Genomic DNA, 288,358 nt, shown 5'->3' with positions numbered 1-288,358 from the left:
GCCGCTTTTAGCAATATTCCAGCAATATCACGGCGGGGGACACCAGAAATGGGCTTCACACATTGTACCCATCGAACCCGGGTCTTCGGCGTGACGAGCGAACTCTTAAACCACTGGGCTACCCAACTGCCCCTAACATTTAGTGAGGGAAATAGCAGAGGTGTGAAGTAACCCCTCACCACAGCAGATACCTACACTATACGGATGTGATGGCGGCACGGTACAGGAGATTACTGCTGACACATAGCACAGGTAGCCGACGTCTTTACCCTTGATCTGATGGTGGTTAATGGAGCCGATGCCTGGCTCTTGTCGTTACTGAAGGAAAACAATTAAAATTCCACACACAAAACATTCAAGTCCACATTTTACTTCCCTAGAGCCCGTCCTTAAAACAAAACAACATACCACCGTTTACTGTAAATGAATTGTTTAAATAAAATATTCAATTCAATTTTCCATATTCAATAGAAATCTATGCTTAAAGCACAGTCGATTGTACGATTCGGACTATAGCATGAGGATATGTTTATGAATCACTGTCAAATAGTGATGACACCAGGTGTTCGCGAAAAGGTGAGCCATAGAAGAACGATCATGACAATCAAAACAGTCTTGTTTACAATGAGTACAGTATAGCACAGTCTGTCCGTCCAGTGGGTGAATATAACGCTATCGGAATGATAGCGTGAGCGGTCTAGACTTTTTAAAAAAAAACAGGCCAAAAAGGCCAAAAGGAACAATACCAAAATCTAAAATGTAACAATAATTTTGACATGACATGTCATGAGTTGACGGTTAATTAATATTACATGAGAAATGTATCAAAATAAGTCTGTGCTATTATGAGGTTATTATGTCTCAAAATGTTGTTTGAAATAACACCCGGATCCAGGTTGACCAAGAAATTAATGTGTTGTTTTCTAAATGTGAAATTAATAGTTGTTTAACAAAGTACACCGGATCTTCCTCGAATAGCTGTCCTTATTTCAAATGATGCAGTTTACAATCATTAAAAGGGTGTGGTGATCTCCACTGTAATAAATTAGACACATGTTTTGCTTAAAGCGAGTTTTGGACTGTCTTTCTTTCTATACAGAATGGAGGGTTTGTGTGCTTCACCTGAACACCTGCGGGTTCTAAACACACGAAAGAGAACGGGATCTAACTACATACAACCTCATCATAATCTAAACTCGTTAACTTTAGTATTTAAACATCTTTACGAAAAGGTGAAGAATAGACTCAGGAGTCGTTTAATCGTTACGTACACTGCCGGGCAAGAGAAAGTATACACTTGAAAATTGGATTTGACAAAAATATTGCTAACGTTACTAGGCTGAAAACAGTCGACTCGCCTGTTGTGAGATACCCATTTGTTACGATGCATGTCATATCGCCTGTGATACCCATATCAGTAATACTTCTCAACCATCTTTGTAAACAGTATTTCACTTAAGAACAGTCACGAGTAGCTGAGATGAGGTTTCAGTTTTGAGGTGACTTGTGTGGGTGAGTGAGATTGGTTTAACAGTACTTCAGTTAAGGAGAGCCTTGTGTGGATGAGTGAAGTGGTTTCAACATTCCCTCAGTTAAGAAGAGCCTTGAGTGGGAGAGTGAGATTGGTTTAACAGTACTTCAGTTGAGGAGAGCCTTGTGTGGATGAGTGAAGTGGTTTCAACATTCCCTCAGTTAAGGAGAGCCTTGTGTGGGTGAGTGAGATTGGTTTAACAGTACTTCAGTTGAGGAGAGCCTTGTGTGGGTGAGTGAAGTGGTTTCAACATTCCCTCAGTTAAGAAGAGCCTTGAGTGGGAGAGTGAGATTGGTTTAATAGTATTTCTTTGGGAAGATCCTTGAGTGGGTGAGTGAAATTGGTTTAACAGTACTTCAGTTAGGACGATCCTTGAGTGTGTGAGTGAAATGAGTTTAACAGTACTTCAGGTAAGAAAAGCCCTGAGCAAATGTTCATCTTAGGGCAATATATCAGGTAGGAAAGAAATATTGAAACACATAATCATAGTGTAATAATATTTATCAGTCCAAACATATTTTCACATTTGAAACTAGTTTATCTAATTGTGTTGGTTTTTATTTTGATAAATACAGCAACAGGACATTTTGTTAAGGAGTACTTATTTGCCCTGACATGGTCACATCAACTGATTTGTTTTATAATCTAGTCGGCACGTTTAAGACCACTTCCCATTTATCGTCAGAATGATATCTTACGTCTGTGCCGCCTTCTCGACTAGGCATGGACACATCCTGTTTGTTGTGATAACCAGTGTAGAGTTGTTTACAATTATGTAACATGTCATTGCGTAATTCAAATCTCACCTAAGCATGTTTACAGTGTTTATGGGTGTAGTCTCCGTTCTCCTGTCTTCCACACAACATGCTGGGAGATCACTTAAATAAAAGACCATACTGTGGTATGTCATCATTGAAGTGAGTGCCCTGTCACTGAACATGGTGTGTAATATGGTATGGTGTGTCACATGATGTGTAACATGGTGTATACCATGGTATGTAACATGTGAAACATGGAGTGCAACATGGTGTGTCACATAGTGTGTCACATGGTGTGTAACATGGTGTATACCATGTGAAACATGGAGTGTAACATGGAGTGTAACATGGTGTGTAACATGGTGTATACCATGGTGTGAAACATGGAGTGTAACATGGAGTGTAACATGGTGTGTCACATGATGTGTAACATGGTGTATACCATGGTATGTAACATGTGAAACATGGAGTGTAACATGGTGTGTCACATAGTGTGTCACATGGTGTGTAACATGGTGTATACCATGGTGTGTAACATGTGAAACATGGAGTGTAACATGGAGTGTAACATGGTGTGTAACATGGTGTATACCATGGTGTGTAACATGTGAAACATGGAGTGTAACATGGAGTGTAACATGATGTGTAACATGGTGTATACCATGGTGTGTCACATGGTGTGTCACATGGTGTGTAACATGGTGTATACCATGGTGTGTAACATGTGAAACATCGTGTGTCACATGGAGTGTAACATGGTGTGTCACATAGTGTGTCACATGGTGTGTCACATGGTGTATACCATGGTGTGTAACATGTGAAACATGGAGTGTAACATGGAGTGTAACATGGTGTGTCACATGGTGTGTAACATGGTGTATACCATGGTGTGTAACATGTGAAACATCGTGTGTCACATGGAGTGTAACATGGTGTGTCACATAGGTTGTTGAGGTGATATGTAGGGGTGGTGTTGGTAGTATGTAGGGGTGGTGTTGGTAGTATGTAGGGATGTTGAGGTGGTATGTAGGGGTGGTGTTGGAAGTATGTAGGGATGTGGAGGTGATATGTAGGGGTGGTGTAGGTAGTATGTAGGGTTGTTGAGGTGGTATGTAGGGGTGGTGTTGGTAGTATGTAGGGGTATGGAGGTGATATGTCGGGGTGGTGTTGGAAGTATGTAGGGATGTGGAGGTGATATGTAGGGGTGGTGTTGGAAGTATGTAGGGGTGTAACATGATGTGTCACATGGTGAGTCACGTGGTGTGTAACATGGTGTGTCACATAGTGTGTCACATGATGTGTAACATGGTGTGTGACATGATGTGTAACATGGTGTGTCACATAGTGTGTCACATGATGTGTAACATGGTGTGTGACATGATGTGTAACATGGTGTGCCACATAGTGTGTCACATGATGTGTAACATGGTGTGTGACATGATGTGTAACATGGTGTGTCACATGATGTGTAACATGGTGTGTGACATGATGTGTAACATGGTGTGCCACATAGTGTGTCACATGATGTGTAACATGGTGTGTGACATGATGTGTAACATGGTGTGCCACATAGTGTGTCACATGATGTGTAACATGGTGTGTGACATGATGTGTAACATGGTGTGCCACATAGTGTGTCACATGATGTGTAACATGGTGTGTGACATGATGTGTAACATGGTGTGCCACATAGTGTGTGACATGATGTGTAACAGTGTGTGTCACATAGTGTGTAACATAGTGTGTAACATGGTGTGTGACATGGTGTGTAACTGGTTTCTGGCACCCAAGGTTCAATTGCTGCTCCTCAGACGACTGGACATTTATTTATGATAAGCTTCACACCAATGGATATGCTGCGTGGCGAACTAACTAGACATTGTTACCCCATCATCTTTATAATTATGATCAATACATTAAGGTGATGTCGTTTCGCAAAACAGTCGTACCACTTTAACCATCGATGTACATGTAAGCGTACGGGGAAGATACCTGACCCCGAGGCGAGGTTAAGTCACAGAACACAGAACAGAACAACGCTCGATTGTTATCATTATGTACCTACAAGCAATCTGTCGCCGACTGTTACAGCGATTAGTCTTTGTTACGACGTAAGCTCATCGGGGATAGATGATGGAACTGTTGTCTTCAACTCAATCACGTCATTGTTTACATTGGATATAACGGTGACCAATAGACTCGCGGTCTGTCCAGCGTGAACATCCTATTATCTCAGGAGATACACATAACACTTACAGCTCTATACTACTGGGTGTATCTAACAGAGGCATCTGTGCTGTGTGGGTGTCTGTTCCATCTCCACTTCTGGCTATCAGATAATGTTGGCGGGCGTCCTGGTGCTTTGTTTCTTTAGTGAAAGAGACGATTTCTCTATTCCTGGAAAGGGGGCGTAATTTGTATTCGTGTCATAACTCTAAAACCTATTTTCTTTGCCAATGAAAACAAGCACAATCTTTTTTACATATTGGTAAAAATGATTAAATATGATAAACAAGAACTCAGCTACTACCTGTACTTCTACTGCTGCTGCTACTACTACTACTACTACTGCTGCTGCTGCTACTACTACTACTGCTGCTGCTGCTGCTGCTGCTGCTACTACTACTACTACTATTACTACTACTACTGTTTGTTGTTAAACGCCGCACTCAGCAATATTCCAGCTATATGACGGCGGTCTGTAAATAATCGAGTCTGGGCCAGACAGTCTAGTAAATTGACATCATAAGAATCGATCCACGCAATTGGGATACGATGACATGCATCAACCAAGTCAGCGAGCCTAACCACCCTATCCCGTTAGTCGCCTTTTACGACAAGCATAGTAGCCTTTTACGGCAAGCATCGGTTGCTGAAGAGCTATTCTACCCCGGCTCTTCATGGGTCACTACTACTACTACTACTACTACTACTACTACTACTACTACTACTACTACTACTGCTGCTGCTGCTGCTACTACTACTAGTACTACTGCTACAACTACTACCACCACCTGATTTGCCATTTGCCACCGCAATGTCGTGTATAGTGCGATAATACGCGGACCCAATGTATTTACTCGACTGATGAAGTCTGTTCGTGTGCAAGTATATTTAGTAGTATTCATTAAGTGACTGACAAATAAATGAGGGTCTACTGACATTCACATGAATGTTTATGAAAGACAAAGAAGTCAATAATGTCAAGAAGTTGATCGATAATGGTATACGCTTCTCGATTTTACGAAGTAGATCACAATAAGGTTAATATCACAGAGGATGAAAATAGTTATTGTAAACGTATTTTATAGTGTCAGTTTTCGGAAACAATACTATATCAAGGAGGTAGCTACGTGTACAGTAAAATACGGTTATAACGAACTCAAGGGGACTACTATTTTTAGTTCGTTATAACCGTAGTTCGTTATAAGCATATATACAACATAACTACAGCAAATAGTCGGGACTAAAAAGTAAGTTCGTTATATCCGTCAGTTCGTTATAAGCGTGTTCGTTATAACCGGAGTTTACTGTATTTCAAACCACAAATCCCACTTAAAGTTGTCCTACAATTTTTTCCACAGGTGGCGAATGATGATTCCTAATTATATTGACGGTGAAATCTCAATGCCCATTACTGCACCTATACAAACTTTAGATCTTAGAATATCTTTTGAAGAAAAACAAATTCAGTCATTAGACAAACCCATGGACTTGTGAGGAAACCTCTACAGACACAGGTATAGCCAAGGCGTATACGATAGTAGTGGAGTTGCAACTTTACTTGAGGCCCTCATTGGGAAATACTTCAATTTTAAGTTGCTTTGAACGTTTCAATTTATAATGTACTCCCTAACAGGGCCCCTTTCGCCTTCGTCTTGCCTATCGGGTGACGTAGTTAATCTGCCCGCTAGCCGGATTAATGACTCCAACAAACATGCATAATGACTAACTCGTGAAATCCCTTCCACATGTTGGGTATTCAATTCTCAGGATTCGTCAACTTTCTGTAGACAATATATCATCTCTCCCTATTAGCTGGCCAACCTTCGGATCAGGTCTCGTGAGGTCACGCACCTGTGCGAGATTTAGGTGGCCATGTTTTGACGTCACATTTCGATAACGGTCCCTATTGTTCTTATGGGTGATATGATCAGTGTTTAAGTATCATATTTGGAAGATACATCCGTCTGATTATTTCAGGATAAGCTTGATAATCTCTTATGTCAAATGTTCAGCTCTACTTCAGCTCCTGACATTGTACACGAACGAGGAAGGTATCATTGTATATTGTATGTTTCTAGTAGGAGTTGGGTGCGCCAAGGCATGATAATTCTTTAGGGTTTGGAAGAGATTAGATTGTTATTCTGAATGTCAACAGTAGCGCCTTAATATCAACTGGAAAAATCCATCTTTATTCTATTACTTTGCTATACTTTTTGACAAAGAATAATATTAATTTTTCGCGTCCTGAAACATCATGAAGCATTTCAGCAATATTACGACGGGGGACACAAGAAGAGGGCTTTACATATTGTAACCAGGTTGGGAATGGAACCCAGACCTTCAGCGTGACGATAGAACGCTTTAGCCACAAGACTACCACATTGCTGTTCAAGAAAGAACAGGGACGTTCAGAAAAAATAAATGCTCATAAATCAGGACAATTACATTCTCCAGTCAATATTTGAAATTAAATGCATTAAAATATTTATCATGACGTTTTGTCATCATATGCTGGAAGCCTATCTGACCTCGAATCACTGACCCTTTTCTTAGTAACGTTTTCAACTTAGGTTCAATTGACAGGTCCATCAAACATGTTGGTGAATGTCAAAACGTTACCATCTGATAACTACGGTGGCCCATAAGGGACATGGAGTCTGTTTTTCCATATTTTGATATTTCGCTTACATTATCGTAATCTTTTGCAAATTAACACGATTTGTCTTACAAATATGTGATAAATCATGTGTAAAGAAGATATAGAATCGCTGAAAAACGAAACGAAAATGTCAAAAACTAAAATGAAAATACAGAAAACTATTTCTACCGCGGTGATAATATTTACACCGCGGTGGAAATATTATCACCGCGGTGGAAATAGTTTTCTGTGTATTCATTTTAGTTTTTGACATTTTCGTTTTGTGTTTTTGACATTTTCATTTTAGTTTTTGACCTTTTCGTTTTGGTTTTTGACATTTCCATTTTAGTTTTTGACATTTTCACTTCACATTTCAGCGACTCAATAGCTACTTCAAAGTACATTTTCTATGTTTTCGGATGTTTTTATACATGATTTATCACATATTTGTGTTAATTTGCAAAAGGTTACGATAAAAGTAAGTTAAACATCAAAATATTGAAAAACAGACTCCATGTCCCTTATGGGCCACCGTAGATAACACTATCGACATGCTGGGATTTTCACGGGAGCTTTTGTCAAAGGCTTAAGAGGACCAAGAGTTCACCAGAAGCCATTGATCTCGTGTTTACTGAGTCAATGTGTTGTGTTTTGTAGTGTTATTTTCTATGTCCAGGTAAGTTGTTTGTGTCCAGCCACAAGGTTATAGTGTTACCAACTGCCGCTGACTGACAGCTATGCAGGGACTTATTGGCTGGATGACATGCCGGTCAGGTAGCAAGAGACACCAGCTACAGTCACCCCCCACAGCCGGGTGGCAAGAGACACCAGCTACAGTCACCCCCCACAGCCGGGTGGCAAGAGACACCAGCTACAGTCACCCCCCACAGCCGGGTGGCAAGAGACACCAGCTACAGTCACAGTGTGTGTGTGTGTGTGTGTGCGTGCGTGTGCGTGCGCGTGCGTGTGTGCGTGCGTGTGTGTGTTTGTGTTCCACAAAGCGATCTTACCGCTAAGACAGTCGTACCGCCCGTACTTTAACGTATTAACGTACACTGACGACAGTCGTAGATAAGATAGCTTTGTGGATCGTGGCTCTGGACTTTACCGTATTTGGATAATCATAAGGAAGAAAGAAAGCCCAATCCTTACGAGACGCTATGTACCATGTCCTTTCAGTAACAGACAGGCGGTCGTCTAAACATATTACACGTTTAGAAGGTTATTAGTCCAGCACCACAAGTAAGGAATATATGTATTTTATAAAAACAAAAAACAAAGATTTATATAGAAACAGCTCTATTGTAAAAATCAGCATCGGGAAAATTAATTGTTTTCATTTTAAATGAAAGAAATGTATTCGGTAATAAAAGATTTCATATACTATGTGTTAGTCTAGGAGGTTATACATACCTAAACATCAGGTATGCCACTTGGATAGTTTATCACTTCTGCATCTCCCATCTCTGTTTCAACAAAATACTTTTCTTGTTTTGATCATGTTTGTCCAGAACATTCCTTGTAAACAAGTCACGTGACGTGAGCAGGAAATGTCGGTCACTTGGTGCATATATCGCACTGGTAAGTCAGTGACGTCACATGGCGATAAGATGTCTGGATGATGCGCCTGTAGATGTAGGGGCGAGTTTGGAAAACTAATCAGGAGATAAACCTATCTGAGTTCCAAGGTTAGCAGTAGCTGTCGGGGAAGATACATTTTCTTCTCATCCCCAAGAGTACAGACGAACAACAAGTTAATATCTAGGGCAAGACGTGATATGATCCAATCTGCATCGTTTCAATATGAGAATCACTGAGAGTAATTATATGTATTAACCTTCTCAGTGTAAGCATCACCGAAAGTAACTATGCATCTTTTACAGGCTTACAACCGATGGTACTAACGGTGCATTCTTTACAGACTGAGAATCATTGGTAGTAACGGTGCATTCTTTACAGACTGAGAATCATTGGTAGTAACGGTGCTTTCTTTACAGACTGAGAATCATTGGTAGTAACGGTGCATTCTTTACAGACTGAGAATCATTGGTAGTAACGGTGCTTTCTTTACAGACTGAGAATCATTGATTGTAACGACATATCCTTTATAGACTGAGAATCATTGGTAGTAACGATGCATCCTTTACATACTGAGAATCACTGATAGCAACGATGCATTCTTTACATGCATAGTTCTGAGGTTGAGAAATTGCGGATCATAAGTTATAGATTGTGTGTGAAGTATAACGGTTCTTTTCATTGAGCTAAATAACACATTCTAATTTTCATACCCTATCTCATCGATGAAAACGCACAAAGGCATTGTGTAACTAGGCTAGCGCGCTTTTTTCAATCTTTTCAGACACCAAGCTAAGGTGTAAGATGACGAATGTATACAACTGCAAAGTCTTATTTAGAAATAATTCACCGCGCTTTCTCTAAACGACACACCCATCTAGGCATGTGCGTTGATAGACGTCTACAGCACCTGTCCAGTCTTGGTATCGTTTTACTTATTTGGAGAATTATGATATATGTATAAAACGACAGATGTGGATTATCATTGACGACGTCGGTTGATAAACTGTACTCATTGTATTGGTTTGAATATATTATTGCATCGGATACATTTGAGAAAGCACAGCCACAGTAGTCATGATACATATCCGCTAGCTAACGTCTAACGTACCAACATTTGCTCGTCTTATCTGGTAGCTGTTATTTCAACAAACAAAACCACACACCGACTTTTTCATAGTCATCGATGATCAAGCCTATTTCAAATACGTTATGTACAGTTTCGGGTGTGTGTGCGTACGATAATTGCATGAGCACTTTGATGGGAAACGTTGTTGTTACTTAATGTGGCAATCAGTGGGTAATAACCTTCCAACCATTTCTCGCATTCTTGTAAACACGCCACCTGGTGGTACAGGTGATGTCAAAGGGGAGGTAAGAAGAACCATGGCTTTTCTTAAACCGGCACAAGGCTCAAGTTCGTAGTCCTATCCAGTTTGACTCCCTTTGTTTCTGTCACAGTTAATGACGTATATCGATTTGACAATTGATAATTGCCCTCGTTACACGGAGACATTGCCTCAGATTCACACAGTAAGTACGTCCAGACCTAGGGTAGGTGTGGCTGTCTAGTTTCAGTGCTTAAAGTGTTCGCTCGTCACGCCGGAGACCGGGGTTCGACTCCCACATGGGTACAATGTGTGAAGCCAGGTTCTTGACACCCGCCTTGATAAAGCTGAAAAATAGCCACTCACTCACTCACTCATTGTATCCCTAGACTGAAATAGACACATGACCTTAGAGAACAGGCCCCCTCTCCTTACAACCTCTTTACCCATTTGGAAACGAAAATACTACAGACGTGTTCTTATTCACATACGATTACTATGGATTGTTTGGTCCAGACTCAATTATTTACAGACCGTCGTCATATAGCTGAAATATTGCTGAGCGCGGCGTTAAACAACAACAAACAAAACTTATAAAACTACCAATTCATAAGGAAATATAATTGTGTTCGATTCACTTTTAGAATGTTCCCATATGAGCACTTTACTGACCACATGTATACTACTCAAAATAAGTTAAATAACACCCGACATATGACTGTAGTTAATCTGTCATAGTCCTGCACCATGACCGTGGAATATATTTATTTTATGAAAAATAAATAAATCTAGAAACGCATACAAAAGCAAGTCTAGCAAGAAGGATATTGTGTAATTATAAGATTTCAGAGACTAAATGTTATTAACTATAGTCATATGAAAACATCGGGGGCTCTTTAACTTATTTTGAATAGTATAAATTGAGATTAACTAGTAACCATGTGTAATATTCGGTACAAGCACTGCTATAAAACATCCTGGAATATTTATTTTAACGTTTTGTGACCTTGTTCCTACAAAATACATGTATAAAAATGGCCCAAGATTTGATTGTTCTTCGTGATGATATAGCTGATGACTGGTGTGTAAAACGCCATCTACTCACTCATTCTCATGTATATTACTACGCGGTATTATTAAACACAACATCCACCATCAAGGTCATTTGAAACTTAGACAGTGACAGTGCAGAACAGGTGCCCCCTTGTGAGACCTGATACAGACCCACAACAGCATCCTTATGTTCATCATCTGGAGCGTTTAGGAATGACTTAACCCCGAAGATGATAGGCTCAGAGGAGCGTTACTCAGCGATACACCTGTTTCGCGCCATGTTCCACTCGCAGAGATAACTAATTGCGCCACGATCGTCGAGCCTCTCTCAGTCCACAGATAATTCTTGACCCCCGCCATTCCACCTTAAACACACATGGCACGCGTAAACAGTGTAGTCTACCAGACACCTAGCATAAATATTATAGCACTTTCCTGTCAGTCGGAATTCCCAGTAATGGCCGTCTGCCCTTTGCGGCCATCTTGAAACACTGTTACTCTATCTGCAAGGAGTGAAGGGCTGCACTTGAGCTGACCAATGGACCAAGAGGATGGGGTGTTTTAATCATTATGGGACTGGACACACCTGTGTTACAGATACAGGAGCCACTTGGGTGTCTTAACCATACACCCGGTTGTCTGTCAGTTCTTGACCAGGACGGGCCTCACTATGTTAATCGTGCTCCTCGACCTGGTATTGCTATTCCTTCACACAGCTCCGGCTTCAAAAGGCTCTGTAGTTCACCCTATGACCTGGCACCGCTCTACATGCAGCTTCGCGATATTCATTTATTTGTGTAATCATTTGTTGATGATTGTATTTTTGTATATGGATGTTGTGTATATTTTTACAAGTCTGAAATCCAGAAACACAAACAGGAAGGTGTAGAACTGCAATGAAGTCAGAACATAAACGTTATGTTTTGGATTGCAGTCATTCCTCCTGAACATGGATTGAGCGTAGAATGCTCTTTAACAGGTGCCACAATATTACAGGCACATCACAGCGGCATGTTTACAATCGAGTCTTGACCAGGCACAAACTAATTACACTTTCACACACTGACACGTAGCAATTAAGGTTAAGTAAATAATCTGTTTTGTTGACCGGTGAATGACGTTCTATGATTAGTGCCCTGTGATCTCTTGTCTTGTCTAATTACTGGACAAATGAACGTCAAGGGATCCAGTTCCTCCGGGGTTCTTATTTCCAAGCGAAACATGAACACTAATAACCATTTAATTGATAACTGCTGACATAGGACACATCTCCAATTCTATCCTAGAGGCGTGGGAATGATGCGACTTCGGGAATGTTCTTGTGTACGCTATCAACAAATTGGCGTTGCCCATTTAATCAAAACGTAATACGATAATTTATGTCAATGCAGAAGTAGTAATCCCGAGGCAATTATTCTTGTAAGTAGATTTAAAGCCAGGCTCATCTCGACTATGACAGGTTTACACAGGCTTTCAACAGGCACAGGAGATTAGTATCGTGTTACAAGGTCGTGTGACGTCATCAATATCTGTGTGTTACATCACTTTATCTGTTGAAGTGATTGTTCGTCTAGACGTTGAGACCCCGGGAGTCGCCCGTCATGACCGACTGTATTCGGGTTGCGTTGTCGTGGATTGTTTTATAATGAAGGTCGTGATGGCATGGCTGTGCTTTGTCGCTGTAATATTTTGCTTTGCAAAACAGTTCTATTTGCGATGACATGTTATAACTATATAACAAGTTATAAGAGTTAGTGAGCTTGGTTTAACGCGGCTTTGAATAATATTTAACGAGGTATCGCCTTCGTGTTGGATGGATGAAAGCCTATAGTGACGCATAACACGCACGCACGCACGCACGCACGCACGCGCGCGAATCATCCTCTAAGTTCACTTGCCTCTTGAACAGATTGTCGTGCTCTACCGAACTCGTGGACATCCGAAGACACACTATCGTTCCCTGTCGAACGCCCGACTTTTACTTGACAATCATTGAGTCCGCGATGGAACAAGACGCAGAGTAGTTCCATGTTGACAGTATACAGTTCGCACTGCCAAAACGCCCCATGGACGCCATGACACCGTAATCCTCCCAGCAGGCAGATAAAGTGGTTCAATCTTCTTTTCGGTCACTCCGAGCAATGTTTGCTTTAGGCAACAAGTGGCAAACATGGCGGACATCTTCACGGTGCTATCTTCAAGATGTAAGCAATCAGAAACAATAGGCTGGCGGGCGCCGTGAACTCGACAGTCCCACAGTGGGAAGTGCACACACAGAGCTACACGACACATGCAATGTTTTGAATGTCGTTGTTAAGCGGCTGGAATTATGTGCGAGCAATTTTTGAATGAGGTTAATAACTATAATAAAACCTTTGCAAAAAATGCAAACACTCGATACTTTTTATTAGAGAAATACGTTAATTAATTGGTAATAATATCACAACAATTGAAGTGCAAGCAACAAAACCTTTTTGATTGGTTAACGAGTTGTTGATTTACGCTTTTCAACCCTTTATTGTGATTAGATAGTGCGTGGTCCTTAACAAAATATTTTCATTCTCGTGAAGGAAATAAAAATGGTTCAAGGTTTACTTCTTTTCAACAATTGGCCAGAACTGTACATTCCTGATTGGTATGGTGTGTTCTGCCCTTGTTACTTTTGTTCCAAGAACATTGTTGTACAGAATCTGGTCACCAGATTGTCAGCTGTTTGGAGAATTCAAACCTCGCAAGGAACGTAAAGGTTACCAAAACTCGGAAATAACCAGACATTTGTTTGTGTCTGATGTCTGGCCCACAAACAACGCTGTACCTACATCAGTGTCCCTTTAACGACATATGTTACGACTTACTGTAAAGTGACCTCACGGGAACCGACCGTCATAATGTTTTCTCACAACTGGTTTATAGGTCACGATCAAACTGCGTACTTGAAAGGCACAATTTGCAACAGGCTTACTCTTCCGGCGATATTTGACCTGGGTGTTTTGGAAAAGAAACATTTTGAAATTAAGGTCCAAATAATTATAATTTATATATGATACCATATTCCTCTTTAATCTGACAATGATCATTATGGGTATCTCTTCACCACCACCATCACCACCACAACCAACACAACCACCACCACACCAACACAATCAACACCACCACCACCGCAACCACCACCACAACCATCACCACCACCACCATCACCACCACTGCCACCACCATCACACCAACACAATCAACACCACCACCACCGCAACCACCACCACAACCACCATCACAACCACCACCACACCAACACAATCAACACCACCACCACCGCAACCACCACCACAACCATCACCACCACCACCATCACCACCACTACCACCACCATCACACCAACACAATCAACACCACCACAACCCCGACAACCACCACCACCACCACCCCCTACACAACCACCACCACAACCTCCACCACCACCACCACCACCACCACCAAAACCACCACCACCAAAACCACCACCACACCAACACAATCACCACCATCATCACCACCACCACCACCCCACCACCACAACCTCCACCACACCAACACAACCTCCAACACCACCACTACCACCACCACCAAAACCACCACAACCACCACCACCACCAAAACCACCACCACACCAACACAATCACCACCATCACCACCACCACCACCACCACCTGCACCACTATAATATCAAATGGGCGGCCGCTTCATCCATCAGTTCTCACAGCATCCTTGCCTCCGCCATCAACTTCCGTAGCCCTTCTGTACATCACTAATCACTAATCCAGTTATAGAGCTGGAAAGGCTTACATACTAGTTATGATCCAATCCGAAAGGTTATTCTATGTTTTTCTCCCATAAACAGTAAGGAAATAAGTTCGGAAAGTTAAGATACGCTTCTCTTGTCAGTAATGACAAGTATGGGATATTTGGCCAGCCATGGATAATTGGGCAACGATGTGTGCTGTCACGATAAATTGTTATGGCTGGGGTTGATTGAGACACTGATCTCCCACTGTCCGCATGAGAGAAGTTGACAGGTCCGGTCTAGACGTAGATGGCTTCCACCCTTCTTTGCTTGATTGTCGTCTGTTCGCGACGTCACGTGACCTACTGTCTGTGGATCTGTTCTGAGCATGTACAGACGAAAGCTATACTTCCGCTTGGGTTTAGGTTCCTTGAAGTTCTGTGTCATCGAGGCGCCTTGTCATTAACACATTTCCACAAGGAGAATTCTTGTCAATCACGCCTCCCATTTGTCATCATCTACATGCATAGATATTCATGCACCGTCCGTCCATCCATCCATCCATCCATCCAACCAAATATACATGCATGCTTACGCACAGGCAGACATAAAGACAGACAGACACACACGCAGACAGACAGACACACACATGGTGCAATTCGTTGTCGTTACTATCGTCTTCTCTAACGGCATCCCGAAACATATATCACACCTTAGGTTTTCACTGCACATAGTGATGTTATCTCAGAAGCAATGCTTAAATATCCTTTAACTTAAACTGTTAAACCAAACTAAGACAGACATTGTTACCTACATTTGACATTAAGGCAAGCTTAAATTGGAGGGATCGACACAAGCACGGTTACAGCAGTTTTAAAAAGAAAGCAGGTGATGTGAACAGCTGGATACAAACAAGTAGGAAACAATTTTACTTTGGTGGTCGTGTTTGTATTTGTTGAAGACATGTCACCATCAGATTTAGTTTCTTCTTCTCTTTATATATATTTTTATTTCTTTTAATTGTCATACAAAGATGTACACCGACAGGTTGTGTAACTATGCAGTTCATACCAAACAGATTTACATTTTGTAGAAAGTGCTAGAAGTCAGTTTATACATTGTGCATTACTACCAAACGATTAGTTAATGAATATGTTTTTCCCTCTGCATCCACATATACTATATACTAGTAGTTCAGATGGCTTAGCCAACAATTATAATTGTAGCTCGAGAATGATTTGAGTCTGTCATATAGATCATGAAACTAAGATATCCGAAAATGTAAAGCAAGTCTACAGTATTTTGACACCAGATATCTTTATGTTCTGAAGATTAAAAATGATCTGGGGTTCCTTAAATTAAAAGACAATTTAACACAAAAACATAAAGACTTCCATTTCAGAGACCATATATTAGTCTACCTGGGTCACTCCACGGTGGTATATAAGACTAGGTCACCTCTTCTTCGTCGCACAGTCACACATTTTCTCAGACATTTGATAGGAAGCGTGCTCCTCCTAGATCTACTCTTCGGTGTCTGTTATACTCTTTTGCCGAACACCTGGTGTCTTGACGCCAGTGATCCATTCATATAATTGTCACCTCTATCTTGCCTTTTACGCCAAGTAGAATCTGTTTCGCAAGATAACTATTCTCTGGCGTTGACGTTCTATAATTACATAAGAAAGAACATTTCCTGTTTCCTATCATTGAAGCTGGATTCAAGAGATGAACTCTTGATTAATTACGTGACTTGAATCATTAGCTGGGGGCAAATCTATATTTGCTGTTGTAGAGTAGCTGTAAGTACTTCCAAACAACGGAAGTTGTCATCATGCAAAAATGCTTACATACATACATAAAAACGTAAACCCCATTGAACCATTTAATATGTCTTTTCGTCAAGATAAAATAAACGTTTCGTCTTGTCCTTTTCCAAAGGTCAAACTAAATGAGTCTTTTAATATCAACTTTATCCAAATTCACTGGGTAGCAATAATCAAACACAGACACCATTGGTGGTAAAACAGCGTTCATCAATACCTGCTTCAGACGACGATCGCCGCCATGTTGTAAAACCGTGACATTCTGGACAGGCTGTGAAGGGTTATTGTGCGGACACATCTACAGTTGTCAGTATCATTCACATAGCTTTATTAATCGTCACTACAGCTGTCTTGGTTTTGACGTGAGGTTTGTCTCGCGTGGTATATCTGAAGCGTCAAACAGTGGGTCGAGATACGATAGGAAATAGTTTGTGGTCACCATAGAGGCATTACGCGTACATGGCTTGTTCTGGACCAAGGCAGTGGCAGTACTACATAGATCGACTTTGCGGGTCATTCCATAGGGATTTACAAGCCTTGGTCTTTTCATTCACTATTGATGTTCAGTGGCATTGATAAAATATCACCAACAAAACCTCTCATAAGATTACCTGGTGTAAAATTATTATTTTCATTGGAGTAAGTCATTGTCCGCAACCGTATCTTTGACTAGCAATGACAGTATCTACTGAACTACATGTACATATACTAGACTAAGTATATATACTACTAAACGTGTGATAGGTACACCGTCTGTTCATACTTCTTATGGAACATGAGTACTATGTGTATAATTTATATTAACTTGAACCTGAACACAGTTCCGTCACAAAGACGCTGTGCCTAGTTTTGCCTTGCTATGGTAAGTACCATGTAAGTGCTTGAGAGTGGGGGCTAGGATTTTGTATCGAGATAAGGATATTTTTTAAACAGCTAGAAAACCAGATTTAAAAAAATTAAAACTATGATCTTAATTTACCCCCCCCCAAAAAAACAACAACAACAACAAAAAAACAACAACAAAAAAACCAAAAAAACCAACAACAACAAAAAGAGAAGAAAAAAGACAACAACAAAAAAACAACACCTTACAACAATGTAATATTTGTAGCAGGCAAGTTATTTCATTTTCAACATACTTTTTCGGGGACAACCAGAATGTGAAATGGTCGGTCCCTTTACGGAAACTGCACGTGCATGTAGATAGTAGACGTAGGCGCAAGACTGGCGTGTCTTTGATCTCCAACCCACGTACAAACCTTCGCTTGGTACGCGATGTAGTGTTACAGTAGAACTGGTTTCAAGCAATTACGATCGTCTACTGAATGTTGGTAAGTATGTCTCTATTACAACATAAAAACGTACATGTGAAACGTACATGCCGCGAAGGACAAAGGGACTTGTATTCTGAGCTGAACGTCTTCCATTAAAACGTCAGACAGTTATGGAACCTCGAGCCGACGTCCAGCGTTCACGTGTTAACAAGTTTGCCAACTTACCTTTCCATAAGGGATAACTGCAATTTGGGGTTACGACGTGGGATACCGATGCGAGGCGTGGCGTCATTTAATACCTATAAAACCTGCCTTGTACCATCGCCGATGGTTTCCTAAAACAAAGACTCCCTGAATCTGAATCTTTGTTATACAGTGCGGTTTGGTGTGGTATTGAGTGGATGGATGAACATTGCCATTAATTATGTACGCTAGAAATCACAATCAATGAAAATAAATCAACGCCGATAAAGAGTCACTGACATTAAAGGCATGACCTTAATCAATAACCACCCTCTGAGAATTATTAACATAAAGATAAACACGTATTTGATAACAACAATATATACAATGATTTACTGTTGATGCGGATTGATAAATTGGTGTTCATGGCGCGTGGGTGTTGTTGTGTCTGACTGAAGACAGAACACATCAGAATATGTCACATGCCCGTCGTCTTCCCCATCTTCACAAGGATTGAGTGGCGGGGACTAACCACCATCAAACAATCTAACACTCTACCTGATAAACTAATCACACATCAAAGGCGCCGACATGGGGGTTTATATATGTTCAGTAGGGTTTTAGATAGTGAGAGGTGACCAGATAACAATAAAGCCATCTGTTGACTTTGAACATTTGGATAGCAGGTGTGGAGGGATAAGCGGTCAAGGACCAGCTAACTCCCCAATTATGTCGTATTTCTTCATATTTGTTGTTTTTTTCCACATGAGTCTATGGTTATGAGCATGTCTAGAATTTGATCCTTTATAAAATTGTTTCAAGCACAAGGAAGTGTTTGAACGTTTCGTGCAATCTTCCTTTACATACGATGCCGGGCAAAATAAAGTACGCACATGAAAATTCGATTTGACTAAAAATTACGAATGTTATCAAAACGTTCCCGAAACACTGCAAACTTGAGGTCCAAAACACAACTATTATACCCGTGTCAAATACACGACCGTGAATAATCATAGATTTCTTGTTTGTCTCATTTTTAGCCACCACCAAGTGTATACTTTCTTTTGCCCGTCAGTTTACATGTGAGAACATTATCTTTTAGCAGCTGCAGCAGCATTACTGAAAGTATTTCCCAGTTTGCTTCAAATTACAAACTCGAAAAAAGTTTTTAAAAATGGATGCATTGAAATTGTGATGATAGAAAGAAATGAAGTTGAAATGAAGTAGTTTGTTGACCCGTTCCGCTGATTCAGTTGTGACTACGAGAAAGATAAAACATCTAAAGCTGTCTTCCGCATGAGAGGAATTACGAGTTATTGACTCTCTGCAAAATATTCATGAATTCTGGCCTTTTCATTGAGATATGGAAACATACACATCACAAATAAGAGCTAGCGAATAATTTCCATAAACCTGATTTTTTTCCCTTCATTTCTTCAAGTAATCAGTGTAATGGTACCATTTATACTTTTCACACGTAACGCTACTAAATATTGGTCACTGTACAACTGTATCCGAGATTTTACGAGATTTAACGAGTTTTGGGATTAATTGATCACATCCGCGGTGAGGGAATCTGGGTTAAGAGTCTGACCAAGGAAAGGGTCACGTGACAGTGCCCTGTAGTATCAACAAGGGGTAGATGTAGTATCCTATGACAAACAAACGGGCTGTGAACTTCAACCCTTGCTATCCTGTCTGATGTGTTAATGACGTAGTCTCGCCCAACTCTCGTGACAGGAGAAGTGTTGAATGTTGACATATACTAGTAGGTATAAGCTCTTGGCTTTAGATCGAGATTTATTTAACAACAGAAATATCAACTATGAGATCTTAGCAAATATGGTTTGATATTTGTAAAGGTCAAGGACGCCGTTTAGGCAACTAGGTCACGGATAAGGGACGTGGAGATAGGTGACTCAGAAACATCAGTGCCGGACAGGGGGGGTTTGTCAGTGAATGTAATAATGTCTGGTGGATACGTATAAGATGTGTGCAATGGTCACGATTCGACGAAACATTATCGTGACTTAAATATTGCGAGCGCAATTTAGGTTCAGTAACGCCTGCTGTTCATGGTGGATATCACATCATAGATTTCTTTTTAAATCTTAAGATAAATATGACTTAGATTGCAGATTATACAGTCATGAAAAAGAATAAAGCACTTTTGTATGCGTATATTTTCAGTCGACGTATGAAGAATCTTCGGGAAGTGTTACATTTGCTTGTTTGCGGCGCAGAGTAAGGAGGTGAATTGACTTTAACCCCTCTTAAAACATTTTTTCAGTTAGAGTAAAAGGCTTAACTGAATAGGGGTTGGGGGTGGAGTGGGGGTGGTTCCTTGAGTTTTGTAGGTATAATTGAACACGACAAAACCACTCACATATTGATAGTCAGAAATCTTTTCTAACAGTGAGTGAGGCTGGTTTTACGAAGCTATTTAGCAATATTCGAGCAATATCACGGCGGGGGACACAAGAAATGAGCTTCATACATTGAACCCGTGTGGGGAATCGAACCTGGGTCTTCGGCGTGACGAGCGAACGCTTTAACCACTAGACTACCCCACCGCCCCCTTTGCAAACAGCAAATTCAATTAGACGATTCCGACTGTATTATATGTTTGTGTTGGTGTGTCTCTATAAAACAGGGATGGTACAAGGTGTACATGAAAAAAGTTAGCGTATCCTTCCTCACCAGTGGCACCCGTCACAAATACACGCAAAGACAAGTCAAATGTTCACCTGAAAGCTACGAGTGGATCTGAAACTAGGCCAAACCAACCCTACCGAAATGATATTTGTTTGTTTATTTGTTTGTTTGTCGTTTAAAACCGCACTATGCATTATTCCAACTATGTGACGGCGTTCTGTAAATAATTGTGTCTGTACCAGACTAGCCAGAGATTGATATCATGAGCATCGATCTACGCAATTAGGATACAATGACATCGTCAATCCACCGAGCCTGACCGGTAGTCGCCTCTTACGACAAGCATGGGGTGCTGATAATCAATTCTAACCCTTATCTTCACGGGTAGCCCAACTCTGTCGCCTCTTACGACCACCATTGGGGTGCAGGGGATACATTCTACCCCCCAGGTCCCCACAGGGGGCCTCAAATGATAAAAGATAGACGTTTTACACATCAGCATTGACATCAGTATTATTCTGGATACTTTTCATTATTTTCTATTTCAGATAATCTTGATTGTAATTCCTTCATTGTTTGAGCATGACCAAAACAAGTGTCATGGACAAAATTAATACATTTTTCTTCTATCAGCAAACATTGCCAATAATAGCCATTAATCACCAAAATATCCCATTGACTTTTAAAGCCACCTCTTCACAAGCTGTGACAATTACTGTAGCGTGTGACATTTCCCCTTGAAGTCCTCAAGTATTCTGTGAGGGGAGGGGGTGGGACTTGCCCAGTCCTCCCCAGACCCATCGACTCCAACAGTATAATAGCTGGGGTCGAGACCCAGGCCTTTAATCCGTGACCCCACATTGAAAGGTTAAGCTGAGTTGATAAACAGCCAAGGCGTTCAGAGTAGTCTGTGTAATGCTAAACAAGCGTATACTGGACATGACGGTATAAATTACTATCGTCAATATTGTGATACGTACAAGCAGAAAACATAACTATGCTTAATATAAAGTTCAATAAAAATAAAAATATTCTGAAATGAAATAATGCATTTTCATTTCATCTTCATGAATATCTCCTCGACTTTAAGGTCGTGATTCACAGGGGGCGGTGGGTGCAGTCTAGTGGTTAAAGCGTTCGCTCGTCACGCCGAAGACCCGGGTTCGATTCCCTTACAATGCGTGAAGCCCATTTCTGGGGTCCCCTACCGTGATATTGCTGGAATATTGCTAAAAGCGGCGTAAAACCATACTCACTCACTCACTCACCCAGTCACAATTTACGGGTATATTCATGCGCGGTGCACGATCTTCGTTTTTGTTTGGAGCAGGATACTGACACAGGTGTTCTTTGACTATGAACAGTACAAAATGATTGTTCAGCTATCAGGTGCTCATAAAACGACACTTTAGTTTTACCTTAAATAACGCTTACGCAATCCAACGTATGTATGCTCCAAACAGGAATGGCGCAAAACAAGGTTGCCAGACATTTTAATGTTCATCGGAACACAATACAATCTCTTTGGGGACGTTATCTACAGCAGGGCGACACTCGGCCGGTGGTCTACGTGGGACGTCAACAAGACAACCATATTCGGTTGGTGCATCTACGAAATCGATTCCAAACTGTCACATTAACAATTCGGACTATTCCTTGGTTCAGACCAATTTGTGGCAGAACCGTACGCAACCGGGTCCGATGTCCAGCGATGCGCCCAGTTTTGCTTCCACGTCACTGTCAGACACGCCTAGCTTGGTGTAGACAGTATACCGTTTACAGGTGAGCCTATGTTTCATCATTGTAAATACAACTCATCATCGTTAATGCAATTTGACTGCCGTACGCTGTCTGGACGACCTTGTTCGAGATCATGTTCTATCCTTTATGCAGCAGCATAATTTTGAGGCAGCATAACATCTGGGATGAGAAGGACAGACGCCTACGACAGGACAGGACCAGTCGCCAGTATGAGCAGTCGGACCAATCTTTGTTTGACATTTGGAACAACATCCCTCAGGCTGTTTCCAGTCACCTGGTGTGCCGCCTCCGCGTCGCCTGTATCAAAGCAAATGCTGGTGACCCCCGATATTGACATTGTTAATTAAATACATGACACTTTTTTATGGATGCCAACTTATTTTATGCTCTGTTGCTGGTAAGATCTATAGTGTCTTCTTATATAGAGACGCCCTGTTACTGCTACATTTGAGACACTCTCTGTTGCTCGTATAGTTATACGGTCTGTAAATAATCGAGTCTGGACCAGACAATCCAGTAATTGACACAATGAGCATCGATCTTACGCAACAGGGATACGATGACAAGCATCACCAAAGTCAGCCAGCCTGGCCACCCGATCCCGTTAGTCGCCTTTTACAGCAAGCATGGGTTGCTGAAGACCCATTCTAACCCGGATCTTCACGGGTCCCCTGAGAAGATCTACAGTATGGAGACGTCCAGTTTTACCTAGGAAAGGTGCAAAAGGTAAGGCTTGTCAGCAGGAGAGTCAGATATATTTGATTTTTTAACCTGGTTCTATCTCATCGATAAACCTTCTATGGTTAAATAGGGTTTAGTATATCATACAAAAAGTTACATCCGTCGTTGTTGTCCTCAACTTGTGAACATAATGGGACAACAGATGGAGTTTGATACTTATAACACATATACAGTGTTTTCATTCTTTCAAAGAACCTTTGATCATTCGTTTGATCTTTCATTCATTGTATATCCTATTTGTTATATGTTTGAAACTTATTTTTCATTCGTTTGTACGCCCATCCATCTATCTATCTATTCATGTGTATGTTCTTCCTTCCGGCGAAGATTAATTATTTCATATATTCGTTCATTCATTTATTCATACCTGCTATGTATACCTCATGGTCTAACTAACAACTTCAACGATTAGACAACGGGTCCTCGTGATCTAACCTATACAAATGAACAGGTGCAAATCCTGCTGTGAGACTAGCTCTTGACACGCGGTAACAAACAGTAATAAACACCCTTGAAAGATCACGTTCGCAATATATGCAAGATTACTGTAGCTCAATACTTGCAATAATATACAAACCCCCGAATAATAGCCCCTTTGTATGACAAATAATGGAAACATGAAACTGTCGAAAAAACGAAACCGGTGTTAAGTCTTTGAAATCGGGTCATGTTGAATAGGGCAATATTATATGTCATCAGAGGTATGTGGGTCATAAAAAGGTTACACCGGTGACATCGTTCCCAGAACTTATGGTATCCAAATTTCATAACCAGTACAGTAATTCATATCTTTCTTATTCATGTCTGACACAAGTGACCCGCTAAGCCGACCGCCATATTGTTTCAAGACAGAGGATCAAAGGATTAATCCGCGGCTTGAAAATTAGGGACTACTTGCAGGGCTCGAGACGTGCGGAACGTGACATGGCGTTGTCCGCCGAGTTGTCTCTCCGTGTGTGTAGTCGCCAATGATGTAGCGGTGTTTGTTCTCCTCCACGGAGTCGTGTGGTAGAACGGAGGAGTCGGGGATGAGAATGACTCTGTGTTGTTACCACCCAGTTTCGATCAAGGTTCAGACCACTGTGTCACTTTCCGGACTTGTCTGTGTCACGGTTTCTTGGTTTTAAGCACGATGCGGTTTCCAAAGTTCCAGTTTTCCTTTGACAGATGGCATTATCATGAAGCTGTTTCTAAACCTTGCAAACAAACAACAAAGTTAAAAATGAAAACATGCCATATGGTCTAGTTTTGAAACATTATGAAGCTTGAACAGAAACACGAGTATGTTTTCTCATTCGAAAGGTCAACATTCAAGGTTATGGCGTCATAATGTGGCCGTGTTTTCATGCTTGGTACAGTTTGAGAAGTAAAATCTGATAGCTGTACGATTCTTCTCTCGTCAGATTAACATCCAGAGGTATATCTGAGATGCCTTTTCTCAACTCAAGTCCATTGATGAAGTGACGTGTTAAATTTTGACGTTCCAGTTTGATGTGCGTATATACACTCTGTACCTGTACCCTAACGTTTCAAGATTCAAGATTCTTTATTCAGTATTTTGGGCCATGTGGCCTAGAGTACAATTACAATTACAATAATTGCTGCGTCACGTGATGTCAGGAAAATAAATACAAGTAGTCTTATTTCACATTAAATACATGATTTAAGTATAAGGCCAAAGCCTTTACAATGTTCATATTTTTGGAGTTGAGTAGATTACATAAACTGTGATTATCATGATGGACATTGGATAACCAAGGCAAATAGTGGTTTCTGGCAGAAGAATATTTTGAACATATAAACAAAACATGAAATTCATCCTCTAATTGCCTCCCTTTACAGTGGGTACATATATATAGACTCAAGTCTTCATTTGTATGTTTTGACTTTCGTAGCATGTTAATCTTAAAATCGTGTAGAGATATTCTGAATTTACAATATGCTCTCCTGAGTGATTTATTCGTGAGATTACTGATGTACAATTCTGGCAGTAAAAGTGATTTCAAATTTGCATAATGTGACAGATATTTTGATGAAGAAATAGAGTCATGCCACTATTGAGAATACATATCACTCAGCCTTTGTTTTATTTTTAGCAAAAAGAGATTTTCATCGCCAATATGTTGAGAGATCCATACAAATGAAAAGCCTTAAGAAAACAAAATATATATTACATCAGACACCCAGGTGTGTTTATCATTATCATCTAACTGTTTAAGTAGATTGTAACATTGTTTTGGATATCGACATTGATTCATACGTAGCAATCTCAACCAGTATTTAAGTACCCTTATTTTGCTAAACACGAACATATTTAATCGCCCAGTTTCACCAAGAATAGCTTTATTAGAGGCATATTTTCCGATACCAAGATAATTTTTAAAATAGGACGTATGTACATTTTCTATACATTCATGATATTTTACCCCCCAGATTTCAGTACCCTAACCGATATATAAGTTGACGTATATACCAGCTTGTTATGGGTCTTCGGACGCTCCAGAAACAGTCGTAGTTTTCTCGCTAGTCACAAGAACAACAGTAAAACATCTCACTTACTTATAAAAGACATCTTTTTCTTATAAAACAGGCCATCATCTGAGTATTTACAATATCCGAGTGACGTTACACACCTCGTTATAGCGGGTATACTCGCGAATACCTCCATGCTCCATGACATTTATATAATCTGACGTATCTGTAACCTGGCGTGAACACACTTTGACGTTTATACATCCTGACGTATATACACTGCGACGTATCTGTAGCCTGACGTAAACACACTCTGACGTTTATACATCCGGGCGTATATACACTGCGACGTATCTGTAGCCTGACGTAAACACACTCTGACGTATATACGTCCTGGCGTATATACACTGCGACTTATCTGTAGCCTGACGTAAACGCACTCTGACGTATATACGTCCTGGCGTATATACACTGTGACGTATCTGTAGCCTGACGTAAACACACTCTGACGTATATACATCCTGGCGTATATACACTGTGACGTATCTGTAGCCTGACGTAAATACACTCTGACGTGGATACATGTACCTCCTGGCGTATTTGTACCCTGACGTAAACACGATTTGACGTATATACATCCTGGTGTAAATACATTATGACGTATTTGTAGCCTGTCGTATAAACATCCTGACGTATATACCTTCTGGTGTATTTGTACCATGACGTAATTATACAGTGTGACGTAACTTTATCATGATGTATATATACTCTGACGTATATTTATCTAATTATTTTCAATTCTGAAGAGACTCTGTCCTTAAAGCTGTTAATCCTTGCCACGGTTTGTCTTAGCTCGAGCTGATGGCTTCTTTGAACTGATGAAGACTTACGTGTAGTCTACGTGTCTATCCGCTGCCTGTGCTGGACCTTCAAACGCGGGGACGTCGTTGGTGTGGTGTAAAGGCCTTGTCGTGCCTGTCGTAGCAGTATACTATCGTATATTTACGTAATCGACTGATACTAAACCTGACAACCCCCATCTTAACATCCATATAGGAACTACACATACCTAACCCGCCCTCGCGCACTGTACCCTCACTATTGCACTGATAAGCATATACCCTCAACCCGGCAACCGCCATGGACAGGGCTATGTCTGTATGCTTCATTCATTCATTTTGATGTGCGGGGGATACGCGGGAAGCTTAGACACGGCAATGTTTTTACGTCAATAAAGTTTACAACATTTTGGTTACAGCAAGTATTTTGTGCCTGTTTGATTAACCATATAAACAAAACAGTCAAGTTTCTTCATAATCAGGTTAATGTATCATAAGGCTGCATACGTACATCGATCGTATCTCAGGTGTCGTAAGGGTCGATGGTTGGTGTGTTCCCTCGTTATGCATAGGGGTTGGTTCTGTTCCCTACATGGGTAAAACCTTATGCTGTAGAATTAATTCGGTATCCTCTGCGCGACGTGAATGCAAATAAAATTAAATGATATGCACACATCATTTGGATACGTACATATCATGTTGATACCATGTATACATAGACCCATGATGACCTGGATTAGAATTGGCCTTCAGGAAACTATGAATTGTCGTAGGAGGCGACTAACGAGATCGGGTGGTCAGGCCCGCTGACTTGGTTGATGCATGTCATCGTATCGCATTTGCGTGGATTGATGCTCATGATATCAGTCACTGGATTGTCTTGTCCAAGACTATTGTTTACAGACCACCGTCATATAGCTGGACCATTGGAAGAATACTGGGATAAAGGGCGTTAAACAAGTTGTAAGGTAAGTGTACATGGACCGCGATGGAAGTTGGGGACAGGTCATCAGTTCCTCCTCACGATTGTTGTCAAAGTCTACTAATGAGGATCGGGTGATTTGAAATATAATAAAAAACTGTGTGTTGATCATGTGTCATCGTGCTCATGCTGTCAACCACTAGTTTGTCTGGCTCAGATTCACATTATTTACACTTGACAAAGATAAAATATTGCTGCCGGCGACTTAAACTAACGTCTTCTTCTCAAATAATTATCGCCATGCTCAACATGAAAAACGGAATGTCGTTTAGTACGTAAACTGCTCTTTAGTACAGATGATTATCGTTATTCTGAAGTTTCATTTAAAGGAATGCAGAACATTGAACCGCATAAGAACTAACGTCAAGCTAACGAGTAGCTTAGCTTAAACTTTGTTCTTAAGGATGATATTTAATGTCTCTAATCCAGCCACAAAATCCCAAAGGCTAATGTTTTACTTCAGGTAGACCTCAATTCCACACAGCAGAAAGCCGAATCCTCCAATCTGCGCTGCGATGGTAATAAAAAGGAGCCGAGTCTCATCTTGGTAATGGACAAGATTACAGCTTCATCTTTTGATGTTTTTCAGGAGGCCAAAAAGTACCGTATGGGGGAAATAAACATCGCGTTGAGTATCACGCTCACCGTCAACAGCTTCCCGGGGATTAGGGTGGCGACGTAAGGCAGTGGTGGCGCAATAACGTGGATGGGAAGTCAACAGTAGACTGTCTGGAACCACGGTCTTGCGTCAGTAGTAAGCACAATGTACACTAAAGTCTCTCCGTAATCACAGTGGCTTCTTTAGGCGTTGTGTACTGTCATTATCTTCTGATGTGTGACTTGTACGATTGGAGGAACATCCATGAGGCAAACTATTTACAAAGAGAATCAAAACATTTCCGTACACGTTCTTTGTCCCAGCATTATTCTGAAATATCAGACACTGAGATCGGATGTCCCAGCATCATTAAGAGTTATCATACACTGAGATTAGGTGTCCCAGCATTTTCTGAGATATCACTCACTGAGATCGGATGTCCCAGCATCATTCAGAGATATCACACACTGAGATTGGATGTCCCAGCATTATTCAGAGATATCAGACACTGAGATTGGGTGTCCCAGCATTATTCAGAGATATCAGACACTGAGATCGGCTGTCCCAGCATTATTCAGAGATATCAGACACTGAGATTGGGTGTCCCAGCATTATTCAGAGATATCAGACTCTGAGAACGGATGTGCCAGCATTATTCAGAGATATCAGACACTGAGATCGGATGTTCCAGCATTATTCAGAGATATCAGACACTGAGATTGGGTGTCCCAGCATTATTCCGAGACATCAGACACAAAGATCGGGTGTCCTAACATGTTCATGATCTCACATACAGTCTTGTATTTTGCCTAGAGTAATAACATTAACTCCGTCGTGAAAATCTCAGGTCGCAATGAAGAAGACATTTAATTGTTTCATTATTTTCTTCTTACATTGACAAGAGCATGATTTGTAAAAAAATGGATTGATGTGGAAAATATAACACTAGTTTGTTGTTCGAGAGATATCACCCTCCGTGTATCTACGCCAATTAGCTATACACACATAAATCAGAACAGTTTCGTGAGTGAGTGAGTGAGTGAGTATGGTTTTATGCCCCTTTTAACAATATTCCAGCAATATCATGGCTGGGTCACTCATTGTACCCATGTCAGAAATCGAACCCAGGTCTTCGGCGTGACGAGCGAACACTTTAACCACCAGGCTACCCGTCCGCTGCTAGAACAGTTTCCCAGAACTTCCCGGACACACTCAGTTTCGAGAGATCCTTAAACACCAAGGACCGGTACATGGCATTTGAAGATTAATTAACTGAATGCAATGTACATTGTAGGTTTATACGCTGAATGACTCAACGAGTATTAAAATCTCTATGATGACTTTTATTGTTATAATATGTCTGTTCAGGCGTCATGGCGTCGCTTGATGTTATTGTTCACGGGGCCAAAATAACAAGATATATTACGTTGTCACTGAATTAACTTCCGACACATGATCACAATCAAATATACTTACTCATGATTATTGACTCAAAATGAGAATTACGAAGCGTACTCAAATAAAACCTTTCACCCAAGTTGGCAAAGGTATGGGTGCTTTTCCTGTTGCCCGTTAATCACGCAGGTATTTGAAGATATATATGTCTTATTCGCTCCATGGTCATAGAATTATTGATTTATGGTTTCACGCTGCATTCAGCATAATCACTGACCACTCCAAGTATGTGCTCTATTAATTAAACCAAAATAGGCGTGTTATTACTGACCTTGGGAGGCCATGCTGGTCATTCGAGGTCAGTTTTAGGGTCAGCATGAAAATGATAAAGGTATAAATAACCATAAACGCACAAACAGAGCGCATCTTGTTTGATGAAATATGTTGTTTCCTGACATCTTCCCGGGGCAAGGGCGATATCTGACCATAAAAGTCCAGTTTCAACCCTGCAAAACTTGGCTGTAATTCCGGAGTTACATTTTGGCTGGACCAACGAGTCTATGCCCAGTCCAGTCAAAATCGCGAAATGAACTAATCATACTGTTTGTAAACAACATGGATTTCAATTTCGTTCGACTGCAGGATTTGCAAAGAGCGTCGACAAACATTTTGCTAATCTTTTCATGTGCTCAAGTGATTTGATGCACTTCGCGAGGTAGGACCCGTTTTATTACAATATAGATATTGATTCTCGATCAGATCGCCTTGATGTGGTGCCGCCATTTTGTTTGAAGCAAATGCATGTGGTATGAGAAATGGAAACTAATTGGTCAATAGGAGGGACATAGAAGGGACATCACCCATAATATCTACTGGTGGCGCTACGATCGAGCCTGGAATTTCGAGTCTAGTTCGGCAAGGGTGGAAACTTGACTGTTAACGCCCTTGCCTCGGGAAGCTGGTTTCCAACCAGTTGAATAAACTGAAGGTGGAACAAGAGGAAACATTTGTTTGGTTGTGAAGCTCCATGTGGAGCAATATGTATGACATTGTTCAATCAGTCTCCTTTACCACATACATTTTACCTGCCACAGAGATCAGACCACGTCTCTACCCAAGACACCAGGTGTTATAAACGTCGTGTCTTTTCACAGCGTATATACCGAGTGGTTGAAAATATACCGGGTGTTTGTTTGAAGATTGCATTGCGTATTTGCGGATAAGCCCCGCATGCTTGATAGTTCCATTACCTACAGGACACCGCGTGATGGCGATCGACACCGCGTATAAAGCACAGCTTGGTTGTTATTGACACCGGGTATTTGTGATTTATATCGCGTAAGAGACACCGCGTGTTTGGGATTGATATCGCGTATGCCATTGCGTGTCTAGGGATTGATATCGCGTATACCACGGCGTGTTATGTGGTTGATATCGCATATGCGATGCCACGTGTTTGTGATTGATATCGCAAAAAAGATACCACGTGTTTGTGATTGATATCGCGTATGAGATACCACGTTTGTGATTGATATCGCGTATGACACATCACGTGTTTGTAATAGATATCGCGTATGAAATACCACGTGTTTGTAATTGATATCGCGTATGACACACCACGTGTTTTGTGATTGATATCGCGTATGAGATACCACGTGTTTGTGATTGATATCGCATATGATACCACGTGTTTTGTGATTGATATCGCGTATGACTACCCACATGTTTGTGATTGATATCGCGTATGAGATACCACGTGTTTGTGATTGATATCGCGTGTGACAAACCACGTGTTTGTGATCGATATCGCGTATGACACACCACGTGTTTGTGATTGATATCGCGTGTGACACACCACGTGTTTGTGATTGATATCGCGTGTGACACACCACATGTTTGTGATTGATATCGCGTGTGAGACACCACGTGTTTGTGATTGATATCGCGTATGAGACACCACGTGAGAGTGATTGATATCGCAAATGAGATACCACATGTTTGTGATTGATATCGGGTATGAGATACTACGTGTTTGTGATTGATATCGCGTATGAGACACATTGACACTGACTTGGGTGAAATCTGAGTTCGACACGTATATAAGACAGCGGTGTTAAGGATAATACTGAAAAACAATGGAATGTACGCTAACATGTCGAGCGCGTAAAGGAAGACATATTATTAAAAACGACATTTTGCACCGTGAACGCCCGGATGCTCACAGTAAAATAACAATAAAAAATGTTTTGTATAATACTTTTAATAGCAATTGGCAATGACGTCTCAAAGACCTTATTCAAAATAGCTCCAGCAATCTATATGAGAGTGTGTTTATGGTCGTTAAGTTTCCACAGATACAATGAAAGCCCTCTCACTTGACAAAATCAGTTAGCGTCACAGATGCCAACTCGCCATGTGCAGTGCCACTGCAACCCGTGCCGGTCCGTGTCTTGACCTACTGTGAGTGCTTCGCAGTCCTAATGACATTACAAGCAACGCATCCCGACTTCTCCGAGCTTGTTCTGTCGGAGGACTGCTCTAGGTCAATACTATTCGTGACCAACTCGTGTTATTCCGGGACAAGCCGAATAGCGACTCGTGTACATCACCATTTTTGCGACCGGGTTCCGTCTGAGCGCAAACGGGCATACCTAAAACAATTGTCAACTCGTTGCGTAATGGTTCACAAATATTTCCCCATATATTATATATATTTCAGATGCAATTTAAATCACATCGGGACATGCGGATTTATACAGTATGATTGAACACATTTAACTGTGTCTTGGGTATATTTTTAGATGCAAGACATATGTAAAATCAAAAATTGTTTCTGAGGAATTCTTTGACGAAGAACTTGAAATCATACGCGCATTCTGATTGGTTTGTCGTATTTTCGCACATAACATTCATCGATAGTGGGACGAGTCCTCTTGCAGGTTACGGAAAGGGGCGAGTGGTGACGAATGGGTCAATACTAATGAAGTTATATCAAGGACTACTATCGAGGGTATGGCTCAAGCAATACATTTCAACAGAGCAGCAAATATGCAGAAACTATACAGTATAACTAAATATTTGTGTGAAACACTTGAACGTTCCTGATATTCCTTGTGGCATGGTGGAACGATTCAGCGAAAGTTTCGTACGTCGCCCTCTTTTGTATGACGATAGAACGAGAAAAGTATAGACAGAATTCATTTTCAAACTGACAGACAAAAAAGAAATGTCTAATCGAAGCCGGAGGCGATAATTCGTTATATGCATTTCTTCAATTTCACCATAACTTAATGAAGAAAGTAAACGTTGTTTTTCCTTTAAACAATATTTAATAAACAAATATGTCGATAATGAAAACAATTCCATAAACACAGAATAAATCCCGTTCAGCCAGCATGTTAGTTGATGCTGAACGCTTTCGGGAGTTTCAAAATGCATTTCATGTAGGGGTTATACCGTAAATAGATCGTCTTCGGTATGCTAAACCTGCACACTTATCGGAACCATAAAAACTGATTAGATGCTAATTAGATTGAATCCACGAAGCAGACACATAAAATATCCGAGAGGAAGAATTTTTCTCATACGCGATGTTTCCATATAAAAAAAACCCGTTACGTATAGACGTTTAGTCTACAGTGTCGACTACCATGCTTGGGGGAGTACGGCGATTCTCTGCCGGACTGTTAGTCGTAACTTTCTTTCCTGAACCTTTCTTGCAGTGTGCCTGTATACAGAGATATTCCTGGACTTGAGGAGCGGATTATTCAGCAGCATTGCTTAAAGTAAATCAGTGCATTACATTATTGATGCGAAATGCCTCGTTGGTTTCTTTCAAAAAGAAAGCAAATGTGTTAGCGGAAGTCACAACTTGTCACGTTTGGGAAAACTTTCACGAAGTGTTAAATAGTTTTGTTTATAAGATTGACAACTGACGTTTTCTCTTTTATTGTTTCATCACATTTTTGCTTATAACAACATCATGCACAAATGTTTAGCTAAACTGTGTGAAAAAGAACAATTTTTCGAACTTCTCGAGAAAAATTAACGATGAACAAATTCGCGACCCAAGATGAAATTTTAACAAATGTCTGCGCTGTTCCTACCAACATTTAAGAATATATTCTTGGTTCAAGACATGTTCATATTACAAAACCTGAAATATTTTCGCCCGAGACATTGTGCACACATTTTAGTCATGCCTATGCACTTGCTGTTGTTTTAAGTGTAAAAACGACATGCATTGAAAGAAGCCATGCTTTTTGTCAGCCACATGATATGTTCCCATGAGTAATTGTATGACAAAGTTTTCCTTAGCTTTGAAATTTTGAAATATGAGTGTGCCCAAAAGGTCACAGCTTGTTCTTTTAATGATAAAAAGGCTCGAAGAATGCCACGCAACACAAAATATATATTGAAATTGTGTTAATAGTAATCATGAATAATCCCTTATATATAATAAGTAAACACTCATCATTTGCAATTCATGGCACACATGCTAAATTGAAACATCATCAACTGATCTTCGACTAGTTTCTAAGACAACCGTATCTACACAAGCTATTCTGATTCGAAATACTTCTGACCGTTACAGACCTATCTTGACCACCGCGCATCTTCTTTTCTCTTGGTGATCACAGGACTTCCAGCCTCTCGACTGCTGCAGGCGTCTCATTAAGCCCTGTACGACAACCGTCTGAAGCCACACAGCATCTTGTAACTGGAGACGCGTATAGCTGTGATTTATGTAGAATTCGCCCCAGAACAACGACGCATTTATTGGAAGTCAGGATTTCATGGGTAAAGATCACCACTTCGGGTGCTAATTGATTCTTTGGGGTTCTATTCATCAGTCTTGTGAAAGCAAGACCAACATAAAAGAAGTCTAGGTATCTTTTATATGGGCATTTTCTAAGGCGGTGTTATCTATAGTCATGAAACTGATATTCTTTTATTTAAGTTGCCATGGAGATAAGTAGGATTTTATTTGCTGTAATCACGTTTTTCCAACTAGATTCAACAGACTTGTAACGTATCTAATCAGACATTATTTGTGTACACAATGTGTTCTGAATTGCTTAATCTGTCGCTAATTAATTGTTACAAACAAAGTATTTTCCACAAAGCGCCAATAGCGCTATTAGTGTCCAAAGTCTATGTCCAAATATGGGACTTACGATGTGATATAATTGTGTACCAAGATCCCGATGTGATATCTATCATACTACACACAACTCAACACACATAGGTGATAGGGTGTGACTGATAATTGAACAGACAAACGATGAGCATATGTTCACTCCTAGTCTGTCTTCCAGACCCTTGAGAATAAATTAAGGGATCCCAGTCAAGTCTACGATGATTTGGCAAATCCAGATTGCCTTAGCTCAAGGACTGAATTTAAGCATTCTTCTTGGCTCCATTTGGACAATATTTTATATGTTGTAGATATGTTGTTAACTAACGCTTTTTGGTCATGGTAACAACATTCAAGGAGTCAGCAAAGCTTTAAAAATATATTAGGATATACACTACCAAATCTGACGCTTCAGTGACCAAAATGATGTCCGATGCATTACCCTATTTGTATTTGTACCATATGTTGCCATGGTTTTTTCAAGTGAACGATTGACTTCCCTTTGCATGTGTTTGTGACTGTATAATCGGCGGGCCAGGATACACTTACCTGTTCGCTAACACCTTGAATAATCACTATTTAAAAGTAATTCAAAGACACTTGCTTACGATATAGTCGGAATCGTGCAATAGACTCTGCTTTTTGTACATATTTCTTTCCAGAATGGATATGTTTTTTTGTCTTTTTTTATTTATATACCCGTTAAACTATATAAATTATAGAACGTATTAATATTTTCCAACAAGGACGCCTTCGGTCGATAAGGTTGTGAAGTTAATACCCGAAATTATATTCACGGTTCTCATTCCACAAGTGAGTATGGTTTTACGCCGCCTTTAGCAATACTCCAGCAATATCACGGCGGTCTTATTCCACACACATAGTTAGTGATCTAGAGTACAGCACCGATTCAGTAAATTTCCCATCGAAACAAAACGACTGGCTCAGCTATTTCACGTTATGGTTGGAATTCCATTTATCAGACGTCCCTGTTGACTTGTCTTGTCTTGTAAACTGCAGTGGTGCTCCACTCAGGTGGTTATCTCGCGATACTACGCGATACTACACGGGAGCAGAGCAGACGATAACACAGGAGGGAAGCAGACGAGAATTTCAGATACAAACCTCACCCATTTTTACGAGTCAGCGAAAACGTCACAAAAAATGTGTTTTTAAGCCAAAAAAGCCGGCCACAAACGATGATTGTATTTACAACTGAATGATCTAGTGAATTATAGACCTGCCACTGTCACGGTGGTGATTTAACCACAAGATCAGCTTGAACTAAAAAAATACTCTAAACTGGTATTGCAGGTAAATATTACAGAACGGCTGCTGCTTCATCTGCGAAAACATGTTTTGAGGAGAACAGCATCTCAGCATGAAGCTGATGACGGCATGTGTACGACATCTCTCAATGAGAAAAGTCCTGGGGGGCTCCAGAAGAGAAAACCACCCTCGGATCAAGAACCTCCCTACATACGAGTCCGACCCCAGGGAGGATGGGTTGTTTGGTTCATGTTCCTCCCTCTTATTATGTAGAGATGCTAGTGTTTTCCTACGACTGTGGAACGTGTTTGATGGTATGTCTTGGTGCTTAACCACGTTGGGTGGGAAATCAAGAGCGCCCTATGTTAACTGGTAATAGATGGGTATTAGGAATATATTTAGGGTGAGAGAGTGAACGAGTTAGTGGGTAGCTGGGTTACTTGGGTCTTTGAATGAATGAGGGCGTGGGTTGGTGGGTGGGGAGATGAGTGAGTGAGTGAGCTCACAATCATCAATATTACAGTTGTATTTTAAGCTTGAAGACCTACTTGCCCGTACAACGTGAATGGTTTGATAGAGTGAGCAGTGATCCACGGGTTATTTGTATATAAGTCATGCCATCAGTTGTAACAGTGAGTGAGAATGTTATTTGACGCCACACAATATATAATATATTATGACATCTTGATAATTATCGAGTCTGGGCAAAGCAACCAGTTGTAATAAGAATCGATAGCGACACAAGCGCTCGGCGTACAATGGCACTCTATGAGCGGGTTCAGACACTGTAGCCGTCAGATCCTCATTTAGGATAGCTCATTAAAGTAGGGGCGGTGGCCTAGTGGTTAAGCTTTCGCTCGTCACGCCGAAGACAGGTTCGTTTCCCCACATGGGTACAATGTGTGAAGCCAAATTTCTGGTGTCCCCCACCGTGACATGGCTTGAATATTGCTAAAAGCGGCGTAAAAACATACTCACTCATTAAGGTAGCATAGGATTCTTACAAAGTCTTCCGACCCATTTTCATGCCCTGTTTAACATGATTGAAGTTAGTACTTCGGTTTTTTTCCACACATCTTCTGTCCTGTAGTCCCAAAGGGTATTCGCGGGATGAAGACATGTATCTTGTATGATATGGACTGGCCACATTGTGCATGGTATAGGAAATATGTTGTCATGATCAGTACTATAACCATACATTCAGTTCCCTCGTGACAGATTGTGGTTATGCTACTGGAACCCTATCAACAATGGCGCTTTAAATAAGGTGACGACGTGTTCTGTCTCTCGTGGATTATGTCACCTAAGGCTGCCTGTTCCCAGCAATTGCTAATAACCTACTGTATAAGCCTCCGTTAATGTATGATCAGTAGGTAGTCTGTCTTACAGTGAGTGAGTGAGTGAGTGAGTGAGTTGTGAGTGAGTGAGTGAGTTGGGCTTAACGCCGCTTTTAACAATATTCCAGTTATATCGCGGCTTGTCAGCTTAATGTGGGAGGAAAGCCCGAAGTGGTGCAGGTCTCAGACGTTTACCACTTCGGTGAAACCCACAAGCACGGGTATGGTGCTGACAAACCTAGAAACATAATCGGGGAGAACCGGGATTCGAACCCATGATCATAGGTTTCTGGCGTGCCCAAGGGACGCAACTCTGCACAGCGAATCGCGACGCATTAGACCACTGGGCCACCCGTGCCCCCCTGTCTTACAGACCCTGATACAAATATATATATATATATACATTATAGACTTGCATGGACTGTATTTGATATGTATATATATATATGGACTGTATTTGATATGTGATATATATCAAATACAGTCCATGCAAGTCTATAATGTTTGGCAAGTCTAGATCACTGCTGTATCAGGAAATGAAGAGAGTCACAGGGCTCCTTTTTATTATATGTTTATTAAGATAACTGAACAACTGTTTTTTTCTGTACGTTTCGGAGACTAGATGTTAGTCTAGATCAGTAGGTTATAGTCTGAATAAGTGAGCAGTCTATTGCCTCACCGGGTTTCTGTAGCCTCTCACTCGGCTGCCTCAATATGTCATCTCTACCAGTTGTGGGAGGAATCGTTGGAACCAGATCCATTCATGAGGCCATCACGTGACATAGCAAAACATCATCCTGTAGTCGTGACCACAATGCAAGTGTTTCTTTTTGTTTGTCTTCAAATCAAAGTGTAATAATCTTAGTTCTGTTAAGATCTCAATAACCTGTTTTCAACAAAATCCATCCTCTTTATATATTAAGTGTTTTTTGTTGGGGTCTGGCGGCTTACAGATTGCAGTGAAAGAACGCAGTGCAGATTCACCATTGCTGCTTGACAACCTATGTAGGCAGCGGAATAAGCCGAATGGATCCGAATGCCAGACACTGACGACAAGAGCTCCATGGGAACAAGATCTTGGCCTCTACAAACTGGATGTATTGAAATAGTTCAGGTAGAAAAAAAGACAAAAAACAACAACAACAACAACAACCAATATCCCAAACCCATCATGTATTGCTACTGTGAAATTGACATATTTTTTCAGCTGACGTCATACACAGATGAGTTCACATTATGTGAACGATGTGGATGCATATGTACAAAAAGTCAATGACGTCATTGCCACCTAAGGTGATCTTGGCACCAATGTTCCAGAGCTCGACTTCGGTATCGGTAATACAGAAGACTATCAGGCACTGTTTGCCCACAGTAATGCACCCATAATAGGTCCGCCGATGACGTCTCATTTACGTTATCGCCAAACTCCAAGTGTTCGAGCAAAGAAGAAGTGTACATTAACTCCATTCACTGCATGATGAAGACTCGTTCCGTTTGTACTCTTACAGATTTACGACTGCGTCTAGCGGTGAGCGTGCCCCTGTGTCATAACGACGTGGATATTGTTGTCTACTTGATGATGTTTTGTAATGCGGGAACGTTAATGCAGAACCACTAAACCAGAGCAAGCAAAAGAACATGCGAAAAATCAATAGAAATATTTGGCATACCTGGGGTACAAAAAGGTTGATAATTATTTACGTGGTAGGGGAGAGGAAGGCAATACGTAATGACTTCAAAACATACATTATGCCTTAATTACGTGTAGTTTACTTGATTGAGAAGAATTATCGTTTTGGATATGTCTATGAAATACAGTTTGTCTGAACGGTAAGTGGCGTAAACCGTTGCCAAAGTGGCAGGTAGGAATATCATGGCATGTATCTACTCTGGGTAACGAATGTTGTCACTGTTGAAATTGTACATGTCTGAATGTGTAGACGCATGTTTTTCATGTCTTTAAGATTCATTCTTTCCAGCAGAGAGACAGAGATAAACACACAGACTGAGGCATAGAGCGGAGAGAGAGAGAGAGAGCGAGAGAGAGAGAGAGAGAGAGCGAGAGCGAGAGCGAGAGAGAAACAGAGATACACACACAGACTGAGGCATAGAGAGAGAGAGAGTGAGAGAGAGAGAGATACACACACAGACTGAGGCATAGAGAGAGAGAGAATGAGAGAGAGAAACAGAGATACACACACAGACTGAGGCATAGAGAGAGAGAGAGAGCGAGAGAGAGAGATACACACACAGACTGAGGCATAGAGAGAGAGTGAGAGAGAGAGAGATACACACACAGACTGAGGCATAGAGAGAGAGAGAGTGAGAGAGAGAGATACACACACAGACTGAGGCATAGAGAGAGAGAGAGTGAGAGAGAGAGATACACACACAGACTGAGGCATAGAGAGAGAGAGTGAGAGAGAGAGAGAGATACACACACAGACTGGGGCATAGAGAGAGAGAGAAAGAGAGAGAGAGATACACACACAGACTGAGGCATAGAGAGAGAGAGTGAGAGAGAGAGAGAGATACACACACAGACTGAGGCATAGAGAGAGAGCGAGCGAGAGAGAGAAACAGAGATACACACACAGACTGAGGCATAGAGAGAGAGAGAGAGAGAGCGAGAGAGAAAGAGAGAGAGATATACAAACATATGTAGTTAGATCAATTCAGTCAACAACAATCTATGCTTTATGTTCATATAAACATATAAAGGTTGGTGATATCACAAAGTAGAGTTGAAATATCTCGAAAGCAAATTCAAGATAAGGTAATACTATGTATTTGTAACTAAATTGTGTAGAATTTACAATTGTAAGTTTCCCTGTATTGACACATATGAATTGTGTCAATGGTACATTTGTACCATCCGTATATCTTCATCATCCAACTGTTCAAAGTCTACAGAAGTTTCAACGTCGAGTAAATCTACAAGAAGTTAGCCAAGGTCTATATGACGAGTGATACCGTTTCACCGTGACGTACCACCTGTTATGACGACGGGAACACTCTTTCCACATTTAGAGTTCTAAGCATAGTTTCATGGATGCTCTGTGTTCAGAATATAAAAATAAAACAATCCAGAGACAATGACATGTGAGCGTTGTATGACTGTAGCGAGAGAGACCTGCATTGAGTGAAAGTATACGCAGCCATATTCTTTCTTCGTACACATGATTGTGTTCACAGTTCTGTTCCATCGGTGCTTTGTGGGAAATGAACCATTGTTAATGTATGTGGATAAGTAGATTCTAAGGTCATACTTACGTACGACTGATAGTAGATCTTCATAAGAAACCCAAGTGCACGGGTATGGTGTTGAGAAACCATGTACGAATTTTGGATTTGAACCCACGATAAATGGATCATGGTGGGACGAAGGGTCTAACTCTTTAAAGAGAATCCAGCGCCTCATACGACTTCTTTGGCACCCTTTAAATCTTTAATTACACTCCTTATACACAATTACAGTACAATAACAAAATGACGAGGCAAGTAGTTTCATGAAGTCTAGGAAAGGACACATCCTGCCAAAACTGGCCCTCGAAACACATCCACCCAACGCCCCCCTCCCTACTCCCCACCCCGTCCACTATGAAGTCATTTAGCCAGCATGTTCCGAGACTGGTGTCGCCCGAGGGTCGTCCCTGGGGTGGGGCAGGGGGTTACAACAATACATGCATACACGTCCACATGGCGGTAGTCCAGACTGATATGTGTGATAGCATCGTGTCAGCAGGGTGGCCCCAGGATGGCAAACTCTGATAAATTCAGATCCAACAAGTCTGGAATATTTGACAGATGTTAAACATTGTTTTGCTTTGAGAAATAAAAGCTGTGTACATCACACAATATTCGAGAAATATACATATGTGAAAAACCGAGCAATGATAAATGAACAAGTGACAGAGCATTCAGGATTACAATACATAATTTAATTAGTTTTTAAATTGACAAGGCTGTCGACATTACATGCCACTTTTTGTGGGTCGTATTTGAAATTATTACATCTGTCGTATTGTGTTAAAGCACTGTGGTTATTTGATCGCGTTAAACTTGGGCGACAGGGTAGCCCCGTGGCTGTAGTATTAGCTCGTCGCAACAATGTGAGTCCCCACAGCAGACCTCCCTCTGTTTGTTTTTCTGTTGGATGTTAACGCCACATTCGGCAATATTCCAGCTATGTAACGGTGGTCTGTAAGTAATCTAGCCTGGGCCAGACAATCCAGTGCATCGATCTACACATTTGGGATACGATGACCCGTATCAATCAACTGATCGAGTCTGTCCATCCGATCCTTTTAGTCACCTCAAGAGTGGGTTGCTGAAGACCAATTCAAACCTTGATCTTCACGGGTAGAGAAGCCGCGTTCGACATCGTGCCTGGAATATTGCCACGAGCCCTGTACAGCCACTAAGACAACCATATATACTAATCACGATATCCCAACCAACATGAATGTTTCCTTATTAGTTATTAAACGATATCTTGATGACACCTATTGTTATACAGCTGAGTTAGATATCAGTAATTTAGTATTCGTGTGTATGAACTCATTCATATCAGCTCATTCCAAAAGAAGTCAATCCCAGTGGTGATGTTTTGGCCAGATCGCACAACTTAATCCATCTTTAAAGATGTTCAATCCGCGATTAATGACCGCGTCCCACGCAATATCACAGCCAGTGAAGAGGTGGAGGGTCAAGTGGTTCTTCCGATGTTCTATATTCTATTGACCTACACCGTGGTGTAGTGTTGACGGATCTACGCTGGGTATCCGGTAAACTGACCGCCTCAATTCGGACTGGGTCAAAGCGACCTACTGGCTCTTGGTCAAATACAAAACCGAGCAAAAACAAATCATTTCTTTTTTTTTTTCATAATTGTTTTTTTTTCATAATTTATTTTTGTTTTTCTTTCATAATTTATCTATGTCAATTTTAAAACGTCGATAGAAATTGTTTTAGATCCAGATCGAAAACATAAACCGGTTCGGGTTCTGGAAGACAAGATGGCGTCCGTACCACCGTTTTTTTGTGTTCGATCTGGAATCCTCACTCGAAGTTCCTTTGGTCTCAACATGTCACAAGTTTTGAGGGGCAATCGAGGATGGTGTTTCTAGGAATATTTCAAAGAGCGTCATAATAACCCAAAAGTTGTTAGATCAGGGTTACAACATTCAACGCCACAGTAAAGCCATCAAAACGTTTAATGCTGAACATATAGAGCACAAAAATGATGTCGGATCAATTTCCTATTTTGACTTGTGCCGTAATGCCGCATGCGTTTGTGACGGGTGCGGGTAACGCTTACCTTTTCACGAGTATTTACAGACCGCCTGCTTTTAGCAAAGATTTCTCATGAATATACAAAGCGTTTGTCGCTTTTATTTTCGGGACGAGGTTATGCAGGTCTCAGACCTTTACAGCTTTGGTGAAACCCAGGAGCACGGGTACAGTGCTGTCGAACCAAGAAACAATATCGGGATAAAATCCACAAACATTTTCTTCTGGCGTGCCCAAGAGACGCAACACCTCATAGCGAATTGCGGCGTCCTAGACGACTGGGCACCCGTGCCCTTAGTCCTGCACCATGACCGTGATATATATTTATTTTATGAAAAAATAATAATCTAGAAATGCATACAAAAGCAAGTCTAGCCAGCTCAAGCTAGCTCTATTCTGAAATCAGCATAGGGAATTTTTTTAATTTTTAGAGTCAAGAAGGATATTGTGTAATATAAGATTTCAGAGACTAAATGTTAGTCTACCGTGCCCTCTAAACTGGAAGCGTGGTGATATAAGCATTATGTGTGTGGTGGAGACCACGTGTATGCCAGCTTCACTGGTGTCATCCGAACTGGGATATAACTTCACAGACTGTAGAATTTACACGAGTGTACAGCACTATTCCTGTCATGGTGGTGATTCGTAGTTTGTGGCATTCACGAAGTTTCAGACACCTGCTATCATCACTGTCGCAGAGGTGATTTGTGGCATTTTATCAATTTGTCACTTAGGCCTTTGTTGGACGGAGTTATCAAAATGGTAATAGACGTTAATGGTGCTAGCAACACATCATAAAGTAGACCATTAACCCCGGCTGAAACATGAACATAATACACTCCCAGTTGGTGTTTAAGGAAGATTCCGAGTGAGTGAGTGAGTGAGTGAGTTGGTGGTTGAGTGAGTGAGTGGGGATTTGAGTGAGTGAGTGAGTGAGTGGGTGGGTGGGTGGTTGAGTGAGTGAGTGAGTGAGTGGGTGGGTGGGTGGGTGGGTGAGTGAGTGAGTGAGTGAGTGAGTGAGTGGTTCTAAGTAATCATTTGTTCTTCGGTTTAATTTAAATGTGAGAAAAGGTGAGGTGAGGTGAGGAAGGATGAGGTAAAATAGGGTTTAACGCCGCGTTCATGATTATTGCACTCTGATATCGACGAGTATATATCGAGTTGTAGCAGTGTAACATGGACGCCCAACACAGACACAGTAAACTGATTTTAAGCCAGACAGTCCTTGGTTTATCCCTTTAATATTCCGTGCGCCATTTTTATCTTTGTGTTTTGGTAATCGATGTGTTCATTTTGACGCAGCCGGGGTTCGAAGCACAGAGTGAAGAGGTCAGTTTGTCTACACATATTGTTTTCGAAGAACGAATATACTACCGGGACATCAATGAACAGACATGACTGATGAGTGAGTGAGTGTGTTTTTACGCCGCTTTTAGCAATATTCCAGCAACATCACGGCGGGGGACACCAGAAAAGTGGCTTTACACATCGTACGTGATGTCGGGAATCGAACCCGGGTCTTCGGCGTGACGACCGAACGCTTTAACCACTAGGCTACCCGACCGCCCCCATGACTGATGATAGTACTCAGTATTTTAAGATTCTCAAAGAAATTAATGCTTAGTTTGTTGCGGCCCTGTCTAAGGTGTCTAAATGTATTATGAGTACCTCACAACTGTATTACCACAGCAACATCCTGTATCCCGCCTACATAGTTAAATGTGCTCTATAATGCGTGAATGAGTGTTAATTTCAATATTCTGACTGTATCACGGCGGTCTGTAAATACTCGTCTTTTGCAAGGGAGCAACTGGTTGATAGCATGAGCAACACATGAACAGGCAGGTCAGACACTGTAACCACTCGATCCTCATTATAGGCCCCATTACATTAGGCGAAAGTTGTGAAAGTGTTCTTGAGTCCAAATGTGTTGAAAGCTAGTCTGAAATTGGTGTTTTCAGTTAAGAATCCAATCCACACTTGGCTAGAAGCTAAGTCAGGTCGTAAAAGCCATCGAAGCCCCACCAGGATGCTCTCGTAAGTACAGCCATTCTTCTATCTTCTTCACATCACGAAACTTCTCAAACGATCAAACTTCCCTGCGTTTGTCAACAACCAAGAGAGGTAACTCTAAATAACACTTCCTGTTACAATTTGTCCACGACAGCAATCGATATTTTAGGATTTCTTTCGTCATCTGCTGTCACACAATCACAACAAATAAACCTACAACAATCTCTCCTGTTCTGTAACACCGCAACCACGGGGCACTTGGGATATAATCTGACAATTGGTAAATACTTTAAGAGACATACGCTGAACTGTCATGCTTGGTACCTTCATCACCCCGGGGGGAGGCGGGGGATCATTGTGATTAAAGTGTCGGCTCATCCCACCGAAACACCAGGTTCGATTCTCAGCATGGACACACTAGTACCGTATGAACCCTATGTTTTGTGTCCTCTAATGTAATGCAATTATGGTAAAGGCAACTTAATTAAAACCATATTCACTCACTCAACTCTTGCGCTCCACACTGTTACATAATGTCTGATTAATGAGATTGGTAGGCTCTGAATAAAGACAGAAACATATCAAGAATATTCAGCAATAAAACCATTGGCGATGACCAAAAACATTCAAACAGCGTTGAACTGACAACGCGTTCAGACTAAAACCTACATTGATAACGAGAGGAGAACAGTGTAGCTAACAGCATCGACTGAAATGTCAAGTGAATGAAAATGACCGTTTAATGATTATTCATCTAATCACACAGGAACGGGTTTTTCCATCTTTCTTCGTTTTAACGTGGTTGCGTCATGCTTCTCTTTACACCACCAATCCCACGGCGGCCGTCGAAGAGTGAGTAGAGCCCTCCATTGACCGTGTGACATTAATATGTCGGCAAAGTCACAGAAGCGTGTACATACATTACAAAGTTAATGGCAATTTAAACGTGTAATCCATCTCTTTCTCATTTTATAGTCATTAAAACCCTGGACCGTATAAAAAGCAGTAGCGAACGAATCCCGGTTCCTATCATTGAAACTGCTCATGAATACCGAGACGCTCGTTATAAACATACTATGAATTCGTAACCCTATGGTATTTTAGAATAATAATAAAATTGGGTACATTTTTTTTGTAGTCCTTTTGCTAGTATGTACTCAGTGGGGTGAAAGGTTGAGCGTCATTCGATCGGCTGTCTTGGTACACTGAACGATGCGAACATTTCGGTCTTACTTAACTGTTCTGATCCTAATTGTCACAGTGGCTTTAGAAATGTACCGGTTAGTGATATTGTTGATCGTAATGATGGAAACATCGATATTTAAATGTTGATGTGGCATGAGGAATATATACCAGTACAAGCATACATGTATAGCAAGTAAGTATCGTAATTAGAACGTCGAACTTATCAGGAAACGTTTCTGTAGATTTTATTACTACAGATCTACATCTACTGATGTTGTAAAATTAATTCTTGAAAGATTCCACCAAACACCTGAGCCATGGAAACTAACATTAAACGAAGTTGATTTGCGAAAAGCATGTTAAATATTTTGGAACCATATACATTTTATACCGAATTGTATAAGCTGCGAAATGTTCATATATTTGTTAAAGGAATGCTTTAAAACTCGAAAAATCGTGTTAACGCGAATTTATAGTTGTTCGAGTTATTTAACCACATATGGTAGTGGTAGAATCGCCTTATTGTAAAAACATTTACTCGTCACGCCGAAGACAAGGGTTCGATTCCCAACATCTTCGTGAAGCCTGTTCTTTGTGTCGTGAAATTGGAGTAATAAAACAGCGTCTTAAAACATTACTCACTGACCTATAAGTTTTGAGTTAGGCATCCTGCATACGACATTACAGGAATCTTGCATGTACAAATGCATAAAACGTTGAAATGACATATTGTTAATGGTTTCGTATGCAGGGCTCGAACGTCGTACGTTGCTGCCAAACTGTCGCTTCTCTGAGGCTTGTTTGTTTGTTTGTTTGATGTTTAACGACACACCCAGCAATATTCCACCTGTATGGCGGCAGTCTGTAAATAATCGAGTCTGGACCAGACAGTCCAGTGATTGATATCATGAGCATCGATCCACACAATTGGGATACGATGACATGCATAAACCAAGCCAGCGAGCCTGACCACCCGACCCCGTTATTTGCCTCTTACAACAAGCATTGTCACCTTTCGTTTCTCTGCAGTAAAGCATTTTCGCATCAGCGAACCCTGGTGCCCCTCCCCAGGGGATGAACCTAGTACGATTCACCTCGATGTCCTTCAAGATGGCGATAATTACACGCCATCGAGGTGTTCTCAACAAAGACAACATGTGGAATTCGGTGACAAACATGCCTGTCACATGCCCCCGTGCATCAAAGTCCCCGTGTTAACATTGGTACCACCCAAACTCGGACCTTGGTCACACCACACGCGCCTAATCCCCTCGTGTCCATCTCTTGTTTGTTCTTGGTCAGTGCTAGATGGCCTCAAATGAACTCTTTGTTGAGTCGATAAGTCGGTCGGTCCGGGTAATCACGGAAGGCAGTTTGTGGCAGGCGACCACAAGATGAAGACAGATTGTCTCCCCCTTCTGTAATTGATTTGACAAACATACTTTACAGACTCCACCATCCCAAGCTATTGATGACATTGTTTTCTAGACGGAAAATCTAATTCTAAATAAAGTCACAGCCAAATAGCACCAGACCTCGATGACACAAACTGGCTATGTTATAATTAGGCGAGTGTTTCATGTACTGGATATCCCGCAGACCAATGTCGACATAAGAGGTTCTGAACTGCAAATGAAAGTATACACCCATGTTTTGAAGACGGCTCAAAATTGGACAAACAAGAAATGGTTATTCAATGGTGATGTCATTTATACGGGTATCATAGCTGTCTCTCAGACCTTAAGTGTGCAGTGTTTCGGGAACTGTTTTCAGCTTAGTAACGTTTGTAATTAATTAGTGAAATCAGATTTTCAAGTGTACACTTTCAAGTCTTTATAACCAGTCTTCTTTGCTCAAGAACAAACCATCCATCTACGGGCTACATACGGCACGAGGCGACCGCTGATGGAATGTCACAACATTCCCATGTCCATTTCTGAGAACAAACATAGCTGATCTATTTGTTTTATGTACAACTTTACACTGTCAATATATGATGACTAGTATTTGCCTGTGACCATGAGCATATGTTCTACTTTGACTTTGTTGATGTATGCATGTAACTATGAGAAAAAGTAAGTCGCACTTTGTCTTAGTATGTGTATGCATGTAACTATGTGTATATGTAAGTTGCGGTTTATCTCAGTGTATGTATCTATAAATCTATGATAATATTTGAGTTCAATTTTGTCTTAAATTGTGTAGGCACGTATCTGTGAGTATATATAGGTTCTACTTTGTCTTAGTATGTTTAGGCACGTAACTATGAGTATATGTAAGTACTACTTTGTCTTAGTATGTTTAGGCACGTAACTATGAGTATTTGTAAGTTCTACTTTGTCTTAGTCTGTTTAGGCACGTAATTATGAGTATATGTAAGTTCTACTTTGTCTTAGTATGTTTAAGCACGTATCTATGAGTATATGTAAGTTCTACTTTGTCCTAGTCTGTTTAGGCACGTATCTGTGAGTATATGTAAGTTCTACTTTGTCCTAGTCTGTTTAGGCACGTATCTATGAGTATATGTAAGTTCTACTTTGTCCTAGTCTGTTTAGGCACGTATCTATGAGTATATGTAAGTTCTACTTTGTCTTAGTATGTTTAGGCACGTATCTATGAGTATATGTAAGTTCTACTTTGTCTTAGTATGTTTAGGCACGTATCTATGAGTATATGTAAGTTCTACTTTGTCTTAGTATGTTTAGGCACGTATCTATGAGTATATGTAAGTTCTACTTTGTCTTAGTATGTTTAGGCACGTATCTATGAGTATATGTAAGTTCTACTTTGTCTTAGTATGTTTAGGCACGTATCTATGAGTATATGTAAGTTCTACTTTGTCTTAGTATGTTTAGGCACGTATCTATGAGTATATGTAAGTTATACTTTGTCCAAGTCTGTTTAGGCACGTATCTATGAGTATATGTAAGTTCTACTTTGTCTTAGTATGTTTAGGCACGTATCTATGAGTATATGTAAGTTCTACTTTGTCTTAGTATGTTTAGGCACGTATCTATGAGTATATGTAAGTTCTACTTTGTCTTAGTATGTTTAGGCACGTATCTATGAGTATATGTAAGTTCTACTTTGTCTTAGTATGTTTAGGCACGTATCTATGAGTATATGTAAGTTCTACTTTGTCTTAGTATGTTTAGGCACGTATCTATGAGTATATGTAAGTTCTACTTTGTCTTAGTATGTTTAGGCACGTATCTATGAGTATATGTAAGTTATACTTTGTCCAAGTCTGTTTAGGCACGTATCTATGAGTATATGTAAGTTCTACTTTGTCTTAGTATGTTTAGGCACGTATCTATGAGTATATGTAAGTTCTACTTTGTCTTAGTATGTTTAGGCACGTATCTATGAGTATATGTAAGTTCTACTTTGTCTTAGTATGTTTAGGCACGTATCTATGAGTATATGTAAGTTATACTTTGTCCAAGTCTGTTTAGGCACGTATCTATGAGTATATGTAAGTTCTACTTTGTCTTAGTATGTTTAGGCACGTATCTATGAGTATATGTAAGTTCTCTTTGTCTTAGTCCATGTATGCATGTAACAGTTAGTATATGAACGTTCTACTTTGTCTCAGTCTATCTTTGCATGCGACCTTGAGTATTTGTCACTCGAACTGTATCTTGCTGTCTGTCTGTATGCAATTGGCCGTTTTTACTTTAGGTCTAGGCGACATTGTGCACTTGGTGACTTGGACAACAGGTGCCCACAGTAACTTGTGTCTTCCTGTATAAAACATGCATAAATGTCTTAGCATCTGACGTGTGAGTGTCAGTGAATCTGTGACACGATAGTAAGATATAAACCGTCATGGTAGAGGGAACACATTCTATGACGTGTGCGCATTCGCTATTGTCAATGCTGATAAGTTGAATCAATATGACGTCACCATTGTTAAGGACATCAGGATGTGACGATATGACGACATAAAAGACGGATAACATTACCCCATCAGAACATGTTGACTTGGCGTGGTCGACTACATACATAGATACATTATCAGGAACACTGGACGAGTCAGGTTTATCCCAGGGGAATCAAGGATTCTCATACGCTTAGGCTTCAAACCAACAAGACTACATAGATTTCTATACAACAGTTAAGCGCTGTACACATCCATATATACTGAACCAAACAACTTAGGGATCATGAATGTTTTAAAGGATTTTTGTGTGGTGAAGACGAACACACAAGTGCATAAAATATTCCTAAAATATACATTGATTCGTAACTTTTATGATCACAGTTCGTGACAAATCGGGGGCGGTGGAATAGCCTAATGGTTAAAACGTTCGCTCGTCACGTGGGTACAATGTGTGAAGCTTGTATCCCCTGCCGTGCCATTGCTGGACTATTGCTAAAAGCGGCGTAAAACACATATTCCCTCATTTATTCACTTATCAGCGTTGACATTATCAACCGACTCATTATCTTCAGGTTAGAAAAAAGCAGGAACATCAAACTGTAATAAAACTGCGGCGTAAAGCAACATTCACTCAGTACATAAATTATTATGGTTCTTCATAGTCGTATCACCAAAACAAACACACAAATCTAAGAAGCTGCACCAGATCACCACCTCCTCCAGCTATGGTCAGTATGCGATGTAGAAGCCGACGACCATGTTCCAGCTATGTCGGACAATCTCACACCAATGTAACACGGCCTAATGTCAGAGCGAGGGCGTGGACAAACTTAACACGCCTTTGTAGTAGAAGAAAAGTCCACAAATATTTGCAGGCGTTATGTCGCTTTGAGGCCGAGTAGATCAGTAGTGAGGTGTGATTGTGAAAATGTTTGGAAGCATACCCCTATTAACCCCTGTCCTGTACATTTCTCCGCCACGCTGCGGAAACCACCAGTAATTAGAAACACTGTCTGTCTGTCTGTCCAGGGTCTGCGTATCGGTACATTCACCTTGCCTACGGCTATGGATGGTTACTGAAGGTTCTGACAATTTCAGTAAATATATGGTCTTCGCTGCCTATAAAAGGGCTATTACATTATCAAGAATGAAAGGACTATTGCCATAAATCACACTGCATTTTAGGAATGATTGTTTTATACCCCACTGGTGTCCCGTGTCGCCCTCCAGCTAGGTTTTACTTTCAAGAAACTGTGTAAAGTTACCAATAGTTGTCTGTTCTGCCGGGCGAAAGAAAGTCACACTTGAAAATGGGATTTGACCTAAATTACAAACGTTATCAAAACGTTACTAGACTGAAAACAGTCACCGACACAATGCAAAGTTAAGGTCCAAAACACAACCATGATACCGTTTCAAACGCATCACCATCATTAACCATTTCTTGTGTGTTTCATTTTAGCCAGCATCAAACATGGGTGTATATACTTGGTGTATATACTCAGTTTTGTAACTCTGTTAAATGAAGTCAACATTAAGGGTGTGTAAACATTGTATATTTTGGAGATGGATGTATAATGTATATGAACCTATGATTAACTGTCGCTGAACATCAGTGTCATATGCAAACATACGTTATTACGATGATTTATTCAGGGTCGATCAAATGCTAAAGAAATTATTAGATTATATATGTTCACATAAATATCTATTTTACAGACCAATGGGGTAATCATCATCATCATCATCATCATCATCATCATCATCATCAGTACCACATCCTTGTCGATTCTTACAATAGTTGACCTGGCTGGTTGCCTCATTGTGCCTGTGGGTGGTTGCTCATCCTGGCAAACTTTTAAAAACGTTTGCAATTTTAATTATGGACGTGATTGGTTAAATAACGCCAATGTATATTATAGTAGTCTCGTGCTGGTCCCCTGAAGCAATATCGCGGCCAGAGACGTTATGAGGATAGGGTTAACGTTTTCTATAACACGGTGGGATTTGAACCCAGGCGATGTGCATGGCGAGCAGCTACATCACCTACTGTGCCAAGCCCGACGCATTTACAAGTACAGGCACTTCTAAAGATGACGAATATACTAAGTCTTGTAGAGTTCTCCCAGCAATAAAATGCATTTGGGGATAACGTTTATGCATTTACACAAAATTGGGATATATTTACTATCAGCCAAGATTGACAGTTTATTAGGAACGATACATAAAAGTTATTAACTGATACTTCAAATCTAAACATCGTCATAGCTCGTCAACTCAGAAATAATTTGAAGCGGATATGTGAGTTATAAGCATGGGTTACGTCATAATCATAACATAAATATACAGAATCAAAACTCCACGCACCGCTTTACCTTCACACCGAGTTACACAGTCTAATTAACACCCAACTGATTTCCTCAAAGGTTGACACCTTAGTTCTTTGTAAGGAGCATACGTGTTCATGAGGCTCAAGACATGCTCATATTTCAGTGGGTTTATAAAAAACCTGATAACGTACAAAAGCTCGCACGGAAACGAATTAAGAGTCTTGGCGTTCCCATTTGTCATAGATCCTGCTGTTTTTCGAGCACGTGCTTTTCAATTCTCCTTAACAGCCTTTCTTTTCAAAATCTAAACCACAGATATGTCTATGATACTTGTTTTCAAATGTCAAGATAACCATAAAATATAAAAATGATATAAAATTCCAGGTTCTTTTAAGTGTAAAGCCACAAACTTTTTATAACACGTAGATGAAATGGCAAAAAAAAGATTTTACAGTTGAAGTGAGTTCTCAAGTAACAATAATAAAAGTAAGGCTCACGTGTACGAGGAATATCAAAAGAGGTTTGCAACGCCCACTGAGTCACGTTCAGTGGTAACATTTTAATTTGTTTCTAATCACACGAAGCTATGTGCCTCCTAAACATCTTTTAATCAACTTTACATCGAAAATTTGGCTTTCATTCCATTTGTATAACGAACATACAGCCAAGAATTTTCTTTATCGTGTTAGACACTAATCTCAGGGGCACTAGATATCATGTATATTTACAGAGGCCTTGACTCTCTCATCAAGCAAATCAGTTGTGTTCTGAACCTGGTTTCGATATTGTTCGAAATTTCAGGGGTGAAACAACTCGCATAACTGTCTACATGTATAGTAACATGATTAAAATAACTAAAGTATCATCCAAAACATAATTAACAAGACTGCCATAACCATCAAGACTAATACAAGTAACATGACTAACATATCATAACCACTTGTAACAGGCTTGCGATACCCACTCGACTCACTCATCCAACAAGACTAATATGGCTAACACGATTCGCCAGACTTAATAATAATATACCATTCATATTGCGCATATTTCCACACCACACAGGGGCGTGCTCAAAGCACTATTATTACCCCGGTCACTGGATCAGTGTGCACTCAACAATCAATCTCAGCTCCCTGGGGAGTATACAACCCAAGCTGCCTGTCAGACACTAGAAGGTTAACAACCACATTGTTATGATCTCATCCCATCTTCCCGAGGCAAGGGAGTTATCTGACTGAAGTCCACTTTCCACCGTTGCCGTTAACTCACATTGACAGTGTCTCACATTTACAGCCAAACCGAACTGAAAATCGAACCAGAAATAAACAAGTATGCACTACTTGCTGTTAGTAGAGCAGATAACAGTTATAATTGTTCAAATGATGAGACAAGCACACACATATGCATGGTCGGACGCATTGGGTTAACTAAGAAAAGGTAACGTCTATCATCGAAAAGTCAACATGGCCGCCATTTTCACTAATATAGCCGTCAAGTTCCCACTCAGAGTGTTATGGTTGCTTATAATTGAATAGTTGCTGTCTGTTCTTAGTGTGCATATGCATATTTGTGTAGGGTAGCTACAAACTCATAAGCCCAAAATACAAAAATGTCAGGTATTTTGATGATAAGACTCTAAACAGCGCTGATGCGATCTTGTGGTTTGGTTGGGGTTTCTGAATGGTTTTATTTTAGGAGTTTCCATTGCCGGCTACTTCTTACAAGTTAGTCAATGATAACGTGTACCCATTCCCCGCTAAACACCATGTGGAGTAAATACGGTACACCAAGTCAGTCCCCTTGAAAGCACAGAAGTTTCATGGACACCTTAGTAAGTCCGGAAGAAACCGGATGCATAGATTTGTGTTCTAGAAAGGTCACTTTGAGTCTGCTGGAGGATACATTACTTAATTATGGTCTTGATTACACGAGACACACATGACATGGCCCAGGTAGTATCTTCTTCAATTAGATCATTAGTTTCTGAAACACTTTTCTTTGTCGAATGTGTTTTGGGGAAGCCCATAGACTCATTAAAATCGGATCTTTTACTCCATACGTATCTGCGAGGAGATCTGATTACCGCTCCATCAGGTCGCGTCAGGTAAACCCTTAACGACCTTTAACCACCCAGTCTTAATGAAGGATGCGTGGAGTATTGGGCCAATCAGATGTCAGCTTACTATAACAATTCGGCTTCATTAATTTTCTTTACCGCTTAATAATAAGAAATTAACGAAATAGAACCCGCACCGACCATGCACATTCCAGGGATGGTTCTCCCTTTTGAACAACATAGGGTGTATGAAATGTCGACAACATTATATAGCGTGGGCTTTATAATATACATTCGGAACTGGCCGTTTTCGTATTACAGAACTCGTACATGCTGCTCTAAAAGCTTCGCTGACACGTCACGGAAATAAAAAAAAAGTCTGGAAGCTGATTGGCTGATTAGCAAGTTCACCTTCTATGGAGGACAGATGAGACGAGGAGAGATGAGATCAGTTTGAGTAAGTGAGTGAGTGAGTGAGTGAGTGAGTGAGTGAGTCTCATCTGCTTTGTCATTTCAGTGGTACAGACAAATCAAGAATCATAAATCATCATCAGCGGGTCAAAATTTGGATTCGAACGAAAAATCAAATAATCCTGTAACTATTAGTCAAATGTACTAATAGTGGTCACCAAAGCGGTGTGATATTTACATACACTGGAGTTCTGCCTTCGCTCCAACCATAAAGACTTTTTTGTGTGGCCGGAACTACCACGTCAACGTCAGCAAAGTACAGAAATCCGATTTTGAAACGGAAAACATGATCTGACACAAATCCAAGAACTGACACATATAGAACATGCTGTATTTTATGTGTGTTTTCTAACCTCAACGTCTCAAAGAGGTTTACGTTTTACCCCGTTTGGCGAAGAGGCGAGCAGATGTCCCAATCCGCCAAACTGCGTTTCTGGAAGAGAGAGATTGAGTGTAAAACCGAGAACCACATGGTTTTTGGTATCAAGATACAGAGTTGTTCTGAAAACAACTGGTTCAGGATTCACGTCACGCGTTGACACGGAAATTCGCCGGTCGTTTGAACTTACTTTTGACCACCATACAGATCGAGTCAGGGTAACAATATATGGTTAACTAAAACAATTCTGTTAAAAAAGTTTAAGGGACCCTTAAGTCAGCTAGAGCTGACTGTAGGCTGCTTGAGACGTGGGTGAGAATGGTATGGTGGGTGATGGTGTATGATGCACTCTGTGGTCTGTAGAAGAGACTAAAGGTCCTGGTGTCCCCGGGATCAAGAACTGACCGTGTATCGCACCACCACCTAAGACTTGACCTGTGTGTCCCCATGATACGATTCACACTATCCGTTATATCCTGGTAAAGTTTATAAAAGTATCCACGTTGTATTACTCACACAACGTGACAATTGCTAAATGTTTTTAGAAAGTCTTATGAATAGTGATGTAGACCTTGATAATACCGCATTATACCGTGTGACACCACTGACGATGTACATTTAACATCATCCCTTTCATCTAAGTAAATGTTGAAAATGTGGGCTTGCTTCTTTACTTACAATTCATGCCCAGCACACCTCATCCCGTCTTACAGGCTATGATAAACAAAATGCAGACACCGGCCACGAAGGGTCGGATCATCTTTTTCACATTGCTCTTTGCGTATAGAACTCAGAAACCGTGTCAAATCGTTTTGCGTAAATGCCAACTGTATCTATTTTTCATGTTTATTAATTTAAGGTTTCATGCAGAAAAAAACATTATAAATATGATTGGACAATGAAATTTAAAATTATATTACATATTTACTGTATATTTATGAAATACAATAACAACTTCTAGTTTCGAGTAGCGTTGAAACGACACATTAAAATCCCTACACGATAAACATCGTGATGCTTTGTCCGGTTTCGCCAGTACTATTATTTTTAAATCAATGGGTCAGAAAAGCTGTTCGATAATATCTCTTTTAATGTCAACTGTTCATTTATAATGTTGAGATAAAAAAAGATCTTCATTGTATTTTTTTCGATCAGTTAAAACTAGGTTGTAAAAGATGTGATATGTAGATAATTAAAATGATGTGTAAAGCTATATGTGTTGAATGCTGAATGAAGCGAATTGTTCAGCTTCAGCTTTCCCTATTTGAATTCAATAAGTGGACCCCGTTCCTGAAAGCGGTCTTACCGTTAGAATGATCGTAACTATCTAACATACTTTAACATAGGTGTGCGTAAGGCCTAGCACTAAGATCACTTTGGGGAACGGGCCGCTGTTCATGTAATCTTACACAGTTCGTGAGGGAAACAGTTCGACTAATGTGGAGATGATTTCGTCTTCGGGTTTCATTTCTAATCAGGATTGTTCTCTCTGAAGAAAACCCTTCTCTCCTAATTATACTGATAGAGAGAAGAAACCTACATAAAACCGTCGTAAGGAAATGAGCGAGTGGGTGGGCTTGGTTTAAAGCCGGTTTGAACAGTATGTCAGTTAAATCACGGCGTGTCAGTTTGATGTGTGAGGGGGGCGGTCGGGTAGCCCAGTGGTTTAAGCGTCCGCTCGTTACGCCGAAGACCCGGGTTCGATTCCCGACATGGGTACAATATGTGAAGCCCATTTCTGGTTTCCCCCGCCGTGATATTGCTGGACTATTGCTAAAAGCGGCGTAAGACTACACTCACTCACTCATGATGTGTGAGGAAACCTCGAAATGTTACAGGTCTTAGACGTTAACCCACGGGTTGGTGCAGTCAAACCGGGAAATAGTCAGTGAGAGAGTGAGTGAGTGAGCGAGTGAGGTTTTACCCCGCTTTTAGCAATATTCCAACAATATCACAGCGGGGAATACCAGAGATGGGCTTCACACATTGTACCCATGTCAGAAATCGAACTCGGGTCTTCGGCGTGACGAGCGAACGCTTTAACCACTAGGCTATCCGACCGCCCCCTGGTAATATAATCAGGGAAAATTTTGGACGCAAAGGGTTGCACCTCTGGCCAACGAATTTTCGCCTTAGACCACTGTGCCACCGACTCAAGGGATATATCGTGTTGTACAGTTCAGAACAACGTCAATAATATGATCGTAATTTGAAATCTGAACACAAAACTTTGGGACGCAGTCGTGACAAAACGTGACACAAAGAACTTAAATTTTAATCATGGGTGTTCAAATTTCGTTACTTCTTCCTTCGTGTCTCAGTAGGATTTCAAACCTAAACCACCAACAGTTAAGCGATCATAAAACAAAGTTTTTGTGTGAAACTCTTTACGCCTTTTGCCAATTTGCAACATCTTTTGTTACGAAATATGAAACAAAATCATTTCACCTCCTGTAAATCTCATCATGGACGGCCTTGTAATGTCTGAGTATCTCGTTCTGAAAACTATACAACGCAGAGAATGGAGGCTTTCGCACAACCTCCACCGAGAGCCCGATTTGTCTGTTATACATAATCTAACATGACCTACTTCCATTGCGTTCAAGGAGTAAAACAGACACAGACTTATTTACCGTCACTAACATAACGCATTGTTAAAAGCAATTACCATTCTGTAAATCATCCATTTCCCACTGCCGGATAAGACGAAACTATCTGCTGTCACATTTTCTGCATACGTATAACATATGCTTGATGTAAGTGGTTAAACAAGTGTGCCAGCGGATCTAAAAGTTCGAGAAAAAAAACCGAAATACGAATTTCCCGATTAGAGTAATTGTGTAATTGAGAAAGGAGAGGATGCACGTTTTTCTTAGCATGAGAAATGAATTTGTAGTTAAAAGCATTTCTGTTATTCAATCATTTCATGTCAATATCTTTTCAACGTCAGTGAAAGACATCTACCGCGTTAGGAAATCGTATAAACCCTTGAATCTTGTCCTCGAAGGAACTTGATTATTCATTTGTAACACAAGCGTCATCACGTATGTAATCAGAGCAATCAAATCAGTTCCGTTGATTCCGTATTTCAGACGGACTTCCATATTTTGTAATCACCCACTTGAACATCCGGTGGCCTCACTTTGACTGCATACAAAGGAAGTGAACAATTAGAGGGACATTTATCCCCGGTACCAATAGAGGAAAATATTAACCTACAAGAAACGGAAATCTTTACTTGCCAAAAACAGTCGTTACCCGATAGCGTCTACACAATATACATTGCGTTGTCTGTATGAACTGTGGGAAACCTCGATCTGGCATATTAAACATCAGATCGTGTCCACATCGGACAATATCACAATATCAGTGTTATGTCGTTAACAATGTCGCCTAGTGCAAGTGTACGCAGTACTTTCGCACAAGCATGTATACCATGTGATGAAAGTCTTAATTCTAAGGTCACTGAGTCTGTCGGATATGAGTTAATGATTAAGTTTTCACATGTATATGAGCGAGTGAGTGAGTGAGTGAGTATGGTTTTACACCGCTTTGGGCTATATTACAGCAATATCACGGCGGGGGACACCAGAAATAAATGTATATGAACAAACAGGACCACGTAACTTACAATAATAACAAAAAAACTCGCAGGCCAGGCCTTCCGCCTGCGAGTTTGTTATTATTATTAGTTGCATTGTCCTGTGTTATTTAACATCATACGCGGATCGAGAGAAGAGTTAGGAGTGTGTGTGTACGTGCGTGTGCGTGCCCGAGTTTATGAAACATACCAAACATTTATTCATTCGGACATATTATAGTTGATCTGGTAATCACAATTCTCGTATGGAGGAATAAAGAATAATTATATTTTAAAAGTAAAAATTACAAAACAACTGTGAGCCATTCAGTTGATGTTATATTTTCAACCAACTGAACGCGAATTGCTACATGACAAAATGCAACCCCCTTTTCCCAAAAGCTCTATCCGCGTTATTTAGCGTATTAAGCATCACAATAACCGGTTGTGTGCATTATCTTCATCATCGTATTGCCTCAACATAAGTACTATGCGCACGTAGATATCCGTGTATGTTAAAGTGTTTACACTTCGATATCCCTTTAATGGCGCCGATTGACATCAACAAAAACAAGACATCACAGTAATCTGATTCACCGCAAGCGTTGATCAGAGGGATAGTATCTATTGGCACGTGTCACATACCGGCAGATGAGACGTCACGTGTGGATAGTGATGAAAGAGAGGCTCGTTTCACGGCCTCGCCTCGCTCATACCGCGCATGCGTGTCATGACTATGGCAAGTGGATAAAAGCATCGCCAATGATTTGATGAGGTCTGGCTGAGCTAAGTAGATATCTAGGTTACAGATGCACTGTTACACTTGGAAAATAAATCCCACGTGGCAGAACACAAGCTTGTCTGAATGGCGGCGGAAACGGCTACCTGTGGAATGGCGGGAAATCTGGCACACACCGTTATTTATACCTGAAACAGTTTAGATTGCAATAAAAATGATTTTTACTCCTGTGACCAGTCTGTTTGTAGGTTCAAACGACACGGTTTATTCCCATGTACATAATAAGAAAACAAGCTACACAATTCAGCTCGTGTGTGTGTGTGTGTCTGTGAGTGTTGTGTGTCTGTGGGTGTTGTGTGTTATGCGTGTGTGTTGTGTGTAAATGTTATGTCTGTGTGTATGTTGTGTTGTGTTGTGGTGTGTGTGTGTGTGTGTGTGTGTGTGTGTGTGTGTGTGTGTGTGTGTGTGTGTGTGTGTGTGTGTGTGTGTGTGTGTGTGTGTGTGTGTTGTGTGTATGTGTCTCACAGACCCTGGACCATATTGTTTTACTGCAATGCCACAACTCTAAATGAAACAAGTCTAGATTTTCCAGAGGTTCAGGTTCTGAATCTCTCATCTCACTTCAATTTTAATGTAGCTGCTTGTTTCTATGAAAATAAGATAATACTTTTCAGACACAAAGCGTTAGGTCTTGAGCAATGTTCTAGCATGGGCACCAGAAATGGGTTTCACACCTTTCACCCATATCCAGAACCAAACCAAGATCCTCGGCGTGACGGGCAAACGTATTAACCACTCGGCTACCTCACCGCCTCTGAACAGTGTGACCAAAGGAAAGGGAGATATGTTCACTTCTTGAAGACAAAGATGTCTTTTGGTATATATTTTGTAGTTGCTCTTCTTCTATAGTTGCAAATGAGACTACAAGACTACTATTCAACAAGACTAAATATACATTTAAATAGTCCTACGAACGTCGTATTCGACGTAACTGCCTCCGTTGTCTAGTGGTAGAAAGTCCGCCAGGAGAGCGGAAGATGCGGGGGTCGAATCCCGGCCACGTCATAACGAAAGACATGGTACTTGTTGTTAAACTGCTTGGCGATAGGTAGACCAAGAATTAGTCCATGAAAACATGAATTTTCATAATATTTTTGTATTTTTCTCCTTTTAAAAGAATCCTTCCTCTTCTGCTGTTTTCATCATTGTGCAATGGAGGAAACTAGGGAAATTGGTTTAGTTTGATCTAGATTTGCCTAGGCTTTTGTAAAAAAATATATAAGTTTCACAGTCATGGCGCAGGACAAAGCGCTCGGCATTAAGGGAAAGAAACAAAAACAAGGTCCGGTCGGCTCGAAGTCAGTATAAATACTGTGTATGCGTGGGGTAGCCATGTTAAAGTGGATATAGCACCACAATGACGGTATTAGTCCGGTATAGTACAAGCAGCCATATAGACGAGCGCGCGCACAATATATATATAGTTTATATTCTTGAACGTGAAATGTTACACTCCATTTATCCTCAGGAAGTGTGTGAGGAAACGGTTGTTGAGTTCAGTTGTTCTTCACGAACAGAAAAGCCGGGATGTGATCATGTTTCAGATAAAACATACACACAAATGCAGGCGGTATGATAAGTAATATCGGTTAAGAAAATCACTCGTTGGAGAACACCCACAGTTTCAATCGTCTGCAGTTGTCTCTGTCCATCACATCCGGGCATGTTTATGTCAGTCTCAACTAGGTGTCGCTGTCTGCGCGTGATGACCTGTTTTCAGAAGCGCGGGGTTTTGATAGCCTAAACAGCCCTGACCCGCGCCTAATGGGTCTAAACCTCCAAACAACTGATGGGTAATTTAGCGAGGAAAGGTTTCGCTGACCAGATTCAAAACACGCCCGTAGTTAGCAAAATAATAGGTTAAACGATGGACTTTTGTATAGAGCATCGGTACACTTTATAGGACAAGGACACATCTGTGTAACCTTCACTACCATTCAAGATGGAATTGGAATACAATGGCGCTGGAAACACAGGAAGCCGAAATGTCCATCGATAGATGACACATACGCTCAATGCAGATTCGGATTAATTTTATTTCTCCATAAACCACCAACGGTGGTACAAGAGCAGCACAAACATCAAGACTGTCTGTGTTGATTTGTGTTTAGATTTCCAAGGCAGTAAATGCAGTCGACATAAATTCTGACAGGCATTTCAATTCTTTAACTTAGTAGTTGTTATCAAACGGGGCGGTGGGGGTGACCCAGTGGTTAAAGCGTCCGATCGTCACATCGAAGATCCGGGTTCGAGTCCCCTCATGGGTACAATGCGTGAAGCCCTTTTCTGGTGAAGCCAATTTCTGGTGATATTGCTGGAATATAGCTAAAAAAAGCGACGTAAAACCATACTCACTCTGTGTTATCAATCATTTAAATGACTGAAAATTAGACAAAAAAAGCCATTTCTCAGGTATAAGAGACAGTCTTTTATCAACAAAGGCTTCTGAATGGAATATATAATGAAACTGTTGGAGAATTACGAAGTGTACATAAACGTTGATCATTAGGGATGTTATTCCATCGGCCCGTCTCAACGTGTAGGTTGCGATTTGTTGCTCGAAATTTTAAAAGCGGATATGCTTTAGATTTGGATAATAGAAGATAGTTTTCAAACGGTGTTATTATAGTTACGTGTTACATGTTCATGATGTGTGCAGTCACCTCCAACGAATATGAACAGTAAGTATAAGAAACAAAACATTTCCATAATCATAAGAAATCTCTGCTAATGGCAGAGTCAGCTGTACGATTCCGACTGTATCATGTGCATGTGTTTTACTATCCAATAGTGATGATACCAGGTGTTGGTGACAAGGTGTTCGCATCCTGCCCCATCGGGGGCTCCCGTCACAAACACATGCAAGGGCAAGTCAATTGTCCACCTAAAACAAAACAAGTGACTGAATGTACTCCACATTTCTACCATAAAACCTTTTCAGCACATGCTTGTGATATGCTTGGTGTCGTACAATAGACTCTACTGAATGCATTTACAAGAGATTTCTTATGATTTTGTGGGTTATATTTATTAAAAATATTTTTTTCAATTTCTTACGTTTAGACTTTTGTCTTTTGTAGGAGAGAAAATACGTTTCACCATGGAAGTGTGTGTTAGCAAAGGGAAAATTGATAGATTGATAAAACGTGAATATGTATGAATGAGGTTCAGGGGTTGCAAAAGCTTGTTGTTACGCCCACAACATGTATCACCATTGGTTACAGTCACAATTAGCATAACTATATTTTCTGCATTACATTATTAAAAGATAATAAACTTAACGTTGGTTTAATGGGCGTATTTGCAACACACGTATTAATAAAATGTTTCAAATTGCCTGTAAACACGAACTGTACAAATTGGCTGTTGATACGTTTGTATATGTTGGCCTTCATGTTTATTTACGTGCAATACATCAAAAGTGTTTTCCTCATTATATGTGATCAATTCAAAAATTCAACGCCAGAAAATAGTAAGTCTTCACCATCTGCCGATTCCATAGGGTGTAGGAGGCAAAGTAGTGGTAAAAATTGTATGAATTCACAGAAAATCAGTGATGACACCGGGTTTTCGCGATAAAAGTAAGCATGTCCTGCTCTGCCGGTAGCCACCTGTCACTCACACAACTTCACAACAAAAGTAAGTGCCAGTGAGTAAAGATGTGTGAAAAAATCCATGTAAAGGCCCTAACATGGGTAGCATCGCGTTTCGTATTAACAAGCGAGGTGTTTTATTAACTAAATTCCTCTGAATATCTACCCAAAAAGTGCAAATAATCATAGTCATGGTGAAGGATTAGCGATAACATTTTGGATAGTATTTCTTTTGGAAATGACATAAAGCACGCTTGTCCTAAAGAACAGAACCCTTTTATAGATCATGTAGCAGGGTGCACGTCTCTGCACAGTAACCTCACAGATTGCACGTCTGTGGAAGGTAAACCAAGACATCAAGGATGCTGAGAAGTGGTTCACATATCACTGTTCCTGTACTGAACAATGCAGTACCTACTCCTTCAACAAGACACCGCGGTAAAATATCATATTAATTTAGAATTTGTTCGTTTAGATTATGGTATTCAATCTCTACGATGGATATAGACACCGTATTCGTCTAGAAAACGTATCATTAAACAAACTATCATCTTTTCTCGCGATCGGTTTGACCGAAAATCATCTCACAGGAACTATTTGTTCACTCCCTGCAAGGTATATACAGCCTTATCTATGTTGAGGAGCCCGCGTGTTTACCTTGCTGCAGCATCTGCTAAATGGCCTTCTCTTTTCTACAGGCACACTGACATCTTTCGTTGCCGCTTAAAATGATTGAGTCCTGTTCCAACCTGGCTCTCTCAATGAACCCATCGACTTGGAGCTTAGAAAATGTTGTGTTGCGTCATCGCTGAGCAACGGTGGCTCGGTTTGCATCTTCAGAAGAGGTTGCGTGGAAACACCATGTCTGTAATGTCTGGCGGGGATGGTGGTGAAATGTTTACCGTTATGTCATGGTGTTGGTTGGCTTTTCGTGTCAGACAAACCTAATTGGTTCATGTTATTTGAATGATGGTGGTTTCACGAGAAACTGAATTGCTGATGGGTGATGTTGGTTGACGCTGCATGTCAGACAAACCGAACTGAATGGTGGTTGACGCTGCATGTCAGACAAACCGAACTGAATGGTGGTTGACGCTGCATGTCAGACAAACCGAACTGAATGTTGGTTGACGCTGCATGTCAGACAAACCGAACTGAATGTTGGTTGACGCTTCACGTCAGGCAAACCGAACTGAATGTTGGTTGACGCTGCATGTCAGACAAACCGAACTGAATGGTGGTTGACGCTGCATGTTAGACAAACCGAACTGAATGTTGGTTGACGCTTCATGTCAGACAAACCGAACTGAATGGTGGTTGACGCTGCATGTCAGACAAACCGAACTGAATGGTGGTTGACGCTGCATGTCAGACAAACCGAACTGAATGGCAGTTGACGCTTCATGTCAGACAAACCGAACTGAATGCTGGTTGACGCTTCATGTCGAACAAACTGAACTGAATGCTGGTTGACGCTGCATGTCAGACAAACCGAACTGAATGGCAGTTGACGCTTCATGTCAGACAAACCGAACTGAATGCTGGTTGACGCTTCATGTCGAACAAACTGAACTGAATGCTGGTTGACGCTGCATGTCAGACAAACCGAACTGAATGCTGGTTGACGCTGCATGTCACACAAACCGAACTGAATGGTAGTTGACGCTGCATGTCAGACAAACCGAACTGAATGGTGGTTGACGCTGCATGTCAGACAAACCGAACTGAATGGTGGTTAATGTTTTATGTCAGACAAACCGAATTGAATGGTGGTTGGTGTTTTGTGTCAGACAACCGAACTGAATGGTGGTAAATGTTTTATGTCAGACAACAAAAATGAATAGTGTTCACACTGAGTTGAATTATGTTGGATGTCAGACACTCCGAAATGAATGGTGTTTGATGTCAGTCACACGGAGTTGAATTATGTTGGATGTCAGTCACACCGAAATGAATGGTGTATGATGTCAGTCACACCGAAATGAATGGTGTTTGATGTCAGTCAAACCGAAATGAATGGTGTTTGATGTCAGTCACACCGAACTGAATGGTGTTTGATGTCAGTCAAACCGAAATGAATGGTGTTTGATGTCAGTCAAACCGAAATGAATGGTGTTTGATGTCAGTCACACCGAAATGAATGGTGTTTGATGTCAGTCACACCGAAGTGAATGGTGTTTGATGTCAGTCAAACCGAACTGAATGGTGTTTGATGTCAGTCAAACCGAACTGAATCATGTTTGATGTCAGTCACACCGAAATGAATGGTGTTTGATGTCAGTCACACCGAAATGAATTATATGGTTTAGTGACGTTTGACGTTTGATGTTTAACCAGGGAAACTGTACAAAGTTTATATGGACTCCCTGGTCAATCAAACCAACTTGAATGATATGTTCTACTCAACTTTTGATAATGAGTATAAGATATAAGTATACACTAGACATATCAAGAGTGGTGTGTATCATAGAAAAAATAATATAAAAAATGGAGTATATTTTGTTTAATGTTTCAACTCAGGGAGACTGAATGGACAATCGAGAGCGTGCTTGAAGTTAAATTAAACAATGTTCCCATTTGTGCACTGCCGTTGAATGATGGGCCTTTTTATTTCTGTCCAACCTTTTACCATATCGATACGTTTATAACTATAATAGACAGGTGTATCATACTCAATAACAGAACTGAATGTTTCTTCTCTCAGATTTATACATACCGGCGTGTAAGTTAGGGTGTCTCGACCCGAGAGACCTGATATTAATAGCATGAACATGGGTATACGCCCATACCAGGTACACCGAGAAACTACGAGGAAAATGTAACATCGTTGCCAAACTATCTCGATTGTAGGATCGCTTAAGGTCTGAAAGCAATGTATAATTTTATCTCACTCACTGGAATAAAAGCTTCGAAACCCTTTCCATATTCATAAGAAATTTCTGCTAAAGCTGGGTCGATTGTACGATTCTGACTGTAATATGAGCATACTTTAACTCATAGTTTAACTCACTCACTCTTTCTACGTCATGTATATTATTAGGGACAGCGGACTTGAATCCCAACGCAGTTTTCATTACAGGGATATGATAAAGAATGATCTTTGTTGTCTATTTCAGACAATATGAATTAAAATAGGCAGATTAATATTTTAATACGAATTTAATCAGAGAATAAATAAGGAATGGTGATACTCCTTATTGTAGACTTACTTTTTATAGAACAGAATTAAATTCAAGCACGTTGTATGATGTTTTATGACTTGACTCTCAAAGTAACGGCAGGGAGTGGAGGTTTAAATCCGTCGCAGGCAGCAAGATCACAGCTTTATCAAGATGTCAATTTTATCTGTAAGTGATAAAACCAGAACCAGGCAAATCAGTGGTTGATAGCATGAACAACGATCTACGCCGTCGGGATGCCACACAACCAGCAAGGTCCCCCGTTGGTACTTCCCGAACCTCATGTTATCTGCTTCTCACATCAGGCAAGGGACGAAGTGTTCTCCGGATTCCCCGCGGGCCCTAGCGGCTGTAATATCAGAACTCAGTATCATCACAAGAACTGTGTTTGATTCCACTGATCACCAGTTCCACAGAGAATCGCCTCCCAAATCTCATTTCCGACTGAAGGTCTCCAAGGAATATGATACAGGTTTAAGAGCTGTCAAAACGGATTTCAGTCAAAGTTCCGTCAGCAACAGGAACTAACAGTCAGAGAAACAGCAAGTGCTTTCAAATCAACAAGAAAACAATAGCCGGCTAACTGTTTTCTGTCTTTAAGTCGTCAATCATACGTCGGTATGCAAGAATAGAAATTCCAGCCTGTATACATGTGAACATGGCTGCCAGACGCGGACGCCTCTACCCCGTGAAACGTTTCACACGTGGATGAGCGTGCGCCTCACGAGCTGAGCTGTTGTGTTTTTGGTGGTATTTGATAGCTGTTCTGGAGGCAAACGGCTGAGGTCGTCAGGGCGGTATGCTGTAGTGACGGGGTCTGCTGCAAGTACTTTCCCGCAGACGGTAGTCATTCTTTCAGGGAGTATAGTACGTATGAGATCCAAGATCTGCTATTAAAGTGCAGAACCGATTCTGTTCGATAGGCACACTGGCACTGAGACCCTGGACTCGATCCGGGTGCAGGTGTTGCTGGCTGTTGAATGTCATGCCATCTGAGGTGAGCGGTTCTGATCCTGAGAGTTTTTATTTTTAGTGTAACCCCCGCAATCCGGATGGTTCCGTTCCTGCTGATATTGTCCGGATTAAAGTGAGTGAGTGAGTTTTACGCCGTTCTTCGCATTATTCCAGCAATATCACGGCGGGGGACACCAGAAATGGGCTTCACACAGTGTACCAATGTCGGGATTCGAACCCGGGTCCTCGGCGTGACGAGCGCACTATTTAACCACTAAGCCATCCGACCGCCCCCTTCAGATTAAAGAATCACCGGTATATCGTAATGTCCAGACCCATGACGCGATCTGAGTTAGAACGGGCCTTCAGCAACCCATGCTTGTCGTAAGAGGCGACTTACGAGATCGGGTGATCAGGCTCGCTGACTTATAAAAAAAATAGTTGATGCATGTAATTGTATTCCAATTATGTAGATCGATGCTCATGATATCAATCACTGGATTGTCCGGTCCAGATTAAATTATTTACAGACCTTCGTCATATAGCTGGAATATTGCTCATTGTGGCGTAAAACAACAAACAAACAAAACAAAAATACAAAACAATAGTAATATGATGCTATATTGTCGTCCCCCATCAATATTCGTCCCATGTTCCCGAGGCAAGAGAGTAAACTGACTATTAAAGACTATTTTCCACCCTTGCCGAACTAGACTGGAATTTTGTTGCTCGATAGTAACGCAACCAGTGGCTATTTCGAGTTATGCCCCTTCTGCGTCTCTCCTATTAACCAATCAGATTCCACCTATTTATTACTTCCACTTGCTTCAAACAAAATGGCGGCGACGATCTGATCGATAATCATTATCTATAGTGTTATAAAACGGGTCTTATCTCGCGAAATGTATCAAATTACTTGAGCACCTTGAAAACACCTGGAAAACATAAAAAGATTTGGTAAATATCTGTCGACACCCAATTGACACATGCTTTGCTAATGTTGCAACCGATCGAAATTTATGAACCGGATGTCGATTTCGTTGTGCAAGGAGGATTGGACTATGCACAGACTCGTTAGTCCAGCCAAAACATTACAAAACATCAAACATAACTACGAAATTTCAGCCCAGTTCGGCAAAGGTGGAAGCATAATCCTGATCGCTTCACTTGTGCCCGTACTCAATGTGAAAATATGTGTGACATGTCAAAGACATGCATGAAATAAATGAGGGTCATGTTGTCGGCGACACTACGCCAACCCGGGTGGCCCAGTCGTCTTAGGCGCCGCGATTCGCTGTGCAGAGTTGCGTCCCTTAAGCACGCCAGAAACCTATGATTGTGGGTTCGAATCCCGGTTCGCCCCAATTATGTTTCTAGGTTTGTCAGCACCATACCCGTGCTCGTGGGTTTCACCGAAGTGGTAAACGTCTGAGACCTGAATCACTTCGGGCTTTCCTCCCACATTAAGCTGACACGCCGTGATATAACTGGAATACTGTTCAAAGCGGCGTTAAACCCAACTCACTCACTCACTATGAATGATATGGAAAGGGCTTTGTCGCCTTATTCCTTTCACTGACCCCCTCAAACGCATATCTCATACTGTCTCTCCACCACCACCAGTGCATGTCATACTGTCATACACACACCTTCCCCCGCCCTACATACTGTCATACACACACCTTCCCCCGCCCTACATACTGTCATACACACACCTTCCCCCGCCCTACATACTGTCATACACACACCTTCCCCCACCCTACATACTGTCATACACACACCTTCCCCCGCCCTACATACTGTCATACACACACCTTCCCCCGCCCTACATACTGTCATACACACACCTTCCCCCGCTCTACATACTGTCATACACACACCTTCCCCCGCCCTACATACTGTCATTCACACACCTTCCCCCGCCCTACATACTGTCATACACACACCTTCCCCCGCCCTACATACTGTCATACACACACCTTCCCCCACCCTACATACTGTCATACACACACCTTCCCCCACCCTACATACTGTCATACACACACCTTCCCCCACCCTACATACTGTCATACACACACCTTCCCCCGCCCTACATACTGTCATACACACACCTTCCCCCACCCTACATACTGTCATACACACACCTTCCCCCGCCTTACATACTGTCATACACACACCTTCCCCCACCCTACATACTGTCATACACACACCTTCCCCCGCCCTACATACTGTCATACACACACCTTCCCCCGCCCTACATACTGTCATACACACACCTTCCCCCGCCCTACATACTGTCATACACACACCTTCCCCCGCCCTACATACTGCCATTCACACACCTTCCCCCATCCTACATACTGTCATACACACACCTTCCCCCGCCCTACATACTGTCATACACACACCTTCCCCCACCCTACATACTGTCATACACACACCTTCCCCCACCCTACATACTGTCATACACACACCTTCCCCCACCCTACATACTGTCATTCACACACCTTCCCCCGCCCTCCATACTGTCGGATAATCTTGACTGGATTCACATTAGTAGTAAAACGGCCTTCCATCAATTTCTTCATTAAAAATACAACGAACTGTATTGCTTAGATATGCTGGCGTTACTTGGCTATATCACAGTGAAAATCGACGGCGTTATTTGTTTAATTTATTTTCATTTTTGTTTAGTTTCATAAACATTTAATAAACAACTATGTAATACACATATATTATCTTCTTAGAACCGAACCAGGGCATCTGCCTGTCGGCGATCTCATACATCACCTGGACCGCACACGGTAGGAGACTTTGAGCAATATTCAAGCAATCGCGGAACACATGAGAAATATCAGTTTCTGTCATAACATGACCAGTCACATCGAGGTCTGTCCCTAAAGATGATTTATGAAAAGAAAAGTAAGATATGAGTCATTTCGAGGGCCTGTTTAGGTAGCTATACATCGTAGATCTTTTAGAGGGGCATCTACATCTACAAAGTGCATTAAGGTATAGTCATTCCACTGGAGTAGATGGTTTTCTCGTGGTGGTGTGAAAACTCCTCCACAGAACAATTGTTGTCAGAATTTGTATACATGTTTGCAAGAATGTTCTTTTCTCAAGCATGAGAAGAGGTGGAAATCTGACGGGGTCAGAGCTGGTGGATGCAGAGGATATCAAATCAGTTCCAACCCACGATCATGCATTGCAGCCAGTGGGACAACAGACTTGTGCACAGGTGCGTTGTCCCGGCGGAACAACACAGTTTCCACGACATTTATTCTCGATATTGTCACGCAGTTGTCTTAACAGATTGACCTAAGATTGGCCACCAGGAGAATTCCTTTGGAATTCCAGAAAACCAAAACCATCTCCTTCGCGCAGGAGATGGAACAGACTTTGCCAACATCGAAGGAGGAGACGTTAGTTTCCACTGCTTTGACTGTTGTTTGGTATTTGGCTGATAGTGGTGAACCCAATACTCATTCACAGTTACCAATCGCTCTGGGTCTGCTTCAAAACGACGTACATTCTCAAAAGATGGTTCACTGGAGGGTTTCTGACCAGGAGTCAGAAGCATTGGCCTTGTCCAGTTCATTCCTCAGAATGTTTTAAACCCTCTAAGGACAGATGTAGACTGTACTGGCTATGTAATGCGTGGTTAGTCATCGATCGTCTATCATCATATCATATCGGGAGGAAAGCCCGAAGTGATGCAGGTCTCAGACGTTTACCACTTCGGTGAAACCCACGAGCTCGGGTATGGTGCTGACAAACTTAGAAACATAATCGGGGCGAACCGGGATTCGAACCCACAATCATAGGTTTCTGGCGTGCTTAAGGGACGCAACTCTGCACAGCGAATCGCGGCGCCTTAGACGACTGGGCCACCCGTGCCCCCTAAATGACTACAGAATCATACCGCCTGGTTCTACATTTGGTTCAAATGGGCCCTTTAACGTGGACAGTAGCATACTTATTACATGCAAAATGTTAGAGCATACTGTACACCCTCTGTAGCTCAGAACCTTTCAGTCATGATATATTTCCATTATATTAGAGTAAAAGCCTTACAGTCAACCCAGTAGGATATATTTCCATTATATTAGAGTAAAAGCCTTACAGTCACCCCAGTAGGATATATTTCCATTATATTAGAGTAAAAACCTTACAGTCACCCCAGTAGGATATATTTCCATTATATTAGAGTAAAAGCCTTACAGTCACCCCAGTAGGATATATTTCCATTATATTAGAGTAAAAGCCTTACAGTCACCCCAGTAGGATATATTTCCATTATATTAGAGTAAAAACCTTACAGTCAACCCAGTAGGATATATTTCCATTATATTAGAGTAAAAACCTTACAGTCACCCCAGTAGGATATATTTCCATCATATTAGAGTAAAAACCTTACAGTCACCTCAGTAGGATATATTTCCATTATATTAGAGTAAAAGCCTTACAGTCACCCCAGTAGGATATATTTCCATTATATTAGCGTAAAAACCTTACAGTCACCCCAGTAGGATATATTTCCATTATATTAGCGTAAAAACCTTACAGTCACCCCAGTAAGATATATTTCCATTATATTAGAGTAAAAACCTTACAGTCACCCCTAGTAGGATATATTTCCATTATATTAGAGTAAAAACCCTACAGTCACCCCAGTAGGATATATTTCCATTATATTAGAGTAAAATCGGTGTTAAAAGATCGACAACAAACAAACACACGAACGAGAGAAGTTCGGTATCAAGCTATTGCTTAGTGGGATGTGACGACAAACGAAATCTATGGTTGGGAATGGATTCAGGGTATTTATCAGCACAGACATAATACATTGGTTACTTGTGGATTTCAGGACGTGTGGTGGGCAAATCCGGTAGTCTTTTTGTCTGTACTATATTTCATTTTAGGTTATGCAAACATTGACTCGTTTCGGGACCAGTGGCATGGCAATGGAAAACATTCTGTTGTTCATAAGATTAATATATAGTGAAAAAAACCATCAGTCCGACAATCAAGCCTTCGGGGTCTTGAGGTAGAGCGTCCGCCCGGAGAGGGGAAGGTCCGGGGTTCGATCCCCGGCAGCGTCATACCAAAAGGCGTTAAAATTTAGTACTTGTTTGGCGCTCGGCATTAAGGGGCTAAAACAAGGACTGGTCGGCTCGGGGTCATTGTACTGTGTCTGAGGGGTGTATTCATGTTAAACTGCGGCATGGTATCTCAGTGGGCTAGCACTATAAATCGGCATCAGTCCGGACTAGTAGAAGCAGCCACACACACACGTGCATGCACGTCGCTATATAAGTGCAATAATCTTGGACGCGACGTTAAACCCAATTTCACCTCACCTCACCTGAAATAAAATATACCGAAAACAATCTATAATAGTTTAGCAAATACATATCTTTAATTTCAGAAAATAAATATACTCTCGGCGTTCCTTTCAAAAATAGGATTCATTTAAGTGACTTAATGTTAGTCTGCTATGCTAAGTTGTGTACTCAAAGGCTGAAAGACACGTACATACAAAAGTGGAATTTGTTTGTTAGCTCTATCGTCAAAATGCCGTACTTTAGTTTGTTTAAAACGTATTTTATAACTGCAGAATATCTTTTGAAACCACTCTTGTACAAATAAAGTACATTTATTGGATTCTGATGCTCATCACATGAACTAAATATTGGAAGGGGGAGCTATTCAAAAATCCAAAAGGAAATTAGATTATGTAGAATATGTAATTTACAGATGATAGAGGACGAGTACCATTTTGTTCTCATTTGTCCATTTTATCACACGAATTCTACGAATCTACGAATTTTGCATACCTACATCAATCAATCTATCAATTTCCAAATATATTTAAGATTAATTAGTTAATGTCTTCTATAAATATTAATGTACTGAAGCCTTTGACTGCGTATGTATTCCATGCAATGGATTTTAGAAATGATAAGATGAGTGACTTTAACAAGTTGAAATCAATATGTACGCCCACTATCCACAGAGATATGTATTCCAGGCCCATGGCCTTTCATTATTTCTGTAATGAAGAATAAAGCTTGATTAGTCCGCTATGTGCCCATGATTCGTTTAACCGGAAAAACATGTTAATCAGGACAGTTTCAGTGCTCTGCGGGAGGACGCTCTAGCACTAGACCAGGAAGGTTTCACTAAGAACAGTCGTCCAGGTTAACGGGGTTTCACTGTAGGACTAACGTTTGCTTGTGTGTTTGTTTGTTGTTTAACGCCACACTCATCAATATTCCAGCTGTATGACGGCGGTCTGTAAATAATCGAGTCTGGACCAGACAATCCAGTGATTGATGTCACGAGCATCGATCCACGCAGTTGGGAAACGATGGCATGCATCAACCAAGTCAGGGAACCTGACCACCCGATCCCGTTAGTCTAATGAACAATTTCGGGAGATATACATGCTCTGGATTAATTCAAGCATATAACGGTGTGATAATAGGTTTGTGGCATTATATTGGGGTTACGAAATGGCTCAAACAATGCCGGTGCGGCTTTAAAGGGCCCTCTTTGGCCAAATGAGTACTTCAAATTTCAAAGCTGCGGAACACTTTGAAATATTGGAATTAATATTATCAGACATGTTCAAATAGCTGACAACTAACCTTTTCTTTTGCTTACACTTGCAAGTTTTGGACTTCTGACATGATCAAATACAGTTAGTATGGCTAAAAGGGGGGAAAACGTCGATTTTTATAACTTCAAACGCAAAATCTAAATATGAGCTAGTCCGTGGCGGAAGATGAATTTTTGTACCCTATGTTTGTACTGTTTTTATCTAAATATCAGAAAATCAGCTTAGATCAAACACATGTTCGTGTTCAAATATTCGAAAAACATAAAATAAGTCGTTTTGACAAGTTTGCCATTTCCTTTGTGTTTAGCGTCATCATGTATATGTCCTAGACACGGAATGGTTAAAATGAACAAAGTCAAGTTCTCATTCATAGGAACACATCTGACAACTTCCACAATTTATAAACATTTTGCTTAATTCTGAAAAAAAACGCAAATCCTGTTTCCCAAAATGGTCCTTAGTCTATCTGTTCCTTTAACTCACTCACACCATAGACTGGTAATTGTCACGGAATGAGGTGGCCCAGTAGTCTTAAGCTCCACAACGCACTATTGGGGCTGCATGTCGTAGCTGCATGAGGATACGATGGGGATGGGGTAGGATGGTGAGGTAGGGATGGGCTTGAGGTGTGGTGAGATTTGGGTAATGTGTTTTGTTGTCTGTTGTTTAACGCCGCACTCAGCAATATTCCTGCTATATGGAGGCGGTCTGTAAAATAATCGAGTCTGGACCAGACAATCCAGTGATTGACATAAGCATCGATCCACGCAATTGGGATACGATGACATACATCAACCACATCAGCGAGCCTGACCACTCGATCTCGTCAGTCGCCTCTTACGACAAGCATAGTCGCCTTTTACGGCAAGCATGGGTTGCTGAAGACCCGGATATTCACGAGTCGATTGGGGTGATGGGATGGCGGTAGGGTGCCAACAGTGAGTGGGTTAAAATTGTAAGTCACGTCGGCAGTATTTCAGCCATTGCGAGACTGGGGCATGGAAGGACAGTAGAACTATTATCTCACAGATATTAGTTATGAAACAAGTTGGAGAATATTGTTAGCATGTGCCTTTGCGAACACGCGACCGAGACACAGCATTGTCAGACCGCTATCCCACTGTGTCCCTGAGCCGCGTGTTAGCAGGTGCGTAGGTGGGTGAGATGACTTATCAATGATAGCACTTAAAATGTGACCTTCACAAAATATATGATAATCCATCTTGTTCACAATTCCACACACACACACACACATTTGCACAAAGATTATTAAAATGTAAACAATTTTAAAAATCTTTTCAGTAAAATTATGTGACCACCGCTGACCCAACCACCCACACATATTTTTTGAAAGTTTGTTTGTTTGTTGTTTTTACGCCGCACTCAGCAATATTCCAGCTATATGACGGCTTTTAAAAAGTAAAATGAAAGAAATTTAACTGATGAAAGTTTTTTACTAAATATTTTTAAAATTCTTACAGTTAAGTATTCTGTGACTTCAACCTAGACTAATGTTTCATAGTTACCCCCAGATACCTTTATTTAAACTCTCTATTTGTCGTGATATCACAATTACTGTGACTTTTATGCTTAACAGTTACCGATATCCGCACAATCTATCACATAACAGTTATCTTCAATACATGTTTCTACGGTGACAAGGCGTTCTACAGGCCCAGATAGGCCATTTAAGTAGACGGTTATACTATCATGTATGTATACCGTTATTGTGGCTGTACGCGTATTCCTTACTGGTATAACACTAACATCCACTCTTGCCGTTATCATCCCTGCATGTGTAATTGAGATGAAGCACCTCACATCTATCGACCTGCTATTTGCTGGACCAGGCTGTCTATAATTTCAAAGCAAAAGCAGATGGTGAATTTCTCTGATTTTTTAGTGTTCCAGCACTATCAGCGAATCAGTTGAGAAACAATTGTTTAGCGAGTTTTCTTCGTCCCGGCAGCAGCTGAGCTACGGAGTGTGTGCCTGCACTCCAGTGCATTCAGATAGGTAATACTGTTATTTGAGAGCGTTCCCATTTCCCTGAGGGTGGAAAGTACCTTATACACGCTTCACCGCCGTTATAGAATGACACAACCTTCCAAATCTACTGACAGAGCGTTAACTGGACAAGAAGCCTCTGTTATCTAGTCGACCCATTCTTACTGTGCCGGCAGACAACACACAGCGTTCACCTAGCCCGGCGAATAACCCCCTCTTGATCAACCTCCCTCTTTCTCCACCGTGAATGGTGTCGTCCAAACTGAACCGCGAACTTTCATTGGGGCTCACATGCGATCGGAAGTGTCGGCTCTACGAGCAGACGACAGACTCCAAATCACAGAGGCAGTTACAATGTTAACTCGTTGTGTGGACAAGCCGAAGACACAGGCTTTAACCCGGTGAAAATTGGAGAAAATCAGCGAAATCTTGTGTGTGATTGTGTGCAAGCTTTTCAGCCTGGATCGTGGCTGTCGACTGGAGTACTGTATGACGCGATGATGCCCCCACAACATTTTGGAGTCTCTACATGTTCACTGCTCCTTCAAACCCTAGCATTTATCGTCTTGCTGCAGTTCAGTGTTGCAAGTCAATCGCCTGTCTTCTATGATAAACGCCAAGGTAGGTGCAAGGAAATCGCTCGAGCGCGTCCACACCTTATCGTCTGCTTTCTAAGCCGCTGGTGAAAAAACCCACGACCGGCGTTCCCTCTGTACCCCCGAAATGTTTCTACTGGGTTAAACAAGCCAGATTTAAAACTGCTGTGTAAACTTGTCCCCCTAGTGTTGGGAACTATCCCTCCCAGGACTGTTTTCTCATCTGTCCATATTTTCATACTGATAAAATTACAACCACACATATTTTCTTAAGTTTTAAATTGGTTGGAGACTGGCCACTTTTCGTCTCAAATTTTTGGTCCACAGTCCCTCGTCCTGATAACATCAGAAATCTCAACTGAACCACAAAACGTGGCTAAAAAAACAACCGGGTAATAAATATGCTGACAATAACATTATCAGCTGGAGGGATTTTGAGTAAACTCACATAAATATAAGGCTCCCTTCGATGAAACGTGTCATGTATTTACGAGTGTGTATTTATTTCATGATAAAACATTTAGAAAAAATCTACACCGATAAAGTTAGCAAAAATACATATTATGTGTGCAGTAATTAAAGTTTTAATTCAGTTTTACTATACTGTGGCATAAGTTTTATAGGTTGTGCACTTGTTTCAACTCTTATCTAAGTTAATGACAGTTTATGTATCATCGCCTACATTCGCAAGTATCAATGTTTCGTGATTTCAAACTGTGCTACCTGATCATCGTTAGAAGTAATATTTCCATTTTGTGTAACTTTGTCTAAATATACATATGAAATGTTTGCTTAACAAGAGTCGAGAGTGATGGAACGGATATCGTTTGTAGCTTGCGTCTGTCATATCAAATCTTCATTCCCTTGTACTTACGCCTTGTTACAAGTCATATGATATAATCAACTATCAGAATGTCCGTTATATTGTATTCATCAAACGTATTAAATGTATGTAGTTCTTTCAAACAGTGGATGTCAGCAGAAACAAGCATATGGGGTTTATGTCTTGATATACTTTCATATTGTTTAATAATTCTCCGCGTTTCCGATTGTTTGTTTACAGTGTGTCAAGTTTGGCTTTGTTGACATCGACAAGCTAGCCTCGCACGAGCCACGAACTGCACGCGGCTAGCGCTGGGCCGTTTTCACTGGGTGGAGGCAGGCATAGGTCGCTCAATATCTAGCATTGATAACAGCCTGTGGCAGCGAGTCGCGTTAATTGTTAACTAACGACGGCGACTGGAGCAGGCTAGGCAAATCTTACAAATCAAATTGCAGTTTACGAGTGTGTGTTTGTTGAATGTGATCACCAAGCGTTTACATGAATATACACACACTTGATAAACCCTGTTTCCGGAACACTGGCTATAGCATGGTGGTATTGAAGTCTCAGCGTGGTGCCCTCGGCATCGCAAGATTCTGTATGCTCCTGGAGAAATCCCTATAACAGAAAATTGTTATCATGCTTGGAATAGTGCTATTTGTTTACTGCATCGATGAGCTTATAGTGAGTGCATTCATGTACAATGCGATGTCAAGTGGGTGTAAGGTTTCGTATCACAGTTTAGGTTTGTTCAGTCGTAATCCATTACGTATGCGGTTATTAGAAAAAAAACCCATTAAGATTTTATTGCTGTTCTTATTTGACATGAACGTCTTCGAGACCAGAAGGTGGATTGGTCGATCCCTATGGTGTGTCACTCAAAAAATCGCTAAAAAATGGTACTTGCTACGGGGCACTGGGTGAGCCTAGTGGTTAACGGGTTCGCTCGTCACGACGAAGACACGAGTTCGATTCCCCACATTGGTACAATTTGTAAAACCCATTTCTGGTGCCTGGTGTCATGATATTGCTGGAATATCTTTAAAAGCGGTGTTAAGCCATACTCACGCTCTCACTTGTTACATTAAACATGGTAGGCATATAAGGGATAAAAGAAGGACTGGTCAGCTCGGAGTCTGCATCAACGTTAAACTGCGGCATGGTATATCAGTAGGCTAGCACTATAAAAAAAAACAGGCATTACTCTGGACAAGTATAAGCACACGTATGTATGCACGTCCCTATGTAGGTAACCCGTGAAGATCCGGGTCAGAATAGGTCTTCAGCAACCCATGCTTGTCGTAAAAGGCGACTATGCTTGTCGTAAGAAGCGACTAACGGGATCGGGTGGTCAGGCTCGCTGACTTGGTTGATACATGTCATCGTATCCCAATTGCGTGGATCGATGCTCATGATGTCAATCACTGGATTGTCTGGTCCAGACTTGATTATTTTACAGACGCCGTCATATAGCAGGAATATTGCTGAGTGCGGCGTTAAACAACCAGCCAACCCTACATAGGTGCAATAATGTTAAACGCTGCGTTAAACCCATTTCACCTATCCTCTCCTCTTATTTGACATGGTTTTTTTTCAAAAAAAGAAAAGTAATGCACTCACTTAAGCGTGAAAATTGATGGAGAGAGAAAATAATCTTTAGACAGGTGTTTCGTATGAAAACTACTTTCTATTTATCAAAACTATAAATTGGAACTTGGAATTTGTTCTCTCTGACCCTGTCATCCATCAAGAAGCTACCTCTTTGAATGTATTTTTTGTGAAGGTGGGGTGAGAGGTGATGGTTGATAGTTTTCGCCTCTTTTCACGACAGACTTTGGTGATTAATGTCGGCACTGGTTGAACTGTCTTTGTAACGTACACATTAAGATCCGGGCTAGAATAGCAACCATACTTGTCATAAGATGCGAATATGTTTGCCGTAAGAGGCGGCTTCGGGTGGTCAGGCTCGGTGGCTTGGTTGATGCATCTCATCGTATCCCAATTGCGTAAATCGATGCCCTTGATATCAATCACCGGATTCTGGTCCGGACTCGATTTGTTACAGAACCTGTCATCTAGCTGGAATATTACCGAGTGCCATCAAACAAATAAACCTCCAAAACGTACACACAACTCCGACACTCTGTACATCGACATTAGTTTAAGTTCTACAAAGTTTTTGATATTATTGCATTTTTTTTATCCCGACGTTGCATATTATCTGGTTCTTGGTTATGTTAAAATCCTTAATGAGTAATATTACGAACATTTTTAATCCAACTTATCTTCCTAAACACCGACTCAGTGGTCTAGTGGTAGAGCGTCCGCCCGGAGAGCGGAAGGTTCGAGGTCCGATCCCCGGCCGCGTCATACCAAAAGACGTTAAAAGATGGTATTAAGGGACTAAAACAAGGACTGGTAGGCTCGGAGTCAGTGTACTGTGTCTGACTGGGGTATTCATGTTAAACTGCGGCATGGTATCTGAGTGGGCTAGCACTATAAATCGTCATTAGTCCGGACAAGTACAAGCAGCCACACACACAGACACACACTCGCATGACGCCAGAAATTGGCTTAGCACATCCTACACACGAGGGGATTCGAACCCGGGCCTTCGGCGGAGCGAGCGAACCCTTTTTGACCACTAGGCTACCCGATCAAGGGTACCTGTTCTGTACAGTAACGGCAATTGTTTAGACAGCAAATATATTCTGTACCAATGGTGGTAACTTATATACAGGGTACAGGTATACGCGAATAATATTTAAGTGAGGAAGTGAATGTTGTTTTAGGCCGCGGAGACCGATGTCCCAGGCATATCACGACGGCCTGTAAATAATCAGGCCTGGACCAGACAAACCAATGGTTGATACTGTAAGCAACGTCCCATTCCGCTGACACCAAGACACCGAATCTGACCACCTAATCCATTCTTGTCGTCTTTTACGACCAGCATTGGTTAATTTGGACCAGTTATATCCTGGACCCCAACAGGGTCAATGGTAGTGGAAGACAAATCGCATCTGCCGTGTTATTTCTATGTCAATGACTTGTTGAACAATCTCACTTTTATGTTAGGCCAGTAGGTAAGTCAACAAACATGAAGATTAAGTGCTGACGTGTTTCATGTAATCAATCATCGACTTTCCATCTAATCCATCTCTAAGTTCGCGTATGCACTCGCTCTCGTTCCAGAAATGTTAACATGGGGAAATTGGACACAAAATTCTATAACGATACTCGCGACATGTGAAAGATTGGATGGAGTCAGATATTACGTGAAACCCATAAACACGTTTCGTTAAACGTGACACCCACACCCCGACCCATATCCATCTGTCAAATAGGTATTGTGTGTAGAATACCCATTAATGAACCCTGCAAGCAATAAATATGACCCGAACCACTTTGTTAAATTAGGATTTACGCTGAACTGAAACGTCTTTGAGGCCAGATTCCGTCGTGACCGTATGAATGCGCCATGAAAGCGAACGTCTGTTTAACCAAAGGCCAAATATACTTACGTTGGGATTACATGACAGTGTACACATAATTACTGAACTGACCCTAACGATAAGATTATAAGAGCTGAAGTCAAATGACAGGCCGACAGTCTGGCTAAACAGGACTGTGTTTATCTGCCTACGTTGCCGGTCGACAAACTATGTATGATCTACAGACACATTGAGAGCCTGTCATGCACAAAATTGCTGCGTTACATCCTGGCACACTCGTATCATCCCCTCCACTGGCACACGCCAAATTCTCGCAATTTTTGCGCACGTACAACAGCGTAGGGACGATGAACTCGGTATGATATGACGGACACAATCGGTGGGTGCATTCCAAGTACTTCGCGGAATAAAGTTCGAGAATTTCTCAAACTCCCAGTCAATGTTTATTCTTTCAATACAGCTTCACGTCGCTAGCGTTGTACTTCGCTTTGTCGGGGCATTCCAAACATCAGTGAACTTAATTGTTATATTTTTATGCGCTTAATTGTTGCTGCAAAACCGTAAGACATGTTGGACCATTTTTTTAAAAGAATGTGTTTGTGTAAATGACAACTTATATACATCTGTTTCGGGCATTGCATAAGTGTATCTCATTAATGTACTTTGGGGACACGACAAGCACATTTCAATGTCTCCCCATGCTTGTGAGAAAGATGCATAATTCGTTTTACGTGTCGGCAGCCACAAGTTTTATACGAACGCTTGTTCATTGTCTGACTAAACACACACAAGAATAATGTATACACATTTGCACAATATTGAAAAACATAAATTAGACAGAGAAGCGTTTCTTCGTATAAACAAAATTATTCAGTTGGAATGAATCACACACTTTATGTTCACAAGTACACTTCGATGACATGGTGTCCCTCAACACCTCAAACATATGCAGACTTCGTTGCTCAGCAATACGTCTTTTGATATTGGATCTATTATTCGCCATGTACGAGATTGATATAATACCTTCATTGTTCGGCTATGAACTTACCCCAGACAACATCTGTTTGTTTATTATCTCCTAGCTTGTGGATATTCCCAAAGGTTAAAACGGTACCTATATTATATGCCTATAAATCGATTTAATTTTCACTTAATGATACTGTATGGGAAATAATGTCCCAGTACCCAAATGGAGACCCACAAAACTACTTCCTATTTAAGTGTTTTGTAGGAGAGAGGCATACAGTTAACTGCCTTTCAGGGGCACGTCAGTATATATTGGTTATCTGAACTCAGCGACGGAGAGAATAATTGATGAAAGTCATACGTTTGGACTTCCCAATGAGCCCTGTGCGATACATGTACTTACATTTAGGAATTGCACGTAACCGCCGCTTATGTACTTGGGGGCACGGGTGGTTCAGTCTTTCTAGACGTGCCAAAATCCTGTGATAGTGGGTTCGAATCCAGATGATGGTCAGCTCCACACCGTGGTACACGAACACTATGTGACAGGCAAGTGCGCTGTATGGCAATGTCAACTTACGATTACACGCGCTTACCCTCTTGTTGCACTGGCAATGGGGATCGACCACTGACTATCCTGATGGGGAATTGGACGTGGAAGGGTGGTGTAGTGTGGTTAAACTTTTTTCCTCCCACACCAAGCTGACACACCGTCTGGAATGGAAGTGACACCGTTCCATATAGAAAAAAAACCATAATGCTATGTTACCAATGTCCCAACAGTGGTGAGATGAGGTGAAATGGGTACACGTGTGTGTATATGTGTGTCCGCGTGGCTGCTTATACCAGTTCGAACTAATGCCAGATTTTTAATGCTAGCCCACTGATATACCAAGTCCGCAGTTTCTCAAACACGGAATACTGACCAGTCCTTGTTTTTCCCTTAATGCCGAGCGCCATGCAGATTAAAAACAAGTACAGTAAACTACGGTCATAACGAACACTCTTATAACGAACTGATCGATATAACGGACTGTATATTTTGGTTTCTTCCATTTGTTGTATATACGCTATATATATATATATATATATATATATATATATATATATATATATATGCATGCATGCATGCTTATAACGAAGTACGGTTATAACGAACAAAAAAGTGGTCCCTTTGAGTTTGTTATAACCGTAGTTTACTTTACAATCATTATATAACGTCTTTTGGTATGGCGCGGCCGAGGATGGAACCAATAGTGTCCAGTAAAGCTACCGCACGCGGGTAACACGACGGTAATTTGCCTCCAGGCTTTCGTTTCAGTTGCTCCTCTTTAGCGTGAAGGTCATGACGACGATTTTGTAAACCAGTTAATACACGGTTTGCCAACCCATTCTGAAATGCACCTCTTGAAACATCGTATAAATCAACGGATTTCGGGACACTGTGGCATACCATATATTAACAAACGCAATTGGAATATGTTCAGGTAGACCCCCCTTCTAGTGACCAGAAATATACCTGGTATCTATAGTGTATACTAATACGGTAGACACCGTGTGGCGTATCAATGAGATAAGCTTATGTGCCGATCAATGAGTACGACAAAATGTCCCATTGATCAGCTCGTCATTTGTTTGTGAATGGTCTTGCCAGACATCTACAAAGACTATGGGTTGTCTCGCTGAAGAACTTCACACAGTCTGTGCGTTTTTTCCCGGCTTGAATTACATCGTATAAATTACATAATGCCCCGTTACATTAATAAGATAACTGGCAACATCACTGACTCATAGAAACTCTCCCGTGGGGTATGTTTTCTACTTTAGCTAGTTACGTGTAGTGATAGGCTGGTGCGCTGTATGGGGCAAAGTCAACTTACGACGACACGCGCTTACCCTCTTGTTGCACTGACATTGGGGATCGACCATTGAATATCCTTGTGGGGGAAGGTAAGGGGAATGTGTATGTAAGGGGGAGGTGGGTTGAGGTAACTATGTATGTGTGTGTGTGTGGGTGGGGGTAGGGGGGTGGGTGGGGGGTAACGGGGAGCAGGGGGGGGGGGGGGGGGTGGGGGGGTGTTGTGTGACTGTGACTGATTTTCTCTGAAAGAGCTTTTCTAAAATTATTCAAAAATATTCTCATCCCTCACATCCCAGTCCCATCCCGCCAGAATATCAACTGGTCAGTCGTATATACTTGTACGACTTCCACGTATTGCTGAGTGAGCGCTCCTCGCAGGGCTACACGGGATGTAATTGCTTGTGATCACCTGACAGGTCAGTGAAGTTTTTTTTTCACACTCTTTATATTAATTTGCCCTAGGAACAGGAACAGTAAATGTTCGTTGTAAGTTATGATGAGTATTGTAATATGGTGGCTGGGTGGTGTCTTGTCACTCGCATCAGAGTGGGGGAGTACGCGTGTAGTAGGTACAGAAACATCTCAAGATAATGATTAAAAAAACTATTATATTTAGCCGAAACTTAAGCCAAATAGTTATTCTTCGATCGAGAGTAGTAGGAATAAAGTAGTACTGTGAAAGGTGTATACTTCCCATGAACACAGTTTGGAGTCAGGCATGAGTTTAGCTTGTAGCCTACAAGATATTGCTATTTAGAAAAAAAACCCACCATAAATATTTGTTTATTGAATATAGCACTAAACCCTTGAAAACCGAAACGTTACAAACCCATGTCTGTGTAGAAATAAGTACTGACTGATAAAAAGTCTTGTCAAATGTATCTCAGCGAAAAAATATTTTTTTCATGAAGACAATTAACTGGGATACGCACGGTATCCTGCGTCATATATAACCCTGTCATTATCAACGTGTATTAGATATGGCTATATGACTTAGGTAACTAAATACATGTATACCACAGTGGCACGTCTAGGCGTAAAGTAGTATTTTAGATCGACAATTACAAGTGTACTACTCCAAAGAGTTATGCATATAGTTGATGCTGATAGATCGTACCTATGAAGTGCACTACACACAGGGGTATTACTGATGCTGATATCATGTCTCAAATATTAAATTATCCCCAATGTCAAATTAACCAGTCCTCCACCAAAAACCAATTACGTAGTAACTGTGATCACAGCATATAGCCTACGTGGATGCACTACGGTGCACTTGGCCTGATGGCGAACTTCCTGTAGAGTTCACCACCATGGTAACACAGTGAACGGTAACACGATCCGACCCACCAAAACAAGAAGTGGTCAGAATGGTAACCATTAACCCTCCGCTGAATCTGTACAAGTGTCCAGCTAATCTGTTCCTTGTTTTCTACGTTATTTGCTATTTAGTATCACGGTGATGACAGATTATTTTCATTACAAACACCGGGATTTGTTGCCTGACGGTGACCTTCTTCCCAGTGAAGGTGCATGAACTGAGCCGTCATGTCGATGCTGGTTCAATTGGCGTAGACTAACGCGTAGTCTCTAAAAATATATAATTTTGATAAAAACAAGCATGTACATTTAAATTTGAAAAGGAGCCTTATAGTTTCGAAACCTGTGGAAAATGTAAACTTGCCTCGTTAAGGGTTATATAGCATTACAGAAAGGTCTCGGCGAAAGGAAAAATACAAGGTTCAGGGACTGTGAGATAGACAACAACTGGAATAGTAGAGTCGTTCTTTACCTCTCGCTAATGGAATAGCGACGCCAACACTCTGTAGTAGAAGGTGTTCTCATTGTGTGATAAAACCCGGCGATTCACACACCTAACCGGTTATTTTCTTTTCCTTTCTCTATTGTTAGTTAGCGAATATGCCCCAAATCATGACGTTTGCTAAGTGTTTCATAGCGAAGGGTTTGAGACGTTTTTTGGACCTAGGCGTGATACCTAAAACTGGGGTTGTATTGATGTAGTGGAAAGGAGATGGTCCCTGGATAATACTCCTGCTTTCCACCAGGGCCCATGGCGTGTATATGTGCAGTGAACGCACATATTTATGCATAAGTCATACCGCGAGCTGGCACCCCGAGGAAGAGGTACACTGACACAGGGGGAATAAAAACTCCAGGGTCTCAATCAGATTAAAGGGAAAAACGTATTTTGGTTCTTCTTGTGAGGCCTCGGCAACGTTTCCTGGAGAAAAGTTATATTGATAGTGGATAAACCTAGTTTCTAAGACATGTAGGTACCTCTGTAATTTCAAAGCGTGAATTGGTGTCAGCTATTACGGCAGATGCAGGCAGGTATGGGTTTAATGACATTTTTGGGGAAGCTACAATATAATCCAGTGCTGGTTTGTGAGGTGTAATATCGAACCATTGTTTCGAATAGATTTAAAGTCACGTTTTGTAACCGCACAGATGTACTTGCATCCCCCTGTCTTGAACATAGCGTGTATGGACGTCGTGGGGATACATTGGTCCTTACAAACAAGCATCCTCGTGTATTTCCAGTGTTTAATGTCTCCGTTCTATTGTGTGAGTATGTTTTTACGCCGCTTTTAGAAATATTCCAGCAATATCAAAGCTCGGGATACAAGAAGTGGGCTTCACACATTGTACCCATGTGGAGAATCGAACGCGGGACTTCGGCGTGACGAGCGAACGTTTCAACCACTTGGATACGCCACCGCTCGGCTATGATATATAATAGTAATAATCAGATGAACGTTAAAGAAACAGATAAAACAATAGCAACCCCCATGAAACTTGGTTTCTGTTGTTCGCAGCATGTTCTGCTATTCCCCCAGACAACTAGACTAAATACAGGACTTCAAGTTTCAACACATTTACACACACACGAACATGCACACACACCTACACAAATAGGTACACACACATACACACGGAGACACGCACACACCTACCTCTGCACATACACCTACACACGCACTTTCACATACACCTTCATATACAACATGACTATTACCATGCCAATTCAAGGTCCAACTATTCGGGAACACCCGCTGAAGAATCCGTATTAATTCCTTCCAGTACAAACTTGTCACGGCTTGCCGTGTGATTCGCGGCTGGAGAACGAAATAAGCGTAAGAAAAGTGTACTTTTTGATGGTGTGATGTCATGTTGTGGACATCTTCCCGCGATGTAGTGTTAGTTCAAGAGCTGTCATCGTTGCCGCGTGGTTACGTAACTCTACTGTGCTCAATTAGTCATAGGCAAACGAAAGAAACCCATACAGGTTAGTCACCCTTCTCGGAATGTTTCGTTGTAGATACACCCTCTACCATCCTGGTAGACATGCGACTTCCAATAAATGTCCCCACAGTTATTACAGTAATATCTGCCAATGAAAATGTTACACTAGGAAAACTGTATTCACGGCATTTTGGAGAACTCTATTGATCTCATTGTCTGCAGCATCAATTATGAGCAAATAGCAGTATTCGCTCACGAGGCATCCGTATTTTCGTTCCTAAGGAGAAGCACGGGTGCACGGGTGGCCGAGTTCCCATCCCAGTTCGCCCCTATCATGTTTCTAGGTTTGTCAGAACCATACCCGTGCTCGTGGGTTTTACCGAAGTTAGTAAACGTCTGAGACCCTCATCTCTTCGGGCTTTCCCCCCACATTAAGCTGACACGCCGTGATATAACTGGAGTAATGTTAAAAGCGGCGTTAAATCCAACTCACTCACTCACTCACTCGATCGCGGCGGGGGAGACACTATGATGTAACGGGGGATGCAGCCACGTTGTTTTTTTTAAACCCGGGCCATCGACGTGACGAGCGAACGCTTTAACCACACAAGTCTACCCCTCCCCCCGGGGCGTTCTGGTGTATGCAGCGGTATCTTGGTCCCCTCATGACCAGCTGCTGGTCGCCATCAATGAAAGTGTCATACATACCTCCAGCAGGGGCATGGATTGTCAGCGAGAAAACTCGTACACCACTTTTTTATTGTTGATTCAGTGAGTGAGTGAGTGAGTGAGTGAGTGAGAGTGATTATGGGTTTCGCCGCTTTTAGCAATATTCCAGCAATATCACGGCTGTGAACACCAGAAATGGGCTTCACACATTGAACCCATGTGGGGCATTGAACCCGGGCCTTCGGTGTGACGAGCGAACGCTTAAACCACTAGGTTACCTCACCGCCCCTATTTTTCATTCAAGAACTCCCCCCGTGAAGATACCAGGTCCCTTATGCGTTTCCTAGTTACAATGTTTTACTTCCTGATTGTGTATCATGGTAACCCGAGGGTGGGGATAGTTGCTCATAAAGTCAACCACTGAACGGCCTGGTCGATTATGAACATACACATTTTCATATAGGTTCAATATTGCTGACCACGGATTAAAACAATATTCACTAACTCATGCATGAGTGAATGTCAATCGTTTTAAGCCGCTGTTAGCAATGGGCGTCACATATTTCACCCATGTAAATCAAACCCTGGCCGTTGGCGTAACGGGCGAACGCTTTAACAAGCAGGCTGCCCAACCGTCCTACTCATGTATGAAGTAATGGCATAGTCTGAAATGATCTATAACATGACTATAGATAATAAGTTGTTTGACTATTAGGTTTTTGTTTGTGGAATCGAATGCCTCGTGGTATATGGTTGTATACTATTTTTACCTCTCTGTCGATAAATGTTCGGCGTTACTGTTGACTGATGTGAATGAACAGCTCATAATACTGACTTGGGTCAGTCATAATTCTCAGTGGGTTGAGTCGTCGATGGATTCAGTATACTGTTTATTGGCAACTACTTCAATATATGCGTACAGTTGCTACTATTAGTATTATTGCTTGCGAATTGATTGAAGGAACGTGTATTTGTTGTACGGTAACGATGGGCGTTGGTTGCAGAGAGGACTAGTGGTACAGTAACTATGGGGAACCCCGTTTCACAGCACAGACAGGATACGAACCGATTTTGCGAGATTGGGGAATGGTTCTAATTATCCCTTTAACGAAACACGAAATATGTCACAGGCAATTATGAAAAGATGCGTTGGGAGTGAGGTTTTGTAATACCACCCTAATATTTATTCTGACATTTGAATGTCATGTTACAATACTACACGTATCTCGGGGATGATGGAACCAGAATGCCCCTCGAAATGACATTGACAAAATAGTTCACTATCAGTACACAGCAGACAGGATTATGTGCATTGGGTAGCTGAGATACACGTATTAAACACGATATGAATTGATAAAACAGTGATGCATATGCTCCCAATATCAGAATAGTAGATGCTTTTGTTGGATACTTCCACAGACGGAAACGAGCGGCTGGATCGTCTATGACGCCGCAGTCTGCTGTGCAGAGGTGCCTCACTAAGAAGTGTCAGAAACTTATTATCGTGGGTTCGAATCTCACATTTGCTTTGATTATGTTGTTAGGTTTGTCTGCAAAATACCCGTACTAGTGGGTTTCAGCAAAGTGGTAGACGCCTAACACCTGCATTACTTTGGGCTTCCCTCTCACAGCATGCTAACACGACCTTATATAACTGAAATACTGTTCAAAGCGGCGTAAGGTCAAACTCACTCACTTTTCACAGATGTCTCCGTATGGTAAAACCCGTGTTGAATTACATTATTAATAATTTTTAGAAAGAATTATCAGCCTAATTTGCAGCATTAAACTTGATTGTGAAACCTCGTTAACTTGAAGTCGTGAAACCATCGAGTTGTCCATAGTTCGACACAAACGATATTAGCGAGTTCCGATAGTAGACCACCATGCAGATTAGGATTATGTCGGTACTGTAACCTTACTTCGTCTTTAATATATTTCGAGTTAACGAGTTCAAGTTAACGAGGTTCCATTGGCATTTAAACATCTTGAAATCAATCCAAATAATCTGCCATACTTTGTTGCATGTTTCAGAAAACTTTGCTCAGAACTTGGATGATTATGAAGTGGTAATTCCAAGCCGTGTTAGTTCAGATGGAGGATTTATAACACACACATTACACGCACATCATAAGATATGGAAGAGAAGTGTAGATGACGCAGGTGCGTCCTCTGATGACGTCATCCATTACCAGATTCCGTTATCAGATAGGACGCTACAAGTCAAGTTACAAGTCAACAGTAAGTTGCTCACGCCGTCGACGGTGGTCGAAACAAGAACAGGAAGATATAAGAACGTGTCGGATTCTATGTTCAAAATACTTGATCACCGAGGATGTCATTTTACTGGTCACGTGACAGGAGAAGACAACTCTAGAGCAGCGATATCAGCTTGTGGGGGACTGGTAAGTCTTTTTAAAATTGTTTTCTATATTTAGTATTTTCACATGTGTCTATATGCTGTCACGATGCAGTTAGAAATGACATTGTTGGAATTCTGTATTCCTGAGTGTTCTGAGAAAAGCTTATTGTGTGAATAAAATCGGGGGTAATGCTTCGTAGAAATTTCAGACCTAGGTTATACCACCCCGTTTACAGACAGTGATGTCGCTTTGTGTCAATTTTGATGTCATCCGCTTGTTTAGGGCATATTTGGTCGTTCAATGCGTTTTTGTAAAAAAATTCAGCGTAGGGAGATTTAACTGCGTGTTTAACGCAAATATATACTTTTACTTCTGTAAACAAAATAAAGAAACACCATCACTATGCAAGCTACAAAGATTCACATCGCCCCATGTTCTCCCATTCAGATATTCTTCACGTACGACCCTGTTGTGGCAGCGTGATGACAAAGTAAATTATCCTACCAGCAGGAACAGCACAGCCATTGACCTTGGCACCTTCACTTGACATTTACTCATTGAATTAAAAATGTCCCACCATTTGACGTTCAGCTCACTCTCAAACGATTTCATTCTTGTGATCCCTGGCTTGTTTATGAACGATATGATTGAACGACAATCCTTGTTCACAATCAGATATCATCTGCCTTTAAAGATTATGCAAACACAGGCCACATAACACTGTTTTTGTCCATCTGTCGACGCCCAGACGGTTCATCCTTTCTGTGCTAACACCAGACGTCACTGAAACCTCGCCATGTCTCGCCTTGCACTGTGTTGCTAGATTTGCCAGTTTGCTGTCAAAGATGACCACAATTAAAACAGTTATCTCCCTTGATAGACCTAAAGTCAGGGGAAGCGCTGCGTGAATTTACCCCGCTTGCACATTCAATGCTTCCCACCAGTTCTCGTTCTGACACGAAATTGTCGTCTGCTCCTTCGTATTCTATTTGTGGTGCATGATAAATATTTGGATTTACGAAAATGTATAAAAACACATGTCTAGGCCATTATTTCTAACGTTTTATAAACAGTGAAATGCTATAGCCATGATGTCATCATGAGAAAACCTTCAAGATTGGTCACGATTGCTTCTTGACTCTTGCAAGGCTTTTGCACTCTTAGACTATCAGTTACTCTATGGGAGACCGCCAAAGGCAATGTGGCAATGATCAGACAGATAAACAGTAATTCTAATATTTCATCTGTACGTCAAATATTTGCATTGATTTAACTTCACAAAGAAGGAAGGGTGGACATTTATATGTACAAGATCCGTTCATGGATTGCTGAACTACGTCTGTAAATCTCATGGAGTAAGTATACTAATCATGCTAATTGAAAGTCCTTTCAATGGCCACATTTACTCAATCATGACCAGTTCTTAATGTGTCTGTGATATGTCAAACAGTGTGGCATTAAGTTTCCAATGTATTATTTTACTTGTGTTATTTCACAAAGTAGGCGTTGAATGTTCTCAGAGGTAAGATGTGTCGCGGGTTGCCAAAGGCACAACGGGAGTAGAGTACGAGATTATGCCCTATTTTTGCTCTGGACCTGGGAGGCGTTCCTCGGGGGCATACCTTCAATACATTATTTGCATTTTGAGACATATTACCCCTTCTCACAGACTGACAGTTGTCACCTGAATAACTGATCTCACGTTGGTGTCGCTCTGCAATGTCACTGACTGACCTTTGCATAAACATAACAAGGTAGTTGAAATCCATATGTCAGCAGTCTCTGTAAATGACATTTAAACATACTTTCACTCCATCTTTTTCATTGGCAAATTTCTCACCATTTGAAGAAAAAACTCAAATGTCCCATGATCATGGCCATTAGAAACCGTGTTAAAATATTGAAGGATTTAAAGAATACGACCCAATGAGTGACACATCGTGACTAAACCCGAGATGTCGAAACACAATTTGCAATTCTATGAAACATTTTGTTAAAAAACGAACTCTGCTTGGAACTAGCTGCTAGTGACATCATTAGCTGTTCCGATTTTTGTAACAGACCTATATGGACAGTGTGTGAATTCTTCTCGCATATATGGAGCAATGCGTTTGCATGGGTACTGAACTCGATTTGTTAAACATAGATCAGCATATGCAGTTCACTTCGATTGGGTGTAACTTACCGGTCCCCCAGCCGTGCTAGAACTTGTGCAGTTGCCAGCTAAACACCGCTGTGATGAGGGAATAAATGTCCCAGGATGATCGTCTTGCTGAACTTAAAAGTTAGGAGCAACCGCCCTCAGCCGAAACTTTATCTCCTGGTTTAGAAGAACCAACCAAAAAAACTATGTTACCCTGACCCAGTTTGAGTAATATGTATTTTATTTCTTTTGAACCTTACATTTTATTTGTCAAAAAAATAAAATAAATGGCATTTTCTAACTTGACTAAATTATTTTCTACACTCATATCTTCTTCAGTATGTTTGTTGCAACTTGATGCTTTACATCAGCCTCAACTTGTGAGACAACTGTGTATGCTTGAGGAGGACTACCTGCGGATTTTATCTTCATTTTTTATTTGTGTCACTGTCTGTGTCTGCAGCAATTCGTTTTGTCCTTGAAGTACACATTTCACTAGTTGAAAATACATTTCCAATAATATCTTGACCTTACATATTTCTGAATGTGCATGCTGTTAACATTAAGACTAATTTCTCTTTTGTTGTCTTAATGTCAGTCGTGCCAGATCCATCGCACTCCGGTCATGTTGATGTGTGTAATGTCGAAACATTTTCTACTCGGGTCTTACTTTTAGGAAGCACTTTTTAAATATCATATTTACTTTTATTTTTGTTGGCAAGGTTGCGTAATCTCGGGAGTGTACACTCATCTTAAAATAACACGATTGGATTGGTAACGTTAAATTTGCAGGTGAGAATCTCGATTCTGAATTGGGAACATACAAGTATACTGAAACTGTTTTAACATTTCAATCGCTACGTGCTTTTGCTGTTGTTTTAGTGTTGACACGCCAGGAGTAAATGTTAGCGCCATAGAGATTGTCCACATGATAGCGTTAACACGGTGGCTAACATGAAGATGCCCGAGTTATCTCCGCTATCTCACGCCTGCATCACACCAGGGGGCGCTATGTTTTTACAACCTCTTCACTGGTGGTTCGGGAGTGGGTATTTGTATTTCGATTTATAGTGTACACCTTCTCTTCTCGTGGTTCGGGGTTTGAAAATTTTGTTTGACATACCGAAATTGCGGATTACCAAATTAAAGAAAAACAATTTCTGCCTGTTTTTTTCTGTTTGTATTGAAGGGACAGGAAGTATCCATGAACTGCCGAGACAAACAATTAAGAAGCTGTTATCCATTAAAGGTGTCATGCCTTCTTGTTCAACCCATTTTAAATGCCCATCAAAGAATCGTCGCTTTCGTTATTTAAAGGCTAAACAATTCACATAGGTGAAGGGATGTAGCGAGGAATCTGTCTCTGTCATTTCAAAGCAGGCTTAAAGAGGCTGACAACCCCCTTTTCCAACGCTGGTATTCCGGACGCCATGGCACAGTTCGCTGAACACCATGAAATGTGTATCTGGTTTGCGGATGCAAATATTTCTATGTTGAAATTTATATTTCGTGGCAAATCACTAACATATAAAGACGTAAGCTTTTGAGCAGCCATGGTCATGCATTCTATTTGAAAACCCAAGTCTAATTTACTTGGACCAGTCGTGTACACTCATATGACTCAAGAGTTCTTAAATTGGATGCCAAGACAAATTAAGAGGTATGCAGGATGCCGTTGAGGGAAGGGGGAGGTGAGAGAGAAGGTTGGCACACTCATAAAAGTGAAGCTGTATTGATTCTGTGAAAGATACGGTATGCCAAGTACTTACTGTTCCCGAAACCGGAGTATGCACATTTTAAATAATACGTCGTTACAGGAAGATAAAAAGGTAAACACGTTAAGGGTTCATTCTATGAGGGACACAATAGTGGGAGTGAGACAGGGCGAGATATATGACCGATATTCTTCAATACTTGACGATGATCACCGAGCGTCTGTGACCCCGCGTGACCTCCTACCTGTGATACCTGTAGTACCCGACATGCGGACGACACTTGAGTGACGTTATAGACGTGACCCCCGACCCCACCTTGCAATCAGCTGTTCCCCAACACGTTGGTGTAAGAGTTTGTGCCAACCCTCTCCATTATACGTGACTGTGCATCAGATGGGCTTGATGTGGGGCGAACGAGGGACTGGGCGTGGAATGCGGACAGTGCAAGGGAGATAGTGATAGGGAATGAACCCCATTCTAGACGTTGGCGTGATTTACCTGAATGCGAAGTGATCGTGACGCTAATCGGCGTCGGGCACTGTGTCAGTGAAGAATGAGATAATAGAGACAGGTCTGTTGACCTGTGTCAATGTATTGGGGTTACAACCGAGTAGTTATTAAAAACATTAAATGATAAAGGTTCGCGATGAAAAAGTGTTTAATGACATGTATCATGTACGTATACATTAACAGGGTGTCAACATGTAAGATATTTATTAAAAAAGGATTATTTCTGTTTTTCATAATCTGTACGGATTATATTTAATAATATTGAAAACATTTGTGTTCAGGACATCCTACACCTGTATGATATGACTGACAGATTGAACCACGTCTACTGTTAGGTGTCTAGCTTGTTCAAGCATATTGTACATGCATGTCAGACATTGATGTATCGGGTTCAACCTATATTAGTGAGAGGATGCGTGATATACAACAGGTGCTTGCTGGCAAGTTAGCCGCTAACAGGAGTCAAGGAGGTCTGATCCTCGGCGCCTGTATGCGTTGTTAAATGAGCAAGATACAGGGAGGTGGTCTTTTCCTTCTCTTCCTGTAAACCTGCATGATTAGGTTTGTGGAAGGGGTACACTGTCGGTCGGTCTATTCCACATGGGTACCCTGCATAACATTAGATTTGCTACCTGTAAAACATTGCTTGATCGGAATGTTAATCGGAAATTACATAGCTATTAAAGAGGGACTATGTATGCTCCCCATTTCCTCTCAAGGCGTAAACATTGCATTTAATAGAGTGGCGGGTGCTTCTGGTAGAGCAGAACATCCTTAACCTTTCCCGTTTTCATCACTGATTTTCAGTTATCCATTCATATGATTATCATCACTATTTTGACTGTTACGGCTAGTGGAATCTGTTTCGACAGATAATAGAGACGGACTATATTCTGTATATGTGTAATTATCATAACCATTTATGTCAAGATTGAAACATATTATACAAATTCGAGGCAGGTTGTTTTGGGGAAGTCTGAATCAAGCGTGTTGGGACTGCCAATTGGACAGAGGCTAGTCCCCCGTTAACTATCTGAATTAATTATCTGTATACATTAGATACGTAATATATTACAATATTTTAGTCTGCTTTGGGAAATATGAGACAGCAGGTGCGGATCTATCCTGCTTTAGCCGTCCCTATTACTTGCGTTGTAAGGTTCTCGATTGCAAAGATAACAGACATTAGACATAACGACGTGGAACAGTAACCTGTCCATCATACCTGGGCCTCTCAACGTATTAACTATATAGCAGGTGTTTGATTGCGGAGATAAGCCTGATAGGTCAATCAAGGGGGGATATCTGTGTTGTGACGGAGTAACATCTATCTAGCGTCACCGACGTTTTCGAAATTTCAAGAGCACTGTGACATAATATTCCATGAACCACAAACTGACAATCCTAAATTGATATACATATTGTATTAAAAAACACACACTTTTGTAAGATTGGAATGTGATATTGGTACGAAGTTAGGCAAATAAGCAGGAGCTGTCGATGCAGGTGGTCAGATAGCGTTGAGTAATGGATATTTTACAAGAGAAGTGCGCAGGGATACACTGGGATGATCCACGCTTCCATGCTTTATGATAAGTGGTGCTCATCAGATAGATCAGATACATATCTAAACTAACTTCTATTAAAACGATGTCTGGCTATAATGCCTAAACTTTTATCAAAGCTCATGATCTATTGTAAAATAACTCGGTACATGTATACTTTCGCAAAGAAGTTGGATGTGTAAATGTAAAATCGGAAATACTGTAAACTTTTTTCGAACTTGTTACTCGATAGCTGAGAAAAGCAACCAATGCTGACACCATACTCCATTACGGAGTTGCGGAACGGACCTGAAAACTTTATCCAGCATGACATTGGCACTCTTGTATACTTGTATAAAATATCACATTATAGCCCTGTTCTACCTATTTTATCCGATGAACCAACCGAGGTAGTGTGGTCACGGTTCCAATGTTCATTTGCTACCAGCATTATTAGCTGCAGCTATCGGTAGACATGGTTGCGACTTACGTTAAAGCTCATATTTGCACCACGAATTTCACCACGAGCAGTTCGTGTGCGTGTGGTATATATATATATTGTATTCACATGGCTGTCTATGATATACTCATTCCCACTTGCCCCGCATGGAATTATCTGGATTGTTTCTTGTATGCCCGTTATTTATTGGCGGATATTAGAGAAAGGAAAACAAATGCCCCACTTCCAATACCAAATGTTATACTTCGTCGACGTATGCGGTGTATAGTGAGCTACTATACAAGAACAATGTTGCTTTTTTTTATGGTGAAGTGAGTTTGTTGGGTAACGCGACTTTAAACATTATTTCAGTTATGTATTCCGTTACAAGCTCAACTCATTCAGGGAAGAATATGATAGAAAGAAAGAAAGAATACGATGAAGACTATCACTCACAAATAATGACCGTAAAATTATTAGTGATTGAGCAATATTTCAGAAATATCACGGCGGGGGACTTACGGAGCGGAGGATGCAACCAATAGACTATCCCACCGCCCAGTAAAAGTAGGGCATACACATGTTATGTAATGAAACTTTCAATGCATAATGAGTATTCATACTCTTATGTATGTTACATTCAAATAATATGGATGGAAGCTCCAGTAGTAATAAAAGCATTACATTAAAATTGCGTAGGTGAGCCGGATGATATAGACCTTGCCTACCGGAAGTGCTCACGTCGTTTCATTCAACAGCCTCGCTAAAAAAATTGTAAGACGTCATTTCCAAACCTGGAGAATACCACGTATATATACCAAATAGGTTTGACTTCACAGTATGCGATAGAGACTTTACCCGAAGATAGTATATTCATTTTATTTAGTTTTCAACATAATTCCCTTCCACGATGTTGAAGGGATTTTATCCCAGTTTCGTAGAAGACCTTCTCTGTTTTTGGCAAAAAAAGTTCTCCACAGCTGCTATGACGTCATCGTTCCTTTCGACATGTGTTCCGACTAGAGCTTATGTCATGTTTGGGAACAGATGGAAGTTCGACGGAGCCAGATCAGGAGAATAAGGTGAGTGCCGAAGGAGTGGATTGTAGCCATGGCGACTTCTGATTTGTGGACTGGCGCATTGTCCTTGTTAAATAGCACACCTTTTCGCAGCTTCCAACATGCAGCATAACATGTTATTTTCTGGCCTTTTGAAAGATGGTCCACCATGATGACACTCTCGGCGTCCTAGAACAAGGATGCCATAACCGTTCTAGCTGATGGGAAAGCCTTTGCTCTTCTGTTTAGATTGTTGTTTGGACAAGGACTTGAACCGATGAACCCTGGTTTCATCCATAGTCACACATCGCCGCAAGAACCTTTCTGGCTCAACTTCAAACAGAGCTAGAATATCAGCAGACACAGGCCTTCAGGACGGGAGTCGTCTTTAAGGTTCTCCCTGCCGAACATAAACTGTGCTGCTCACCACTGGCATAGGAAGGGTCATTTCCTAGCGTTGTACTCATATCTGCGTGGATGTCTTTTGGTAACCCTCTTTTCTGTAAGTTATTGGTAACTGTCCGTTGTTCATTTTCCAAAACTCACAGAGCCCTGCTAAAATAGGCTTGTCACAGCGAAACAGAGTTTTTGTGGATATACCTCTATGACATCATATAATGTCCACAGCAACAGATTTCACTTTTACGCAATTCCCTTTATGTGAGGATCCGATCTTATCAATCAATTCTCGTAAATAGACCAAGAGCGACGTCTATTTAAATGCCCACCTGACTTATTGTTTAAGTGAAAATTATGTCGTAGATAAAATGGTTTTAATAGATTAATGAAAATCTTTGTGCTTCTTTCCTATCCAACGTTCGTACTTCATTGTGCGTTTAATTCAAATTTACATGTGGTCGCATTTTCAATATACATTACATTAATTTTACAATGCCTTTTGGCAGGATGTCAGGTTTCTCCTTTATCAGATACATCTACGTGTGTAAAAGGGTTCGCCTGACAAGTATGAATTTATACATATATGTAAATTGCAGACTTGTGTAGATGGGAGTATATATGGTTCTGACTTTATTATGGCAGGGAGCGAATATAGCTCTCAAAACTCTTTTCACAATTCAGACTCCTGATTGTTGAATGCGAAACCTACTTTGACCGAACGTTTTTGTCAGTGAATGTAGTACATTACACGATGTTAGTTCGGGTTTCAAAGACATATTCTAAATGTTTTCAAGGGATGATAAACGACACGTGATTAAAGCGGGATGAAGAGGCCCTCAATACGGAATTCGGCATGTGGGAATAATGGTGATATCTACGTCAAGAATGTAGTCGGTCACGGCAGCGTCATGGACGATGTGTAAAGAGAACAATGTTTTAGTTCCAACAGCCGCCAAGACAACGTGGTGAACACATGTAGGTACCTCTCAACCGACTGACAGACGTTGCCAAAGACTGCATCTGTTCTTTGCTTGGAAAGAGTCGTTATACAACTTATGATGTATTTTTGTGTGTGCAGAGTTTTACATGGAATATTCTAACTGGTACAGAATAAGCTTTTTAGTATTCAGGTATGCAACGTATTTCGTTGGCACAGGACCCAGAGAGGTGTGGACATATTCACGCCCAGGAGCTCCAGGGAGTGGTAATGAATGGAGCTTATTAGCGGCAAGGGAGGAAACTCTTTGTGATGATATAGACGTAACCACACACTCACTGGTTGCATCGCTTTCCTGGTAGGATGGTTCGTGTTTCACAAATGTCTTGAAGCTAAAGGAAAGAAGCGTGAATGAAATACCTTGGATGGGTGGGGGGAAGGGGAAAGTTGTATGTCTTGCAACCCGAGTTATCTGCCCTTGTTCATGGCTATGACCTTGAGCGTGTTTTCGCTCACTTTTCCCTGTTGGTAAAATCATGTAGCGTTTGATTTGCAGTTCAAAGATAATATAAGGCAAATTAAGGCATGTGTCAAACTCAACGTTTGTGTGATGTGAGATGCGACGAAAAGGCCCCCAAACCTGGAACAGTATACATCATAATTATTTATTGGATTCGCCAAGAAAGTTGGGATTCTAAAAAATCGAACCTGCACATGTAACTTTCTGAGACAGTACTGCGCTTTCGTTGTTAGAAAAATGCATGCACTTCTGAAAGTAGCATTGTTCAATTCCAACCTCACACTGAATGAAATACGTTTGCTTCGAACGACAAATCCACAGCTGAAATGACGTATGTAGGTGTTTCATCAGAGACCATATACCGGTATCTGGTCTCTGGTTACATGAATGGATAGTCATAGCCAAAGACAGGACTTTGGTTGAATGAGTGCACCAAAGTTGACAAATGTGTTGACACAGATATATGACCTCAACATAACATAACTGGGTTATCGTAACATAACCCGCTCCTGGTACCGTAAACTTCTACAAGTAGTTAAAATGTGTTGTGAATGACCGCAGGATATATTGTCTAACTGTATGGACTGGAATACATCAAAATCGTACAATGTAAATCCTCTCCTTAAAATGCAAAAAAACTCTGAAAAGTATTTTGCTTCATTTTTGGATAAAATACAAAACCTTGGTTAGTTAATCATACAATAAATATCAAGACATCGGTGAATAAATCACACCTGTTAAAACAAGGTCAACGAAATCATTTGTCTCGGTCTAAAGTCTACGACACCTCCATTGAAATAAAATGATCGATCCCTTGCTGCACGCGAGACCGATGCAATGGTTGAGGTGTTGGTTACTTATTCATCGTTTCAGCTCACGGGGTCGTGAGCCAAGAACAGGGGACGCATGGAACAACCTTGAACTAAAATATCATAATTGCTTATCCATCAAATTCCCTGAATGGAACACTACATGCCCCTGTGAGCTTTGTCTACCCCATGATGGTTTCATTGTAGATACACGTGGTGATGAAATATAAGACTGAACTGAAGCATAAGCGTTGTGTGTTATAAGTATCAGTTATCTAGCTATGTTCCGTGTTGCTCTCTAGTTGCGGCTTTGCTACAGTACGCATGGGATGACTATGTCAGATATCTTATGATACTGCTGAATACAGGGCACTGAATAGTTTATGGGGTGTAACGTCGCAGTAAGCAATATTCCAGCTACAACGGTAAATAATCGAGTGTGGGCAAACCAGTGAGTTCAAGTATCAGAAACCAAGTGACCGAGCCTGAGCACCGCGTCCTTTTCAGTCGGGACTCTGACATGGGATGCTCATAAATACTCTTTCCTGAAGTTTTACATCATTATCAATGTTTGCACTTTCGATACTATTTGGAGCGGAAAAATTCAAAACGTCAACGCTCGATTATCTCTCGAAACAGATTCCCTTGGGCGTAAATGACAAAAACGTGATGAACATTATGTGAATGGATCTTTAAAAGCCACTGATGACACCAGGCGCTCGCTAAAATAGTTAGCATGTCCTGCTCTCTCGGTAGCACCAGCCACTCACACACTTTGCATAAAACAGTGGGGCCTAAAACAAAACATGTCTGTTAATCTTTTGCTGACTGTCTATTTGTTGCTGCAGTTGTGATGTGAGTACACTACTTATTTATGTTTGAATTTGTGTCGAATGGTTCATTTAGAAAAACGAATGAGCAAATGAATTTTGTTGTACGCCGCAGTCAGTTCTGTTCAAGACAAACCAGTGGTAGCTACACCGTTGGGTAGGATAACACACCCTCATCCAAGGCACCCGCCGTGATCACCCCGATCGTTATTAATTAATATACGTTGATCGTGGGTACTGGGGACCTACATAAGAGACGACTATGCTTGTCGTAAGAGGCGACTCACGGGATTGGGAGGTTAGGCACTCTGGCTTTGCTGATGCATGTCATCGTATTCCAATTGCGCCGACTGATGCTTATGATTTCAATCACTTGATTATCTGGTCCAGACTCAATTATTTACAGACCGCCGTTATTTCGCTGAGCGCAGCGTTAAACAACAGACAGGGGCACCTAGTCTGCACGGCTCATAGAGGCAAGAAGTAAATGCATGTATGTTAGGCTTATCTGTGCCAATGTCCCGATCCCATTTCAGATTTTATGTTGTCTTGACATAGATTTCAACATACCACTGACATGACAAAACAGTACTTAAATACAAATGCGAGATAATTAAACATAGGATAAATGACATTAAACTGAAAGATACATAACTGTTAACCCAAGCATGAATAAGTCAAATACAGAAACACGACATGAACCATGACAAACACGCAAACTGAACAAACCCGTCTCCGTCACATGACCAGGGTAGTCCTCTGATAGGATGATGTATAGCCTGTATCTGGCCGTGCGACGATTGTCGGAAGGGTCATTATGATACATCTGTCTTGACCTTCTTATAAATGTTTTTGACAACTACATGAATAGGACAACTGCTGTTACAGAAATGTTTTCATCACCGTGATGATTACATTGACTGATGAAATACCTGAAGAGGGTGAGTGAAACTATTGTTTTACGACGCTTGTAGAAGTATTCGAGGAATATCGTTGCGGGGGCATCATAAATGGCTTGAACCACTAGGCCACCACATACCAAGACAAGAAGACCCACCCCCTCCTCCCAAATTAGTCTTTAATAGCATGTCATATGTATTTACTGTTTGATCAGTTTGCAAATATCTAACAATATTGGTGAACTACAAAACATCTTGACGCTTCGTACTCTGGACATTTATCACAGCAGCACAGTTAAAGAGGCGTTTTATGTGGTAACTGATGGTAATAGCTGAATGCACTTTTTTGGGACCCACATTTGCATTTCTTCGGTATGCCGGAATCCTACGCTCGTGGTTCGAATCCCAGATTTGAATTTTTTTCTGATCCTTGGTATGTCAAGTCCATACCTGTGCTCAAGGGTTTTCACTAAATTGGTAAACTTCTAAGGCCTGCATTACTTTTGACTTTCTTCCCACATTAAGCTGACACGCCAAGATAAAACTTTAAAGCGACACAAAGTCCGACTGATTTACGTACTCACAAATGTACTGTTAGCATCGCTTATTTGCTGGTTGAGACCACTCACTTCACATGTCAGTGGGTCATGTTCTCAGCATCCGAAAACACGGCCCTACTTGAAGCTTCAACTAAGGAACCATTAGAAAAAAGATTCATTGTAGCATGTCGCTTTATGTGACAGGATGGCGTTCCCTGTCTCGGCTTGGCAGTAAACGAAATGTTTAAATTACAACATCGTGGCAGAGAGCAGGTGATTTCTAGTTATCCTTCGAGATGACTTAGTGACTGTTACGATCGAATTAGGCTACATCAAAGACCAAGTGGCTACTCGAAACACATAACACGTGTGGTAGGACTTGAGGCATTTCACAAGGTAATTCCTCGACTGTTACTCTGAGAATTAACGCAATGGAGATCTCCGACCGCGAATGGGAATCTGTTTTTATGTGGAAACTCGGGATGTTTGACATAAAGATGTCACCGAACAACAAAAGGTTCTTTTGTGATGTGTAGTTATATACTTGAGGGGACCACAGGAAGGGTGTTGGACAACGGATCGGACTCTTTTAGGGAGGATATCATTACACACCCAATTTGCAAAGAATGTCCGTCGGGGGTGAATATTCAGGGGGCTGAAACCGAAACAAAGTAACTTTTGATCATGCATACTTTCAGCTCTTAATACATTTAAGTTGTATATAAATTGCGCTCGATATAGCGTTACAGCTTTCTTATAAAATACCTTGTCAAAATATTTACACTACCAGAAAGACATAACCGTTAAAAGCAAGCATTGTTTTCTGACGATTATTTTATTAGATGTTTTATTTGTCATCATCTTCGTTGAAACTTACCACCTTCTTTCTTGTAATAACTATCATCCCCGGTGTGAGTGACGGCAATGAACAGCTCGGTACAGTTCCACTAAAGTTACCACACCTATATACCTAACACGTGTTTTCCTGCTTCCCTCGCTTATTTTCACCGACGTCTCAGTTTTCGCAGACTTCTCACTTTTGGTGGTACATGTAGTGGGGAGCTGCCATGGAGGGAGCGTTGAGTTCATGGCGACCTCGACTGTAGTTGTAGACCAGGAATTCTTGTAATTAGCTCTCAGTTACGACACACCTCCTCTTACTTGCTGCCATGGCGGTTTAATCTGCGCCCAGTACCCGCTACATTATACACCTGTAGTATTAATCAGTGGTACAAGAAGGAATATGTAACGCTGCTGCTGCCCAGGGAAATAACTTCTAGGGTGGCGAGGCTGCAAACCTTCAGTGGTTACATGTTTGAATTCAAGATACAATGATTTATCTTTCGGCATAGTATTGCTCGTACATGTTGGTTAATTGTTAAACGCCACACTCAGCGATATCCCTGCTCTATGGGGTGGCCTGGAAATAATCGGATGGAGCAAAACCACTGATTGATATTATGAGCATCGACCCACGCCTCCGGAGTGCGACGACGCGCAATCAACAAAGTCACCGAGCATGACTATCCGATCCATTAAGTCGCATCGTACGGCCCGCATAGTTTCCTTGGTTACCATGACCTAACAATCAAATGACGTCACTAATGACTCTGCTACTGAAGCTGTTAGCAGTACTTTTCACACTGAAGACACTGCTTATTACCTTTTACAAACTTAAAAAAAAGTTGGAAGAATAATTTTGGATGATAAATAAAACCTCACCCACGGGTCTTTTGATATCAAATATATCAACACTCGTTTTATCAACTCGTATCTGGTGTCGTGATATTGCTGGAATAGTGGTAAAAGCGGCGTAAAATCATACTCACTTACTCACTGCTATTCTACCTTGAGTTTTTGACAACGTGAATGTAGAACGAAATAATAAAAATTACTTTCATATCCCATGCAAGTAACGAACAAACGCTGAATGATCCATTAGGCGTCCCACACTATCAGCAGTACACTGACAACCAAGAATACCATGAACACACAAAGCATAAGACCCACACATGGGGCAGCCTTGTCTGGCTATTGCATCCCATCGGTCGTTGCCTGTCTCATTGGCCACATAGCGTTTCTGTACACATGGGTGATGAATGATCCTTGTGCCTAAACATGAAGGAAACATATACCACTGATAATTCACGTAACCTCGATGTCGGCGTTTGATGAATGGGAGCTGTAAAGTGAATTTTATTGAAGCAAGCAGGTTTCTTTTACAGTTTTCTGAAATTCCTTACCTGTTTTGATCATTCTGGTGACAACTGTGTAGGTGTGTTGGTTTTTGACCAATGTGCTCTCCAGATAGGTATTTCTTCACGAACATATGCCCCGTTTTCATACTGAGACACATGTTCTGGAGACAACATCGACAAAGAACAACAGGGAGGTTGATCTGTTTCTTGTTTGTTGACAAAGACTTGTTATTTGGTAAATAAAGATACTCACTAAGAGCGAGTAGACGACTTGTCTTCCGTGACGCCGCACCCCAAATGCCAACTAAATTACGGCGGTCTGTAAATAAGCGTCTTTGAACTAGGTAGTCCAGTGATTGATGTTTTGATCAACCATCTATACCGTCGGGGTACAGTGGTACACGCTATGAACCAAGTTACCGAACCTGACCACCCGATCTATTTGGTCGCCTCTTACGACCAGCATAGATTGCTGGGACCTATATCCCCACGGGGTAGCGAATAGACGAACCGCCGCATGCAACACTTGCAGTTAGAAGACTTAACTTGTACCCTTGTGAATGAAAGTAGCTCGTTGAGTTTAGCTATTAAAAACGCCATTGATAAAATATGCACCTTCTACCTACTTCGACAAACTTTCTTTAGAGCTATGAAAATCACGATTCCTTTGCGTAACTCTTAAAATACTTCAAAAACAATTTTTTTTAACAAACAATATATTTTACATCTTATGGAAGCCTGACATCTGGTAGCCATACAGTAACACATGAAGTGCCCTTTACGCCTCACAAGGAGACCACTTCAAACTAATCGCCTATGCTTTTGCGGGAGGTGAATGAGGCATAATCATAGACCCTCTAATGTATACATATTATCCGACCTCGTGGGGATTATTCACTGTACTGGAATATTCGACTCAATGGACGCATATTGTGGAAAATGAAACCCAAATGGTCACGTGACGATCTAAATCTCCACGGGGAGTCCCTCTAAAGATGTAATTGATAATGCTGGCCACATCTCTTCCAAACTGAACTGTGACAGGGGTACACTGATATGATATATATCATTACATGTACTTTCAACGTAACATAATAATACACTCAAACCCTTGGACGGCTTGTATAATCAGGAATATGATATAACATTTGGGCTCCATGACATCCGGTCCTTAAGATGACTCTAATGGAAGCAATGTATTATTTTCTGCACTCATTGTCAGTAACACAATCGTTCAACTTGACATCGTACGTTTTGGTAACATCAACCAGATCCATCATCATCATTGTTTCAGGATATTCAGCTTATACAGGGACGGTGGGATAATCTCGTGGTTAAAGCGCTCACTCATCACACCGAAGGCCCGGGTTCGATTCTCAACATTGGCTAAGCTAAGCCAAGTTCTGGTATATTGCTGGAACACTGCTTAAGGCAGTGTGAAAACTAACTCACTAACTCGGCCTTTATGCTATAGCTGATGTAAGTGTCGGATATACATGCACTTCAGTAACCTACGATAGACAGGAGTCATACCAAAGACACCCAACTCTGTATTTTTTGCTCAAAGTGGCTACTAGATTTCTTTGCCTTTGATCATTTGTGTATGATCGCTCAATCGCTGGTTTGTCTAGCCCACTAACTCGACCACTAACAGGCAGCCCTTAGATTGCTGAAATATTACCGACTGCGAGATCAACTAACAAACAAACGAACATAAAAACATACCTACTATTTATTGACCGGGGCGACGAGCGTTCGCTCGTCATACCAGAAACTTTCGTTTGACTCCCAAATGGAATACAATTTTTCTAACCCCTTAAAAGGTGCCTCTTGTTGTTTAACTGTATTGGAGGCATTGTAAAACCTAGCTCCTCTAATATTAACCGACATAAATATGATTCGACACAATAGATCCAAAATACGGAAATAGGGTATTCACTATAGGCGTCACTTGTGAAAGATGAATGTGTATTCAATGAAAAACGTCTAGTATTTCTGCTCTTTCACACAAGAAGATTCCAATCTTAAAAAAGACATTTGTATAAATATAATAGTCAACGATTAACCCTATATAACAAGCACCTGCCAAGACAAGACATAATTTTCAACATAATTAATGTTATGTGTCGTCAGCTATAAACCGGGTAGATGTATGATGTGTAATAGTGTACAGTTCTGACTACCCCCACCCGGGTATCCACTTTGTCAAGTTTACGAGAGTTGTGTATGGTTTCAACCGATACCTCTACCGCCGTTTTCCTCCCCAGTCTCCCATTGTGCCACCAGCTGGGCGCACGAGTGGTGTGACTGTCCTTTGCCCTTCAGTGACCTCAAGACAGAGCGGCCAACGTACTCCAGTAGATTAAAACTTTAACTTGAAACCTAAAACTTTAACAAGAGAGTATATAAAATTCCTCAAACTTTATATCAAATATCAAGCTATGAGATACTCCACTTATCACTGAATATGCGACAAGGGTAGGGATCGTGACCCGGTTTCAGAAACCAGATTTCTGCCTTGGGTAGGGTTTTAAAAAGGGCCGTGTCGTGCTGGGAGTACAATTTAAGGTCTATTGATGTTGGGAAGGGGTGGATGTGATGTATTTTGTATACATCCACCACACGCACTCGAGCCGAGCGGTAATAGCCGATACTTGCACGGGCTCTCCGGTCATAAGACCCGTAACGTTGATACAGCTTAACAGACCTCAGAGGCACATAGTGTGTGGCCCGTAGGATCGTTGCATGAGAGAAGGACGTATTGTGGGTATAATTTGATATTAGAGGATTGAGACGGCGGTTCCTGACTCAGACAGTGGCTCTAGGATACAGATTGGGTGATTAAACAGAGAATGGCTATAACAGGATCTCATGAGAACAGGATCTCTTCATCTTTAGCGGAGAGTCGAATGTCACCTGCCTACATATTCAACATAGAGTTAATTATTTTCCAACTGTTAAGAGGAGAGTTAGTTTAGTTGGTCAGCAGATAGAGGTATTTATTTTCACCATGATATCTAAGGGTTGCCATATAAAGTGTCTCAATAAAACAAACATCTACTCTATTTGATCCTTCTTTTGACATGGTGTTGATTACATATGGCGTTGTTTCCACCTGGTATCGTTCATAACGATATTCTGTAATCCGTCAAGATTTGGCACTACTCTACACTTCCTGATACTGCCAATCATGTGGCATCCAACTGTTCTCTGGGCTTGTGGTGTCCAGTGTCTTCATGCGCAGAAAACACCAAGAAACCGGATGAAACATTTTATTCCAAAAAAAAGGTTGGTAATATAAATGATTTTAATTCTTTTCATTTATGGAACACCTTAATAGATGAAGAAAATATTCGCGACAGGTGGACGTTCCAATCTAAAGGCAGATATAACTGACGGTCCTTCACCTGTCTTCAGCTCAGTGTGTCGTGTTTTATCGGAACATATTAAGGGAGCAGCGTATATTCAGCAGGTAGCCAATAGCTTCGTCGCCTATCGACCCACCATCACGTACCTAATGGCTTAAAGGTTAAAGTTGGCTTCTCAGATCTGGTTCCAGACAAAACCAAAATAAGTTTGGAACTTGCTAGTTAAATGATGCAAGATGAAGATTCGATGTGGTGTTTTAACCTTATCAGACCCTGCCACTGAACTAATCCCCAGGTCCTTCTGCTTTATTAAGCCATTCACGCACTAGCCGAGCAAAACAGATTTCATTTTGTTTTTTCGCCTCTGCCAGAATGCTCAATGTGTTCACAGTAATGGGAGCATGAAAAGGACATTTAAATCCGCCGACGCCAAGTGGAGTCTCCAAGTGGCCTTCTTTTATGGACAGATCCCTAGTTACCTTTATATTCTACGGCTTGCGCAACGATGCTGCTGGTTACTTGATGAAACATTACAAGTTCCCCCAGCACTAAACCAAGTGCTCCAATGAGTCAGGAAAGCTTAGTTTAAGCTTTGTGCCTGAAAACGAGTAGGGCACTGTTAAGTTCATTTGAAAACGTTCCAAATCAGATAAAATATCTCCGGCAATAACATATGTAAACGTAGAGCACAATATTGCTATTTTAGAAGCTTTACTACTCTGGTGAATGTAAATTTGAAGTTGAGTAATAGTTGACCAGGTCCTTGTACCATGGAGCGTTCTTAGCGCTGAGACTGGCCCACATACATTTAACACAGGCTAACGTAGAAACATCGTTACAATAATATATTTCTATATGATAATCTATACTTTCTTGAAAGAAACCCAATCAACAACAGATGATCATACGCCTGTCTATCCTATTTTCCACGGTTTGGAACGTTGGACTGGTACGTCTGTACGTGCGTGCGTGCGTGCGTGCATGCGTGCATGTGCGGTGTATATGTTTGTGGTTTGCTGAACGCCAGGCAGGGTTACAACAAAGTGCCATCTATTTAACCACAGAACCACAGACCTTACATGCTCCGGTTAAACGCTCTTTCCACTAAACCACGGAGGAGGTTTGTAGTCATGAAGTTAAACTAAACACTTCCTGTCATGGACATATTCGTCAGTTACCTGATCCCAGCGACGCTAATATTACAGTCCCTTTTCGTACATTATCGTCACATAATACAAGCCAGGATATTAAATTTCTATCGCAAGGGGAGATTTTCAAAGTCCATTAAACTGGCGAAAACCATCGCAAAGCGTTAAATCTTTTCAAAGTCCCTGTACATTGGTGCTGACAGACATGTGATTCGTAAATAATGATGGCACGTTGCACAATACACATATTTTCAGTTGGTAACAATCTCCTCTCTGGGGAGACGACTAAATAGGATATATAACATCCCCTGTGGTTTTAAAGCCCACATTAAGCTTAAATGGATAGAGTGATTTAATTTGACTCCTCAAGGAAACCCTAGAAGTGTTGAAGACTGTTCTAGGTTTAATTTAGGCATGATTTGGAGCAGTGCGTCTGGGACATGAGGTAGTGGGTCTTTTGTTATAAGGTGTCTCACTGGAAGACCTAATACCCATGTGATTAGCACGGTGGTAGGTTTCTTCAGGTGAATCCACACACGTACTCCTATATCCCGAGGCAGGCATCCCGGAGAATATAGTCAATACGGGTAAATCTGTCCTTGGTCTCTGCTACTACCAATAGCAGGCACTACAAACCCAGATAGGTCGTCAAGAAGCTCGATTAATCTCTGGCTCATTTAAAACCGGTGGTTGAATGTTTAATGAAAATGCGAGTTTTATTCACAAGAGCATTGCTTCTAAGAGATTACAAGTATGTTCGAGAGGAAAAGCCGCAAGGGTTAAAAAGGTTTCCAGATAAGAATTAGATGACTTGGAGGAGAGTAGTTTCTTTCAGCTTCATTAACCGAGAGAGTCCTATCACATTTAACAACGTAAATAACGTTAATGTATAGCTCGTATATGCGTGGCGCAGGACCAAAATACATCACTCATTAAATATAGGTCAGAATAACTTGCTTATAAACTTGTTTGTTGTTTAACGACGCTCTCAGCAATATTTCAACAATAAGACGGCGGTCTGTAGATAATCGAATCTGGACCAGACAATCCAATGATTGACACAAGGAGCATTGGTCTCCACAATTGGTGAGATGTGAGGTGAGATGAAATGAGGTTTAACGTCGCGTCTAAGGTTATTTCACGTGTGTACGTGTGTCGCTTCTTGTACTAGTCCAGACTAATGCCGACTTTATAGTGCAAGTCCACTGAGATACCATGCCGCTGTTTAACATGAATACCCAACTCAGACACAGTATACTGACTCCTTGCCGTCCAATTCTCGTTTTGGCCCCTCCGTGCCGACCGTCAGGCAGAGTAACAAGAAGTGCCATCTTTTAACGCTGTTTGGTATGACGCGGCCGGAGATCGAACCCCGGACCTTTCGTTCTTCGGGCGGACGCTCTACTACTAGAGCGGTTTTACATTATTGAGATACCATGACATGCATCAACCAAGTCAGCGAGCCTGATCGTCCAATTCCGTAAGTCGCCTCTTACTACAATCATATTTGCCTTTTACGGCAAGAATGGGTTGCTGAAGACCTATTCTCTACCCTGATCTTCACGGGTCGCCAGAATAACGAATCTATGTTACTCATTATTGAAAATACCTGTATGACATTCCCGATATCAAGCATCTGTTGTCTTGGCTCATGCTGGGTGGTCAAGCGCTAACAGAATAGGTACTAGAGAGAAAGCACGACTCTTTCATTTTTGAATCTGTTAAAGTATACGCCAACTAATATACCTCATGTGCTTTATCTTCAACGCTGGGCCTCATGGGGGTATTATTGTCATTCATGTTTGCTGTATTTACATTAGCTATCTCTAAGTTTCACACCTACTGCACCGTTCTGTATGAACAGCTCTACGACCTCTGAGATTGCGAAAGATAGTCCAGGAAAATAAACTGAACAGACTGTAATAGGATAGCCAAGATTGTCAGATACTTTGCTTGATGAATGAACACTAGGCACATTATTTTAAATCTTTCACCACAGAATTATCCTCCAACAAAAATGGTTTGTTAAGAGAGTGTAATAATGTTGAAGCACCCTTTACGGAACATTTGGCCTCACAAGTTGCCAAACACTTCTGATTCAATGACCTCGGACTCTTTGTTCTTGGTATTTGCCGAGGAATATAACAAGGGACACTGGGATTAAAGTGAATGTCTTTAAGGAATTCAGTTTATTACGTCTTTGTAGCGTCCTGCCACCTAGGGCAAAGCGCAACACTGACGTATAAGGTCGTCTTTGTCAGACGGGACAGCAGGGACCTGAGATCGAGGCTTTATTGGGTGATGAGAAGACAGGTAGTAAAACCAACGTACCTTAAGGGAACAAGGCGAGACTCGCCTATCAAATTTCGTCGTAATCCGTTGAGACACAGGCAGTACAAGGATGTCCGTTTATACGTGCTTCCCTTTATTGTCCACGTTACCAACGGATAGGACGTAAGTAATAAACTTACGAGGCGTGCAGCAAAGCGTTCGTGCTCGTATTTCACCAACTTCAGAAGCATTCGTCCAGCTGACACAACATATGTGTATGTTGAGGGGTCCCTCGATGAAAATAGGGGCAGGGATGTCATTGTTAGTGACGATGTAAATTTTGGCGACAAAAGCTTATTTTCGCAAGTATAATCCTGCACAGTGTAATGCGAAATGTATAAGGTGTAAGGGTATTATCGCGATGTTGGTAATATGTTGGACTTTCACAGTAGCATTTAATGTTAGCTTGCTGTTCCGATTACATGATAAGGTATGGCCAACTGTCGTTTCTTTAAACAGAGGTACCTCACCTAGGAATCTTGGGGCATGAGTGACCAAGCATCCCAAAATTTCCAGGAGACCTATGGTCATGGGTTCGAATCCCACATTCGCCCTGATTATGTTTCTTGGTTTGGGTTTCACCACTGTGCCTAAGACTTGTACCATCCCCCATATCAGGCTGAAACTGTGTTATGTGGCTGAAATACTGTTCAAGGCGGTGTCAAACTCACCTCACTTACTCACTCATCTCGTAGTCTGTGGCGTTGTGAGTTAAACGATTCGTGGTTCCGTAACGCCAAAAGATAATGACAATCAGGTTTAGTGAAAGAGTTTGTCTCGTTCACCGCCGCTTTCAGCAGCATTGCAGTTATATAACGGCGTGTCAGGTGAGGACGTGGACGTTTTCCACTGTGGTAAAAGAAACGACCAATGCTATGGGTGCTGAATTTATCAAGGATCATTGTCGGGGCGAATTTCGGATTCGAAGCCATTATCAGCGGATCTTAATATAAAGGGGAGCCACTTTGGACAGTGATTAACGGCGTTAGACCACTGAGTCCCCCGTGCCCCGCGGCGACTTTTAATCCATGGGAGATGCACGACATAACATACAGCTTACAAGAATATATTTACCTTTACCATGTCTAACATTATATAATTAGATATAACAGTTTACCTTTTATTATTCTTGGATTAGGCATGCAAATTTTAGTTACCCCCGCCATGAACTTAACGACATGTACATGTACGTGAAACCACAACCCTTGACTAGTGGTCCGTGAAATCAATCTTCTACAGCCACCGGTAGCGAATACGTTAAGGTGATACACGATCAGTCGCAACAGGAAGGGTTCTGTTTCTGAATTTACATAATCGGGTATCGTTTTTTTCCCAAGTGACCAATTCCCGCTGTGTTGTTATTTGTACCAGTGGTCAATGGGCTAATTCATTATTAACACTCACCAAGTAAATCAGCCTTCATATGACCCCGGTTAAGACAGAGCGGAGTGAATTCCCCGCATCACGTTTATATTACACACAGCCATTTTGACCAGCCATTTTGAGATTTTGACCACGGGTATCGTCCCCCCGGCACCCTCCCCAGCGATTGATATATTTTCTAATGCAGTGGAGCAGAGTTACTCACACGTACATGTACGTCTCTGACGTGAATACAGCGACATACAAAGTACCACTACACCGTGAAGGCATAGTCATTCTGGGTATTGGGGGGTGAGGTAAGGTAGAATTGGGGTAACGTTTTCACGTTCACGATTTGTTCATTTACATAGCGACATGCACGCACGTGTGCGTGGCTGCTTGATCTAGTCCGGACTTATGCCGCTTTTATGGTGTCAGCCCACGCTGCAGTTTAACATGGATACCCCATTCAAACACATTATACCGGCTCCGGGCTGGCCAGTCTTGGTTTTATACCCTTTATGCCGAGCGTTGGGCAAGGTAACAAGTACCATATTTTAACTTGTTTTGGTATGAGACCAGAGGCTCGAACCACCGACCTCCGCTCTCCGGGCAGACACTCTATCCACAAGACCTCGGAGGCTGTCGAGTATTAGGAGTGGTAGTTGCAACAGTAGAAATGAATTTGGTCTTAGGCCTCTTTAAACAGTAGTTCATCTAGGGTAGGGGATGTTATGTTTCTTCGATATCTTTGCAAAATTAGTCAGTGAAGTTAGTTCTGAAAGTAATACAGTTCTATCAAGGCGTATCCGTTTGTGTTCGTGCGTGCGTGTTCGTGCGTGCGTGCGTGCGTGTGTGCGTGCGTGTGTGTGTGTGTGTGTGTGTCTGTGTGTGTCTGCGCGCGTGTGTCTTTGGGGATAAACCAAAAGTGACGCACGTCGTACCACTTTATCACTTTTTGAATCCCCCAAAACAAGGGCATGGTTCAGATCAAGGATCACAATCAGGGTAAACCTTCGATTTGAAGTGTCACCAGCAGATGCAGCTGGCAGATTTCGACGCCTAAAGACATGGGCCACTATGTCTCCTATCACGCCCTCATAGTATCGATCCTTCAGGTGATATACCTGTTTATAGTCACTGACCAAGACAACGGTTTAAATGTCATTCATGTGTATCCTTTGTTTCATTGTGTAATCCTAGTCGAAGTTGATTTCTGTGTCAGATGTCTACCTTTTGTAACCGTTTACCTAGTTTACTAAATATGTTTCAACAGTAATACCCCAAGTTAATTATTATATGAATCAACTGACCTACTGAACGGGATGTTTCCTGAACGGGATGTAATAAAAACAGTATTAATTTTGTAGGGCCACTGAACCAATACAAAGCAACCTACCTTGTATCGTGAGTCAAAAGAAGGGAAACGAGGGCATCCATAGGCAACGATCTTGTCTGCCAACCACACAAAGAGAAACCCTAAGACATTACAGTAAGCGACAAAAAGAGATCTGGAGATAGACCCAACTATTGTAGTGGAGGAAAAATACGTTTTCCGTACAAAGATTACAATGACTGGAGTTATACATCAAAGAGTCATATTTGTCAAGGTTACTTTTTGTAGCGTGTTCCCTCTATGAATAGAGCAGATTTGTTTTCTTCTTTGAGGTAGTGACCCATTGGTTTGAGGCGTCGGAATCATATGTGAAGAATTGAGTCCCTTTGTGGTCAGTATCCACTATCATGAGTTCGAATCCTTGATTCGAACCGATTATGATTTTTGTATTTCATCACCATGCCCGTGCCCCAGGATTTCACCTAGGGGTTAACGCCCATAACATGTAGCTTTCCTCCTACGCTAAATTGACAGGCTATGATTGGAATACTGTTTAGCGCCCCACCCAACTCATTCATCTTTCTGTGAGGTTACTATAACTACTTGACTTTTGTTTGAATAGAAGGGCTATGTCCTTTTACGTTCTGATTAATAGACTTTATTTATGATACCTTAACCCATGTACAAGAAAGGACATGTTGATAACCTTTGAATGTCTATACGTAGTGAGGCCAGAATAAAGGAGGTATAGATATCTATATCAATATAGGCGGTAGGTCTTGTGCATATTTATACAGTTGATGTGTTTTGATAAGGATTGTCTCTGCCACTAGAGCTATATGCCCAACTAGATGACAGGACAGAAACTAGAACTATGTTCCTAGCTAGACGCCAGGTAGATGACAAGGTTGAGACTAGAGCTGTACACCCAGCTAGATGACAGGGTGGGACTAGAGCTGTACACCCAGCTAGATGACAGGGTTGAGGCTAGAGCTGTACACCCAGCTAGATGACAGGATGGGACTAGAGCTGTACACTCAGGTAGATGACAGGATGGGAGTAGAGCTGCACACCCAGGTAGAAGACAGGGTGGGACTAGAGCTGTACGCCCAGGTAGATGACAGGGTGGGACTAGATCTGTACACCCAGCTAGATGACAGGGTGAGACTAGAGCTGTACACCCAGCTAGATGACAGGGTGAGACTAGAGCTCTACACCCAGCTAGATGACAGGGTTGAGACTAGAGCAGTACACCCAGCAAGATGACAGAGTTGAGACTAGAGCTGTACATCCAGCTAGATGACAGGATGGGAGTAGAGCTGTACACCCAGGTAGATGACGGGATGGGACTAGAGCTGTACACCCAGGTAGATGTCAGGATGGGACTAGAGCTGTACACCCAGGTAGATGACAGGGAGGGACTAGAGCTGTACACCCAGGTAGATAACAGGATGGGACTAGAGCTGTACACCCAGCTAGATGACAGGGTGGGAGTAGAGCTGTACACCCAGGTAGATGACAGGGTGGGACTAGAGCTGTACACCCAGGTAGATGACAGGATGGGACTAGAGCTGCACACCCAGGTAGATGACAGGGTTGAGACTAGAGCTGTACACCCAGCTAGATGACAGGGTGGGACTAGAGCTGTACACCCAGGTAGATGACAGGATGGGACTAGAGCTGTACACCCAGGTAGATGACAGGGTTGAGACTAGAGCTGTACACCCAGGTAGATGACAGGGTGGGACTAGAGCTGTACACCCAGGTAGATGACAGGATGGGACTAGAGCTGTACACCCAGGTAGATGACAGGGTTGAGACTAGAGCTGTACACCCAGCTAGATGACAGAGTTGAGACTAGAGCTGTACACCCAGGTAGATGACAGGGTTGAGACTAGAGCTGTACACCCAGGTAGATGACATGATTGAGACAAGAGCTGTACACCCAGATTGTGAATGAGTTGGCTTTTATGCAAATTTTAGCAATATTCCACAAATATCCACAAGAAATTGGCTTCACGCGCTGTTCCAATATGCGCCCAACCAGATGACAGGGACAGAAGGTAGATCTGCACTCGAGCTAGATGACAAAGATGAGACTAGAGCAGTTCCAACTTGACCACATGACTTACAATCAACACTGTTTGGGTACGATGACACGCAATCAGCAACGTCACACATTGTGACCATCCGATCCTCATAATTAGTCGGCAAGCATGTGTACGCGGGGGTGTATTCCAATGAACAGGATCATTTACACTGGAGAGAACCTTACCAGGATGCGGAAGGTGACCTTTTTTCTCTCGCTATGCTATTTTTTGATAGCAGAATACAAGTCTAGTGGTACACATTATCATGTTTACGGAATTTACTTCAAAGAATGTCGGAAATTCTGCAATAAAGAATGAACGTCCCGAGTAATGACTATACAGCGTCTGCTGTCTGGAGCGAGGCATTGTTGTGTCTGGTGTGTTGCGGAGGTAACGTTGTTTTAATGTCCCATTATTTCATTAAACGAAAGGAGACAATTAACAATATGTGCCGACGAGGACTATGGAGTGGGCGGTGTCTACAAGACAAGCCTTTAAAGTGACATCCTGCAGTCGGATATTTCAGCCTCAGGTAGTGAAAGAAAGGGGCATAGTTGGCATCTGGAGTGTTTTCGCTTGTCAGTTACATTCTCATCATTGCACATTTTCCATGGACCAGCAGCAGAGCATGCCTAAAAGGTTTATTTACGCAATGTTTTTCTGCTTTAAGTTGTGACGGTTTTAAGTAACATTGTGTGGTTTCCCTAACAGGAACACTGAAATGCAAAAGTGTCCCGGGTCGCACTTTATCACGTATTTGGTGAAACCAGGGAGTACAGGTGTGGTGCTGACAAACCAGGTATCAGTATCAGGGCGAATCCGGAATTCGAACCATGATCAGCGGATCCCGCTCGGAATGGGGAAACAATTCGTGGTCAACTTTTATAATTGCTTTACAAAAAGGACAGATGTGACTTATTATATCAATCTGCGAGAAACACTCTTTAAAATATAAAATATGCTTCTGGAAGGAAAACATCATAATTTATAGGAAGGCTCAATTTCAGATTGTGAGGTGGGAAGTGACAGAACGCGTATGCTCTTATGACTGTCGCAGTATGTATACTACTGAAAAAAAGTGAAGGACCATCCGATATCTTCATATTAATCTGTCATGGAAAATGTTTTGGACTATATATAGATGCATAGAATGCGAGAAAGACTTAGGTTAATTCTTTAAGCAAACTATAAATATCAATGAAACTGCGTCAGTATCAAGGCTTCGAAAAGTTTCATAACTGATTAGTATTGCGTTGGAAGTGTAGATTTAAGATTGGAAGTAATTCCTTTGATGACATGCACTTCAACTAACTTCCAATTAATACTCCGCAATTCGGTACTCTGTCGACAGTTACATTAACATTTACTAGCAGATAAATCACCATTAAACACTGCAAATTAATCCGCATCTCTCTTAAATAGGCATTTGTTCCCCAACTTGTGTCGATGGGTTAACTGAGTGATGACTGAATCTTTACGCCGTCAATGTTGGATTAGGCTCAGCTGTACAGCAAGCCAGTGCTTCATCCGACCACACCATTTCAACAGCACTGTACACATTAGTAAACAATCGTGCCAATCAGAAACAACCAAGATTAAATTACCTGTTACAGGATCGCAAGACGGGCCTCTCGGTGTGTAATCTCAAACAGAGATGCAATCTTAACTAGCTATTCCGGGTGTCTACGTGCATGATGTACAAATACACGTAGATGACTTTTATACAGAAGCCTCATCTTTTAATCACGGAGCACAGTACCGGGAGCGCTATCTCCACTCTTCTTCTTTACTCAAAGAAGAAGTGCACGGTTAGATAATACTCGTTTTTTAGACAAGGGTGTCGTTTTACTTTCAAGTTGGACATCAAAGTAGAATTTTCTCCATGACATATGGTGAGGCGGGCATCGTGAATGATACTCTTTGTAAAAAGGATCTCTGGGTTGTTATTCTGTCTTTGCATGACTATGTTAAGGACTTAACGCGTTTAAAAGGTTAGATTTTAATCCAGTGCAAATTTCTGAGTTCAGTCGGTATGATTCAGGAAGTGATACAAGTAAATGATTTCAGAAGAGAGACGTGTTTTAGAAAGGAACACATTAAATTGTCGCTATTTGAAATAGATGGAATACAAGCCATCATTTTTTAAATGCGTTTCATTGTGGTGGTTCATTGTTTGTTATTTCTAACCAAGCATAACGATATCATATTTAGATATTCCTTTTGAGAAGGTAACGCTTGATGGAATATTTTACTGCTTTCCAATCATTATTTAACATAATCCTCTGTACCACAAAGATGACCGGCGGTTTTGCAGTACTGTGTCAAACAGAAATTAACATTTCACCGTGGTGGCATATCTCTGTCGCATGTTGGTGTGGTTCTTTTGGGGTGAAGGACGAAATTAGCTTTCTTACGCTATTATACTACGCGTTCCCTTAGGCTTTCATCAGTATACATGTATGTTAACACTTAGTTGAGAAGGGACAAATCCTTCATGTCTGTTTACCACTTCAGAGCCGATGTGGTACTGTCAGACAAGGATAATAATCGGAAATTCGAACCCACGAACACGATACCTTAACGTTTATTAACTCTGCACAGCAACTGACGGCACCTCAGACCACCAGACAACTAACACAACATATGCATCTACTTGGTTCATGTTGAGAATATGGTAGGCGTGTAACCTTGACGCACATGGATGTTTGAAGTATTAGCTCCCATCATGTTATTCCTGGGGAATGTACCCCATTGCAATAGCAAGTCCTTGAACCCCTGACACACACACAGTCAGGCGCAGACTTGACCATCTTACATAGTTTGCAGAAACTGGTTAAAATACCTATTATCAGTTGTTCTAGCGTTATGTCTACCAAAGGAATTGTATTGAGTCTACCGGTATAGGTTTGTCAATTAATAAAATATTTGCCATGCTTTATCCATCCGCTCAAGTAGACAGTTAGGTTAATTATGTGGTAAATTCTGTACGCTTTGACGTATCTATTGAAAAAAACATTTATGTTTGAAACAATAAAGAAGACTATATACAACGGTTGGGATCTGAAGGCTTCCTCGTAATACTTCATCCATGTAAATTCGAGATTGTAGTGTCGTAAAAATTGATATGATAGAGACGCTCAGCATGTGCTCTGAGTATCGTCCCAAGAATCGCTACTGGTATTAACGGAGGGAAGATCCGACATGAGTAAAGTTAATATTGCTCTGTGGAACCAATCCAAAACATGCATTGCACGTTTACATTGCTTTGTGGAACCAATGCATTGTGAGTTAAAATTGCTTTGTGCAACTATGCATTGTACGTTAACATTTCTTTGTGGAGCCATGCATTGCAAATTAGACTCCTATCTCGATACGAACGGGATATGAAATACGCTCCCTGTGATGTCATGCTGATTGATGAGATTGGATTCTCGAGCAAGAGGGGCGGCGGGGTAGCCAAGTAGCTAAAGCGTTCGCTTGTCACGTCGAAGGTCCGGGATCGATTGCCCACATTGGTACTGTGTCTGAAGCCCATTTCTGGTGTCCCCCGCCGTTATATTGTAGGATTATTGCTGAGAGCGGTGTTTAAACCAAAATCATTAACTCACTCACCCTCGAGAGAGAATGCGATATTATTTGTATTCCAGAGCTGCAGCACGCGTTTATTAATGAACCTCGCTATATTTCCTGAGTAAGGGGATTTCTACAGAGTTAATACATACCTGGCAAAGTGTTAATGTTTAGTGTTTAACGTGTCTACACGCATTGTATGAGAAACACATTAAAACTTGCTTCAACATCATACCAAGTTTATATAAGACATCTACTGTTTGATTTCATAGTAGGGAGCAAGTGTTTAACCACTGTATAATACACCGCGATGAAAGTCATACATTTTCAAGTATCTCGCTACCATTCAGCGACAAGGTGAGGGACCCATTCACGTCAAAACTGGGTCAAATCTCACAATGTGCTCATTCATAAGTTTCGTGTGCCAAGCGACACGGATTTACGAAGAGCCTTTCAATCGGAAAAAAAGAATACCGTAAATAATCTCTTCAAATGATGACAAAAAAACAACACATATCGCCTTGGCTCACAGTGTTTGATTTGTAAGAAAAGCTAATCCAGTAAAAAACATTCTGATGACAAGAAAATTATCATGTTAAGTGAATCCTTTCAGCATTTCGATGTCTATAACTTACGAAAAGCTTTTAATCGATATGATCTCTTGTCATATATGCGACTGAACACGTAGATATGACTCACGTATGGGAACATCTGCCAAATCTTAAATGCAAACAAAAGTACAGTCATTTGTAAAATCATTTTCTCGACGTTGACTTTTTCATATCTGAGTTCATCAAACATTTAACCTAAGTCAACAAGGTGTGACACAGGTCTGCAAACACCAGATGTGTTGGACAAGAATTAAATAACCAAGTCCCTCTATTGGAAAAAACAAATCCCGAAATGTATTCGTGTTGGAACATGATGCCACTACATTAACAAGTTTAATAAATATTAGTTTAAGTAATTTCCCATTAGTTTGCATGTGGCTTTGTAGATGATGGCGTGTAGGTTGTAACTCAAGTAGGGATGAAAGAACAGAACGTAACCTATTCCACCGCAACATGGTAATAAACGGAAAACGTCTCTGATGGTTAAATATTGATAGATGCACCCTCCATGCAGGAAACGTGATTTATCAAAATACAAATAAACGACAAGTCTGTTTTTCCAACCAAAATTTGCATATTCGTGCTGATAAACTTAACGAAAGTAAGAATAAAGTGGTTAAATGGTTGATTCATTCAATTTGCGGTTAAATGATGTTTTTGTTAAAAACACACAACACGAACCAAAACCAGAGCTCCCCACAAGGTTCATGAAAGGCACCTTCGTGCAAGGGTAACTCAATCTTTCGTCATTACAAACATGTCTGAAAATGTGTTTGTTGAGGTGATGACTGATGTTCAGCAGAGACCGAGGTAGAGTCCTATAGTATAGTTATTGCAGTATTTCCCAAGTTCGATCCTCCACATGACTACTTTTCCCTGTCATTGGTGTCCGGTCAAAACATTAGCTGCAGTGTTGGTCTTAAAGGAGCCTGTATTTATTGTGTGTGTTATTTATCTACCAACTATTCCGTTGACTTCATTCAGGAGGGGATGGGTGGACAAGTCGTTTGAACGTATGAGCGACATAAGCCTTTGTTCCATAATCACAAGTAGGCTCCGCTTAACGCGGAGCTCATTGTATGAATGTGACTATATCATGAGCATGTGTTTGAGAATCATAATGAAACAGTGATGATACCGGGTGCTCCACCGGTGGCATCCGTCACAAATACTTTCAAAGCCAAGTCAATTATTCACTGAAAAACTGAAAAAGACACGGGATTGGAGTACATTTTGCTATGCAGAGGTATGTCTCTTAGGCATACCAGAGTCTGATGTTCGTGGGTTCGAATCCCAGATAAGTGCTGATTTTGACTATTGGTTTGTCAGCACCATACCCGTGATCGTGAGTTACAACAACGTAATAACGCCAGTGCCTGTTGGGTGTCGGCTATCAACTTTAAGAACACACACTCACCTTTTACATGACGATAACTGGTGTTCTCGGGACGGCGTTACAAATTGATTTAGAAATATTTAAAAACAATTCATATCATTGAACCTCTTTATTAAAGTAGTTACCAGGCTACCTAAAGCGTTTGTAATCAAGTAAAGATATCTCACTGCCTGGGCCCACTTGCTCAAAGCGATCGTACGCTAGGACTGCTGCTTGTCTATGTAAGTGGCGTAGCGCTGCCATCGCTTTGTAGAAGTGGGCTCTTGGGCTGAAGCTAGGCAGACCTCCTCCGTGGTCTGCCCGGACAGCGGAAGGTTTGGGGTACGATCAATGGCCGCGTCGTACCAAAAGACATTAAAAGATGACACTTGTTGTTACCCTGCCTGGCGCTCTGCATTAAGGGGGGAAAACAAGGATTAGTCTGCTCGGAGTCCGTATGCTGTGTCTGAATAGGCTATTCATGTTAAACTGCGGCATGATATCTCCGGACTGGTAAAGCAACCGCACACACGTCGCTATATAAGGACAATAATCTTGAACGCGACGTTAAACACCATCTAACCTCACCCCTCACCTTAAGCTAGGCAGAGAAATTAATGCTACGACCTCCTTTACGCAGGTGAGGTGACACCCGTTTGCACCTGTGCTGAGAGTTTGTTACACGTAAGGAGGATACTTGTTCCCATTAGAAGGATATGCCATGCTCATGTTCCAGCTCTTTGATGTGTAATGACTATCGCCCTGTGCATGGTGTGAAGCCCTTTCACAAACTCCAGCGTGTGTGCCATTGAGCGCAGGTCACACATTGACAGCCTTCTTCAATACAGAATCATTTGTCACTGGTACTCCTCAACTATTTTTTCAATCAAAGTTTTAAGATAAGATTATATGTGACAGACGCCAATCAAACGGAACATTGAACAAATTCAAGTTATGGAAACATGGATGAAATGACACACAGGGAGTTAAGAAGCTTGATGTATGTTATGCCAATATTTGATTTAACAAACTACGACTGAAAGAGTATTCGCATACACAACAATATACACGTATTATAAATACACTTCCCAGGTTATTAAATTCAGTTTTGATCATTCAACAGCTTTAGAAGTGCGTTTGTGACAGAATATGATATTATACACGATGGCTCCTATCCTTTGTGCTGGAGATCAGTGTAATAGTTTTTCTTTCTTCACCACTGCCGCAGGTGCACCGAACGGCCCAACTGTAGTTTATATAACCTTTTGTGTCATCTTTATCTACACTTTGTATGTCAAGGGGACCCTTTATACTTTATATATGGACATTGTGGATTGTAGAATTTCCATTTACTTTTGCAAACAGGACGGGTCACTAAGAACCACACACGGTTATGGGAATAAAGAAGCTGGTAATATGTCGGTTTTTTAGATATTTACGCCAGATTAAAATTAAACCAATTTGTGTCTTCGAAATAATAACGTTGTTCTTAGAAAAGCATCGAAACATTCAACCTTCGTTTAAGCACCTCGGTTCGAAAACCCGAAGAGTGTTCAGAGTTCGACCAACTCCCTGGCTGCCCTTGTGTTGTTTCGTAGTCCTGTCTCGTTGTTGTTTTGGTGGCACAGGTGGTCCAGTCTACAGGGGAGCTTTAAATCACTGTAAAGTTGCGTCACAGACGTGGCAGAAACCTAGGATAGTGGGTTCGGATCCTAGATTCGTCCTGATTTTTTTCTTGGGTTGTCAGCGCTATGCCAGTGCTCGTTGGGTCTACGATTCTCATAATATGTGAAGTGTATACAGTATTTATATATGTTTGACATATCTGGTCATCCCTATCAAAAATGGAGTAGTATATAATCTGTGTTGGTTTTACTGCTTCAGCGTGCCGTCAAATAACAGATAGGTGTCGGCATGAGCCCGACCCCCCCCCCCCCCCCACACACACACACACACCGCCCATCCACGGTACTGATTGGAGTAAGGTGTTAATATTTCAACCAAGAGCGATGTCATCCTTTTTAGTGCATTCAGCACCTAGTGTAACTAGCCAACCCATCTTAGACACAGAATAAATAACCTACATTCCTCCATCGTCACATTAAGATTAACAGTCTGTCCTACTAAACAAGAAAGCTGCATATGTAATTCATTCAAATTTTCTCGTACAATACATGTGAATATATTTAGTAATATCCTGCAGCATTTGGGAATTGAATACATGCCATAGCATTGTTCCGTATTTTACCCTTACTGCTGACCCATCAATTCTCTGGCTCGTGTGTTATCAATGGAAACCTCGCCATGCATATCTAGTCATTTTCAATCTAGTATATCTGAATTGTAAATGTTTTGAAGTAATTCCTCTTGTTACGTATTCTATTATCTGTGACTGCGGGCCGGGTGCACACGGTTAAGCAGTTGCTTGGGGCTTTTAGGCCTTCCCCAAGTAACAAAGACTGGATTGTTTAGCGTCTACTTCTTAAAGGAATATCACAAAGTCAGAGGTGGTTTATAACGTTGGGTAACGTTGAAGGTAGCGCAGCACGGCACAGCACAGCACAGCACAGCACAGCACGGCACAGCACAGAAAAGTATAGTGATGTAAATAACAGTTTAACATAGTATAGTATAGTATGGTATGGTATGTTAAAGTGTAGAAAAGTGTAGTAAAGAATAAGTAAAGTATAATGTGGTAAGGTATAGCATAGCATTGCATTGTGTAATAAAGTAGGGACGTCATGACCTGTTTTGTAGCAATAGCAGTATAAGTCTGCTGTCATACAGACACTGAAACTGTCTACAATACTTTGGAAAGTCTAGATTTCTAAAGTTTCAGACTTTTCTAAGTGTTAGTCTATCTCAGCACTACCGCGACGACTACTTTAGGCCTGTGTTACAGTATATGAGTCAGGCAAGAGGTGGCACATTTGGAAAGGGGTCTATTATACAAAGTAATCGCAGCCCTACGCCGAAGGCAACCCTTAGTGTTTCAAGACTAACACTTAGTCCCAGAAATAAAGTTATTCTTTTTTAAATATATATATACAAAGTAAAAATGAAAATCCAAATAGAACCCAGAACAATGCTTATTTTCAGGAGAGCCGAATCCATCTAGACTTGCCAAATCATTCTAGACATGACTTGGTTTCGTTTTTAAATGTATTCTCTTGGGTCTGAGAGACATTAAGATCGCATATCGCTTTGTGGAAAGCGTCTCTATAGACGATATCATCGCTTCAAGTGTTACGGCATAGCGACCCAACGCTGAAATACAATGGCACATGTATCGGTCCTCGTCCATCACATATAAAGTGAACTAGAGTGTTGTAGTTCACCTTCTCTGTGAGGGGGTCATGCTCTGACAGCTAGAGTTTACTATGCAGATGCCGCGATACACACACCACTCATTAAAGTGTCATCTTCCATGACTGATAAAAAAATACGGGGACCTTTCAGATAGACTTGGAATTTATAGTGCAGTATCTCATTGGGTAGGTGTATATCTTTTCTAAATTAATAGCACCCGGACCCACACTTATTTTTTCTCTTCTACCCGAATGTCTTTTAGGCTTCCCGAGACGGAGGCTTGCACACAGTCATGTTTGTCGAGCTCGTGATCAGTAGTCGGTACCCCTTTTTAGTCTTACCGACGCCCATGATTATCGCATGGCATGGTTATTAAATAATCAGGGTCAAGTAAATGCAGTGTATGACCAGGGTCAAATTCAACAAAGCGACATTTAAATATACAGGTAGTGGCAGTGCATAGGTTTTGTAAGAAATGTAACATGGGCTATGTTGAGGACGAACATCATTTTTTTGTTAATTTGTGGGGGCACGGGTTGCTCTGTCGTCTAAGGCGCCGCATTTGGCTGTGCATAGTTGTGTCCCTTGGACACGCCAGAACCTATGATCGTGGGTTCGAATCCCGGTTCGGTCCGATTGTGTTTCTGGTTTTGTCGGCCCTATACCCGTGCTCGTGGGTTTCACCTAGTTTGTAAACGTCTAAGACCTGCATTACTTCAAGTTTTCTTCCCACGTCAAGCTGACACGTCTTGATAACTGGAATATTGTTAACAACGGCGATAAACCCAATTCACTCACTCACCCTTAGTGTCGACTACTTTTTTTGATGGGCCCAGATTGAGCCTCAATCCGCCTTGGTGTGGCTGGAATATAGCCGACTGCAGCGTACAACAGCAGGAATTATGTAGCAAAACTGAAACCTTCGCAATCTTCGCGGTATTAGTGATGTCTAGAGCCTAACATTTACATGTCAGTCGAAAAGTCGCACATATTTTCTTTATTTATACACTTAACACTGTCTAGCCCCTGGATCTTTGCAGAGGGGCTATGACCACAGAGTATACATACAAAGAAAGGATTTGGCAAATTAACCAGGATTGCTTTAATACAATGTTCAGCTTGTGAATGGCGGGTTGTGGTGTAGACTCTGAATGGCCAAGGTAAAGCTTGAATGAATTGAGCAAACACAGTCGTTATTTAGCCACGAGCTGTTTACTCCCGGCTCAGGGCGGCACGTGATCAGACTCCCTGGTGAGATGATACACTGAATCTTACCTTCTCTACGATGTAACTCCCTGCATCTGCCATGATATATCTTTCACTGTGGACAAGCATTATGTTGCCTTTAAAGATGTGAGGGTTGTCAAGCACATAGTGAAATATTGATTTTACTCATCTTGCAACTTGAATTCATATTTACTTCTGATAAGTTTGTAAGGTGAAGAACTAGTGTGCAATGAAAAATCACTTTATTTTATTATTAACTATCCAGTTTTTCATGACCCTCCCCGAATATATGTATTATTTATTATGGACCTCCCTCAGAGACTGTCATGTTTTGGTGACCTTCCCCTCACTCCTTCTCCAGACCCCCCCCCCACATAATAATTGACCTTCAGTCGTGAAAATAGTTCGTGGATTCGAATTCCAGGTGATAAAGGTCTATGGCCTACGTACTTTAGGATGACACGATAGTATTTTCATTTGTGGCTGAGGTGTGGTAGCCTAGTGGGTAAAGCGTTCACTTGTCACGCCGATTTGATCCCCCAAACTGGTTTTATTTGCTTGTTTGTTGTTTAACGCCGCATTCCAGAAAAATTCCAGTTATATGGCGGTGGTCTGTAAATAATCAAGTTTGGACCAAACAATCCAGTGATTGACATTACGAGTATCGATCCTTAGTAATTTGAATACGATGACATGCATCAACTAAGTCAGCGAGCCTGACCACCCGATCCCGTTAGTCGCCACTTACGGCAAGCATGGGTTCCTGAAGACCTATTTACCCCGGACCTTCTCGGGTCCCTCCAAACTGGTAAATGCGTGAGGTCGATTCTTGGTGTCCTTCGACATGTTAACTTACATAATTCACATTCTCGTTCACTGTACTCTGTGAAACGAAATCCATGACCAACGTTAACCTGACTATGTTTTAGTGTTCAGCTATATCAACTGAAACAAGAGACACATGCAGCCAAGTCGCCTAATTCTCTGTGCAGGGTTGCGACCCATAGGCGTGACATAAACAAACCTATGATCATGGGTTCGAATCCCAGATTCTCTTTTATTGGTTTGTCAGCTCCTAACTCGTGCTCATGGGTTTCACCAATCACTTTCCTCTCACATCAAGCTGACACGCCGTGATACAACTTCAATAATGTGCACAAATGCAACCCGACCCACCAATTAACCCACCACCCCATCTAAATCCCCGACCTCATGAGAACCACCAACTCAATCATATGCAAGGGGGTCACCAATGTTAACGTTCGTTAACCCTATCACCCCAACAGTGCAATATGAAGATTAGCATCTTGCTAGCACAGCTTTATGATGTGGACGTGTGAGGATAGGAATGAAATCAGTCTGGCCCAGCTATAAATATCATCAGTTGGTGTGCAGGATCCCCACGTGGTACACACTCCGCAGCTTGGCAAGGATTAGACCCAGGCTGGTGGTGGGTGGACGCCCTGTGCATCATCGATCATTGACAGAGCGCAGGATGACGGAGAAATTATATCAGTTATGTGCATGGTACCTTGTGCTTCCAAGTTACATGCTATTTTCTAGTTTCTGACGGTTTGGTGCATATGTTTTTGGCAAGTACCGTATCCTCTCAGTAGGATAAGTAGAATGTGTGAATGATGAATTGACTACACTCTTTCAGCACAATGTTTCTGTAAGTGTGCCTTTTTGAATGAGAGCCGAACTATGTGTTTACGGTGTGCGTTACTGTGCGTATTAACAGGGACTGTGACATGATTAAGAAATATTTAAAATACAGAACACACAGCAATCTTTTGTCGGACTCGTTATCCGTTATTGTGACTGAGATTAAAATCCCCCTCGTCTTTGACATTTGTTATTCGGTAAAACACTTAGTATAGATTGTAAAGATTTATTGTCAAATGAAAAAAAACCTATTGTTCCAAGGTCGGAGTTCTGTTGTCTTGTTATCCCTGAAGCTTTATGACTGAGCTGTGTAAGATCGTGGACAAGAATGATGTCTGCTATAAGTCCCCTCTGTAAGCACGGCCGGCAGAGAAGGTATAATAAGGCTATTACCTAACAATCCCCGTCTCAAGCCGGAGCAAGACGTCCCGGTGTAATTATTCCTGATGTCACAGTGAACAGTGACAGCTTGTTTGAAAGCCTGAAACAATGACATTCTTTTTCAATTTTTATGAATAAACCTGTGTTGGGTTTACCTCTGGTCTGAAAAGATGCCTGATACTCATTTCGGTACATGTGAGCACACATCCTGTTTTCTTGCAGAAAGAATAAATGCTTGTTGTCGTATTGTTGTCATTAGTCATTGTGCAGAAAATATCCCGTAAGTAGTAAGAGTTTGTTTGCTTGTCGTTTCACGCCGTACTCAGATCTATTCCAGGTTTGTCACGACGGTATATGAATAATCGAATCAAGGCCAGACAGACCAGTGATTGATATCATGAGCAACGTCCACCGCCGTCGGGGTACGATGACACGCACTCAACCAAGTTTGACCATCCGACCCATTAAGTCGCCTCGTACGACCAGCATTGGTTGATGAGGACCTTGTGGAACACGGAATCCCCGTAACTGTGTATTCGAACTGGTAAAGATAACCATAGTTACAGAACAGCATCCTATAAACAAACAGTGGTTGCCTTGTTCCGAGCCCTACCCTTCAACGTCCAATATGAACATCCATGTATATATACACCTGTGTTAAGATTGATCTGTGTGTTGGGCCTTTCGTCCAACCATGTACTCATCACAAGAGGACACGAGTGGTCCCAGTGGTCTACAGACTGCTTCATACGGCCAAGTGAAGATTGCCAACCTGTGTTTTCATAGACAAATATGTCTCGTTGTTAGTTCCTCTTCACTTATCGTAAATGCCGAGGCCATTTTGTGGCAGACGTAAGTAAAGGTCATATGGCATTGTTATATCCACGCAGTGTCTGATCGCTTACAACCAACACACGTTTGACAACCATTCACACGTCAAAATCCAGTTTGAAAACACTAACATTTTTGGCCAAATACTGGTGAGGACAGAGACAAGGCAAACTTGTTTAACGTGCGGCGAAGCCACTTTTAGGCACCGAACTGCTCTCCCTACCTTGGTTGCACCAGGATCCGCTGATCCAAGTTTCGTCCCAATTATGAACTTTGCTTTGTCAGGACATTGTCCGTGCCCCTGATGTACCTGCCCGCAGTCCTCTCACATTAAACTGTTACGTCGTGTTGTAACAGAAATATTGTTCTTTGGGATGTGAAACTCAACTCACTGATTCATGAACACTCGTGTAATTCTGGTATACGTACAAGGCTGTTGTCATAAAATAGCGACTCTCCTCATCATGTAATATGTTAGTTCAATACTATAAATAAACTGAAGGAATATGGTAATATGATTATATTTCATATTTCAAGATAATATAAATTTGGGGAATTAAAGAAATCTTCATGTATTCCTAGTGTTCTTTCTGAGCCGTACGGAAAGTAAGGGTCGTAGAAAATGTGTTAGTGATACAACCGTTTCTATTTGCACCCTCAGCTGTGCACCATCACTTGAAGGCGGGGAACGACGCCTTGCTAGAGCTGTTATCTTTGGAGAGGATCTTGTTGTTGGACATACTGACACTCAATGTTTTGTAATCTCATTAACCAAAGTACAACCAAATGTCTCTCGTGGGTAAATACGGTGTACACTAACATCGCGTTTTGTATCATTGGAGTACATGACATAGTAACCTAACATATAGTAATGGCACTGCCAGGTTGGCGTGTAGATCTTGCGCATCAACATGGGCGTGTTATCACAGTGGGTAAAGAGTGATCGTAAAATTGTAGGTTGAGTTAAGAACCATAAAACTATGCTTTTATATCGCATGAATTCAGCAGCGGGATCAGACCATACCCTGTTTTACGTGATTATCAAGCGAGCTATGAGTACTTTACTTCTTAAGCAGAAAGCAATTAATTTGTCATGTTGGAACGTTGCCGGAGAGACATTGCTTACTTTACCATACTGAAATAATAGTTGAAGAGCCGAAATGAATTCTTGAACGTCAGACAAGTTAACGCTGACAGGAACATTTTTCTGGGTGTTACATATCCTTAGAATATGGATTTACCAATCGGATCTTGACAATGTTCCCACTTTTTTTTCCCAAAGAAAATTTGAGGTCATACTGACCTTACACATTTAGGTGTGTATATATAACGTTGCAGATCGAGCCTTCCGCCCTCCAGTGTCTTACAGACGTACCATTGCCGAGATGCCGTTATGAGGAGACATGCAAGTGCTGAATGTTAATCTGGCTGTCAGGTCTTTACATTGCATGTACAGCAACAACGTCTATTGTAGAAAGTGGGATCGAGACGACTCGACATAGGCGGTGTGTAGGTGTATGTGGCAGGAACAAATGGTAACATGGTAACCAGTATTACGTTAATGAAGGAACGGCAGTTGGCAGTCGGATAACCTCGAGATCTTCCGTCACATTGCGGGAAAATATATAACAGTGCCCTTATGTGCATTGATGAAAAGGATGGGTGTGGGTGTTGATTGCCTTGAAGGCGGTTTTGCTATTAAATCTGGAAACGTGTAGACAACACATAGAACACGTGCTGAATTGTACTTTCATATGTGATTATTATTTGATTGTGACGAGCGTGCGTTTGTGTGTACATGCACACGTGTGGGCCTCCGTTTGTTGAGTGTGTTTTGCAGAAAGAAAAATATACAGTCAATTAATGTCAATGTAAACGATTCCTACAACTGTATGTACAGTCGCGACTGTTAGCGTTTGGGGCTGTTTGGTAGATACATCACGGTGAGTCAGCAGGACTCTACACAGTGACTCAACTTTATAACCACGCCGGGGACCCGTGAAGATCAGGGTTAGAATAGGTCCTCTGCAACCAATCTTGCCGTAATAGGCGTTTATGCTTGTAAGAAGCGACTAACGGGATCAGGTGATCAGGTACGGTGACTTGGTTGATGCATGTCATCGTATTCCAATTGCGTAGATCGATGCTCATGATGTCAATCACCGGATTGTTTGGATTATATACAGACCGCATTGGAGTTAAACAACAAACAAACACGCGGCGATTCAGGGTTAGATTAGGTCTGAAGTGACTCTATGCTTGTGGTAACAGTTACAAAGAGGACCGCGTGATCTCTGCACTGGCAATTTGGCTTATTTCGCTTCATTTTATCCGACGGCGTGAGACATTGCTTTGCTAGTAATATCAATCTCTGGACTGTCTTGTCCAGACTCGATTTCTTACCGGCTGATGTGATATGGCTGGAATACTAGTGACGGCGATGCTATTGTTATTAACATCAACAAATGGCCTCCATAGGAGATATGCTTCGGTGAGATCCGGAGATCGCTCCTGCAGACCGTTGTGATGTCATTGATTACCAAGACAATCACAATCAAATGACACCGCTTATACATCCGTTTCTGAAGCTTGTTAGTTGTACTTTTTACACTCAAGACACTGTTTATTGCTGTTAAAAGTGAACAAGTTCGAAGAATGATATTAGATGATAAATAGAAGCTCATCCTCGTGTCTTTTGACATCAACAAGCAAGCCTCTGAGTCTTACACTTTTATGGACTCGTGTAGTTATATTTGATATCAATAGACACTCGGTGGGGTTATTTATTTCCCACAAGTGATGTTCTTCAGAGCATGGGAACAAACACGTGAGCTGTAATGGAAAACACGCTTCCTTTTAGAACCGATTGACTGAATGTAACTCAGATACTGAGGTCAAAGTTTATAGTTCTTGTTTAAAGGCACCAGTCTTTGATCTTTTGTTGCAATCTCCACTCCACAGTGTAACACAGTGGTAGCGGGAATGTATAACACATTTAATACAAGCTGTCCTAGCCTAATAGACGGAGATACGCCTTTAACACATTATGAAGCCTGATGTCCTAACACAGCGACTGACGACATCCGTCCTTCTGTTTTTATGTTTGGGAAGGCATTGCATTGATTGCTTGAAAGCAACAACATATTAACAGTGGGGATTGAATTGTATTTAACGCTTATATGTAAATAATATTTCAGCAATATCAGGGCGGAGCACACACGCATAAAGGGTTTGGTCGTTTTTGTGGGAAATTAACCTCTGTTTTGAGAAACAGTGAGAGCAGTGTATGAGGAAAGTTGATAGACGAGTCATAGGCTCACACATTGAACTGATGAAACAACCTTCCGCAAATGGATGATTAGGCTGTTTTGCGTTGAAGGAAAATATATAAACAGGATATATGTACAAAAACAGCTTAGTAACTCATTTTTCTCTTCAAACATTAAACATTTTACAGAATAAAAGACATATTAACGTATTGTATGTTTGACTGAATGGAACTATTGAGGCAAAGAATGAAGTGGCATCAAATCTGGCAATGCAGACGCATCCTGTTGAAATATCTCTCCGTCATTTATTTACACTTCCGTAAATGATTGTAGGATATTTACATAATTGAAGGCTGCTTATACTGTTCTTGAGAAACAATGGTGTTTAGACATATTAGATTTAAACATATCCACAGCTGCAAGGAGGAACAAGCCGCATTTCTTCTCTGAGGATGACAATTACCAAAGGGTAAGAAGACCCCACTTGCGCAAAGTGATGTGATGCTTTGGAACTTCTTAGCCGACTCCATTGTAAAATATAGGTTGGTTAGTTTGTTGTTTCACGCCGCACTCAGCAATATTCCAGCTATGTGAAGGCGGTCTGTAAATAATCGAGTCTGGAACATCTGGACAATCCAGTGATTGATATCATGAGCATCGATCCACGCAATTTGGATCGGTGACATGGTAAACTATAGGAGTTATACCAATTGATTGAAAGTTGCGAACTTTGCTTTTCTCCAAAAAGGGGTCTTAGGCCTAACATTATTGCACATTTAAATAATTGTTTATTGGTTAGCGAAATATCCTAGCACTGAAACTGCTATAACAATACAGTAGGACAACCCTCATGCCTCATGCTGCAGGTGGTTTTACATGCCCGTCTGCAAGCCGGTGTAGCAGGATCAAATCAATCCCTTACAATTGCACTCTGGAAGGATTTCCGGCTAGTTTAAAATTACTCCAGAGTGCATTCAGTCTCGGCTCAGGTCATTCCTATCACTAGGTCCCAAACACCCACACAATTCCAATGCAGATAACTCCTCGTTGGGCTCAAATCATTGCCCTACATGTTTACAGTATACTGCTTCTCCTGTTCGGTTTTGGCATACAGTTTTGAAGTTAGAAGTACACACAAACATGCAGGTACCTGTAATCAACCATGTACATTTGGGGCCTACACGCCAGGATCATAACACACAGGAGTGATCTTTGCCAAGGCCAAACTCACTGCAGAGGGTTTAGTTGGGACTCCTACACCGGGAATGATGGTATAAAAGAATATGGCTGATTATTTGTTTGACATCAGGTGTAGAATTTGGTATAAATCAAAGTATGAATAGAGCAATGTTTATAAAACAACGAATTGTACCAACGTCAAATAGAGCGTTGGTTTTCGTCTGATAATTCTGGAACATGCTTCAGATCAGTTTCTTATCCGTGTGTGTCTTCCTCATATGTCTTTGATATCTATCCCAATTAACTTGGAAACAGAAAAAACTACGTTATTTATCCAACTAAGGTCCATAAACAATGTCTTGCGCAATCATGGCGCTGTTACCGTATAAACACAAATCGGGGAGATGAAAGAGAACATGGGCTTAACACTTCTAGCGTTTCACATATACAGTTATTGACATGGAAGCCAGTGTTTGACAATACATATGTTCATAACATTGGCATTTAGTTGAGGAAAAAAGAATGTTAAATGTTAGAACAATATATTTATTTATATCCACTTTTGCTTTCCCAGGGTACATAGGTGGCGCAGTCGTCTTAGAACGCCGAAATTCGCCGTCTAGAGTTATGTCCCTTGGGTACACAAGAAACCTCTGATCGTTGGATCAAATCCCGGTTCGCCTCGACTGTGCTGGTGGGATTTACCCAAGTTATAAACGCTTTAAAACATTTTCCACCGATATTAATAATGTATAAGTATACGCACACTTCGTCATGTGAAGACGGAAGGTGATCTATCTGTTGGCACGTGATCTGATGGTAAAGTTATTTAACTCAAGAATGCAGAGTTTTGTGTAACGTCGGTTCTGAACAGTATTCGAGTTATATTTCGGCATGTCAGCTTGATGTGGAAGGAAAGGCACTTAAAATATGCTTAGTGTCTGTCTGAAGAATATTTTATACAAATATTCACAAATAAAATGAGTTTTATATACTTATTATTTGTGTTTATGTTCCATAATGGTCACGTCTATCAGACAATGCTATAATTTAAGTAGGAAGAATGGGAAAATACCATGTGGCTATTCTGTTGTGTTGATCTGACTAAAAGCATGGCACGGTGTATGTTACAGTTTCCATATCCGAGGCCCCAAGTCTTCCTAATTTGCCTCTAGCGAGTCTCGGAAAACAGACATGAAGGTGGTAGCTGGACTCAGCAAAACAGTTTTATTTACATCCCTGTAACTGCCTCTTTCATGATTACCCCCATGACCTATCATCAACAGCCTCCGCTCCCCATTATGTCTCCAGCTCGCTTAACATTCACCTCTGCAAGATTCAATTTCAACACCTTCCCAAGGATATTCTCTATGATTAATCAAGAAGCTAAACCAGTCGCCCCACCACCCCGCCATTCCTTTAACACATGCTGTCCCAAAACGCTAAAGTAGTGTGTTTTTGCAACAATGAGACGTGTGTTCCACAATCTAGCTTATAAAATTGCCTCGCACCTCCCATAATATTTATTCAGATTGACTTAAAGGAAATTATTTGCTTGCGTTGAGTTAGCTCTTTGCTGTTAATGTTGAGGCCAAGTATGGAGCACTGTTTCTGCAGATGAACTTCACATCATATGATGTAGCTAACAGGTAGAGGAAACATTTGAAAGGGGAGTCACATAATTACTACCGTGAAACAGTAATGGCTAATCGAATTTCAATTTTTCTGTATTTCAGTATAAGTATGTTACTTTAGAAACAAACAAACGAGTTTCGTCAAGAATGTAGGGGGTAGGCAGGGCGTCATTATGTTTAAGGTGTCTAATTGTGTAGGAAGTGACAATCTATAAACTAGAAAATGACACCCACTCATAAATGTATTATTGAGCGTTTAACTCCTACAAGAAACAAAGATAAACACATATTATATGCAGAGAGCAAATGCCGGGTTGTTATCATGTCACAAGGAACAGACTGATGTAGTTATGGAACGAGTGGGCAGGCCCTTTGCCCCGACTGTCGACATTTCTACTTTGAATTTCAAAATGGAAACATTTACAGTTTAAATGGACACTAGATGTGGTGATAGGCGGGTAATGTCTGATGAATCGTGGCTGTATCTGGCCACGTTTAACACATGCCCTTTCAATTTCAAGCTTTATATAACACTTGGCGTCAATTACAGTGGGGTGGAAATGTTTATGACATTTTACCAACTGTAAGGCAAACTAAAGTTATACATTTTTCTGTGTGAGGTTGGTGACATTTAACCTTTTCTAAAATTTACCAATGAAGCAGGGTAACACTAAGATGGACATATGTTGTGGCGATCAGGCCCATCTTTGTGTTATGAACTTTACCGCTTTTTCACTTGTCCTTTCATGGTCTGGTGTCATTCAAATGTGGTCGGCTCACGTGTAAACGGAATTGGTTCAGATCTAATAATAAGTGATATATTGTAGTACATTTTTTTCTGTATTAAGACATGGAATGTGCATGTTACCAGGATGATGTGTAATCTCCTGTCTTCGCGTCAGTTTACACAGATTATTGATTATATAACTTGCTGTTTTTGTTTTTTTAGAATATAAAAACAATAGCTTAAGAAATCAGGCGAATGTAAGCCTGATAATCTGCACTCCTCTCACGATTTACCTTGTCAAAGACATCTTTTTTAAGAGTTCAAGGGGGGCTACAAGTAGGTAAATATTCACCACATATAACAGTAAGCGGCACGTTTCACAAAGCAATCGTAGCGCGACTACTACTGAAGTCTATGTAAAAGTATGGGAGATTCATAGTCGTAGAACTACAAGTACTCTCTCGCTCGCTCACTCCCTCACTCACCAACTCACTCACTCACCTACTCACTCACTCACTCACTCACTGTCTGCGTCTGGTTGTTAAAGGGGGAGTCCTTGTCTACAGCCACCAAGGTACATGGCTAACAAGGTGTTACATGATACTGTTATGGTTTACCAGGAAAAATACAAAGGGATTTGTGTTTAGCAGTGTATATTTGTTTATTGCTTCACGTTACCCATGGCTTTCATCAAGACGTCGTCTTAGGGAATTGATTTCAACTCTGCTTTCAACAGCATTTCAGTTATATCATTGCTTATGGGCTTAGTGGTGGAGGAAACCTAAAGTCAGGTCGAACATATTTCCAATAAGCAAGGGAATGGTGATGACAGATCAAGGCTAACAACCTTTCGATTCTTGATTTCAAGCCAACCTCTAACGGTTTCATAGTTTCATAGATTCCAGGCAATAAATATGTAATGTAACTGAACTTGCACCAAAAGCCTTTCAAGCCCCGTTTAAAGCTTCTCATTGCGTAAACACTTTTACCTAAATCAAATGTAAGATAAATGTAAAAATTAACCGTTATCGTTGACAACGCCACATGATACATCTGTTTCTCACCTCGCATTGAATGCTATTTGAACACGCTAGCACGGAACAACAAGTGTAAGTTCTTGAAGAGGAATTCAATCGGACATTAGCTTGACGTGAGCATGTAGGGCCGGAGGGGGTTTGCACTTACGAAGTAGTTATAGTCGGATTTATTCTACGTGATATCGTTATTAATGAAAGTCGGAAGGTTGGTGAAAGGAAGCGGTGATAAAACACGACCTGAAGAGATTACGGAGTCTAGACCGTGGTTGAAAGGAACTTCTTAACTTTGGAAGTTGGGTTACAAACAAGTAATAAAGAGGGTGCTTTGGTGGTCAGCTAATCATATTGGATGGTTCACTGAAATGTATGCTACCGTTCGATAACATCGTGGATCTCTTACAAGGATTATCATCCTTACCTGTCTCGAGTCAGCATGTTCTGTGTTGAGATATGGTGACTACCCTAGCGCGATTGTGGCCCTCCATTAGATACCTAACACTTCCATCGTGCCAATATCAAACACAACGGATACTACATACTCAAAACCAATTATCCCTGGAAGTTGTAAAACTTCTCAATCGCAACCATTCTGGGTTAGATATATACACCATATCTTAAATTATTACCACTTATACCCATCTGAGACCCGCCAGGCATAAGACCGTTGTGCTTCGGCAGACGAGGGTCTTGGAACTCACTCTCCCATAGACATATATTTGTGTATTGTTTTAATACGCGGTCTACAATATTGAATCTGTATCACGGCGGCCTGTGACATATCGAGTTTGGACCAGGCAAACCATTGATATTGTAGGCATAGTTAAACGCAGTCGGGATACGATGAAACGCAAAAATCGAAGTAACTAAGCTTGACTACCTGATCCATAATATGCTCTGCAAGAAAAACGCAAATGTAGTAAAATCGTAAATATCTGACAGTGTTGCCACCATCCATGCAAAATTAATACCAAAATGAATTGGTCATTTTTGCATGATTGGGATTGATTTTTCGTGAAAGAATGGGGTTCTGCAGAAATTTGGCGAAAAGATGGAATAATTGCAAAACACAACCACGTGAGAGCCTGGCATGCACATACAACATCACTTGCTGGGCTATGAAAAACGTCCTTCCTCTTATGCAAGAAGCGACCGTCTATTTCATCAAGACAACGCCCGTCCTCACACGGCAAGAATGACAACAGCCTTTTTCAGGAATCACAACATCCAGCTCCAGGTCTCCAGATTTAAACGTAATCGAACATTAATGGGCTGCAATGAATCAACGACTGCGAGTATGTCAGCAACAACCACAGAACCTCCGACAGTTGGCACAAGGCACGGTGGGTGAATATTCCCCTGGCGACAATTCGGGATGTGATTGCTTCTGTTCCGAGAGTGCCATATGGAACATGGGTGAATGACAATGATGTGTGCCCATTTTGAACAATCGAGTACCATCTGTTGATTATTTATATGATATAAAAAATATACATCTAAAATCACTTTTGCGGTGTGTTTTTTTAACTCTGACTATATTACAGCATCTTACGACAAGTTTAGGTTACTGGGATCAGTGTATTCCCTGGAATGCCCACTATTTCCTAATAAAAGTTCAGGTTTGTAGGACCAAACATGTAAGAATGTTCTTGACATGTAAATAGAATCTTAAGTCGCTTTACGCAACCTGTGAGATGTACATATCCATTTATCAAGAGTTATTTTGCTTGAATGTTGCTAAAAATCGGTGCAAACCATACTCATTCACTCGGCAGAAGGAGGATCATGAAAAGCGTAAAAGCATTTAGGGAGGCCCGACTAACAATATGACATCCATTGGGAGAGGTTAATATATCTAGCACACTCATGGATAAAAAATGCCCCGTACCCTTAAAATCAGACATTTATGTGTCAGTGTGATAGATAGGCTGACGTGATTTATTTCACTAAAGGACAAGATACGACTTATGTGTCGAGGAAAACACTTGCTATCATGAAAAGTACAAAATATGTTCCGGAATTATTTCTATTTCTATTATGCACTTCACTGTTTATTTCTGCCCCGTGTTGTTAGCACAGTGTTTGAGTCAGTCCATCCTGACACGAGTCGGCTGATGTGGGCTCACACTGGCAACACCTTGCATGACAAACGCATACTGTGTAGTCCTGGGGGAGGCACAATATGTGAACGTATTTATATACTGATCCCTCCTTGATATTTAGGGGAAGATGCTGATGACAGCTGTTCACACGTCCTGGTCATGTTATGTAGATGTTTTATGCTAGTATATAATTGTGGATAATGAGTGGTCCTTACCTGTGGAATAAATATGGAAAATGTTACATGTTCAGTTGGTTAATTGTATTCCGGTTTGATATACTGCAGTTTTCTGTTTCAGAAGCTACATTTCCGCTCTTTTTTGTATTACATGTTTATTGTAAAACATAATTAGATCCCTTCATGATCAGGTCAGTTCTCTTGTAGACAGAGAGGTACACATAGCCTTGCTCCAAGGCTATGCTGGATGATAGGTTCATATATGTATAGTAATTCTGTTCTTACAATATCCATGCTACATAAAGATTTTTTTATTTGAACATCTTCATTTTATTATTTATTAGTATACAATCTAGGAATTGCGATTTAAACAAAGAATTATTTCCTTTGCGACTAGTGCAAGTCTAGATTACACATATGTGCCTACGTTTATCAAATGTCCACACTACGTCACGTGCATCGAGAAATTAATGTTCCTGTGCAAAGTTGTGTCGTCTATATTTTTCAATATTGTCCTAATGACGTCTTTGACTTGATGACGTCATACAATGAAATTTGATTACGTCACAGGAATAGTCAATAGGGCCAAATGTATTAACTAATGTACTTATTTCCGTACTTAGGGGATATTGTGATATGTGTGCAAGAAAAGGTAATAAATGGATATAGTTCATTTCATGTATTTGACTTTGAGATTCTTGACAACATGTGTATTAAATATAAATATAATATGCGCATGTTCCACCCTACAAGAACAAATAACGCGTATGTTAATACATTATTGTGTAACTTTAATCAGTAAATGGAGATGCCGTGGCAGGGTACTTATACTACAATTTTCCATGCAAAGACCACAGAAGAACCAGTTCTGGTGTTTCCCAAAAAACAAGGTCTTCCAAGCTGTCAATTTTAGTTTGACTCAGACATGCATATTTCGGTTATATGGATTCAACTGAAATCACTTCCATTACAACTAAGTAAATGTATTGTTATCGTGGCTACGTGTTAATGCATTTGGCGTATTTTGCACTCACTCGTTGGAAGTCTTGTAATGCCGACATTATTGAACACAACATATCTGTTTGAGTTTATTGATCACGAAATGAGGCAAATGTTTGTCCTTTGGGGACTTCATTTGCGTCTCAGTCTAACAGCAGTGGACGAAAGCTACGGTATAACATGACGTTTTTACATCATATATTCTTATTGAACGTGTAATTTGAGCGACAAAACCCTTTCCATATTCAATAGCAACCTCTGCTAACAGTAGAGTGGATTGTACGATTCCGACTACATCATGAGCACGTGTCAAATAGTGATGATACCAGGTGTTCGCGAAAAGGCGAAAGAATGTTTCTAGAGATATTTTCTTACGGTAAATGCATGTAGGCTATAGTCATTTAATACCCCCAATTTTCCCCGTGCTAGTTAACCCCTATATTATTCATGTGATATCAGTGTTAAACTCATCTTGCTCGACAAAAGCTGTGTCAGCGAGATCAGAGTGGTGTTTGGAGGTAGTTGGTCCGTGTTTGCATCACAGGTGATCGGGTGTTAGGTGTTCTTCCATCTGTGACACAGGGAGGTACCGTATGGCTTCTGTCACGGGCTCGTGCATATTGTGCACATTATTTTCACCTGCGGCGATGGAGCGTGTGTGGGTTGTGTGTGTGTGGGTTGTGCGTGTGTGTGTGTGTGTGTGTGTGTGTGTGTGTGTGTGTGTGTGTGTGTGTGTGTGTGTGTGTGTGTGTGTGTGTGTGTGTGTGTGTGTGTGTTCAGGTCTGGGACATTGATCTAACGAAACTTCTGAACACCTAATGTGATTATCTGATTATTTTAGCCTTCGCTAATTCGTTCAGGATAACTCTGAGACTACGTTCCATGTGTAGGGGATTAATCCATGTTTAATAAATTAATAACAAACCATAGGAGTATACAAATCCGTACCACTGTTACAAGTAAAGAAACAGTCAAAGCAAATCAAAGCAACGCATTCTAAAACTCTCATGGATAACGAATGGTCAAAGCGCTGACACCAGGTGTTGGCGAAAAGGTTGGGCAAGTCTTGTACACTGATGGCGTCCATCTCCAGTGTCAGGGCACAGTATGTTTGCGTGAAGAAACAACCTACGACTGTCTCATACAGAGAACTAGGGGATGCACGTATGCCGTTTCCTTCTATACATCCTTGGTTGTTTCAAGTGTTTTATAGCCATAGCCAATACATGTAGCGACACTTCAGTTACATAGTGACCTTTAAAATATTACTGAATCCCAACGAGGTTTTGGCATGTTGCGTAACAACTGGCAAACGATACATCATAATTCCATTCGATCTACGAATCCTACCAAAACGGAAACTGAAATATATTGTGTCAGACGTACATGTCGCATAAAGAGCTTGCATCCTGGTGCGCGAAATAAGATGTTCTCAGAATGTGCTTGGCATGTTTGTGATAGAATACAATGTCCTGCTGCGTATATAATGCCATGCAATTGATTCAACGTTCACTGGTTACATCCACGGTCGCTATTGTGACGGCACATGGAGGGGGAAGGTAGCAGGTGCTTTCTCTATGAAACACGGTATCTGCGGCTGCAACACGAGCCTGATTGAGTCACCAGAGTTCGCCATCTCACAGACAGTTCTGTACAACACGGTTCAGTGACACGGAGCAACTGTACAAACATACAATAAAAACTTCCACTTACATTTATTATTCCTATTTAAACTGCACTTTTTGATGGCATATCAACTTTCGCATGATGTAGAATATTTTGATTTACTAATACGGGAGTTCGATATTTGTATTGGAGATTATATTTTAGAGGGGGCGAACAGAAAGGCAATCAGTGCCTTATGCATATATTCATGTGTATTGTTTACATGGGAGTACGTAGGGGTGAACGCGTGAGTGCGTATTTACCGTGTATGTTTCTACGGTAGGAATACCAACTACCACTCTTACCAAACCCTCATGTTAATGAATATTGCGATATTATCTATGCTAATAAAAAAGAGTAAACTTAACCTAACGAAACAAAACCGGCATAACGAGTATTTAAGACAACTTTTTGTCCCAAACAAGTGGTTGATAGCGTGAGCTTGAGGATTTCGGGTTAATATGGACCGTAAGTAACCGATGCTTGTCATTAAGAGGCGACTACGTGGATCGGGTTGTCAGACTCCTTGGCTTGGTTGATTGCGTGTTATCGTCCATTGACAATGAGGGACATTGCTTATGATCACTGGTGTATCTGGTCCAGACAAGTGTCTTCGATATAGATGGGATATTTGGGCTGCGGCGTTAGACAGCGAAGCAACGAACAAGTCTCAGATCGTCGTAATATGTTCACACAACCGTGTCCGTCTATAACTAACAACCTTTGTGGTCAGTCTCGTACTGGTGTTGCCCATGACCTCGGGAACGGGATACAGCTGGCCTATATTCCTGGACACAATGTAGATAAAGGTATTAAAAAACATTTTAGATGACTCACCTGTCCCTGCCCGCGTGTGTGCATTATCCGTTTGAAATGTGAATGGCCATTATTGAAGTCTTGTATCGCCTGACTGCGTCAATTTAAAATGGACGCAATTCTATACATAATAACCAAAATGTGAATCTTTTGGAATAGCTCTAATATGTTAAATAAATATGTCTTGTGACTTTATATCCATTTGAATGTAAATATTGATAGTTTGATACGGTTTTGACTATTTCTTGTGAGACAGGTGAGCTTTAACGTTCTTACTAGACTTTTTGGAGAATTATAGATGAATGGAAAGGATGGAATGATCACAGCTATATCTCGAGTGTGTGAGTGAGTGAGTTTGGTTTTACGCCGCTTTTAGCAATATTCCAGCAATATCACGGTGGGGGACACCAGAAATATGGTTTCACACATTGTACCCATGTCTGGATTCGAACCCGGGTCATCGGCGTGACGAGCGAACGCTTTAACCACTAGGCTACCCGACCGCCCCTATATAGATATATAACGGAACGAACGAATAAATAACTGATGGATGGATAAGTGGATGGATGACAGGAGTCATGATCCAACGATATGTCGTAAAAACATTCATTACTTTATGTTTGCAACAAGTCTACCTCTCGCACGTTTTGGACATAAGCTTAGTTATCAGAATAAAAAAAAAATGAATAGAAGTAAATATGAGTTTACAAAAGAACGAAAGGATTGATGACAGAAGGTTGTCCCAGCGATAGGTGACGCGGGAACACGAGTCAGCTCTACTTTGTTCGCGCCTTTCACTGGGAAGTTCATGTTTCGTCATGGTGTTGTTGTTTGAAACATTAATTTCACTGTCTCCTATCAGCTACAATTAGAGTAGCTGTCTCACGCTAACATAACTCCACCGACAGGTTGTTCATAATGTGTCGGTAACAGTGCGGAGTCACATACAAATGGGTACAGATGCTGTATGAAAAGTGACTTCCCTCCTGCAAGTGTTGGTAAGATTGAGATATGAGGTATTCCAGAGTTGCCTTTGAAGTGTATGTGCTCCTTCGCGTCAGTTAGAGATTATAGTTGGGAACAGTTGAAGGTTCTTGTATGTGTGGAGCACGTTGCACTGACCGAATCGACGCATAGACAGGCAACATGTGACGTGTCGCTTGCCGTTGGTTACCATGGATAACGAGAGATTAAATCAGTTGCTTATGTTTGGTAGCTTGAGGGACCAGACATTGTACCTGTCCAAATTGTCAACGAGTTGAATTAATATTCGCAAGGCCACGAATTCCGTTTCTTCTGGCTAAATATTTTAGGAACCGAAATTGGAGGAATGTGTTAGTGGTGGGTGTTACCGGTAGTGCAGGACATGTCGTCAACACCTGGTTTAACCACTGATTTTCAGTGATCCATTCATATATATGTGACCGCTATTTTGCCTTTTACACCCAATGGAATTCTGTTTCGGCGGAAAGTCGAGACTGGTTCTTCTCTGTCGTTGATGTTTTATGTTGATATAGTATTTCCTTGAACATCTTGAGAGGAAAATTCCCATGCTCTTCTGAAGATGAAGTGATCGCTTTCCAAAATGAGAGTGTTTAATTGACATGAATGGGGGAACAATATCAATACAAACAGTATATGAGAGTCCGTTGTCTGATATTCAACCCTCTGTGTATTTGGTTTGGCGGTACATGTTGTACACGCAGTATGTGTGTCTCCAAATGGAGGTGGCGCTCACGTGGGTGGTCGGCTGTATCAAACAGTTATCATTATATATTCAATGACATTTCATATGAGGGTTGTGCACTCGAGCAGTCTCTTTCACGTAATCATTACTGCTTTGACAATGGAACTAATGACGTTTGCTGTCTTTGATGAATGTCACAGCGTCACAGCAGATCATTGCATGTGCTTTTAAGAATGATTCTTATTATGCTCCTGAACGACAGTACATTGTTTCCTGAAGCACAACATGTCACATGGGTGTAACATTTGATCAACAGAATAAAATACATGAATATGAACTGGACATGTAGATAAACTAATCAATTCAGGTATGTGCGTGCTGGCATTATCACGTTCGGGAAGGACATACATCACCAGAGAGCTTTTTATTCTTTGCTCAGATTATTGGAATCACATTACCAATACATCATTTACCCTTACATAAACCGTGAGTGACATTAGTCCTGTATTGACTCTGGCATTTATTGTAAGGAATATGTGCACTCTTCCACAGAGGCTTTGTAAATACACCGTGTGATTGTTTCTGATAAATCTTAACGTAAACGTTAAACGTTAGAAGAGTAAAAGCAAACCTTTAACGCTCTCAGACAAAACATGGTGCAAGATTAAGCATGGCAACGTTGCCGTCTTCCATCGGTGTGTGTTAAGCGTCCATGTAAGAATAATGTCACGTCACTAGCAGCGTGCACTTCAGAAAAAGATGTCTGTCAGTTTCTTATGCATTTACTTTACCCATGTATTCTTCCCTTTACCTTGTTTTGTACACATTACCAGACACAAAACATTGTTGTCTAAAGACATGTACCACATAGCTTCTGTTAGGGAGAGTGAGATATATGGAAGCATCACTGTATGGAGATATGGGTGTTCACTATCTTGAAATTACAACGTACTCTGTATCTCGTTTACCCAATCACCTTCCCCTTTTCATTGCTTAGAGATATAGTAACTGATACAATATCTTGTGATAATACAACCTGTCTACGTTTCCTTTTACATGGATATTGAGATGTACGGAAACCTTATGGGCCAAGAACTATCTTGTAATTACCAGATGCTCTACCTGGCATTGACATTTACGCTACTGAAAGACAACGTGTATTAATATGTAATGCTAGATACAGTACAATAATTTTATCTTATTGAAGACATTTTCTCAGCACAGCAAAAAAAGTGTAGGTTTCCGTCTTCCGGAAACCTTCCGGAAACCTTCCGGATACCTTCCCATTTTGGATCCGGCCCGGATACCTTCCGGAAACCTTCCGGAAACCTTCCAAAAAAAATGTCAAAATTTGGGGGGTGCATTTTGTTCACTTAAGTGTGAAACACATAAAAAAATTAACTTGAAAATACCAAGCAATTTGAAGGTTGTTGAAGGCATCTGGAAGGTTTCCGGAAGGTTTCCGGAAGGTTTCCGGAAGGTATCCGGATGCAAATTTTCTTCATGACTTGCTTCTGGTAAATAATGTTAGCCTGTGCATTACAGATACCTGTTGTAATATTCTGTGTTATTTTAATGGTAAATATCCTCCTAAAACATTTTTGGAGAAGAAAATTGTTCAATTTCATATTTTGTCCTTTTCGGATGTTAATGGTATTTAATGAACAAACATCAGTTCTTGTATAATGATATCCTTAAATTTCATGTCCAGACTTCCAGTTTGTACTGAGAAAAAGAAAAAGTCATTGACAATGTGCTCACTTGGGCCTTTGGTCCTAGTGAGATGATAATAAGACTATTTGTAACGGTACATGTACTTGTTATATTCAAAATACTAACTTCATTGACATTTGCCTCACCCTAGTTGTATGGTACTACAGTAAGCTCTTCCTCAGTTACTGTGAATTATTTTATTAAAAGGGATTGACAGTTAATTTGACACTGGAGTTGTAACCACTGCACATATATGTGTATTCAAATAATATAACAACGATGTGCTTAATACTTCACAAATATCTCCAGAAATAGGCATTTTAGTTATAATTGCAGAAATACTTTATGAATGACCCCTTCACTGTTGCCTTGATCTTACACTTCAACCCCTCATGAATTATCACTTTTGAGTGTGAATTTGACCTTCAATATCAGTGATAAATATTTCAAAAACATTTCAAAGAGCTATCCAGCACATAAACCAAATATGCAGTCCTTTGGTAGAATTCAACATATCATTGACCAAAATATGGAAGTAATGTAACCAGTATATGTATAAGAGTTACTAAGACTTCTGTAGAAAAGGCAATTTAAGGGAAAATGTAGTATATATAGATCACACACGACCTTTTTCCAACTTCGACCCCTGCCCAAAGGAAGAGTTAGACCACAAACAAACTTTTTGTCTGGTTGTGACTTTAACCTTTGACATAACAGATCAATGTGTCATCAGACGTTTTCAGAGCAAAGGAAACATGTGTTATTTATCTTGAGATGCCCAAGCAATGCATGGTTTCATAAGATAAGTGTGGCTATTAAACTGAGGCAAAATCATGAAACATCCCCATTTACACAGCTGGCAAATGAAACATAAGCAACAATCAAATTATCAATTTCTTTTATTCATATGCCTATAGTATATCGCACATTGAACAGTGTCCACATGATGGTTCCTGATGCAGAATGCAATTTCATCCTATTCTTCAATACTCATAACAGAGTGTGATAACTGTTCGCTTGACAGTACCTACGGATTATGTTCACCAGTTCAGATAACTTACTTTCCCTCAATCCTCTTTTTCTTTCTATATTGCCATGGATGAACAGGAACCAGGATGAGGGGATACCAGTTAGACTCTATCTCTGCTGCATTGTGTTAGTAGAATTGTGAACTTTCCATTTGGTGTTTGGGTCCACATTTAAAGACAATAAGTCCCATTTATCATTCCTTTCAAGTGTTTACAAGAATTTCCTGAATGTCCTGGAAGAATTCCACTCCAGCTTGGCATTGGTTGGTCTTCTCACATTAGCCAGACCAGCCTTTGTGTGTCCCAGTACCATTTGGCATACAATTTCTCGGTCGGCCTCCATTGAAATAACAGGACCCTCATCATCGCTGTCTGCAAATCACCTCTGATATCTGAAGGGGTGCAGCCTCTGTTTAGGACTCCCTTGTCTGGTCCTTCCAGACTGTCAACCTGGAGTACTCATCCAGGGATCTCAAGCAGGACTTCAGTTTCTGCAGCATTATGTAAAAAGATTTTAGCAATCAAAAAGAATTGTTGCCACATGTACTTACAGATAGAAGGCAGCAAAATCACTTAAGTTGTCATATGTGAGTCTTGTTATATGCTAAACATTTAAGATAATCACATCTCAAATCTCAACCAGACAAACCAGTGACTAATGTTATGAACTCGGTCCAGACAAACCGATGATAACTATTATGGACAATATCCCACATCACTGTGGTATGATTACATGTGATCAATGAGCCTACTCAATCACAACCTTATCTATTAATTAGGCTTGGAATGCTGGGAATCTTTTTAAGAGATGTCATTTAGTGATTGTTTCAACTCATCAACATGGAAAAATATATATTCACAATCCTTGTCATATAGCCAAACTTTTGCTGGATGCAGTGTTAAATAAATGATTTGGCTTTAACACTGCTTTGAACAGTATTCCAGATATATCACCGCATGTTAGTTTGATGTGGGAAGAAAGTCTTAAGTGATGCAGGTCTTTGATGAATCCCACGAGTATGTGTATAATGCTGACAAACCTAGCAACATAATCGGGGAGAACCACTGACTGACTGAGTATGGTTTTACGCCGCTTTTAGCAATATTCCAGCAATATCACGGCGGGGGACACCAGAAATGGGCTTCACACATTGTACCCATGTCGGGAATCGAACCCGGGTCTTCGGCGTGACGAGCGAACGCTTTAACCCGGGGAGAACCAGGATTTGAACCCATGACTATAGGTTTCTGCTAAGCCCAAGAGATGCAACTCTGCACAGAAAATTGTAGTGCCTTAGATAATAGGACATCCGTGCCTACAGCGATAAGGAACAAACTGAAGACATATTTGCAAAATAACCATATGAACCAAACAGAATAATTTCAAAATATTTACCACTCACTGTTGCTCTTCTATGGTCTTTCTTTGCATTGATGCTGCACGGATGACTGTCTCTTTTATTCATCCGGACATTCTACAAACATAAGTAGCATTCACATCACAGAAATGTCCAAACTGTACATGTTGTACATTTGATTCAAATGAAAAGACCCCGGGTGTGATTCCGACTTAGAACTACCCTAATCATAATAATTCATGTCAAACATTCAGAGATGACATTTATCCCCATATTTAACAAATGTTAAAACAATATTTTGACAACAAAGTCAGGGTCATTCAACACATACATTACATAGGAAATAACTTGTTCGACAATGCAGAGGGATCCTCACCGAGGTGAATATCATTCCATGAATTATTGCCACATTTTCTTGAAATGCAGATTAATGCAATGCAGTATTTACTTTTATTTCTAGGCTATTTGTTTGGCTTTTCCATGGCACTGTTTTGACAGAGATCTAACCTTGATATGACACTTTGTTCAGAAATGATATAAATAAGAAAATACTTTATCATTCCAGAGAAAATTTGGGTTACATTGTAAAAGCACAGAGAAACAAGTATAAGATTCATGATTTAAGTTAAATACACTCGACCCGTGAAGATTCCGGGGTAGACTAGGTCTTCAGCAACCCATGCTTGCCGTAAAAGGCCATTATGCCTGTCGTAAAAGGCGACTAACGGGATTGGGTGGTCAGACTCTCTGACTTGGTTGATGCATGTCATTGATCTAAATTCCGTGGCTCGATGCTCATGATATGAATCACTGGGTTTTCTGGTCCAGACTCCATTATTTACAGACCGTCGTCATATAGCTGAGTGCGGCGTTAAACAACAAACCAACCTAAATACACTCATACATACACACACAAACACAACATCCAAACACCAGGGTTAGAAATTGGCACTAGTCATTTTGACATCTTAAAGGTTTTGCTATATGCTATCATTTTAGGACTAGTGGACTGAAAGTGTTAGTTTCTACCGCTGCAAACACTAATCAACTAATGAATTGAGTGGTCAGACTAGGTTGTCATCATACTCTGAGGGCATGGATCTTGGCTGAAAATAACAATCACTAGATTGCCTGGTCCATGTTCAATTATTTACAGGCTGCCATCACAGAGCTGGACTATTGTGAGTGTGATGTTTCACATTACATTGAAATATACCATGATGAATACATGTAGTTTGTATTTATCACAAACAAAAATACTCACTCAATACTTGGTATCCTCCCTGAGGATGTCTGTGAACCTGCCCAGAAACCCTGAACATGCTGAAACAGAAAACAACTAACTTGTCTTTATCCTTTCAATGTTTCAGTGTGAATTTGTTAAAGATTGATAAGCTGTCATTATTCATTGTAATCCATATCTCACTTTCAGGTGGTTCAGGTGGCAACACATGATTGGAATTGAATGCCACGTTTTGTTTGACATGCACTTTGCCAGATTTATACCCTTGGTAACTAACCCTCATCATCAAATCCCAGCGTTATGTTGAGAATAAGGACACGACCCTTAAAAGTCCTGCACCTGTAGCTCTTATGCAATCCCAAATAGAAATACCATGTCACAACAAACACTTGATCATAATAATAACAAAGGGTTTCCGAAAACAACAAAACTAAAAGGCCCTTGACGTTTACAGTAGTAACATGGAGATCAGGAAAATATCTAAATCAATCCATTTCATAAGATCTCTGTATAGAAATCATGGAACATTATGTCTCGAAGCCCTGCTACGTACCTGGCATCTGCAAGCTGCTCTTCCTTCCTTCGGCTGTCAATCGAGTTTTCGAAATACTTGACGTCCTCGTTGTGGATGGCTCAGGTGGATTTCGACCGGGATTTCCGAGTTAGAGGTGATTGAGAACAATGTATCGATACACGAGGTAAGCATATCGCAATCAAGCATCACGGTGTACATCGATTACACGAGGTTTGAGTGTTTGTTTACATTTGTGTTCCAAAATGGCGCCCTCGGCCATACAGGGAATTATGGGTAGACTTGCTTGTCCCGGAATAACACGAGTTGGTCACGAATGACGAGCGGTCATTTCTGCAGCAGTTACGGAAAGAGACGAGGTTGGCCGATTACAGTTCATACAGGCCATATTGGGAGCCGCGGGGATTTCGACAGTGTGTATTAGGAAGTATACCTATGTGGTGTATGGAATATGCGTTTGCCTACCATGCCAGGCAGTGTGACAAGGGATATCCCAGCGGATGTAATATTCCTACAGCAGAAATGTTTCACAACCTCGATTGCAGGGAGCTGAAGATGTGACATATTCAGACAGAGACCATAATACATAGACTGTTATATGGTCTCTGATTCAGGTAAGGAATATGTTAATAATATTGATCACGTATTAAAGTTCTTTATCTTCTGTAAGCCACTTATTCTGTTTTACATATGTTAGTAAATGTGTGATTTAATTTTTGTAGGATAAGCAATCTACCTAACTTATGTTAATCCTTGCTAATGTATATGATGTAGAAATATGTTTGCTTATTTATATTCCTTTATCTAGAAACTCTATAGTGACTCATTTTTTTAGTTCATACCGTACCGACTAAACTTACTTTTGCAGGTGTGAATAATCAAGAACAAATTAAATGACAGGAGTTTTGCAACAGTGAACATTGTGAAGTGGAAGATAAGACATTTGAAAGGTATGGATATTTTCACTTGTTGAAGAATACCGTGATGACAAGTTTATTATGTTGGGAATTTTGGCGGTGGGGTAGCCTAGTGGTTGTAGTGCTGAAGACCAAGGTTCGATTCTTGTCATGGGTACAATGTGTGAAGTCTATGTCAGGTGTCCCTTGCCGTGGTATTGCTAAAAACAGCATAAAACCATACCCACTCATTTGGGGATTCCGGGTTGGAATTGGTCCCCATCAACCTATGCTAGTTGTAAGAGAGGGTTATACTATAAAGGGAAATAGTACCTCGGCTACTATTGCCTGGTGAAAACAGCACCTTGTTATTTTTTTTACCTTGGGTCTGAATATGCCCGAATACATGAAATTAAACTTGCATGGTCACTTGTAAACACAAATAACTGAGAAATGTTCAAAAAGGTTTACATTAAAAAATAGCATCTACTTGCCGACTCTGATTTGGAGATGCAACTAAACTTATTGTGAAAATATAATATGCTTTGATTTCTTTGAAGTAAAATAAATGCAATTAAACTTGCAAACACAAATAATTGTTAAATGTTAGTCACCTAAAAATAGTTTACATTAGAAATCAGCCTCTGCTCAAATTTACTCATGATTCTGATTGGGAGGTGCAACTAAACTTATCATTGAAAGATCACATGCTTTGAAGTTTTAAGTAGCTTTACTCAGATTAGCTCAATGTCAAGCTGAACCTGAGTCTGGCGAAAATGTCAAGAAACTGGACAACAGGTATACTATATATGTCATATTTATTTTAGTAAGTAGGAAATAAATAGTTATTTTATAGAAATTTCATTTATATATATTTCGGCCAGGAATCAACATGTCTCTCCAGATAACAGACAACAATTAGTAGCCCTTTTTGCCAAATCAAGGTGCTGTTTTCGTTGGAGAAATCAGTGACATTTTGCTGAGGTGCCGTTTTAGCCTCACCCATAAGAGATAACCTAATAGATCAGGTGATAGGCTCGGTGACCTGGTTCATGGCATCTGACAGTGACCATCTAACAGTGTGGATTGATGTTCACAATATCAATCACTGGATTGTCTAGAATTTTGGGCCTACCTTTAGAATACAGTACCTAACTTTTCAAACAGGTCACAGTACCCTGTGATGTAATTCGTAGTATTCTGTTGCCTGACACACTGGCAAAACAATGCCTTGTGATGTCAGGGGTCATTGGATGTGCATATATATGCTCTTTTCAGTGGTCTATCGTCTCCACACGCTATGTTGTTGCATGAGTTTAAATTATTTGTTTACTAAATATTGTTTTAAACATTTATATGTGAACTGGATGGGTAAACAAGCAAAAACTTATTTGAATACCGCTCCAGAATTAGAATACAATATGATATGACAAAAGTAAAGTCAAGGAATACAATTATATACATGTTCTTATTATAGAAACTACGTTGTCGGCGCTGTCAGGTCGCATTTTTAGTAGTAATAGTGTACTGCAATATACGGCAAGGAATAGTATTATAAATTTAAGATGCTATGTACAATCACAAAACCTATTGGATAGCTGAATGTAGTCTTCTACTGATTTAAGAATTTCTAAGTTTATTTTTGACGTCCTTTCAGGATTACCTAACAGAATTGAATTTAGATCATATCCCTTAACATAATAGTACATATTCTGTCTTAAATCATTGTAATTTGGACATATGAGAAAGAAGTGAAGTGCATCTTCAGTGTGATGGCCACAGCTACATGCAGGATTATCTTATAAATATTGCCTGCGGATGCACATTTTATAACAAGTGCTTGTTTATTTTCTATATACTTTTATTTCATTTTTTACTTATTACAGTGGTTAAAATGATTATAAATATAAATTGAAACTAATAATGTGCAATAAGCGGGTTATAGCTGAAATGACACCTTAGCAAAACAGCACTGACTGGCGAAATACTCGCCGAAAGCGAAAACGGCGATTATTACTTGACGAAAATGACACCTTATTTTTTTTTTACCTTGGTAAAATGAATGAAATTAAACTAGGATTGATAACTTGCAAAGACCAATAATTGTGAAATGTTAAAACAAGTTTACAATAGAAATTAGCCTCTACTCCAACTTATCCTATACCCGACTCAATTTATTGTGATAACATGCTTTGAAGTGAAATATATGGAATTAAACACACGTCGTCTCATACAAACACAAATGCATGTAGTTGTTAAACGTTGAAACAAGTTTACCTTCGAAATTAGTCCCCTACTCCAATTTACTCACCGACTCTGATTGGCAGACACAGCTCACTTGTTGTGAATGTATTTTTCACTTTAAAGTTTAAAGTACTCAATGTCAAGCTGAAACTGTATTTAAGAATCCTAACATGGTGCAATTTTTCACAATGGCCTTTTGATGTGTCATTTGAACATGTTGAAAGGTTTTACAAGGGATATTTGTAACCCAATACTTTCCGTTACGGGCGACAATGCTCGCCTAAAGAGTTGACTAACGCCATCAGGTGGCGATCAGACTCGGTGACTTGGTTGATGCATGTCATTGATTCCAATTGTGTGGGTCGATACTCATGATGTCAATCACTGGACTGTCTGGTCCAGACTCGATTATTTACATATAGCCGGAATATTGCTTGAGTGCGGCATAAAACAGAAAACCAAATCATAAGTGTGGGATGAATGATTTGAAATTAGCAAGTTTAATGTGACCTTCAATCACTACAACCTGATCTGAGTCTTGAAAAGATATGACTTTGATTCATTGAAAATTTGCATCATGATAGTTTCAACTGTAGATACAGTTAATCTGTTTGTTGTACAGTTTCTGTATATCAATATATATGTTGTTCAAATAAGCTTTGCCTCTTCACCAACCCTATTCCTCTTTTGGAATAAATAGTGTCTAATAATTCAAACACCATCACCATCATCCTAGTGAACACAACAAAGAAATGCACATCAAAAACGTCATTATTATTATTTCTGATCTCTGATAAATTAGAAAAAAAATGTTATCCAGCAAGATACATTTCCTTGGTCCCAAGAAGCATGTTACATAGTAAACTGACTCGATAAGTTGTATAGCAGTTGTAAAGGCACAACTGACTAAGCCGTCACTACTCAATTAAGTAATTAACAGACAATTGCAAGTACTAATACCCACCCGACACTAATTGCCCTGTTAATCCCTAGTCCACAATGAGTTGACATTGAGTTCATTTTGCTAATTAGCTGTTTTTAGAGTAGCAAGGTAATAAACATCAAAGGTGGGGCAGGCTTTGATCATGTGTTCTGTAGAAGAGATGGTGTCACTTGTTTTATGTTTATTTAGGATTAGCTACATCCCTTGATGCTACCAAGGCAGCCCTTGAGATTATCAGACAGTTTGGCTAGACACAAACTGATGTCTCCCTTGTAGCACACTATGTGTCAGACACAGACTTTGACCACTCTGTGCAGATGCATATCAATGCATAAAGAACATTGGGTAGATGATTCAACAATGCCACACAAGTCAAAGTTGGGTTTCACTGTATTTAGAAACAGACGATGGATCCAAAACTTTATAACAGTAATTATGATTAATTTAAACTTTGCCAGGCCAATATTTTGGCAGATTTGCATGTTATTGTTAATCTTCATTTAGTTAATTTTCAAAAAAGATAGGATGAATGATAAAATATGATAATGAGTCATGAATATTTGAATTCAGATCAGAACAAACAGGGAGGGTCACCCCAAAATGTGAGAGTCTCTAGGGGAGACTTTTGACAAAATGGACAATAAAATATAAAGTGCTTTGCATTTTCTTTCAGGGAGGGTTGTGTCAAAAATGAATGAGAACATACCGGTAATACATGACCGGCCCCTTTAATGTAATATACATAGTTTTTAGTTGATGGTTCAGGTTGTACTTTTCAGTTGAATTTCTTATCACTGTCTATGATGGACTACCAATTAACGGTAGATAATTAATATCCATAATAACTTAGATAAATGCTTCTACAGTCTCATCCTAATTTGTCAAAATTTGAATTTCAATATAGCTTCCATTAATGAATTAATGAATTTGGTGAGAATATCTATTGTCTGAATTCCTAATATACTTTCTTTTGTATTTGGTGTGCAAGGGTAGCCTAGTGGGTGAAACAGTCTCTGAAACCCGGGTTCAATTCACCACATGGGTACAATGTGTGAAGCCCATAGCTGGAATATTGCTAACAAGCTGCATGAAACTATACCAACTCACTCGCTCATTATGTTGTATTTTGAGATCACTTACATGACATGTGTTTTGATAATTATGAATAGTTGCATTTATGTATTTATGTATAAGAACCTATGTAACTTAGTTTTGCATAGTCTTGTTTACCCTTCGTTACATTTTGATGTAATGCAAACATTCAAGCAAAATTCAGGTGAACCTTGTGATATTGTTTTAGAAGACCGGATACATTTTTGTATTTTCTGAACACTTTTCTGTTTGCAATGGCTTATTTACATGTTCAAAGATTGGTTAAATATCAGTTGCAAGATAAATTGTCAATACCTCACTGTTTGAGAAAACAACTTTAAACATTTGTAAATATGTGTGTGTTTCATAACTTTTGACTAACAAGTTTCTAAAGATGTTATGAAATGTTTCAGGTACCTGGATTTCACAATCTGACACCAGCTACATTTAAGAAGATCTTGCTCACACAATTCAGACAAGGGACTCGCCGGAAGATGAACAGTACTCCTGATAACAAGCAACAGATTCACCTCAGAAAGTGATGATTCTGAATGAATAATGCCACATCAGTGTGACTGTAGGTGGTTTTATTATGACACTAATGAAGTCTGAATGAATTTATGCCAAAGCACTGTGACTATGTCCAGGTTGTGTACACCGATGCTGACCATACAAATCTGAATGACTTTTGTGGTTTACTGCAGAAACATAATTGACTTTAGATATTCTTCTTCAATAAAATTCTTCTGAGATTTGACTAATTTGTTTATTTAGAAAATGGCATTGAAGCGTCTGTTCTGTAAGGCCTTGCAAACACCACTGGTTACTTTATGCTAGTTCCTCTTCTTGCTTGATCAAATTTCAATTTGTGATATGTACCAATGAAATGCCATATAATCAATAAATAAGATTTTTTTCCAAAAACATGATTTGTTTTGCTTCATTAGCATAAAGATATATAATACTGATCAGCCATAACATAGGTGCTGAACAAATATGAAATGTACTAATGCCCTGAATGTTTTCCTACTATAAATACTTAACAAAAGTTGTAGTTCCACCTTAGTAGACAAATGACATTGATATTTTTTCTGTACTTTATTTAGGTGTTTTCTATGGATGCCATTAGTCTTATGCACCAATTTGGGACAATTGTATTCTGTTTTATATTCCCATGAAACTACACTGTCCCGATATAACAAGTACTGATACCATTCCAAACTAATCTGTTAATCTCACCAGGGCCAAATGCCAAAGCACATAGCCAATGACTTTCCATTTTTTTCTGAGTGAGAATGCTGTTTTGCCACTTTTAGCAATATTGCAACAATATCATGGTGGCGGACACCAGCAATAAGCTTCACACATTGGACCCATGTCGCAAAACAACTTGTGAACAATGCATGCCCACATATCTCAGTTTGAAGAGGATATTTACCATTAAAATAACACAGAATATTACAACAGGTACCTGTAACTTTTTCTTTTTCTCAGTACAAACTGGAAGTCTGGACATGAAATTTAAGGATATCATTATACAAGAACTGATGTTTGTTCATTAAATACCATTAACATCCGAAAAGGACAAAATATGAAATTGAACAATTTTCTTCTCCAAAAATGTTTTAGGAGGATATTTACCATTAAGATAACACAGAATATTACAACAGGTACCTGTAATGCACAGGCTAACATTATTTACCAGAAGCAAGTCATGAAGAAAATTTGCATCCGGATACCTTCCGGAAACCTTCCGGAAACCTTCCGGAAACCTTCCAGATGCCTTCAACAACCTTCAAATTGCTTGGTATTTTCAAGTTAATTTTTTTATGTGTTTCACACTTAAGTGAACAAAATGCACCCCCCAAATTTTGACATTTTTTTTGGAAGGTTTCCGGAAGGTTTCCGGAAGGTATCCGGGCCGGATCCAAAATGGGAAGGTATCCGGAAGGTTTCCGGAAGGTTTCCGGAAGACGGAAACCTACACTTTTTTTGCTGTGCAGGGTTTTTTTTCACTTTTTATGAAATATTTAACGTGATAAGAAGAGCGAAGTCGAAGTTCCCTCTATTTTATGCAAGTTTCTCAATTACGTTCATTTTGATACCTCTTCAGATGGCTATGTACAAATGTTTGATTCGAAATAAATGAATAAAAGTGACACTACGTGCCTGTCTAACATGTGTATAGTAACTCCGCGACTTGTGTAGCGAAATGTGTATCATGTCATGAGTTCAGTGTTTCGTGACATTCCAAAATGTCCTTCATACTTTAAAGTCAGTCGAAGATGGAGGAAAATATCACACGAATCTCGTATTAGAAAAGCTAGTTGATCCTAGCATGTATTCATTGGCCATGTACTGCTAGACATGTGTCTGTCAAGCACCTGCAATGACGGACAGATATGTCGTTAAGGCCGTCATTTCTGCAAGCGACGTTGACGCATCCTGTAGATCTGTGCCACCACACATGTAGTACGTGACAACCTGTCATGGCGGGAATTTCCTTCCCGGGCGCAATGACTTGGGTAACCCCCGAGTTGAGCTTCTTTAAGGTTTTGATGAAAGTTGCCCCCTGCCGCTAGAGTATATTTTTTTCTGAATCCAAGAAGTATCGAGACATCCCTTTCAAAATGCATATATATGTTTTTGTATATCTCCTTTAAAGGAGGGATTATTATGAGTTATTATTACACAAGTTATAAGTCAAGGTTGAGCAGTAGTTTGTAGGTCAGTTAAACTCGGCACATGTTCAGGCGCCAACTGATAGACTTTGGGGTGACCGCACCATGAGGTCAATGTTACACTGATTGTTCTTAAAGTAGAATTGTGTCAGTTTTATTTCATGCCATTTTATTTGCCACTCAACATTGGGGAAACAACAACTGTGCATGAATAAAAACATAATGAATTACTAAATTTGTGGAGGGCACCATCCAATTAATGGGACATGGGTGGCCCAGTCGTCTAAGGCGCCACAGAGAAACCTATGAACGTGGGTTCGAATCCCGATTCGCCCTGATTATGTTTCTAAGTTTGTCAGCACCATACCCGTGCTGGTGGGTTCCACCAAAGTGGTAAACGTCCGAGACCTGCATCAGTTCGAGCTAGCATTTCACATTAAGCTGACACGCCGTGATATAACTGGAATACTGTTAAAAGCTGCGTTAAACCCAACTCACACACTAACTCGTTTGCTCACTCCAATTAAGTATTTATGTCAAACACTATACACTACAACCGCAAAAAGCAAACAATGGGAAATAACATAACTAGTACTTATTTCAAAGGTCACATTTATCAATAAGGTCATACTAAAGTAATATTTACATTCTAATTCAAGAAGTGTCAGGTGGTTTAGTGTCCTTCTTTTGAAGTCAAGGTCCCTGAATTTGGTTTGTAAAGTATTGTGTCTGTCAGGTTACTTTACCTCGCTCTGAACTTATATTTAAACTCAATCTTACCTTTCTAGTGGTAAACGACAAATGACAATGAAAAAAAGTGTGAACACCTTCACTTGAATTTTTTTTCACCATCCAAAAATAATTCTCCGGTGACGACCTCTTGATTGGAAGTAATGGGAACTTGGACAAAATGAAAGTTGATACAAATTGTTTTGATTGAATCTTATTAAGCTGTTCATTTAATATATGAAATGTGCTCTGGGGTTTCTCAATCTCAAACTGCAGTAGGTAACTAATATAGTTAGATAGCTTTGCTCTGGTAAATCTGATGATTAATGTCTACCATACTTGGGCGAATGCAATGGCCATCGTCATAAATGTCTCTATATTAATACGTGCATTCATATTTCAGATATCCGATTAAATGCATGATAGGTTATATTATGTTTGAATATTTTTTATATGTGTAATCCAATTGCAACATACAAGGACTATATCATCAGTCAGTCTCTCAAAGAACGAATATTCAAAGGAAATTGCGTTATGATTTAATAAAGAAATTCTGTTGACCCCACACAATGCCTGCTACAGCGTTTCCAGAGAACTGAGAAATGAGTTAACCACAAGAGTCACGCCTCCCTCTCCCATTAGCTTTGATTTATGCTGATCTGGCGAGTTTGTTTCCCAATTTACACCTTTCAGTTACACATAAAGGAATGCGTCACCTGATTTGAGTCAGATTAATCATGAAAATATCGACTTTATCTCATAGCTCGCCACAGTGTGATAGGAACACCATGATTAAGAATCTTTACTGTGTTGAGTCAATATGGTGTACTTATCATATCTTCAACAGGGCTGATATAGGGTGTCGGGGAAAACCATCTGATAAAAAGGAAAGCAACATTTGACAGCGGTTATATTTATTACTGTAGAAAGTTGTTTCTTGGAAGAAATTCGAAATTTCAGAAATCTTAGAATGTCATTTTGTGATGTAATCGAGAGTGTACTGGGTCACCTATCCAGAACATGACCTAAGTTGTTTCCCTTCCTTTGCTGTCTGGTTGGATTTTGTTTATGGTGAAGTAAGAGACAGAACAGCAATAAACATTCATTTGGGGCGTGGTTTGGGAATTTGTAGTTGACACGAAATGTCGGTGAGGGTAAAATAATTATTCTTTGAGCAAATTCAAATGCACTGTCTGGTTTGTGGTTTACTTCTTGCTGTTGTCGTGTATCGTGTTCGACATTTCAAACCAAAACCTTCTTAAAAACAGATCACTTTGGAAAGAATAGGGTTTATTGTTTTGCCAGTAATAGATGAAGTGTAAGCTATTTCAAGTTTTTATAATCTATCTGTTTGGTGTTGTCAGTTTGACACTTAATATAGGCGTAACAAGATGTACAACATATTATTTGTGTATAAGTAAATATGAAACGCCAGTGCTGGAGGCTAACAAGTCCCCCAAACAGATTTCATTGGGCGCAAAAGGCAAAACTGTGTTCTGAATGGATCACTGAAAATCAGTGATGCGAGGTGTTCGCGAAAATGGTAAGCATGTCCTGTCCAACATAAGTACAAACAGACATCAAGACTTGGATTGTGACCCGCCACAAATGTAGTGATTTATTGTTGTTATAAATAATGTGCAATTGTTGTTTCTCCAATACTTGTGTGGAGTCAACCAGTAGTATTAGAGAAGACGTGGTGATGTAATTGACATGTTTCCATGGCCTGTGGGCGCCTGTTCCCCAGTATTTTCGTGCAACCAAGTAAACAATCTAAGTGATTGAAATAGAAAATATTTAAAAAAAGAACCTTATCTTAGTATAACATACAAGGGATGATGGATGAAGAGACCATTACTTGTGACCATTACTTGTCGTTAATGTATAACTAATATCAAAGTATATCCAGCAAGACTGCTGTTTTTGACAGCCTCTGTATAAATACACTATCACAATCGGTGCAGCTGATGTAGAATGCTGCTTTCCACTCATTCAAACCAGGGAAAAAAATACTGACATACTGAATCAACACTTCATATCACACTGATGAATGTGGCAAGTAGCATATGTCAAACTAGTTGCACAGAAAACAGTTTATTTATTGTGGTAAGCAAGTAGTATCTCTTTGTTAGTGGAAGTGTATATGATTAGAGTGTAGGGGTTATGTTTGTGTGGTGTCAATGTGTCAGATAGGCACACAAGTCATGTGTGTTTAGCTATGTGGTTGCCATCCTGTATGTTACCTTGTCAAAGTATGGGAACAACTGCACAATGGTTTGTGTTTTTTATTGCTGACTGGGTCAGTGTACAGGTAGTTACAGTGTGGACTGTTCAGCAGGCATTGTATATCACAGTATAGTGTAGACATGTAGCTGATAATTACAGGCATAGAAATGTATTTTTTCTAGTGTGCCACAGGGCACTCGTAAAGATATAAAGGTGTGCCCTTTAGAATTTAGGTGAGCCAACTGGAAGAATAATTTGGATCCATCATGGTCACTTCACAAAGGCTCCATAAAAGTTGCTTTAATTTGAAAGTTCGTGTTTTACATTGAGTTTGATAATGTGTTTATTTTTTTTCTGAATACACATTTGTATTTTGTGAATCACATGGTGCATTAATGCTCACATATTTATCATTTTCCATGTCGTGTCACGTTTTAATATGCAGAACTCACTGGTTTCATATGATAAATATTGTCACAAGGTGAAAGAATATGGTTTCTAAGTATGCTCTTCAGGCATCAGGAGCCTATCTTAACCAAGACATCCACACTAAAATACCAGGAATTGTGCCCCCTCCCAAAAAAAGCAACTTAAACCACAAACAAATCTTGTGAAATGGTGTTCATTCATTGCTTCATTTCTTTTGGGCTATTCCATTCTAAATGGGGGCGGTCTGGTAGCTGAGTGGTTAAAGCATTCGCTCATCACCCCGAGGACCTGGGTTCGATATATTGAGTGAATATTGCTAAAAGGGGTGTAAAACCAAACTCACTCACTCCATTTTAAATGTGACAGATGCAAGTTTAACTATTCTATGGCACTTACATTTTAAATAAATCTATTTCCCAAGATATGTTGTTGGTGTTAGTGTAGGTCTTGGACATTACAATAAATGTCCTATGTGAAACAGAGACATTGTCTAACATTATAATGGTAATCATTAACTATTATACAATAGTGCATCATAAAATTTGAATTAGAATACATACACACAGTTGATGATTAATGACCAAAATGAGATCTGCATGAGACCTTCATTTCCCCTGAGCCTATTGTCCCTGTATGTTATGGTCACTGTAGTATCTGACGCTCTTCTGAAACCTGCATCAAGTTGGGCTTTCCTCCCACATTCAGCTGACATACAGTGATATAACTGGAATACTGACCAAAGCAGTGTAAAACCCAACTCACTCACTCACCCTAATGCTCTTGTTTCAGATGGGATTTGTACACAGCAATGGAGAGGAGTTTTTCATTGAGCCCATGAAAGGCCACAACAGTAGCCACAGCCCTGAGCACCCACACATTATATACAAGAGATCAGCATTGCCTGCGAGGCTGGATATTGCCAAGGCCCATGATCAGGACAAGGAACATCAGTCAGAACAAGCTTGTGGAGTTTCAGGTAGGAACAGGTATTTGATTCTTTTGTTCTGTAGAATAGCTGATACTGTGTCCTGGCTGGTCGCACTGGTTGGAGTGTGCCAGAATGTGCAGGACATGCCACAGCATGCCAGAATGTGCCAGAACTTGCAAAAATATGCCAGGATGTAGCAACATGCCAAAATGTGCAAGAGCGTACAGGAGTGTGTCAGAATGTGCCGGAATGTGCAAAAATCTGCCACAGTGTGCCAGAATGTGCCAGTATGTGCAAGTGTGTGCAGGTTCAAGCTGGGAATTGTACAGCTAGTGTACACCATAGTTCAGGCATGGAGTGCCAAGACTTCACATTTTGTTCCAAAGTGATGAATGGAATCGAAACAAGGGTTGAACTCTGGATGAAGGAACACATTTAACATGACATTACATTCATACCTGAACTCAGAAAAGTCATGGGTTTCAATCTCAGTTGTGATTATGATCCTTGGTTTGTCAGCATGAATCACATGTTCACTAAGTGTGTACAGCCTGCATCACTGTCAGCTATCCTCCTTATGTCATGACATAATTGAGTGAGTGAGTATGCTTTTATGCCGCTTTAGCAATATTCCAGCAATATCACGACGGGGGACACCAGAAATTGGCTTCACACAATGTACCCATGTCAGGAATTGAACCCGGATCTTCGGCGTGACGAGCGAATGCTTTAACCACTAGGATACCCGACCGCCCCCATGACATAACTGAAATACTGTTGAAAGTTGTTCTATATCCACTCCTTCAATTAGACTACATTCTGTTGAGACTGAAGTCAGTTCTCTCATCTTCAAGTAAATTGGAAATTGAGATGACCGTTACATTTTATTCAAGTTGATTTCGTGATAAATATAAATTGCTAGATGTAATTGTTAATTGTTAGATGTATTGTTATAAAATTGTATGAAGTAAATATTCATAATTTGAATGAAGAATCCAAAGAAAATCATTTTTGCAAAATATTAATCATCTTCCTGAGGCAAGGGCATTAACAGACTGGACTTTTATAGTCAGTTAGTGCCCTTGCCTCAGGAAGATGATTATTACTAGGTGTGAATTGTTGGTAATTCCAAGCTTTGACAATATGAATGAAAGTTTTTTATCATTAGTCAGGTTCTAGGTGTAGGATGCACTGTAAGGCTAAACAGGATGTGTAAGCATGTTTGAGCATTAATCTTGCAACAGTTTTGTACCAGCTGAACAGCAAATTAAGGCACCAGGCCTGTCAGTCTGGATTATGATATGTTTTCACCAAAGCATGATAAGACTTGATAAAAAAAGCAGTTGTGGTGAGCATGTTGATTGCATGTTGATTGCAATTTGATGAAGTGATACAAGGCCGTGCTGAACATATTGATGACAAGACATGTCTGTTAACACCAGGACTGGATTTGAGTTTTTTGTGGGTATCATCTCTGGGGTTTTATCAAGTTTTCTGTGGTATGTTTTATCTGTGAAGACAAATCCTATGAGGAAAATTATATACCGCAGTGACCTAAGTATTTATTCATTTAACATCCATTAGTTGTTATCTCAAATTATGGCTGTGCATTTCTCAAGGGGAATAAAGAGATAGGTTTCTTAACATTTTATGCACACTTCAAAATACATTAAGAGTAAGGGAAATCTAAGTGCAGTAGAACATAGTGCAAAAGTTACACTATTAATTATACACTATTAATTATACTCTATTATAACTTATATAATAGAATTACCAGGCCTGTAAAATGGGGTTAATGACAGCAGTGGATATCCTCCAATGGACCTCATTCCTTATGGAATTCGGGAATTATTTTCGCACATGCTATGAACAGGTTAAAGGTCAAGGTCACAAGATAAAAAATTCTCAGAATTGAGTTTATGGCTATCCTTTCTCAGAAAGTATAACTGCTTTAGACTACACCTTACACCCTGCCTTTTAAATTTTATCAATTACTGGATTGTCTGGTCCAAGTGCCAAAAGTGTGGCATTAAACAACGGACGTACAGTCATTTCAACCTGTGCGGCACTTGAAAATACTAGATCAGCATTAGTCATGAATGACTCTTCATCAGAGGCAGATTGAGCAAGGAAAAGATCTAGCACCATGTCTGTTGATAAAGATATGGGGTTTCTGGGTACCATTACTGTACTTGGTAGCAGTTGTTGTTCTTACAAACATCCCATCACCAGCTGAAGAGGGGGAAACTGTTGATAAATTGAAAATTGAAAATCACATTTTGTATTTCACTTTACTGAGGGTGATATCTGCACTCAGCCATTCCCATGCTTAGTTAACAAATGTCTTTTTTACACTCTTTGAAATATTTACAAAGTGCAAGTAAAATATTGACAGGTGTTTGGTGATAAACCGTTGTGCTGTGGTTGAAGGAGAAATGTGCACCAATTGTTGTTGTAAGACGTAAACATGTCACACACAACAATCTCACATGCTTGAAACTAATACAAACACTTGTGAATGCTCGGGTAAACCTTGTCTTTCATCACTGATAAACCCCAATTTGAAATGTACACATTAAAACATCATGCCAAATCTAATTACATGTACAAGCATCTCGTTTTCAAATTTGGTGAAACTGACCAGTTTTAGTTGAAATGAGCCACATTTCAGACATGCATATCAATTATGAAGATTATTTTTAAAGTGTTGAACCTATGCCTCAGATGTTTATCCAAGGACATGACAATTCAATTACGTGTTACATCTGTAGTTGCCACTCATATCATGCCACTTGTTTGATAACAGCTGTTATTGCATCTTGAATGAAATGTGAGATGATATATGACACTTGATGCTTTGATCATGCACAAGCATGTTTATGTTATGTAAGATATTCCTGAAAATACAGACTCTTTAAGTGGTGGGGTAAAAAGCAATATGCATTCTCAATTTCAGTTTATATTTGATTAATGTTCTCCAATGACTTTCTAGCATCCAATCTTGATGTAGCTGTGCAGATGAGCTATGGGATCGTATGCATGTGCAATTCTTACTGTATCTTAAAAAATATAGTTTGACTAATTTTACGAAATGGAATTGACCCTTTTGAAAGTGAAAAGTGTCCTGGAAATTTTTGTGTGTGAATGTGTTAAGTTAGCATATTACAGTTTACTCTTTGAAGATGTACTACTCAACACCGATTCTTTCATATTATTGTAGTTTCATGCTATGAAAGATTAACTATGGTAATATGAGAGGGTCAGCTGCTCTTCACCTTCTTTTGAGTAGGGGAATCAGAGGTATTGGATCATGTGGATCAACGGTCCATTTGAACTTACATGACATGGCTGGTTGTGCCATCATTGAGCTTGTTGTGCCTCACTGTCTGTAAACAAATGGGACATGGGGAAGCAAACCGAAGAACTGGGTTCAATTCTGCACATAGGTACAATGAGTGAAGTCCATTTCTGTTGTCCCCTACCATGATTTTGCTGAAATATTGCTAAAAACAGTATAAAACCATACTCACTCACTCACTCACTCCAATGTATACCAATAACCTGATAAAATTACAATGTTGTTTTTTAAATTGAGAATATTCACATGTATGAAATGTTAACTATTCTTCACAGAGACTATTTGCTCAAGAACATGAGAAGAAAGAACCTCATGTGAATGATGATATTATCTAAAGTTTCAAGTTAATTTAAGATATCATGATTGGTATTTGGCTTGGGCGATAAGATGTGAAAATATTTTTTCTTATGTCCTGCTATTACTATTATCGTTTCCTTTTATTAATTGTGCAGAAATTATTTCACATATATCTAAATTAATCACATTCTTTCTTTTTATTGTTTATTTAGAATACTGTTTGACATATTCATCACAAACCTGCCTGAATGCTAGATCACTGAATAGTATTAATCATACTGTATAGAGCATCATGTTACATCTAGTCCAATTCATTTTTATAAAATTTCATTTAAAAACTTGTAGCCAAATCCATATGTAGATATTAATGTGATGCACTTTTATTTTTACATTTTGCCTTTGCGTGTGTTTGTGATAGGTAACACCTGTGGGGCAGGATAGGCACACCTTTTCACAAACACCTGATATCAGCACTATTTAATAGTGATTGATAAACACATGCTCATCATACATAATGTAGTTGGAATCATACAATGGACTCTGCTTTTAACATAGATTACTTATGACTATGGAAAGGGTTCGGTTGCTTTTTATTTGAGAATTCAATCCTTTATTTAATGTGATTAAAATTCCTTAAAAAAAACCCTGTTATATAGTGTCAATTAACCAAGCACATTCTTGTTAAGATCTAAAAATAAGGATCATTCTGACAGCAAACATGCAGGTCAAAGCTAAGAGATTTGAAGAATTCTAGCAATGTGTAGAGTTAAGTGATGAGCCCACACCTCCCACCCCCTAGGTTGTACATGCTTGTCCCACAGTCCCGCTACTTTAGCAATGTGCCTACCGTCCCATACAATGTGTTTGACTCTGAACTATGGTATTTTGTTCAAAGCCAATTTTGGAAGTGGATGAAAGAGGTATGAGAGTGGGTTTAGACATACAGGCATCATATATTTCATTAGATGGCTGGGTTGTCCCCTAATGTGTTGCTTTTTATCAGAACAAATTAGAATGAATAACTGTATAATAGCATCTACTGCTCTGGTCCTAATTCATGACAGTTTAAAAGTTTTTCAGTCGGGGATGGTTAGCTGTCGGTGGGTCTAGCTTTGTTATGGCTGTCAGGTTGATAGACAGAACAGGTTTTTTTCTTTGATGTGTTTCCATTTAAAATGTTTTGCTTCAGGGTACCTTGTTTTAAAAAGAATGTAATGGACACTTATGGTAGATGGAATGTTTTGATACTTGTAGCATGCTTTTTCTTTTCAATTATTAATCAGTTGAAATATGCAAGATGTGTACATCATGTGAAACCCTGAATCCTGCATTTTACAATAGTTTATCCTGGCTCAGAGATGACAGTATGTAGCTTCTGATGCATGTGTGTTTTATTATGGGAGTTTTCTGATCAAATGATGAATTGTTGCTATTGGAATGAGCTGTGATATCAGTTGAAGTGCTGTTGTTGGCGAACACTGCCAGTTTACCTATTGAAGCCAATTAACTGGCGAGTTATTCTTTTTAACTCCCTCATGCCATATCTACACATGTGGAAATGAGTTTTGTCCTCCACTGTACCATTCACACTCCAGCAATGTTCTGGTGAAATTCTAAATGCTTTGTTTTTCAGTATCTTTGAACATATTGACAATGTCCATGCAGGTTATATGTATGTGTGTCCATGTAGAGATATATGTCCATGCAGGCTATATGTATGTGTGTCCATGTAGAGATATATGTCCATGCAGGCTATATGTATGTGTGTCCATGTAGAGATATATGTCCATGCAGGCTATATGTATGTGTGTCCATGTAGAGATATATGTCCATGCAGGCTATATGTATGTGTGTCCATATAGAGATATATGTCCATGCAGGCTATATATATGTGTGTCCATGTAGAGATATATGTCCATGCAGGCTATATGTATGTGTATCCATGTAGAGATATATGTCCATGCAGGCTATATGTATGTGTGTCCATGTAGATATATATGTCCATGCAGGCTATATGTATGTGTGTCCATGTAGAGATATATGTCCATGCAGGCTATATATATGTGTGTCCATGTAGAGATATATGTCCATGCAGGCTATATATATGTGTGTCCATGTAGAGATATATGTCCATGCAGGCTATATGTATGTGTGTCCATGTAGAGATATATGTCCATGCAGGCTATATGTATGTGTGTCCATGTAGAGATATATGTCCATGCAGGTTATATGTATGTGTGTCCATGTAGAGATATATGTCCATGCAGGCTATATGTATGTGTGTCCATGTAGAGATATATGTCCATGCAGGCTATATGTATGTGTGTCCATATAGAGATATATGTCCATGCAGGATATATGTATGTGTGTCCATGTAGAGATATATGTCCATGCAGGCTATATATATGTGTGTCCATGTAGAGATATATGTCCATGCAGGCTATATGTATGTGTGTCCATGTAGAGATATATGTCCATGCAGGCTATATGCGTGTGTCTATATCAAGATAAACATTATTTGTTTGTGAAAATTAGTTGTATTGCATAAACAACCAGTATTGCATAAACAACCCATTTCAAAACTGGTAACAGAAATGGTAAATGAAATCATATATATTGAAAATAACATATCAATGATATGAAAACATATTAAAAACATTTCGCATGTGAATTGCATTACAAATAAACATGATTAATGGCACATGTTCCCATATGGTTGACCTGACAACATTTAAGGTTAGGGTTAGGTGGGGGTAATGTGGATGTGATACTGGCAATTATACAGATACTGTGCACTTGATGGTTCGTGTCAACAGATGTAATAATGTCACTTATATATCTCACATGGGAAATTGAAGGCAGCAATAGCCAACTAAAGGATTAGGATATAATATCATAGGTGGCTGTTGTGCTAAATGGTCTGTGAGAATTACACATTGACACATGTCTATTATGGTGTCCTCTGGTAAGCTTGTTGGATTCTGATGGAAGCTGGTCTTGCTGACTTGAAGACTGTTAACCTCAACCTACTTCTGGCCCCATGATGATCTGGGATAGAATTGGTCTTTAGCAATCCGTACGGTCTCCTCCTGTGATGATCCAGGTTAGAATTGGTCTTCAGCAGCCCATACGGTCTCCTCCTGTGATGATCTGGGATAGAATTGGTCTTCAGCAATCCATGCTGTCTCCTCCCGTGATGATCTGAGTTAGAATTGGTCTTGAGCAGCCCATATACTGTCTCCTCCTGTGATGATCGGGGTTAGAATTGGTCTTCTGCAGTCTATGCTGTCCCCTCCCGTGATGATCTGAGTTAGAATTGGTCCTTAGCAGCCCATATACTGTCTCCTCCTGTGATGATCGGGGTTAGAATTGGTCTTTTGCAGGCTATGCTGTCCCCTCCCGTGATGATCTGAGTTAGAATTGGTCTTTAGCAGCCCATATACTGTCTCCTCCTGTGATGATCGAGGTTAGAATTGGTCTTCTACAGGCTATGCTGTCCCCTCCCGTGATGATCTGGGTTAGAATTGGTCTTTAGCAGCCCATATACTGTCTCCTCCCGTGATGATCGGGTTTAGAATTGGTCTTCTGCAGTCAGTGCGGTCTCCTCCCGTGATGATCTGGGTTAGAATTGGTCTTTAGCAGCCCATATACTGTCTCCTCCCGTGATGATCGGGGTTAGAATTGGTCTTCTGCAGTCAGTGCGGTCTCCTCCCGTGATGATCTGGGTTAGAATTGGTCTTTAGCAGCCCACATACTGTCTCCTCCCGTGATGATCAGGGTTAGAATTGGTCTTCTGCAGTCAGTGCGGTCTCCTCCCGTGATGATCTGGGTTAGAATTGGTCTTTAGCAGCCCACATACTGTCTCCTCCCGTGATGATCTGGGTTAGAATTGGTCTTTAGCAGCCCACATACTGTCTCCTCCCGTGATGATCTGGGTTAGAATTGGTCTTTAGCAGCCCCTATACTGTCTCCTCCTGTGATGATCGGGGTTAGAATTGGTCTTCTGCAGTCAGTGCGGTCTCCTCCAGTCATGATCTTGGTTAGAATTGGTCTTCAGCAGCCCATGCTGTCATCTCCTGTCATCTGTTGTTTAGTAATGAATTTGCTGCATGAAAATCAACTCATCATCATACAGAATTTCTTTGCTTAATTTACATGAACTGTAAGTAATGAGGTGAGAGGCATACTTGCATGCTATATAGAACAATATATTTTTTTTATGATAATCACATCCCCATGTATAATGTGTTAAAATGTTATGAAATCAAACAGTAATTATAAATATTGCCGATTTTATGTTTTAAAAACAAGTGCAAACAAAATTCTATTAAAGGTGGTTGATCATGTTTGTAGTTTGTCCTGTCTGAGTTCTACTTGATAGTACTGTTGGCCCAGTTGCCTAAGGCACTGCAATTCGCTGTGCAGAGTTGCGACCCTTGGGCACGCCAGAAACCTATGATCATGGGTGTGAATCCCGGTTCACTGTAATTATGTTTCTAGGTTTGTCATACCTGTGCTCATGGGTTTCACCAAAATGGTAAACATCTAAGACCTACATCATTTTTGGCTTTCCCCCGGGCCCACATCAAGCTGACAAGCCATGATGAAACTGGAATACTGTTCAAAGCGGTGTTAAGTCAACTCACTCACTCTGCTTGACAGTACATGCAGTGAGCTGTTTTTGTGAAGTTCTGCCTATAAACAAAACTATGATGTCATAAGTGCATATGTTGCTAAATGAAACATGATGTTGGGAAAGAAATCAATGAAACTGAATGTTTGACTAAACATCTACAGATACTTAGCCAGTAACATATGAGCTACAAGGAAGTGTGTATAATCTCTCTCAAGGAAGTTAATTATGTAGAACTGCAGCCAAATAGTTTCTGCAACAGCCAAATGTGAGCTGCTCGTTTAATCCTGTAATATCCCATGTCTCTCTAATGCGACCCAGATATCACCCTACTGACCCAACACAGGTGTGTGGTACAGGTGTGTGGTACAGGTGTGTGGTACAGGTGTGTGGTACAGGTGTGGTGTACAGGTGGTCTAGGGTAGATCAGACTCCATCTCAGTTTCTGTGACTGAGGCATAAGGACTGTTTCTGTTGATATGTAGACTTGAAATATCAATTCCACCCTGTACTACCGTAATGTTTCTGTTGATATATATATATGAGAGAGAGAGAGAGAGAGAGAGAGAGAGAGAGAGAGAGTATAACAGAGAAGGGATGTAGTTTACAAAACATAGAGAAGGGATATAGTTTATAACACATAGAGAAGGGATGAAGTTTATAACACATATAGAAGGGATGTAGATTATAACACATAGAGAAGGGATATAGTTTATAGCACATAGAGAAGGGATATAGTTTATAACACATAGAGAAGGGATATAGTTTATAACATGTAGAGAAGGGATGTAGTTTATAACACATAGAGAAGGGATATAGTTTATAACACATAGAGAAGGGATGTAGTTTTTAACACATAGAGAAGGGATATAGTTTATAACACATAGAGAAGGGATGTAGTTTATAACACATAGAGAAGGGATATAGTTTATAACACGTAGAGAAGGAATATAGTTTATTACACATAGAGAAGGGATGTAGTTTATAACACATAGAGAAGGAATATAGTTTATAACACATAGAGAAGGGATATAGTTTATAACACGTAGAGAGGGGATATAGTTTATAACACATAGAGAAGGGATATAGTTTATAACACATAGAGAAGGGATGTTCTTTTTAACACATAGAGAATCTCATCCAAGTGTCTTTTATATCCAATATAGCAATACAAGTCAATAAAAGTTTTAAACACTGACACTTGCCAAGTAGGATATACTTAAGGTGAATTCGACTGAAGCACAAAAAACTTATCAATGAATAACAATAAGGACAGTAGTCAGTGGCTGTCATGGAGTAGCCAATCATGGACCTGGAATTTGATCTCACACGTTTGATATTAGCTATCTGAAATGGGGTTCTCACTCACAGGCGTGAGACAAAAAATGGGCTAAGACAAATAGTGTTTTTTTAATTTCACCTTTATTTCTACTGTCATAAACTGATTTAGAAAAGGATAAACTTTATGTTCTGTAATTGTCCATCACCATTCCAGTGGGAGTGTAATTTATTTCTGAGATAAATTAACAATAATTATTCAAACCAGGGTTTTGAATCTTAGTCTTTGTGTGCAGAAAGCCATACTCGAATCAAAGTGGGAAATAACATGAAGTGAGGTGGGGAATTTTATAGCAGTTTCTTGTGGAACTTTCTTGTGATAAATTCATCTTGACCTTGACATTCATTTTAAGTACATTTTTCGGAAGAGAGTTTAAGTATATTTAGCATACAATATCCTGAAAATATCTTTTCAAAAATGTTATCAGTGCAGTGGACTTGACACTTAAGTATACACTGGAAAATTGGATTTAAACCCCAAAATTACAAAGGTTATGAAAATGTTACTAGGCTGAAAACAGATGCAAACACTGCACACTTAAGCTCCAAAGCACAATTATGATACCCGTATCAAATACATCACCATCAAATAACCATTTCTTGGTTGTTTCACTCTTAGCCATAATCAAACATGGATGTATATTTTCTTCTGCCCAGCAGTTTATTTTAACTTCCCTGGCCCAGTTACCTGGTATGATGTAACTTTCAAACTGCTACTGGAATGCAAGAGTCTGCAACATAAGTCCTCGCAGATTCTTCATTCATGTTATTTCAGCATACTACCAGCACTGCCAGACTGCTGTTAATACTATCTGACAACCAAAATAAACTCACTACAGCCAAAACCTACTTCCTCAATTAGGGAAATGTCATCAAGACATCAGGATGTTGGTTAGTTAAATCTCTGCTTGTTTTTGTTGATTATGAATGTCAGACAAACTTAGTATAATTATAATTACTTGCTGATACAACACTCACCCACCCATCCATCCACCCACCCACCCACCCACCCACTCACCCACCCACTCACCCACCCACCCACTCACTCACTCACTCACTCACTCACTCACTCACTCACTCACTCACTCACTCACTGCGTCTGGTTGTTAAAGGAGGAGTCCTTGTCTACAGCCACCAAGGTACATGGCTAACAAGGTGTTACATGATACTGTTATGGTTTACCAGGAAAAATACAAAGGGATTTGTGTTTAGCAGAGTATATTTGTTTATTGCTTCACATTTCCCATGGCTTTCATCAAGATGTCATCTCAGGGAGTTGATTTCAAGTCTGCTTTCAACAGCATTTCAGTTATATCATTGCTTGTGGGCTTAGTGGTGGAGGAAACCCAGCCGAATAAGTTTCCAATAAACAAGGGAATGGTGATGACAGATCAAGGTTAATTATCTTGAATTCCAACCAACTTTTAATGGATAGAGATGCAGCTCTGCACAGTAAATTGCAGTGCCGTGGACACTTGGCCAAATGCTAGACTGTTTGTGAAGCTCTTTGCTGGTGTACCCCTTGGTGATATTAATGGAATATTGATACAACCCAATTCACTCTTACTCTTTATGTAATGTAAGACAATTGATGATTAGAGGAAGTTAAATGAGAGTAAGTGCAACTTGAAGCTATTTGAAGAGTTATGATCTTTTTGTGTGGCAGTTAGGACCTCATGGTCACAGTGTCTCAGAAATGTTAGTACAGTGAGTTGATTTACACCACGTTTAGCAGCACATGTATTTCTGTGAGGCATTATGGTTGAGTGAGACATCCATTTATATTGGTTTCAAACAGGGTGCAATGTAAGGAATTGAACCTGATTCTTCAGCATGGTGGCTGCACACATGGTTTGGCATGGTCAGACATCAAGAATAGGTTTTAAAAAGTGTACAATTCTCTCGAATTGAAAGTGATTCTCAGCTTAGCTGCCTAATCAATAAAGTAACATTTGATGTATTCCTTCAATGTTACAGAAAACTTGGACCGGGCGTTCAAACAGAGAGAGAGATGGGAGAAACACAACCAGCATGTCGAGAAGAAGAAGAAGCGCCGACAGAAAAGGTCAATATCTGTGGAGAAGCATGTGGAGACCATGGTGGTGGTGGACCCCCAGATGGTGCAGCACTACGAGGATGAGGACATTAACAACTATGTCCTCACTGTCATAAATATGGTAAGTAACATGTTCAGGAATATGACATGGGTATAGCTCTTTAATGCAGTTCCGGATCTTTGTAGCTGTATCTTTGCATCACCAAGGGCTTGTCCAGGTTAACTGATTCTATATTATAAGAACTGGAGTGAGTGAGTGAGTGAGTGAGTGAGTTAGTGAGTGAGTATGGTTTTACATTGTCTTAAGCACTATTCCAGCAATATCATGATGGGGCACACCAGAAATGGGCTTCACACATTGTGCCTCTGTGGGGAATCTAACCTGGATCTTTGATGTGAAGAGCAAATGTTTAAAGCACAAGGCTTCCCCGCAGCCCCTTATTGCCAGAAGGTACCGTGCTGTGAAGGCCCTGCCATCAAGTGCTCCTTGTGGTCAGTGGTAGTCCAGCAATGAGTTTTAAGTTATAAGAGGCTCATAAAGCCAGAGTGAGTGAGTATTGTTTTATGCTGCTTTTAGCAATATTCCAGCAATATCACAGTGGGTGACACCTGAAATGGGCTTCACACATTGTACCTATGTTGGGAATCAAAGCCGGGTCTTCGGCGTGTCGAGAGAACGCTGAAACCATTTGGCTACCCTACCACCCTCATAAATCAAGAAAACATCATTGTCATATGTGTGAACCCACTGAATTCTTGTTGGAGCTAGTTCCTATGGCTGTAACTATACGGATTGTGAGTAGACTATGCACAATGTCACTGTTGTTAGTGTAGTAATTTGGGGATAATAGTCCAGAGAGAGGGCAAACATGAATGTTACCTAAGTGTTCAAATGTGGATGTCATGACCTCTAAGGTGCAAATGTGGATGTCATAACCTCTAAGGCTGCAAATGTGGATGTCATGACCCCTGACAGTGCCATAGTGGATGTCATGATCTTTGAAGGTGCCAGTGTGGATGTCTTGACCCCCTGAAGGTGCCATTGTGGATGTCATGACCCCTGAAGGTGCCAGTGTGGATGTCATGACCCCTGAAAGTGCCATAGTGGATGTCATGATCTCTAAAGGTGCCAGTGTGGATGTCATGACCCCCTGAAGGTCACAACCTCTTAGGTTGCAAATGTTGATGTCATGATATCTGAGTGTAGAAATGTGAATGTCATGATCTTTGAGAGTGTAATTGTAGATGTCATGACCACTGCAATCGCAAACTGTTAGATGGAAAATATGTTCTACCTGATTTAACAAACGTGGAGTAAGGATCTTTCAGAAATGATGAACTCGTTTTATGGTCATCAGTAACTATTTCTTTTTATCCTACATTACTCATTTATCACACAGCACATATCTACATCAATTTGTCATATCGGCTTAGTACAGATATTCCTGGCATGAATATTTGAAGTCTGACAATGTTGTTTCCTGCAGCATGGCTGAAAGTCAGACAGCCATATATCCTGACCATAGACACATTCCTGTGATGAATGAAGTGTGTCAATAATGTCATTGTAAATATGAAAATTCAACATGTGTTTAAACGTGAAACTGTTCTTTAAACAGTGTTAAACAAGCGAGTAATATGGAGCAACAGCTGCTGGCGCTAGGAGGAAAGTTTGGTTTTAAATGTCACAATTAAGTTGTCTGACACCAGTTGATTGACAGCTGTTTGTTCCTGCTACAGGTTTGTGTACCTGATGTTAAAGCCATTAGATACACAAGCGGCTCAGTCAGGGGGCATGTTTGGTTTCTGTGTGAGCCACAAGCCACCTACATAAATAATACACATATTCAAGGGCCAACAATAACATTATCTCACACACTGCGTAACCTGGCTTCTCAACACAGATTTGTAAATATTAATTGAGCAAAACACAAAAATGTGTGTTTCAGATAAACAGGGCGACCCATCATTTCGCATGGGACCCTGAAATTTGTATCACATGTGTAGCTAGTGGCCAAAGAAACTAATCAAGGCTTATAAAAATGTTTTATCGACCTATTGACCCATATCTGTAGAGATCATCACTCCTGAAACAAGTATTTGGCAAATGTGACTTGACTAGAGATACATAGTGATAAGCTGGGGATACGTATTCCTGATAAAGGAGGGGGGTGTTTTGTGATTTTGAAATTTCAGTAATCGTGTTATTTTAAATTGTTTGATAGGCATAAGTTAGAAGTTGACAGATGACAAAGTAGACACAATTTATGGATAACAACTTCTTCACAACAGTTATTAAAGGAGTTGTTATCTATACATTGTGTCTACATTGTAGCGGGATTTTGTTGATGTAAGCAAATGAGCTTGTCATTGTGTTATGTGTTTACTTTTATTATACTCATTCACCTATAAATTTCCAGAATATATAGTGTGCTTTCCAAACAAGAGGTGTGTGAACCCTGCACCCCCAACGCCCTCTGGATGTGTGTATGGTGATAAGTTACAAGATGCCACAATCATATCATCTATTCCAACAGGTTTAGAAAGTAGAACTTGTTTGTGGATGAACTAATCTTATATCTCCTGCTGTGCATTGCAGTTTGGTTGTTTGTTGTTTAATGCCACTTTCAGCATTATTCTAGCTGTATGATGGATGTGTGTCCAGTGATTGATATCATGAGCATAGTTCCATGCTTTTTGGATGTGATGACATCTTCAACCAAGTGAGCGAGCCGGACAACCTGAGCCATTAGCCATCTCTTACGACAAGAATAGTCGCCTCTTATGACAAGTATGGTTTGCTTAAGACCTATCCTACCCCGGATCATGGGTCACATTGCAGTATCACAGTAGTGGATGTGTAGTGGATCTTCTTTTTGTACTCACAGTTAAGCTCGATGACATAACAAGGATAAATTATGAATCCTTTGCTTGAAGTTGTTATGTTCTTGACAAAATTAAACCTGTTGAACTGGCATGTACTTGAGGGTGGCCCATTCACATATTTCATTTGTTGTTATCTTTATCAGCTTTCACAAGCAATTAACTTACTGGAACACTAATTGTGTATAAATAAATTATTGCATATGCGTTGTAGTTGTGGAGATGGCGCATACGGTGTAATCAGGTAGCTAATGGACTTTGGAAATTGCCTGGTAATGTAATGGGCTATCTCAGTCTATCACAGCACTGAATGACAGTGATCTATAGTATACATGCAGTGAGGATGGTGTAGACTCAGTCTGTCACACACTGGATCACAATGATCTACAGGACACATGCAGTGAGGATGGTGTAGACTCAGTCTGTCACACACTGGATGACAGTGATCGACAGGACACATGCAGTGAGGATGGTGTAGACTCAGTCTGTCACACACTGGATGACAATGATCGACAGGACACATGCAGTGAGGATGGCATAGACTCAGTCTGTCACACACTGGATGACAGTGATCTACAGGACACATGCAGTGAGGATGGCATAGACTCAGTCTGTCACACACTGGATGACAGTGATCGACAGGACACATGCAGTGAGGATGGTGTAGACTCAGTCTGTCACACACTGGATGACAATGATCGACAGGACACATGCAGTGAGGATGGCATAGACTCAGTCTGTCACACACTGGATGACAGTGATCGACAGGACACATGCAGTGAGGATGGCATAGACTCAGTCTGTCACACACTGGATGACAGTGATCGACAGGACACATGCAGTGAGGATGGTGTAGACTCAGTCTGTCACACACTGGATGACAGTGATCGACAGGACACATGCAGTGAGGATGGTGTAGACTCAGTCTGTCACACACTGGATGACAGTGATCGACAGGACACATGCAGTGAGGATGGCATAGACTCAGTCTGTCACACACTGGATGACAGTGATCGCAGGAGACATGCAGTGAGGATGGCATAGACTCAGTCTGTCACACACTGGATGACAGTGATTGACAGGACACATGCAATGAGGATGGTGTAGACTCAGTCTGTCACACACTGGATGACAGTGATCGACAGGACACATGCAGTGAGGATGGTGTAGACTCAGTCTGTCACACACTGGATGACAATGATCGACAGGACACATGCAGTGAGGATGGCATAGACTCAGTCTGTCACACACTGGATGACAGTGATCGCAGGACACATGCAGTGAGGATGGCATAGACTCAGTCTGTCACACACTGGATGACAATGATCGACAGGACACATGCAGTGAGGATGGTGTAGACTCAGTCTGTCACACACTGGATGACAGTGATCGACAGGACACATGCAGTGAGGATGGTGTAGACTCAGTCTGTCACACACTGGATGACAATGATCGACAGGACACATGCAGTGAGGATGGCATAGACTCAGTCTGTCACACACTGGATGACAGTGATCGACAGGACACATGCAGTGAGGATGGCATAGACTCAGTCTGTCACACACTGGATGACAATGATCGACAGGACACATGCAGTGAGGATGGTGTAGACTCAGTCTGTCACACACTGGATGACAGTGATCGCAGGACACATGCAGTGAGGATGGCATAGACTCAGTCTGTCACACACTGGATGACAATGATCGACAGGACACATGCAGTGAGGATGGTGTAGACTCAGTCTGTCACACACTGGATGACAGTGATCGACAGGACACATGCAGTGAGGATGGTGTAGACTCAGTCTGTCACACACTGGATGACAATGATCGACAGGACACATGCAGTGAGGATGGCATAGACTCAGTCTGTCACACACTGGATGACAGTGATCGACAGGACACATGCAGTGAGGATGGTGTAGACTCAGTCTGTCACACACTGGATGACAATGATCGACAGGACACATGCAGTGAGGATGGCATAGACTCAGTCTGTCACACACTGGATGACAGTGATCGACAGGACACATGCAGTGAGGATGGCATAGACTCAGTCTGTCACACACTGGATGACAATGATCGACAGGACACATGCAGTGAGGATGGTGTAGACTCAGTCTGTCACACACTGGATGACAGTGATCGACAGGACACATGCAGTGAGGATGGCATAGACTCAGTCTGTCACACACTGGATGACAGTGATCGCAGGACACATGCAGTGAGGATGGCATAGACTCAGTCTGTCACACACTGGATGACAATGATCGACAGGACACATGCAGTGAGGATGGTGTAGACTCAGTCTGTCACACACTGGATGACAGTGATCTACAGGACACATGCAGTGAGGATGGCATAGACTCAGTCTGTCACACACTGGATGACAGTGATCGACAGGACACATGCAGTGAGGATGGTGTAGACTCAGTCTGTCACACACTGGATGACAGTGATCGACAGGACACATGCAGTGAGGATGGCATAGACTCAGTCTGTCACACACTGGATGACAGTGATCGACAGGACACATGCAGTGAGGATGGTGTAGACTCAGTCTGTCACACACTGGATGACAGTGATCGACAGGACACATGCAGTGAGGATGGTGTAGACTCAGTCTGTCACACACTGGATGACAGTGATCGACAGGACACATGCAGTGAGGATGGTGTAGACTCAGTCTGTCACACACTGGATGACAGTGATCGACAGGACACATACAGTGAGGATGGTGTAGACTCAGTCTGTCACACACTGGATGACAGTGATCTACAGGACACATGCAGTGAGGATGGTGTAGACTCAGTCTGTCACACACTGAATCACAGTGATAGAAGCAACTTCAACAAGAAAAAATAGTCAGTGAGATGGCAACAAAGTTAGTTTGAAGATATGAAATGATTTTGATGATGGCAGAGGGTTATTGTATTAATTAGGTCTTTCCAAATCATGTTTGTTTTATATAAAAAAGAAAATGTTTTATATGAAAAAGAAAACGATTTGTAGACAATTTTTTCAACATTTTACATTTTGAGGACTGGTTAAATAAAATCAATATCCTGATTTCATTTTGAAGTGAGGGTGTCTTTTGTATTCTTGCTTATTGAAAATGCATGCCTGTATGTTTACACTAGTGATCGCCAGAATCACTTCAATAAACTATTCTGGCAGTGGATATGTTTATCAGAAAAACTTCCCAACAGGTGCAAAAGTTGGAAATTCACGAAAATTAAGATGAAAAGGTTGCAGAATTTTGTTCAGAATGATAAAAAATTGGTTGCAAAATTTACAAGAATTGAATGCAGACATTTGATTTTTGGGTTGCCAAATACACTAGGAACTGTTAAGTAAGATTGGAGTGTCGGAGGGTATTGCCAAACCAGATGATTACAGCAGATTCATTGCTCAGATGATTGTTGCAAAGACTGTGACGAAAAGTGTCCTAGTTCCCATGATTTTTTATAAATGGAATTATTGCATGGTTAGATGTAGGACATTATAACTAAACAGTGATTGCAGTACATTAACATTTGTATGTACTCAGTAGCAGTCATTAGTGTTTAATGAACACCAAACATTGCATCCTATAAACAAACAATCTGACAAAAAATGTTGGACTGTTTGAAGTATTAAAACCAATCAAACTTGCAGCTTACATGTTACATATAACTGACATTTCTAGTCCGGTAAGAAATATGCTCATAGTTTAGTGTCAGGGGTTGATCTTCAATCTAACATCATGATCCCCACCTATAATCATGATGATTGGCTGTAGGTTCCTGAGCATGGGCAATGATACCCCAGCTGTAAAAATGTTTGCCACATGTCACCAGCCTGGGACCTCCATGTTCATGCCTTTGGCTACCCAAAATATTGCTGAGAGTCCTGTTGCCTTGGAATCAAATAGACCTGTGTGAATCCCTGAGTCATATTTCTACACCTATATTCGGGATGTAGTCTAAGGCAACACCGTTTGCTGTGCAGAGTTGCATGCCTGAAAAACTTACGATCATCAGTTTGAATCTGCTGATTATGTTTCGAGTGACCTGCATCACTTCTGGCTGTCCTCCAACGTCAAGCTGACATGCCACTGGAATACAGTTTAGAGTGGTAGTAAATTAAACTCACTAACTCCACACAAGTATGTTCAGTCCCCCATCTCTCACAGTGTACTCAATGTTGAATATAGATCCATACACTTGGCTTCGATCAGTGGACAGGAAATATGGATTGACCTTCAAATGTTGCTGCAATAAGACATGACGCCAGTAGCATTTGTATGTCAGATGTCAGTGCAGTATATGTGCAGAAATATGCAACGTCTGTGATGAAATGAGAACCGTGCCATTCTTTCATGCCAGGGTTTACCCACAGACAGATGCCATCTCTTTAACAACGTATCACCCAGTGCCAGGAATTTAGTCTCAGATTTTTTTATATCCTAAAAATGTGAGGAGTCTTGGTTTGTGTGATATTTTGAAGATGTGTTATGTAAATATATGCTGTTGACATTTTGAGATGTGTTCTCTTACTATGTCCTGTTCTGTACCTGGATCTATCACTGTGTAGAAACAGAGCCAGGATGACTTACAGTACTCAAGTATTTATACGTGTTTGAATATTTCCTATGCATGTACAGTTACATTTCTTATAAATTGTTAGAATAAATATGTTAAAGTTAGGTAAAGTAGTAAGTTTGTTTGTTTGTTTGTTGTTTAATGTCACACTCAGCAATATCCCAGCTGATGGTGGTCTGTAAATAATTGAGTCTGGATCGGACAATCCAGTGAGTAACATCATAAACATTGATTCACGCAATTAGGATATGATGACATGTTGGCCTCTTACGACAAGCATGTAGTCGCTTTTTAGGGCAAGCATGGGTTTGCTGAAGACCAATTCTATCCCACATCTTCATGGGTCTAAAGCAGTAGGTACTGAAAAGGGTCCACATACAGAAAATATAGTGTATAAACAACATTAATTTCCCAGAAGAACTTGTCTTGTCTCGTATGTGTATTGAGATGGTTTCATCACTTTGAGATGGGAAGATATACTTTTTTGTTATTTATTTTATTATATGTGATCGACTAGAACAATCATGAAACATGAGGCAGCACCATACAGACCACAGTGGAGGAACATAATGTAACGATGACACACACAAGCTATTAATGTGTTGCCTTGCATGTTTGCATCTTATTCAGTGAATGCCTAGCTTAATACCTCTAATGGGATTCTTGGTCAGAATAGGTACTCAGTCGCCAAGTTGTTTTTAGACTCCCATTTGAATTGAGTTGTCAGGAATTTATCTAGGCCTGCTGAGGCGCTGATAGCCCTGAGTCGATCTGCAGCAAATGTCAGTAAAAATTTCCAAAAGGGAATTAAAAAATTGCCAATTGATGTTTAAATAGTTATACGGCTTGGTGAAGTGACTTGTATATCACTGATAACAGGACCACTCGAGAGGTAGAGGCTTTAATGTTTAGTTCAACATTATTTCATTGAATACCATGTTAATACAATGTTAAAATACAATGTTAAAATACAATGTTAAGATACAATGTTAAAATACCTCTGAAATTAAGAAAATAGGAACTTGTCACAAGCTGCCATGACATGGATTGAATATTTGTGACTGCGTCAAATACAATTCACAATATTGTGGAATCAGTATTGGCATTACTACAACAGTTTTGCATGTATTTTCGAAATTTCATTTACATAAATTTTATGCTTGGTTTCCTTTCCATGTTTTTGCCTCAATCGTTCTAATTATCAATGGCAAAGAAGCCTATTTGTCTATTGCCGACATCATCTATTGCATGCAGAGAACATTATCAGCTCCGCATCATCTGTTGTCTGCTCACAGCTGAAATTCCTGCTTGCAATAAAGTTCTGCATGGATAGGATTGTATGGTAATACCAGGACTACAATTCCTGAAAAACACACCTCATGTGGAGTTGACATATGGTTTGATTTTTCGGCAAACATGCCCCTGTACATCCGTCCAAATTGAAAAGAAAAAAATAAGGGGTGAGGCGCAAAGGGGTTTAACGTCATGTTCAAGATTATTGCACTTATATAGCAATGTGTGTGTGTGTGTGCGGGTGCGTGGGTGTGCGTCCGCGTGTGCATGTGCGTGTGTGTGTGCGTGTGCGTGTGCGTGTGCGTGTGCGTGCTAGTTACTTGTCCGGACTAATGTCAATTTATAGTGCCAGCCCACTGAGATACAATGCTGTTGTTTCACATGAATACCCCATTCAGATGCAGTGTCTTGACTCTAAAAGACCAGTCATTGTTTTAGCCCCTTGAGGACAGATTTTTAAAATTTTATGTTTCATGGATTTATTCCAGCTTTTCCACACAAGATCGATTAAAATTAAAATTAAAATAAATGTCCAATTATTTATTTATTTATTTATATGAAAGTCATTCTGCTGTGGAGTTAAAACTGCAGCTGGTCTCTTGAATCACGGATAGTAGACATGGAATTTATATGAAATTATAACATTTTATCGTGTATAAAAGGGTCTATAATACTAGTGGGAGACATGATAAAAATGAATATTCTAATGTTTAGTTTATTTCTCACACTGAATGCTTTTCAGTAGGAGCAGTGGGCCTGTAAAATTAAAACAAAAAATGTGGCCTAATGCTGAGCGCCTGACAGGGTAACAACAAGTATCATCTTTTAACATCTTTTACAAAACTGAGAGGGTGCATATTAGATTCATGTCATGGAATTTTCATGTGAAAATTGTGGCTTTTCCCCAATCAAAAATCAACATTAGATTCATATTAAAAGGCCAGTCAATAAAATTCAACTGTAAAACCTTGATCTTACAATTCAATTGAAGCTGGTACATTTTTTCAGGTTAATGAATTCATTTGCAGTTTATCAACATGTCAAAGAATCTACTGACACAGTTGTGTTATGTCACAAAAGGTTTATAAGCCCAAGCCAGCCACTCACTCATTCAAAACCGGTATTATTTTAAGAACAGGGGAAATTATCCCTACAATAGTGAAGAAAATTGACAGCTACGTTTTGTTGAAGTGATAAATTCCCTGTACTCCCCATATGAATGTGCAGCAAATCAATCAAAACATCAGACAATATCTCTTAATTTGTGACATATTTATGATGATGGCTGCCTCATTATTCATATCTGATTCCAAAAACAAAAAGTATCAAACATGTCTGTGATAATGCAGCATAGCGCGCATGAAGCATGATCACAACGTTTTGACAGAAGAGCTTATATAAGTCCACAGCCACTGTCGATCAGGGTTTGCTGCAGCCGTAAACAGATTAGTTTACAGGGAAAACATAGAGGGATCTAACAGCCTAATCACATTGTAGGGTATGGCACTAGGCCAGGACTGCCAATATGGAGAACAGCTCGGTTGGAAAATAGAGGTGAAAATTACTGTTTGAATGCATACAAGTAGTCACACCCAAATACTTGTCATCATTACATATTTTGAGATTTAGTGTATCCGAGTGTTCTAAAACTGCCAAACATGCTGTAGCAATCTTGCATACCACTGATGTTTGTGATTGGTTGCTTGCCATCTTTTATATTAGGGGCCTGTCATCTATTATAGGATGGAGTAGGGAGTTGGAGAGAATTGGGTGGGTTACTGAAAAATGACCTGAGAAGGTCAATGAGAATTGTTTGGGAGGGCCATGAGTAAATGGGCACTTGTGGTTAAAATGTTATTAAGATTTGTTTTATTTTCCTGATTAAACTAAATTGGCAATTATTCATTCCTGGGATGGTGGAAATGAACGCAGTGGGTGGTCATGACAAAATGACATACATTTGGGGACGGTAATCTGTTTTTTGTACACGCATGGTTACAATGTCTGGTTGATGCCCACTATAGTATGTGACATGTCTGTTAAGTGCTTCCCTTAGACATACTGTGGGTGTCTGTCTGCATCTGTCATTGGCATTCTGTGCACTCAGTTGGATGACGAAGGAGCTGTATAGATGGTTTTATGTATAGCTGCTGTTGATGGTGAAATTGGCACCAGTAATCAGTTAATATGTTTTGTAGCAGGTCTTTTTCCTCAGTGGATTGATATTTTTATAAGCTTATAGAATGCATTTTAGTGAATGAGTGAGTGAGTATGTTTTTACACCGTTCTCAGCAATATTCCAGCAACATCATGTCGGGGGACACCAAAAATGGACTTCACACATTGTGCCCACGTGGGAAATCGAACCCAGGTTTTCCGCGTCATGAGGGAATGCTTTAACTACTCCACCTCCCCAAATGGTTTATAGAAAATGAATGATCAAATATCTGACAATATGAAATGTAAACGAAATGGAAGATTTTTTCAGCCATTTAAACATTAACTGTATGCCCCATGTAAAATCATAGGAAAGTTTTAAGCAAGATTGTAAGAGTTGTTTCCCTTTCTTTTTCTCTTGGCATGATGCTACTGACAATTGGACACATGATATTCTTCATTGTGATTTCACCATCTTGAAATTAATCTATGGTCCAAACTATATCATACACAGTCTGTGCCAAAACGTTTTGATACTACTAGTCTGAACGTAGCTCTTAGAATCATTTTCAGTAAAATTAAGCGTTGTCGTGTGGATAATTATCAGTTGAGCTTACAAGACCGACAGAATTTTAGTGGACAATTGAATTGTTTGATAGGCATTACTTCAGACAATTGGCTAAAGTCGCAGACTACATACACGTAATGATTGGTCATTTTTCCTTAGTATACTCAGTTGTATCAACACATAGAACTCAAACTCTGTGTTAAAGAATCGTATGCTCCACCATCTCCTGCATATTCCAATCTCCGTCTAGACGTGATAATTAGCACCATGTGTGACCATAGACATTGTCTGTGTATTTAGGGTGATCGTCAACTATTACATTGATTTTCATCATTAGATGTATGTAAATAGAGTGGGTTTTGAAAGACGTTTTTGAAACTTGCTTGTACTGCCAATTTGACTAAATGTAGTCCTCACTCATCGCTATCAAAGTATTGGGTTTGCTTCAATGAACAGGGAACACTATGATCCCACAACGACACTCATATGACAGTGTTACATTCTGGAAATACTTCTGAGGGTAGAAATTATGTATAAATACGATATTTGAGTGAACGGCCCCATTTATTTAATTTTTTTACGGCCATATGTATCTACAGAAATACCCACACATTGGGAAACCTCTATCTTCACTTACTAGAAACAGACAGTAACTGCATCAATGTATGGCGTTTACAAGTAGTTCCTGCCAGGTGACATCATTTGCATATTTATTAGATTGTGATACTAATTATTAGGAGAAGCTTATCGCATCAATAATACTACTCATTGTATGATAAACAGAGTTATCTCCTGTTTGCAGGTAGCAACAATGTTCCACGATGCTACCATCGGCAACGCCATCAATATTGTGATTGTCAGGATCATCTTGCTGGAGGAACCCCAGGTAAGTGGCACTACAGCACTCAGTCTATTGGCTTTACTAGACAGGAGTGGTTTCCCAGTGATCCATAATAATCAGCAACTGATTGATCGCCTTGCGCTGATGTGATGATCGTTTGTAGATACCCTCGGTTGATTAAAGACAATGAAATGATAACCAGACAGTCCTTGTCTGTATGATGACCAGAAATGACGAGACAGTCCTTGTCTATGTAATGACGGAACAGTCCTTGTCTGTATGATGACCAGACAGTCCTTGTCTGTATTATGAACAGAAATGACAAGACAGTCCTTGTCTACATCATGACCAGACAGTCCTTGTCAACATGATGAGTATTGATGACCAGACAGTCTTTCTCTACATGATGACCAGACAGTCCTTGTCTACATGATGACCAGACAGTCTTTCTCTACATGATGACCAGACAGTCCTTGTCTACATGATGACCAGACAGTCTTTCTCTACATGATGACCAGACAGTCCTTGTCTGTATGATGATGTTGATGATTTGTTTGCTGCAGGAGGACTTGACCATCATGCATCATGCCGACAAGACCCTCCGTAGTTTCTGTCAGTGGCAGAAGAAGATGAATTTCCGTGATGACGACCATCCCAACCATCACGATGTTGCTATTCTCCTCACCAGGTGATCATTTGTGTATCTTATGCTATAAGTAGAATAGCCATGTCTTCTAAACCACAAAAGCTTGAGTTCTGAAACCAAAAGGTAAACCTTTTTCCTGTTTTAAAAAGTCATTGCCTGAAAAGCAATTGGTTTTATTTTTTCAGCTTTGTGTTTGCAAGAAGCTTGCAAGGAGCAGTTTTCTTCCACACCTTACCAAATGGATTGGGTGGTTAGTTTCTGTGACTTGATTGATTGCGTGTCATCGTACCCCGAATGCATGGATCATTGCTCACAATATCAATCACTGGATTCTCTGGTAAAAACTAAAATATTTTCAGGCTGCTGACATATTGCTGGATTATTGCTGAGTGTGGCTTTAAAAGAACGAACAAACAAACAAAACAGTCAAAGCTTCCAAGTCATAATGTTATAACTGAAAGTTTAGGAGATCCCTCCATTACAATACTGTAGCAGAGAAACTCAAGAACATCACCACTCCACCCAACCCCCCACCTCACCCCCCACCTCACCCCCCACTCCAAGTTAACGCAAGTCTACAGGTAGGACAATGTGATATTTCAGACACAACATCTGTTCCCGAATGAACGAGCCATGCAGTACGCTGGGTCTGGCACAGGTCGCCGGCATGTGTCAACCTCATCGCACATGCAGCGTCAACGAGGACACCGGACTGGCACTCGCCTTCACCATCGCACACGAGCTCGGGCACAAGTAAACTACTAACAGTTTTTCTTTGATTAACATGTTAAGGCCATCACAAAACTTGTCACTGTTTTGGCAACACAATTCAGTTATAAGAAGTTAGGTGGGTAGGTTGTGATTTTTTTTGTATCCAGACCATTAAAAAAAATGGATGGACAGTCAGACAGGCGGATTACAAAACATCCCTCTGCATGTGTTGCTGGATTTTGGGGTGTATGTGAATTTTTTTATTGAAGCTGGCGAAAAAAAGAAATTCTGCAGGGTCAGATGGGTTTCCAGAAAGAGAGGCCTATTATCTATTGTTGCTGAATTAATATAAGTGCACCAAATGCAGAAATCAAAGTTTGAAAGATTCTACTCAAATTTTGATACTGGTATTCCTATATTGCAAAGATACACCAAACTGCTTACTTATAATCTGTATAAGAAGATTATTTGAATATCTCAATATCCCTTTCAAAAGTTTGAATTTGTACATAAAAGTAATTCATCTTAATATTTTTCTGCTGTTCTATTTTTAACTCAGAAATTCATTCATTGAATATTAATTCTTGTCACTCAGTTTCTTATGTTTTAAATTTAAAGTTAAACATGTGTTCATTATGCTTCAGTTTTGGTATGAAGCATGATGGGGTACACAACAAGTGTGAAGCACCCAAGGGGAAACAGTTTGTGATGGCGCCACATCTCATAGCAGACTCCACCCCCATGAGTTGGTCCAACTGTAGCAGACAGTCCATCACCCAGTTCCTCGAGTAAGTCATGCATTGCAAATAGTTGGGGCAGTGGTATTGTCCAATTGTCTGAGGTGTTGCAATTCACTGTGCAGAGCTGCTCCATTAGGAGAAATTGCCTGAAATCTATGTTGATAGGTTCAAATCCCAGATTCTCCCTGATCATGTTTCTAGGTTTTTCAATATCATTCCTGGGCTTGTGGATTTCACTAAAGTGGCAAAAATCCTGCATCACTTCAGGCTTTCCTCCCTCATTAACCTCACATGCTGTGACATAACTGGAATACTGTTAAAAGCAACATTTAAACTCACTCACTCAAGAGCATACACAGCTTTTTGACAAAAGGATGATGCATTTTGTAAAAAAAAATCCTGAACACATGGGCAGGAGATGTCAATCCGTTCTTGACTCCCAGGGTGGGCACCCACGATAGAGACTGCACGTGGCCTTCACCTTTGACTTTCGACTTGGCATATCTCCTTCAGTGACTAATGTCAACTGTAGTAGCGTGAGTGTTATGTGAACATTCAGCTGCTTTGCATTGATCCTCTGAATGAATCCATCAAAAGTTACCATAAAATGTATTTGCGTTTCTGTTTTTGGGACTATAGTATGATAAATATCCATTTGATACCACAGCTTATTTTCAGAAATGACGTTTATGTCTCCATATCTCATTATCACTAACCTAGCACAGAATTTCTCTTGCACATGAGCTTGAAATCAAATGCCAATACAAATAACAACAGAACCATGGAATATGAATGCCATTGCATAATAAAAACATCAGGACTTCACAACAAGAAAGCTCTTGGAAGCCATAAAAATGCATGCCACAAACCTTTGATCAACAGAGATCAAGAGTATTACATCCCATCTGCCTGTGAAGATCTAATCAAGCAATAGACTCTTTTTTAATTAGTATCAGCTTCATCATCTTTTTTAATTATGATCCAATCAGCGTTTCAACTTTTTATTCCTTGGTGTACATCATGTACATCTGCTACTTGTTATCTATACTTGTTGTTGGTAATGTTATCTACTGCTTGTCACAACATATCATGTTTATGTATCTCTCATCACATGGTGGTAGCTCTCGAGCTTGATAACGGTGTAAGAATCTGCATCGCAATGTCACTAAATGCAAAAAGTTGTTATCCATTAAGTTGTATTGTTTCTTATTGGGCCAATGGTTGCAGATAGATACATTTCCCTTCAAGACATAATGCCTACATACATTTCACCAGCATCTATATTACACTTCCCATAACACTTTACTCACAAATACTGATCATCTTCTTTTCCTAGCCCTTTTCTCCCAAATTTGTTTTGATTAATCATATAAGACACATTCCACTACATATGGGAAAAATAACTTGAGCAGGAAGTAAGGTGAGGTGAGGTGAGGTGAAATGGGGTTCAACGTCGTGTCCAAGACTATTGCACTTATATAGCGACATGCATGTACGTGTGTGTGTTTGTGTGGCTGCTTGTACTAGTCCGGACTGATGAGCAGGAGGTATAATGTCAAACGTCTTATCTTATCGTGGAAATAGCATAATTTTAATGTTGTGCTGTAACCAGTAACAATTACTGAACATATGACATACTGCAACCACAACTGCACTGTATATTTATTGTTACTGCAGTAGCAGAAGCCTCATTATAGTTAAACGCCCACTCCCATTTTAAGGAAAGGAACAAACCGGCAGTTTACACCCATCCCCTTCTTACACTCACATGTCTGAAAGTAGTTTGTGTTCCGTTCTCCCAAGCACCCATCTCCTCTGAAGTGGTTCTGTTTGTTCATCCCATAGCTTTTCATTAGTGAGTGAATAGGTTTTATGCCACTGACAGGGGCACCAAAAATGGGCTTGATGCATTGTTGAAAGATATGATACTCTTCCAGATGTATACTTCCCAGGGAGTTAGCAAGGTGATGTGGTTGAATGCTTGTCATCATACCCTGACCACATGGGTGGTTGCTCATACTATCAATCACTGGATTGTCTGTTCCAGATTTGATTTTTTTACAGGTCGCCATTTTATTGTTGGATTATTGTTGAGTGCAGTATTATACAATAAACAAAGAAAACAAATAAAAGCTTGAATATTGCTGATTTTGGCACAAAGCAACTTTGTGACACAAAGACAAAATTAAAGCTGGAATATTCCTAAGTGTGTCATTAAACAACAAACAAGCAAGACAAACAAAGCTGAAGTTTTTCTGAATGCTACATAAACTAACTCATTTAATGGTTTGTATGTGACTATCTACTCTGTGTTTGTGCAGTCGTCAGTGGGGTTACTGCTTGGATGACGAGCCTGGACATCACCCAGATTTCAAGTTCCCCTCCCAGCCAGCAGGGATCATGTACGACACTGACCATCAGTGCCGGCTGCAGTATGGGCGCGATGCTGCGCTGTGTGAAGGCATTGAGGTCATCGAGGTAGGAGAGCTGCCCATGCTGATGCACCAACCCATCTCCTCTTCCCCCCCCCCTCCGAAATACATGTAACATTTTTTCATGCCCCCACTCTATAACAATCTGTTTTTTTTAATGTGTTAAGTTCTTATAATAATGTTAATCATTACCCTTTGTTTGTTTAGTTAAACCTGAAAGTGACTCAGTTTTCTGTTTTCATTATTTTAATGTATGTTGTAACATGCTTGTTATCAGAATGTGTGCAACACCCTGTGGTGCCGTGTTGACAACAAGTGCTCCACCAAACTCCAGGCAGCGGCTGAGGGCACCATATGTGGAACTAACAAGGTGACGACTGGGAATAGACACCTACCCTTCATCCTTGAGTAGACGCCTGACTTGAATACAAACACTGGGTCAAATTGGGTTGAAATTTGGATAGTGAAACGTTTATCTCAAAATATAAACCAAAGAGAAAATAGATTAAAATTGAATCCAACTCAAGTCTAGATTTCCCCAGCTGTGCATTTGGTAATATTTTGAGGTTAGTTGATGTAAGTTTAGAACAGTACACCATTTTACTTAAACGTTCAAGGGAATATTTATATGCAAATGAAGTATGTATACAATGCAACACATACTTTAAAAAAAATAACAAACCGCATTTGTGGCTGTTACGAAACATATCCTACAAAACAGGCTCTTAAACAGCACTCTTAGTCGTAAGGCTTTCTTGGTAATATGAAATGAGTGTGCAATGATATGAAATGTGACGATCCTTCCATTTGTTTTTCAGTGGTGTTATGGTGGCCGATGTGTGGAGATTGGCGAGCGTCCCCAGGCCATCAACGGGGAGTGGGGTCAGTGGGAAGGATGGACGGACTGCACCCGGTCCTGTGGGGCGGGGATCTCCTACTCTGAACGACACTGTGATAACCCACCGTAGGTTTTAGCTTATACACAGTCAGGTCATCATGTGGACTGTATACAAAGTATTGTTTGTCACACCAGGGGCCCGTGTTTGATTCACCAAATGTGTAAAGTCCATTTCTGATGTTCCCTGCAATGATATTGTGGAATATTGTTAAAAGTGGCATACACTCATGAAAAGGGATTTAAAGTTTCTTTATTTGGCTAACATATTACGGTCATGATATGATTTGTATATACCTTGCTGAAATCCTGGCCGGGATACGTCATAAAGTGTATGGGTGTTACACCAAGTGTAATATTATGGTTAATCATTTCAACCTCTTATCTATAATAAAATCTCATTCAAATTTAACTAATTACAGAAAATTCTTAAAATCTTCTTCAAAATCAAATAATCTAGATTTCTGTAATGAAGCCTTAAGAACGCCAGCAGCTTTGAGTTCATTGAAAGCCTTATGACTGACTCATATTCACCTTAGAAGTCTTTCCTCAACACCCTTTTAAAAGCCCTTTTTGTTGTTTTTCACAATAAAGGGTACAAAATGCTGAAGTAATCAACAAGTTGGTTCATTTCTACATTCTATAACTCACTGTTGGCACATTTACTAGGAAAGATCTTTACATCTGTAAATTTAGAGAACATATTACTCGGGATCAAATCTTCATTCGTTCTGGAACTAAGATACATTTATCTCTGTCTAACTTCAAGGCCATCCCATGGTGGAAGATACTGTATTGGAGAGAGGAAAAGATATCGTATTTGCAAGACTGATGTAAGTAGTACACATACATTAACTTGTTTAATCCCATATATTGGTTATTTTTGAAAATTGTTCTTCATAATCTCTAATCACATAAGATTTTCAAAGTATGCTTCAGTGAATTTGTGTTACTATTTCAATGTTACAATGTAAGTGTGTGACTGTACACTGTATTACAATGTAAATTTGTGACTGTACGCAGTATTACAGTGTTAATGTGTAACTGTATACAGTTTTACAATATTAATGTGTGACTGTATACTTTATTACTATGTTAATGTGTGACTGTACACATTATTACAGTGTTAATGTGTGATTGTACACTATATTACAATGTTAATGTGTGACTGTACTCTGTATTACAATGTTAATGTGTGACTGGACACTATATTATTATGTTAATGTGTGACTGTACACAATATTACAATGTTAATGTGTGACTGTACTCTGTATTACAATGTTAATGTGTGACTGGACACTATATTATTATGTTAATGTGTGACTGTACACAATATTACAATGTTAATGTGTGACTGAACACAATATTACAATGTTAATGTGTGACTGTACTCTGTATTACAATGTTAATGTGTGACTGTACACAATATTACAGTGATGTGTGACTGTACACATTATTACAGTGTTAATGTGTGACTGTACACTATATTACTATGTTAATGTGTGACTGTATACTGTATTACAATGTAAGTGTGTGAATGTACGCATTACAATGTTAAAGTGTGACTGTACACTATATTACAGTGTTAATGTGTGACTGTACACATTATTACAGTGTTAATGTGTGACTGTACACTATATTACAGTGTTAATGTGTGACTGTACACATTATTACAGTGTTAATGTGTGACTGTACACTATATTACAGTGTTGAATTGTGACTGTACACTATATTACAGTGTTGAATTGTGACTGTACACTATATTACAGTGTTAATGTGTGACTGTACTCTATATTACAGTGTTAATGTGTGACTGTACACTATATTACAGTGTTGAATTGTGACTGTACACATTATTACAGTGTTAATGTGTGACTGTTTACTCTATTACAATGAAAGTGTGTGACTGTACACTGTAGTACAGTGTTAATGTGCGACTATACTGTATTACAATGTTAATTTGTTTATTACAGTGTAAATGTGTGTTATTTCTCCATACAGTGTATTACATTGTAAATGTCTGTCTCTCAAAGCCATGCCCGGATGATGCTCCCAGCTTCCGTCACGTACAGTGTTCAGAGTTCAACCGCATCCCATACAAGGACGGTCTACATGAGTGGGAGCCAGTGCTGACACCACGTACGTACAGTAGACAGTTACACCATTGTTTGTTTGGATATACAGTTACAGGTGTTCATATCTAACACAGGTCGAGCCAGATTGTGGGCAGGTCAGTGGCATCTGCTCTTTTAACAGACACCTTACGTGTCACTTCCCCTATCATGTGTGTATTGGTTCTCTTGGTGATTGTGCACATCCACATATCGCCCTCAAGAACATCCTGGATCTGCCACAACACTGGTGAGAAACATTGTATGGGGGATATTGAGGGAAGCAGACATAAAATATCATTTAGTCCCAGGTAATGAGGTGGGAAGCAGTTCAGCTGGTCAGACTGAGAAATACTATATTACACTCTGTGTTTCATATTTCATGCTGGTAGAATGGTTATTAAAACTAATGGTACTTTTAACAATTTTATAATTGATGGGATAAAAAGTAAATGGAAACAGTGTGCCTAAGTCATTTTAGGCAACCATGCATTATATTAAAGATCCTTGGTGAGCACCATACCCATGCTTATGGGTTTCACTATACTGATATACCTTGGATACTATTCAAAACCACATGCTTCACTACATCACTTTTAATATCATCTGTCTAAAGTCTAGTTTTAGGTGAAAGGGTCTACAGTAACAGTTATCTATGTTTTTTGTCATTTCTTGATCACAAAATGAATTTATTTTAGGAGTTAAATTTCAACAGAGTTGACCTATTGTTTCAGACACTCCCTGCCAACTGCATTGTAAACCTGTAGATAAGTTCTTCTCAGTCATGCTGAAGGACATGCTTACTGATGGCACACCTTGCATCCCTGGTGGGCGGAACATGTGCATCAGTGGGCGCTGTCGGGTAGGTGCTGCTCCAGGCTCTTCTTGGTTAGCAATCATGTGATGATCCTGCTTGGGAATTCTGGTTCTCTGTGGGAATACCAGGGCAGATTAGGTCCCCAGTACTGCATACATGTTTCTGTGTGGAGATTCCAGGGCAGAATAGGTCCCCAGTACTGCATACATGTTTCTGTGTGGAGATTCCAGGGCAGAATAGGTCCCCAGTACCGCATACTTGTTTCTGTGTGGAGATTCCAGGGCAGAATAGGTCCCCAGTACCGCATACGTGTTTCTCTGCGGGAATTCCATGGCAGAATAGGTCCCCAGTTCTGCATACATGTTTCTGTGTGGAGATTCCATGGCAGAATAGGTCCCCAGTACTGCATACTTGTTTCTGAGTGGAGATTCCAGGGCAGAATAGGTCTCCAGTACACCATACTTGTTTCCTTGTGGGGATTATTCTAGTTATGTAATATTTGGTGCTAGGCTATTAAAGTAAAATTCTTGGTCATTGGTAAAACAATCAGCAGTGATAGATTTTTTTTATTATAATATTTTTAACACCATGTGCTTTGTGCATGCTGATCCCTAAATAACAGACCCGTGAAGATCTGGGGTAGAATAGGTCTTCAGCAACCCATGCTTGCTGTAAAAGGCGACTATACTTGTCGTAAGAGGCGACTAAGGGATCGGGTTGTCAGGTTCGCTGACTTGGTTGATGCATATCATTGATCCAAATTGCGTGGATGAGTGCTCATGATATTGATCACTGGATTGTCTGGTCCAGACTTGATTACTTACAGACCACCATCATATAGCTGGAATATTGCTGAGTGCGGTGTTAGACAACAAACCAACCAACCAACCAACCCTAAATAACAAAGACAATGCCTCAGAAGTACTGAACCAGTTGTTTCATGTACATTGTTATAGGCCATGTTATATGCTTACAGGTTTCAACTTAATTTCCAGGTCTTGAAGTAAAAGTACAAATAAAATGAATGTTCAAAAGCATCCTGATGATATGTGTGTTTGCCCTTCAGCACGTTGGCTGTGACTGGATCATTGACTCCAGTGCTGTTGAGGACCGATGTGGGGTCTGCTATGGAGATGGGTCTACCTGCAAGACGGTCAAGAAACAGTTCAATGAAACAGATAAATTAGGTAAATATAACCTTAAATTTCTTCATAGTTCCACACTTCTTGTGGAATTTCATGACTAACATTCTTATTTCTACTACTATTGGTGTGGTGAGTTGACAGGAGCAATGAGGAACATTTCAGCTGATCATGACAAGTAAATTAATCTGTAAAACATTAAGGTGTAACCAATTCTACATATCAACAAATCTACAAGTACTAAAGCATCTCTAATTTGGGGGGTTGAGATATTTCACATGATGAACAAACATCTTATTTGTTTACAGTTTAAGGCGTTTACAGCATATCAAGTACAGCTATAACAAAATACCTATTTCTTAGAAAAATATGAAAAATGGTATGCACATCATTTGCGAGATGCTTATTTCTGTCAAAATGTACAAACAGTCATACACAGCTTTTATTAATTGTTATCACAATTTACTCCAGGCTACTTAGAAGCGAAGGGTATCTTTACTGCCATGTGAAGTCATGATATCTCAATTTACTCTAGGCTACGTAGAAGCAAGGGTATCTTTACTGCCATGTAATGTCATGATATCTCAATTTTCTCTAGGCTACGTAGAAGCGAGGGGTATATTTACAGCCATATAATGTCATGATATCTCAATTCACTCCTGGCTACGTAGAAGCGAAGGGTATCTTTACTGCCATATAATGTCATGATATCTCAATTAACTTTAGGCTACGTAGAAGTGAGGGGTATCTTTACAGCCATAGAATGTCATGATATATAAATTTATTCCTGGCTACGTAGAGGCAAGGGGTATCTTTACAGCCATATAATGTCATGATATCTCAATTAACTCCAGGCTACGTAGAAGCGAAGGGCATCTTTACAGCCATATATTATCATGATATATAAATTTACTCCAGGCTACGTAGAAAGGAAGGGTATCCTTACAGCCATATAATATCAGGATATATCTACTCCAGGCTATGTAGAAAGGAAGGGTATCTTTACAGACATATACTGTCAGGATATATCTACTCCAGGCTACATAGAAAGGACGGGTATCTTTACAGACATATAATGTCAGGATATATCTACTCCAGGCTACGTAGAAAAGAAGGGTATCTTTACAGACATATAATGTCAGGATATATACTCCAGGCTATGTAGAAAGGAAGGGTATCTTTACAGCCATATAATGTCAGGATATATCTACTCCAGGCTACATAGAAAGGAAGGGTATCTTTACAGACATATAATGTCAGGATATATCTATTCCAGGCTACGTAGAAAGGAAGGGTATCTTTACAGCCATATAATGTCTCGATATGTCTACTCCAGGCTACATAGAAGCAAGGGGTATCTTTACAGACATATAATGTCTCGATATGTCTACTCCAGGCTACGTAGAAGCAACGGTGATCCCGGTGGGTGCACGTAATATCCGAGTAGAGGAAGTAGCTGCTGCCAACAACTTCTTGGCTCTGAAGGACCAGCAGGGGAAGTACTTCCTCAATGGTCACTGGTTCATCCAGTGGAGCGGGGACTATGAGGCCGCTGGCACCATCATCCAGTACCGAAGGCACGGCAACAAGGAACACTTCAAGGCAGCAGGGCCACTCAAGGAACCGCTGCACATCATGGTAGGTTTGCACACACTGAAAAGGAGATATGCTGGTCTGAACTTTCAGTATTATGTATAGTCTGGAATACAATGCACGCACGCACATTGAGACGCCCAACGCTAACACCGTATTCGTGCGTGCGTGATTCCCGTGCACCCTTTCGAGTTGTGTTGATTGGTTCAACTGTGTCATATGGCCCTTTGACGCAGGGGTAGCATTATGCAGATGGCTGTTTCAATGAATGCTCGTTCCACCTGTGACGAAAAGGTCTTGTTGTTGATGAAATATAGTGATAGCTAAATAGACAGATTTCTTATTCATGCACCGATTGTCTTTAAATGTAATATCCAGTTATGTATGACTGTTTAATAATCTCATACCAACTTTGACTCGAGTAGGTCAGATAGTTTTTCACATATTGTAGTAAACGTCGGTTCCTTGAATTACCTTCCAGACTTTACATGGAACCTTCTCATATTGTGTCTGGTCTCTCTTGAAACCGCCTCTAAAGAATGTGTCAGTTGAAATTTTGTGTGGTTGTTTCTCTCAAAATGCATTTTTGGCTCTGTTTTTGGAAATTGTATCACATGAGCAACATATTCTCCTTAGAGGTGAGGTCAAATGGGGTTTAACATCGCGTTCAAGATTATTGCACTGATATAATAACGGGCATGCACGTGTCTGTGTGTCTGGCTGCTTGTACTAGTCCAGACTAATTTTATAGTAACTATTCCTTGTTTTACCCCTTTAATGCCATGTGCCAGACAGGGTAAAAACAAATACTATCCATTTACGTCTGTTGATATGACACCTACCTCACTTCGGGAAGATGCTTTACCAGTAGCCCATGAAGGCAGTTTATGAGGCTCAGAGTTGAAATTTTGTGTAAAGTAAAGTTGACTTTTGTATATTGCAACAATGTTCTACATTCATTCTTGAGGATTAAGAAACATTGCCGATAGTTTGTTCATATTCATTAATATTTTTGTCCTCAGTTCTTATACAGGAAATATTTAGGTTAGCTATTAATGCTGACAGCAACTTTTTTGAAGTGTCTCTCTTGTCTGTTTATCTGGGTGCCATGGCACTGTTTTTTCTATATTCAACTCAAGTCTGAACCATTTATGGTTGAAACCTTATAGTGACCGTGATGCTATGTGGTTTGACATAAAGACAAAGAGAACTGTGTGGATCAGATGCTCAAACATGTGATATTACCATCTGAAGTCAGAATTCTGTCTTTATGATTGCTGTGATTATGCTGTTTTGATGTCAACCATGTGTCTTTGAGAAGTGTCAACAATTTGGAATATGCCTTCCACAGCAAAGAAAAGTCTTTTCAATCATTTCTGTCATTCTTCCATTGCATGCCTGGATTCCTGACTGTCAACATGGTCAAGGTTTTATTATTAAGTCATGACTTCTATCAACATGCATAATTATTATCCCCAATATTAGTTATGGTACTTATATCACAGACTCTGTCATTGGAGATAAAAACAGCAAAATGTGCTTTCTTTATACGGTTAAAGCATACATGCATCTCCTCTTTTTGAAACACACTAAACATATCATGCATTTGGAAACTATATTATGTTTATAGGTCATTAGGTGTACTAAAATTAGATGTATAACAACACTTAAATACATTTGGTGAAATAATTTCACAAAAGAGTTAATAGAATGTGAATTGCCAAATCACAAAATACACACTTCCTTTCTCCAAGCTGTATCCAGGCTTGTTATGGGTACCGTAACAGTTTTCTGTCTCCTCTCCAGCTCCTACTGCAGACAACCAACCCAGGTGTAGTGTATGAGTACACGGTGCCCAAGGAGAATGCAACAGACAATCGCTCACCGGAGTTCCGCTGGGAGTTCTCTGATTGGTCGCACTGCACTGTGTCGTGTGGTGGAGGTAAGGACCAATCACATTGCGTTACATATCATCTTGAGACGGCGGGACCAGATTAATAAGCAATTAAGATGATCCATGTAGACCATGTTCCATAGTAGACATTTCTGTGAAACTATTACAACAATATGTATCTGATTAAATGGGAGGATGGCTGAATGAGAATTCAGTAGACACATGAGGCCACATTATTTTATGTTAGGTCAAAATAAAAATAAAATATATTTGTGTTGCTCATATTTCTCAACTGCCAAGCAAAAGAAAGTATACATTTAAAAACTGGATTTGACATACAAATGTTATCAAAATGTTACTAGGCAGGAGACTGTCACTGAAACACTGCAAACTTAAGGTCCAAAACAGAACTATGATACCGGTGTCTCCATTGAATAACCAGTTCTTGTTTATTTCATTTTTAGCCATTATCAAACAAGAGTGCATACTTTTTGCTAAGCAGTTTATTTTATTTGCTATTAAGCTTTTGGCATTGGTCAATACTATTTTTAGTAATTTTACTATAATATACTTCAGTCAATGCTTTTGATTAATTGTTAACTTACTTTAATTTAATTTAATTTTGTATGACTTCACGCAGTTAATCTAGTCAGCTGTTAGGGACATATAAGTAACATTAAAGTAATATTACTTTATATTTTGATTGTGGCATTTTGGTCTGGCTGGTCGAATCCATAACTGCAAGTGATGTGTCCTTTGACATGTGCTGTTCACAGGTACCAAGAGGTCGCAGGTGGTGTGTGTGGAGAAGGAGGCGGGTGTTGTTGATGAGATGTACTGTAATGCCTCCTCCAAGCCAGATGACAAGCTCCGCAGCTGCAACAGCCACCTGTGTCCAGCCAGGTAAGGGAGTTAGTTACAGACTGTTGTGTAATGCTGATGTCAGCAATATTCCAGACATGTCACAGCAGTCTGTGTGATCAAGTCTGGCCCAATGTCGTACAAAATCCGTTTCATGATCACATCAGCTCAGTTAATCCATTGTTGGAATGGTGTCATTTGTGATGACTTGAACAATGGCTGACAATATCTTTAATCATGTGCAATAATGCTTTGATGACACTTTGGTATGGGTCGCTTCGCAAACAATAAAAACAGTTGAATAATTGGCATGAACTAGTGTTCAATTTTCTACATGTTTTTACTCATGGTTATATTAGTAATTTTCTTATGTACATATTATAATATTTTAATGTCATATATTTTCTTTTTTCCCTATTTAAGTGCTAATCAGTTCTGCAATATGAATTTCCCTTGGGAAAGTCTTATGTTATAATGTTCAGTGAGGATTACTGAAACTAATTGCCCTGCTATCCTTTCCCCTTATTCTAATATTATGTCTGACCCTTGAAGAACCGGGGTAGAATAGGTCTTCAGCAACCCATGCTTGCTGTAAAAGGCAACCATGCTTGTCATAAGAGGCGACTAACGGGATTGGGTGGTCAGGCTCGCTGACTTGGTTGAAGCATGTCATCGATCCCAATTGCGTGGATCAATGCTCATGATATCAATCACTGGATTGTCAGGTCAAGACTCGATTATTTACAGACCACCGTCATATAGCTAGAATATTGCTAAGTGCGACATAAAAACAACAACCAACCAACCAACCAATATTATGTCTTAGTCTTTGAGATTCCTAAATACAAGAACAGTAAGCTAAGTGGAGACTTGAGACTTCCTGACATGGAGTTATCACTTAACAATGTAACTTTATCGTCATGTCACTCATCTTCAGATTTGGATGACTCACTATTGTTTCAATGGTCTCAGAACTTTTCAGTTTTCACTGTACACACAGTATTTCAAATTGAGACCGGCCCTACTTGACACGAAAGAGTACCTAGGCCTAGACATGTGTATATTAAAGTTGTAGCAATATCATTCGGGGTACATGTGGTTTTATGAGTCCTGCATTAGGTTTTATACCACAAACACTTTTACCTGAGCATTTAACTCCTTTAAAGCATTACATGTAGACTTAATATGTTGTAATGTTTGATGTTTGTTTTTTCAAGATGGTGGACAGGTCCATGGCAGCACTGTTCAGTAACATGTGGAAAGAATGGCATCCATCGCCGCACTGTGATCTGTGTGCGGAGTCTGGGCCCTGATGAGCAGATTGCTCTGGAGGATGAACCGTGTAAAGGCTTGAACAAACCCACAGAGGTTGAGCCCTGTCGACACAAGGACCCTTGTCCAGGGGACGTAGACTGGCTGCATTCAGAGTGGTCCAAGGTGAGTGGGGAAGGGTTGTCAGTGAAACTGCCAGTCTATCTCATTCAATTCAGATTGTTTACTCCTATAAGATGTCTCTTGGGTACACAATAACTATGATAGCCATTTGTGTGTTACAGTGTACCAGCAACCCGTGCGCCACCCAGACCCGCCGGGTGTGGTGCAGTGGAGGGGAGCGGGACATCAAGTGTGACCCCGACTTGAAACCACAGTCGGAGAGGTCATGCAGCAAGTTCACGTGTGGCAAGTGGGAGGTGGAAGATTGGTCACCTGTGAGTTCATTTCAAAACAACCCATCTGCAGAGTGGGATTTGCTTGAATAAATGGAAAAATAATTTGTGCTTTTGCATACAGTGGATTTTTAGAATTCACAATCAATTGTCAAGAATTAGAAATAAATACTGGGGCATGGACTGGTAACTCGGATACTCAGTTGGGATAGGTCCTGAGTGGGACCTGGGTACCCACAGGACCACCTGGACCCGTGGTTTGTCACATGATCTATTGTTTAATGACCATTGCAATAAAATGCCATGGTTATTCTAGAAGTCACTAATGTTTTCTTTCTGACAATGTACGCATCCCTTCTGACTTTTATGTTTGAGTAAAGATATAAACATCAGGCAACTTCAGTGTATGCATGATCAGATCATTCCATACATGTATCTAAATAGTTTTGCCAGGCTCTGGTAAAACAATTTACCAAATGGACATTTTGTACCCAACTCTTGAGACCTACAGCAGGTACACGGTTAGGATCAGGTAATAGGGGGTCGGTTACCCAGCTACCAAATTTAGACTTCTCCCAGTCCTTATAGATACATAGTTTTATCAATAGTGTCTTTGACGAATTTGTTGACATTGTATCCTACTATGATGGGAGGTGTGCTTCTGTGTAAACCAGTATTGTTTGACTCTAACCAGGTTAGTTGCATCAAATAGTAACAAATGTGTTGTACTATTGTTAATTGTTTTAGGCACAATACGGGTAGAGATTTTCAAGACTTGTCTACAATCATTGTTTCACTAGAATTATAGTGTGTCTTTTATGCTATAACAATATCTTTTGTAAATTCTGCATTTCAGTGTACCCAGACCTGTGATGAAGGTGTTAAGTATCGTAACGTCAAGTGCCAGGGTGGCGATAAATGTGACCCGGACCTTGAACCCATTTCGGAGAAAATTTGTCTCGTTCAGAAATGTCCATTGCCTGAAACAACAACACAGGAACCAGATACAGATACAACATTCGACAATAAAATTGCCACCATTGATATGAACACAGATGAAACAACATCAGATGTCAATACTGTTGCCCCAACAACTGATTATGATTTCAAATCTACGGGACTAGATACTCAACCAACTGTATCAAGTGGCAACCAGTCATCAGAAGTAACCAACTTAAAGATGTCAACCAATAAAATATCTTTAGGAAGCAGCAACACTGGCATAGGTGGGGAAATAAAAACAGAATCTGGTGAAATAAAACTGGGAGAGTCTAGTATTGATTTAAGCGGGAAAGATAATACTATACTGATTCCTGAAAGCAACATGGACATACCTCATAAACATCGCCATAATCACAATCATCGGAAGCATCATAAAAATAAAGATATCGTCATAAATAACAAACAGTCTGAGAATAATGTCTTAGTTGGAAAAGCTAGCAAAGATAATACTCTCTCACCAACTCATAAGCTGTTCACAAAAAACACAAGCAACACTCCAATCCATTTTGAATTGAGCACAATAGGGGGAGATAACTCTGTAACAGCAACTCCCAGTGACAAGCCAGAGGAGCAGGGGACAAAACAGAAGGACAAGACCGTGATGTACTGGTGGCAGACCAGAGAGTGGAGCAAGGTGGGTCAGTGAGTGGTGCAAGATGGGTCAGTGAGTGAGGCAAGGTGGGGCAGTGGGTGGGGCAAGGTGGGTCAGTGGGTGGGTCAGTGAGTGGTGCAAGGTGTCAGTGAGTGTGTGGTGCAAGGTGAGTGAGTGAGTGGTGCAAGGTGGGTGAGTGAGTGAGTGGTGTAAGGTGGGTGAGTGGGTGGTGCAAGGTGAGTGAGTGAGTGGTGCAAGGTGAGTGAGTGAGTGAGTGGTGTAAGGTGAGTGAGTGAGTGGTGCAAGGTGAGTGAGTGAGTGAGTGAGTGAGTGAGTGGTGCAAGGTGAGTGAGTGAGTGGTGCAAGGTGAGTGAGTGAGTGGTGCAAGGTGAGTGAGTGAGTGAGTGAGTGAGTGAGTGAGTGGTGCAAGGTGAGTGAGTGAGTGAGTGAGTGGTGTAAGGTGAGTGAGTGTGTGGTGCAAGGTGGGTCAGTGAGTGAGTGGTGCAAGGTGGGTCAGTGAGTGAGTGGTGCAAGGTGGGTCAGTGTGTGGTGCAAGGTGAGTCAGTGTGTGGTGCAAGGTGGGTCAGTGAGTGAGTGGTGCAAGGTGAGTCAGTGTGTGGTGCAAGGTGAGTCAGTGTGTGGTGCAAGGTGGGACAGTAAGTGGTGCAAGGTGGGTCAGTGAGTGAGTGGTGTAAGGTGAGTGTGTGATGCAAGGTGAGTCAGTGTGTGGTGCAAGGTGGGACAGTAAGTGGTGCAAGGTGGGTCAGTGAGTGAGTGGTGTAAGGTGAGTGTGTGATGCAAGGTGAGTCAGTGAGTGTGTGGTGCAAGGTGGGACAGTAAGTGGTGCAAGGTGGGTCAGTGGGTGGGGCATGGTGGGTCAGTGAGTGAGTGGTGTAAGGTGAGTGAGTGTGTGGTGCAAGGTGAGTCTGTGAGTGAGGCAAGGTGGTTCAGTGAGTGAGTGGTGTAAGGTGAGTGAGTGTGTGGTGCAAGGTGGGTCAGTGAGTGAGTGGTGTAAGGTGAGTGAGTGTGTGGTGCAAGGTGAGTGAGTGAGTGTCTGGTGCAAGTTGGGTCAGTGAGTGAGTGGTGTAAGGTGAGTGAGTGTGTGGTGTAAGGTGAGTGAGTGTGTGGTGCAAGGTGAGTCTGTGAGTGAGGCAAGGTGGGTCAGTGAGTGGTGTAAGGTGAGTGAGTGTGTGGTGCAAGGTGGGTCAGTGAGTGAGTGGTGTAAGGTGAGTGAGTGTGTGGTGTAAGGTGAGTCAGTGGGTGAGTGGTGTAAGGTGAGTGAGTGTGTGGTGTAAGGTGAGTCAGTGAGAGGAGCAATGTGGGTCAGTGAGTGAGTGGTGTAAGGTGAGTGAGTGTGTGGTGCAAGGTGAGTCAGTGAGTGAGTGGTGTAAGGTGAGTGAGTGTGTGGTGTAAGGTGAGTGAGTGTGTGGTGCAAGGTGAGTCTGTGAGTGAGGCAAGGTGGGTCAGTGAGTGGTGTAAGGTGAGTGAGTGTGTGGTGCAAGGTGGGTCAGTGAGTGAGTGGTGTAAGGTGAGTGAGTGTGTGGTGTAAGGTGAGTCAGTGGGTGAGTGGTGTAAGGTGAGTGAGTGTGTGGTGTAAGGTGAGTCAGTGAGAGGAGCAATGTGGGTCAGTGAGTGAGTGAGGTAAGGTGAGTGAGTGTGTGGTGCAAGGTGAGTCTGTGAGTGAGGCAAGGTGGGTCAGTGAGTGGTGTAAGGTGAGTGAGTGTGTGGTGCAAGGTGAGTCAGTGAGTGAGTGGTGTAAGGTGAGTGAGTGTGTGGTGTAAGGTGAGTCAGTGGGTGAATGGTGTAAGGTGAGTGAGTGTGTGGTGTAAGGTGAGTCAGTGAGAGGAGCAATGTGGGTCAGTGAGTGAGTGGTGTAAGGTGAGTGAGTGTGTGGTGCAAGGTGAGTCTGTGAGTGAGGCAAGGTGGGTCAGTGAGTGGTGTAAGGTGAGTGAGTGTGTGGTGCAAGGTGAGTCAGTGAGTGAGTGGTGTAAGGTGAGTGAGTGTGTGGTGTAAGGTGAGTGAGTGAGTGGTGTAAGGTGAGTCAGTGAGTGAGTGGTGTAAGGTGAGTGAGTGAGTGTGTGGTGCAAGGTGGGTCAGTGAGTGTGTGGTGCAAGGTGGGTCAGTGAGTGAGTGGTGTAAGGTGGGTCAGTGAGTGGTGCAAGGTGAGTCAGTGAGTGTGTGGTGCAAGGTGAGTCAGTGAGTGGTGTAAGGTGGGTCAGTGAGTGTGTGGTGTAAGGTGGGTCAGTGAGTGGTGTAAGGTGGGTCAGTGAGTGAGTGGTGCAAGGTGAGTCAGTGAGTGTGTGGTGCAAGGTGAGTCAGTGAGTGTGTGGTGCAAGGTGAGTCAGTGAGTGTGTGGTGCAAGGTGGGTCAGTGAGTGAGTGGTGCAAGGTGAGTCAGTGAGTGTGTGGTGTAAGGTGGGTCAGTGAGTGTGTGGTGTAAGGTGGGTCAGTGAGTGGTGTAAGGTGGGTCAGTGAGTGAGTGGTGCAAGGTGAGTCAGTGAGTGTGTGGTGCAAGGTGGGTCAGTGAGTGAGTGGTGTAAGGTGGGTCAGTGAGTGGTGTAAGGTGGGTCAGTGAGTGAGTGGTGCAAGGTGAGTCAGTGAGTGTGTGGTGCAAGGTGGGTCAGTGAGTGAGTGGTGTAAGGTGGGTCAGTGTGTGGGGCATGGTGGGTCAGTGAGTGAGTGGTGTAAGGTGAGTGAGTGTGTGGTGCAAGGTGAGTCAGTGTGTGGTGCAAGGTGGGACAGTAAGTGGTGCAAGGTGGGTCAGTGAGTGAGTGGTGTAAGGTGAGTGAGTGTGTGGTGCAAGGTGGGTCAGTGAGTGAGTGGTGTAAGGTGAGTGAGTGTGTGGTGTAAGGTGAGTCAGTGTGTGGGGCATGGTGGGTCAGTGAGTGAGTGGTGTAAGGTGGGTCAGTGAGTGTGTGGGGCATGGTGGGTCAGTGAGTGTGTGGTGCAAGGTGAGTCAGTGTGTGGTGCAAGGTGGGTCAGTGAGTGAGTGGTGCAAGGTGAGTCAGTGAGTGTGTGGTGCAAGGTGAGTCAGTGAGTGTGTGGTGCAAGGTGGGTCAGTGAGTGTGTGGTGTAAGGTGGGTCAGTGAGTGAGTGGTGCAAGGTGAGTCAGTGAGTGTGTGGTGCAAGGTGGGTCAGTGAGTGAGTGGTGTAAGGTGAGTGAGTGTGTGGTGTAAGGTGAGTCAGTGAGTGAGGCAAGGTGGGTCAGTGAGTGAGGCAAGGTGGGTCAGTGAGAGGAGCAAGGTGGGTCAGTGAGAGGAGCAAGGTGGGTCAGTGAGTGAGTGGTGCAAGGTGAGTCAGTGAGTGTGTGGTGCAAGGTGGGTCAGTGAGTGAGTGGTGTAAGGTGAGTGAGTGTGTGGTGTAAGGTGAGTCAGTGAGTGAGGCAAGGTGGGTCAGTGAGTGAGGCAAGGTGGGTCAGTGAGAGGAGCAAGGTGGGTCAGTGAGAGGAGCAAGGTGGGTCAGTGAGTGTGTGGTGCAAGGTGGGTCAGTGAGTGTGTGGTGTAAGGTGGGTCAGTGAGTGAGTGGTGCAAGGTGAGTCAGTGAGTGTGTGGTGCAAGGTGGGTCAGTGAGTGAGTGGTGTAAGGTGAGTGAGTGTGTGGTGTAAGGTGAGTCAGTGAGTGAGGCATGGTGGGTCAGTGAGTGAGGCAAGGTGGGTCAGTGAGTGAGGCAAGGTGGGTCAGTGAGTGAGGCAAGGTGGGTCAGTGAGTGAGGCAAGGTGGGTCAGTGAGAGGAGCAAGGTGGGTCAGTGAGAGGAGCAAGGTGGGTCAGTGAGTGAGTGGTGCAAGGTGAGTCAGTGAGTGTGTGGTGCAAGGTGGGTCAGTGAGTGTGTGGTGTAAGGTGAGTCAGTGAGTGAGGCATGGTGGGTCAGTGAGTGAGGCAAGGTGGGTCAGTGAGTGAGGCAAGGTGGGTCAGTGAGTGAGGCAAGGTGGGTCAGTGAGTGAGGCAAGGTGGGTCAGTGAGTGAGGCAAGGTGGGTCAGTGAGTGAGGCAAGGTGAGTCAGTGAGTGAGGCAAGGTGGGTCAGTGAGTGAGGCAAGGTGGGTCAGTGAGTGAGGCAAGGTGGGTCAGTGAGTGAGGCAAGGTGGGTCAGTGAGTGAGGCAAGGTGGGTCAGTGAGAGGAGCAAGGTGGGTCAGTGAGAGGAGCAAGGTTGGTCAGTGAGAGGAGCAATGTGGGTCAGTGAGTGAGTGGTGTAAGGTGAGTGAGTGAGTTTGTTTGTTTGTTTTGTCATGAGCCTTAATCTACGTAATTAGGATACAATGACATGCATCAACTAAGTCAGCGTCAGAAAAAGGCATGACACGTTGAACCCATGTGGGAAATCGAACCTAGGCCTCAGATTTGCCAAGTGAACACTTTTACCACTTGGCTACCCTCTCCTCAGCATCAATGAGCAATCTTAATGTGTTTTGGACTGTGATACTCATCGATAAAAGTTTGAAACTCCTTGGCATTTATTGACTCATGTTGATATGATATATATCAAATTTACTCAGGCAAGGTTCTCTATGAATGTTGATATCTAATAAAATAAACCCCAAATATAGTTTTTAAAAATCAGTATCAACTGCATTATTTAACTCCCTAACTTTCCCAGCAATATACTGAATCTAGGACCACTTCAATTCTGTAAGGGGCACTGGTTGCCCAGTCATCTCACTATTAGATGAGTAGCACTCCTTGGGCTTTACCTGAAACCTTTCATAGATTTGAATCCCAATGTGACCTGATTATATTTTTAGGTTTGTCAGCACCAGACCTGTGCTCATGGTTTTCACCAAAGTGTTAAATGTCAAACACTTGCATGACTTTGTTTTTTTCCTCCCACATGAAGCCAATATGCTGTGATATAACTTAAACCCAATTCACTAACTCACACGCTTGCTATGTACATACTTGTGAAGTCTATCTACCCTGTCTTGCAGTGTTCCCGTCACTGTGGAGGCGGCACCAAGATGAGGAAGGTGTACTGTGTGGAGGTTAAAACAGGCCGAGAAATACCAGTAGCATATTGCGATATAACCCTGAAACCCACAATCAAAGAAGACTGTCATCGTATGCCATGTCTCCGGTGGCAAACAACTCACTGGAATCAGGTAGGAAGTAACAATATTCTTCCCATGTCACAGTGTTTGAAGAGTAGCTTCCCTTGGGCATGCCAGAAACCTATGATTGTGGGTTTGAATCCCGGTTCGCCTTGATTATATTTTTAGGTTTGTCAGCACCATACCTGTGCTCATGGGTTTCACCAAAGTGGTAAATGTCTGAGACCTGCATCACTTTGGGCTTTCCTGCCACATTGAGCTGGCACTCCGTGATATAACTGGAGTACTGTTAAAAGCAGCTTTAAACCCAACTCACTCACCCACAGTGTTTGACATTGACCCAAATTTGTCAATGGTCCAAAGGACAAGGGCATAGAAAAGTCTCCTAGTCCTGTTAGATCTCTAAAGACACAATTATGCTGATCAAGAAAGGTTTCAAATCACGGATACTTGATCATGTTCATACAACAAGTGGGCATGTGTGATTGGAATGAGGAACCAGTCAAGAAAGTAATCCACTGTACCACACTGGGTTGTTTAGTCGATCTATCTCTGATTTTAAAAGTCATACGAACTTAGACTAATTCGTCTTAGCCCAAAATAACACTAGACCACCTGCCCGGATTTATTTCCTGGTACTGGACTTGACCAGGCAGACCAGTGTTAGTGTCTACAATGTATATAATGCTATGGGTTCTTTTTTGTGAGGTCACAGGAGACTATTGAAGGAAAACTTATAATTAAGAACAAAAGCAACTGTGATCATATGAATTTATTATTAACTGAAAATTAATAAGCATGATGATATTGACTATATGTCTTGATTGACTTGTAGCTGTTTACATGACAATCATATGTCAAGACAGAACAGGATAGATGTAGAGTGATGCTGTTTTAAGGCTAAATTCACCATTGCTTATGTTAAGAGCATAAAAAGTGTGAGGTAGAAGTTTGAATTTGTTTACAAAAAATGAACACAACCAAACATCTTGAAAATCCTACAGGGTCCTTCTTCAGACAAATTAAGCACCAGTTCACCGTAAATCTTGAAAGAATAAGAAAAGGAGTCAAAGATGCTATTCTCTATGAGTGCTGTTCTTATGAATTTACTTTATAAAACATATCCCCATGACTTATCATTATGATGCATTTATTTCTTGTAACAGTGTTCAGCAACCTGTGGCTATGCTATCCAGAGCCGACATGTGTATTGTCAGACGCCCAACAAGTGTGATCCGCGAGAGAAACCTCCCAAAACTCGGGAGTGTAAACTACAGGCCTGTATCTCCTGGGTCAATGGAGACTGGAGTCAGGTGGGTGATGCAGCTTACAATTTGCAAGTCATTTAGAACTTGGTGACCACGAATCAAGACTTTATTTGTTTGGCTTGCAGATGTATCACTATGAAGATGCCACCAAACACAATATGACGATCATTTGAACTTATTTCATTGACCCATACATTCATTTTTAGAAAAAATACAACTCTTTTTAGGATACTATATTATACGTAATAAGTATCCCGCTCTAATAAGAGCCCACGGCAATATTTGCTAATATATTGGCTAGTGAAAAATCCCAATTAGCACCCCTTCCGATTGATCAATGTACACAAGAATTATTTATTCGTGTATAATTCGCACTCGTGTGTTATATGCACCCTGAATTAATTTTGATAGTGCCCTGGGCGTTTATTACGTCAAATACAGTACATCAAAATTATATAATATTATTGATAATATATTGTTGAACTTTGACAGGGATATTTCACAATAATGACATGTCCATGTTATGAGTAATCAATTTAGTGTATCATGGGTTGGATTCAGAATTAGTCCCAAGCATTGATCTCTTGTTGTTTGAGGTGATGAAAAGATGTTGGTATGGTTTTGGTGACTTGGAAATTTGATAAATGCAGTCAGTGTTTGAAATTAAACATGGAAGTCCAAGGTTCTTGTCATTGCAATAATTCTGAAAGCCCCTGGTTCCCTAGATTCAAATACTATGGGAGCAACCTTTAAGGACATTTAATTCCAGCCACTGCAAGACATCACAGCCTGATGGCTATATATATATTACGATTAATTCTCTGGACCCCTTCATCACCATAGCTTGTGTTATGATGATGTAACCATCATGATCTGTGTCATCACTAAGCACAGAAGTCTTCAGCAACCCATGTTTGCCGTAAAAGGCGACTCTGCTTGTCGTAAAAGGCAACTAACGGGTGACTTGGTTGATGCATGTCATCGATCCCAAATGCTAGGATCGATGCTCATGATATTAATCACAGGATTGTCTGGTCCAGACTTGATTATTTACAGACCGCCGTCATATAGCTGGAATATTGCTGAGTGCGGCGTTAAACAACAAACCTACCAACTAAGCACAGAGATACATGAAGTACAGACGGTGTGCTTGTTGTTGCAGTGTTCGCAGACGTGTGGGGGTGGGCAGCAGGTGCGTCTGGTGCAGTGCGTCAACCTCACATCCCAGCAGTCTGCAAATGGATGTGATGCTAGTCTCAAACCAAAACAACAGGAATCCTGCAACACAGACTCCTGCCCGGTGGAGAATGCTGGTATGAAACCTCTCTACTCCTTCTACGACTTTTGTATATTTTTGAGCAGTGGACGAGATAAGTTCTGTTGACATGAGGAAGAACATACATATTGTGTTACTCCACACCGGTCCGTCATCTGTCCCCCTCCCCTCATCTATCACTATCATCCTCCACCCTCTCCTAAGCACTCCCCCAACCCCACATCTCTCTTCCTCAAGTCCTTCCCTCCCCCTCATCCTCCGTTCCTCCCCTCATCTCCAAGCCTCCACCCCTTACCAAGGTTTTTCCTTGACTTACAAAAGTGGGGGTCCAAGGGATCCCCAATGATAAATTGTATGGGTCCTTGCAGGCAATATGAGGTTCCTGTAAAGTAAAGAAATGTTGTGTACTGTACATTTTGATAATTACTTTACTTTAATGATCGTGTGGACAGTGGTCATGATTGATGGGTGAAATAACAGAAACCCACAACTACTCTTGTGTACCGGTATACAATGAATATCAATGTGCATCCCTGGGCAAGCAGTATATTTTTTTCTGCATCCCTTCTCTCCATTTGTGCGTACTGGATGTACATTTGTCTGTCATGTAAAACACTGCCTTACCCTAATCTCTCATCCTCCCCCCTGGTTTTCCATTCCACCCCCTCATCCAGCCATCCCTCATATGCATTGTCTACCCATTCCCTTTTTTGCACTCTCCCCCCATCATCCTGCTTTGCCCCCCCCCCCCCCCCCCCCCTCCACTATACCATGCCCCTCCCCCTTATCCTTGGAACCCCCTCCCCATCCTCCCCTCAGGTTGTATCTATTTGTCACACTTGCCTCAGTAGATGTCCTGTTTTTCACTCCTCAGAGGTTGTTGTTTTACAATATATAATTAAGAATGATGAACACATAATGTTTTCCTACCAATAGCCCCATGGGGTTAGAATAGTTCCCAGCACACTGGGCAAGTTGTAAGAGGCACTTTAATGCACCATCGTATGACTGCATATCATCAAATGATCATTTGCAGGTCACAATAATACAGCTGAAATATTTTCACTTGCTTGATAACGGTGTTAGTACCTACACCGAAATGTCGCTCCTAATTGTAATAAAGAATTTTACTTCCACATATGGTATCCTTACTTAGCTGAAATATTGCTGAGAGTGGCGTTAAACAAAACTACTGCCGGCTGGAAATTTGGGAATAATTAAATAGATATATAATATGAAATATAATTATTATTTTTGATTTTTTATTCCGTTCCAGCCTATTCCATTACCTGTGAATCTAATGAAATGAGCTATCGAGTGTGCAAAATGTTGAAGAAGCTGAAGCACTGTGACAAGGCATATGTACGTGCCAAGTGTTGTCGTACATGTGGAAAGCATCGCAGAGACAAGTCTCAGAAACCCTCAATAAGAAGAATCAGCCGAAGATAACATTCAGTGTTGAGATCTGATGTTTGAAACATGTGAGAAGTGCTCAATGGGCGGGGCTTGTCCTGCTCTGTTCTGATTGGTCAATCAGTATGGTGACAACAGTTGCTCGACAGCTGCCAAATACCATGATAGACAAGTTGGACAATTGTTGCATATTGTAGATAATTGTGATTCCCATTTCACCATTGTCACAGTCAGTTCTACATCTACACAAAAATAGAATGTCTTTTGTTATGTTTGATATTTTGAATGACAAGACTAGCCCATTGTGGAGAAGTGACTGACGTTTGGATGTTGTTGATTTCATTACATTGAGGTCATAATACTCTGTGATCAGCGGGTATTTAGTGGAGAAACTGATATTGCAGTGTTATCATTCTCTAACCTTTCTCCAGACACTTTCATTGGATAGTGAAATCCAAATCTGATTGGCTGATGAAACAATGGCCGTGATTGGATAAAGTGTGTTCAGTGACAGGATGTGTTGCATATTATGAGTATGTGCAATGGTAATCCCAATGTGTGTTCCCTGTTGGACAGAGAACGGTCAACACAAGGAGCTTGTGCGTGTTGACCAGTGAGACGATAGTGCTGCAGCAGCAGCAGTGTGTTAGACACTTCCAACGATGTACGCCCTGGACCCAGTGCCCCGACATGGCGCTACAGCCTATGACTTCATAGGCTGAGAACAACTCATTGTTTAACTAATTTCATTGGGTTCTGACATATTGATCCTTGTTGAATATACACATCTTTGATATAAAAACTGCAGAGTTTTAATTGAAGTTTGAATATGCTTTACAATAGACATTCTTTGTACTTCAAATGCTTTTTCATTGTTTCTGTTTTATTAGGGATTGGATAGTAAATACAATGAAATATGGTCATTCATGAATCTATTTGTATGGATACCCATCCTTTTGGGTGATTACATTAAGAGGACAGAATACAAAGAATATTTCTTCGTTCTGGTGATTTTGTTAACTTAGAAAATTGTTAATCTCACTGCTAACAGTACCACCCAGGTTAATGGGGTTTCACAGCATAGCCAAAGATTAACCTTTGTAAGTGTAAACAGTGCCATCAATGGATTCCTTACATAGATTTCAATCTATGATGTTTTTATGTTGTTAAATTTTGTTTAGTTTCAGAAGTCTGGTTAATTGTTATCCCTTCTTTGGACAGGAACAGAACCCATGGAATTTGAATGGGATCCTTGTTAATAGACTTACACCATTCCCTGAGTTTGTCAAAGGTCTTGCAGTCATGCTGGGCACTGTCCAAATTGGGCTACTATCATAATTAGACTAGGTACATCACAGTCAAGCTTTATGTGTTTAGAACTTTACCAATCAACAATACATGGCATCACATGGCAAATTTGCTTTTCAAGGACACATCATGTAACTTTGATGAATTTATATACCTATGGCTTTTCCAACCTTTGCAAGTTCGTCTTACATAAAGTGAAATAAAGTCGGCAAACTGTAATAATGACTTCAGTATGTGCTTATGTGATAATTTTATATTGTAACAGGATATTTGTTGGGAATGCCTTAGCAACTTTCTGTTCTAATTTAATTTTTTATGTTTGTCTTGTTATATGTTTGTTCTGAAAGTCTGAGCAGTAGCTGATGGTGATTACTAATTTCTAATGGATCCTCGCAGAATACAGATTTTACATTTGTTGGTGCTATCTAGTAGATCTATGAAGAGTCAGAATCAACTCAAATACTTCATTAAATGTTATCAGGATTTATACCCCTAGTTTATGCCTCAGCACTGATGTATATAATTTTGCAGTCAATACCTCTGATTTTAAGGTCTATATTGAAATCTTGGAACAATCAAAGTACCAACAGATGCTTTATTTTGTTTTTGTAGGGTTTGTACGTTTTTATCAGCTTTGTGTTTCACTACATTCTGTCTTCGTTTGTTAAGACCAAATCTGAAATGGCCAACATGTATCTTTTGTTATCTGTGATAAGCCAACAATGTCAGTTATACTGAGAAATAGTCCAGTGTCATAAACACAATTTGTTATCTGTTACACCTAAGAGATATGTTATATATCACAAAAATTGTATTATAAGAGTCAAAAGAAGACTTAACTGATCATTTAAGAAATAAGGGAATTTTTTTGAAATTGTTACATATTCAACAATAGAATGTTTTGGAATGGAAACAATAATAATATAATGTGTCGAAACACTCCTATTTTAGGTTTACATGACAATTATGTTATATTCATACACATAAAATATACATGAGCAAGTTTCTGAGCTAAGATGTAGGTAACAAATTAGATAAAAAGATTAACTTATGATAGGCCTTATTGTCTCCAGAATTATGTAAAATCTGCATCTTTTAGTCATACGTCTCTTCTAATGATCACATAAGAAGTTCAAAACTGGACTAGAAAAGGCTAGTAGTCAGTCATATGTAAACATGTCTTCAAAAAAGTTAAATATCACTATATTAAAGTTTCAAGATCTTACAAATTTGTCATTGGCCTTTAATATGCATCATCATTTTTACTATTACAGCATAAAATAACATTGGAAGAAATTCAAACCATGTCATAAAATTCTGATTATTTTTATTCCCATAATTCACATAGTATACAAAGGGATTAAAACGTTCACTAACTGAGCTTGCAGCCAGTGACATTTTTAAAAGGGACCTTGATAAATATTAGTTCTGAATATTTCTGATGTTTCAGTGACCCCAAGGTGATAGTGTCAGTGCTTGGTAAGGTCAGCTGTATAGTTATAGGGACTGTCTGGTAGGTCAGTTTGTCATTCTTCACATAATGTTGTATCTGGTGTGCATATTGTTCTACTTCGTCTACACTTGTCCCATTGTGTCTACAGCTGTTCAGTTAGGCTTCTTGAGTGGCCATACAAGACAACTAATGATTGTACAAGTAACATAATATTGTTTTGTTGCATTGAAGAAAAATAAAAATCAAACATGCTGAAAACTGTTTTTTTGTTATTTATGAAGGTGGCCTTGGGACACCCTAGTGGGTAGGCCACTTGCTTGTTATACTGAGTCGCAGGTTTGATTCCTCATATGGGTACAATGTGTGAAGCGACTATGCTTGTCGTAAAAGGCGACTAATGGGATCGGGTGGTCAGGCTCGCTGACATTGTTGATGCACGTCGTAGATGCCAATTGCCTGGATCGATGTTCATGATGTCAATCACTGGATTGTCTGGTCCAGACTCGATTATTTACAGACCGCCATCATAAAGCTGGAATATTGCTTAGTGTGGAGTAAAATTGGGATATAATGGCATGTATCAAACAAGTCAGCGAGCCTGACCACAGATCCCGTTTGTCGCCTCTTACAACAAGCAAACAATGTAAAATTGTAAAATTTATCTACTAGCAAGTGAATGCAATACATTTTCACCTTGTTTGTAAGACATTCCCAAATGTGAGGTATCCCAGCAGATGACGCACTAAGGGACGTAACTCCATTTCCTTAGCACCCAGGCTATCGACTGCCAATTCCAAATACACACGTCATACTTCTTATATGTAATACCGGTCTGGTCTGTATGTTGGCTCAACCGCAAATGCAGAATGCTTCATATTGACAAATCATTGATAGGTATGTGATCTAATTTAGCCATGTCCCTTGTTGGGACTTTCGTTTAGAAAGAGTCACCAGGAACCAATGCTTGTCGTCATAGTGTTCTAAACATGATGATAAGTGTCGTATGTATGGCTGAAACATTGTCTACGACTGTCAGATTCAGAAAAGCACAGTCGTATTTGCAAGGATTGCCATAAAAGGCAACTATGCTTGTCGTAAGAGGCGACAAACGGGATCGGGTGGTCAGGCTCGCTGACTTAAAAGGTTGATGCATGTCATCGTATCTCGTGGATCGATGCTCATGATGTCTATCCCTAGATTGTCTAGCCCAGACTCGATTATTTACAGACCGCCGTCATATGCCTGGAATATTGCTGAGTGCGGCGTTAAACAACAAACAAACAAAACAAAATTTCCACCAAGCGCTGTGCCGCGCGGCTGTTCAAAGCGCACCTAAAATATTTGCGGACTGACTGCCGCATGTGCATTGTCTTCTCCGAGGTCCGCATTCTGACAATGGCAACATTGTACATGTTGTATCAGTCCAGAGTATGTCTCTGATCCGTAAAGGATAATTGCTTGTTAACTCCCTCGCAAGATGTTTTCATAGAAACGCCGGTTTCCATCTCAGAAATAACTGTTATAACTACAAAGGTATTAATTCATGTGTGTATGAAAACCGCCTTGACATGTTTGAACAGATCGTCTCTGTTCCAACAGAGAGAAGCGTGTATACAATATCCTTGACCTTTGACCACATGTCCACCTTACATGCGCCTGACCACGTCATGTATGATAACAGAGCTCCTTGAAGTGATAACTGACAATGTAATCCGATTTCGGCGTGAAATCCTGTCCCGGTTACAGTTACAACTGAGAGGTTGGCTACGAGGGGCCTGAGTCAACCACAGCGAAAAGACATGGGGCTGAGAGAGTGCGTCACGACTGCCATTGCCTGTTCGATAGGATGCTTCCTGTCACTTTTCGTGCTGATACGTATGATTATTGTCATCGTGAAATCTCGTGGGAGGATTTCATGGAAGAGGCGCGACATGCCGGACTGTCTGCGTGACCCAGCTTTGGGCACGCACAACTACGTGCATCTTGAGGTGAGTGGTTGTGGCGGGATGTTTAAACTTGATGTAGCAATGAAACGTCATGTTTACGGTAGACTTATTGGATTTGAAAGACCGTAATTATTATATGCTATAAAACAGTACACATAGCGTCAGCCTAAAACTATACAAAGCAAGGCCGACTTGACCTTTTTTTCTGATTTCACATTATTTAATATCAGTCCTAGACTTACATCCAGTCTCTGTAATGATCATATCCTACAGAATAATTTTTTTAAATGATCTTAATAAGAATACAATAAAAAGGCACCCGGAGACTCTCTTCATACTGCAGTAATCTAGACTTGCCAAACATTATATATTTGCATGGGCTGCAATGGATATATTTGTATCAGGGTCTGTGTGACAGATTATATCAGTCACTACTTGCGATATTCTACCAATCATTAATTCTGACCATTCTCTCATTTCTTGTCCTTTAAAACGTTTTCTAGTGTGGTGAAGGGAACAGGTTCTGGGAAATTCAACAATTCTCTTTTACGTGACAGAAAATATATTAAACGTTTTTGTTTGTTTTTTGTTTAACGCCGCAATATTCCAGCTATATGGCGGCGGTCTGTAAATAAGCGAGTCTGGACCAGACAATCTAGGGAAAGACACCATGAGCAGCTATCCACGCAATTGGGATACGATGACATGCATCACCCAAGTTAGGGAGCCTGACCACCCGATCCCGTTAGTCGCCTCTTACGACAACAGTAGTCGCCTTTTTTGGCAAGCATGGGTTGGTGAAGACCTATTCTACCCCGGATCTTCACGGGTATTAAACTTTTAAGGATATAATCATGTCAAGTTTGGAACAGTATGAAGTATATGTGAGTGAAGGTGTTAGATCTTTTATTCGATCGATGACCAGCTACTCTGACAAACCGAAAGGCAAGACTATTTACTAATGATCTACAATGAAGATAAATGAAATGAATTGGGAATTGAATTAGGAACATAAAAACAAAATTGGATAAGAACAATGACATATTTACAAGGACATTAATACTGTGAGATTGTCTTTAATGGTAAGGAACTCAGTTATATTTTATTTCCAATGTAAACAGTTGCTCAATGCGAGGCATATGTCGTTTAACGAACAACCAGTTTGATTTGTCCAGACATTTACAGTTTGCAGTGAAATAGCTGTATTACTGCTCGCTTTCTTCATTAAGACACTTCATTAATAATACAGTTGTATTTGCAAAGTTTATATACGACAATTCTAAAAAAAATATACAGAACAACTTTGCATGCCATCATAAACAATGTCTTTCATTGATTACAGCACGTCAACATACTTATGTTGCCACTTACAGCTGGATAAACTTATGACCCATAAACAAAGAGTTATCTCCCCTAACAGCACGTCCGCCTCCACTATGTCGCTGCCGGGGACGAGGACAAGCCGTTGATGTTGATGGTACATGGCTTTCCTGAGTTCTGGTTTTCGTGGCGTTATCAGATTAGAGAGTTCAAGAAAGACTACAGGTGGGCTCCCCTGACTACGAACGGAACACGTCCGCTTCAAGCATTCTTCAAGAGACCCGTGAAGATTCCGGGGTAGAATAGGTCTTCAGCAACCCATGCTTGACGTAAAAGGTGACTCTGCTTGTCGTAAAAGGCGACTAACGGGATCGGGTGGTCAGGCTCGCTGACTTGGTTGATGCTTGTCATCAATCCCAATTGCGTGGATCGATGCCATGATATTAATCACTGGATTGTCTGGTCCAGACTCGATTATTAACAGACTGCCGTCATATAGCTGGAATATTGCTGAGTGCGGCGTTAAACAACAAACAAACAAACCATTCTTCAATGAATTATATTGGTTCAACAATAGTTCCTTTGTTTATCTTTCTTGAAAGTCTCTGAAAGGCTCTGCAACTCCTGATAAGTTCCTTTCCTCGGGTGTCAGGATCCGCACGTCGATGGTTCGAATTCAAAAGAGGTTTATCAGCACCCAACCAGTGTTAATTTTCTGACACACCGTGGTTTACCCGAAACCATGTTCCAGTCGTCTTAAATCCCAACCCAACTCACTCCGTGACTCACCAAGTTAATGTACAAGATACTGATAACTGTATGTTTATGGATAGTTTGTACTGCCAACTATATCGTCATGGTAGCAAGTCACAGCTCAACTAAATATTAAATGATGCTCGCAACTTTTCTCTCTCTCTCTTGCTAAACTGTACTTTCTGCCCAGAGTGGTTGCCATCGACCAACGTGGGTATTCGGAGTCGGACGCGCCCTCTGGAGTCAACAGCTACAACGTTGGTGAATTAGCCAATGACATCAAACAGCTCATACCAGCTTTAGGTAGGTTGGAAAATTGTATCCAAGCCATTGCTGAAAAGAGTAGACCTGCACGATTGTCAGATATTTGAAAGGAGGACACGGGTGGCTCAGTCGTCTGAGGCGCCGCATTGCACTCTGCAGAGTCGCGTCCTTGGACGTGCCAGACAATCGTGGGTTGATCAGCTGACACAGTAATCTGATATCCTGTGATACGACTGAAGTACTTTTGAAAGCGTGTTAAGCCCAGTACACTCGCTCACTCGTTTAAAAGGGGCGGTGGGGTAGCCTAATGGTTAAAGCGTTTGCTCGTCACGCCGAAGATACAGGTTCGATTCCCCACATGGGTACAATGCGTGAAGCCCATTTCTGGTGTCCCCCGCCGTGATATTGCTGGAATATTGCTAAAAGCGGCGTAAAACCATACTCACTCACTACTCACTCACTCGTTTAAACTATACTTGACTTGTCTGTTTCCATCGTTAATTCACAGGTTTTGTATTTATCCCCCATCAAAATACCGACTACACCGGATATCGACTCAATGTTTTCAGGGTGATGGATGGAAGTAGTGTATACACAACCTGTGAAGTATTAACGATGGTGTGTGCATGAAAGTGGAGTACATGCACAGTGGATCAAGCGGACTATATATTTCATTCACTCTTCAAAGACAGAAACTGGTCGTCATGATCTTGTATGAAATGTGTGACCGGCATGTTGATATGTGACTTCAGGCTACAAGTCGTGTATGTGTGTGTTGGTGGGCCACGAACTTGTATGTTGATGTGTGATTGCAGGCTACAAGTCCTGTATGTTGGTGGACCATGATGTTGCATGTTGATATATGACTAGGCTACAAGTCGTGTGTGTTGGTGGACCATGATGATGCATGTTGATGTGTGATTGCAGGCTACAAGTCCTGTATGTTGGTGGACCATGATGTTGATGTGTGATTGCAGGCTACAAGTCCTGTATGTTGGTGGACCATGATGTTGCATGTTGTTATATGACTAGGCTACAAGTCCTGTGTGTTGGTGGACCATGATGTTGCATGTTGATATATGACTAGGCTACAAGTCCTGTATGTTGGTGGACCATGATGATGCATGTTGATATATGACTAGGCTACAAGTCGTGTGTGCTGGTGGGCCATGACTGGGGCGGCGCTGCAGCGTGGACAGTGGCCGGAATCTACCCTGAGCTGGTGGACAAGCTGATCATCATGAACTGCCCGCACCCTCTGTCCTTCACGAAATACGTCGCCACACACATGGCCCAGTTCAAGAAGTCTTGGTACGTCCTCAGTGGTGCACAAACATGTATGTTATTCTGATGCATGTAATAATATGGGTTAAAAATAATTTGATTTTTTAGTCACAGTTTTGTATAAAAATTTCAATATTTCAAAGAACATGCCCCTCCAGTCTGGTCACGTTTTTCTTCACTCTCGTAGGTACATGTTCTTCTTCTACGTTCCCCTGTTGCCGGAACTGTACTTCTGTATCCGGGACAGGAAGATGCTGGAAGTCGCTCTCACGGGCAGCATCATGGGGGTTCGCTGTACGAGGTTCTCGCCGGATGAAATAGAGGCTTATAAGTTTGCCTTCCCAACATTAGGTAAGAGGCACTTTTACATTCAAAGAAATGAAACCCAACTCAATCTCATCTAAGTCAGATCTTTACTCTGATACGATACCTCTCTGAGGACATGCCCTCAGAAGGTCGAGTTAGGTGAACCCTCAGAATTTTGACCGCGCAACCGAAAGAAAGAATGCATGGGTTCAAATGTCTGCCTTTTAAACAATTCAACTCAATTCAGAAATTTCGATTTGTATAAATGAAAATCCAAACAGAACACTAATTTCACTTTGATCCTACTCCCCTTTGGGTGTAGATTCTATGTCGCTGAAAAACGACAGGGTGTATAGCATATCCATAGCAATAAAATGACGCAGCTTAATGTTTTGACCTTGAGATAAGTCTGGTCTGAATGCTTCGCTCACACGTACCGAGAACGATGGAACCTTTACGCTGATGGTCGGATTAGAAAGTTCACCTAACGCGACCTTCTTGGGACCACTCCGCTGATCTTTACAAAAAGGGGTATGATATTGGAGTGAAAGATATGATTTTAATGAGATTGATCTCGGGGGCGTTAATGCCATTGCGCTCGATCATACCACACTTTCACCATGTTGCCTAATAAACAGAAATTAAAATCATTCGTTGTTTAATAATTAATAAATAATATATAATTATGCATACGCCCTTTTCACTTCCAGGCAGCTTTACCGGCCCCATCAACTACATCCGGGCAGTCACACGCACCGTGCCACCACGCCAGAAGAAGATAACTGCCCCTACCCTTCTGATCTGGGGGTGCCAGGACGGGGCGTTGGAAAAAGGACTTGCACCACTGGCAGGGAAGTTCACTGACTCTCTGACCATTAAATATGTGGATGATTCCAGTCATTGGGTGCAAATGGACTGTCCAGACATTGTCAACGCCCATATGAGAGACTTTTTAAGCGTACCTTCGTAAAGCTACTTCTTCGGAGGGTGCAGCAAATTTGGGGTATACGAATACGTCTTTAAAGGGGACTGAGTTATACACAATTGGTAGTCCCAGCTTGTTCGAGCCATTTACATACAAGATGTCAATATAGCAATTAAATATCACTGCAATTACACACTTACAAAGTCTCAGTTTCACATATGAAACAAATTACAAAACCCCTCTATTTCTCTCTGTGGATCCGACAGTGAAGATTGTTCATGAACAGTGGGTGAACGTATTGGGGTTGTTTAGGTCCTAATTAATTAACAACCATGACATGTTTAGTACTAACAGCTAATATTCAATATTGTTGACTCAAGCATACGAAATATCAAATGTTAATTTTAGTGGGTTATTTTACATGCTTTGGTGTAATTTTCATTTTACCATTCCAGAATATGAAATACTTTTACAAAAGGATTTGGACTCCTGTGTTTGTTTTACATTTTCACAAAGCTGATAATGCCAGTTGATTTTCTTGGTTTACACATGTATGAAAAAAGCCCTTAACGAATAAATGTCTAAAAGCAGTGAAGGGACCCCAATATGTTATTAGTCTGAATGTTATATGCACGTTTGAATAGTCACTACTTCACATCCTGTGTTCTGCGCAGTTAAATAATGGGCCATGGTTTAGACTTGTGGTTATAGAGTTCGCCCTTCAATCCAAAGACCTGAGTTTGATTCCCCGTACAATATGTGGAGACAACATCTGGTGTCTCCCGCCGTGATATTGCAGGAATATTCCCCAGACCATACTCGTTTACCCATTAAAATAAAGTAGGAAAAACTCTTGCAGCAACTCTCACTATAGGTATATCAACTTAAAGTGAATGTTCCAGCTATAGCACTGCAGTATGGATGAGTGAGTGAGTATGGTTTTACGCCGCTTTTAGCAATATTCCAGCAATATTCACGGCGGGGGACACCAGAAATGGGCTTCACACATTGTACCGGCGACGGGAATCGAACCCAGGTCTTCGGTGTGACGAGCGAACGCTTTAACCACTAGGCTACCCGACCGCCCCCACTGCAGTATGGAAATAATGGAGTGTGGACCAAACAAACCATAAAGTGGACAGCAGGAAAGGCGACCTCTAACGTCGGGGTACTATTTCAAGCCTTTCTTGCGGTACTAGATTTCAAAGCGATGTTAGTTGGCCACTTGATACAAACTACAGACGTTCACCACTGACGCTTCAGCTCCTGTAGATAATTATTAGCTCATCGTAGATTGAAGTCTCATTGAATTTCATTTTTTGTGCTTAAACATGAAGCTTTACGTCAGTCACCGATTTGTCTGGACTGGATTATTAACGTAGGCTTCCGTGAGCAGCTCGAATATTAACTGTATTCCCTCACTCAAACGGGGCGTATGGTCAGGAACCAAGTTCAACTTGATCCACCCAGCAGCTCTGGAGAAGAAGTCGATAAAACGGAAGTCAGATCCTTCCCATCGATTTAGTCATTCACGAAAGACTTCAGCCAATATTACTTTTAGAGCAAGTGGATGTAACGTTTGTTCCATCGGTATTCAATTGATAGCAATCTTGAGGCTTTATTACTCTGTTTCATATACATACTGTTACACCCAGTTTTTAATCATTAGTGAAGAATGACACTGACGATGATTGTAGTACAAAACTATGTATCTTTACTCCTTGCTCAGTCATAACTGACCTCCAAGACTAACTGGCGTCACTATCAAGGAGAACAAATAACCATAAGTAATTATATAAGGGTGCGTTATCATTCATTCTATATTCCACTGTGAGATGGAACAAACTATTTACAAAGGGACATAACTCTTATAGCCCTTCTTGCATACAACTTGTTATATAGTAATCGCACAACGTTACCCCCCCCTCCTATTAAAAAGATCCACATATTTACCAATAACAAACCATTATTTATAATTTCACAAACTATGAACATTTACACAGTTTATATTACAATATAGTTAAATGTTTTCACTATGATGAACATTTTACACTTCAAGAACCGTTCAGTCCATACCATCTTCCGTCCATGTCGGTTTTCTCCTCACACGTTTCGAGGAAGATACTTGGATAACTTGATCATCTCATTGTCTCAGCTTCGTCATCATCTGAACACAAAATATAACCTCCAGTATGAAACCCATCATACGAATCATACTGAACTGTTGGTAAAACAGCCCGCTCTGGTTGTTGACGCATTCCAGGTGAAGCTATTCCACTTTGTGCGACCAAAATTCCAGTTCTAGTTGCTCCGTGTCCCTTGTCTGTATTCCTCTCAAAGGAGAACCGTTGATGATGGAAGACAGCGTGTTTACCGCCGAAAGGGAGAAAGAACGGCGACATGTTGCGCCCAGGAGGTCGTTGAGGGGGTGTTACAGGTTCTACTACACCAAATCAGAACCATTTTGGACAGTGCGGTTTTCGGAGGGAGCCTTCAGTGCAGATCGAGAGATATCTGCAGGCTGTGATTGGAGGATATTCTGTAAGATTTTTATGTCTTTCAAATGTACATCCATCCAGTTATTAAAACTGACCATGTTTTTCTATATTAAGTACTGTTTTTTTCAACATGGTGACTTATGCTGAATGTGACCACAGCTATTTTCAAGGAGGTGACATTTGGTGCGAAACTGGGGGTGGTGTGTTTAGCTTCCTGTACTCGGAAAAGGAGCTGTCTAAGCTAGTCATTTTTTATTTCTTTATTGCTGCTCTAAGGCCAAACTGTGCACACATGTACAGTTAATAGCTGTTGAATGCTTAGTTATTTTTTTTTTATAACGTTACTATAGAAGTCTATGGGAAAACATTTGGTTGTGTGTAACCTGTAGCGAGGAGAGAATACAAGAACCGTTCATCGTTAACGGAAATTTGACAGCTCAGCGTTATATGGGTGACATTCTTCGTCCGATTATCCTACCATTTCTACAACGGATGTCACGTGATGTCCTCTATCAGCATGACAACGCCAGACCCCATACAGCCCGAAGCGTACAGAACTTCCTTCGTGAGTGTTTTGAAATATTGCTAAAAACGGAGGAAAAATCACTCACTCATCAGTTGAAATAAAGTAGTAAAAACACTTGCAGTAACAAACCGGCACATCTACAAGGAATGAATGTTGTTGTTCACAATATTCCAGCTATATAACATGGAAATAATCGATTCTGGACCAGACAAACCATACTCTTGGCACAATGAACAGCGACCTATGCTATCGAGGTACAAGGACGCACCACCAGCCAGGTCACTCAATGAGACCATACATCCGATTTTTACTTTTGCTTTTGTGACAACTGACCCGGATAAAGAATTCATAACCAAAAGATTCCAAGTCCTAATGTCCGTACTACAGTTCAAAGCGATGTTCATACGTTCGCCAATAACACTACCGCTCCAAATAGAAAATATTTTAGACATCAAAGATTAAAGTCTGAATCAATTTTCAATTTTAGTGCTTGAAGTTGAAGCCCCGTATGCCAGTCACTGGCTTCTCTGGCCAGGATTCGATTATTAATGTAGGTCACCGTGAACAATATTACTCTTGTGTCGTTTAACAGTATTCACAATCTCTGAACGGGCTTATGGTCGGGCAACAAGTCCAACCCCATCCATCAAGCAGCTCTGGAGAAGTTGGAAAATGCTTGAAAGTTACAATTGGAAGACTGTTGGAAGAAAGGAAATTGTCTGTTACAAATATTTGATTGTTACCTGGATTTGCCACTCTAGCTGTTAGAATATTGGTGATACAGCTGTAAGGTTGTAGTTGGTTTTAACTGTCAGGGCCAAGCTGGACCGCGCACAGACCAAACATGTCTGATAGAGTTCATGTCTATAATGCAGAGGAAAAGGGGCTTCACTTTAAATGCGGTGTAATGTTACATTATAAAGTGGTATATAATACTATTTTCTATAAATGTAAATACATTTGATGATACATTAAGTTGCTTTCAGCTGCCCACAGATGAGATGGGAGATCCAGAACCTGTGGAAAATCTAGTGCTAGAGCTATAACATTTCAGTAATGGCTAGGCGGGGGAAAACTAAAATAGTTTCGTTTCCGGAGCACAACTGTAAAACCATCAAAGATATCTTAACTTGGCACATAGCTTGGTCCAGTGGTGAACTGGTGCCTTTTGATAGTTTGGTTAATTTTCGAGTTTCTATAGCACGGACTTTAAGAACAGTTACCACAATTATAAATTGAGATATATTCCACTTGACAAAGAAACTTGAACAAGGCATATGGTGAATTATTGTTTAAACACAATTTACAAGTGGCACTCGAACCAGACAAATTCCTCAAAGTGGGTCGGTCCAGTGACTAATAGTTCAAAGGGCTAATGCTTGCACACAACCAAACATGTCATATTGGCTGGGGAAATGATTATTTCATGATCTGTCTTTTGGTGCGCAAAATTGGCAACATACACGTTTCGACATTTTGGGCACCTCTTAATTTTGGTACTGGTAGGTCTAATGACCTCATGCTTTCGATTAATGTCTGTCAGGTTCAATGAGTATCTGAAACTGGTTGACTGCATGTGTTAGCGTGGGTCATGTTGTTTGCCTGTGACAACTGGACGATTTCTAACGACAGGGTAAAACAACACTATTCACAGTGTTAACTGGCAGGCTCTTGTCCGTTGTTTGTGTCACGAAAGGAGACCAAAGCCTTGGGAATTATTGCTGAATGTACACTGATTGTGAATCCTTCAACTCTTATCACATTGCGACATCAAAGTGCATTATCAGAAGTAGGCCAATATATTGACCTGCACAGCGTGACTTGCAAATACGGGTCCGTTGCACAGTGTTATGCAATAGCACAATCAATAAGACAGCTCGTTATAAACTACAGTAACTCAAAAGTTAAAGAACATCCACTTTTTGATATTACTATAGTTAATCCGTCATAACATGACAGATTAACTATGAAAATATGAACGATTCGGGTGTTCTTTCACTGCTTTTGAGTAGTATAGATATACGCATACGATGTGATATGACTGAAATACTTTTCAAAGCGTGTTAAACCCAATTCACTCGCTCACGCTTGGAAACTATACTTGACTTTGAAAGGCATTAGAAGTGATCCAGATAAGTAAGGGAATTTATGGATGTCAACTTCTTCATCATGAGGAACACAACGTTTCAGAGTATAGGCTTACTCCTTCATCAGGTGAATGAATGCTATGAGGCAGAGAGCATATATATGTACACGTAAAAACAAAAGTAATAAGATAAAAAAAGGTGGAAACTTTACAAGGGATGCCAACAGATAATTGGCGCTGATAGGTGATTAGCAATAGACAATGAAAGCCAACACTTTGCAGTGATTAGCGCTGATAGTTATGGACAACTGGAAGCCAGATTTAAATCATCACTGATTGTCAATGGGCAATGGACAGTGGGCAAACAGGAGGCCGGAGTTAATTAGCACTGATAGTTAAAAGAATGGGCAAGGCAGATGGGTTCCCTGGTCACGGTTCATGGCTGACTGGTGTCTCCTTTGAGGATGTGTTCGGAAATAGCGGATTTCAGGTCTGTACATGTTGCTCTCTGCCTCATAGTATTCATTCACCTGATAAAGGAGTAAGCCTATAATCCGAAACATTGTGTTCCTGATAATCATGATAATAAAGAAGTTGACATCCATAAATTCTCTTCCTTGCCGGGTTCCATCGTCAATTCACCGGTCTTGTATTTCGACCTCCATCAAAATATCATTTACATCGCATGTCGGTCCAATGTATTCAGGTTGGTGGAGGAACGAACTTTGTGAAGTGTTAACGATGGTCTTGTTCTTGGGTCATCATGTGCTATTGGTCATCGTGTGTGTTGATGGGCCACGATCTATAGGCTACAAGTCCTGTGTGTTGGTGGACTATGCTGTGGCATGTTGCTATGTGACTACATATTACAAGTCGTATATGGTTGACCACAGTGTGTGTTAGTGGACCATTGGTGGCGGTCGGGTAGTCTAGTGGTTAAAGCGTTCGCTCGTCACGCCGAAGACTCGGGTTCGATTCCCGACGTTGGTACAATGTGTGAAGCCCATTTCTGGTGTCCCCCGCCGTGATATTGCTGGAATATTGCTAAAAGCGGCGTAAAACCATACTCACTCACTCACAAGTGGACCATTGTGTTGTATGTTGATATGTGATTACAGGCTACAAATCGTGTTTGTTGTGGACCATGATGATGCATGTTGATATATGACTAGGCTACAAGTCCTGTATACTGGTGGGCAATGACTGGGGTGGCGCCGTAGCGTGGACAGTGGCTGGAATGTACCCTGAGCTGGTGGACAAGCTGATCGTCATGAACTGTCCGCACCCTCTGTCCTTCATGAAATACGTCGCCACACACGCCAGTTAAGAAAGTCTTGGTACGTTCTCCATGTATGATGAACATGTATGTGTTTCCTGAATGTATGGAATTACTTGTATTAAAATTTGACTTGGTTTTTCGGTCACAGTTTTGGGTATAAAGATACTTTATTTTCACTCAAAACTTAAAAAAAACCCGTGCTCCTCACGTCTGAGTCATGTTCACTTCCTGCTATTAGCACACCTGAACACATGCTCTTCCTCCTTTACATGTTGGTGCGCATTTCCTCCTCCTGTACATGCTTGTGCTCCTTTCACCCCCCCTGTACATTTTGGTGCTCTTTACCTCCTGTACATGTTGGTGCCCTTTTCCTCCTCCTGTACACGTTGGTGCTCCTTTCCTCCTCCTGTACATGTTGGTGCTCTTTACCTCCTGTACACGTTGGTGCTCCTTTCCTCCTCCTGTACATGTTGGTGCTCTTTACCTCCTGTACATGTTGGTGCTCTTTTCCTCCTCCTGTACATGTTGGTGCTCCTTTCCTCCTCCTGTACATGTTGGTGCTCCTTTCCTCCTCCTGCACATGTTGGTGCTCCTTTCCTCCTCCTGTACACGTTGGTGCTATTTTCCTCCTCCTATACATGTTGGCGCTCTTTTCCTCCTCCTGTACATGCTTGTGCTCCTTTCAACCCCCTGTACATAATGGTGCTCTTTACCTCCTTTACATGTTGGTACCCCTTTCCTGCTCCTGTATATGTTGGTGCTCTTTTCTTCGTCCTGAGCATGTTGATGCTCCTTTCCTCCTCCTGTACATGTTAGCGCTCCTTTCCTCCTCCTGTACACGTGGTGCTCCTTTCCTCCTCCTGTACACGTGGTGCTCCTTTCTTCCTCCTGTATATGTTGGTGCTCCTTTCTTCCTCCTGTACATGTTGGTGCTCCTTTCTTCCTCCTGTATGTGTTGGTGCTCCTTTCCTCCTCCTGTACATGTTGGTGCTCCTTTCCTCCTCCTGTACATGTTGGTGCTCCTTTCCTCCTCCTGTACATGTTGGTGCTCCTTTCACCCTCTTGTACATTTGGTGCCCCTTTCCTCCTCCTGTACATGTTGTTGCTCCTTTCCTCCTCCTGTACATGTTGGCGCTCTTTTTTCTCCCCGTACATGTTGTTGCTCCTTTCCTCCTCCTGTACATGTTGGTGCTCCTTTCCTCCTCCTGTACATGTTGGTGCTTCTTTCCTCCTCCTGTACATGTTGGGGCGGTCGGGTAGCCTAGTGGTTAAAGCGTTAGCTCGTCACGCCGAAGACCCGGGTTCGATTCCCGACATGGGTACAATGTGTGAAGCCCATTTCTGGTGTCCCCCGCCGTGATATTGCTGGAATATTGCTAAAAGCGGCGTTAAACCATACTCACTCACTCACTCCTGTACATGTTGGTGATCATTTCCTCCTCCTGGACACGTTGGTGCTCCTTTCCTCCTCCTGTACATGTTGGTGATCATTTCCTCCTCCTGTACATGTTGGTGCTCCTTTCCTCCTCCTGTACATGTTGGCGCTCTTTTTTCTCCCCGTACATGTTGTTGCTCCTTTCCTCCTCCTGTACATGTTGGTGCTCCTTTCACCCCCCTGTACATGTTGTTACTCCTGTCCTCCTCCTGTACATGTTGGTGCTCCTGTCCTCCTCCTGTACATGTTGGTGCTCCTTTCCTCCTCCTGTACATGTTGGTGCTTTCCTCCTCCTGTACATGTTGATGCCCCTTTCCCCCCCCCCCCCCCCCCTGTACATGTTGGTGCTCTTTTCTTCGGCATGTACATGTTGGTGCTCTTTTCTTCCTGTACATGTTGATGCCCCCTTCCTCCCCCTGTACATATTGGTGCTCTTTTCTTCGGCTTGTACATATTGGTGCTCTTTTCTTCCTGTACATGTTGATGCCCCTTTCCTCCTCCTGTACAGGCTGATGCTCCTTTCTTCTTCTTGTACATGTTGGTTCTCTTTTCCTCCTCCTATACATGTTGGTGCTCTTTTCCTCCTGTACATGTTGATGCCCCTTTCCTCCTCCTGTACATGTTGGTTCTCTTTTCGTCTCACTGTACATGTTGTTGCTCCGTTCCTCCTCCTGTACATGTTGGTGCTCGTTCTTCCTTCTGTACATGTTGTTACACACGTACTTCTTCCTTGTCGTAGGTTCCAATTCTTTTTCTCCGTCCCCTTGGTGCCGGAGCTGTGGTTCTGTATCCGTGATAGGAAGATGTTGGAAAACGCTTTTAACGGCAGAGCCTGGGGGCTTCGCTGTAAGAAGTTATCGCCGGATGAAATAGAGGCTTATAAGTTTGCTTTCCCAACATTAGGTAAGAGACAGTTTTTAAATTCTAAGACATTAATCCCAACTCAATCTCAACAGTCACAATAACGATATCTCTATGAGGACACCCCGTTAGAAGGTTGCGTCAGGTAAACCATGAGAACTGTGTCCGTTCAACATATATGAAGGATGCATGGTATCTCAGCTTCATAAAACGATTCAGATTCATTTGTTTGCAACCTCTATTCAGAGATTTCGATTTGTACTAAATCAACAAAGAATACTAGCCGATTATATTCATTTTCAAGATACGGAAATCGGATAAGGTGGTCCGAATGTTTCGATCACTGTTACCCAGAATTTAGGGGCCTCGACGTCGACTTGTGGATGACAAAGTTCACCTGATACGACCTTCCTCAGATCTTTACGACTTTAATAAGATCGACCCCAGAGGCATTTATTCCATGTGACAAACCTTAACCGCACATTCACCATGTTGCCAAGTAAACATAAATTACATACATCCCATCTTTAATAATTCAATCAGTATTATATATGCAAACGCGTTTGTCACTTCCAGGCAGCTTTACCGGCCCCCTCAACTACATCCGGGCAGTCACACGCACCGTGCCACCACGCCAGAAGAAGATAACTGCCCCTACCTTTCTGATCTGGGGGTGCCAGGACGGGGCGGTGGAGAAAGGAGTTGCTCCACTGGCAGGGAAGTTCACCGACTCCCTGACCATCAAGTATGTGGAGGAGGCCAGTCACTGGGTGCAGGTGGACTGTCCGGACGTTGTCAACGCCCATATGAGAGACTTTTTAAGCGTACCTTCGTAAAGCTACTTCTTTTGAAGGCGTGAAGGCCATTTCACCCGCCGTGATATTGCTGGAATATAACACCATACTCACTCACTCACTAATTACAAGTTCTAGACTTAGATGCACATGCAAAGAGCAACTAATCATTAGTTTAATAACGCAATTTAAACATTAATTTAGTGTGACTGCTTTTAGAACACATGTGGTGTGTAAGCAATTGATGGAAGGAAAGACCAATGATTGTGACATATGATAAGGGGTTTATGTGTGCACATAATGCCCAAGTTGAAACAGGCCGTTTGTTTGTCTGTTTGTTGTTTGCGCCACACTCAGCAGTATTCCAACTATATGATACTTTGCGTTTAGGAAGCATCTTAGTGGCCTCACGAAACAGTTTATAAAAAAAATTGAACTGTGATACTAGAGATAGCAAAGCCAACCAAGAGCACCAAACGGCAGGAAGTATGTAAGTCATGACGTCACCAGTTACGGGGATAAACGTGGTGACGTCACCTGAAAGGGGATGGCAGGAGAATGATGTCATAGTATAAACAAGGGGGAAAGTATAGACAGGAAATGATAAAGAAGATGGTAGAGCGGATTTCAATAAACGCATTTGGTGTATAGCACTAAGTGGGATTATGGATATAAACACCATAAACATGCCAATTCTGCTTAGGAAAGTGAAAATGGGCATCACTGTCGAACCATGGAGAGCGCATATAGGAAAATTCAGACAGCCTTGTGCAAAGCTATGTTGGATCGTATTAGTATACCTCTTTCAGGGGCATAAAAATATTTGTTTCATTGGGAAATCCGGGAACGTTTGCTCGGCTAATAAGAACCACGTGTAAAACGTGATCCCTGTGACGAAAAGCTATCATAATTGTCCCGTTTACACAAGATAGGATTTCCACAATTATTCTTTTGTACGTGAAGTGATGTGTGGTATATTATGTTGACTTTTGTTTAACGACACAGTCAGCAAAAACTGACAAGCTAGCGACGGAAATTATATTTTATATTATTGTGTAGCAAGCAGAGTCATAGGCAGATCCAGGGTTTCTGGTGTCATCACCCATCAATTACCTGTAGACTCATGTTTCCCGAACTGATCAACAAGCAGAACATAGTTAAACTACATTATTCTGCAATTTTAACATTTTAAGTCCGGATTAATGTTGAGCCCTCTCATTCACCCGAGTGACTCAGAATTGGTGATATATAGTCCAAGGAACTGGCTACTTTATATGTTTCACTTTTTGTTTCCTTATATTTCTTACTTCCTCTTTTTTCAACTGATGTTTTTGTAACGTTAAATATTCCAATAAAACAGTGGCTGTTGACGCGTCTTTTGTCCTCAAAGCGTAAGTCACTTCGCTTAAATATTCTGATCTGTCCATGTTGTGGTGTTTGCTCATTTAGAACGTTGAGTTTTGCTGTACGCGTCAGTGGAAACATTTTCAATTAAACGAAGCTACAGGAACTACTTTCTTTGTGTTTCAATGAGTTTCCATAGAAAAGAACATATGTAATTTCTTGCCAAATATTGAATGAATGGAGTACGTTTGATCATTTATGTCAGGTCAGTTGATGAGAAAACATTTTTTGAACAGAAACACCCTGATACATCCGTTCTCAGGTGGTGCGTCACACGTTTCACGTGAATATATCACCTTGAATACCACTTAATCATAGTGTGAAGATATGTTTGATCATTTTTGTTAGAAAATCAAAATTAAATTGCTTTGCAAGAGTTGTTTGCAAACAAATGGACTTAAGTTTTTAAACAAATGCATTGTCAACTGACAGCGAGAACACTGTATTTTTTGTAGTCTAATTTTCGAATTTGCTAGGTTTTATATTTTATCATTTTACCGACATTTGGGTTCTCCTGCATTCTGTACCGCTTCAGACGTTTCCTCCGCATGAACCTACATGTAACACGCTGGGATATAACTTACATGAAGGAGAGGCGACACAACTTTGGAATGGTCAGCAGTCCGAACATGACCATAAAGGGATCGAGCCTACAGGAACACATTTATTTACATTGGAAAGTTTATGTTCCTCAAATGAGCTTAAATGCATTTCTGAAGAAAATCCTGACTGATTTGTTTTGTTTTGCAGAAATTTCTGGAAGAATCTTTTTTGTACTTCCAGAAATTTCTGCTAGACATTTATTATTTACCACTTTGTAAATATCGCTCAGCAGTCATTTTTGTAGTAAGCAACACATTGGTGTTGAAACATTAGACTCTGTGGTCAATCAATATATTATGCAGTGAGAGAAAATCATTTGGCCTGATAGACCAGGGAATCATATAAAGATTTTCAACAAATCATTTCACACTCTCACATGGCTTCAAATGCCCGATTAGTTACAATGAAAACCAATTAGTGGATTTTTCATACTTTTATTATACATGGTTTGATACAGAAAAATGGCGTGACACTATAGTTCATGAAAATCAGCCTCACAAGTATGATATTGAAACCACCTAGTCCCCAGCGAAAAATTCAGTGGTAGTATTCACAGTAGTTGTAAGTGTGGCATCACGTGATTAGAGGATAGTGCACAATCATTCAGGGCACAACTGCGAGTTTTCCAGGTGGTACCCGGTCCAAGTAATGTCCATCACAGTGGCCTTTGTCAGGTACCAACTACTTGTCCTCCACAGCTCGTTCAAGTCTTGGTGGATTAAGTGATTCATACTGAATGAAAAAGAAAGACAACGTTACAAGAAAGCACTTACAAATTGGTGACATGTAGAATTAGTATTGTCGTAACATTGATTTTCTGCCATCAGCGCGTTTTGTTTCTCATAATTAATGCTTTCTGTCTCTGCTAATCAATTTGAATGGCACTGACAGAATCGAAGCAATGCATTTCAGACTTCATCTCGCCATGGCTGTTGATCAAACAACCGCGACCATAATTTTAAAGGTTTAAATTGTTACAATATTCCCAGGTGTATGGGACCCATTTCTACCTTATGGCACTAAGCTTACATATTTACAACAGTAAGGCTATTCTACAACTACCTACAGATGCAAGGATAAACATGTAAAACATATATGAATAAATATATTAAATTACATGCAATACAGAACTAGTCCCATCACAATTTTTCTTGAATAGCGAAAACTTTACCACAACAAACGTGTATCATGGCCCATTTTAACTTCCATCCAGAGTGTCTTCGTGACAGTGAAGTGTCACTGAATGTATTCTTAACAATCAATCAATTGAAATATCCTTTTAGAAACCGTATGCATCCAGGTCTTTGTGCCAGTAAAGTGCCACTCAATATAATCTTGGCAATCAATGCCTCGAGATGTCATAGAATTCTTCTGCATCCAATGTGTCTTCGTGACAGTGAAGTGTCACTGAATGAATTCGTAGCAATCAATGCCTCGAGATTTCCTTTGAGAACTCTTTTGCATCCAAGGTGTCCTCTCGACAGTGAAGTGTCACAGAATGTATTCATAGCAATCAATGCCTTGAAATGTCCTCTTCACACTCTTCTGTCTCAAGGGTGTCTTTGTGACAGTGCAGTGCCACTCAATTTAATCTTGGCAATCAATGCCTGAAGATGTCATAGAACTCTTCTACATCCAAGGTGTCTTCGTCTTCGAAATCTTCTGCCTTCAATATGTCTTCGTGACAATCCTAATGGAACACTTCTGCCTTTAGGGTGTCTTTGTGACAGTGAAGTGTCATTTAATGTATTCTTAGCAATCAATGCCTCGAAATGTCCTCTTGGATCTCTTTTGCCTACAGTGAAGTGCCACTTAATACAGTCCTCTCATTCAATGACTTGAAATTTGCACTTTCATTTCTCCCGTCTTCGTGAAACTGAAATGTCACTTGAAATATTTTTTTGCAATCAATGCCTCGAAATCCCCTCTTGAAACCTTTCTGCCTCCAGGATGTCTTCGTGACAATCCTAATGCAATTCTTCTGCCTCCAGGGTGTTTTCGTGACTGAAGTGTCACTAAATATCCTCTTGGCATTCATTGCCTCAAGATGCTTCATGTCACTGTTTTCCCTCCAGGGTGTCTTCGTGCCAGAGAAGTGCCACTTAATAATTCTTGGCAATCAATGCCTCGAAATGTGCACTTTGATCTCTTCTGCCTCCATAGTGTCTTCGTGACAGTCAAGTTTCACTGAATATCTTATTAGCAGCATCACTGCATAAGTCTTCTTGACCCCCTTTTGCCTCCAGTGTGTGATCGTCGTTATCCAGTGCAATCATATTCCCTGAAATGTCCTCTAAGAACTCTTCTATCTGTAGGGTATCCTCAGCAATCAATGAATCGAAATATCCTCTTCAAACTCGTCTGTCTCAAGGGTTTCTTCGTGACAATGAAGTGCCACTTAACATAATCTTGGCAATCAGTGCGTCGTGATGTCATAGAACTCTTCTGCCTCAAGGGAGTCTTTGTGACAGTGAAGTGTCACTGAATGTATTCTTAGCAATTAATGCCTCGAAATATCCTCATGGAACTCTGCTGCCTCCTGGGGGTCTCTGTGAGAGTGAAGTGTCACGGAACGTCTCCTAAGCAATAAATGAATCGAAATATCTTCTTCAAACTCTTCTGTCTCAAGGGTGTCTTTTTGACATTGAAGTGCCGCTTAATATAATATTGGCAAGCAGTGCGTCTATATGTCATATAACTCTTCTGCATCCAAGGTGTCTTCGTTACAGTGAAGTGTCACTGAACGTTTCTTCAGCAATAAATGAATAGAAATATCCGCTTCAAACGCTTCTGTCTCAAGGGTGTCTTTGTGACAGTGAAGTGTCACTGAATGTATTCTTAGCAATGAATGCCTCGCCATGTCCTCATGGAAGGTTGCTGCATCCACGATGTCTTTGTGACAGTGAAGTATCACTGAACATATTTCTAGCATACAATGAATCGAAATGTCCTCTTAGAAACCTTCTGCCTCCAGGTTGTTTTTGTGAAAGTGAAGTGTAACTGAATATAATCTTGGCAAGCAGTGTGTCTAGATGTCATAGAACTCTTCATCATCCAAGGTGTCTTCGTGACAGTGAAGTGTCACCCAATTCAATGTTGGCAATTAATTCGTCTAGATGTCATAGAACTCTTCTGCATCCAAGGTGTCTTCGTGACAGTGAAGTGTCACTGAACTTTTCCTCAGCAATAAATGAATAGAAACATCCTCTTCAAACTCCTCTGTCTCAAGGGTGTCTTTATGAGAATGAAGTGCCACTAAATATAATCTTACTAAGCAGTGCGTCTAGATGTCATAGAACTCTTCATCATCCAAGGTGTCTTCGTGACAGTGAAGTGTCACCCAATTTAATGTTGGCAATTAATTCGTCTAGATGTCATAGAACTCTTCAGCATCCAAGGTGTCTTCGTGACAGTGAAGTGTCACTGAACGTTTCCTCACCAATAAATGAATAGAAATATCCACTTCAAACTCTTCTGTCTCGAGGGTGTCTTCGTGACAATGAAGTGCGACTCAATATAATCTTGGCAATTAATGCATCGAGATATCATAGCATCCTCCTGCATCCAAGGTGTCTTCGTGACAATGAAGTGTCACTCAATATAATATTGGCAATTAATGCATCGAGATGTTACAGAATTCTTCTGCATCCAAGGTGTCTTCGTGACAGTGAAGTGTCACTGAATGTATTCATAGCAATCAATGCCTCGAAATATCCTCAAATAATTCTTCTGCCTCCAGGGTGTCTTTGTGACAGTGAAGTGTCTCTGAATGTATTCTTAGCAATCAGTGCCTCCTCATGTCCTCATGGAATGTTGCTGCATCCACGATGTCTTTGTGGGTGAACTTTGTGGGTGTCTTCGTGACAATGAAGTGTCACTCAATATAATCTTTGCAATTAATGCCTCGAGATGTCATGGAATTCTTCTGTATCCAAGGTGTCTTCGTGACAGAGAAGTTTCACTGAACTTTTCCTCAGCATAAAATGAATAGAAATATCCTATTCAAACCCTTCTGTCTCAAGGGTGTCTTCGTGCGTGACAATGAAGTGCCACTGAATATAATCTTGGCAAGCAGTACGTCTAGATGTCATGGAACACTTCTGCCTCCAAGGTGTCTTTGTGACAGTGAAGTGTCACTGGACGTTTCCTCAGCATTAAATGAAAAGAAATATCCTCTTCAAACTCGTCTGTCTCAAGGGTGTCTTCGTGACAATGAAGTGCCACTCAATATAATCTTGACAATTAATGCCTCGAGATGTCATGGAACTCTTCTGCATCCATGGTGTCTTCGTGACAGTGAAGTGTCACTGAATGTATTCTTAGCAATCAATGCCTCCTAATGTCTTTTTGGATCTCTTCTGCCTCCGGGGTGTCTTCGTGACTGTGAAGTAGCACTGAATGTTTATTTGGCAATCAATGAATCAAAATGTCCTCATGGAATTCTCCTGCCTCAAGCGTGTCTTTGTGACAGTGAAGTGTCACTGAAAGTATTCTTAGCAATCAATGCCGCGAAATGTACTCGTGGAACTCTTCTGCATCCAAGGTGTCTTCGTGACAGTCAAGTGTCACTGAATGTATTCATATCAGTCAATGCCTCAAAATATCCTCATAGAATTCTTCCGCTTCCAGGTTGTATTTGTAAAAAGTGAAGTGCCACTCAATATAATCTTGGCAATTAATTCGTCTAGATGTCATGGAACTCTTCTGCAATCCAAGGTGTCTTCGTGACAGTGAAGTGTCCCTGAACGTATGCTCAGCAATGATTGAATAGAAATATTCTCTTCAAACTCTTCTATCTCAAGGGTTTCTTGGTGACAGTGAAGTGCCACTAAATATAATCTTGGCAATCAATGCGTCGAAATCTGCACTTTGATCTCTTCTGCCTCCATAGTGCCTTCGTGACAGTCAAGTTTCACTGAATATCTTATTAGCAGCATCACTGCAAAAGTCTTCTGGACTCCCTTTTGCCTCCAGTGTGTGACCGCCATTATCCAGTGGTCGGACATGCTTCGGGCGGATACAAAGAGGCTGACACTGCCTCTGACAACAAAACAATCCCAGATTTGGAACCTAAATCAAAAGAATTTGGAAGTGTCTTTCTATAAAGTAATGCGCCTACGTGCAGGTTGTTAGTGCGGGTTAGTGCAGGTTAGTGCAGTGTTAAGTCTCTGAACCTAACGCGCCTCAGAAGCATACCCGGCCATTAGATCAAGGTCTCCAGAGGTCTTATTTGGGTCCAAGTGACAATGGGAGGTGGGAAACCTGGTCCTGGAGAGTCCCCTGGTGATGCCTTTTGCTCAAGGAAGTCGTATTGACAGACCTATTCTATAGAGGTCTTCTTCGCAATGAAATGACAGTGAAGTGTCAGCAATGAATGAATAGAAATATCCTCTTCAAACTCTTCTGTCTCAAGGGTTTCTTCGTGACAGTGAAGTGCCACTCAATATATTCATAGCAATTAATGCCTCGAGATGTCATGGAATTCTTCTGCATCCAAGGTGTCTTCGTGACAGCCAAGTGTCACTGAATGTATTCATAGCAATCAATGCCTCGAAATGTCCTGATGGAGTTCTTCTGCCTCAAAGGTGTGTTTGTGACAGTGAAGTGTCACTGAACGTATCCTCTTCAAACTCTTCTGTCTCAAGGGTAACTTCGTGACAGTGATGTGTCACTAAATGTATCCATAGTAGTCAATGCCTCGAAATGGAATTCTTTGGCTTCAAACGTCCAAGGTGTCTTCGTGACAGTGAGGTGTCATTGAATGTATTCTTAGCACTCAATGAATCGAATTATCATCTTCAAACTTTTCTGTCTCAAGTGTGTCTTTGTGATAGTGAAGTGCCACTCAATATAATCTTGGCAATCAATGCGTCGAAATGTCATGGAACTATTCTGCATCGAAGGTGTCTTCATGACAGTAAAGTGTCACTGAATGCATTCATAGCAATCAATGCCTCGACATGTCCTCGTGGAGTTCTTCTGCCTCAAGGGTGTCTTCGTGACAGTGAAGTGCCACTCAATAATCTTGGCGATCAATGCGTCTAGATGTCATGGGACTCTTCTGCATCCAAGGTGTCTTCGTGACAGTGAAGTGTCACTGAATTAATTCATAGCAGTCAATGCCTCGAATATCCTGATAGAATTCTTCTGCCTCCAAGGTGTCTTCGTGACAGTGAAGTGCCTATGAATATAATCTTGGCAATCAATGCGTCGAGTTGTCTTTGAACTCTTCTTCATCCAAGGTGTCTTCGTGACAGTGAAGTGTCACTGGACGTATCCTCAGCAATGAATGAATAGAAATATACTCTTCAAACTCTTCTGTCTGAAGGGTGTCTTCGTGACAGTGAAGTGCCACTCAATATAATGTTGGCAATCAATGCGACGAATTGTCATGGGACTCTTCTGCATCCAAGTTGTCTTCGTGACAGTGAAATGTCACTGAATGTATTGTTAGCAATCAATGAGCCGAAATATCCTCTTCAAACTCTTCTGTCTGAAGGGTGTCTTCGTGACAGTGAAGTGCCAGTCAATAAAATCTTGGCAATCAATGATTCGAATTGTCATGTGACTCTTCTGCATCCAAGGTGTCTTCGTGACAGTGAAGTGTCACTGTATGAATTCATAGCAGTCAATGCCTCGAAATGTCCTGATTGAATTTCTTTTGCCTCAAGGGTGTCTTCGTGACAGTGAAGTGTCACTGGACGTATCCTCAGCATTGAATAAATAGAAAAATCCTCTTCAAACTCTTCTGTCTCAAGTGTTTCTTCGTTCCAGTGAAGTGACACTCAATATTATCTTGGCAATCAATGAATCGAATTGTCATGGGACTCTTCTGCATCCAAGGTGTCTTCGTGACAGTGAAGTGCCACTCAATATAATCTTGGCAATCAATGCATCGAGTTGTCATTGAACTCTTCTTCATCCCATGTGTCTTCGTGACAGTGAAGTGTCACTGAATGTATTCATATAAGTCAATGCCTCGAATATCCTGAAAGAATTCTTCTGCCTCCAGGGTGTCTTCGTGATAGTGAAGTGCCACTCAATATAATCCTGGCAATCAATGCGTCGAGTTGTCATTGAACTCTTCTTCATCCGAGGTGTCTTCGTGACAGTGAAGTGTCACTGGACGTATCCTCAGCAATGAATGAATAGAAATATCCTCTTCAAACTCTTCTATCACAAGGATGGCTTCGTGACATTGAAGTGTCACTCAATATAATCTTGAGAATCAATGCGTCGAATTGTCATGGGACTCTTCTGCATCCAAGGTGTCTTCGGGACAGTGAAGTGTCACTGAATGTATTCTTAGCAATGAATGAGTCGAAATATCCTCTTCAAACTCTTCTGTCTGAAGGGTGTCTTCGTGACAGTGAAGTGCCACTCAATATAATCTTGGCAATCAATGCGTCGAATTGTCATGGGACTCTTCTGCATCCAAGGTGTCTTCGTGACAGTGAAGTGCCTATGAATATAATCTTGGCAATCAATGCGTCGAGTTGTCTTTGAACTCTTCTTCATCCAAGGTGTCTTCGTGACAGTGAAGTGTCACTGGACGTATCCTCAGCAATGAATGAATAGAAATATCCTCTTCAAACTCTTCTGTCTCAAGGGTGTCTTCGTGACAGTGAAGTGCCACTCAATATAATCTTGGCAATCAATGCGTCGAATTGTCATGGGACTCTTCTGCATCCAAGGTGTCTTCGTGACAGTGAAGTGCCACTCAATATAATCTTGGCAATCAATGCGTCGAGTTGTCATTGAACTCTTCTTCATCCAAGGTGTCTTCGTGACAGTGAAGTGTCACTGAATGTATTCATATCAGTCAATGCCTCGAATATCCTGATAGAATTCTTCTACCTCCAGGGTGTCTTCGTGACAGTGAAGTGTCACTGGACGTATCCTCAGCAATGAATGAATAGAAATATCCTCTTCAAACTCTTCTGTCTGAAGGGTTTCTTCGTGACAGTGAAGTGCCACTCAATATAATCTTGGCAATCAATGCGACGAATTGTCATGGGACTCTTCTGCATCCAAGTTGTCTTCGTTACAGTGAAATGTCACTGAATGTATTCTTAGCAATCAATGAGTCGAAATATCCTCTTCAAACTCTTCTTTCTGAAGGGTGTCTTCGTGACAGTGAAGTGCCACTCAATATAATGTTGGCAATCAATGCGTCGAATTGTCATGGGACTTCTGCATCCAAGGTGTCTTCGTGACAGTGAAGTGCCTGTGAATATAATCTTGGCAATCAATGCGTCGAGTTGTCTTTGAACTCTTCTTCATCCCAGGTGTCTTCGTGACAGTGAAGTGTCACTGGACGTATCCTCAGCAATGAATGAATAGAAATATCCTCTTCAAACTCTTCTGTCTCAAGGGTGTCTTCGTGACAGTGAAGTGCCACTCAATATAATCTTGGCAATCAATGAATCGAATTGTCATGGGACTCTTTTGCATCCAAGGTGATCTTCGTGACAGTGAAGTGCCACTCAATATAATCTTGGCAATCAATGCGTCGAATTGTCATGGGACTCTTCTGCATCCAAGGTGTCTTCATGACTGTGAAGTGCCACTCAATATAATGTTGGCAATCAATGCGTCGAGTTGTCATTGAACTCTTCTTCGTCCAAGGTGTCTTCGTGACAGTGAAGTGTCACTGAATGTATTCATATCAGTCAATGCCTCGAATATCCTGAAAGAATTCTTCTACCTCCAGGGTGTCTTCGTGACCGTGAAGTGTCACTGGACGTATCCTCAGCAATGAATGAATAGAAATATCCTCTTCAAACTCTTCTGTCTGAAGGGTGTCTTCGTGACAGTGAAGTGCCACTCAATATAATCTTGGCAATCATGCGACGAATTGTCATAGGACTCTTCTGCATCCAAGGTGTCTTCGTGACAGTGAAATGTCACTGAATGTATTCTTAGCAATCAATGAGTCGAAATATCCTCTTCAAACTCTTCTATATCAAGGATGTCTTCGTGACATTGAAGTGTCACTCAATATAATCTTGAGAATCAATGCGTCGAATTGTCATGGGACTCTTCCGCAACCAAGGTGTCTTCGGGACAGTGAAGTGTCACTGAATGTATTCTTAGCAATGAATGAGTCGAAATATCCTCTTCAAACTCTTCTGTCTGAAGGGTGTCTTCGTGACAGTGAAGTGCCACTCAATATAATGTTGGCAATCAATGCGTCGAATTGTCATGGGACTCTTCTGCATCCAAGGTGATCTTCGTGACAGTGAAGTGTCACTAGACGTATTCTCAGGAATAAATGAATAGAAATATCCTCTTCAAACTCTTCTGTCTCAAGGGTGTCTTCGTGACAGTGAAGTGCCACTCAATATAATCTTGGCAATCAATGAATCGAATTGTCATAAGACTCTTTTGCATCCAAGGTGATCTTCGTGACAGTGAAGTGCCACTCAATATAATCTTGGCAATCAATGCGTCGAATTGTCATTGCACTCTTCTGCATCCAAGGTGTCTTCGTGACAGTGAAGTGCCAGTCAATATAATCTTGGCAATCAATGCGTCGAGTTGTCATTGAACTCTTCTTCATCCAAGGTGTCTTCGTGACAGTGAAGTGTCACTGAATGTATTCATATCAGTCAATGCCTCGAATATCCTGATAGAATTCTTCTACCTCCAGGGTGTCTTCGTGACATTGAAGTGTCACTGGACGTATTCTCAGCAATGAATGAATAGAAATATCCTCTTCAAACTCTTCTGTCTGTGGGGTTTCTTCGTGACAGTGAAGTGCCACTCAATATAATGTTGGCAATCAATGCGACGAATTGTCATGGGACTCTTCTGCATCCAAGGTGTCTTCGTGACAGTGAAATGTCACTGAATTTATTCTTAGCAATCAATGAGTAGAAATATCCTCTTCAAACTCTTCTGTCTCAAAGGTGTGTCTTCGTGATAGTGAAGTGCCACTCAATATAATCCTGGCAATCAATGCGTCGAATTGTCATGTGACTCTTCTGCATCCAAGGTGTCTTCGTGACAGTGAAGTGTCACTGTATGAATTTATAGGAGTCAATGCCTCGAAATGTCCTGATTGAATTCTTTTGCATCCAGGGTGTCCTCGTGACAGTGAAGTGTCACTGGAAGTATCCTCAGGAATGAATGAATAGTAATATCCACTTCAAACTCTTCTGTCTCAAGGGTGTCTTCGTGACAGTGAGGTGCCACTGAAATAATCTTGGCAATCAATGAATCGAATTGTCATGGGACTCTTTTGCATCCAAGGTGATCTTCGTGACAGTGAAGTGCCACTCAATATAATCTTGGCAATCAATGCGTCGAAATGTCCTGATGGAATTCTTTTGCCTCTAGAGTGTCTTCGTGACAGTGAAGTGTCACTGGACGTATCCTCAGCATTGAATAAATAGAAATATCCTCTTCAAACTCTTCTGTCTGAAGGGTGTCTTCGTGTTAGTGAAGTGCCACTCAATATAATGTTGGCAATCAATGCGTCGAATTGTCATGTGACTCTTCTGCATCCAAGGTGTCTTTGTCAAAGTGAAGTGTCACGGTATGAATTCATAGCAGTCAATGCCTCGAAATGTCCTGATTGAATTCTTTTGCCTCCAGGGTGTGTTCGTGACAGTGAAGTGTCACTGGACGTTTCCTCAGGAATGAATGAATAGAAATATCCTCTTCAAACTCTTCTGTCTCAAGGGTGTCATCGTGACAGTGAAGTGCCACTCAAATAATCTTGGCAAACAATGCCTCGAAATGTCCTGATGGAATTCTTTTGCCTCTAGGGTGTCTTCGTGACAGTGAAGTGTCACTGGACGTCCCCTCAGCAATGAATGAATAGAAATATCCTCTTCAAACTCTTCTGTCTCAAGGATGTTTTCGTGACATTGAAGTATCACTCAATATAATCTTGGCAATCAATGCGTCGAGTTGTCATTGAACTCTTCTTCATCCCAGGTGTCTCGTGACAGTGAAATGTCACTGAATGTATTCTTAGCAATCAATGAGTCGAAATGTCCTCTTCAAACTCTTCTGTCTCAAGGGTGTCTTCGAGAGAGTGAAGTGCCACTCAATATAATCGTGGCAATCAATGCGTCGAGTTGTCAGGGGACTCTTCTGCATCCAAGGTGTCTTCGTGACAGTGAAGTGTCACTGTATGAATTCATAGCAGTCAATGCCTCGAAATGTCCTGATTGAATTCTTTTGCCTCAAGGGTGTCTTCGTGACAGTGAAGTGTCACTGGACGTATCCTCAGCATTGAATAAATAGAAAAATCCTCTTCAAACTCTTCTGTCTCAAGGGTTTCTTCGTTCCAGTGAAGTGCCACTCAATATAATCTTGGCAATCAATGAATCGAATTGTCATGGGACTCTTCTGAATCCAAGGTGTCTTAGTGACAGTGAAGTGCCACTCAATATAATCTTGGCAATCAATGCGTCGAGTTGTCATTGAACTCTTCTTCATCCCAGGTGTCTTCGTGACAGTGAAGTGTCACTGAATGTATTCATATCAGTCAATGCCTCGAATATCCTGAAAGAAATCTTCTGTTTCCAGGGTGTCTTCGTGATAGTGAAGTGCCAATCAATATAATCCTGGCAAACAATGCGTCGAGTTGTCATTGAATTCTTCTTCATCCTAGGTGTCTTCGTGACAGTGAAGTGTCACTGGACGTATCCTCAGCAATGAATGAATAGAAATATCCTCTTCAAACTCTTCTGTCTGAGGGGTGTCTTCGTGACAGTGAAGTGCCACTCAATATAATCTTGGCAATCAATGCGTCGAATTGTCATGGGACTCTTCTGCATCCAAGGTGTCTTCGTGACAGTGAAGTGCCACGCAATATAATGTTGGCAATCAATGCGTCGAGTTGTCTTTGAACTCTTCTTCATCCAAGGTGTCTTCGTGACAGTGAAGTGTCACTGGACGTATCCTCAGCAATGAATGAATAGAAATATCCTCTTCAAACTCTTCTGTCTCAAGGGTGTCTTCGTGACAGTGAAGTGCCACTCAATATAATCTTGGCAATCAATGAATCGAATTGTCATAAGACTCTTTTGCATCCAAGGTGATCTTCGTGACAGTGAAGTGTCACTCAATATAATCTTGGCAATCAATGCGTCGAGTTGTCTTTGAACTCTTCTTCATCCAAGGTGTCTTCGTGACAGTGAAGTGTCACTGGACGTATCTTCAGCAATGAATGAATAGAAATATACTCTTGAAACTCTTCTGTCACAAGGGTGTCTTCGTGACAGTGAAGTGCCACTCAATATAATGTTGGCAATCAATGAATCGAATTTTCATGGGACTCTTTTGCATCCAAGGTGATCTTCGTGACAATGAAGTGCCACTCAATATAATCTTGGCAATCAATGCGACGAATTGTCATGGGACTCTTCTGCATCCAAGGTGTCTTCGTGAGAGTGAAGTGTCACTGTATGAATTCATATCAGTCAATGCCTAGAAATGTCCTGATCGAAATCTTTTGCCTCCAGGGTGTCTTCGTGACAGTGAAGTGTCACTGGACGTATCCTCAGGAGTAAATGAATAGAAATATCCTCTTCAAACTCTTTTGTCTCAAGGGTGTCTTCGTGACAGTGAAGTGCAACTCAATATAATCTTGGCAATCAATGAATCGAATTGTCATAAGACTCTTTTGCATCCAAGGTGATCTTCGTGACAGTGAAGTGCCACTCAATATAATGTTGGCAATCAATGCGTCGAGTTGTCATTGAACTCTTCTTAATCCACTGTCACTGAATGTATTCATATCAGTCAATTCCTCGAATATCCTGATAGAATTCTTCTACCTCCAGGGTGTCTTCGTGACCGTGAAGTGTCACTGGACGTATCTTTAGCAATGAATGAATAGAAATATCCTCTTCAAACTCTTCTGTCTGAAGGGTTTCTTCGTGACAGTGAAGTGCCACTCAATATAATCTTGGCAATCAATGCGTCGAGTTGTCATTGAACTCTTCTTCATCCAAGGTGTCTTCGTGACAGTGAAGTGTCACTGTATGAATTCATATCAGTCAATGCCTCGAAATGTCCTGATTGAATTCTTTTGCCTCCAGGGTTTCTTCGTGACAGTGAAGTGTCACTGGACGTATCCTCAGGAATGAATGAATAGAAATATCCTCTTCAAACTCTTCTGTCTCAAGGGTGTCTTCGTGACAGTGAAGTGCCACTCAAATAATCTAGGCAATCAATGAATCGAATTGTCATGGGACTCTTTTGCATCCAAGGTGACTTCGTGACAGTGAAGTGCCACTCAATATAATCTTGGCAATCAATGCGTCGAATTGTCATGGGACTCTTCTGCATCCAAGGTGTCTTAGTGACAGTGAAGTGCCACTCAATATAATCTTGGCAATCAATGCGTCGAGTTGTCATTGAACTCTTCTTCATCCCAGGTGTCTTCGTGACAGTGAAGTGTCACTGAATGTATTCATATCAGTCAATGCCTCGAATATCCTGAAAGAAATCTTCTGTTTCCAGGGTGTCTTCGTGATAGTGAAGTGCCAATCAATATAATCCTGGCAAACAATGCGTCGAGTTGTCATTGAATTCTTCTTCATCCTAGGTGTCTTCGTGACAGTGAAGTGTCACTGGACGTATCCTCAGCAATGAATGAATAGAAATATCCTCTTCAAACTCTTCTGTCTGTGGGGTGTCTTCGTGACAGTGAAGTGCCAATCAATATAATCTTGGCAATCAATGCGTCGAATTGTCATGGGACTCTTCTGCATCCAAGGTGTCTTCGTGACAGTGAAGTGCCAATGAATATAATGTTGGCAATCAATGCGTCGAGTTGTCTTTGAACTCTTCTTCATCCAAGGTGTCTTCGTGATAGTGAAATGTCACTGGACGTATCCTCAGCAATGAATGAATAGAAATATCCTCTTCAAACTCTTCTGTCTCAAGGGTGTCTTCGTGACAGTGAAGTGCCACTCAATATAATCTTGGCAATCAATGAATCGAATTGTCATAAGACTCTTTTGCATCCAAGGTGATCTTCGTGACAGTGAAGTGCCACTCAATATAATCTTGGCAATAAATGCGTCGAATTGTCATGGGACTCTTCTGCATCCAAGGTGTCTTCGTGACAGTGAAGTGCCACTCAATATAATGTTGGCAATCAATGCGTCGAGTTGTCATTGAACTCTTCTTCATCCACTGTCACTGAATGTATTCATATCAGTCAATTCCTCGAATATCCTGATAGAATTCTTCTACCTCCAGGGTGTCTTCGTGACCGTGAAGTGTCACTGGACGTATCCTTAGCAATGAATGAATAGAAATATCCTCTTCAAACTCTTCTGTCTGAAGGGTTTCTTCGTGACAGTGAAGTGCCACTCAATATAATCTTGGCAATCAATGCGTCGAGTTGTCATTGAACTCTTCTTCATCCAAGGTGTCTTCGTGACAGTGAAGTGTCACTGTATGAATTCATATCAGTCAATGCCTCGAAATGTCCTGATTGAATTCTTTTGCCTCCAGTGTTTCTTCGTGACAGTGAAGTGTCACTGGACGTATCCTCAGGAATGAATGAATAGAAATATCCTCTTCAAACTCTTCTGTCTCAAGGGTGTCTTCGTGAGAGTGAAATGCCACTCAAATAATCTTGGCAATCAATGAATCGAATTGTCATGGGACTCTTTTGCATCCAAGGTGACTTCGTGACAGTGAAGTGCCACTCAATATGATCTTGGCAATCAATGCGTCGAAATGTCCTGATGGAATTCTTTTGCCTCTAGAGTGTCTTCGTGACAGTGAAGTGTCACTGGACGTATCCTCAGCATTGAATAATTAGAAATATCCTCTTCAAACTCTTCTGTCTCAAGGATGTTTTTTGTGACATTGAAGTATCACTCAATATAATCTTGGCAATCAATGTGTCGAATTGTCACGGGACTTTTCTGCATCCAAGGTGTCTTCATGACAGCGAAGTGTCACTGAATGTATTCTTAGCAATCAATGAGTCGAAATATCCCCTTCAAACTCTTCTGTCTCAAGGGTGTCTTCGTGACAGTGTAGTGACACTCAATATAATCTTGGCAATCAATGAATCGAATTGTCATGGGACTCTTCTGCATCCAAGGTGTCTTCGTGACAGTGAAGTGCCACTCAATATAATGTTGGCAATCAATGAGTCGAGTTGTCATTGAACTCTTCTTCATCCCAGGTGTCTTCGTGACAGTGAAGTGTCACTGAATGTATTCATATCAGTCAATGCTTCGAATATCCTGAAAGAATTCTTCTGCCTCCAGGGTGTCTTCGTGATAGTGAAGTGCCACTCAATATAATCTTGGCAATCAATGCGTCGAGTTGTCATTGAACTCTTCTTCATCCAAGGTGTCTTCGTGACAGGGAAGTGTCACTGGACGTATCCTCAGCAATGAATGATTAGAAATATCCTCTTTAAACTCTTCTGTCTCAAGGATGTCTTCGTGACATTGAAGTGTCACTCAATATAACCTTGAGAATCAATGCGTCGAATTGTCATGGGACTCTTCTGCAACCAAGGTGTCTTCGTGACAGTGAAGTGTCACTGAATGTATTCTTAGCAATGAATGAGTCGAAATATCCTCTTCAAACTCTTCTGTCTGAAGGGTGTCTTCGTGACAGTGAAGTGCCACTCAATATAATCTTGGCAATCAATGCGTCGAATTATCATAGGACTCTTCTGCATCCAAGGTGTCTTCGTGACAGTGAAGTGCCACTCAATATAATCTTGGCAATCAATGCGTCGAGTTGTCATTGAACTCTTCTTCATCCAAGGTGTCTTCGTGACAGTGAAGTGTCACTGGACGTATCTTCAGCAATGAATGAATAGAAATATCCTCTTCAAACTCTTCTGTCTCAAGGGTGTCTTCGTGACAGTGAAGTGCCACTCAATATAATCTGGGCAATCAAAGAATCGAATTGTCATAAGACTCTTTTGCATCCAAGGTGATCTTCGTGACAGTGAAGTGCCACTCAATATAATCTTGGCAATCAATGCGTCGAGTTGTCTTTGAACTCTTCTTCATCCAAGGTGTCTTCGTGACAGTGAAGTGTCACTGGACGTATCTTCAGCAATGAATGAATAGAAATATACTCTTGAAACTCTTCTGTCTCAAGGGTGTCTTCGTGACAGTGAAGTGCCACTCAATATAATGTTGGCAATCAATGAATCGAATTGTCATAAGACTCTTTTGCATCCAAGGTGATCTTCGTGACAGTGAAGTGCCACTCAATATAATCTTGGCAATCAATGCGACGAATTGTCATGGGACTCTTCTGCATCCAAGGTGTCTTCGTGAGAGTGAAGTGTCACTGTATGAATTCATATCAGTCAATGCCTAGAAATGTCCTGATCGAAATCTTTTGCCTCCAGGGTGTCTTCGTGACAGTGAAGTGTCACTGGACGTATCCTCAGGAGTAAATGAATAGAAATATCCTCTTCAGTCTCTAGGGTGTCTTCGTGACAGTGAAGTGCCACTCAATATAATCTTGGCAATCAATGAATCGAATTGTCATAAGACTCTTTTGCATCCAAGGTGATCTTCGTGACAGTGAAGTGCCACTCAATATAATGTTGGCAATCAATGAGTCGAGTTGTCATTGAACTCTTCTTCATCCAAGGTGTCTTCGTGACAGTGAAGTGTAATTGGACGTATCCTCAGCAATGAATGAATAGAAATATACTCTTCAAACTCTTCTGTCTCAAGGGTGTCTTCGTGACAGTGAAGTGACACTCAATATAATCTTGGCAATCAATGAATCGAATTGTCATAAGACTCTTTTGCATCCAAGGTGATCTTCGTGACAGTGAAGTGCCACTCAATATAATCTTGGCAATCAATGCGTCGAGTTGTCATGAGATTTTTATGCATCCAAGGTGTCTTCGTGATAGTGAAGTGCCACTCAATATAATCTTGGCAATCAATGCGTCGAGTTGTCATTGAAGTCTTCTTCATCCAAGGTGTCTTCGTGACACTGAAGTGTCACTGGACGTATCCTCAGCAATGAATGAATAGAAATATCCTCTTTAAACTCTTCTGTCTCAAGGATGTCTTCGTGACATTGAAGTGTCACTCAAGGTAACCTTGAGAATCAATGCGTCGAATTGTCATGGGACTCTTCTGCAACCAAGGTGTCTTCGTGACAGTGAAGTGTCACTGAATGTATTCTTAGCAATCAATGAGTCGAAATATCCTCTTCAAACTCTTCTGTCTGAAGGGTGTCTTCGTGACAGTGAAGTGCCACTCAATATAATGTTGGCAATCAATGCGTCGAGTTGTCATTGAACTCTTCTTCATCCAAGGTGTCTTCGTGACAGTGAAGTGTCACTGAACGTATCCTCAGCAATAAATGAATAGAAATATCCTCTTCAAACTCTTCTGACTCAAGGTTGTCTTCGTGACAGTGAAATGCCACTCAATATAATCTTGGCAATCAATGCGTCGAGTTGTCATGAGATTTTTATGCATCCAAGGTGTCTTCGTGACAGTGAAGTGCCACTTAATGTAATCTTGGCAATCAATGCGTCGAGTTGTCATTAAACTCTTCTTCATCCAAGGTGTCTTCGTGACAGTGAAGTGTCACTGAATGTATTCTTAGCAATCAATGAGTCGAAATATCCTCTTCAAACTCTTCTGTCTGAAGGGTGTCTTCGTGACAGTGAAGTGCCACTCAATATAATCTTGGCAATCAATGCGTCGAATTGTCATGGGACTCTTCTGCAACCAAGGTGTCTTCGTGACAGTGAAGTGTCACTGAATGTATTCTTAGCAATCAATGAGTCGAAATATCCTCTTCAAACTCTTCTGTCTGAAGGGTGTCTTCGTGACAGTGAAGTGCCACTCAATATAATCTTGGCAATCAATGCGTCGAATTGTCATAGGACTCTTCTGCATCCAAGGTGTCTTCGTGACAGTGAAGTGCCAGTCAATATAATGTTGGCAATCAATGCGTAGAGTTGTCATTGAATTCTTCTGCATCCAAGGTGTCTTCGTGACAGTGAAGTGTCACTGGACGTATCCTCAGCAATCAATGAATAGAAATATACTCTTCAAACTCTTCTGTCTCAAGGGTGTCTTCGTGACAGTGAAGTGCCACTCAATATAATGTTGGCAATCAATGAATCGAATTTTCATGGGACTCTTTTGCATCCAAGGTGATCTTCGTGACAGTGAAGTGCCACTCAATATAATATTGGCAGTGTATGCGTCGAATTGTCATTGAACTCTTCTGCCTCCAAGGTATCTTCGTGACGGTTAAGTGTCACTGAACGTATCCTCAGGAATGAATAAATAGAAATAACCTCTTGAAACTCTTCTGTCTCAAGGGTGTCTTCCTGACAGTGAAGTGTCACTGGACGTATCCTCAGCAATGAATGAATAGAAATATCCTCTTGAAACTCTTCTACCTCCAGGGTGTCTTCGTGACAGTAAAGTGTCACTGGACGTATCCTCAGCAATGAATGAATAGAAATATCCTCTTCAAACTCTTCTGTCTCAAGGGTTTCTTCGTGACAGTGAAGTGCCACTCAATATAATCTTGGCAATCAATGAATCGAATTGTCATGGGACTCTTCTGCAACCAAGGTGTCTTCGTGACAGTGAAGTGTCACTGAATGTATTCTTAGCAATCAATGAGTCGAAATATCCTCTTCAAACTCTTCTGTCTGAAGGGTGTCTTCGTGACAGTGAAGTGCCACTCAATATAATCTTGGCAATCAATGCGTCAAATTGTCATAGGACTCTTCTGCATCCAAGGTGTCTTCGTGACAGTGAAGTGCCAGTCAATATAATGTTGGCAATCAATGCGTAGAGTTGTCATTGAACTCTTCTGCATCCAAGGTGTCTTCGTGACAGTGAAGTGTCACTGGACGTATCCTCAGCAATGAATGAATAGAAATATACTCTTCAAACTCTTCTGTCTCAAGGGTGTCTTCGTGACAGTGAAGTGCCACTCAATATAATGTTGGCAATCAATGAATCGAATTTTCATGGGACTCTTTTGCATCCAAGGTGATCTTCGTGACAGTGAAGTGCCACTCAATATAATATTGGCAGTGAATGCGTCGAATTGTCATTGAACTCTTCTGCCTCCAAGGTATCTTCGTGACGGTTAAGTGTCACTGAACGTATCCTCAGCAATGAATAAATAGAAATAACCTCTTGAAACTCTTCTGTCTCAAGGGTGTCTTCGTGACAGTGAAGTGTCACTGAATGTATTCTTAGCAATCAACGAGTCGAAATATCCTCTTCAAGCTCTTCTGTCTCAAAGGTGTTTTCGTGACAGTGAAGTGCCACTCAATATGATCTTGGCAATCAATGCGTCGAAATGTCATGGGACTTCTGCATCCAGGGAGTCTTCGTCACAGTGAAGTGTCACTGTATGAATTCATAGCAGTCAATGCCTCGAAATGTTTTGATGGATTTCTTTTGCCTCCAGCGTGTCTTCGTGACAGTAAAGTGTCACTGGACGTATCCTCAGGAATGAATGAATAGAAATATCCTCTTCAAACTCTTCTGTCTCGAGGGTGTTTTCAATATGATCTTGGCACTCAATGCGTCGAGTTGTCATGGTATTCTTTTGCATACAAGGTGTCTTCGTGACAGTGAAGTGCCACTGAATATAATCTTGGCAATCAATGCATCAAGTTGTCATGGGACTCTTCTGCATCCAAGGGGTCTTCGTGACATTGAGGTGCCACTCATTATAACCTTGGCAATTAATGCGTCGAGTTGTCATTAAACTCTTCTGCCTCCAGGGTGTCTTCGTGAAAGTGAAGTGTCACTGAACGTACCCTCAGCAATGAATAAATTGAAATAACCTCTTCAAACTCTTCTGTCTCAAGGGTGAATTCGTGACAGTGAAGTGCCACTCAATATGATCTTGCTAATCAATGCATCGAATTGTCATGGGACTCTTCTGCATCCAAGGTGTCTTCATGACATTGAAGTGTCACTGAATGTATTCTTAGCAATTAATTACTCGAAATAACCTCTTCAAACTCTTCTGTCTCAAGGGTGTATTCGTGACAGTGAAGTGCCACTCAATATAATCTTGGCAATCAATGCGTTGAATTGTCATGGGACTCTTCTACATCCAAGGTGTCTTCGTGACAGTGAAATGTCACTGAATGAATTCATAGCAGTCAATGCCTGGAAATGTCCTGATGGAATTCTTTTGCCTCCAGGGTGTCTTCGTGACAGTGAAGTGACACTGAACGTATCCTCAGCAAGGAATGAATAGAAATATCCTCTTCAAATTCTTCTGTCTCAAGGGTGTCTTCGTGACAGTGAAGTGTCACTGAATGTATTCTTAGCAATCAATGCCTCGAAATGTCCTGATGGAATTCTTTTGCTTCATAATGTCTTCATTAGCATTAAACGAATAGAAATATCCTCTTCAAACCCTTCTGTCTGAATGGTGTCTTCGTGACAATGAAGTCCAACCAATATACTCTTGGCAATTAATACGTACAGATGTCATGGAACTCTTCTGCAATCCAAGGTGCCTTCGTGACAGTCAAGTTTCACTGAATATCTTATTAGCAGCATCAATGCATAAGTCTTCTAGACTCCCTTTTGCCTCCAGTGTGTGACCGCCATTATCCAGTGGTCGGGCATGCTTCGGGCGGATACAAAGAGGCTGACACTGCCTCTGACAACAAAACAATCCCAGATTTGGAACCTAAATCTAAAGAATTTGGAAGTGTCTTTCTATAAAGTAATGCGCCTACGTGCAGGTTGTTAGTGCGGGTTAGTGCAGGTTGTTAGTGCGGGTTAGTGCAGGTTAGTGCAGTGTTAAGTCTCTGAACCTAACGCGCCTCAGAAGCATACCCGGCCATTAGATCGAGGTCTCCAGAGGTCTTATTTGGGTCCAAGTGACAATGGGGGATGGGAAACCTTGTCCTGGAGAGTCTCCTGGTGATGCCTTTTGCTCAAGGATGTCGTATTGACAGACCTATTCTATAGAGGTCTTCTTGGCAATGAAATGACAGTGAAGTGTCAGCAATGAATGAATAGAAATATCTTCTTCAAACTCTTCTGTCTCAAGGGTTTCTTCGTGACAGTGAAGTGCCACTCAATATATTCATAGCAATTAATGCCTCGAGATGTCATGGAATTCTTCTGCATCCAAGGTGTCTTCGTGACAGTGAAATGTCACTGAATGAATTCATAGCAGTCAGTGCCTCGAAATGTCCTGACGGAGTTCTTCTGCCTCAAGGGTGTGTTTGTGACAGTGAAGTGTAATTGGACGTATCTTCAGCAATGAATGAATAGAAATATCCTCTTCAAACTCTTCTGTCTCAAGGGTGTCTTCGTGACAGTGAAGTGACACTCAATATAATCTTGGCAATCAATGAATCAAACTGTCATGGGACTCTTCTGCACCCAAGGTGTCTTCGTGACAGTGAAGTGTCACTGAATGTATTCATATCAGTCAATGCCTCGAATATCCTAAAAAAAGAATTCTTCTGCCTCCAGGGTGACTTCGTGATAGTGAAGTGCCACTCAATATAATATCCTCTTCAAACTCTTCTGTCTCAAGGGTGTCTTCGTGACAGTGAAGTGCCACTCAATATAATCTTGGCAATCAATGCGTCGAATTATCATAGGACTCTTCTGCATCCAAGGTGTCTTCGTGACAGTGAAGTGCCACTCAATATAATCTTGGCAATCAATGAATCGAATTTTCATGGGACTCTTTTGCATCCAAGGTGATCTTCGTGACAGTGAAGTGCCACTCAATATAATATTGGCAGTGTATGCGTCGAATTGTCATTGAACTCTTCTGCCTCCAAGGTATCTTCGTGACGGTTAAGTGTCACTGAACGTATCCTCAGGAATGAATAAATAGAAATAACCTCTTGAAACTCTTCTGTCTCAAGGGTGTCTTCCTGACAGTGAAGTGTCACTGGACGTATCCTCAGCAATGAATGAATAGAAATATCCTCTTGAAACTCTTCTACCTCCAGGGTGTCTTCGTGACAGTAAAGTGTCACTGGACGTATCCTCAGCAATGAATGAATAGAAATATCCTCTTCAAACTCTTCTGTCTCAAGGGTTTCTTCGTGACAGTGAAGTGCCACTCAATATAATCTTGGCAATCAATGAATCGAATTGTCATGGGACTCTTCTGCAACCAAGGTGTCTTCGTGACAGTGAAGTGTCACTGAATGTATTCTTAGCAATCAATGAGTCGAAATATCCTCTTCAAACTCTTCTGTCTGAAGGGTGTCTTCGTGACAGTGAAGTGCCACTCAATATAATCTTGGCAATCAATGCGTCAAATTGTCATAGGACTCTTCTGCATCCAAGGTGTCTTCGTGACAGTGAAGTGCCAGTCAATATAATGTTGGCAATCAATGCGTAGAGTTGTCATTGAACTCTTCTGCATCCAAGGTGTCTTCGTGACAGTGAAGTGTCACTGGACGTATCCTCAGCAATGAATGAATAGAAATATACTCTTCAAACTCTTCTGTCTCAAGGGTGTCTTCGTGACAGTGAAGTGCCACTCAATATAATGTTGGCAATCAATGAATCGAATTTTCATGGGACTCTTTTGCATCCAAGGTGATCTTCGTGACAGTGAAGTGCCACTCAATATAATATTGGCAGTGAATGCGTCGAATTGTCATTGAACTCTTCTGCCTCCAAGGTATCTTCGTGACGGTTAAGTGTCACTGAACGTATCCTCAGCAATGAATAAATAGAAATAACCTCTTGAAACTCTTCTGTCTCAAGGGTGTCTTCGTGACAGTGAAGTGTCACTGAATGTATTCTTAGCAATCAACGAGTCGAAATATCCTCTTCAAGCTCTTCTGTCTCAAAGGTGTTTTCGTGACAGTGAAGTGCCACTCAATATGATCTTGGCAATCAATGCGTCGAAATGTCATGGGACTTCTGCATCCAGGGAGTCTTCGTCACAGTGAAGTGTCACTGTATGAATTCATAGCAGTCAATGCCTCGAAATGTTTTGATGGATTTCTTTTGCCTCCAGCGTGTCTTCGTGACAGTAAAGTGTCACTGGACGTATCCTCAGGAATGAATGAATAGAAATATCCTCTTCAAACTCTTCTGTCTCGAGGGTGTTTTCAATATGATCTTGGCACTCAATGCGTCGAGTTGTCATGGTATTCTTTTGCATACAAGGTGTCTTCGTGACAGTGAAGTGCCACTGAATATAATCTTGGCAATCAATGCATCAAGTTGTCATGGGACTCTTCTGCATCCAAGGGGTCTTCGTGACATTGAGGTGCCACTCATTATAACCTTGGCAATTAATGCGTCGAGTTGTCATTAAACTCTTCTGCCTCCAGGGTGTCTTCGTGAAAGTGAAGTGTCACTGAACGTACCCTCAGCAATGAATAAATTGAAATAACCTCTTCAAACTCTTCTGTCTCAAGGGTGAATTCGTGACAGTGAAGTGCCACTCAATATGATCTTGCTAATCAATGCATCGAATTGTCATGGGACTCTTCTGCATCCAAGGTGTCTTCATGACATTGAAGTGTCACTGAATGTATTCTTAGCAATTAATTACTCGAAATAACCTCTTCAAACTCTTCTGTCTCAAGGGTGTATTCGTGACAGTGAAGTGCCACTCAATATAATCTTGGCAATCAATGCGTTGAATTGTCATGGGACTCTTCTACATCCAAGGTGTCTTCGTGACAGTGAAATGTCACTGAATGAATTCATAGCAGTCAATGCCTGGAAATGTCCTGATGGAATTCTTTTGCCTCCAGGGTGTCTTCGTGACAGTGAAGTGACACTGAACGTATCCTCAGCAAGGAATGAATAGAAATATCCTCTTCAAATTCTTCTGTCTCAAGGGTGTCTTCGTGACAGTGAAGTGTCACTGAATGTATTCTTAGCAATCAATGCCTCGAAATGTCCTGATGGAATTCTTTTGCTTCATAATGTCTTCATTAGCATTAAACGAATAGAAATATCCTCTTCAAACCCTTCTGTCTGAATGGTGTCTTCGTGACAATGAAGTCCAACCAATATACTCTTGGCAATTAATACGTACAGATGTCATGGAACTCTTCTGCAATCCAAGGTGCCTTCGTGACAGTCAAGTTTCACTGAATATCTTATTAGCAGCATCAATGCATAAGTCTTCTAGACTCCCTTTTGCCTCCAGTGTGTGACCGCCATTATCCAGTGGTCGGGCATGCTTCGGGCGGATACAAAGAGGCTGACACTGCCTCTGACAACAAAACAATCCCAGATTTGGAACCTAAATCTAAAGAATTTGGAAGTGTCTTTCTATAAAGTAATGCGCCTACGTGCAGGTTGTTAGTGCGGGTTAGTGCAGGTTGTTAGTGCGGGTTAGTGCAGGTTAGTGCAGTGTTAAGTCTCTGAACCTAACGCGCCTCAGAAGCATACCCGGCCATTAGATCGAGGTCTCCAGAGGTCTTATTTGGGTCCAAGTGACAATGGGGGATGGGAAACCTTGTCCTGGAGAGTCTCCTGGTGATGCCTTTTGCTCAAGGATGTCGTATTGACAGACCTATTCTATAGAGGTCTTCTTGGCAATGAAATGACAGTGAAGTGTCAGCAATGAATGAATAGAAATATCTTCTTCAAACTCTTCTGTCTCAAGGGTTTCTTCGTGACAGTGAAGTGCCACTCAATATATTCATAGCAATTAATGCCTCGAGATGTCATGGAATTCTTCTGCATCCAAGGTGTCTTCGTGACAGTGAAATGTCACTGAATGAATTCATAGCAGTCAGTGCCTCGAAATGTCCTGACGGAGTTCTTCTGCCTCAAGGGTGTGTTTGTGACAGTGAAGTGTAATTGGACGTATCTTCAGCAATGAATGAATAGAAATATCCTCTTCAAACTCTTCTGTCTCAAGGGTGTCTTCGTGACAGTGAAGTGACACTCAATATAATCTTGGCAATCAATGAATCAAACTGTCATGGGACTCTTCTGCACCCAAGGTGTCTTCGTGACAGTGAAGTGTCACTGAATGTATTCATATCAGTCAATGCCTCGAATATCCTAAAAAAAGAATTCTTCTGCCTCCAGGGTGACTTCGTGATAGTGAAGTGCCACTCAATATAATATCCTCTTCAAACTCTTCTGTCTCAAGGGTGTCTTCGTGACAGTGAAGTGCCACTCAATATAATCTTGGCAATCAATGCGTCGAATTATCATAGGACTCTTCTGCATCCAAGGTGTCTTCGTGACAGTGAAGTGCCACTCAATATAATCTTGGCAATCAATGAATCGAATTTTCATGGGACTCTTTTGCATCCAAGGTGATCTTCGTGACAGTGAAGTGCCACTCAATATAATATTGGCAGTGTATGCGTCGAATTGTCATTGAACTCTTCTGCCTCCAAGGTATCTTCGTGACGGTTAAGTGTCACTGAACGTATCCTCAGGAATGAATAAATAGAAATAACCTCTTGAAACTCTTCTGTCTCAAGGGTGTCTTCCTGACAGTGAAGTGTCACTGGACGTATCCTCAGCAATGAATGAATAGAAATATCCTCTTGAAACTCTTCTACCTCCAGGGTGTCTTCGTGACAGTAAAGTGTCACTGGACGTATCCTCAGCAATGAATGAATAGAAATATCCTCTTCAAACTCTTCTGTCTCAAGGGTTTCTTCGTGACAGTGAAGTGCCACTCAATATAATCTTGGCAATCAATGAATCGAATTGTCATGGGACTCTTCTGCAACCAAGGTGTCTTCGTGACAGTGAAGTGTCACTGAATGTATTCTTAGCAATCAATGAGTCGAAATATCCTCTTCAAACTCTTCTGTCTGAAGGGTGTCTTCGTGACAGTGAAGTGCCACTCAATATAATCTTGGCAATCAATGCGTCAAATTGTCATAGGACTCTTCTGCATCCAAGGTGTCTTCGTGACAGTGAAGTGCCAGTCAATATAATGTTGGCAATCAATGCGTAGAGTTGTCATTGAACTCTTCTGCATCCAAGGTGTCTTCGTGACAGTGAAGTGTCACTGGACGTATCCTCAGCAATGAATGAATAGAAATATACTCTTCAAACTCTTCTGTCTCAAGGGTGTCTTCGTGACAGTGAAGTGCCACTCAATATAATGTTGGCAATCAATGAATCGAATTTTCATGGGACTCTTTTGCATCCAAGGTGATCTTCGTGACAGTGAAGTGCCACTCAATATAATATTGGCAGTGAATGCGTCGAATTGTCATTGAACTCTTCTGCCTCCAAGGTATCTTCGTGACGGTTAAGTGTCACTGAACGTATCCTCAGCAATGAATAAATAGAAATAACCTCTTGAAACTCTTCTGTCTCAAGGGTGTCTTCGTGACAGTGAAGTGTCACTGAATGTATTCTTAGCAATCAACGAGTCGAAATATCCTCTTCAAGCTCTTCTGTCTCAAAGGTGTTTTCGTGACAGTGAAGTGCCACTCAATATGATCTTGGCAATCAATGCGTCGAAATGTCATGGGACTTCTGCATCCAGGGAGTCTTCGTCACAGTGAAGTGTCACTGTATGAATTCATAGCAGTCAATGCCTCGAAATGTTTTGATGGATTTCTTTTGCCTCCAGCGTGTCTTCGTGACAGTAAAGTGTCACTGGACGTATCCTCAGGAATGAATGAATAGAAATATCCTCTTCAAACTCTTCTGTCTCGAGGGTGTTTTCAATATGATCTTGGCACTCAATGCGTCGAGTTGTCATGGTATTCTTTTGCATACAAGGTGTCTTCGTGACAGTGAAGTGCCACTGAATATAATCTTGGCAATCAATGCATCAAGTTGTCATGGGACTCTTCTGCATCCAAGGGGTCTTCGTGACATTGAGGTGCCACTCATTATAACCTTGGCAATTAATGCGTCGAGTTGTCATTAAACTCTTCTGCCTCCAGGGTGTCTTCGTGAAAGTGAAGTGTCACTGAACGTACCCTCAGCAATGAATAAATTGAAATAACCTCTTCAAACTCTTCTGTCTCAAGGGTGAATTCGTGACAGTGAAGTGCCACTCAATATGATCTTGCTAATCAATGCATCGAATTGTCATGGGACTCTTCTGCATCCAAGGTGTCTTCATGACATTGAAGTGTCACTGAATGTATTCTTAGCAATTAATTACTCGAAATAACCTCTTCAAACTCTTCTGTCTCAAGGGTGTATTCGTGACAGTGAAGTGCCACTCAATATAATCTTGGCAATCAATGCGTTGAATTGTCATGGGACTCTTCTACATCCAAGGTGTCTTCGTGACAGTGAAATGTCACTGAATGAATTCATAGCAGTCAATGCCTGGAAATGTCCTGATGGAATTCTTTTGCCTCCAGGGTGTCTTCGTGACAGTGAAGTGACACTGAACGTATCCTCAGCAAGGAATGAATAGAAATATCCTCTTCAAATTCTTCTGTCTCAAGGGTGTCTTCGTGACAGTGAAGTGTCACTGAATGTATTCTTAGCAATCAATGCCTCGAAATGTCCTGATGGAATTCTTTTGCTTCATAATGTCTTCATTAGCATTAAACGAATAGAAATATCCTCTTCAAACCCTTCTGTCTGAATGGTGTCTTCGTGACAATGAAGTCCAACCAATATACTCTTGGCAATTAATACGTACAGATGTCATGGAACTCTTCTGCAATCCAAGGTGCCTTCGTGACAGTCAAGTTTCACTGAATATCTTATTAGCAGCATCAATGCATAAGTCTTCTAGACTCCCTTTTGCCTCCAGTGTGTGACCGCCATTATCCAGTGGTCGGGCATGCTTCGGGCGGATACAAAGAGGCTGACACTGCCTCTGACAACAAAACAATCCCAGATTTGGAACCTAAATCTAAAGAATTTGGAAGTGTCTTTCTATAAAGTAATGCGCCTACGTGCAGGTTGTTAGTGCGGGTTAGTGCAGGTTGTTAGTGCGGGTTAGTGCAGGTTAGTGCAGTGTTAAGTCTCTGAACCTAACGCGCCTCAGAAGCATACCCGGCCATTAGATCGAGGTCTCCAGAGGTCTTATTTGGGTCCAAGTGACAATGGGGGATGGGAAACCTTGTCCTGGAGAGTCTCCTGGTGATGCCTTTTGCTCAAGGATGTCGTATTGACAGACCTATTCTATAGAGGTCTTCTTGGCAATGAAATGACAGTGAAGTGTCAGCAATGAATGAATAGAAATATCTTCTTCAAACTCTTCTGTCTCAAGGGTTTCTTCGTGACAGTGAAGTGCCACTCAATATATTCATAGCAATTAATGCCTCGAGATGTCATGGAATTCTTCTGCATCCAAGGTGTCTTCGTGACAGTGAAATGTCACTGAATGAATTCATAGCAGTCAGTGCCTCGAAATGTCCTGACGGAGTTCTTCTGCCTCAAGGGTGTGTTTGTGACAGTGAAGTGTAATTGGACGTATCTTCAGCAATGAATGAATAGAAATATCCTCTTCAAACTCTTCTGTCTCAAGGGTGTCTTCGTGACAGTGAAGTGACACTCAATATAATCTTGGCAATCAATGAATCAAACTGTCATGGGACTCTTCTGCACCCAAGGTGTCTTCGTGACAGTGAAGTGTCACTGAATGTATTCATATCAGTCAATGCCTCGAATATCCTAAAAAAAGAATTCTTCTGCCTCCAGGGTGACTTCGTGATAGTGAAGTGCCACTCAATATAATATCCTCTTCAAACTCTTCTGTCTCAAGGGTGTCTTCGTGACAGTGAAGTGCCACTCAATATAATCTTGGCAATCAATGCGTCGAATTATCATAGGACTCTTCTGCATCCAAGGTGTCTTCGTGACAGTGAAGTGCCACTCAATATAATCTTGGCAATCAATGCGTCGAGTTGTCATTGAACTCTTCTTCATCCAAGGTGTCTTCGTGACAGTGAAGTGTCACTAGACGTATCCTCAGGAATAAATGAATAGAAATATCCTCTTTAAACTCTTCTGTTTCAAGGGTGTCTTCGTGACAGTGAAGTGCCACTCAATATAATGTTGGCAATCAATGAATCGAATTGTCATAAGACTCTTTTGCATCCAAGGTGATCTTCGTGACAGTGAAGTGCCACTCAATATAATCTTGGCAATCAATGCGTCGAATTGTCATTGGACGTATCCTCAGCAATGAATGAATAGAAATATCCTCTTCAAACTCTTCTGTCTCAAGGGTGTCTTCGTGACAGTGAAGTGACACTCAATATAATCTTGGCAATCAATGCGTCGAGTTGTCATGAGATTTTTGTGCATCCAAGGTGTCTTCGTGACAGTGAAGTGCCACTCAATATAATGTTGGCAATCAATGCGTCGAGTTGTCATTGAACTCTTCTTCATCCAAGGTGTCTTCGTGAGAGTGAAGTGTCACTGAATGTATTCATATCAGTCAATGCTTAGAATATCCTGATAGAATTTTTCTACCTCCAGGGTGTCTTCGTGACAGTAAAGTGTCACTGGACGTATCCTCAGCAATGAATGAATAGAAATAACTTCTTCAAACTCTTCTGTCTCAAGAGTGTCTTCGTGACAGTGAAGTGCCACTCAATATAATCTTGGCAATCAATGAATCGAATTGTCATAAGACTCTTTTGCATCCAAGGTGTCTTCATGACAGTGAAGTGCCACTCAATATAATCTTGGCAATCAATGCGTCGAGTTGTCATTGAACTCTTCTTCATCCAAGGTGTCTTCGTGACAGTGAAGTGTCACTGGACGTATCCTCAGCAATGAATGAATAGAAACATACTCTTCAAACTCTTCTGTCTCAAGGGTGTCTTCGTGACAGTGAAGTGCCACTCAATATAATCTTGGCAATCAATGAATCGAATTGTCATAAGACTCTTTTGAATCCAAGGTGATCTTCGTGACAGTGAAGTGCCACTCAATATAATTTTGGCAATCAATGCGTCGAATTGTCATGGGACTCTTCTGCATCCAAGGTGTCTTCGTGACAGTGAAGTGTCACTGTATGAATTCATATCAGTCAATGCCTAGAAATGTCCTGATCGAAATCTTTTGCCTCCAGGGTGTCTTCGTGAGAGTGAAGTGTCACTGGACGTATCCCCAGGAGTAAATGAATAGAAATATCCTCTTCAAACTCTTCTGTCTCAAGGGTGTCTTCGTTTCAGTGAAGTGCCACTCAATATAATCTTGGCAATCAATGAATCGAATTGTCATAAGACTCTTTTGCATCCAAGGTGTCTTCGTGACAGTGAAGTGTCACTGAATTAGTTCAAAGTAGTCAATGTCCTGATGGAATTCTTTTGCCTCCAGGGTGTCTTTGTGACAGTGAAGTGTCACTGGACGTATCCTCAGCAATGAATGAATAGAAATATCCTCTTCAAACTCTTCTGTCTCAAGGGTGTCTTCGTGACAGTGAAGTGCCACTCAATATAATCTTGGCAATCAATGTGTCGAATTGTCATGGGATTCTTCTGCATCCGGGGTGTCTTCGTGACAACGAAGTGCCGCTCAATATAATCTTGGCAATCAATGCGTCGAGATGTCATGGGACTCTTCTGCATCCAAGGTGTCTTCGTGACAGTGAAGTGTCACTGAATGTATTGTTAGCAATCAATGAGCCGAAATATACTCTTCAATTTCTTCTCTCTGAAGGGTGTCTTCGTGACAGTGAAGTGCCACTCAATATAATCTTGGCAATCAATGCGTCGAATTGTCATGGGACTCTTCTGCCTCCAGGGTGACTTCGTGATAGTGAAGTGACACTCAATATAATCCTGGCAATAAATGCGTCGAGTTGTCATTGAACTCTTCTTCATCCAAGGTGTCTTCGTGACAGTGAAGTGTCACTGGGCGTATCCTCAGCAATGAATGAATAGAAATATCCTCTTCAAACTCTTCTGTCTCAAGGATGTCTTCGTGACATTGAAGTGTCACTCAATATAATCTTGACAATCAATGCGTCGAATTGTCATGGGACTCTTCTGCAACCAAGGTGTCTTCGTGACAGTGAAGTGTCACTGAATGTATTCTTAGCAATCAATAAGTCGAAATATCCTCTTCAAACTCTTCTGTCTGAAGGGTGTCTTCGTGACAGTGAAGTGCCACTCAATATAATCTTGGCAATCAATGCGTCGAATTGTCATTGGACTCTTCTGCATCCAAGGTGTCTTCGTGACATTGAAGTGCCTATGATTATAATCTTGGCAATCAATGCGTCGAGTTGTCTTTGAACTCTTCTTCATCCAAGGTGTCTTCGTGACAGTGAAGTGTCACTGGACGTATCCTCAGCAATGAATGAATAGAAATATCCTCTTCAAAATCTTCTGTCTGAAGGGTGTCTTCGTGCCAGTGAAGTGCCACTCAATATAATCTTGGCAATCAATGCGTCGAATTGTCATTGGACTTTTCTGCATCCAAGGTGTCTTCGTGACAGTGAAGTGTCACTGTATGAATTCATATCAGTCAATGCCTAGAAATGTCCTGATTGAAATCTTCTGCATCCAAGGTGTCTTCGTGACAGTGAAGTGTCACTGAATTAATTCACAGCAGTCAATGTCCTGATGGAATTCTTTTGCCTTCAGGGTGTCTTCGTGACTGTGAAGTGTCAATGGACGTATCCTCAGCAATGAATGAATTGATATATCCTCTTCAAACTCTTCTGTCTCAAATATGTCTTCGTGACAGTGAAGTGCCACTCAATATGATCTTTGCAATCAATGCGTCGAGTTGTCAAGGGACTCTTCTGCATCCAAGGTGTCTTCGTGACAGTGAAGTGCCACTCAATATAATGTTGGCAATCAATGCGTCGAGTTGTCATTGAACACTTCTGCCTCCAGGGTGTCTTCGTGACAGTGAAGTGCCACTCAATATAATCTTGGCAATCAATGCGTCGAATTGTCATGGGACTCTTCTGCATCCAAGGTGTCTTCATGACAGTGAAGTGTCACTGAATGTATTCTTAGCAATCAATGAGTCGAAATATTCTCTTTATACTTTTCTGTCTCAAGAGTGTCTTCGTGACAGTGAAGTGCCACTCAATATAATCTTGGCAATCAATGCCTGGGATTGTCATGAGACTCTTCTGCATCCATCGTGTCTTCGTGACAGTGAAGTGCCACTCAAAATAATCTTGGCAATCAATGCGTTGAATTGTCATGTGACTCTTCTACATCCAAGGTGTCTTCGTGACAGTCAAGTGTCACTGTATGAATTCATAGCAGTCAATGCCTCCAAATGTCCTGATAGAATTCTTTTGCCTCCTGGGTGTCTTCGTGACAGTGAAGTGTCACTGGACGTATCCTCAGCAATCAATGAATAGAAATATCCTCTTCAAACTCTTCTGTCTCAAGGGTGTCTTCGTGCCAGTGAAGTGCCACTCAATATAATCTTGGCAATCAATTCTTCGAATTGTCATAAGACTCTTTTGCATCCAAGGTGATCTTCGTGACAGTGAAGTGCCACTCAATATAATGTTGGCAATCAATGCGTCGAGTTGTCATTGAACTCTTCTGCCTCCAGGGTGTTTTCGTGACAATGAAGTGCCACTCAATATAATCTTGGCAATCAATGCCTGGAATTGTCATGGGACTCTTCTGCATCCAAGGTGTCTTCGTGACAGTGAAGTGTCACTCAAAATAATCTTGGCAATCAATGCGTTGAATTGTCATGTGACTCTTCTACATCCAAGGTGTCTTCGTGACAGTCAAGTGTCACTGAATGTATTCTTAGCAATCAATGAGTCGAAATATAATCTTCAAACTCTTCTGTCTCAAGGGTGAATTCGTGAAAGTGAAGTGCCACTCAATATAATCTTGGCAATCAATGCTTCAAATTGTCATGGGACTCTTCTACATCCATGGTGTCTTCGTGACAGTGAAATGTCACTGAACGAATTCATAGCAGTTAATGCTTTGAAATATCCTGATGGAATTCTTTTGCCTCCAGGGTGTCTTTGTGACAGTGAAGTGTCACTGGACGTATCCTCAGCAATGAATGAATAGAAATATCCTCTTCAAACTCTTCTGTCTCAAGGGTGTCTTCGTGACAGTGAAGTGCCACTCAATATAATCTTGGCAATCAATGCGTCGAATTGTCATGGGATTCTTCTGCACCCAGGGTGTCTTCGTGACAACGAAGTGCCACTCAATATAATCTTGGCAATCAATGCGTCGAGATGTGATGGGACTCTTCTGCATCCAAGGTGTCTTCGTGACAGTGAAGTGTCATTGAATGTATTGTTAGCAATCAATGAGCCGAAATATACTCTTCAATTTCTTCTCTCTGAAGGGTGTTTTCGTGACAGTGAAGTGCCAGTCAATATAATCTTTGCAATCAATGCTTCGAATTGTCATGGGACTCTTCTACATCCAAGTTGTCTTCGTGACAGTGAAATGTCACTGAATGAATTCATAGCAGTCAATGCCTCCAAATGTCCTGATTGAATTCTTTTGCCTCCAGGGTGTCTTCGTGACAGTGAAGTGTCACTGGACGTATCCTCAGCATTGAATGAATAGAAATATCCTCTTCAAACTCTTCTCTCTCAAGGGTGTCTTCGTTTCAGTGAAGTGACACTCAATATAATCTTGGCAATCAATGAATCAAACTGTCATGGGACTCTTCTGCACCCAAGGTGTCTTCGTGACAGTGAAGTGTCACTGAATGTATTCATATCAGTCAATGCCTCGAATATCCTGAAAGAATTCTTCTGCCTACAGGGTGACTTCGTGATAGTGAAGTGCCACTCAATATAATCTTGGCAATCAATGAATCGAATTGTCATGGGACTCTTCTGCACCCAAGGTGTCTTCGTGACAGTGAAGTGTCACTGAATGTATTCATATCAGTCAATGCCTCGAATATCCTGAAAGAATTCTTCTGCCTCCAGGGTGACTTCGTGATAGTGAAGTGACACTCAATATAATCCTGGCAATAAATGCGTCGAGTTGTCATTGAACTCTTCTGCAACCAAGGTGTCTTCGTGACAGTGAAGTGTCACTGAATGTATTCTTAGCAATCAATAAGTTGAAATATCTTCTTCAAACTCTTCTGTCTGAAGGGTGTCTTCGTGACAGTGAAGTGCCAGTCAATATAATCTTGGCAATCAATGCGTCGAGTTGTCATTGAACTCTTCTGCATCCAAGGTGTCTTCGTGACAGTGAAGTGTCACTGTACGTATCCTCAGCAATCAATGAATCGAAATATCCTCTTCAAACTCTTCTGTCTGAAGGGTGTCTTCGTGACAGTGAAGTGCCACTCAATATAATCTTGGCAATCAATGCGTCGAATTGTCATAGGACTCTTCTGCATCCAAGGTGTCTTCGTGACATTGAAGTGCTTATGAATATAATCTTGGCAATCAATGCGTCGAGTTGTCTTTGAACTCTTCTTCATCCAAGGTGTCTTCGTGACAGTGAAGTGTCACTGGACGTATCCTCAGCAATGAATGAATAGAAATATCCTCTTCAAAATCTTCTGTCTCAAGGGTGTCTTCGTGCCAGTGAAGTGCCACTCAATATAATCTTGGCCATCAATTCTTCGAATTGTCATAAGACTCTTTTGCATCCAAGGTGATCTTCGTGACAGTGAAGTGCCACTCAATATAATCTTGGCAATCGATGCGTCGAATTGTCATTGGACTTTTCTGCATCCAAGGTGTCTTCGTGACAGTGAAGTGTCACTGTATGAATTCATATCAGTCAATGCCTAGAAATGTCCTGATTGAAATCTTCTGCATCCAAGGTGTCTTCGTGACAGTGAAGTGTCACTGAATTAATTCATAGCAGTCAATGTCCTGATGGAATTCTTTTGCCTTCAGGGTGTCTTCGTGACTGTGAAGTGTCAATGGATGTATCCTCAGCAATGAATGAATTGATATATCCTCTTCAAACTCTTCTGTCTCAAATATGTCTTCGTGACAGTGAAGTGCCACTGAATATGATCTTTGCAATCAATGCGTCGAGTTTTCAAGGGACTCTTCTTCATCCAAGGTGTCTTCGTGACAGTGAAGTGCCACTCAATATAATGTTGGCAATCAATGCGTCGAGTTGTCATTGAACACTTCTGCCTCCAGGGTGTCTTCATGACAGTGAAGTGCCACTCAATATAATCTTGGCAATCAATGCGTCGAATTGTCATGGGACTCTTCTGCATCCAAGGTGTCTTCATGACAGTGAAGTGTCACTGAATGTATTCTTAGCAATCAATGAGTCGAAATATTCTCTTTATACTTTTCTGTCTCAAGAGTGTCTTCGTGACAGTGAAGTGCCACTCAATATAATCTTGGCAATCAATGCGTCGAATTGTCATGAGACTCTTCTGCATCCATCGTGTCTTCGTGACAGTGAAGTGCCACTCAAAATAATCTTGGCAATCAATGCGTTGAATTGTCATGTGACTCTTCTACATCCAAGGTGTCTTCGTGACAGTCAAGTGTCACTGTATGAATTCATAGCAGTCAATGCCTCGAAATGTCCTGATAGAATTCTTTTGCCTCCAGGGTGTCTTCGTGACAGTGAAGTGTCACTGGACGTATCCTCAGCAATCAATGAATCGAAATATCCTCTTCAAACTCTTCTGTCTGAAGGGTGTCTTCGTGACAGTGAAGTGCCACTCAATATAATGTTGGCAATCAATGCGTCGAATTGTCATTGGACTCTTCTGCATCCAAGGTGTCTTCGTGACATTGAAGTGCCTATGAATATAATCTTGGCAATCAATACGTCGAGTTGTCTTTGAACTCTTCTTCATCCAAGGTGTCTTCGTGATGGTGAAGTGTCACTGGACGTATCCTCAGCAATGAATGAATAGAAATATCCTCTTCAAAATCTTCTGTCTCAAGGGTGTCTTCGTGCCAGTGAAGTGCCACTCAATATAATCTTTGCAATCAATTTTTCGAATTGTCATAAGACTCTTTTGCATCCGAGGTGATCTTCGTGACAGTGAAGTGCCAATCAATATAATCTTGGCAATCAATGCGTCGAATTGTCATTGGACTTTTCTGCATCCAAGGTGTCTTCGTGACAGTGAAGTGTCACTGTATGAATTCATATCAGTCAATGCCTAGAAATGTCCTGATTGAAATCTTCTGCATCCAAGGTGTCTTCGTGACAGTGAAGTGTCACTGAATTAATTCATAGCAGTCAATGTCCTGATGGAATTCTTTTGCCTTCAGGGTGTCTTCGTGACTGTGAAGTGTCAATGGATGTATCCTCAGCAATGAATGAATTGATATATCCTCTTCAAACTCTTCTGTCTCAAATATGTCTTCGTGACAGTGAAGTGCCACTCAATATGATGTTTGCAATCAATGCGTCGAGTTGTCAAGGGACTCTTCTGCATCCAAGGTGTCTTCGTGACAGTGAAGTGCCACTCAATATAATCTTGGCAATCAATGCGTCGAGTTGTCATTGAACACTTCTGCCTCCAGGGTGTCTTCGTGACAATGAAGTGCCACTCAATATAATCTTGGCAATCAATGCGTCGAATTGTCATGGGACTCTTCTGCATCCAAGGTGTCTTCATGACAGTGAAGTGTCGCTGAATGTATTCTCAGCAATCAATGAGTCGAAATATTCTCTTTATGCTTTTCTGTCTCAAGAGTGTCTTCGTGACAGTGAAGTGCCACTCAATATAATCTTGGCAATCAATGCCTGGAATTGTCATGAGACTCTTTTGCATCCATCGTGTCTTCGTGACAGTGAAGTGCCACTCAAAATAATCTTGGCAATCAATGCGTCGAGTTGTCAAGGGACTCTTCTGCATCCAAGGTGTCTTCGTGACAGTGAAGTGCCACTCAATATAATGTTGGCAATCAATGCGTCGAGTTGTCATTGAACACTTCTGCCTCCAGGGTGTCTTCGTGACAGTGAAGTGCCACTCAATATAATCTTGGCAATCAATGCGTCGAATTGTCATGGGACTCTTCTGCATCCAAGGTGTCTTCATGACAGTGAAGTGTCACTGAATGTATTCTTAGCAATCAATGAGTCGAAATATTCTCTTTATACTTTTCTGTCTCAAGAGTGTCTTCGTGACAGTGAAGTGCCACTCAATATAATCTTGGCAATCAATGCCTGGAATTGTCATGAGACTCTTCTGCATCCAAGGTGTCTTCGTGACAGTGAAGTGCCACTCAAAATAATCTTGGCAATCAATGCGTTGAATTGTCATGTGACTCTTCTACATCCAAGGTGTCTTCGTGACAGTCAAGTGTCACTGTATGAATTCATAGCAGTCAATGCCTCAAAATGTCCTGATAGAATTCTTTTGCCTCCAGGGTGTCTTTGTGACATTGAAGTGTCACTGGACGTATCCTCAGCAATGAATGAATAGAAATATCCTCTTCAAACTCTTCTGTCTCAAGGGTGTCTTCGTGACAGTGAAGTGCCACTCAATATGATCTTAGCAATCAATGCGTCGAGTTGTCATTGGACTCTTCTGCATCCAAGGTGTCTTCGTGACAGTGAAGTGCCACTCAATATGATCTTGGCAATCAATGCATCCAGTTGTCATTGAACTCTTCTGACTCCAGGGTGTCTTCGTGACAGTGAAGTGTCACTGAACGTATCCTCAGCAATGAATAAATAGAAATATCCTCTTCAAACTCTTCTGTCTGAAGGGTGACTTCGTGGCAGTGAAGTGCCTATGAATATAATCTTGGCAATCAATGCTTCGAATTGTCATGGGACCCTTCTGCATCCAAGTTGTCTTAGTAACAGTGAAGTGTCACTGGATGAATTCACAGCAGTCATTGCCTCGAATATCCTGAAAGAATTCTTCTGCCTCCAGGGTGACTTCGTGATAAAGAAGTGACACTTAATATAATCCTGGCAATAAATGCGTCGAATTGTCATTAAACTCTTCTTCATCCAAGGTGTCTTCGTGACAGTGAAGTGTCACTGGACGTATCCTCAGCAATGAATGAATAGAAATATCCTCTTCAAACTCTTCTGTCTCAAGGATGTCTTCGTGACATTGAAGTGTCACTCAATATAATGTTGGCCATCAATGCGTCGAATTGTCATGGGACTCTTCTGCAACCAAGGTGTCTTCGTGACAGTGAAGTGTCACTGAATGTATTCTTAGCAATCAATAAGTCGAAATATCCTCTTCAAACTCTTCTGTGTGATAGGGTGTCTTCGTGACAGTGAAGTGCCACGCAATATAATCTTGGCAATCAATGCCTCGAATTGTCATGGGACTCTTCTGTATCCAAGGTGTCTTCGTGACAGTGAAGTGCCTATGAATATAATCTTGGCAATCAATGCGTCGAGTTGTCTGTGAACTCTTCTTCATCCAAGGTGTCTTCGTGACAGTGAAGTGTCACTGGACGTATCCTCATCAATGAATGAATAGAAATATCCTCTTCAAACTCTTCTGTCTCAAGGGTGTCTTCGTGACAGTGAAGTGCCACTCAATATGATCTTAGCAATCAATGCGTCGAGTTCTCATGGGACTCTTCTGCATGCAAGGTGTCTTCGTGACAGTGAAGTGCCACTCAATATAATCTTGGCAATCAATGCGTCGAGTTGTCATTAAACTCTTCTGACTCCAGGGTGCCTTCGTGACAGCGAAGTGTCACTGAACGTATCCTCAGCAATGAATAAATAGAAATATCCTCTTCAAACTCTTCTCTCTCAAGGGTGTCTTCGTTCCACTGAAGTGACACTCAATATAATCTTGGCAATCAATGAATCGAATTGTCATGGGACTCTTCTGCACCCAAGGTGTCTTCGTGACAGTGAAGTGTCACTGAATGTATTCATATCAGTCAATGCCTCGAATATCCTGATAGAATTCTTCTGCCTCCAGGTTGACTTCGTGATAGTGAAGTGCCACTCAATATGATCTTAGCAATCAATGCGTCGAGTTGTCATAGGACTCTTCTGCATCCAAGGTGTCTTCGTGACAGTGAAGTGCCACTCAATATGATCTTGGCAATCAATGCATCGAGTTGTCATTGAACTCTTCTTCATCTAAGGTGTCTTCGTGACAGTGAAGTGTCACTGAACGTATCCTCAGCAATGAATAAATAGAAATATCCTCTTCAAACTCTTCTGTCTCAAGGGTGTCTTCGTGACAGTGAAGTGCCACTCAATATAATCTTGACAATTAATACTTCAAATTATCATGGGACTCTTCTGCTTCCAAGGTGTCTTCGTGACAGTGAAGTGTCACTGAATGTATTCTTAGTAATCAATGATTCGAAATATCTTCTTCAAACTCTTCTGTCTGAAGGGTGACTTCGTGACAGTGAAGAGCCTATGAATATAATCTTGGCAATCAATGCTTCGAATTGTCATGGGACCCTTTTACATCCAAGTTGTCTTAGTAACAGTGAAGTGTCACTGGATGAATTCACAGCAGTCATTGCCTCGAAATGTCTTGATGGATATATCCTCTTCAAACTCTTCTGTCTGAAGGGTGTTTTCGTGATAGTGAAGTGCCACTCTATATGACCTTGGCAATGAATGCGTCGAGTTGTCATGGGATTCTTCTGCATACAAGGTGTCTTCGTGACAGTGAGGTGACACTGAACATAATCTTGGCAATCAATGCGTCGAGTTGTCATGGGACTCTTCTGCATCCAAGGTGTCTTCGTGACAGTGAAATGTCACTGAATGAATTCATAGCAGTCAATGCCTGGAAATGTCCTGATGGAATTCTTTTGTCTCCAGGGTGTCTTCGTGACAGTGAAGTGTCACTGGACGTATCCTCAGCAATGAATGAATAGAAATATCCTCTTCAAATTCTTCCGTCTCAAGGGTTTCTTCGTGACAGTGAAGTGCAACTCAATATAATCTTGGCTATCATTGCGTCGAATTGTCAAGGGACCCTTTTGCATCCAAGGTGTCTTCGTGACAGTGAAGTGTAACTGAATGTCTTCATAGCAGTCAATGCCTCGAAATATCCTTATAGATTTCTTCCGCTTCCAGGTTGTTTTTGTAAAAAGTGAATTGCCACTCAATATAATCTTAGCGATCGGTGTGTCTAGATGTCATAGAACTCTTCTGCATCCAAGGTGTCTTCGTGACAGTGACGTGTCACTGAATGTATTCTTAGCAATCAATGAGTCGAAATATCCTCTTCAAACTCTTCTGTTTCAAGGGTGTCTTCGTGACAGTGAAGTGCCACTCAATATAATCTTGGCAATCAATGAATCGAATTGTCATGGGACTCTTTTGCATCCAAGGTGTCTTCGTGACAGTGAAGTGTCACTGAATGTATTCTTAGCAATCAATGAGTCGAAATATCCTCTTCAAACTCTTCTGTTTCAAGGGTGTCTTCGTGACAGTGAAGTGCCACTCAATATAATGTTGGCAATCAATGCGTCGAGTTGTCATTGAACTCTTCTGCCTCCAGGGTGTCTTCGTGACAGTGAAGTGCCACTCAATATAATCTTGGCAATCGATGCGTCGAATTGTCATGGGACTCTTCTGCATCCAAGGTGTCTTCGTGACAGTGAAGTGCCACTCAAAATAATCTTGGCAATCAATGCGTTGAATTGTCATGTGACTCTTCTACATCCAAGGTGTCTTCGTGACAGTCAAGTGTCACTGTATGAATTCATAGCAGTCAATGCCTCGAAATGTCCTGATGGAATTCTTTTGCCTCCAGGGTGTCTTCGTGACAGTGAAGTGTCACTGGACGTATCCTCAGCAATGAATGAATAGAAATATCCTCTTCAAACTCTTCTGTCTCAAGGGTGTCTTCGTGACAGTGAAGTGCCACTCAATATGATCTTAGCAATCAATGCGCCGAGTTGTCATATGACTCTTCTGCATCCAAGGTGTCTTCGTGACAGTGAAGTGCCACTCAATATGATCTTGGCAATCAATGCATCGAGTTGTCATTGAACTCTTCTGCATCCAAGGTGTCTTCGTGACAGTGAAGTGTCACTGAATGAATCCTCACCAATGAATAAATAGAAATATCCTCTTCAAACTCTTCTGTCTCAAGGGTGTCTACGTGACAGTGAAGTGCCACTCAATATAATCTTGACAATCAATGCTTCAAATTGTCATGGGACTCTTCTGCTTCCAAGGTGTCTTCGTGACAGTGAAGTGTCACTGAATGTATTCTTAGTAATCAATGATTCGAAATATCTTCTTCAAACTCTTCTGTCTGAAGGGTGATTTCGTGACAGTGAAGTGCCTATGAATATAATCTTGGCAATCAATGCTTCGAATTGTCATGGGACCCTTCTGCATCCAAGTTGTCTTAGTAACAGTGAAGTGTCACTGGATGAATTCACAGCAGTCATTTCCTCGAAATGTCTTGATGGATATATCCTCTTCAAACTCTTCTGTCTGAAGGGTGTTTTCGTGATAGTGAAGTGCCACTCAATATGACCTTGGCAATGAATGCGTTGAGTTGTCATGGGATTCTTCTGCATACAAGGTGTCTTCGTGACAGTGAGGTGACACTGAATATAATCTTGGCAATCAATGCGTCGAGTTGTCATGGGACTCTTCTGCATCCAAGGTGTCTTCGTGACAGTGAAGTGTCACTGTATGAATTCATAGCAGTCAATGCCTGGAAATGTCCTGATGGAATTCTTTTACCTCCAGGGTGTCTTCGTGACAGTGAAGTGTCACTGGACGTATCCTCAGCAATGAATGAATAGAAATATCCTCTTCAAACTCTTCTGTCTCAAGGATGTCTTCGTGACTTTGAAGTGTCACTCAATATAATCTTAGCAATCAATGCGTCGAATTGTCATGGGACTCTTGTGCATCCAAGGTGTCTTCATGACAGTGAAGTGTCACTGAATTAGTTCAAAGTAGTCAATGTCCTGATGGAATTCTTTTGCCTCCAGGCTGTCTTCGTGACAGTGAAGTGTCACTGGACGTATCCTCAGCAATGAATGAATAGATATATCCTCTTCAAACTCTTCTGTCTCAAAGATGTCTTCGTGACAGTGAAGTGACACTCAATATGATCTTTGTAATCAATGCGTCGAGTTGTCATAGGACTCTTCTGCATCCAAGGTGTCTTCGTGACAGTGAAGTGCCACTCAATATAATGTTGGCAATCAATGCGTCGAGTTGTCATTGAACTCTTCTGCCTCCAGGGTGTCTTCGTGACAGTGAAGTGCCACTCAATATAATCTTGGCAATCGATGCGTCGAATTGTCATGGGACTCTTCTGCATCCAAGGTGTCTTCGTGACAGTGAAGTGCCACTCAAAATAATCTTGGCAATCAATGCGTTGAATTGTCATGTGACTCTTCTACATCCAAGGTGTCTTCGTGACAGTCAAGTGTCACTGTATGAATTCATAGCAGTCAATGCCTCGAAATGTCCTGATGGAATTCTTTTGCCTCCAGGGTGTCTTCGTGACAGTGAAGTGTCACTGGACGTATCCTCAGCAATGAATGAATAGAAATATCCTCTTCAAACTCTTCTGTCTCAAGGGTGTCTTCGTGACAGTGAAGTGCCACTCAATATGATCTTAGCAATCAATGCGCCGAGTTGTCATATGACTCTTCTGCATCCAAGGTGTCTTCGTGACAGTGAAGTGCCACTCAATATGATCTTGGCAATCAATGCATCGAGTTGTCATTGAACTCTTCTGCATCCAAGGTGTCTTCGTGACAGTGAAGTGTCACTGAATGAATCCTCACCAATGAATAAATAGAAATATCCTCTTCAAACTCTTCTGTCTCAAGGGTGTCTACGTGACAGTGAAGTGCCACTCAATATAATCTTGACAATCAATGCTTCAAATTGTCATGGGACTCTTCTGCTTCCAAGGTGTCTTCGTGACAGTGAAGTGTCACTGAATGTATTCTTAGTAATCAATGATTCGAAATATCTTCTTCAAACTCTTCTGTCTGAAGGGTGATTTCGTGACAGTGAAGTGCCTATGAATATAATCTTGGCAATCAATGCTTCGAATTGTCATGGGACCCTTCTGCATCCAAGTTGTCTTAGTAACAGTGAAGTGTCACTGGATGAATTCACAGCAGTCATTTCCTCGAAATGTCTTGATGGATATATCCTCTTCAAACTCTTCTGTCTGAAGGGTGTTTTCGTGATAGTGAAGTGCCACTCAATATGACCTTGGCAATGAATGCGTTGAGTTGTCATGGGATTCTTCTGCATACAAGGTGTCTTCGTGACAGTGAGGTGACACTGAATATAATCTTGGCAATCAATGCGTCGAGTTGTCATGGGACTCTTCTGCATCCAAGGTGTCTTCGTGACAGTGAAGTGTCACTGTATGAATTCATAGCAGTCAATGCCTGGAAATGTCCTGATGGAATTCTTTTACCTCCAGGGTGTCTTCGTGACAGTGAAGTGTCACTGGACGTATCCTCAGCAATGAATGAATAGAAATATCCTCTTCAAACTCTTCTGTCTCAAGGATGTCTTCGTGACTTTGAAGTGTCACTCAATATAATCTTAGCAATCAATGCGTCGAATTGTCATGGGACTCTTGTGCATCCAAGGTGTCTTCATGACAGTGAAGTGTCACTGAATTAGTTCAAAGTAGTCAATGTCCTGATGGAATTCTTTTGCCTCCAGGCTGTCTTCGTGACAGTGAAGTGTCACTGGACGTATCCTCAGCAATGAATGAATAGATATATCCTCTTCAAACTCTTCTGTCTCAAAGATGTCTTCGTGACAGTGAAGTGACACTCAATATGATCTTTGTAATCAATGCGTCGAGTTGTCATAGGACTCTTCTGCATCCAAGGTGTCTTCGTGACAGTGAAGTGCCACTCAATATAATGTTGGCAATCAATCCGTCGAGTTGTCATTGAACTCTTCTGCCTCCAGGGTGTCTTCGTGACAGTGAAGTGCCACTCAATATAATCTTGGCAATCAATGCGTCGAATTGTCATGGGACTCTTCTGCATCCAAGGTGTCTTCGTGACAGTGAAGTGCCACTCAAAATAATCTTGGCAATCAATGCGTTGAATTGTCATGTGACTCTTCTACATCCAAGGTGTCTTCGTGACAGTCCAGTGTCACTGTATGAATTCATAGCAGTCAATGCCTCGAAATGTCCTGATGGAATTCTTTTGCTTCCAGGGTGTCTTCGTGACAGTGAAGTGTCACTGGACGTATCCTCAGCAATGAATGAATAGAAATATCCTCTTCAAACTCTTCTGTCTCAAGGGTGTCTTCGTGACAGTGAAGTGCCACTCAATATGATCTTAGCAATCAATGTGCCGAGTTGTCATAGGACTCTTCTGCATCCAAGGTGTCTTCGTGACAGTGAAGTGCCACTCAATATGATCTTGGCAATCAATGCGTCGAGTTGTCATTGAACTCTTCTGCATCCAAGGTGTCTTCGTGACAGTGAAGTGTCACTGAATGAATCCTCACCAATGAATAAATAGAAATATCCTCTTCAAACTCTTCTGTCTCAAGGGTGTCTACGTGACAGTGAAGTGCCACTCAATATAATCTTGACAATCAATGCTTCAAATTGTCATGGGACTCTTCTGCTTCCAAGGTGTCTTCGTGACAGTGAAGTGTCACTGAATGTATTCTTAGTAATCAATGATTCGAAATATCTTCTTCAAACTCTTCTGTCTGAAGGGTGATTTCGTGACAGTGAAGTGCCTATGAATATAATCTTGGCAATCAATGCTTCGAATTGTCATGGGACCCTTCTGCATCCAAGTTGTCTTAGTAACAGTGAAGTGTCACTGGATGAATTCACAGCAGTCATTTCCTCGAAATGTCTTGATGGATATATCCTCTTCAAACTCTTCTGTCTGAAGGGTGTTTTCGTGATAGTGAAGTGCCACTCAATATGACCTTGGCAATGAATGCGTCGAGTTGTCATGGGATTCTTCTGCATACAAGGTGTCTTCGTGACAGTGAGGTGACACTGAATATAATCTTGGCAATCAATGCGTCGAGTTGTCATGGGACTCTTCTGCATCCAAGGTGTCTTCGTGACAGTGAAATGTCACTGAATGAATTCATAGCAGTCAATGCCTCGAAATGTCCTGATTGAATTCTTTTGTCTCCAGGGTGTCTTCGTGACAGTGAAGTGTCACTGGACGTATCCTCAGCAATGAATGAATAGAAATATCCTCTTCAAATTCTTCCGTCTCAAGGGTTTCTTCGTGACAGTGAAGTGCCACTCAATATAATCTTGGCAATCATTGCGTCGAATTGTCATGGGACTCTTCTGCATCCAAGGTGTCTTCGTGACAGTGAAGTGTCACTGAATGTCTTCATAGCAGTCAATGCCTCGAAATATCCTCATAGATTTCTTCCGGTTCCAGGTTGTTTTTGTAAAAAGTGAAGTGCCACCCAATATAATCTTGGCGATCGGTGTGTCTAGATGTCATAGAACTGTTCTGCATCCAAGGTGTCTTCGTGACAGTGAAGTGTTACTGAATGTATTCTTAGCAATCAATGCCTCGAAATGTCCTGATGTAATTCTTTTGCTTCATAATGTCTTCATTAGCATTAATCGAATAGAAATATCCTCTTCAAACCCTTCTGTCTCAAGGGTGTCTTCGTGACAATGAAGTGCCACCCAATATAATCTTGGCAATTAATTCGTCTAGATGTCATGGAACTCCTCTGCATCCAAGGTGTCTTCATGACAGTTGAGTGTCACTGAATGTATTCTTAGCAATCAATGTCTCGAAATGTCCTGATGTAATTCTTTTGCTTCATAATGTCTTCATTAGCAATCAATGAATAGAAATATCCTCTTCAAACCCTTCTGTCTGAATGGTGTCTTCGTGACAATGAAGTCCAACCAATATACTCTTGGCAATTAATACGTACAGATGTCATGGAACTCTTTTGCAATCCAAGGTGTCTTCGTGACAGTGAAGTGTCCCTGAACGTATGCTCAGCAACGATTGAATAGAAATATTCTCTTCAAACTCTTCTGTCTCAAGGGTTTCTTGGTGACAGTGAAGTGCCACTCAATATAATTTTGGCAATCAATGCGTCGAAATGTGCACTTTAATCTCTTCTGCCTCCATAGTGCCTTCGTGACAGTCAAGTTTCACTGAATATCTTATTAGCAGCATCAATGCATAAGTCTTCTGAACTCCCTTTTGCCTCCAGTGTGTGACCGCCATTATCCAGTGGTCGGGCATGCTTCGGGCGGATACAAAGAGGCTGACACTGCCTCTGACAACAAAACAATCCCAGATTTGGAACCTAAATCTAAAGAATTTGGAAGTGTCTTTCTATAAAGTAATGCGCCTACGTGCAGGTTGTTAGTGCGGGTTAGTGCAGGTTAGTGCAGTGTTAAGTTTCTGAACCTAACGCGCCTCAGAAGCATACCCGGCCATTAGATCGAGGTCTCCAGAGGTCTTATTTGGGTCCAAGTGACAATGGGGGATGGGAAACCTTGTCCTGGAGAGTCTCCTGGTGATGCCTTTTGCTCAAGGATGTCGTATTGACAGACCTATTCTATAGAGGTCTTCTTGGCAATGAAATGACAGTGAAGTGTCAGCAATGAATGAATAGAAATATCCTCTTCAAACTCTTCTGTCTCAAGGGTTTCTTCGTGACAGTGAAGTGCCACTCAATATATTCATAGCAATTAATGCCTCGAGATGTCATGGAATTCTTCTGCATCCAAGGTGTCTTCGTGACAGTCAAGTGTCACTGAATGTATTCTTAGCAATCAATGTCCTGAAGGAATTCTTTTGCCTAGAGGGTGTCTTCGTGACAGTGAAGTGTCACTGGACGTATTCTCAACAATGAATGAATAGAAATATCCTCTTCAAACTCTTCTGTCTCAAGGGTGTCTTCGTGACAGTGAAGTGCCACTCAATATAATCTTGGCAATCAATGAATCGAATTGTCATGGGACTCTTGTGCATCCAAGGTGTCTTCGTGACAGTGAATTGCCACTCAATATAATCTTGGCAATCAATGCGTCGAGTTGTCATGGGTGTCTTCTGCATCCAAGGTGTCTTCGTGACAGTGAAGTGTCACTGAATGTATTCTTAGCAATCAGTGAGTCGAAATAACCTCTTCAAACTCTTCTGCCTCAAGGGTGTCTTCGTGACAGTGAAGTGCCACTAAATGAAATCTTGGCAATCTATGCGTCGAGTTGTTATGGGACTCTTCTGCATCCAAGGTGTCTTCGTGACAGTGAAGTGCCACTCAATTTAATCTTGACAATCAATGCGTCGAGTTGTCATTGAACTCTTCTTCATCTAAGGTGTCTTCGTGACAGTGAAGTGTCACTGGACGTATTCTCAGCAATGAATGAATAGAAATATCCTCTTCAAACTCTTCTGTCTGAAGGGTTTCTTCGTGACAGTGAAGTGCCACTCAATATATTCATATCAATTAATGCCTCGAATATCCTGATAGAATTCTTCTGCCTCCAAGGTGTCTTCGTGACAGTCAAGTGTCTCTGAATGTATTCTTAGCAATCAATGTCCTGAAGGAATTCTTTTGCCTAGAGGGTGTCTTCGTAACAGTGAAGCGTCACTGGACGTATCCTCAGGAATGAATGTATAGAAATATCTTCTTCAAACTCTTCTGTCACAAAGTTGTCTTCGTGACAGTGAAGTTCCACTCAATATAATCTTGGCAATCAATGCATCGAATTGTCATGGGACTCTTCTGCATCCAAGGTGTCTTCGTGACAGTGAAGTGCCACTCAATATAATCTTGGCAATCAATGTGTCGAGTTGTCATAGGTCTCTTCTGCATCCAAGGTGTCTTCGTGACAGTGAAGTGTCACTGAATGTATTCATATCAGTCAATGCCTCGAATATCCTGATAGAATTCTTCTGCCTCCAGGATGTGTTCGTGACAGTGAAGTGTCACTGGACGTATCCTCAGCAATGAATGAATAGAAATATCCTCTTCAAACTCTTCTGTCTGAAGGGTGTCTTCGTGACAGTGAAGTGCCACTCAATATAATCTTGGCAATCAATGCGTCGAATTGTCATGGGACTCTTCTGAATCCAAGGTGTCTTCGTGACAGTGAAGTGCCACTCAATATAATCTTGGCAATCAATGCGTCGAGTTGTCAAGTGACTCTTGTGCATCCAAGGTGTCTTCATGACAGTGAAGTGTCACTGAATGTATTCATATCAGTCAATGCCTCGAATATCCTGATAGAATTCTTCTGCCTCCAGGGTGTCTTCGTGACAGTGAAGTGTCACTGGACGTATCCTCAGCAATGAACGAATAGAAATATCCTCTTCAAACTCTTCTGTCTCAAGGGTGTCTTCGTGACAGTGAAGTGCCAATCAATATAATCTTGGCAATCAATGCGTCGAATTGTCAAGTGACTCTTGTGCATCCAAGGTGTCTTCATGACAGTGAAGTGTCACTGAATGTATTCATATCAGTCAATGCCTCGAATATCCTGATAGAATTCTTCTGCCTCCAGGGTTTCTTCGTGACAGTGAAGTGCCACTCAATATAATCTTGAGAATCAATGCGTCGAAATGTCATGGGACTCTTGTGCATCCAAGGTGTCTTCGTGACAGTGAAGTGTCACTGAATGTATTCTTAGCAATCAATGAATCGAAATATCCTCTTCAAACTCTTCTGTCTCAAGGGTTTCTTCGTGACAGTGAAGTGGCACTCAATATAATTTTGGCAATCAATGCATCGAATTGTTATGGGACTCTTCTGCATCCAAGGTGTCTTCGTGACAGTGAAGTGCCACTCAATATAATCTTGGCAATCAATGCGTCGAGTTGACATTGAACTCTTCTGCATCCAAGATGTCTTCGTGACAGTGAAGTGTCACTGAATGTATTCATATCAGTCAATGCCTCGAATATCCGGATAGAATTCTTCTGCCTCCAGGGTGTCTTCGTGACAGTGAAGTGTCACTGAATGTATCCTCAGCAATGAATAAATCAAAATAACCTCTTCAAACTCTTCTGTCTGAAGGGTGTCTTCGTGGCAGTGAAGTGTCACTAAATGTATCCACAGTAGTCAATGCCTCGAAATGTCCTCATGGAATTTTTTTGGTACAAATGTCCAATGTGTCTTCGTGACAGTGAAGTGTCATTGAATGTATTCCTAGCAATCAATGCCTGGAAATGTCCTGATTGAATTCTTTTGCCTCCAGGGTGTCTTCGTGACAGTGAAGTGTCACTGGACGTATCCTCAGCAATGAATGAATAGAAATATCCTCTTCGAACTCTTCTGTCTGAAGGGTGTCTTCGTGACAGTGAAGTGCCACTCAATATGATCTTGGCAATCAATGCGTCGAGTTGTCATTGAACTCTTCTGCATCCAAGGTGTCTTCGTAACAGTGAAGTGTCACTGAATGTATTCATATCAGCCAATGCCCCGAATATCCGGATTGAATTCTTTTGCCGCCAGGGTGTCTTCGTGACAGTGACGTGCCACTCAATATAATCTTGGCAATCAATGCATCGAGTTGTATTCATATCAGTCAATGCCTCGAATATGCGGATAGAATTTTTCTGCCTCCAGGGTGTCTTCGTGACAATGAAGTGTCACTGAATGTATCCTCAGCAATGAATAAATCAATATAACCTCTTCAAACTCTTCCGTCTCAAGGGTGTCTTCCTGACAGTGAAGTGCCACTGAACGTATACTCAGCAATGAATGAATAGAAATATCCTCTTCAAACTATTCTGTCTCAATGGTGACTTCGTGGCAGTGAAGTGTCACAAAATGTATCCACAGTAGTCAATGCCTCGAAATGTCCTCATGGAATTTTTTTGCTTCAAATGTCCAATGTGTCTTCGTGACAGTGAAGTGTCATTGAAAGTATTCTTAGCAATCAATGCCTGGAAATGTCCTGATTAAATTTTTCTGCCTCCAGGGTGTCTTCGTGACAGTGAAGTGTCACTGGACGTATCCTCAGCAATGAATGAATAGAAATATCCTCTTCAAACTCTTCTGTCTCAAGGGTGTCTTCGTGACATTGAAGTGCCACTTAATATAATCTTGGCAATCAATGCGTCGAATTATCATGTGACTCTTGTGCATCCAAGATGTCTTCGTGACAGTGAAGTGTCACTGAATGTATTCTTAGCAATCAATGAATCGAAATATCCTCTTCAAACTCTTCTGTCTGAAGGGTGTCTTCATGACATTGAAGTGCCACTCAATATAATCTTGGCAATCAATGCATCGAATTGTCATGGGACTCTTGTGCATCCAAGATGTCTTCGTGACAGTGAAGTGTCACTGAATGTATTCTTAGCAATCAATGAGTCGAAATATCCTCTTCAAACTCTTCTGTCTGAAGGGTGTCTTCGTGACATTGAAGTGCCACTCAATATAATCTTGGCAATCAATGCATCGAATTGTCATGGGACTCTTCTGCATCCAAGGTGTCTTCGTGACAGTGAAGTGCCACTCAATATAATCTTAGCAATCAATGCGTCGAGTTGTCATTGAACTCTTCTTCATCCAAGGTGTCTTCGTGACAGTGAAGTGTCACTGAATGTATTCATATCAGTCAATGCCTAGAATATCCTGATAGAATTCTTCTGCTTCCAGGGTGTCTTTTGTAACAGTGAAGTGTCGCTGAATGTATTCATAACAATCAATACCTCGAAATGTCCTGATGGAGTTCTTCTGCCTCAAGGGTGTGTTTGTGACAGTGAAGTGTCACTGAACGTATCCTCAGCAATGAATGAATAGAATTATCCTCTTCAAACTCTTCTGTCTCAAGGGTGACTTCGTGACAGTGAAGTGTCACTGAATGTATCCATAGTAGACAATGCCTCGAAATGTCCTCTTTGAATTCTTTTGCTTCAAAAGTCCAAGGTGTCTTCGTGACAGTGAAGTGTCATTGAATGTATTCTTAGCAATCAATGCCTCGAATTGTCCTGATTGAATTCTTTTGCCTCCAGGGTTTCTTCGTGACAGTGAAGTGTCACTGGACGTATCCTCAGCAATGAATGGATAGAAATATCCTCTTCAAACTCTTCTGTCTCAAGGGTGTCTTCATGACAGTGAAGTGCCACTCAATATAATCTTGGCAATCAGTGAATCGAATTTTTCATGCGACTCTTGTGCATCCAAGGTGTCTTCGTGACAGTGAAGTGCCACTCAATATAATCTTGGCAATCAATGCGTCGAGTTGTCAAGGGTCTCTTCTGCATCCAAGGTGTCTTCGTGACAGTTAAGTGTCACTGAATGTATTCTTAGCAATCAATGAGTCGAAATAACCTCTTCAAACTCTTCTGTCTCAAGGGTGTCTTCGTGACAGTGAAGTGCCACTAAATGAAATCTTGGCAATCTATGCGTCGAGTTGTTATGGGACTCTTCTGCTTCCAAGGAGTCTTCGTGACAGTGAAGTGCCACTCAATATAATCTTGACAATCAATGCGTCGAGTTGTCATTGAACTCTTCTTCATCTAAGGTGTCTTCGTGACAGTGAAATGTCACTGGACGTATTCTCAGCAATGAATGAATAGAAATATCCTCTTCAAACTCTTCTGTCTGAAGGGTTTCTTCGTGACAGTGAAGTGCCACTCAATATATTCATAGCAATTAATGCCTCGAGATGTCATGGAATTCTTCTGCATCCAAGGTGTCTTCGTGACAGTCAAGTGTCACTGAATGTATTCTTAGCAATCAATGTCCTGAAGGAATTCTTTTGCCTAGAGGGTGTCTTCGTGACAGTGAAGTGTCACTGGACGTATCCTCAGCAATGAATGTATAGAAATATCTTCTTCAAACTCTTCTGTCACAAGGTTGTCTTCGTGACAGTGAAGTGCCACTCAATATAATCTTGGCAATCAATGCGTCGAGTTGTCATAGGTATCTTCTGCATCCAAGGTGTCTTCGTGACAGTGAAGTGTCACTGAATGTATTCATATCAGTCAATGCCTCGAATATCCTCATAGAATTCTTCTGCCTCCAGGGTGTCTTCCTGACATTGAAGTGTCACTGGACGTATCCTCAGGAATGAATGAATAGTCTTCTGTCTCAAGGGTGTCTTTGTGACATTGAAGCGCCACTTAATATAATCTTGGCAATCAATGCGTCGAGTTGTCATTGAACTCTTCTTCATCCAAGGTGTCTTCGTGACAGTGAAGTATCACTGGACGTATCCTCAGCAATGAATGAATAGAAATATCCTCTTTATACTCTTCTGTCTCAAGGGTGTCTTCGTGACAGTGACATGCCACTCAATATAATCTTGGCAATCAATGCGTCTTGTTGTCATTGAACTCTTCTGCATCCAGGGTGTCTTCGTGACAGTGAAGTGCCACTCATTTTAATCTGGGCAATCAATGCGTCGAGTTGTCATTGAACTCTTCTTCATCCAAGGTGTCTTCGTGACAGTGAAGTGTCACTGAATGTATTCATATCAGTTAATGCCTAGAATATCCTGATAGAATTTTTCTGCCTCCAGGGTGTCTTCGTAACAGTGAAGTGTCACTGAATGTATCCATAGCAATCAATACCTCGAAATGTCCTGATGGAGTTCTTCTGCCTCAAGGGTGTGTTTGTGACAGTGAAGTGTCACTGAACGTATCCTCAGCAATGAATGAATAGAATTATCCTCTTCAAACTCTTCTGTCTGAAGGGTGTCTTCGTGACAGTGAAGTGCCACTCAATATAATCTTGGCAATCAATGCGTCGAATTGTCATGGGACTCTTCTGCATCCAAGGTGTCTTCGTGACAGTGAAGTGCCACTCAATATAATCTTGGCAATCAATGCGTCGAGTTGTCATTGAACTCTTGTGCAACCAAGATGTCTTCGTGACAGTGAAGTGTCACTGAATGTATTCTTAGCAATCAATGAATCGAAATATCCTCTTCAAACTCTTCTGTCTCAAGGGTATCTTCGTGACAGTGAAGTTCCACTCAATATAATTTTGGCAATCAATGCGTCGAATTGTCATGGGACTCTTCTGCATCCTAGGTGTCTTCGTGACAGTGAAGTGCCACTCAATATAATCTTGGCAATCAATGCGTCGAGTTGTCATTGAACTCTTCTTCATCCAAGGTGTCTTCGTGACAGTGAAGTGTCACTGGACGTATCCTCAACAATGAATGAATAGAAATATCCTCTTCAAACTCTTCTGTCTGAAGGGTGTCTTCGTGACAGTGAAGTGCCACTCAATATAATCTTAGCAATCAATGAATGGAATTGTCATGGGACTCTTGTGCATCCAAGGTGTCTTCGTGACTGTGAAGTGCCACTCAATATGATCTTGGCAATCAATGCGTCGAGTTGTCATTGAACTCCTCTGCATCCAAGGTGTCTTCGTAACAGTGAAGTGTCACTGAATGTATTCATGTCAGCCAATGCCCCGAATATCCGGATTGAATTCTTTTGCCGCCAGGGTGTCTTCGTGACAGTGACGTGCCACTCAATATAATCTTGGCAATCAATGCATCGAGTTGTATTCATATCAGTCAATGCCTCGAATATGCGGATAGAATTTTTCTGCCTCCAGGGTGTCTTCGTGACAATGAAGTGTCACTGAATATATCCTCAGCAATGAATAAATCAATATAACCTCTTCAAACTCTTCCGTCTCAAGGGTGTCTTCCTGACAGTGAAGTGCCACTGAACGTATACTCAGCAATGAATGAATAGAAATATCCTCTTCAAACTATTCTGTCTCAATGGTGACTTCGTGGCAGTGAAGTGTCACAAAATGTATCCACAGTAGTCAATGCCTCGAAATGTCCTCATGGAATTTTTTTGCTTCAAATGTCCAATGTGTCTTCGTGACAGTGAAGTGTCATTGAAAGTATTCTTAGCAATCAATGCCTGGAAATGTCCTGATTAAATTTTTCTGCCTCCAGGGTGTCTTCGTGACAGTGAAGTGTCACTGGACGTATCCTCAGCAATGAATGAATAGAAATATCCTCTTCAAACTCTTCTGTCTGAAGGGTGTCTTCGTGACATTGAAGTGCCACTTAATATAATCTTGGCAATCAATGCGTCGAATTGTCATGTGACTCTTGTGCATCCAAGATGTCTTCGTGACAGTGAAGTGTCACTGAATGTATTCTTAGCAATCAATGAATCGAAATATCCTCTTCAAACTCTTCTGTCTGAAGGGTGTCTTCGTGACATTGAAGTGCCACTCAATATAATCTTGGCAATCAATGCATCGAATTGTCATGGGACTCTTGTGCATCCAAGATGTCTTCGTGACAGTGAAGTGTCACTGAATGTATTCTTAGCAATCAATGAGTCGAAATATCCTCTTCAAACTCTTCTGTCTGAAGGGTGTCTTCGTGACATTGAAGTGCCACTCAATATAATCTTGGCAATCAATGCATCGAATTGTCATGGGACTCTTCTGCATCCAAGGTGTCTTCGTGACAGTGAAGTGCCACTCAATATAATCTTAGCAATCAATGCGTCGAGTTGTCATTGAACTCTTCTTCATCCAAGGTGTCTTCGTGACAGTGAAGTGTCACTGAATGTATTCATATCAGTCAATGCCTAGAATATCCTGATAGAATTCTTCTGCTTCCAGGGTGTCTTTTGGAACAGTGAAGTGTCACTGAATGTATTCATAACAATCAATACCTCGAAATGTCCTGATGGAGTTCTTCTGCCTCAAGGGTGTGTTTGTGACAGTGAAGTGTCACTGAACGTATCCTCAGCAATGAATGAATAGAATTATCCTCTTCAAACTCTTCTGTCTCAAGGGTGACTTCGTGACAGTGAAGTGTCACTGAATGTATCCATAGTAGACAATGCCTCGAAATGTCCTCTTTGAATTCTTTTGCTTCAAAAGTCCAAGGTGTCTTCGTGACAGTGAAGTGTCATTGAATGTATTCTTAGCAATCAATGCCTCGAATTGTCCTGATTGAATTCTTTTGCCTCCAGGGTTTCTTCGTGACAGTGAAGTGTCACTGGACGTATCCTCAGCAATGAATGGATAGAAATATCCTCTTCAAACTCTTCTGTCTCAAGGGTGTCTTCATGACAGTGAAGTGCCACTCAATATAATCTTGGCAATCAGTGAATCGAATTTTTCATGCGACTCTTGTGCATCCAAGGTGTCTTCGTGACAGTGAAGTGCCACTCAATATAATCTTGGCAATCAATGCGTCGAGTTGTCAAGGGTCTCTTCTGCATCCAAGGTGTCTTCGTGACAGTTAAGTGTCACTGAATGTATTCTTAGCAATCAATGAGTCGAAATAACCTCTTCAAACTCTTCTGTCTCAAGGGTGTCTTCGTGACAGTGAAGTGCCACTAAATGAAATCTT

At 41.0% G+C, this 288,358-nt stretch overlaps 2 protein-coding genes, 1 long non-coding RNA gene and 1 pseudogene across 4 annotated transcripts; 3 read left to right on the top strand and 1 right to left on the bottom strand.

Annotated features, from left to right (window-relative positions):
- The first annotated feature begins 75,842 nt into the window (after positions 1-75,842).
- Positions 75,843-214,887, top strand: LOC139453297 (A disintegrin and metalloproteinase with thrombospondin motifs 12-like). The gene is made up of 25 exons (XM_071235138.1): positions 75,843-76,305; positions 89,353-89,723; positions 162,017-162,203; positions 173,759-173,958; positions 186,123-186,206; positions 186,725-186,849; positions 187,411-187,560; positions 188,163-188,306; positions 190,580-190,736; positions 190,968-191,060; positions 191,509-191,654; positions 192,355-192,418; positions 193,619-193,724; positions 194,431-194,558; positions 195,580-195,700; positions 197,052-197,293; positions 199,055-199,190; positions 199,919-200,045; positions 201,221-201,440; positions 201,560-201,712; positions 202,527-203,306; positions 208,185-208,355; positions 209,471-209,617; positions 210,735-210,885; positions 212,125-214,887. The coding sequence occupies exons 1-25, from the start codon at positions 76,182-76,184 to the stop codon at positions 212,295-212,297; spliced, it is 4,500 nt and encodes a 1,499-aa protein (XP_071091239.1). The 5' UTR covers positions 75,843-76,181; the 3' UTR covers positions 212,298-214,887.
- On the bottom strand, positions 146,950-150,235 carry LOC139453731 (uncharacterized). 2 transcript variants are annotated; one of them, XR_011652428.1, is made up of 4 exons: positions 150,009-150,235; positions 149,477-149,535; positions 148,251-148,329; positions 146,950-147,345 (listed from the first exon to the last, which is right to left on the bottom strand). It is a non-coding gene; the product is annotated as an uncharacterized lncRNA (long non-coding RNA). The 2 variants fall into 2 exon arrangements; XR_011652427.1 differs by having other exon boundaries at positions 148,258-148,329.
- A 1,852-nt stretch (positions 214,888-216,739) lies between the features above and the next one.
- LOC139467047 (epoxide hydrolase 4-like) lies at positions 216,740-222,376 on the top strand. Its single transcript, XM_071248762.1, has 6 exons — positions 216,740-217,010; positions 218,389-218,513; positions 219,232-219,344; positions 220,448-220,616; positions 220,777-220,940; positions 221,606-222,376. The coding sequence occupies exons 1-6, from the start codon at positions 216,822-216,824 to the stop codon at positions 221,863-221,865; spliced, it is 1,020 nt and encodes a 339-aa protein (XP_071104863.1). The 5' UTR covers positions 216,740-216,821; the 3' UTR covers positions 221,866-222,376.
- A 5,295-nt stretch (positions 222,377-227,671) lies between these two features.
- Positions 227,672-231,341, top strand: LOC139456632 (epoxide hydrolase 4-like; annotated as a pseudogene).
- Positions 231,342-288,358: the final 57,017 nt, after the last annotated feature.

Source organism: Haliotis cracherodii, unplaced genomic scaffold, assembly GCF_022045235.1.
Source record: "Haliotis cracherodii isolate W230 unplaced genomic scaffold, xgHalCrac1.p SCAF_1, whole genome shotgun sequence".
NCBI lineage: Eukaryota > Metazoa > Mollusca > Gastropoda > Lepetellida > Haliotidae > Haliotis > Haliotis cracherodii.
The sequence above is the reverse complement of the archived record's forward strand: the minus strand, read 5'-3'. Positions and strand labels throughout refer to the sequence as shown.

Bases quoted from the DNA above. Each gene is read 5' to 3' on its own strand.
- LOC139467047 (XM_071248762.1), top strand. From the start codon at position 216,822: ATGGGGCTGAGAGAGTGCGTCACGACTGCCATTGCCTGTTCGATAGGA. The intron at 218,514-219,231 runs GTGGGCTCCCCT...CTTTCTGCCCAG, and splicing joins GAGTTCAAGAAAGACTACAG to AGTGGTTGCCATCGACCAAC. The intron at 219,345-220,447 runs GTAGGTTGGAAA...ATATATGACTAG, and splicing joins ACAGCTCATACCAGCTTTAG to GCTACAAGTCGTGTGTGCTG.
- LOC139453297 (XM_071235138.1), top strand. From the start codon at position 76,182: ATGATGCCCCCACAACATTTTGGAGTCTCTACATGTTCACTGCTCCTT. The intron at 194,559-195,579 runs GTAGGTGCTGCT...TTTGCCCTTCAG, and splicing joins GCATCAGTGGGCGCTGTCGG to CACGTTGGCTGTGACTGGAT. The intron at 197,294-199,054 runs GTAGGTTTGCAC...TCTCCTCTCCAG, and splicing joins AGGAACCGCTGCACATCATG to CTCCTACTGCAGACAACCAA.